Source organism: Anser anser (assembly GCF_964211835.1).
Source record: "Anser anser genome assembly, chromosome: 3".
In the NCBI taxonomy this organism is placed as follows: domain Eukaryota; kingdom Metazoa; phylum Chordata; class Aves; order Anseriformes; family Anatidae; genus Anser; species Anser anser.
The window spans coordinates 10,627,534-10,915,891 of record NC_139722.1 but is presented as its reverse complement, the minus strand read 5'-3'; the positions used below and the strand labels follow the sequence as shown (position 1 = coordinate 10,915,891).

Sequence of the window (288,358 nt, the reverse complement as noted above, 5' to 3'; positions counted from 1 at the left end):
GAAAAAGAAGTGTCGATTTCTCTCTCTCTTTTTTTTTTTTTTTGGTTGCTGTTTTTGAAATCCACAATCACTTAAATAAAATGGAAATAAAAATAAAGACCCTGTAGTGATTCCAGTCTGTATTGAAAGACATTTGCAACATAGACTGGTTGGTTTGGTGTTAGGCAATTTGGGTTATCACCATGAGCAGAGTTTACTCCTTAACCAGAGGCAGAAATAAAAACTAGAAAGAAAGTGAAATCGTTTCTTATTGTGAAAGGAAAGTAAGTCGAGGCTAACCTGGATTTAACCTGGAAAACGATCATGTTGAGATGGGTCAGATACTAGGAAAACCCAGATGTGGGGGTCACAACCAAGGCCACAGTCTAAAACAATTTAAAACAGGAGGGGGAGCTCTCACCCAGCCCGTCAAGGAGGAAAAGGTGCTCTCAGGTACTCTGCTCCAGGGTAAAAAGTAAGCTGTGACCCCCTTAAAATGGTCAGCTATTTGTATTTTAAAAGTGAAGTTCTGGTTTTCTAGGCCTGAAGGTTCATTATGGGCAGGTAAGTACTGATGTGAGCGTTTAGACTTTGAGGACTTTACCCCAAACCAAGCAAAATTTGTTGTTTTGTTTCAAAGATCTATAACATTGAACTCTGGAGCTGAGTTTTAGCTCAGTGATGTTTGGTTTGTTCACATCTGAAATTCAAAGTAAAAAATATCAAGGAATGGGAGCTCATATGGATGAAACCCAAAGCAAATGTTTGCAGGAACCTCTGAGAAATGGAAGTGCTGTGTTCACATAGTTCTAATTATAACACTGCATTTGTAGGATTCATATGAGCTAGGACCCACGAAAGGGAAACATAAAGGAAAGCAGACTTAAAGGGAATGCAAAATACCCTATGGAATTTGGACTGGAATCTTCTAATGTGAAGGAAATGTACTTCAGAAAAGTGGGAACTACTTAAAAAACAGCTGGAAAGGCCACAAGTGAAATTCATCCTGGCTATAATCTAAACACAGAAAAGGGCAAGAAAAGCCATTTTGGTTAAGCAAGGATATAAGTGCTATACACTGTGTGCAACAAGCCTAAAAAAAAGGCCTTAAACTATAAACAGCACTGGGAACTATATAAAAAGTAGACAGAAGCTAGTTAAAATGAGTAATTAAGAGACGAATGGGGTTCTAATGGAAGGTAAACTGTAAAGAATGCTTCAGTTAATCCAAAAAATTTCTTGGATATTCTTATGGCAAAGAAAGAGAAATGCAGAAAACCACACCATCTAAACTAATAATGAAAGAAATTGCGCACTAGACCTACTGTTCGTGTTGAAATAGTATTGTTCCTGATTTAAAACAGGATCAATTTTCAATATTTTCCATCATCAGTCTATTTGTTTTCTGCTAGCAGTATGAGGCATTCCTCTCATCTCCCCAAATCCACGTACAAAAGGGGCAGGCTGTCCTATTACTCATTCAGACACCACCAACAGTCAATGGTGGTAGGTATCTAAGCTAGGTAAGGTGAGGCCCCCCCTCCTGAGGTGTTCATCTCTCACCGTGAGCTATGGGCAGCCCAGGTGCCTAAACTTATGTGTGAGGACATAACTTTGTGTCCTCACAGACAAAATTCTAATCATGCTACAAATTTTCAAGGAAATAACCTAATGACTTGAAATCAATGAACCCTGCTGGTTTACGGAAGCCAGGGGTATCACAGCTTCATAATAGCAAATTGCAATTGCGAAAGTAATAGGAAATTTGTCCCCAGATGGAAAAAAAAAAATAGTTTCTGCCCATAAATGGCATCCTTCCATGGCAAACTGATGGATTTCATCTGTGAGTCATTTCTCATGGAATGGTAAAGTTACAGTGGGTAAACGGCTCGTTAGGCTGCAGACATGCTCAAATAGCATAGCTGGAAAGAGGCTGCTAGTTAGTGTCTTTGCAGTTGCAGTGGTTAGTTATGGAGCTCTCCCTTATTATTATTTTCAACTGTTTAGCATTATGCCTTTCCACAGCACCAGTTGCATGCATTTCAAAGAGTAATAATGTCTCTGCATGGCAAAGATTAACCTCTAGTTCTTCATTCTTATATTTCACAAATGCACATATGAGTTGCATGAAGTGTAATCTACATGATTTGCAAGAAGGACCTTGCAATGATCTGTGTGGAGACCACCAGCAGGGAGTAAAGCATTTGACAACACAGACTAGGGCTTAGTCCAATCTCTGACAAAAGCCAGATTTTTGTGAAATTCCTCTATTTCATTTTAGTGTCATAATTGAATGCCTTTTGAAAGCAAAATTACAAAGTGGTTTAGCCTTTGCTGCGAAACAGAGGCCATTCTGTGGGAAAGGACTTCAGTTTTATGGTGAGAAGGAGAAAAAAAAAAAACTTTTATTTTGAAGTAGCAACACTTGAGATTTTGACATGTGAAATCTTGGCTTTTGGTGGAATTGAAGGAGTGTTTTGCACTTAAACAGGGAAGCCTGCCGAGTTTATTGTGGCAGAGTGTGGGAGGTGGCATTTTCCTATTCTCTGTAGAAAGTGTGCTATGCAGGTTGCTCAGAATATTCTCCATCTTAACTGTGGGCAATTTTTATGAGGTTTTGCAAACATCTCTTGCAATTACTTTCACCCCATGTAATGGGTCTTGGATCTGACCTGGTAACCCAGAAGCAAAAAGCTTCTACCAGTAATTAATTTGTTCTATGCTTTCTTCACCAGCCACCATGGTCCAGCTGAGGAGCTCTCTGAAAGCTTAGCTGATTTCCTAGGTGGTGCTTTTTGAAATGCAGACATTTTCAATCATTTCAATATGATGAAAATAGATAAACACAAAATGCTATAATTTTACAACTTAGGTATCCATACTTAATAATAATATATGCTGCTTTCTAATTACTTGCTTTCAGAAACCTCCAGGCTCTTAAAACACAACAGAACCAAAAAGATAACAAAATTGGCTTCCCAAAAGCCCTCTCTCATGAGGTACCAAGAGAAAATAATTTACTGAAACAAGAGTTTTGAGGGATCCTACTATGACAGTTCTAGCCACAAGTCCTCAGAGTCTATGGGAACCTTTCCACTGTCTTTCAGGTTCCTGTCACAGAGCACAAGGAAGGGAAATATACCAAATATACAGGCAATGCTTACCCTAAAAGAAAATAAGAAACAAAATTTGTGGCAGGGAAAGGGAGGGAAGGAAAAAGGTCAAATTTGCGGAACACCAGTATCACAAAACAGCTGATGCTTCTCTCCAAATCTAGATATCAGTTGAATGAATAAATCAAATGGAATACATCAGTGGTGCTTTCAGTCCTGTAGCTACATATCAAAATGCATAGTTTGCATTAGAATAGTTGGTAAAAGTTCTTTCAGGTGCAATGTGTTGGTTTTTTTTTACAGAAGACTTTTTTTGTATTTGTTTTGAATAGTCATTAATCAGAGCAATAGAGGGAAAAAAAAAAAAGAAAAAAAAACAGAAATGGAATATCACTTAACAAGCCTGCAATTAGCGGACTAACAAGTTTGTTATTTTTGTACTTTTTCCCACTGTATGACCTAACGGAATACTAGCAAGCATTAAACTCACCACAGCTCCAGCAAGAGCATTGTGGTATTTCACAGCATGCACAACCATACTGGAAGTCTCTGTGAATCTAGCTGTTGTAGAGCTAAAATGCACTTGATGTCTTGTCCATCTCAATTTATCATGAACGATATGTCAAGAACTCAGTATTGACAAAGACAGTGTGTGAGAAGGCATGTGCCTGGATATGTTCCAGTGTCTGAGCATAATAGGAATCTTAAGGAATTTAGTCCTATCTTGATATCTGAAGAACAACGCAAATAATATCAGATTTCAGAACCATAAGAAATGCTTAACACAAAGCCAAACCAGAGAAATGTACAGGTGTCTTTTCCTGATCGTTTCCAAAACCACCCTGTCCCTCTACATTTCTAGGTTTTGCTCATTTAAGAAAGAGGGGGAGGGAGAATGCTTTTTGATTAGCAAAACTAAGAAGTTGTGCAATAATGTAAAGGGAAGGTCAGAGCTCAAATTCAACATGCTGGATTGCTTGTCTCCCTCAATCTGATTCACTAAATCAGCAGCACTGAATTGCTATGATGACAGGAATAATTTGGAAGGGGAGGAAGGTTGTGCTAGTATTGAAGACAAAAAATAAATCTATAAAATGATTGTCTTAATCTCATTCCAAAGTCAAAGAATCTGTCCATTAAAAGAATGAATATTTCTTACCTTCACTGAAAAAGGATGAATTTGTGCTTTAAGTGTCAACTATGAATACACATTGTTAGGTTTTGTTTGATTCTAACCCAAAATCTGTGTTTGATAGGAAACTTTTCCCAGCAATAAAAATGCTTCTCACATAAAATATCCATTAAAATTCTCCCGGAATATTTGTGATCCAAAAAATGGCATTATAAGAGCTTGCCACAAAACCAACTAAACATTGACTCTTGCCCAGATTACCAAAAGCACTTACGCACTTAGCTTGCATTGAAAATTGGAAGCTTAAACTCCTTTGAGACCCCTCTTAAAAAAAAGTCAGATCTGAAAAACATATTCTTACTGAGAAATCAGATCATATCATGAGATTAAGGCATATTCCTATTGAGAAACGAAATACTATCTCACTGAAAAATTAGCATAGCAACTAAATGCAAAGAGACTGAAACTGTGCAGTTCTTTAAATTATTTCCATTTTAAAAGCCTCAGCAGTCATTAAGCACTAGAAATCAGTAATAATCCCATCTTGTTTGAGTGCTTGGAAATATTAGGTACAGTTTTAAAAACCTTTTTAGACCTCTAGCCAAGCTATGCACTTAAGGCACTTAACACCAACGCCCATTGGACCCAAAAAGCAAACTCCTGACTAAGAAAGAGTTAAGAACTGAGGTTTAGCAGAGAAAATGAGGTTTCTTTGGAGCTTCAGAGAATGATTGATCCATACAGTGTTGGAGCTTATCTGCAACCATGGGTCTTAGTTAACACTGCCAGTGACAGGAGCATGGTTGAGTGAACCCTCATTCAAAACTGCAAAATAGCTACCTGCTTCCCCAGAGACTGCTTGAGGTTCAAGAAACAGTGGTGAAAGTGGGCTCATCCTTCTCTCAAACATGGATCTCCAGACAGCAAAGACTGCAAGACCGCTGTTGGTAGGGTAGGGGCTGACAACCATTGACCCTATAGGACCACTCACATAGGTCCATCCTGTAGGGTAAGAGCTCACACCAGGGTTTTCTAGTGCAAACATTGGCATTCCATGCCAGGAAACAGTGCCAGAGAGGAGTCTCAGGCATGATGGCTGAGGACTGAAAAGTGTCTGAGATTTAGGTATCTTAGCACCTTAAGAGGAGTAAGAATACCACCAGACACCTAGCTCCCTCTGATTTCAGTAGCAATAACTGCCTGGGTATTTCCCCTTTGGGTGTCAAAGACACTAAGCTCTTGGAAATCAGCTCCAATGCACAGCCTTGTCTTGGATTTATTCCATTAATTTAAAACCCTTTAAAGTTAGGTGCCTGGTCTAAACTAGTCACCAATCTCCTTTCTGAAGTCCATGCAAAGAGATAAACCTATCCAGGGAGGAATTCATTCCATTTATCCTAGAAATTTATCTTAACTGATTTTGAAAGAAATGATTTCTGTATTGCTTTGCAGAGTGTGGCCCTAGCAGTTAGTACTTTCAGCTCCTGTAGATCTCACAGTATGACTACTGAAAATATATTCAGCTACTGAATGCACAGAGGTGCTTTTGAACTGAGTACAATATTTTTTTCACTGTCAGCATCTTCTCAGTCGAGTCCCACATCTGAGCACACCTTGCTTGTAAATCACCAGCAGAATGAACACATTTAAACTGAGTTTTTTCTCATAGTTCAAGAGTTGAAGTTATTTTTCTGTGATCCACAAGTCAAGCTTCCATAGTCAATGAAAAATCATTCCTTGACAAGAAAAATAGAACTTTTTCTTTTTTTTAGACAATTGGCTGTCTTCCCTTTTTTTCCACAGCAGAGAAAAGAACTAGAAAGTTAGAGATGCTCTTATCCCCAAGGTTACTAAAAAGCAAATGAATACACATGAAAACACAGTCGTCTAAGAAAAAAAAAAAAAGTACTGAAATTGAGACACAAGGGAGAATCCAAGCAGCATTTTCAATACAAACCTTGACAACCCTATGTTGTCTTACAGCACAATCTTTTCTTATATATGCAGCTGATACGCAATTCAATGTGTCATTTTTTTGGATGTGATAGCAAGAAATTCCAAGAATCGTTCAGCCAAAGGTAACTGTGAGTATAATATCATGTGTGGGTATAAAAACTGAAACCCCTTATTTTGTGAAGCACTTCACAGAAGATTTGAAAAATCCACCTTCCATTAGAGCCAAATTCCAACCTCAGATACACACTCAGGGCTCTCATTAAAGGCACAGGGAGCCAGAAGTACTTTGTCGAGGGCAGACTTCAACCGATTTTGGTATTTATCCTTACAGAAGAACCCTACTGAAACCTTGATTAGCCAAATGGAACAGAGACATGAAAGTAGTTTAGATTAACAGGGTTTGGATAAGTAGGAGAGGTTTTAGTGTTTTGTTATGCACTTTAATAGATGTGACCTTAGGCCACAAATCTGCAAGGCTCCTGGGCACATGCATAACATTAACCATATGAGTAGCTGAGTGAAGTCAGCGGAACTATTTGCTCTCTTAAACATAGGCATATGTGAAAGTATAAGGTAAAACTGGACCCTGATTTTGCATAAGAGGAGGATGGTGGTAACTAAGGATTGCATATTGCTCAGTTTTATTCTTAACCCTAAATACAACCTTAAAGCAAGCACCCTGAGAGAAAGACTGTTTATTTGAGAACAGGTGACCCATTCAAGCCAGCCAAGTCAATAGACCTAAACCAGCTGGCTTTGGGTACAAGGTGAGAAAAATCTTAGACAGGAGCAATTAAAGATCAATTGCCAATAATGCTTAGAAAAGAAATCCCAGCAGGTCTGGAAGAGCGTGTTGAAATGCCCAGAGGAAATTAATTCTCTTCGTTAACCTCCAGACTAAGGTTGTGAATCCACACTGATTTTTACTCCAGTTTTCAAGGAAAGTGAGGCTACTGAAGACTCTGTCTGTGTTCCAACCATCCCCCTGTAACTTTCACACCCAGCTGTAGAAATGGCAACAGTCAGTAGAATCCTGAAAGTCTGACAAAAATATGCATTTACACAAAGGTGAAAGTCCGTAGAGACACCTTAAGTGAAGGAAAGGCTGCAACCTATACCAACATACTATGGTGATAGGATGGTAAACTACCTAGGATAGCTTTGCCATTTATTTTACGTTTATACAGACTTATATCCTAAAAATCCCAAACTTGCCAGACCACTAGTGACTACCGCTTTATAAAACATTAAGGAGCAAGTAGTATGTACTAAGAAAGGCACATGACAACCCTATGAAGGACCTGAAATCTAAAACAGAGATAATACAGAGCTGCAATAAACCAAGTTTCCCCACAGCATTCTCTGGTAGCTTTTCTCCATAATGACTAATAATTGTTTCCTAGATGATCATCTGGATTAGTCCACGTTTTGCAGTAGGTAAATGCCTAAGCCCTCTGTGCTGTTTCACAGCAGCTTGTATATGGGTTTACTCAGAGTAAAATATATATATTTTTTTTTATTATTTTTTTGTCCAGGGAAGCTGTGGTTGCCCCATCCCTGGAAGTACTCAAGGTCAGGTTGATTGGGGTTTTCAGCAACCTGGTCTAGTGGGAGGTGTCCCTGCCCAGGGCAGGTGTTGGAACTGGATGGTCCTTAAGGTCCCTACCAACCCAAACCATTCCATGATTCTACTCTTCCCCACAGCACACCACAGGATGCAGCTACATTCCCTCTCTGTATTTATCACTTGGAAGATCATACACAAACCAGGAGAGTTTCTCACACTGGCATGAGATTTTGGGTATTACAGGTTGAAAAATCTTGATCCAGAATTTTTCAACTTTAGCCAATTAGTAAGAGGGAAAGAGTTGAAAACAAAAAATAAAGAATAATTAAAAATTAAAAATAAATAAATAAAAACATGGGAAAAAAAATCTCCTTGTGGACATTTCCATTTGCTAACAAAAGAGATGTGCACAAACCAGCACATCTGAAGTTTGGAGAGACTGATTTTTTTTCCTGTTGCATTACTCGTCATACTGATGCTTTATTAGTAAAGGTTTTAATAAAGCCTCTGGGAGGGGGAAAAAAAATCCAATATTAATCTATTTTGGAAGAATAAACATCTGTGCCTTTTGGGACACATGCATCAAGCTTGGTTCAGCTGCATGACACAAATGGCATGTTCAATCTGCCTTTTCAATCTTAATTCCCACTGTGGGGCTATCGCTGAAAAGGAACTGGGGAGAAGCACTATTCCTTTCTTAATGGAGAGCAATACTGTACGTTTTAACAAATATGGGGAGAAAACAGATAAAAAGGGGAAGTGCTTTTGTTATATGCTCATGAGTTGAGCCCCTATATAAGGATCTTTTTCTGAAGCAAACGTGTGTCAAGGGAATTGGAAGCACAGCAGTGAAAGCAAGTCAGTTTGGGGATGTAGCAAATTGGTGTTGATAACAACAGAACCATAACAGAGAGAGGCAATACATTCCCCGTCTGTGTGCAGGCTACATCTCTCAGCGCCTTCAGCAGAAACTCAACATGAAAATACAAGGAAACCTGCTTGCCTGAGCAAATGAAAACTGTAAAATTTCCAGTGAAAATAAAAGCTCTTGAGGCTGTAAATGGAAGTGTTAATGTGGTGATAGCAGTGATGAAGAGGAGAAGCAGATGGCAATAAGGACAGGTAACATAAGCACCCCGAAAAAAATAGTTGTGCTCAAAGAGTGTAATGCTTTATCCCTGCACTGCTTTCATTTCACACTTTCTGCCCCTGAACTCAAACACTACTGATGTAAATCTATCACAGGTCTGCAGCCTTTTGCCACTCGCTGGGGAGACCATGTCTGCATGTTCATGAGCTTTCTTCTCTTGTCACTGCTCCAGTGGGGGTGATTTCTATCACCGATACTGCCTCAAGTCTGGGTGACAGTGATAATAGAAGGGGGCAAGAATGAGGTCACTGGAAGTCCTACCAGGGTGTTGCAAAATCAGTGCTCTGGGGGAAGGGGAGCAGGAGGAGGGAGGCACAAACGCAACACTAACCCCAGAGTCCTTCCGTGAAAGGAAGGAAATTAAGCTGCCTATTACTATTGTCAAAGAAAACTTTGTGATTATCTGCACACAAAGGGTTTCCCTTTTTAGTTCAAATTTCTTTATCTTATATATCAGATGGTGTTTCATGATGAAGAGCACTGGTTGGAAAGGCACTCACAGAAACTCCTTTTTCTTTACCCTGGGCTTCCAGATAGGGATCTTGAGCAGTAGTTATTTTCAAATTTTATGGGGAATCTGATTATTTGAATTTGGCCCTATTTTGCTGCTGATAGCACTTCACAGAAGAGTAACATGTAATATGAAGGAAATGCACCCCACAGACAGCTAAGGAAATAGCTCCTGAATTGGATTTTGGTACAGACCTGCAAAAAATTAGTGAATTATTGGTCCATATAATTCTGTCACATAATCCAAAAGGGAAAACCTGTTATCTCAAGCATCTATGCCTTATATAGGAAAAAATACAGCAGATATATTAGATGTAAATATGATTTAAGGAAGTGTAGAGCTGATAGAATAACATTAGAAAAAATGTCTACCCTGGCAAAAATGTCAATGAATTTTTATGATACTTGCAGGACATGCAAGATCTTAGACCTTCAGGCTACATCTGAAACATTTTAGACATTAAATATACCCTGGACCACTTTCCAGCTCAGGGGCCAACTGGCATGGATTGTTCCACATCCATCTTCTCCAAATCTTCTGCTCCCTAGATCAGGATAGCTACAACCAGACTGTCTGCTGGGAATAATCCTGTCCTAATTCCTGAAATGCTTAGGAATTGTTCAGGATAGTGCTAGTCAGCATAAGCTGAAAACATGTCACAGACTGCTCTGAGTAACACTATAAACAATAAAGTTCCAGTGTACAAAGAAAGTTTCTGGCACAGTCCAATTTACTAGTGTAGACATATCCAAAGAAAGTCCAAACACAGGATCTTATACAACTTTACTGGATACAGCAGCTTTGAAGAAATGAAATGTCGTAAGGGTCCTGATTCTTACACTGGAAGTGTGCAGTTTTACTGGGCCTTTTGTGATCTTCATGTGGAAAACTAGCTGCACTTTAATGAACAAGCCTCTGTAAGAAGTTCTGAGGCCTTCAGGATAAAAGCATACCAATATTCTGTATAGCACCATGATGCATGGATGTAGTACTGCACACTGTCTGGTTACAGCATAATATATGTAGCTAAACCATAATTCTTAGTTTGGCCATATATGCCAACACAAATGCATACCTGAGCTCTGCAGTTGTCTCTCAAGGAGGTGTTACCAATTTTGTCTTATGGGAGAAGAAACTAAAGAACATATTACACTCTGTGTGCAGGAATTCAGGGGTCTCTCCTCTGCATCATGAGTGAGCTGGGCACCCCCATAAAACCAGTTTCAGGTGAAATTCCAAAATAACACTGTTACTTCCAAAAGTGTAATCCACATCACATGCCTAGAGTATGTCAAACTTGTAAGTAGAAACACTGAGTCTCAAGTCCTAAAATATAGGATAAGCTTCCCTTTATCTTCCTTTCTCAGAGAGATTTTAGAAGGAAACAAGTGTCACAAGCTGTTTGCAGAGAAATGTTAAAGCATTGTCATGTCTTGTGAGCTGTACATTTGGAGCAACAGCCCAGAACTGGCGTAAGTCACTGCCAGCTTCTATGAAAGAAATGGCCCTGTAGAAATAGGGTCCTTCACACTGAGCGTGAGTCGGACTCCTGTATGTAGGATCTTTTCCAAGCGGAGCCCCATCCTGCCACCTCTCATCCATCTCACCCAAGAACACACAAGTACTATTTGTTTTCCTCCTTTTCAGCCTGCACAGCTATGTTTTTTCTGGCTTGTATCCACAAAGGGAAAATATAACAAAGGAAATGTCAAGGATGGATTATAGCTCTGAAAGAGTTTTAACGACAACCACATTGGCATTTTCTCTTTTATTTTTGTATTTCATTTTACCAGCTTCATTACAGCTTTCTGCTAGATAACATGCTGCATTTCGTTTGGTGCAAATAGCCAAAACCTGTGGTGTGTTCCTATACTGTATCACCCTAATACTTCTCAGACCCACCCCTTGTCTTTCCTACCTGATCTTACAAAGAAGTGTCCAAACATTATAAAAGAGTTTCTGCATATTGTTAAGATCTTTCTTAAAATAATTTTCTTCTCTTGTGTCCCACACTAAATGCACTTCGAGGTATGCATATACTAGTGAGTCACATTAGTTCACAGGGAAGGTAAAGAAATGACATGTGGCTGAGTTTCTAGAAAAGGTTAGCACATCCTGCCTGGGGGCTGTTTTTGTCATGGAAACTAGGATTATAGACTATTCCCCTGCTTCATCTTGCATCATTTGAGACATTAAAGTGAGATATCCAAATTGGAGCCTATTTTTCATCTATAACCAACAGATGCAGACAGACACGCTCATTGCCTGTATAGGGAGCTAAGTAGGAACCCCTAGGCAAGTTGGTCTCATGCCTAAAGTTAGGTGGAAAGAATCCAAGTTGAAGGTCTTCATTTTGTAGATTGTATTATTTTAATATGATTAAAGCATCTAAGGCACAGGATATGTATTTTTTCCTGACAATTGGAATAAAAGAATGGAAAAATAATGTGGTCTTTTAAGATTAAGCAGGGGTGCATAGAAGAAAATCTCATAAAGTCCTGGTGAGACCATCCCAAGAACTTTGATAAAGAGGTAGACGATTATTTTTAAAAAAATAAGGCATGGAAAAAAGCTATAAGAACATTTAGGAGTCTGGAAATTCCATCTCTATCAACAGCTCATTGTTGAGCTTTTGTGTCTTTTACTCGTCTACAATGAGCTATGTTACTCATAATATTTCAGTAGATAGATTTCTAGTACTGTCACCTACACAGAGAGTTTTTGTGCTTGTGAACAACACAGCTGGTTGTAACTAGATATATGCAGACTATAAAGGAGGTGCAAATGTGCAATGGGATGACTCTGACTGTCCTTAACAGAGAAAAACATGCCCTGACAATGACACATCTAGGCTGGATATCTTCCTCAGACAGATTCTCCAGTTCAGTTGGAGATTCCTGTACTCTGTGATGGGACTACCCCGTGGGGGTCTTATGGCCTAGTTTATTCAGGACAAACAAAATATTCCTCCTGGCTGCAATATATGTAAAACTTCAAAAATCCATTTCCCCTGCCCTAAGCCTCCCTTTTATCAACTGGTATCCAGAGAAAAGATAGATTGAAGAATATGCAAAATAGAAGCAGCAACACAAAAAAAAAAACCAAAACCACTAAAACCCACAAAATTCTTACTAAATTTCATGAGGCACACCTGAATCCTCCCATCTCTTTTATAAGCCATGATGAATTGCTTAATGATGTGTTTTTTCTCCTTAAGATTGAGCTACAATAGAATTGCACCATTCATAGTAAACCAGTTGAGGGTCAACTAATTAACACTGCACAGTAGCAGAGAAAGGGAGGATAAGCAGTGGTTAACACCTCTCCAATGGGAAACAAAAATTGGACAAGGAGATACTTCTGAAAACACTAGCCAAAGCACAGGTCAAGCAAGGCAAGCTGCACAGGTATCAAACCAGTTTCGGACGACTGTTCTCATTGACAGAAACTGCAATAGATAATCATGTCTTTCCTACACATATACCTACACATATACCCTCTTTCCCCTAACGCCCCTACATTTGTATCTTTTAGTCCTCTTGAAAAGAATTATAGGACCTCCAAACTGTCACTTCAGTGAATGATTCATTTAGACCCCCTTGGAAAACATCAACTATATTAAATTAACTTAGATGCTTCCGTCATTACAGTTAGGCAGTTATTTTTCAAATGTTGCTCAGATACACCATTTTCCTGGTTAAAAGTCAAGAGCTGCTTGTAGACTAACACATTTCCTGGAGTTTTTTACAGGACTGACTCATTTAACAGAAAGAGACTGTAAGAGGCAGCATAGGAAAGGCCCTAGTGTTTATACTACTATGAGAATGCACCACTCTGAAAGTATTTTAAAAATCCCATTCTGGTCCTCCACCATTATTTCTTTAATTTGAATACATTGCATGGTCTTTGAAGTGGCAATTCCAGTTTATAATCTTTTTTCATTTCAGAAGCCTGTTCATCTTTGGACTAACTGAGCCAACACCAGTGGAGAACTGGAGTGACCGCACCTTTCTAGGTGAAGCATTATCCTGTCTCCAGAGAACCCAACAACTCACCTGGGCAATGTGACAGTCCATCATCAATAGTTCAGAGCTGCCCCATATTTTTTTTTTTTTCTCTACCATAAAGCTCTGGCTGAAGTTGCCAGATATGATTATGTCAAAGCTTTAGCGATGCACACAGCAAGGAGCTGAGGAGCGACCACAATCTACTATAACCCTTGTTTTGAACTTAGTCTCCCCTTGACCTGGAGCATACTTTGGAGAACATTTCAGAGTGCCTTTGTCTTGACTTATTACCCACTGACTGTTGAAGTGTCTTGCTTCACTTCACTTATCAGTATATTCATTTGTTGAATTTTGTTTATATCAAGGCCACCTGGTTCATAGGGATAAACAATCTTTTTACTGAGTGCATAAATCTAACAAAGCAATTTTAGCTTTACATTTAGATTAAGTTTGTTGATTCTTTAGAATCAGCAATGTGTGTGGAATGAGAAAAATGAGCTCTATTTCTCCTTTTACATCAGGAAACCTATCAAAGCAAGAAAATGACTGTTCCAAAGGAATTTTCCACATGTATATACATCATTTTAATTTACTAATTCAAATAAAGGGCAAGTTAAACCCTGTTCTTCTGGCTTTGCAATTAGATCTGTGAAAACGGAAATTAGAAATATAATATATTTCAACGCAAGAGCATAAAAAAACAGGACATTTGATACTATAAACACCTTTAGCCCCTCCATCACTGGACATCCTTTTCTTTTGAGGGATTTTTTGTAACTGTGATCAGGCTATGTCCTTAAAATTCTCTTCCTAATCAAAGAATCCACAACTGTGCTATGAGAAACAGTTCTTTTATTAGAATAAATCATCCGTTCAGTATGGAAGAATTTTCATTTCAGAATGTCACATAACTCTTCAATGCTTTGGTGTTTAATGCAAGGCGGTTTTGCCAAAGCGTTCCTGGAAATTACAGAGATCAAATGAAAGAGATTTCAGCACCAAATTTAAAGCTGGTTAAAGCTATAATAAAAGTAGAACAATCAAACTGCTAAGTGAATGGAGTATGTTAGATTTCTCAGACAATTTTGCACTTCTCTGGAAACTGACACGGATGAATTACAAAGAAAAGAATGTGTGAAGACCTGGAACAGAAGCTGAAGGACAGAATGAAATGCATATGGATGCATCTGAAACAGGTTATTCAAGACAAAAAAAAAAAAAAAAAAAAAGAGCCACACTGGGGATTACTATTTACAACAGAGATAATAGAGGTATAGAGATTATGGCAATTTTTAGGTGAGTACTTGTTTAGCTGAAAAGATTATTAATTTTGAGGGGGGGGAATAAATGATCTGTCAGTTTTATTCTTTCACTGAGCATCTCTCAAGGATAAGTCTTGGGACCTATTCTATTTGCAGTAGTCATTAACTGAAATCTGTCTTAGAGTTGCAAGTGACAAAGCTGAGGATTTTATAAGTGCAAATTTTCCTACTGGGTAATTCTGAGGAGTAGTAGAAAAAGGATGAAAGCAATCAGTAGTAAGTTTAAGTCACACACGGGCAAGGGTGCTGCTTTTGGGCACCCAGGTTAACTGGAATTCTAAATCAATTTGGGAGGCTGCAGCCTCTCATTGTTCACTGTATAAAAGCCTGATAGTCCCTTGAACACAATCTAGACTTCTATAAATAACTCAAAGCAATCAGTATGACTAGCCCTGTTTGTCCTGTACATCAGAATCACTTGCTTGAAGCTGTAGGCGCATTGGCTGGAAATGTCTAAGATGGAAAAGGTCTGGGTGAATTGTTAAATGGCAATATTAAGGTATAAGATGCAAAAAGAGAGGTATTCCATGCAAGGGAAGGGAAATACAAACACCATTGTCAAAAGCATCATCAGGACAACATATACGGTACTGTCTATAAATTGACTGAGAAACATAATTTAAGTTCTTGACAGGTGACTTATGACTGGAGAAGAAAGGAAAGGGCAGTCATTAGGACTTTAAGAAGAAAAGAAGAACCTATCTTATGAGAGGAAATTAAAAGGCTTAGTTTGCTTAGTCTATCAAATCAAGTTTTAGAGTGGCCTGCTCCGTAAATACATCAGAAGAGTAAACCCAGAGAGGAATAAGTACAATTTATTTCTTGTGGTAGCACTGATTTTCAGGTTTAATTAGCAGCAAATGCATTACATTTGGCAAGTAGAAGAAGATTTGTAGCTGGACTGGGTTTCTGCAATAGTCTTCCAGTAGCAAGAAACATAGCTAATTTCAGGATGAAGTTTAATCCATTTATGAAAGGTCGACTGGACTATCAGATGAAGCATGAGGAGCCAGGAGTTTCTTCCAGGTCTATTTCTTTTTTTCCCCTCTACCTAAATCAGAAGCGGTTTCTCTAGAATTCTTTAAGCATGACAGCATATTAATGGATAAAGAAGAAACAGCTGATACTATTTATTTGGATGTTCAAATAATAATGAAAGTGACCCTTAGAGAAGACTACTATGTTAATTTCATACTTACAGCAAAAGACTAATAGTAGGATTTACCAAAATTCTGTTTTTCAGAATATAATTCACTGTTTGTGTTCTTTCCCCTTTATATCTGAAGTATCTGGCACAGGGCATGTTGAAAAACAGGATACTAGGCTAGATAGGCCACTATATTCATAGCACTTTGCCTATATGGCAAGTTCTACATTCTTACATTTCCAAAGGTTATACAGCTGAAATGTATTATCTTAGTCTTGGATTCTCTGCTCTTTCTGTTGTGATTTTCTCTGACATAAACCATAGCAAAAGAGCCTACATGATTTCAACACTAGGAGATTGCAAAGTAAACCATTTTTACATACCATGTCTGGTAACACTTTAAAATAATAGCACAGTTAATTAATGATGAACTACAGTGAATATTCTTATACAAGTACATATGACATTCCTATTAGTGCCAAATGAGTTCATCATGATTAATGTTATTACAGTACATACCAGTGAAATTCATAAAGGCCATTATGCTGAATGGTTACCCAGCACCAAAAAGCACTCCTCTCCAGCCAGCAGCCCACACTCAATAAGGAAGATGAACAAAGTTCTATTCTAAGATCCATGGAGCTTCATTATTATCAGCCTGGTACGAGATACAGGCCTTTAAAGGAGATCTTCAGAGGGACCTTCAGTTTTAGGAATTCATTCACAGCCAGTCATAGTGGTAAGAGTGTTTAAAATTCAGGCAACAAAAATTAGTTACTGTAGGGACTTGATTTTTCACCTGAGCAGGTAAAGCGTGCAGAGCTGTGTATGTTCACTCTCTTTAGACATTGGTCTTTTCAGGATGGTGTAAAGTTAAGCATAAAGTTAAGCATAACTGACCAAGAGCTGAGATCATCACAGGGCTTGTGCAAAGAAGGGTGCTGAGTCTCATTGCCCCATCTTTACACAGGTTGCGTGGCAGGATCAAGGAATGTTACCTCCCTAAGACTTGTAAAGGCAAAGTTTAATACCCAGGTTTCACAACCTAGGCCAATCCACAGAGTCAGTATCTATGTTAATAAACTCAACAGGGCCAAAGTATGGGGCAGAGAACTGTCAGAAATTTGTTTGTACCACTAACCATTAGCAGTACTCCTTGGCAGATTTTTGGCCTGTGCTAGCTAGCACGCACCCAAGCACCGCACCAGCATGGTTCAGGGTTTAGCACAGACAAGGACTATTCCTTGCAAGCAGTTTGGTGGTAGCCACTCTGTTTTGGTGAAAGGTCAGCAAGTTTCGGTGTATGTACAGAAGCTGTATGACACCAGCTGAACTCAGTGCCAGAACAGTCCATGGTTCATTTTTCTGCTTCCTATAGACAGAACAAGAAAAGATATACCTCCTTAGACCCATACCAACCCTGGGACGCCGCAGCTGCAGAGACTGCTTTTAACTGTCCCACCCTCACAGCTCGCAGTACAGCTCTTCTGGGGGTTGAAACCCAGACAGCACCAACAGTGCCACAGAGGAGCAAGAGGCAACGAAAGCAAGAACTAAAGCTCCAGGAAAATGGATACAATTGACCAGAAAATTTCAAAGTTGTGATGCTAACACCTATAGGGTATTTTCTTCCAGCTCACCTAGATGATTGTCTTCTGTTTAACTACAGATCCTGGAGTGTAGCTCCAAGGAGCTGCATATGTCAGGATAGCTGAGGTACCCTCTTTTGGGCTCTGTAGTAACATATATAATAAGCCCAGTGTACCCAAGCTTCTCGCATTAAAATTGTATCTGTCATTTTTAAATGATGCTAAGAATCAGTTGTTAAGTTCTGAAACCCAAAACAAATGACTCTTCTTCCATCTTAGTATTCCTGGGGCTCAGGAAGTTGATTTTTCAACTGTACTGAAACCATTGCTAGAAATTTTCTGTTAAAGGAGTGAAAATGAAGATGGAGGAGGTTTAGAAATAAGGATGTTTTCTTTGGGAATAGCTAGAATTTCAGAGAAAACTGATACTAAATCTGGGATATTTTAACCGGAAATGTTGCCATTGATATTAATTGTTCTCACTATTTATACTGAAATGTAATTAAGATAATTATGAGGGGAGTTTTCTCACTGAAATAAGCTTAAGAGATTTAAATTAAAAAAAAAAAAAAGTGTTGGGGGGGAGAAGAAGAAAACCTGTTAGGAGTATCTCACCAAGTAAAATGGAAATAGTCTCAAAATTTTCTTAGCAGAAGCAAAATAAGGCCTTTAGAAACAAATCCATTTTCTACTAAATAAAAAGCGTTCTTCTAAAATTGTTGCCCATTAGTCCTTTCTTACATTGTTTTGCATTCTGGAACACCTGCCATTCACACCTTAAATTCACTTGTCTGATCTCATTTTTTTTGTTTTACCATAATTTCTGGCCATTTGCAGAAGGCTCTACACTATCAAATGCTTAAGTGATGTTCAGGTTTTAGCTGGTGAGTATTTCCAGTGACAGCTGTAGCTCTAATCACACACTGATTATGAACACATGCTTAAGTACATTACTTTTGGTAAAGTTTCTCTTCAGTCTTCTCTGCATTTCCTCTCTTTTTAGACCAAATCAAGCCTTCAGTTTCTTCATACCCTGTGAAATACCCTTGTAGGCCTAACTACAATACTGGGAGTTAAACTCTAAGAAATAATTTAGTTACTTTTCAGCTAACCCAGTAGGAACTGTCAAGAAAAGACTCTAAATTTTCAAAACCAATACTCCTTATACCTCAGAGCACATATCACCAGCTTCAGGACCTCCTGCATTAAGGCTTATTGAAAACACTCACTGTCCTCTTCAACATCTTGTTAATATACAATAATGCAGCACAATAAAACATGGTGTCTCAGGTCAGGAGGACCAACATAAATTTAGTGCTTTATTTGTCAAAACCAATTCACAAATTGTAACTAGAAATGAATCCACAAGCCATACTGCTGGTCACGTATGTTCCCAAAAGATATTTTGGAACATAGATCTGAACACAAAATCCTGACACACCAACACTGCTGGAGGAGGTAGTCGTGCAAGGAAAAGGGTGCCAGCTGGGGAACCTGATCTAAATTCTCATCTTGACTAAGTCACTGATTCATTCTAGCCCATATGTGGCTCAGTTTTCTCAAGGGCAAAGCATGGGTGATACTTTTCCATTTAAGTAAACTGCTATAATTACATGGATGATCAGGGAAATGTATTATTTTTAGGATATACAGCAATGGTGGAGTCACAGAATTTTTCAACCTAAAAGAATATGAAAAAACAAGCAAACTCAAAGGAGAGGCACACTTTGCCTGAATTAGTTCTGGATTAGATTCCTATCATGGTGCTGGTGACACTGCCTGTTAAGAAACTTCCCCCAAATTTCCCATTTTCAGTCTCTGTTCAGTGGTTCTCATCTACAGTTTAACAGAGGTGTCCATCACAAGCTTCCTCTAATTTTCAGCTAGTATGGTTAGCAATTTTCAGAAATGAAAATAGAGAAAGAAGTGTCTGAAAGCTCTTTCAAAAACACTATAATTTATTTTTTTTCTTCCATTTAATTAATTTGAATCTAGTATAAAAGAGAGTTTTGTATACTAGGTGTGTGATTTTGGACACTCAAAGAAACAGAAATGGTCAGACAATAAGATCCAGAAAACAGTCTGCATTTGCCTACACTTAGCAAAAATAGCCTCTCATTTAGCATTACCATCTTAGAAATCTTCATCCTCTGTGAGAATTTTAGTCTCCTCAGAGCTCCTACCTATACATGCCAGTCTCTGCAGAACAAGGGAGAACAAGCCCTTTACCCCTTTGGAGGAGGTAAAGCTGGGCTATTAATGTGTTCTTCCTCTCAGCTGCTGAGAATGGAAACTAAGAGCTTGCCCCTCTAACAGTTTATTTACTGAATAATACAAAACTGCATGCTCTGAGGCAAAATTAGAAAGAGGTTGCAAGAGGCCTGCCTCATGTTTTGTACAGTAAGTAAAGGCAAAGAGCACTCAGTGCTCTTTCTCATGGTTGAGGTCAAGACTGCTGATTCCGAAACTTCGAACACTATCCATCTTCCACTGGTCATTTCTGGAGACAAGCAATAGCATCAGGAGGACCTTTGTTCTCACCAGTATGACCGTACTCACGTTTTTAACATTTAGCCCTATCTCTGTTAGAGGAGGCAAGCCATTTATACCAAGCTTTACCTAGGCAATCATTGCTAGAGTATTCTTCATTATGTGAGCAACCAAAATATATTCATAACTGCTGAGGACTCACAGCTGGCAATAAAGACAAAAAGACCTGTATTTTGAACATATACTGTTGTATACAAAGTTGAATATTGCAATAAATCTACTCAGGTGATCTCAAAATAGTCATTTAAAATTTGATATATATTTTACCTCAGTGTCTCTAAGCTTTTCTGGTAGTGCCAAACCTTGTCTGAAAGGAGTGTGGGATAATTAAGTCTCCTGAAGTTTAAGCATATGAAGCCCCAGATTTTAAAGTCAGAAATAGAATAGAACAGAACATGAGGAAGTTAATAATTCTGTCTAAATGGTTTGAATAGGTATTTAACCATATGTTAAGGAGAAATTCTTCCCTAAGTCAGTAACAGCCATACCCTCCACTAAAAGTGGCAAAGGTCCCACTGAAACAAAACATATTGGACCATGAAATTAGTGACTGTATCATATGTACATGAGATTTTAATTGACATTGGATGGACAAGCAATTTCTGAATGCTTGAGTATTTGACATTGCAACCTGAATAATATCATTTTAATATAACTTTGAGCAGTTAATTTGCATTTAAAGACTCTGGAGCATTTGAGAAAAAGATGGATTGACACATTGGTCAGGTTTTTCCTTTTATTAGTAGGATTTTATTTTCTAGGATGTACAGATTTAGTACTGTGTTAGCATTTATTGTCCATTTTTCCATACTTACACCTCTGTGTCAAGCCACTTATAAATTTATTTCCTAAGGAAAGCAGCCCAAAGTTCAACCAGAGCAAGATTTATAAAAAAATTGTGGAAAGCAGAAATTAGTTCTGACACATCTGATCAGCAATTTGTGGCATCATTCATCTCAAGCTCCCCAGACAACTGAAACCAACAAAAGATGATAATCATTTTTAAGTACAATCTTCAACTGGAAATAATTTTCTATCTTCCCCAGCTCCTCTACCCACCCCTCACCCCCACAAAAATATAAAATATTTTACACAGTAACATCTTTAATCCTTTCTTTTGTCTCCCTAGCACATAATACAGATGGGCTGTGATAGGAAAACCTGGCCACAGTCCACTTCTCTCTTAAAGAATGAGAAACAAAAAATGATTGAAACTAACCCAACCTGCACAATGTGCTAGTTTCAAAAGAAAACAACATAAAATATTAACCTTTCTATTTTTTGGCAGTTTTTGTTTGTGAGCTATTTTTACTTTTTCTATTCAGAGTGTAATAGTTTAGGGCCCTAAAACTGATCAGAGTGGCTTCAGGCTAACCACCATGGGAGAGAGTGAAAGACTGCCCTCCCCTAAAAGAAATGTGGTATGCTATAGTCCATGCCAAAGGCATATTCTAATTATATTCACATTATGGAAATGGAGGAGAGAGGGGTTGCAGGTGAAAGCGTTTGAGGAAACAAAGAGAGTAAGGGGTGGTAACTCAGGGGAGAAGTGCTTATTTCTTTCCTTTGAGGTTAAATGAATGGAGGGTGGCAAAGTAGATATGGCTATGTACTGCTGAAATCTAAAATCAAGTGGACTTCAATGCTTCTCAATATTTTGTAAAGAAGAGTGTGCAATGAAGTTATGGCTTAAAACAAGTAAATCAACCACTTGGCAATGATGAGCAAAATTTCAGAAAGGGCGCAGTCCCTGATGGATATAACAACATTGGTTTTACCTACATTTATATTTATCTGCACTCTAATAAAGGGCGCTTTTTATACTGAACTATTCTTTTCCTCTTGATAGATAGCACAGTGATTAACATTCCTTGGCAAATCTCAGAGAAGTTCTGGTGTCAATAAAGTCTTGCTAAATTGAGTTGAGTTCAGATGATAAATGTCTCATTCTTTTGTATCCCAGTTCCGTTATCAATCAGGCAGAACTACAGTTGGCAGAAAACTTATTTCAGGTTAAAACACCAACTTCTCCAGCTCCCTTCACCACAGAACTGAGTGCTTGACAATGTGAGTGAACTTATCCTAAAACATCGAGATACCTGGTTACTACACACAACCTCCAAGTTTTAATGTGGTTTATGTAGCATAGGCCAGTTGTACAAACAAGCTAGTAAGATTTAAAACATATTTAAAACATATTTTGAATACCACAGTTTCCTTAAGGGCAGTTTAATGTAGCATATTTTTCAGATTTCCTGTGTGTTGCATGCCACTGTGAGGTAATCTAGCGAGATGCTCCAAACTGTGACAGACATTTTCAAATGTGAAAAATATGTTTCCAAAAAACAAGGTTACTATCACACCAGACTTCAACAACCAAGAAAAGCGGGGCTGACAGGTTTCAACCACATTTTATGCCATCTCAAATCCCTAAAGACATGTAGCTCTGGTAATATGTGCAATATAAGAACCCAAATATACTCCAAGAGACAAATGAACTCATCAGTTACTGAAGAGTTCATACTCTGTATTTTTAACAACAGTGGTCAGTATCTTACTGCATATCTTCTGAAAGATTATATATCAATAGGAATATATATATCATTTATTTAAGTAATACTTCTCCATTCAGTTTAGCAAGGTTTTAGTTAGTGTGTTGCTAGTGTGAGGCACTTGAAGGTAAGCCAAGATTGTGGAGAGAACAGGAGTGAGCAGAGGCTGAGAAACCATCACCTACAAGGAAAGATTGACAGGCCTGGCACCATTTAGTACAGAGAAGTTTGAAGAAAAGACCAGCTTTAGAAATTGGAGAGTCTGAGGCAAAGATGACAGTAATAATCTGCTCTCCTTGTCTTCAAGAATGAAAAATAACTGACTTTAATTGCAGAAAGGAAGATTCACATCAGATATTATGGAAAATTCCCTAATGATAAGGGTAATGAAGCACTGGAATAGATTTTCAAGGGAAGCTGTAGGATCTCTGGAGAATTTTAAGAGCAGGTTAGGTAAGCATCTGGCACGAATGACATAAGCTTAGTTTATTCTGCCTTCAGGCACAGGACAAGATGGCCCCTGGAGGTTTCTCTCATACAGTTTTGTTTTCTGTGAATCTGTGTTTCAGAAACCTGCAACTGAAGGCATCCAAAGTACCAAGGCTCAAATAACATTTCTTTTTATGCAACACCTGGACTTGGGTGTTTGGGTTAGTTATAACCTCTTCATTTTAATTTTGATGGCCTCTTCTGGTTGCATGTCTAGTAGAAGTGACAACTTGACTAAAATACATAAAACTGAATGTGGGTAAGGAGAACAGCAGATTTTAAAGGACTGTTGTAACATAGTAATGAGAAGAGTCAACAGGTGATTGCAAGAGTCAGATGTTTTCAAAGTAAAAGAAAAGTGCATCTTACTAAAAGTATGAGTAAATAAACACTGAAATTATCTACCAAGGATAATGATAGATTACTCCATCTTGAAGACTTTGATTCAAGACTGAGTATCTTTTCAGAAACTAAACTTTAGTCATAAATATTACTGGTTTCAATATTAAAAACAAAAATCAGTTGAATCAGTATGGTTGTGTTGCATAAAAGATTGGCTCTGTGAACACTAAAATTTTCATAATTTCAAAATTCTTTGGACTTTTTAGATTCTCAGATGGGGACAATATACCATTTTCTGTTTTTTTATGACTGCGTATTACTATCATTAACTTAAATTTCAGAACAATAAACCTTTTTACAATATAAAAGGGGACTTCAAGTTTTAAAAAATGTTAATATGAAATATATCAAGAAATTCAAAACGTCTTACTGAAAATGCTGACAAAAAAATCAGTTAAGTGAAAGAAAAATTAACAGCTTTGATTCCACAAAGCAGCTTTTTTCCAATACAATATTTATTGTTAAATATTCCCATTCCACTTGCCTTTTATTTTATATTTTTTTTATGAAATAAAATCACCTTTTTCTTCAGTTGTGTCACTGGAAATCTTTTACTTCAGCTTATGGCTGCTCTTTTGCAAAATCTCCAGTTTATGATTTTCCTTTTCAGAAAAGGAGTCCCAGGACTCATCACAATAAACTGGTACAAAGCAGCACATAACAAAGACAAAAAAATAAAAAAATCTTCCTCTATCTGAATTATTTAAATAAATTATATTTTATTGGACCAAACAACCTGGATTACCCTAGATAATCATCATAGGAGTTCATGTTGACAGTATTTGTGTCTTTCACACTCATTTCCAGAGCACTGAAGAAAATTTTACATAGCTTTTGGAGGCAGAAGACACCATTCTGGAGCCCTACTGAAAACATTTCTGTTCAATAATGTTACCTACAAAGAAGTCTTTTAAAGTGTTGTCAGGTGGATCGTAATAGACTAAAAGTTCACCTTGTTGACTTCAAGTAGTGCTGATCCTTTAGTTGGAACAATAGTTAGTACAGATTAAAACACTTTACCCCACTCTGTGCCATTACCAAAATCAATTTAATTTGTCATGTTAAAAATTAAAACCTATCTTATTTACGTAAATCATGCATTCAGACTTTGGTTACACTCGTGTGAAAATTAATTTCTTATCAATTGAATCCTGTACTGGATTGTCCATTATTTGGCTGGAAGGTAATACCAGGTAAACCAGCATACAACTCTCTGGATCATCTCATTTCCACTCTGATTGCTGGCACAATATTGCAATTCTTACTCTTTTCTGGAGGATCAAAATTTCAGGACTTATTTAAAAACGAACATCTGTGAAACAGAGATGTCCTCAGCCAACTCTTTCAGGATTCTTAGGTGCAAGTTAGCCAAGACCAATGATAGAAAAATGTTTTTCCCTAATAGATCTTCTCTGTTGTCTTCCTTCAGTACTGATGAGCTAGGGAGGTGATAAAGTATGTCACAGTACATATTTCCAAATGAAGATGAGAAATCCTTATAACTTCTGTCTTTTTTACTTAATCACTGTCAGTTTTGTCTGGCTCCTCTAGTATTAAGCCTATCTCTTTTCTAAGGTTTCTTCTGTTCTAATACCCTTATCCCTGTCCTGTCAGGGATTTTTCTATAATAGGTTTAATTTTTCTTATCAATTAAGTAGATTTCATAATTTCTATCTTACACAGTTTTTTTTCACCTTTTCTCTTTTTTCCTGTATGTCATATATTTGGGGAAGATGATTATAGCCTTGTTTCTTGACCAGACCTTACTTTAGCAAATTATATCTTCTGAATGTGGAATCAGGACTTACTAGCCAAGCAATAAACTCTTGCTGAGGAACTCCCTGTTTTCATTCATATTTTTCCATCCCCAGTTTTCCTCCAGGGCAAGTTTATTCATCACTTCTCCCTAGCTTCCACAAATAAGCCAGTTGTTGGGACTGTTCTCTTTTAATAAATTAAGTATAAGTTACATATTACTTGCAATCAGATCATGATCATCAGACCCATAACCATTAAAGGCTGCTGCGTAGCATTTAATTCATCTATATCCATCAGAACAATATCCAGAGTAAAATTACTCATTGTCAAACCCAGTATGTTTTGTGTTAGAAAACCATCATCTATCATCCATCATTTTTAGGAGCTTTACTACCCTCTGCATGAAGTGGATCTTCCATCACTGCATCCTGGACTCAAGTCCCTCATGACAATTATTCTTTCTATATATTAAAGACAGGTGTTGCTTTGGCTGGATTCAGTGGGCTGTAACTTACTTATATTAGTGCCCGGTCCTGGCCTTTGTTAATTACTACGCAGATTCATAGTCATTCAAGACTCACATTTCAGATTTCCCTCTAGCCTCCCAGATTTCAGAACTTCAACTCACTACATTCAACCTTTTTGCTATTCACAATTTTTTCATTATTTTTCATACAGCTCTACAGACAGCTTTAATCAGAGAGAAAGGAAGATGGCTATTGAATTAATGAAAAGCAAACATGGAAATTAGATTGTAACTACAAAAGACATATTTTACACCTCTAAATGAGTTACTTCTAAAACACTTCCATTCACAGACTTTGAGACCTTAAGGGACTATTAAGATTCTCCCTCCAACTTGATGAATAACACAGGCTGTTAAACCCAGCTGTCTGTCTCTCTTTGGACCAAGATTGTTCCTGTTTGAAATATTTTAAAGGGACTGATGATCCTGGTAAGTTGGTAATGATTGCTTTGTACCAACTTTATCTCCATTCTGACATGAAGGAACAGACTGGAGATGAAGTTCTGAAAGCTCGGCATCATTTCTTTAAATTTGTAACAACCCAAAGCATACCTGGTTATTGAACTCTGGAGTTTCCCCCCTAGCAACTCCCTATAGCAAGTTTAGATTACAGATAGCTTTTTTCTACACATGATTCCAAGTGTGATTCCTAAATTCTACCTACATTACACTGAGGATTTCCTCCTCTAATACTGTGATGCTGGACAAGAAAGAAGTTTCTTATTAATGAGTAATACCGTGAAATCAAATGCAACTTCTGACTATAGTTACTCATAAAATCTCTTTAGTGTTCTTAACTGGAATTACCATAATTCATATGAATATTATTTTAATCACAATATATTTGTACAGCAGGAGCCTCGGGTCTCTACATTCAATATAACATTTTTTTAAATGTTCATTGTGCATTGGAACAGCATACATTTTTGACAGCCTCTTAATTAAAAAAGTCTGCAAGTCTCCACCATTTCACAAGCTGAAGAGCAATTTTCATAATTATAATTACACAGAAGCATGCACATAAACTTGGCAATCCCCATCTATGCAACCATAGCTCAGACTAAACTTAAATTGTTAATGCTCCTTTGCATTGAACCAAGCCAAAGGGAGCTCTGAGACTTGATTTTGCTACTAAAGCTGATTATCTGAGATAACACCCACCAAACTGCCAACTTTTGTAGCAGCTATAAGGTTCATTTAGGGCAAGAATAGACATAAATAATCTTCAGAAACAAATAACATTGTTTACAAGTATTTTTCTTGTTGGAAATTGTTATGCCTGCACTGCAGATGATGTGCCCAGATACTTTAAGCCTATGTTAGTACCACCAATGAAGCAGCAAGAAGTCCTGATTTTTCTGATCACAAGCGACGAGGCTGAACCAACCACCATGAGCTGGAGCAGAGTTAAGGTGCTCATGTCACGAAGGCATGCCCGACTCACACCAGCCAAGAACAAAGAAAGGAATGCCACTGGAGACCATGCCAGCGCTCCATGTCTGAAAGCACTGACTATGCTGATGTGATGGGCCCAGATACTGGGCATGAGAGCCAGACTTCACTACAGGTTCGGCACAAAACATCCAGAGCACCCCAGGGAGTCTGGCTGCATTTATCCTGTTATGGGACTGAGTCCAAACCCTAATGCTATCCACACTTGTGCTGCGGGTAGGAGCACGAACTCCCTGCCCACTCCTCCCTGCTAGAATAGGTCAAGTCAAAACCTAAACATTTGCAAATCTGCAAATCTTTGCAAAGCTGCAAAGCTTTGGTGTAAATTAAGAAGTTTAAACTGCTTCTACCATACAATGACATGAAGCAGAAACCTTCAGTAGTGACAGATTTCAGGATTGAGCTCTAGTCCATGTTACTCTTATCATTTATTATCACAGAATCACAGAATTGTAGGGGTTGGAAGGAACCTCAGGAGATCATCAGATCCAACCCCCCTGCCAAAGCAGGTTCCCTAGGGCAGGTTGCCCAGGTAGGTCACAAGATATGCAGGTATGAGGCTACCGCAGTATGTCAAATATTCTGTTCACCCTGAAATATTCTGTTCAACCATTTTCATGTCCCATCTCACCCATGCGAAGAGTCTCTCTTGGCTCTCTTAGCTGCTAAATTTTCACTGAAGTGAAAGTAAAATTTCCAGAAAAAAATATCATAGCTTATATTCATACCCTGCAAGAACAAATAAATCTCATGGAGCATTGCCAAATGACATTTTTTCACCTTTTTCACAGTTAGATTCACAGGGATTCAGCACTGATCTTAGAAGAAAAAAGGCTACCAATGAAACAAACATATGCCAAAGCTCAGATATGAAAGCAAAATATCTTAAGCCACAATACATGAACTGAACAACTGCACAGGAAGTCCCAGACAGATTTTCTAGTACAACCTTTTTAGACTCTTTCCTGGCCCATATCCATGAAGCACCATATCTACTCCTTTCCTTTGTCTTAATTCTGCAAATTCTGCAGCAGGCAGCACATCTTTCAAGCAACTTAAAAATAAAAAATAATAAAAAAAAAATTGCAGTGAGGTAAGCATTGATGGAACTAGGATTCCATGATTTTATTAGAATACAGGTGTTAGAATACATCTTACAATAATATACAGCAGCTAACAGATTTTAATGCTTTGTACAATTTTCAATCCTTTGTAAGATTTTCAGTCCACCGTATAAGTGCATAATGCTGCTGTTGTACAGTAGTCTTTTTAAAGCAGATTGTTAAGGGGATTTTTTTTTGGACTTGAAGCAATCAAGTCAATCAAGGAAAGATTCCTTTCTATCTCCTGAAGCACTCGCCCTTACCAATAGTTCAGCAAGACCTCACTGGTCTTTAAGGCAATACCCAAAGGCTTAGTCAATCTGCAAGTATCTGTCTACCCTCAGGCACACAGTTCTGCTCAGTGGGGTCAGAGTTCCCAGGCTAGCAAGAAGTCATCATGTTGGTTCACAGGCAGCTGTGCTCCAAAAAGGCTAGCATGGAATAAAAACTAGCATGTGTTCACCTATCACAAATGTGTAACAGTATCATGGGAACACAGAGCGAGATGCAGATGGTACTCCTTGACCTATCCAAGACATCCCCACATTTCACTGGGGTGTTTTGGATGATGCATGGGTCAAGATCTGTTTTCAGGTCTGTAAAACTCCCAAGAATCTTTCAAAATTAACCCTGTACCTGAAATGCAGCAGCAGTATCCTAATATCACACATGACCTAGCTGAGTGATTTCTATTTGTAGTGATTTAACTAAATTCATGGCAACTGCAATTTACGTTTTCTACAGCAGGTTTATGGGGATTGCAGAAATAAGCCTTCCAAAATCGGATAATACAATTCTGAAATCTGTTTCTAGGAAATTAATGTGTCTCGTTGCATGAAAAAGACATTTTAGAAGTTCATGAAGACAGAACTCATTGCAATGCACTGTTGGCTGACCTTCATATGCTTCTTCTATTCAGTGCCCCAAAAGGCATTATATGCATGTAATTTCCAATATGGGAACAATTTGAGTTGTAATTAGGCAAATCTCAGAAGGTTCCGCCACTGATTTGTTCATTCTTTCAATATTATTCTATAGGACACACCAAAAACATTACATTAGGTTCAAGCAGGGGACAATTAAGAAAACTTTAATCCTGTTACAAGGGTATGTAAACATATCATCACTTCATAATGGTGTTATTATACTTTACATATTGGGCAGATGGGTCATCTTGGCGTTCTGGCATTTAGTATTGCACGTGCTGTCTCCAAATAAAATTTGCCGTGTTAACAGACACGTTTCCCTTTATCAAGCCAATAGCATGATAGCTTTCTGCTAGAAACTGTACTAACAAAATAGCTATCTGTTAAAAGAAGTAGTGACAAAGTTAAGAGATTGGGAAGACTGAACATAAATAAGCCTTTAATTATGATGAAAAATGTCAGCAGACTAACACTATCTTGAGAACAGGTATTTATTTACACCAGATACTTTTAATTACAGAAGTCCTTTTTATGGTGAGGGGAAAGTGTCATCCACTGTCATATGTAACATGTAATATTTTTTCATATTCTTTTCAGGTTTTCAATTTATATGTCATTAATATATCATTCATATACATATACACATATACTGTATGAATAAAAATATGTCCGTTTACACATGTGGATGCGTATATATGTATGAATGTATGAAGTAAGGGATATATAGGATACGTTAGTATATGTACTAGTTGAAGAGCTAGTCGAAGATTTGAGTCAGACCTTCTGAGTAACAGTTAACACCACTTAAAGACATTGTGAACCTTGTAATGTTTACTTGATACCCGTTATCGTAGAATGTTTTCTCCATTCTTTATATTAGAAAGACAAATTCTTCTTCACATGACATTTAAGAAAATTACTCTAAAGCAATTTTCATAATCAGAACAAAAAAAAAAAAAGGCAACTTACTAATTGCATAAATATTATGCCCTTTTTGTCAGGTAATTAGTTACTATAATGCCACGAACTATACAGAGACTCTTTCACCTTTGTTTGAATTCCAAGTGATTAATCTCTCAAGGTAATAATTTTAACAACAGAATAATACTACAAATCATTTGAGTTTAAAAGATGTGGAGGAATTCAGTATTGACCTAAAATTATGGAGAAGATAAATGAAGAAAATTTATTTCACAAATTCTGTAAGAGCCAAGTTAAGCCCAACTGCTCATAAGATATAACATGAAATCAACAACGTTAGGTGAAGTTGGACTCCAAATTTATTTATACTTGATTTAATACCAGTTTATATTCATCGTTGTGCTTATTGTCTTCACTTTGCAAGAACATCACAAACCAAAGACTGATCTGGGTCTCAGACCAGTAGAAGATGCCTGAGAAAGACCAGAATACCAGGGCAAATGAATCTTGATGCCTTTCTTGGCACTTCTTCCCTGCTGCCAGTAATCAGAGGCATAAGAAATTCCTAAGCCAGAGGTTATTTCTTCATGCTATTAGCCGTTGAATATATTTTTTCCATGAATTCATCTAACTGCTTTTTTAAATTCACATAAACTTTCAAGACTATACATGCTGCAGTTGAACAATGCACTGTTTACTTTGAACTTGCCATCCCATCACCTTCTCAGAAGCCACCTCATGTTTGCTTCATGATAAACAATGAATAATCATTCCCTGTCCACTAAAATCCTGACAGTTCTGACTCCTAGCATGTCCTCTACCCTCCCCAACCTTCTAGCACACTGAATTAGCTAAACCATGTGCTAAAAGTACTTGAACACAGACAAGTCTTAAAGCATTCATTGACTGCTTACTTAGACCATCTTTTAAAGAGAAAAGTATTTGCACTTCTCCTCTGGAAGAAACACACGTTTTTTCAAGGTTTCTGTCTGAAAAGCTGTGCTGCTTTCCTGAGGATCCAATGACTTCTGACCAAATTGATAGCAAAGACAATTAATAGCACCACTCTGTGGTTATAACGCAAAGTGTAGGAGGAAGACCTCAGCTCATTTATCAAGCACGTGTGTATGTGACAACTGTCAAAAACACCCCTGTAGAAACAGAACAGGTTGTGTAGATTTAGCAGGTGAAAGCTCCTCTGTAGCAGGCGTCCTTCAGGCATAAACCAGCCAGTAATTTAAACAAACCATTCTCCTCCTCCGCAGGGTGAATCATATCACATAGCTGGTATTTGGGCACCGCTAGTTAAAATGTGTCTGTTTTTCCAGCTGAATCTGTCAAAGTCAATGCAATGGTAGCATTTGGAAACCAGAGCCAGCATAAAATGGTGAGAACAAAAGAACATGTCCTCCCTACCAACCAAAACAAAACACAAACAAACAAACAAAAGCCTGTTTTTCATTAGGCTGATGCATGATTCTCAGTTTAAAGAAGAAAAAAAAAAGAAACGGGAAAGACGTGCTTCAGTTTTCATTGCTGAACTCTGACATGGACTGTCATGTACAATTACACTTCATGGGTGTTTCACTGAGCCTCATTTCTTTCTGCAAAAAATAAAACATTAGCTCTACAGGCTGTTTTGAATGGGCTCTGTGATGTCTCACTTTTTTTTTTTTTTACAGCTCCAACTTAAATGTATTTAAGGGAAAAGTCTTCTGTTGCATTGATTTATTTGCAAACAGGCTCAGCCTAAACCCTTGACTGACTGGAGCAGATGCAGTATGGAACCAGTTAAACTTCACCCTTGTTCAGATCTGTGGCAGAATATAATGTTGAATTACAAGCTTTGATATGAGGAAGCAGAAGGGAAAAACCTTATTCCCTGAACTGCTCGGTCTGGGGCCTCGTGGGTGTCATGGAAAAGATGTGCTCTGGACTCCCATCAGCAACATGCAGCTGCTTCCTTTGGGCTCTGCTTCGAGTTAGTTGGTGTGAGCAGAGACCACAGGTGTGTGAATTGAGCTCTCCTGGTGAAGTTGTTTCCTGGGGGTCGCCCATGACACCCCCAGCCCAGCCTGCACCTCAGACATGGCCCCTCTCTCATTCTGCAGCTCCACACAGTAGAGGTGCTTGTTGACCCAAATTCACATAAGCCAACCAGCAACTTCTAGCTCAGGGCAGAGAGGTGGTGGAGCTGCTCTGTGACCCAAGAATGTGTGGTGTAACACATCTCATGACCAGAAAGGTAGTTCCTCCACAAATGCAATTTACTGCTCTCATCCTCTTGTCTCTGCTGCCTCAGCACACCCAGTGTGTCCCCCACAAGCACTCATGGGATCCATCATCTGGATCTACTGGTTCTACTCAGACCAGAGTCTACAAAATGACTGCTGCCCAGGGCAAGGAGGTGCAAAAAGGGAAAGGAATGGCTTAGAAGCACCACCAAAGTTTTAAACTCTAAGAAACTACTAGAACTGATGCTTGCCTTCCACTCTTAGAGGACTGTTTTGTGAGAAAGAGAGAGAGAGAGAAATGTAGACTTTGTTTCATTTTATTTGAATGTGAAAGCACAAAGTGACCTTGACAGGCATACACACACTCACCGCCCCAAGCCTGATAGAGATGCCATAGCCAAGGGCATCCTCAGTTGTTCGGGATGCACAGATGCTGTCGTATCAGAGGTATCTCTCCAATATTTGATGTCCAGGTTCTCAATAAATGAACAGACCTTACAATCATGATGACCACTCCATAGCATGGCTGTACCTTTAACGTGGTCAGAGTAAGACAGTGGTCCGAGTTTTGATGTAAAACTCAAGTAATACAGCAATGACCAAAAAATTAAAGTATCTAAAGTATTAGAATACTTTGGTCAGCATAAATGTATCTCTACTGGCAGTCACAGGGAGCTGAAAAAGCACTGTTTTCTCAGGCCACAGCAGTGAAGTCAGTTTGGATTGTTTTAGTGATTTTTTTTTCAAATAACAAAATATAAAACTGTGTTATATAGAAATAGAACTTGGGCAACCGAGACATATGCTAGAAACAGATCTTAATTAGGATTACATTTGTTAGATTAACAAATGCAGATGACTTATTAAAGCTGTAATATTAAAATGTTATCCATTTCATCTTTAAAAAATTAACACTTACCTGGACTGCAACATCAAACATAAGAGTAGTCTTTAAGCATGTATGGAGCACAATTCAGCAGTGTGAGAGTAGATCAAATCCAGTTAGATTAGTGGGGTTACTGGCAGAAGACAGTGCATACACAGAAAAGATCAGGAATGAATACAGATTTTATTAACAGTTTTAATACATATTAATGTGAATATTAACAGCACTTTAAATAGCAATAGTGACTTGAAATTTCAGTAGATCTTCCAGATACAGTTTATCATTTGTAATAGTTTATCAAATATTTATACATTGACTTTCTGATAATTTTTATTTCTCCATAGCTTTGTTAATTTTCTACATACATGCAAAATTTTAATCATCTAATATACTATGTCTGTCTTTCTTTGAGTTCCTTGGTTGTCTAAATTTCTCTGTTTTGCTCTCCACTTAGAAAAACATAACTTTTGAAGAACTGACCTTTTAAAAAATGTTATCAGTGCCTGGCTCGGTCTCATTTCATCTGCAGTTTGCATCACAGTAGAAGAAACAAGAGCCTCACAGTTGCAGGAGGCTCTCAGACGTGATGACTACATCCCCACCAATAAAGTAGGCAGTTCCAGGCCCTGTTCTCTGGCCCTGGGAGCAAAATCATGCTGTCATAACATGGCCACATATATTTATTAAACTCTCCTGGCCTCTAAAACAGGGAGGCTGCATCCAAACAGCCGTTTGGATGGTCATTGGCCCAGGCTAACTACTGAACCAGGCCCAGGAATAGTATGAGAGTCTTTCAGTAAGCCCAAGCCAAAACCATGCCAAGGACTGCTCTAACAATTTAAGGATAGGAACAACAGAGTTCAGGGCCAAGGCAAGACCTCTGGCACAGCTAACTTATTAGTATAGACACAGCAAAGGGAGATGGCTAATTGCATGAGAAAGTTAGGCTATTTGAGGCCATACCCTGCAGCCAACACTAACACAAGTAGCCTTTTGAGCACAGCACAAGCTCTCCTCAGAGCACTGCACTGGGATCTCAGGGATTCCGCTGCCCTCGGTTTGCTACACCCTGAATTCAAGTAAGTTGTTATACACTCTTTTTAGGAGCACAAACTGCACCACAACCTTGTTACTATCCTATTTTATTTCCTGGTCGGACCTGCTGCTGCTCCCCTTTCCTACACGGTGCCCCCCACCTGCGGTACTCTTCAAACACCTCAGAGCCTAAATTCAGGCTAGCAGAGACCTAGCGCTGCACAAAGATTAATAAGGCTGAGCATATTCAGAGTATGTGGGCATGGGTCCCACTGAAGCCAAGGAGAACTACAGGAAAACAACCAAAGAAAGAATTCACTCTAGTAAGATTTGGATCTCCAGCTTACTCTATTATGGCAACATCATGAGATTATGTTACTAACAGTGCCTGAAATATCTGCTGCTGAAAGATAGATTCATATTAACAGCATGTGCCGTTTGTTGGGAGCATTGTGATAAAAACAACTATCATATTGCTAGAAGTTTGATGCTTTATAAAGGCTATGTGTCATGCAGCAGTCTTATATCATCAGTGGGAGAGACTGAAATGAAACTTCTTGGCTTCAGAAAGGAAAGTCTAGCACTTAAACTGGAAAAGTTACAAAGAACCAGCATTTCACAGTGCAATATCTACTTTTTTTGTCTTCAGTCTCCTGTATCCTCCTCTCTGCTGGTGACACCTGTCCTTTATCAGCTCACAAGGCCACTCCTGAAGAGGTTGGGGTGGAGGAACCCATCACTGCTGTCATATACGGCTGTCACAGGTCTTGTCAAGTGCCTGATGATACTGCATAGTCCCTTACCACTCGTTCCACACAGCCAGGGAATATCACCCATTGTGCTAACATGACAACCAGTTTGACCCCTACAGCCCAAATCGCACCCAGACACCTTGGATTTTGGTACCTCATGTGGGGGCAACTATGTGTAGGTACTAACTGGCATAACTCTACAACCCATTTAATAGGGCATTCTTGTGAAAAGAAAAAAAAAAAATATATATATATATAAAAAAAATGAGGGGTGGGGGGAATGAGGGGAGTCCTGGGTCTTGTCCACTACTTAAGAACTTCAATACAAAACCATTGTAACAGTTCATAGAAGAGCATTGTACACCATCTGCTTTCTTGTTCCCACTTTAATCTATTCCTTCTTAATCTGGCATCTTTTGCTGCCGCTAGCAGCAGTCTCAAAATGTTTCCCCTTTCCCAAGCAGCCTGGTGGGTAAGACATTTCCATGGAATGGAGATTAAGACCCAATGTGATGGAGGCAGGCATGAAACCTTGGTCACTCACAACATGGTTGGCTACTCTCACTGGTCATAAATGAGGAGCAGTAGGCAGCACCATCTTCATTGTGTATTCTTTAGTTGAACTGGTTGTGACAACTTTCTGGGTGCTTATGGCCAGACTGTCAGAACATGTCTATGGAATTAAGTGTGTCCTCTTTGCCTGAGAATTCCCTGGGCTACTCCAGCATCTGCAAAATGAGAAGCATAGGTGCCAATATTTGTAAATCCATGGTGGGTAACTACCACAAACATCAGACACATACCTATTTCAGAAGTGGCTTTGAGATTCACTCTCAAACTCCGCTCCTTACTTTACCTTGAAAGACCCACCCTAGGAGTCCAAGCTTCTTAACATTTTTGGCAACATTTATATAAACAGGGCAACATTTTAGCCTTAACTCTACTTAAAGTAATGCTCAGGTGAGGAAGTGGATATTTACCTAATGAAATCTTTCAGACAAATCTAGTTGTGGCTACTGCAATATTTCCCCTCATGAAGGAAAATCTTTCTCTTTTCTGTTGAGACTTATATTCACATTTATTTTGGTAGTAACAAACAATAATTCTGGTCTCATCACTAAATTATCTTGTTTGCTGCTCTAGCAGTTTTCTCACAGCATAACTAACTAGTGTTGATTTTTTCATACAGCAAATCATTTCTCCAAGGGTAACCGTTTTAGGACTGCTGTCTCCACAAGAACAGGGAAGACCTAAAGCTTAAATCACTGCAATGACATCTGTGGATTTGGTATCAAGAACCAACAGCCCTTACAGCAGTCTGATCAGGGAGACAGGCTACTGAGATAAGTGCTTCCTAATTACAAGTGTCCTCTCAAGGACTTAGAAAAAGTGCAGCAAGTTTATTCAGACCAACCAGAAAGCTACCATTGGCATTGGAAAGCAGTAAAATAGAGCGCTTGTCCAGAATAAACTAGAAGTGACTAATCACTAAAACCCCTTACATTTTTGATTGTTTGTGAGGTCAGATGTTTCCCCATTTTCCCATTTGGACACATCTCATAACCTCAGTTCTGATTGTTGTTCTTTGCCATGCCACAACTCTGTGCCATACGCGATTTCACGGTTCTTTTCCAGTAATTAACGTAATACCAAAGGGCAAGAAGGGGTTGTGGCCGAAAATTAATGCTATAGCAAAGGCCCATTAATCATGTCTTTCTGCAAGCCAAATTAACTACAGAAGGTAGTGCTGATAACATGACAAAAATTAACTACAGAAAGCTGCTAAAAATATGTAAATACACCCTAAGGTTTTGGAACTTTTGCCTTAAAAAGATTTTAAAAGAACAAAATGATGATTTTCATTAGAGAAAACAACATATTAACCTTTTTTTTCTGTGCAGTATTAGAAACAGAAGATCAACACAACAAAAAATGAATATAATTTCTCACTGGATCTTATTTTCTGTTTACTGGTTTCTAACCAGGATCTAATCTGTGAAGGACAAAAACAAAAAAAAAGAAAAACAAAAAAAAAGTTTTCATTTCTGATGTAATCCTGTTGTCTACAGATGTGCATTTAATAATGAGACTATTATTGACTCCTAGACATGTGAGCCTAGAAGAGGAAAAAAACTTTCCCAAAATTATTAATTGCACTACTTTTCATTTTAAAATGGCAACGTCCTTAATATTTGACAGCAGCTTATATCTTCTGAATAATGGAAAAATTCACCTTGGGTGTTTCATGCTGGAAAAAAAAAAATACTTTTGACCATGATCACAGAAGTCAATGGAGAGACTTGAACTTGGATCAGGTTTCAGCTTTTCCCAAGAAAAAATCCATCTTCCTGAGGTGGAAGAAAGCAACCACCATGCATAAAATTTGCTATTAGAGTAGGCATAAAGACTGTTGCTTACCTCTGAGAAGAAACCACATAAGGCACAAAGGATCTTTAGTTTGCAATTTCATGTTTAGAAGAATTTACATAGTAACTGAATAAACCAAAGCATTTCATCAGGTGGAAGATATAAACTTATTCTCCCAGGAAGCCAATTAACAGTTCCCTGAACTTTGAGTAGGATTCGGCTGCCACAGCTGAAAGTCTGAAAGTCAGATGTCTAAGCTTGAAATAATCCCTAAGTTCCCTTTAGGGTCAAAGTGAGAAGTAGCCACCTCCAAGAAGCAATTTATCTTATCCTACAATAGACACTTACAGCAGCGTAGCTGGAGATGCCTAATACTCTGTCTGGGAGCTGAAATATTCACATATTTCAGTTTTACACATTCAGCTTCAGGTCTATGCATCTGGGCTATAGGTATGTGAACACTGATGTTTAGATCAATAAACCATACAAGAACACAACAGCCAAAAGACAGCTAACTGTGCCCTTCTTTGGCATAAAAAGTAAACAAGAAACTCTGATTTAGCTCAAAACTTAAAATACCTCCTTGGATACTCACTATTTTTATAGACTACTATTGGGAAAACTAGGTAGTAAAATGTGGAAGGGCTAAAATTAGGAACAGGCAAGAATTTCTACAGAATATTTTCACTTTTTGAGTGATATTCGGTAAAAGTCAATTAATTTCTCCACTGAAATTAATTTTATTATACAAGAAAACGAACTGCAAATATTTAACCAAAAACCCAGTGTTCCTTCAGCTATTCAGACACATTAGCTTAACGCTAACATCTGAAGTGGACCAAAATATTTTTTATAAAATTTCTTTAAATTTAAACAGAAGTTTGGACACCAATGTTTCTGAAATCCAAAGCAGATATACTCTGTGTGTGAGACAGAGAGAGAGAGACATAGTCCATCTGCCTTATCAAAAATTACGGGAAAGATTCAAATCAGGCCTTGACATGTGAGGTGAAAACAGATGTTTCAACCCACAAAAAGCTTTTCGCAAAAATGTTTGAGGTTTTGTTTTTCTTCCAATGAAAAAATAAAATAAATAGTCATATTTTGAGATTTTGGAGGGATAAACAGAAACCACCAGAAAGACATTTTTAGCCCACATCATTCCGGTTGTATCACTAGCACTTAGATTCTTCACAACACCGAGACAGTGAATATCCGCAAAAAACAGTGCATCATTTAATGGCATTTCCCATTGCTCTCCTTCACTCTACTTTGCCAAAAACACCTTTTGCCCAGAGTTAGCAAACCCAAACAGTGAAAGGAGGAAGAGGAAGGAAGAAGCAGCCTGTCAAAGCCTCTTGTTGCTCACCAAACAGCAAAGGCAGAACAGCTCTCCTCAGAAACATTCCTCTGGATTTACACTGGAGTAAATTAGAGAAGAAGTCATTGCAATAATATAAAACTGTTTACAGTTTTAATAGGAAAGAGGGTTAAAAATACAAAGTGAAGCATCTTTTTCACATTACCATTATTTTTAAAACTTTATCAGACTCAAATTTAGCTTTTAAATGTAGGTTAGAATCAGAACCAGGTTTCAAGTTCACCAACCCACTTATGTTTTCTGCTTTCTGCTACAAAGAGGGGTAAGTTTATTAAATCATTCATGGAACTGGAATCTATAAAGCCAAATTTACATATCCTGGTCATTGTTCAGTGCTGATTTGTTTTGTGATTATTTAGAATGACCAAAAGGCAAAGCAGTATCTGAAAAGGAACACTGGAGAAAAAGGGAAAAGAAAAAAAAAAAAAAAGAACTTCTTAGTACACCCAAATGTTTCAGAAGAAGAAATGCATGGAAATTTGTCTAACTCAGAGAAAGGTTATTAGTCCTTGGAGAAAGGCACACAAGTGCTATATCCCTGTAAAATTTGGAGGTGACTGAATAACCTCATGCTGGACCAAATACAGACCCATTAAAATCGCTGGGAACCTCTCCATTGACTACAATAGGCTTTGGATCAGGTCTCTTTTCCTTTTTTAGGCAAGGCAACACAAGATGGGGTGAAATACTATCCCCACTGAAGTCAATGGGAGTTTTGCCACTGACTTCATTTGGACCAGGATTTCACTCCTCCTCCATTATCAGAATATAAAGTGTGTTTTCCGGATCTAATCTGCTGCTTGTGAAAGAAGACAGGAACAAAAAACTGCCACTCCATCCAAAACTCAGCATATAGCATGAAATGACAATATTACTGTTTCCAAGTGGCGTGAGATACTCAAAAGAAAAATGGCAATGGAGCACAAAGCAGCAAAAGTGTGTACTAGAGACTAAATCACCAAAATTTCCTGCAAATATTTTTCATATTGCAAGCTGTGAGCATAGAATATTTGTGGCACAAAAAAAAATAAGGAAAAAAAAATACGTGTTAAGCAAAAGATAGGTGTTACATTTCTAAAAATCCCCCAACCAAACACTACTTCCTTAAATTGTTCTTAAGATATTCTGTGCATACATGACCAAGGAAGGAAGGAAGGAAGGAAGGAAGGAAAGGAAAAACACCAAGTGGATATCCAGCCCACCAAAGTTTGCTGTTTGAGAGGTCTAGTGTAGAGTTGTGTTTCTTTCAGAGGAGCCCTTGCAGTCGCTCATCTTAGGGTGATTTAGTCACTGGCCTGGGACAGGGAATGTAGGGAGAGGGGGTGCATCTTTCAGAGCTCACCCCCTGATCAGCATCATTCCTCTGTGAAACCACAGCACCAGGTGGGACGCAAATACCATTATGAAGAGAGAGAACAGTGCAGCAGCACATGCCCCAGAGGACACCTTCTTCCGTCTCCCAAGTGAGTTAGAACCTGACCTGCTTGTTCATTAGGAGCCAACCTGGGAAACACACTGGAAAGCAAAAACAGCACGTAGTGAAATGAAACATCTGAAATCTCTTGCGGTCCAGTGGCAGGCACATGGAAAAGGAAACACTAAGGACTGCTGTCTTTTTCGGCATAAACTGCAGATCAGAGCCTGGAGACTGGGCCCCAGATGAGAACGGCAGGATGCAGCTGACAATGTACTGACTCATGTATCCACTGACAAGTAGCAGTATTAAAACAGGGCGTAAAGATGCCACAACTCTGCATGAGCGATTTGTCAGCCAAGGCAGACACAAGCGAGAGCATTAGCAGAGCCGGCAGTTCCCAACTGGTGAGGCACGAGCACAGAGCAGATGCAGGGCTGCATTGAGCCCAGGACTATCTCCATACCAGTAAAATAAATTAGGGCTTTGGCTTTCCACACAAAACTGTGTGTAGGAGAGCTGCTTGGCATACGACAGAGGCCAAACTGGCAACTTAACTGAAGGCTTTCACCTTGAACCAGATGGTCTCAGCCCCCTACAGCACTTCTGACCCCTCACAGGTTTGTAGCCACACTCCTTGAAAGCTCCATTAACCATTCCCAGCCCCCAAGTGCCATCACATCTCCTCCAGCTTCATCTCTCCCACCCCCAGACCCGCTCCAGCTACCTATTACCCCCCCTAACCACCATCCCACCGCTTTTGTCACCAAACTGAATGTTAACAACTAAGGCTAAGGGCAAAATAAAAATAAATGGAGACACTAGTAGATTTAAAGTGCAAAAGCTTTCGGAAGTGAGAGTTAGTTACAGCAAATCTGGGAACCATCAAGAGAAAGCAGGAGAAGAAGAGAAAGAAGAGACCAAAACGAAATGTCAGGCAAGAGGGAAAGGATATAGAGTCTGAGAGGTAGCTTGGAGGCACGCCACGAGGTGCGCTGAAAATGGAGTCCTTTTGAGGTGATTTAGGGAATCAAGAGCAGGCCCAGAAAGACCCAAGGATGTGGTGGTGTTTTTGTCCTGGACCTTCAGGGCTCAGAGCGAAGCCAAGATGACAGAGGAGATGATCTACCCTGTTCAGAAGAGTTATCTCTTCAGAGAAAAATAGCTGGCAGTTTAAATACCAAGGGCCAGACTTCAGGCACTGCCAGCACCCAGGAGACAATGGTCACGGTTTTGCAAGCACTTTAAACTGCATTGGGTATTTAAGTCCAAGAACTTAAACCCAGAGCCCTATATCACTTCAGTTAGGAAGGCCACAGATATAGAGAAGTGGTTGGAACAGGGACAGAGAGAGGAGGCCCAGGGGTCAGCTGTGAAAACTGCCAGTGCCTAATCCCTTCCCCTGGCTAGCAAATTCAGTGCAGGGCCCTTAGCTAGCAAGGCCCCAGGCAGCTCTGGACTTGGAGCGGGACAAGCATGTGGCACCACATTTCTCAGCAGCTCCAAAGCTGGGTGAGTTGTGGGTGCACAATGCCTCCAACCAGTCCCATGCTCCAGGCTCCGACCAAGGTGTCTGAGGGACATGAGCTGATGCCCAAATCCATTTTTGTGGGTTGACAGAAGTGCAGGCCAGCCTGAACACTTTTTTCCCCGACACGTTTTTCCTGGATGTGATTTTGGCAGTTAGCTCCCTTGTAATCAAATCTCTTAGTCACTGTCTGTCACTACGAAGCCAGTGTTCCTTCACACTGTAATTGCGTCCCATATGTAAAGTTACTCCGAAAAGCTGTCTTTGATAATTGCTCTTTCTTCTTTGTATCAGGCAATCATCACAGACGCAGGCACAAGTGAAACAATAGACTGTTAAGGTTTCTTTCTGACGCACTCGCATGGATGGGATCCAGTTGGCTATTCATGCCATTTTAAAGACAGTGTATATTTACCCACTCTGCTCAGCTCCAAGGTAAGCACCTACACTCACTGCTAGAGTGGTGACAGGCTTTATTTACTTTTGCTGTAATGAAGTGAATTCTGCCACAAGAACGACCTTTGTTAACTGCAGGGGTATACAAAGCAGAAAGATTGACACCGCAGAGGTGGACTGTGGATCACAGGAAATCTGCTACAGGGATTGTGTTCTGCAACAGATACAGCAGAAAAAAAAAAAAAAAAAAAAAAAAAAAGTGAGAAAAAGAAATCCCTTTAATTCCATGCTAAAAATAGGAATGCTTTGGGTTAAACATAGCAATATTGCCTACACAGGGTTTGGTGAGAACCCTACGCAATGAGTCCTGCTCTGGAATTTGCATTTTAAAACAGACCAGAAGTTGGAAAGGTTCTGGAAAACACATCTTCTAAGGAGAAATGTAAAAAGTTTAATCGGTTTAGGCCCTCGGAGAAAGAGAAAACAGTTGTCAAAGCTTCTGAAGTGGAGAAGCATGATATGAGCAACCCCATAGCTGAATCAGAGAAAGGCCCTACAAGACTGGCTGAAAGTGGAAAGTAGGAAAATGTAAACTGAAAATAGGACACAAATTCCTAACAGTGAGAGAGTAATTAATCACTGGAACATACTACCCAGGGAAGTGGTAAATTCATCATCGCTTGGAGCCTTTAAATGCAGATTGGATGTTTAAGTGACATGCTGTAGTAGTTCAACGGCAAGTTAGCAGCCACAGTATCATTCACTTGTATAAGTATAAAATAATTCCAGTTCCCCACACTGCAAAACTGCTGCCTGGCATTTGGTGGCCTCTTTCACATGGGAGGCCAGACAGGCTGGGGCAGTGGCCCCCTTCCAGCCCCCAAATCTTTGAACCCAAAATCTCATCACCTGTGAGCACTTAAATTGTTTTTCTGTCAATTGAACTCCAACCTGGTTATGTTACATATCATGCACCTTTAATATGGTACAGTTATGATGACAGTAAAGTTTGCATGTAAGGAGAAACTAGAAAAGAAAATATAAATGTGCAGGCAACAGAGTTAATTTGCAACAATTCGAGCTCTGGAATGTCATACCTTCTGAGCACCATCTACTCAATCTTAGCACTTCAATAATTAATTATAGGAAGCTTTTGTTTTTGTTATTTCTAAAGCCTGTGAATTATTTGTTGGTGTATTCATAAATCTTCCTGCTTCATCTGATAGAATGTAAAGGTTTCTGTACTTTGTTAATCAGAAAGACCCAACAGACTTAACAGAGACATCTTAAATATAGGTTTCCCTTGTTGACCAAGTGCATTGCCTTAAATGGGATTTTTCAGTCTGTGGAGTTGCAGTCCCTATTGACCATATCAGAAGAAAAACTTTTTAAACTGTAAGTTATGCTGGATAATCAGATAAATAAGATAACTCAGATCTCTGATAACTTGTGACTGTATTTCAATATGTCAGAGTGCAAGATCCTGGACATTGGTAGGTCAACAAAACTAGCAAGGTCCAAAGGAAGTTTCTGATGAGAAAGGGCAGAAAGCTGTGAGCCATCAGAAATGTCAAAGGAAAAAAAGGAATGACAAAGCACCTGCATGTTAATGGGAAACAAATCCATGAGGTAATTGTATGTGGTAACTTTATGATGGATAAAGATGAATTGAATTCTGAACAGTAAAACAGTACTTGATTAGAAACTGCAGGTCATGACCAGTTTCTATGTCATGTATGCAAATTCAGTACAGTCCAAATAACAAAAATACTTGGTTACTTCCAAACATATTCTGACACTGGAAAAATTATAAGAGATTTTTTCTAATAGGAAAAACGTAGGCAAAAATATGAAAGACAACACAGAGTTCTTCAAGAACCTGTTAGATGACCAGACAGCATCATATTATCAACAAAAAAGAAAACAATGACTTGGTTTAGTGATATATTGAATGCAAGAATTTCAGAAGTGTTATTCAAGAAATAGGAAAAAATACCAAACACAGATCAAACCATACAGATTAGTAGTTGTAAGGTGTAGAGAGTACATAAAAATTATAAAAGATCCTACAGGAAAAAGTTATTATTGGCAAAAGTTGGTGTCAGAAGTTTACATATACTGAGATCATAGAAAATTAAGGCAGATTTCTGAGTGACAAAGGCAAAATTCTAAATAGTAATAATGAAAAATATATATATATATCTGGGGGGTGGGGATGTTGTTTGATGACAACAATGTGTTTTAATCAACTAATTTTGATTAGACCATCTGTATTTCACCTGTCCAAAAGAGGGAATGAAATAATATCTACTAAGGATGCACATTTTAAAGCCATCAGTCTGGATAACTTGAACCCAAGTATCCTAAAGAACTTGCCTAAGGAAATCACTGGTCAGTTTTTGCTTATTTTTACTAAATCCTAGAATATCAAAGTCTGAAAATACTAGACGAATGATCATCTTGTGCAAACATTTGAAAGGGGCAAACTGTGCCTACCAGAGTTACAATCATCAACCTCAAACAAAAGAATAAAAAGGCTCATGTGGAATTTGACTGATAACAAAATAAAGGAGAATAATATAATGAATACCAGACAACATGAAATACTTTATGGAAAATAGTGTTGCTTAAACAAACTTGAGTTCATTCTCTGAGAAGTTTTTTTTGGATAAATGTAACTGTGTAATGTAATAAAATTTTATAGGCTGTTTGACTTGGTACCACACAACATTCTGATATAAAAATCATCAGTATATTGTACTAAGAAACTGCATATAAAATATATTGAGAATTAGCTAATTGATATGCCTCAAAGTATTTGTAAGTAGTGTCACTAAATAGGGCTGTTTCTAGGAAGGTCACAAAATAATGGCTATAAACATGAGACTTACGCTATATTATCCTCAAATGTTTAGAAGGAAATATAAAATTACTGCTGATAATTTTTTTTGGATGATGTAAAGACAGTTGGAGTGGCAGGTGAAAGTAGGGAGAGGACAACCAGATTGATCTGAACTGTTAGGTAATGAGGGTCTATTCAGATAAAAGTCTTTTCCTAAATTCATAAATTCAAATATCTAAGAAAAAAATGGTCTGTTCCTACAAAACAGGAATGGTCTTCTGGTCAAGAAGCAATTATGAGATGGATTTAAAAGCCAGAGCAGGCCAGGCTGAAGTCCCAGCATCATGCTGTGGCAAAAGAAAAAGAAAAAAAAGAAAAAAAAAAAGTGCTGCTGCAGATCTGGGAAATCTTTAAAGCTTTTAAGAGGATGTTTTGTAAAAAGATTAAATTCCCCTTTTTTCTTTGGTGAGACTAAAGCCATTACAATGAATCTTCAATCTACTGGATAATACACAAGGATAACTACTGCCAATAGCCAAACCAACACATTATCAGTTGAATGTTTAAATAATTTAATGCTTAGCTAGCTCGAACAACAGAAGAAACAACAAATGAAAAAGCCAGACTGTCTGAAAGCAAAGTTTAGGTGTTTTTCTGGTATCTGCGATTCAGCCAATCATAAGTGTTGGGTTCAAAGAGGGGTTAACTGAATTATACATAAGGAAGCCAAGCTAGATGATCTCATGGTCTCTACTGACTTTAAACACTATGGAAAAGGACTTTGCGATTGGAATGAGATGTTCTCAAATGGGTAATCCCAAACTGAGGCATTAAAAAAACATCACTGGAGATGTTCTAATAAACACATGCAAAGTTGATGAATTTAAACTTTCGTAACTTCAAAATTATTGATCCAAATTTCTTAGATTTTTGTCAGTTATATTATATTCCCTTTGAGGCAAGATTATTTCTCGCCTATCTATAAAGCACCTCATGCTAAAGCTACTCAGAATTTTCCTTTCTCACCATGAAAAATTTTGACTTTTCATCAAAAATTGAAAAATGAAAAAAATTCAGTTTTCAGCCAGAATGTTTTCAGAGGAAACTTGTCATTTTCCCAAGAGTGAGCATTTTTCAGCAAAGTGAATTTCTCTGTCAAAAGCAAAATTTCCATCCAAAACCAGTTGTGACAGAAAATTTGCAACCCACCATATCTACAATACTGGCGGTGCTATAATTAAACAGACCAAAACTACATTCACTTTAATCAGTTACATGCCAGGTAAAATAAATGCTCACTTCACTTTACCCTGAAGCTTGTTAAATTTAAGCTGTGTGGGATGGTTTAAAAAAGGGTTATCTCTGTTTTGTGTTGTGTAAATGTGAAACTGGATCACCTTTTTATCTCCTGTCTGTCTACAATAGTGATTGACATTCAGAATTTAGCTTAATCAGGGAAAAAAAAGTAAAAATATGAATGAATGTGATTTATTTCTTACACACAGAAAAGCCAAATAACATAAATGTGATCTCAGCTGTGAAATCTTAACACTGTTGAAGGAGTGGTAGGTTTCCTGGGGAGAAGGAAGGAGATCTGAAGTTGTATCCCACACCATACGGATGACCACAGAACTTACCCTTGCAGACGCCGACACTGAATGCATTCACTGAGCCAGCTTATTACAAAATATACTGCAGGCTGAAACTATCTAGAATCACCTGCACTATGGAAAGAATTGGAATAAATTCATCCATGCCAATTTTCCAGCTTAGATTTCTACTCATTTCTTTCTGTTCATCTTGCTTTGGCTAATTTGTGTTAGAATTAACATCATTTACTTTCTGGTCAGCCTTCCATTTCAGTCAATGCTGAATAAATAACACATTTATTCTAGAGATAATTTGGTAATGGTACATCATATCTCCAGATCAAAGTATTTAGAACCATAATTTTACTTCTGCTAAAGCCAATACAGGTTACCTCATGACTTTTTCCTCTACATAAGAAAAATGACAATAGGTTTCTAGAACAGCAGTTACCTATTTTAATGTCACATATTTTAGCTATGAAATTTAAAAAATAATAATAATAATTTAATAAAAATCTGTCATGTGTTGGAAGCCACTCTACTATCCAGAGCAGTCTGGATCCCACCTCTGAAACGGGACAAAAATCGGTGTTGGTCTAACAGTGATAGACAAATTATTTCAAGCTCCAAGAAAAACCTACAGGAAAGAAGAATGAGAACCACATGTAGGCATCTCTGAGAGGACAAGCAAGAAGATAAAGTGCTGTTAGATTTCATTAGATAAGACTATTGCAGTTGGCTAACTGAAAGAAGAAAAAATTAGGTTTTGCCACTCTTTTAAGTAAAAGTAAATAACAATGCTGGTGAAAACCCAGCTCTTTTCCTAAGGTTAATCAAACCAGAGTACAGTTTGTCCCTCAGTGATGTGTGATTTCTTGCAATTTAAAATTAATCGTAAATAGGCCAGGTGGAAATAGTTCTAGGCCCAGTATTTTCAGGGCCTAGTGTGAAGGGGTGGAAAACTGAGCCCTACCACTGGAGGTAACTCCATCCCACTGAGGAAGATCATGGCTCCTGTGATGGAGGAGGGTAGGAAAGCTCTTAGGGACTCTGGTCTGCTGTGTTCCCTGAGGAGGTGGCTCAGAGTGGCCACCACCTCCTTGCCTTCCTTCTCTGGTTATTTCTATACAGCTTCCAAATCACTCCCCACCCCCCTACCTCCCCCCCCACCTTTTTTTTTTCTTAAGTGTCCCTTGCAGGGAATCCATCAGCCTGAAGATAACTGCAGAAATGACTGAAGATCCAGACCAGGAGCATTATCTTAAGCTTTACCTACCCATAGCTGCAGCTATACATGCACCAGTTCCTGAAGGCAGAGGTTGCACCCCACCCTCAGAATGAAGCATCTGGGAAAAGGAAAAGAAAGAATTTTGGAGGTGAAGCAGAGAAACAGTGTTCAAAAGGAGTAGAAAGTACAAGGGGTGAAATCTTGGCCCTTGAACAGTGGGAATCTTGCTACTAGCTTCAGTTCTTTCCTGGGCTGGAGGGAGCAATGCTTACTGAGCTTTTGTCCTTTTGAGAAAGCAGCTGCCCACAGATGGGTACTGAAGGCCTTAGGAAATGTGTTTGTAGTGCTCATCCCAACTGTTTTTCAAGATGGTAATTTGTTCTTCGTTAAAGATGGGATACTGAGGGCACAAATTACAGTATCCATGGACTCCAAAGAGTGTGCACGACAGTGAGGGCAAACAGTATGTGATGGTAAGTAAGCAAAGCGTTTACGACATGGAATGGCAAAGCAAGTGGCCATGCTCACAGTAATGTACCTGGCCAGTCCTGCTGCTTCCACACTCCTTGGCTAGCACTATTTAATCATTGGCCCAGCACACTCCCATGAAATTCAGACTGTAAGTGTAAATTCAGAGAAGAAAGCAATCCCAGTCACGATCCATGAAAGCTCAATAGCACAGATAAAAGTGTCTGCCTTACCACTGATGTCAGTGCAAGGCTTTGATAGGTGTTTCCAAACAAACCTACATCTGTCTTTCACAGGGGACGTTCACTGACGGGCTAGTCTTACGAGTCACTGAAACAACACTCTTCTCTGCAAATCTCACTGAGCAACACTCTTCTTGGCTTTTTTCAGGGATTTGTTTGTCTCAAGAAACTGGGATAAAGTCCTTAAAGTTTTCTCTGCAGTTATTCAGTCTACTGTCAGTTAATGCTCAGTACAAATTGCAGACCTCAAAATTCTGGACAAATCCAAAGATATAAAGTCAAAGTAAGAAAAAAAAAAAAAAAGAAAAAAAAAAAAAGAAAAAAAAAAGTTGTTCTGGCAACCGTCCAGTCACCAATGGAACTGGAGGAAACCCTATCATATGAATCATTTAAAAATAAGATCAGTCTGGACACAGCACTGGAAAATGTACCGTAGGGAACAGACTTGTATTGGCGGGGGAATGAACAGGATGATCTAATCCTGTAGGTCTCTTCCATCTCTAGTTTCTGAGGGCCCAGTCCTCAAGGGACCTTGCAGGTTGGGCCCATGCCATGTCAGATTGCTTCAAAGAGCATTAATACAAGAACTAAGATAAAGCTAGAACCATGTTATTACATATTTGCGATTTAACTTGACTCAGTAAGCACCTTCACAAAGGTCTCCCTGGTAATGAGACCTGGTCTAAAAGTCAGAGAGTAATTTTGAAAACACTTGATGAAGGGTATTTGAAAAAGCTTCTCTTCTTTGACAAGACAGAGGTTCAAGACTCATAATCCATATCTGATACTGTGCCTGTTTGGAGCTGGGATTTTGGTTCAATGTATCATTAAAGACAAGGCCCAGCTGTGAAGCTTGGAGCTGGAGTCAGACTACTACAGTATCTGTTTACATCCAGAAATTTGGTTTGGGACGTTATCTCGTCAGAATACATTGGCAACCTGCCTCAACCCATTCAAAACAAATGTCCTGAATATTGCTAAGTCCAAACAGCAATAAGACATCTTTTTGGAGAAGATGATGGAGTAGAAAAAGATTCTGAGCCTTCTTTCCAGTCACCACTTCAATAAAGTGAAGTCTCAAGGGACTGCTGTGATCAGCATCAAAACCCCAGATTCACCCTTCTCTTCTCTGCTCGTTCTCAACTCCCTGCATATAAATTTGACTGGAGAGGTGAGAACAGGCTTTTATCTACAAAGGCCATGAAACAAGTTAGGAGACGTGCGTTCTGTGTCTGGTTCTAGTCATCACTCACTTTCTCTCCCAGCTCCTTAACTTCTTCTTTTTGTACTGGCTATGAAGGAAGCAATAGCACTCACTTTTGCAAAACACTTTTGAATTGTCAGCTAACTGGTACTTGATCAATGTGGAGTACTAGCACTGTTAACAAGGAGGAAGGATAGGAACTGTTGAGGGTGGTGCAAGTGGGTAATGGGACAAAACCAGCAAAGGGATATTTTAGGCTAGAAATCAGGAAAAAATTAACAATGAAGCCCATTAGACTGTGGAATAGGCTCCCAGAGGGAGCTGTTGGCAGCCCTACCACTTGAGTCATTTTAAATAAGACTGGACAAAGCACTAGAAAATACACTGTAAGGAACAGCCCTGGGCTGACCTTCAGGGAATGGAGGGGTTGGAGGGGGGGAAACGGACTGTGTGACCTAACGGGTCTTTTCCATCCCTAACTTCTATGAATCTGTTACTGGCTAGTGAAAAATGTGATGTAAGGGCAGCCTGCAGTGATTGGCAGACTAAATGAAGGTCAGAAATAAGTTTTTGGATGCCTTGAGCACAGTGCGTGTCCCAAGCACTGACCACACTCACTCGGCATGTTTAGCCACCTGGCAGCTCTGCTGTAGCCAACCCAAATAGTTCATACAAAATTGAAGTGAAATAGCAAACAACCATCATTCTCAGAAATGTTCACTTTTCCTGGGATTTCTTTTTCTCTCTTTCTTTTTTTTCAGACAATCCAAAAGCAAGTGATTGAGTTGAGGTACTTGCCGAGTGAATTTAGCCTGGTCAAGGCTGACTGGTGTCTGGTGGAACCATTGTTGGAAACAAATAAGCATTTACAAGAGGAAAGTCCATCCGACATATTTGGATACCAGCTCAGGCTACTCTAAGGGCAGCAGACTGCTCCTTGAACTGATAGATAGGCCATTGTAAATGTGGGCTAGAAAATCACTCTTGTCCCCCTGTAGACAGACATGCATCACCACAGACTGCCCACATTACCTCCTCAGTGTCTTCTTTTCCCAAAGCTCTTGGAAATAAAACTGTATGTTGCAAGTACCTGGAAAGCCCTGACTAGACCTCATTCCCTTATGCTGCCAAAAACACTCCATCTCCCCTGATTACTAACATTCTCTTGTTGTCGGGTCCAGATTTTGGTGGCAAAACTGTGTACTGATTCATGTGTGCTGGTTTTGTGTGTTTTGCTGGTGCACTTGGATTGCCATTCCTGAACTTGCCTTGGCCTCTTCCAGGCTCATCTGCTGGAAGGAGGCAAGACGAGTGTTGGATGTTGCTAATGAAAAGAGCACTCTGACTGGCAAAGGATCTTGGTAAGGCACCAGAGGAAAGATGGGATGACAAAATAAAGGCAAGAGGAATACGGGGAAGTGAAATCGGCCAATAAAGAAAAAGAGGCATGATTCACTGGGGTAAGTGGAGAGGAAAGAGCGGGTAATTGGCAATGAAAGGGGAATCCAGTGAAGCAGTGAAAAAGACGGAGATGTAGAGTTAATGCACAAGTGGTCACATACAGCTAAAATGCAGCTTTTCAGCTCAGGAGGATTTGCTTTGCCCTTACTTTGGAGCATTGCCCAAATGTTATGCCAATTTTTATGAAGGCATTTTTATGGACTCCAAGCAGTAAAAACTCACTACACTGGAAGCACTCAGCACTCAGTGCATGACCTGACAGAGCTTCACGATCCCTGCATACAGTCCATCAGGCCTTTGTCATACGCTGGAGCCACCGTGCTTCAGGAGGAAGCAGCAGCCCTGAGCACACACTGCACAATGTGAGGATAATCAGGAGTGCAGCCCCCGCTCTATTCCCCACAAAAAACAAACACCACTGCTGGCTTTACATCATCTCAGGAAGCTGAGGTCCCTCTCTTTGTTAGCCCCTTTTCATGGTCCTCAAGCATCAGCAGAGCAATGAAAAGTTTCTCTCTTCAACTATATGCCATTGATTTTCAGTCCTCTGAAAGTTTCCTTTTTGGTTATAAGAAGAGGGAAGCAGGGAAGAGGTCAGCTTTACTTTCCTTCTTTGCTTACCTGGCAAAGTATCTGTAGGTTTGTTTTTCTTACCTGTGGTTTTATTTGTGAGTCCAAGTATATCACATCAAACATAGGTTTTGGTCGGGACAGATCTTGAAGGGAAAATAATACTTTCTCTCAATATTTTGTAGATCAGAAGAAATTAAACAATGGCTGTAATTTCAGCGGTATAAGGAGCAAGTGATGTGGGAAGAGGGATCGGATGACAGACAAAATTAATTATGTACAACAAGACCAATAGATCAGAGGTTGGTTGCTATGGGGAAATTTAGCAATGGGAAAAGCAACATCGTCTGTTCATAGACTCTTCAAAAAAATTACATAAAGGGGCAGTGTGTCTGAGTCTCGTCCACTACCTGCCCATGTTTTTATTTTAACTATTTACTTGTCAGACAGAAGTCAAAACAACTGACGTCCACATGAAGTCAAGACCTAAATAACATTTAGTCATTGCCTAAAATTAAAAGCCCCACATTGGGTTCATGCTATTACTCTGTTCAATGTACAAAATAAAGACCTTTCAAATTCCTTCACAGGAACAGAAGATGAAGATCCCTGTTTTGGTTTGGGCCTGTCTTTAATACTTATGCCTCTGAAGTACATATGAAGCAGGCTACAACCACACTGGTGGTTTTCAAGCTCTTTTAACTTGGAGATCCCTAAAACTTTCCCAGTGAAGGAATGGATCTCTATATAGAAAACATACACCTAACATATGACATGTTGCAATCTGCAAAAAGAAGGCCGAATACCATCATGCTTTATTGTGGAGAAGAGCGGAAGCTGTCTCTCCATCAAAGCACATTTTTGGGGTGAGCACATTCATATACTGCAGTCAGGGTTGTTGCTATTCCCAAGTATCGTCTTCTTTCTGCCAGTCAGTATCATTGACCATAACTTAGAAAGCATAACCTTACAATATCATTGACCCATAACTTAGAAAGCAGAACCTTACTCTGGTTTGCATTCTAAATGTAGTCAAACTATCCTCGCTTACGGCTCCAGGGAGTTCATTTGGTGACAGTCTTCACCTTGCTATTATCCTCCCATAGAGCCCTGGGCAAATCACATCACCTTTAAATCCCACTCTGCAGAAGCAGGGATATGATTTCTCCCTTTGCTCTTATTTCTCATAGCTTCCACCAGCACCTCTAACACCCTTTACATGAAAAGTCCTCCCCTGGATCAAAGCTTCTTGCAAGAGGTGAGGCTTACGGTAGAGAAGACCTCAGGTCCTTGCCCCACTGGCTAGCAGGCCCTCCCGTTGCACACACCTGCAGTTTGTTAGTTTTGAACGCAGTTTCCAAACAAGAATCAAAAGCTGTTTCTGTCTGGCCAAGTGCAGGATGTGAGAGCAAACATGAGTCTCAGTCTGCCCAAGACTTAACAAACAATTTTAAATCTACTGAATATCAAAAGGGCAGAGGAAGAAGTTGCTAAGCTGTTTGCAGTGGTATTCTCTTTCTACCCAAAGACATGGTTCATAGATATTTTGATAGCAAAACTCCCCTTTTTCCTTTTCCATCAACTAAATGTAAGTCTCTCTTGCTCACCAGTGAACTATGCTGGAGAAGGCTGTTTTGCATTTGATAATGAATTGCATACCATCTTTAGATAGAGATCTTTTGGACTCTCATTTTTGGCATCTCCAAAGAAATATGCTCTCCACCTGCTGCTCTGTCCCATGCAAACACCATCCCACTGCATGTTTCTCTGTCGCAGGCAGACCCTGCCACCTAGTGCATCCAGACGTGTACTGGCCCTGCAATACACCCTAAACAGCTGGCTGGACCCCCACTCCTTTACTGAGACAACCTGATTTCTTCAAAAAGCCCTTTCGCCCAGACAGTGAATGAAACACTGCCTAAAGCAGCAGATTTCCTAACAGATGGAGCTAAACAACTATTTTCCCAGAACCTGGATCAGTTCTCAAAAAAAGCCATTTTGATTTTCATTTCCATTTAGCAAGTGACATCTCTGTATTTCTCCGCTACTAATAAACAGGTAAGCAGAAACAGGGTCATCCTATTTTGATCTCCTGCACTTCTAAGGTTATGTCCCTTTGCTCTGGCTTGCACAGCCCAGCATCCAACTAGCAATGCTATTGTCTAGATTTAGGGTCTCCTCTTGCCCCCTTATTCTGTGGGGTTTGCTCAGTGTTGTGACAGAAACAGTCCTTCGTGGAGCTTGCAATTCACTAACTTTGCTTCCAGCCACAGGTCAAGCAGCACAGCTAGTAAAATCATAGAATCATAGAATATACCAAGTTGGAAGGGACCCCCAAGAATCATTGACTCCAACTCTTGTCTCTGCACAGGACCACCCAAAAATCAGACCATGTGTCTGAGAACATTGTCCAAACGTTTCTTGAACAGGCTTGGTGCTGTGACCACTGCCCTGGGGAGCCTGTCCCTGTGTCTGACCACCCTCCCAGTGAAGAACCTTTTCCTGATGTCCAGCCTGAACCCTCCCTGACAAAGCTTCATGTCATTAAGCATGGGACAGAGAACACAGTCAGTGACTGAATTAGAGGTAGTCAGCAGGCAAAACTGGACTTCAGTGCCCATGTGTGGCCTGACGCCCTCCACAAGGCAGAGCTACTGCTTGTGTGCTCTATACAAAATATACCAACTTCTGGAGAACCAAGTGTCATGAAAGGAATACCACATTGGACACAGAAGATATGATATCTGACAAATACTGTTTATCAAATCAAAATTCCCCTTTCTTTTTATAAGAACAGTTTATAAATCTTTGGTCCCAGTTTGAAAGTCTTAACTGTTCCACACTTTCCCTCTCACAGAGCCAATGATCCTGTTGCCCAGCAAGACAACAGTCAGCTTTCTGTGCTCTGCGCTGAACAAATATCCACTTCTTTCCTCATCTCTCATCTCTGGGAGGAAGGTATTCATTTTCCTCCATAGCAGCAATATAAAATACTGCTTCAATCCTTCATTAGCTGCCTAATCCAATTCTTGTTGTTGTTTTTTTTTTTCTTCTCTTCTGGCCTGTGTTTCTAACCCTCTGTATAGTGAAGAGCCCTATTTGCCATTTATTTATTTCCAGCAGTCAACCAGCCCTGCCAAAACTCTTCTGCCCCATTTCTTTTTCTCCCACACTTCAGGCAGCAAATATATTCAGGCTAGTAAAGTGACATACCTTTTTCACAACATTCACCAAAACAACTTACTAAGAACCTCAGTAGACTCTCCATCACTTGCATGGCTTCTATTTAAGATCAGACCCAACTCGTGGCAGCAGGTGAGCAGGGCTGAGCACCAAACAGCAGGAAGGGGCGCCCACAGGCTGTCTTCTTGTGCAGTGCCAGAAAAGAGGGGGGGAGCCTCTGAACCAGGGCAATGCCCTAATCCTGCCCAAAGGGAGGGAGGGAGATGGTGGCTGGGGCACAGCCTGAGCAGGAAGAAGATCAAGCCCCATCCTCATGCTCCAGCAGCAGAAGCATAAAGCACCACTCCCCAGGTGGGAGCCCATGGGGCTCTCCCCTCTAACCTCATGCCTACCTGAAGCCCTGTCCCCATCCTTTTTCTTTTCATACCCTGAGTCATGGTAGGACAAATAGGAGCTGAAAAAAATGGCAGTGCATTTTTCTCCTGCAGGGGTTCACTGCTGTGTGAAGCAGGGGCTGGTGCTGGGGGACTCTCACGCCAACAAAGAGGGAGAGATATAAGGAAAGTCCAGAGGGGAAGGGGTTAGATGGGGCAAGAGGGGAAGCAAAGGGGTCTCTGCCCCAAAGGACAACCCTCTTAAACCTCCCATGCTTTCCAAATCTCTCCTGCCCCACACACAGAGCTTTCCAAAAGTTTAATCTGTTCTATCCCCTCTCTGGAAACCTTGACCTTTCCTCTCCTCATTTCCACCTGAAAAGCTTCTACCTGAAACCACCTGGCCCTGTGGCTTCCTCCTGAATCATACGCCCACCACAAAATAATCTTAATTGCCTTCATATCTCCTCTGCAGCCCCCTGTGTTTTTCCCTAAGCCTGTTTCACACTCACATTCTCCAAAAAGCTCACTTATCTCACAGTTGTCTACTGGAGCCCTCCTGACCAGTCCCACCATTAGCACCCCTATTCCCCCAAATCCCCTGGCCCCTTCCAGCCCTCCTCCTCTCACAGCCTACTCTGCTGCTGCCCTGAAATGAAATTTTGCCTACATTGCCAAAAAGCCTTCAGCCATCTCAGATCATGATGGAAAACTTTCTTCAAGTACTCTGTCTCCCAGCTGCAGGAAATCCTGTGGGGGCCATTCAGTGACCTCTGTAATGAAATAGGTCAGATTAGATAACCACAATAAGCTTTTCTAGCCCTGAAGGCCTCTTGCAAAATAAATTGCATGATCTAGCACATGTAAGAACACGGATTAATAAGGACATTCGAGAAGGTCAAGTACCATGTTCCAGAACCTCTGAAACTGCAGATGCCAACAGCACAGTCTAATGTAGTGTGCAAATCTAAACCTATAGATCTAAAGAGGGAGAAAAACAAGCATCAGTTCAAAAGAACGATCTGTGTAGCCCTGATAACACCGGCATTACACCCGAATCATTTGTTTTGTATTATTAGACAAGTTACATCGACATCCCGTATTCCCCAGTTTGAACTAGCAAAATGCCAATGGACAAGGGAAAAAAACACGAAAGTTTATTTTTGTAGAAATAATGCGATGACACATTTTCAGCAATATATACTATATTGTCAAGCCCTGATTAGACAAGCCAAATATTTTTGTGTAATTTCTGCAATAAAATATGAAAGCAGCAACATTCAGACAGAGAGGCTGGCTTTTGTTACACTGGGGCTCCAAGAATAACAGCTTGTGAATTACCAACACCATTGTTTGGAGGAAGAAAGTTGCTTGATATTATTCATTAAGCCAAAACTGACATGCCTGCTAAAGCAGCCATTAGCAGTCTCAATCTGTACGGACTTGTGTCCCAAATGTACGAAACAATCCCAGTCTTGGGTCTTGTGTCAAGTCCTCTGACAGAGTAACCTACAACCGCTGGGGCACGGATACGTTTTCCAGCAGATGTTAATGATGATTTATGACTCACATTTCTTCCGTGTACTATGGCACTCACACAACTCATTTGCACTACATGCTTGCAAGAGTCACTTCATCCATCCATAATACCAGTGAAATGCAACAGCCTTGAAAGAAAAAGCAAGCGAGTGTTGGAGCTGTTACGGTAGCAGCATGCAGGTGTCTAGAACAGGGGAAGACTTTCATCTGCTAAGGCTGCCCTTGCCGGAGACTCTTCAAGCCTCTCCATGATTTATTCCCTGATCAGCCATCCGAAGTTATCAGCCTAGTGGGCAACTGACCCACAGAGCCTGTAAAAGCTGCCTTTCTCAGACAGAGAGTACGCACAGAGACAGAGGATGAGCCCAGATCTAAGCATAGTCCAGGGCCTCAGCACATGGCAAACCTTTTTTCTTTCTCCAAGAGAAACTGCCAAGAGGATTTAGGAAGATGAATAGTAATTTGCCCAAGAGAAATTTGGCAAGGACAACAGCTTGAGTGTTCCAACCCGCTGATAAACTTCATATGATATTACAGCTTTAGGTACACGGTATCGGTGTCTGACTACACGAATGCAAGGTTTATTTATTTGTTGCTTAGTCTGTTTTATTCATCTGAAGTACAGTTTCTCCCTCTCCACAGTGTCCTGTATCGTTGAGAAATCTGATCCCAGATAACACGAAAAAAAAGGTTTTCACGGAATCATCAAGGCAAATTAGAGCAGAACATGGAGGATTCTCTATTTAAAGCGCCTACACCACAGAACATTCATTTTCCTTGTTATTTACTTCTTTTCCAAACTAAGTGTTTCAGTCTTGCACTTCAGCTGAAACCCCCATCAGCACAGTCAGATTTGGCTCTAGCAGGTAACAAACTTGAGTGAACGTAAATGTAGGTATGACACAACTATGGTGGAAATGCTCTTCCCATTCCTTAAATATGTGTAGCATCATTATCTGCAGGACAGCTCTAGAGTCATTAAGAGATCAAAGCTTTTACAAATGCATCTAATGGATGCAAATAATTTAATGTTCAGGTTAGCCCTGGTTTAACCAAATTCACCAAACTTGCTTGAAGCTCATAAATGTGGATTAACCTGTGTTAGACAAGGATCATGTTAATTATCACCTTCTTACCTGTCTACATACATTTCATTTCTCTTGGAACCCGTTTCATTGCAAAAGAGATCCCATGGGTATTGTAGAAACGTGAATCCCATCACAGATAACCAATGTCCTACAACACCATTTATGGAGCACTGTCATCTGGAAAACGTTTCTTCCCTGCAGTAGTTTATATCTTATATAGAAGAAGAATGTCAAGTTTGGAGTGACGGAGACTTTTAAGTAAAAAAGAAACTCAAGGTTCACTTTAATCTCTAGGTCCCTGGGAAACTCAGCTGCCAAATATCTGTCCTACCCAACAAAGAAAGCCAAAGAAGCCTTACTCCTACATGTCACTGCCTTTTACCAGTCAAACAGAGCTAAGCTTTAGCTGGATTAAAGCATAACTGTGCAAACCACCAGAGACAGATTATCAAACAAACTCTTAGACAGCATGGAGACTACCATGGCAGGATCAGATAGGAAGGACGGATCAGTATATTATGTTTTCGTGTAACCAAAGAGTAGTATGAAGTAGCAGCAAATCATCTCTGTTATTCCTCCACCCTCCTCTGGGAATGCATGTCCCGATGAATCCAAATCTACTTCTTTTGCAGATCTTTCAAACAGCCAGCAGAAAACCTGCTTCCTTCTTGCTCTTTCGCCAGTGACATAACCTGACACCAAGCACCCGTTCCCCCAGCATCCAGCAGTAACAGCAGTAGCTAAGGAACAGGAACAGGATGCAGTCGTATTAAGCCTGGCCTGTACCAACACTGCTCGATAACCTATGCAATGTGCTTATGATCTGAATATAGATCCTGGTGGCCTCAAAAAATCAATGCTGTACTTAGCACTTCTCCTGTCACTGTCGAAAGAGAGACATGGAACCAAGGACCAAACTGCAGTAGTCATCATTTTAAAAAAAAAAAAAAAAAAAAGTATAATTTCTAAAGAAATACTCTGTTGTATTTAAGAAAAGAAAGAAGAGTAGATAACAAGCTGCAGCCACTTATTCTAAATAACTTTTAGCTGACAAACACAGGAAAATACTGGTATAGAAGAAAGCTCATGCCAACACTGCCCCTTTGTTGCGCTTGCTGTGTGTATTAATTAAAGCTTACAGCACACAGGATGCTTTCTGTAGCATAAACTCCCCCCAAATAACACTAGTGATTGCAGTCACACCAGAAAACAAATGAGCAAATTAACTGCACAATAGAGAAGGGTTGAAAGGGTTGAAGACGATGCTTTAGACCTTCTCAAGGGCATATGACTTGTAGCATTGAACTGAAACAGCGCCAAAAAATCATGCTGTTTGGACATGTCGATAGAGTTCCTGCTTTGCCTAGGTCTCCCACTTTACTGAATCCCTCCATTTACTCAATCTCTGCTTTCGGTCTCACGTGTAGCTGCTGAGTTCTGGCACTCTGTCCAAGTCTCCCCATCCTGGGAATACCGACCCCATTGGTTCTGGAATCAGAATGACCACACGGCACTTATAACATTTCCAGACAGACATAAATACACAGATTAGTCTTTTCTGCATTTTTCCTCATAAAAACAACAGCAGCTTCGAAGCGCATTGGCACAAGCACTGAGATTAAGTATTGCAACCTGCTATTGTTGGCAGAGTTGCACTGGCTTCTTCTGCTTTCCCCACCTCCTTGTAATCCTCTCTTTTCTTGGAGAGTAGTTAAATGCTATGTCCATTCATGTCACCACGGAGTAGTCTTGGCAGATGCATGCCCCAAGGCTGGGATGTTTTTACGAGAACCGTTTTCATATTTCACTGTTTGCCTGGCTGATCCTTTATCTGTTCTAGCAGTTATACAACTAAACATACTGAACCCTCTGTCAGATGATTACATATTCCATGTTGAATTGCAGGATATAGAAATACTGCCAAATGAAGTCCTGGTCTAACTCCGTTGACTTCAGTGCACAACTAAGAATGAATTCAGCCCTTAAACTCTTTCACATTGGTCTTTAAGACTAAATAGAAGCAAAGTAGTCAGTAAGATGTTGTGCATTTTGTGTATCCTTGCCTTTTTAGACCCAAAAGCTCTCAGCAGGTACCCCTAGTTCTCAGTGACTGGCTTGTATATGCTACCTCTCCGCTCAGAGGTATGTATTTAGTACGTCAGAGACCGTCAATTTAAAGCTGAAAGCATTTAGGTCTAGAAGCAATGGCTATCAAGCTCCTAATGAAAAGGGAAAGGCCACAGAGCCCTTCCCTTCATTCCTAACTGCTGACACCAGTGGAGGCAGGAGGGAGGTGGAGGTGAGGGAGGCAGAAGCAGCCAGGAGCTCGTTTCTCTTCCCGTCTTGACAGCAGCCTCCCCATGCTGCCTGCTCCCGGCTACACAGCAAGAGCTGTCTGTCCTGGCGGCAGCTGCCTGCAAGCAGGCATTTGCGTTTTGTAGAAAAATTCAAGGGATTTTTCAAGTTGCTTTTGAGCATCCCCAAAACATGTTTGTTGGTCTGTTTGTTTGTTTCTGCATACATTTTCATTACCTTTTAAACTTACGCCTCCCTGGAGAACTGTTTCAGGAGAAAAATGCTGATCTGATCTATTCCCATCTCGTTGAGCTACGGCTACGGAATCAAACCATTAATATAGCTGGAGGCTCTGGTTTGCACATGATCTAAGTGAAGCAGAAGACAGATAACTATAGCAAAAGTTCAAGAAGGGATTTCCTCCACAGGAGAATCCTAAGAGGGAGAGGACAAGTGGAAAGAAGGAAAAGCAAATGTATTGCCAGTATGTTTAAAAAGTAGCTGTCAAAATGTTCTGTACCCTGGATTTCAAGGTGCTTTCAAAGAGTCTCAGAGACCTTGTGTTAATATTGCCACCTGAACACCTCCCAACCATTTTAGACAGTTTTACCATGTGTTTACCTGCTGTTTTCAGTGCTGGTACTCTGACAGCAGCTGCCCACACGCAACCAACTTTCTTTTGTACTAAATGCCTAGGAGGTTTATTTATTTATTTATTCATCTGTTTTGACAAGAGTTGCAGCTCCATCTCCTACTGGTGAGCAAAACAACATAAAAGAGGCCAGAGCAAGGGAAAACATGATCTTAAAAAGGTGGGTAGGAAAGTTTTCAGCAGGAGACAACTTCAGAAGTATCACGGAGAGTGGCTGAGTAATCATCCTTAGCATCCCACGGTGATTCACAAGCTGATATGTTAAAAAAAAAAAAAAAATAAGACAAGACAGGACTTAGCAGTATTAATACTGCAGTTCCTTGGTCCCCAGCAGTGAGGGACCACAGAGTGACTCCTCTTTTCAAATCAGTTTCCCCCCTGCATGGCTTCTGTCCAAACCCTCACCGTCCCAGCTTCTCTAGACCCTAGCAATAATTTGCGTGAGCAACTGATTTAATGAGGACTGCATGTTGCTGGCTATTTAGCTGGCTTTAGCTATAATTAGACAGCTGACAAAGACTGGCTCGGTGTGTGCTCTTTTTCTGTGATTACATATCATATTTGGTCTATTTGCAAGGCGAAAAGACAATTTTTCTTCTTCATCACTCTCCAAACTCCTCAAGGGAGTTGATAATCACATTGGCTGCTTTCTGCCACTTACCTCACTACTAGTAACGAGACATTGTCATCATTACTAAGCTGATAACTGTGTTGAAGCGACATGTCAAGGAATTTGGTCAGCCTCCTACCTATGCCAGTGTTTTCCCCCTTGTTGGAAAAGTGTTGCCTTTTGGGGGAATAACTGACAAACAGACATTTTAATTTTGAAATGCCATGATGCTTGTTTAATGGTAATGGCTGTTTGGATTGCATCTCCTGTCACACCGTGATGTCCGTCTGGGTCATAGTGAAGCAGTATGACATGGGAACACTGTGGCTCCAACAGGACACAGAGATGGCAGTCAGGCCCCTATGAGAAAGTGAGGACATAAGCCTGAAATGGCACTGTGTAATGACGGTTTCGACCTGCAATATTTCCCGGTTTTCCTCAAATTCCTGCATTTTTTTCATATGGAAGAACAAATCTTCCCATGAAATTAGGGCCTTTTAAGGAAAAACTCAATACAAATATTTTCAAACAAAAAATGATAGTAGAACATTTTTAGTTCACTAAAATAATCATATTATCTTCAATAATGACTGAGAGTAATAACTTAGACTCAAAAACAATCCAGAGCAGATATTTTGAGTGAGAAGATGGCATTTCCAAGACAGTCACTTTTCCAACCACTGCTCAGCACCATACAATCAACAACAGACTCTGAGAACTATCTGCTGAAGTACTTAAAGCTATCCTTCATCTCCAGTTCACTGAGAACAGCTAGCAGAGTATTATTACCAAGATAAATGACTAAAACAAATTCCTGAAAAATAAATCCCAATTTAAAATAAATAAATAAATAAATAAGCAAGAAAAGATTTTTGATCCCTAGTCTGTGAAATCTCCCAGTGACAGCAAAAGGAATTATAGTCTTATCAGGATAAGGTTCCAACCGTACCAAAAATGGCCATAAATACAGAGCAAAATTGGGTGACATACTTCCACTCCACAAGCTGGAGTTGCTGCGGATCACATCACACCTCTCCAAACAGGACCTGCCCAGAAGAAGGTGGAAGGATGTTTTCTCCCAAGAGAAGCAAAAATCTTCTGTACGTTTCCCTCCCAAACAGGTGGACTGAAAAGGAAATATCTCCATAGATGTTAGCCAGAAGTGGAACTATAAACACTAGGCTTTATTTCATGGCATCAGAGGTGCAGTGGAGGAATGGTAGCAAAGTCTACAAGGAAACTCTTTTCAGGGAAAAGCTGCACCGCAATTCCACAGTGACCAACCTAACTTAAATTGCTACATGTTTTCATCAGGTTGCTGCTGGCAAGAGAGCAGCAGAAAGTAACTTATCCATTTTATCAGCTTCAACCAGTTTCTACCTTTCTTCCTCTGTCAAGAATGCCCTGGCTATTGCTTAGAGAGCATGTGAATCCTAAAACCTTTCCCACCGTCTCTCCTGTTTCCTTCCCTTCTTGCATAATTCAGCACAGCCCAAGCACCTTGTAATGTTCAAAAATGATACCCCAAGGCATAATTACTAGCACCTTCCCAGTCAACCCACCAGCTGTCCCCACTTGCCTTTTGGGCAGACCTCCTCACAAGTCAAGCGGGTCGGTAAAAATAGTTCTCCCTGTCTGCCCCACTTCTGATTCATGGTCCACTTAGGTAACGTCTCTTTCAGTTACATGGAATGGCTGGGGCCTCCTGGACCCCAGGGACATTACATCTTCATAAATAAGGAGATTTATTTACAGATATAAATCAAAACACAACATTTAGAACATGCTACAGGGAAACAGCAAAATTCAAGGAGAAGTAAAAAAGAATAATCAAAAGTCAAGGATTCCGGCCAAATTCTTCTTAAAATAGCTCTTCCAAGACATAGTGAACATTGTATCAAACTCACGCAGGATCTCTAGCCAGCATCTTGGCTTCTTTCATGACTCATTTCACTCGGGCTGGGGAGTAACAATTTCCTCCCTAGCCACTGAGTAACACGACTAAGACTAGGTAGATGTAGCTCAACCCGTTGTGATTGATCTGGTTCCTCTGTAGGGGAAACAATGCATTTCATCAAATGCTACTGTGCATCAAGCTGTCGTCATCAAGAAAATCACCCTCTTTTGTACACGAACCCGCACACCCACACACATATGTGCACGTGCAGCCCCAAGGTCAGATCATCACCTGCTAGTGTTAACATGCACGCAAACAATTACAGAGCAGACATCTGTTCAGGATGTTGCTCATTTGATCAGCATCTTCGCAGAGATGTCTGCAAGTCTTTGAAGCACTTATATTCTATCTGTGTGCTGTCTACTGTTGCAGCATGATTTGTCTTTAAAGGCTCCTCATGCTGGTGCAGCATTCTTTGGCATTAATTGTTCTGGTTCAGCACTAAAGCAATGACACAGATAGAATCATAGAAAAGGGACCTTAAAGATCATCTCTTTGCAATGCCCCTGCCCTGGGCAGGACACCTCCCACCAGACCAGGTTGCCCAAAGCCCCATCCAGCCTGGCCTTGAGCACTTCCAGGGATGGGGCATCCACAGCTTCTCTGGGCAACCTGTTCCAGTGCCTCACCACCCTATCAGTAAAGAACTTCCTCCTAACATTTAATCTAAACCTACCCTTACCCTCTTTTAGTTTAAAGCCATTACTCCTTGTCCTATCAGCACACTCCCAGCCATAGAGTCCCTCCCTGGCTTTTCTGTAGGCGACCCCTACTGGAAGGCCGCTGTAAGGTTTCCCTGGAGCCTTCTCTTCTCCAGGCTGAACAACCCCAACGAAGGGAGCCTGTCTTCAGAGGAAAGGTGTTCCAGCCCTCTGATCATCCTCATGGCCTCCTCTGGACTCACCATAATACGTCCATTTCCTTCTTGTGCTGGGGGCCCCAGAGCTGAATGCAGGGCTCCAGGTGTGGTCTCACAAGAGCAGAGCAGAGGGGGACAATCACCTCCCTCGCCCTGCTGGCCACACTGCTTTTGATGCAGCCCAGGATGCAGTTGGCCTTCTGGGCTGCAAGCGCACATTGCTGGCTCACGTTGAGCTTCTCATCAATCAACACTCTCAGGTCCTTCTCCTCAGGGCTGCTCGCAACAGGGGAAAGTAGGGTAGGTAGCTAGGGAAAAGTCGACCTTGTGCAGACAGACAAGACAATGCCTACTGCTTTAAATTATTGTTTTGTGGGAATTATGTAGTCCTACATGGGTCCCCTGCATGGGAGAAGTTTTTACTGATTACTATAAACAATAAATAAACAGTATATGTATCATCTCCTCTTTGCCAAGATGGTGACCATTTCAGAGAATTCAAATAATGATTTGGAAATTAAAAAAAAAAAAAAAAAAAAGGAAAAAAACATAAGTGAGTATCTAAGTTATACTAAAATTTTAAAATATTCCTCAGAATGAATGCCAAAGCAAAGTTTGAGTTTTCACTCTGATCTTTGAATATAGGCTGATGCAACTCCTGCTAAGGGCATTGGTAATATTTTGAGATTGGCCTCGGAGGTAATTAAAAATTAAACTGGACAGTGACTGCCAAGAGGTGGTAGATGCCCTGGCCTGGTCCTCTGTCCCCGCATGTTGGTAGCACAGGAGCACAGGCCTGGAAAGGGCACTGAAGAGGTCATCACGTCTGGACTCTTGCAACTGCTCACAAGTACATTCACAAATGCCATTTTTTCCTGTGTCAATCAGCTTTAAAAAAATATATTTGAAATACCTTATCCTGGACTTCGCCGTGCCATACTTCAGAGGGCAATGGTAACTCACAGACATCCCAGTGCCTTTCTACAGTCTGCCTAATGGCTCCTCTTTGTGTGGGCTGAGAGCCAGGCAGCCTTATGTGACCTTCAGCATTCACTGTGCTGTGTACCCATCTTGGGCCCCTTCTCCATGCCACCACCACTCCACTGTGGTGGCCACAGTGTCACGGGCAAGAAGAAGGGAAGAACAGCCATGGTCACCTGCTTGGACTGGAGCAGCTGCTGGGCTGTCCTGGGGACCTGCCATGGAGCGGTGACAGACATCTGGTCTGAGAGTCTCAGGTATGCTGTGACTGAGAGCACCTTCCCCTGGGGGCTTTTGGGGATCTCACTGGGTGCACAGGGGAGGCTGCAGAAAAGTGAGGAAGGATGGGAAGTGGGGAGGAAGGTGAGGGGACAAATAGAGACAGAGGAAAGAGATAAGAAATAAAAGTACTAACAGGAAAGGGAGGGAGGAAGAGAGGGAGAAAGGGAGGGAGGAAGGGAAGAAGGAAGGGAGGAAGATAGGGGAAGAGAAAAAAAAAAAAAAGACCAAAAGAAAAGGAAAAAGAAGAAAGGAAAATGATGTGCATACCCAATACGCACACAAACAAATTTTCCACCCACACATTTGGCTAATGCTGCCCATGCCAGCAGCCGAAGCACCACACAGCGTGGGCTGTGCCTCACTCCAACAGCTTGCAGAAGACCCACGGAGCACCCACACACCCCCAGGCTCCCCTTGGGGAGCAGCAGGTTCCCCACACGTGTTAGAGCCGTGTAGCCAAAGCAGCAGCTTTTCCTGACTGCGAGCGGCCCTGCACTGGCATGTGGACTCGCACCGCCGCGGCTGCGTGTCAAAATGGAGGCAGGGCCGCACCCAGCGCGGGGGCAGCTGAAGCCGGCCCTCTTGCCTTTATTGCCCGTGCTGTATTTCTTGCCAGAGCTGATATTTCATGCCTCTTAGCTGTGGCCATCGTGCTGTGGTGGCTGTGGTTTGCAGCTCGCTGGGCTGAGGCAGAGGGGGGAGGAGGGAGGCATGGCCGACACTTCATTCAGTGATCGCAGGCCTCCTCCGAGGCTCAGACTTTGCAACAAGACATTGGCAGGCCCGTGTAGAGAAATGATTTCATCCATGTATGAATTAAGCCAAAGAACACAGTACTTGTCCCTTTGGTGTTTATTTTAAAATAATTATTACATGTTCCCTTTTCTTTCAGGAACATTAAACACAATGCTGCACATGATTTTGTTCGGGACGGCTGCAGATGGCTGTGTTGAGGGAAAGTCAGTGGCAAATACTGACATATGCACCATGGCAAGAACTCAAAAATGAACTCCTCATTCCCTTCAGTCTGAGGAATGCTGAAGTCCAATACCATTTTTGGGGAAATTGAGATCAATAGCAGTTAGTTGGTTTATTTGACTGTTGATTTTCTAGTACCAGGCCACCAACTCTGTTGTATTTCTACTCTTTAAATGGAGTGCAGAGCTTTAAAACAAAGTGCCAGCATTTGGTAGCAAGAGAGGCTTCCCTCGAGCAGCTTTCCTCTCAAAAACATGCAGTGGTTTGAAAATGTGGTTGCAAAATGTGGACAATGTGCATGGGAGTTATTAATGTTCACAAGAAAATGTGCTGCTTCATCTCCATTACAGTCATTAACCACAGCTGTGGTTTTGCAAGTGAGGAAGCCTACTCTCGTTCTTAGAGCTCAGATTTGGATGTTCACAGAGACACAGGTAGTTCCTAGAATACCTTTCCCAGCTATAATGTGAACATACATGGACACTGGAAAAAGACTTTCTTTTATCTTAATGGATCTAACACACAGATTGCAGAAGGAATTTAAAACAAGGCTTTAATGTCAGATGTTTCATATGGACCACATTTCTCACAGTAAAAAGGGAATAATATATATATATATATTTAAGAAAAAAAGAAAAAAAGAAAAAAAGAAAAAAAAAAGACAATACACTGTCCAGGAAAACAAAGCAAGCCAGCCAGCTCTACAACCATTTGACTAGGAGACGGCTCCAGAGTCGTTCCAGTACTGGCAGTACAGCTAAGCCAGAGTTCTCCTATAAGCCAGATGACACAGTTGGAAAAATATATTCCAGAGCTTGTTATCCATCCCCTGGAGCTGCCAAAGTTGCCCATATGGGACCACAGGTGTTGGCTCAACCCACGGAGGAAAAGGATGGAAAAAGACAGCAAGATGAAGAATATCAGGAACTGTGGCAGAAAGCATCATCAGGCCAGTGCTGAAGTTGCTGCAAGTGCCAATTTCTGATGGAAGGACTGTGATCTCTATGAAGCCCACCTCAGGTAAGAGAGTACTTACAGATACATGTATGGGTGTATATTTAAAAACCCAACATATAACCTGTAAATCCAGCCAGGGATATTCCATTTCTGAACAGGTATGAACATGACACTTCTCAAAAAATCGCAGAAACAGAGCACAAGAAAGCACAGCCTTCAGCTTCGGTTGCAAAGGGCCTCCCTTTGGCAGTTTCCCACAAAGAAGCAATTCCCAAAGTTCTGCTAAGATAAGTCTACTTATAGTGGTGCGGACAGGCCAGTGTGCTGTACCCCAAATTTCAAGCTGCAACCCAGCTCCTGTCAGGAAGTTATATAAATGTATTAGTGCAGCAGAGTGCCCAAACTAGCTACCATGCTGAAATGCAGGATATATTAACCAGAGCTCATCGCTGTGTGGCTTCTGGAGCTGAGACCAGAGGAGCTAAGGTCTCTCTGAACCATGAAGGTATAACCGGGGAGGAATTCACTTAGCACCTGTACAGGTCTGATCTTTCTTCCAAGCAAGTGAACTAAAGCAGAGTTGTTCTTGACTAAGTGCAACATACCTGGATTTCAGATCCACAGGCTGGCCTGAGGCTGTTGGCTGCAGATGAGACAAATCCCTAGCAGCACACAGATCAGCACTATATTTGTCATTGGGAATCAAGCATGGGAATTTTAGCATCAAAAGTACAAAAGCCCAGCACTTGAACAGGAACAGAGCCTTTTACATTGCCAGCTTGAGCCATCCAAATGTTACAGACAGGTTCCCATAGTCATAAGCTTGTCTTTAAATAAAAATCACACCACGAGATATGATTTTAATAACACATTTGGGGTTGATTGCATTTACTTTCTGGGGTTTTAACCACTGGGGTCCACTTCTAAACATTTTCACAACAGGAAGGCTCAGAATATGTTATTTTATGTTATTTTTCAAATGAAAGCTGAGGTTCTTATGCATTCATCTTAACTCCAGGAGCTGTGTTTTTTAAGGCACACACCAAATGTCAAGAGACTCACAATAAAATCACAAGAATTGGCAAGACTGCCTTCGTTGGCTTTGGGGAATGAGCAGGTTGTTGTTGGAGCCACACATTAGAGGGAGACATATTCACATGTTCTTAACCAGTGAATTATGCACAGAGGTATAATGGCATTCTGCCCAACACTGACATACAGCAACAAGAACAGGATGCACAAAATTCCCAGGCCTCTTAAGCTAATGGAGCTTTGTTAGTCTCCCTAACAAGGGAACCAATGACATAACCTGTCATAAACATGTTGGGACCATTATAGACACAGACATGAGATATATTTAACTATAAAAAAATTTAATAACCAAAAAGACAACTGCGTAATCTGCACATTACACTCACAAAAAGGAAATAAAAGTAAAATGAACTGGAACATGTGTGTCTGGAGAGAAAGAGGCCTGAAGACCTTTCAGAGAAATTCTTCTAGGACCTGCTTCACCAGGAAAGCACTCCTATCCTCCATTCTCTTTGGTGCTTTGTAGGAGCCATACGTTTACAGGTTTTCTTTTTTTTTTTTTTCTTTTTTTTTGGGTGTGTGTGTGTGTGTAATGGAATGGCCCATAAACCAACGATGGGACATTTTGCTTAATAGCTAGTAGTTGAATATAGCTCAGCAGACTTTTCAAGTAAGGAGAGGAAGCTGGGAGCAGGACTTCATCTTCTCTATTGACAGGACAAAACCAAATGCATATGCATCTTTGTGTCCAAAAGCTACGTACCATCATCTGGGATCAAGACAAAGTCCAATCAAGTCAATAAACTGGTCCTTATTTTTCTTTCACCTAAGTGAAAACACTGAAGTGACACACAGAATATGGCAGAACAGAGTGATCTGCTCTTTTTTTCATCTGCCTTTGGCCTTAAAATCATTGTAGATTTATTTGCAACATGAAAACTGACTTAAACTTATTTAAATAGTACTATGCTTACAATGCATTTGAGGAGGGGGTAATTTGGGGTATGGAGGTTTTTATAAATCATGTCACTTATGTTTTGCTGTCTCTACAGAGGACATGTTTAGCTGCATAATAACTCATTGAGGTTTTGTCAAGATCAATTTACATTTGTCAGATGCTCTGCAGTCTTCAGACAAAAGCCATAAATAATGGCACTGCACCAGTATTTTATCTTTTTTAATGTTATGATTTACAGCTCATAGAATGGGAAGAAGAGGCAGTGGAGTGATGTATTTCTCTCCCAGCTGCAAGCCCTGATCTTCTCAAGAGAGGAACCAATGTACAAAACTCAACAATATCTATCCCTAATACCAAAATAGAGATTGAAAAAAAAAACCCTCTGAGGTGCCTAAAAGTCTGTATCTAATTTATGGGTAATTTACAATGGAAATAGACTATATAAAAATGTATACAAATTTGTAGCCTTGCACATCAGGGCAGATAAATAGTTTAACTACAAAATAACGAACATGAAGTGTCTCTTGTGAGCTGCCAGGTAGACAATTTGATTGCCCAGATTTCATTAAACTCAAACCAGAGAGAGCTAGAAGTCTTCCAAACATTCTTTAACTCTATCAAGTGTGTCGGTGCTCTACAGCCGATGACAATATATTTCACCAGAGTTGCCAAAAAATTGTTTAATTTTAAGCGATGCCTGTATTGCATTACTTTTTAGAAGTTGAGCCAGCATGTAGGGCACGATCGACTCTGTAAAAGAATAAGCCCGTTGCCAATGTTTTCTTTGCATCCGAAAAAACAATTTCACACAGCCATTCCTTAAAATAAGGAGAAAAACAACAAAAACAACAATAAAACCCCTGTTGTGTTCTTCTCTCCTCTAGCCCTCAAACCAGCTTTGCTTTCCCAACTTTGCCAATCAGACTCAAGCGAGTGAAGAGTTACAGAGAATGTCTATGCTGCCAAGAGCTATTTCCAGTGGACTTTGATCAAGTGATGCTGTAATCCCTAATGGGAAGCATACTTCATTTATAAGGTATTCTTTGGTGTCATTCCCAAGGAGCAGGCATACAAGTTTTTGAGTTTTTGAGCAGCAGAGCTCTTTCTCTACAGAAAGCGCTACATTTGAGAGAAGGTAGCACTACCATGTTCAACTTGGGTGCTCAGGCCTGCCTAGATAAGTGTGCTTTTGGCATTAGTCATTGCGATGGTCAGAAGAGGTAGCGGTGGTCACTGACTCTTATTGCTAGAATTTCGTCAGACACAGCCCTCTACCCAACAGCACTGACTAATGCGCAGCAGTGTATTTCATTTTTATCATTTCCAGAGGGGAACACAACAACAGGCTGTTCTGACATTTGCACTTTGCTGCAACTTTGTTGAATTTAAGAGACTGGGGTTATTCTTCAGAAATGTATTTTATTTTCCCTGAAGTTTTATTCCAAGACCAAGGACAATTAGCTCACATTTTAACAAGGAAGCAATTAAAGAGCATGACGTTCATAAAAATGATTTATTGTGCTATTAAATTAGGATGAAAATCATCAAAGTTCATAATAGCCAAAGAAAAACAAATATAAATTATCTTCATACTCAGTTTGTACCCCGATGCTTATCAGCCTGAAACGCGTGCATTTATTCTCCAGTGCTGCTGTGCAATTTCTGTCATTGTATCTCGCTGTTTGGAAAACTCATCATTTTCATTCCGTGCTGAATAGCAGCCTTTAAAATTGAAAAAGTTTAAACAGCCCTTATCTGCTTAAAACTTCCTCCAAAAATAGGCTCAGCTTCCAGAGTAAGGGCGTTCTGTGCACCCCCAGGCAAACCTGCTGGAACCAGATGCTTGACGGGACACAAGGAAAGCCTCCTGCCCCCCAAAACCCTCTGCTTCTTCCATCTGTCAGTTGTCTATGAATTTCTGAAAATGTCCACTCTCTTAAATATTAAAAACTTTTTTACTTGCGCTTTCAGGTTTTTTTTCATTAACAATTCCACTATTTTCACATGTAAACCAAAAAGATTTAGATATGTTCACTGAAACAGCAGTTACAGACTAACACATCCTGTTCCCATTTTCCTCCCCAGTATATTTTAAAATATCGTAAGTCTCTACTTAATACAAGATATAAATATGTTAATAACTCCCCAAGAAAAGAAGAAGTAATGCAAACACATGTCCTAGTGGCCGCATTATGAAACCAGAGCTCAAGACTTTCTTCACCACTGGCTGCCTTTGTGATACTGGAGAAAAAAAAAAAGAAGTTGTTTTCTGTGTCTTAGGTTTGTTATTGAAATAAGAACATATTAACTCCTTCACAGGATTCTTGTCTGCAAAATGTTTGAGCATTTTCTACAAAGAGCTATGCCCTCTAAGTCAATCAAGGGGGTTACCTTTTGTACCAATATGTAGAAGTCCCTTTTAGCAGCCTCCTGCTCTTCCCTAGCATCTTTCGTGAAAATCCTTCCTGCATCTCATTGCCAGCCCTCATATTTTGACACAGAGCAGCCTTCAAAGTCTGGCAAAAGCTGCATCCCTGCAGAAGGTCCATTTGCCAGGTTTAGGTTTCCAGGTTTAGGGATCCTGCCATTCCATATCAGAGGTTGCAAGCCTGCTAGCCCTCCTTTACATTACAAGGTGATGAGAAGATCCACCTGACTGAGAATCATAAATAAGGCCTCCTGAGCAGTGAAATCATCAGGAAAAATCTATCCCTGACGTTTAGATAACCTGCTCTCCTATCCAGGACCTAAATCTGAAGCATGTGGGAAAGCAGGTCTTAGAAAGTGAGTGCTTTACTTATTAATCACTGGAAAGATTCCTGATTTAGATGCCCGAACTTCATTGCAGTGACGGGGTTCATTATACATTTAATTTGGGGGAATTGTCCATCTATTTAACTACATGTTAAACTTACTTGCTGAATTGGAGCCTGTGTTTTAAAGTCGTAATAAATCTCTATTAGTCTGGATACTGTTTCTCTTGCTATAGTTTGGTAAACATTTACTTATTAAAAATCTGAACTTAACAATTTGCAAGCAATTTTTATAGATGCCTTATAAAGGCTCGTTCATGACTTGGAAAGCATCATGAATTATCACATCAATGTAAAGAAAGCTAAGACCATAAGTACATCTGTTTTCTAGAAAATAAAATTAAAAAAAAAAAAGTGTTTCAATTTCCCATTTCCTTAGTAAATGATCCTTACTTATTTGAAAAAGGAAAGCATTAAATATTCGCCCTCTCTGATGAGTTTTAAGTAGATATTTTCAATGAATTATCGTGATTTAGCTGCCTGTCAAGATAATGGTATAAATTGCTCCTTCAATCTACATTTACAAACTGATTCAAACAGCTTCAGTATAGACTCAGACAAAAGTTAAAGGAATTTGATGTAAATCAACAACGAGATTAGTGTTCGGATCTGCTCTAACAGACAGGCTGTGCTGCAGCTGAACAGACTCATGTTTCATTTTCTTTTTTGTTTTGCTTTAATTTCCCCCTTTTAACTCTGTTTAAATTAGAAGTGCACGAGTGACAGTCTAGAAAGAATGCTCTGAAATAGATAATGAAATTATGTGGAACCTCAGGTACTGCATCTTAAAAACTTGCATTCAGTGAATGAAAAACTGAATTTTATATACAGAAAATATCTTTGTTGAAATGCCTGAAAAATCAGGATTTAAAAAATGGGAATTTGAAAATAGTTTACATGTGATATAGACTTAAAAGAAAAAAAAAATTAATGATTTTATTAACAAATGTCAATCTTATATGACAAATGTTATTCTTTCCAGCTTTTCACTTCCCTTCTATAAAAGACTATTTTTCTTAATGTGTTAACTTTAATTTCATTTTAAATCATTTTATTGTTATAGTGATCCTTATTTTATTTTGTTTATAGTTGAAAGCATTTAGGTGTTCTCATACCTTTTAACAGCAAATTCTAATACTATTTTACCTGTTTGATTACTTCACAGCCATTTTTAGAAGAAAAAGGAACAGTAACAACTGGATATAAATTTGCAGTATTCATGTTCTGCAAAATGATTAGAAGCCTTGAAAAATGTTGACATACCTCACTGTTCTGTTTTGCTCTGTTTTAAATATCGGTGTATTTATTAAAGCTGGTTGGAAAATTTAATCATATATAATATTTTTGTTTTTCATCAGATTTGAATTCTTTCCAGGTTTTTCAGGACTCTCATTTTTCTACTTGTCTCAGAAAATCTGTATTAAATGAGGTAGGATTTATTCCAAGTTATCCAATGCATATCTTCAAAGAAATATGTTATGCATATATCTTTTACAAAAACTTATTATGTAAATAGTTATTAATACAGAATAGCTGGGAAAAGATTGCTTTAAAAAATGTTAATGTCTTTTAAAATGCTGCATGAGAGAGATTTCAACAAATGTAGTGAATATCTTGAGTTATAGTTCATGCAATATTTTGTATTCATCAGATTTAACTCTTGAGGTATTCTCTCATATTTTGTTGTGGATACATGTTATCTGTAATTTTCCATAGCTAGAAATTAATTCCTGAAGGGCAAGATTTTTGCCTTTTTAACATGCTGTGTGATACATGATTCTTCACTGACAATAATCTGGTTCGTACGTGTAGTGCAAAATCATCCGCGTGGAGAATGTGGATGCTCAGACTCTGATCTCACAGCTCTGGGCACAGAGGACAGACGGCTGCAGTCACCCACAGCCCCACTCAAGCCCATGGCTCTGGTTCAGGACCCGCGCAAGGAGCTGCAGCAGGGCAAGGACCAGTTCAGAAACCTTGAAAAAACAGATCGAGGTCAGGTGGAGTTTTGGGTGAAGGGGTTTTATTAATAAACAAATAGGCTGCTCTTCGACTTGGAGATCTGAGACCATCCCCTTCTGCCCTTGGCGTTAGGGTAAATCCCTAGCCAAGGCACCAGGTGTCAGAGAGCAGTAAATTCCCAGTATGGTCCCAGAAGAAAGATAGGCTTCATCTCTTCGTCTCCACTTCCAGAGCAGAGCTGAGCTGAGACTGGGCACGATGTCTGGAGGACCTGACCTCTCTCTACCGACTGTCGCAGTAGTGCAACCTGAGGAGGTGCTTACTCAAGCACTTCACATTTCCTCCAGCTAGGCAGGGTGGATCCAGGCGCAGAAGTACTACAAGAAAAGTAGCACAGCTGGGTCACAGATTTTGCCAAGGATGCTTATTACAGGAGTGTTTATATGATTTAGGCTTGGAATGAAATCTTGATAGACAATGCTTCATTATTTCTTTTACCCTCTGAATAGCTTACCCATCAGTCTCCTTGGTGGTAAGCCACGGTAAAGCCCAGTCAAGCACTGCATGTAAACACGCATAAGTTGACGCACATTGAACAGTCCTCCTGGAGTCAATGGGCTTGTTAAATTGGGATTACTTGGCCGTGTGCAATGAGCACACTGGAGCAGAACACCCAAATGGTGATGCTCAAACGATGGCCAAAGGTTTTGAAGGTAGCGAGGCAGCAGGACACAGCAGTTCAGGTCCTCTAGGTAAAACAGGTAAAAAGTGGTTGTAATTACTGCTTGAAACTGTTCTGGCTAACCACAGAGCTGCTAACTACCTTTCACTGCCTGAAGCTGCCCATATTTCCCCAGGTAGGGTGGACTCCAGCCTGTAATTATAGTGATTTCTCCCTTGCCAAAGGAACTGAGCTGAGGCAGCTTCACATGGGCTCACTCCAATGGAGAGAATCTGCTCAAACTTGGCAAAAAACTCAGGAATATTGCTTTAAAAAATTATTTTAAGGCTGGTTTTAGGGGGAGGAAAGGTCAAATTGTGCAACAAAGAAAAACAAACTTAAACAATAATAGCCCAATACCAGAGGTGCAAAGAAGGAAACAATGATTATCAAGGTCTCAAAGTCTGGCCAACACAGCTGAAACAGTTTTGATGCAGATCTTGGATTAAGTATGATACTAAGTGCAAGTAAGGGCGAAGTGCTAATTCCAGCTTTAGGGATGGCTGTTAGCTTAACATATTCTGAACTCATTTTCCCCAGATTATACCATATCACCAATTTCTAGAGTGAATTATCAAAGCGTAGACCAAGCTCAACCTAGTAAAGGCTGCTCCTTTTTTTTTTCCTTTGTTTTACAGTACAGATTACAGTATACTGAATATTCCCCTTGACCTGTATTTATTGGTATCTTTTCTTCATATGTGTCACTTGTGGCCTTTCAGCAGCAATACTGTCTGGGCCACAACAACAACAGGAAACATGCTGATGACAGATTGCTATTTTCATCTGTGATTTAGCATCAGTCCTGCCCAGACTCTCTGAATTGTTTCACATTGCTCAGGAGCCTAAATCAACTCACTAGGCAATCCTGCTTCACTCCTCACAAGGCATCCTCCTTACTCGGGGCAACAGGAGAACACGCGTAAGCATACTGAGGGGGATAGATTTAAGGACATACTGAAGTGTTTCTGTGATTTGCAGCCTGAGGAAAACAGCTTTGCCGCAGCAACATGGACCTGCCTACTAGTTTGGCCAGTCTGGAATTAGTGATGAAAATTAAGGCAAAATGAGGTCAGACACCACAGGAGTCATGAACATGGTAAGAGGTGAAGCAAGATCATAGCCTGTAGAATATGGGAAAAGCCTGCAAGTTGAGGAAATGATCTAAACCACATCCAAGATAGAGGATGGGGCAAAGTCAGGGATCTAAGGAAAAGCAGGATTAATGCAGGATGCACAGGGCAGGGCTACTCTGCGTGAAGGGAGCAGGCAGGTCTGATGCAGGTTGGTGAGAAAGTAGAGGTCAAGGAAGGCATGATCAAAGTTGGGAATGAAGACTAAGGTCCAGGGATGAGGAGGGCTAGGAGCCAAGCACAGAAAAGTACTTATGATGGTAAACATAAGCTTTCTTTTGTTGTATCTACACCATTAACCTCTCACTTCAGATCTCCTACCTGCCTCTGTTAACAGCCAGGCTGTCTCTGGGAAATTTAAAGAGTACAGATTTGTCCAGGGCACAAATGTTTAAGCAACCTGTGCCTGTACCCTGGCACAGTTTAAAATACCAACACAGATGTGCTCAGATAGTCTTCAACCAAACACCCGTTGAATGACCATTTGCTGTGCTACCAGTTTGATCTAGATCAGGCTCCATTTCCCACGTATACAGAAGCCAATGCCAGTAGCTTGCTACAACTTCATATCCTCATTCATACTACTAAGAGAACAGAGCTAATATTACATCATCGTGAGAGTTTCAATTTGTAGTCTTAACGTTCTTCTAATAAAGGTTTCACACCACATTAAAATTACCTTGCCAATGCACTCTTCTGGCATAACAGAAGGTAAATTACTCGTTTGCAGCATCTTGGTACTGAAACAAGATTGGGGGCTGTGGGAGAGGAAGGCCACCAAGGGGCAGATCCTACCTCAAGCTTACAAACACCTTTTTGCAACAACTAGTTCCTTAACCCCACCTTCCTCAAGTCCAAGAAAGGAAACTCAGCTTGACAAATGTTTCTCATCAGGCCATCAGGCTGTTTGTTAAGCAACAAAACCAAACAATCCTTTTCCAGGGAGGATTGCGCTGAAAAGTGACTTTCCTTTTATAAACTGGCCCGAATCTCTCTCAGTCATGTCTGTTTTCTATGTGTGATCATTGCAGGGGAGGGAGGGGAGTCAAAATGATTCAGCGCTTGGAGCCGCATCCAAGACTCCGCACAGCTTGGATCACCATCATGTTGAAAAGCGGGAGGATGACAGGAGACTCTGCTAGCAGAATGCCGCAGATTGTTTGCCCTTGCACTTAATCCACTTCATGCTTCCTCTCATGCCAACACTAGCAGCAACCAGCAGCTTTGAAACACTGGAGTTTTTGTCTAGCTCTTGCACACTATTTTGCTTCAATTTTTCCTCTCGGTGTTGGATTTTTTTTTTCTCCTTTGTGATATATGTGGTGGTAATGAAAGGTGTGCCTGTGAAAACAGTACTGACTAAGGATTCAGTCCAGTTCACTGGGGAATACAGCACGAATTACACTGAAGGTATCCAGCTATTGTAGAGTCATGGAATAAATTGGGTTGGATGGGACCTCTGGAAGTCATCTGGTCAGAACTCATGCTGAAAGCTTCAAAGTTAGATCAGGTTGCCCAGGGCTTTGTTCAGTCATGTTCTGAAAATTTACAGGGATGGAGATTGTACAGCTTCTCAGGACAATTATGGCTGTGGTTAACCACTGATTATGATATTTTTTTCATTATATTTAGTCAGGATTTCCCTTGCTGCACATTATGACTATTGGCTCTTGCCCTCTTGCCGTGAATACCTGAGCAGAGGCCAATTCTACCTTCTCTGCAACCTTCCTTTGGGCAGTTGGACACAACAGTCAACTATCCCCCTAGCCTCTGTTCTCCAGGTTGAGCAAGCCTAGCTCTCTCAGCCTCATCTTATACACCATGTATTCCAGCCCCCAGCCAGATCAGTGGCCCTGGCTGAACTCACGTGGGTTTGTCCGTGTCATTCTTGTACCAAGGGGCCCAAAACTGTCCACAGTGCTCCAGACCCAGCAAGCAACAAATGGAAACGAATAATCGTTTCTCTGAACCTGCTGGCTACACTGTGGTTGATACAGCCTGGTGCACAGGAGCTTCACTGCCACGTTGGCACACTGTGGGCTTCTGGTCCATTTGGTGTCCACCAGGAATCCCAGGTCCTTTTCTGCAAAGCTGCTTCCCAGCAGCCAGTCCCCAGCCTGTGCTAGAGCCTGTGCTGGTTACTCCATCCCAGATCCAGGAGTTTGCATTTTCTGTTGTTGTGCTTCCTGAGGTTCTCATAGACCAACTTCTTCAGCTCTGTCACGTCTCTCTGCATAGCAGTGAAAGCTCCAGCACACCCAATGCTCCCCTTTGTGGGGTATCATCCACACATCACTGAGGTGCTTGCCATCCCACCACCCAGGGCACCAATGAAGGTGTTGAGCCCTATCCATCTCATTACCAACAGCCAAGGCGTGTCACATCAGACAGACTTCAGCTCATGGACCACTCGTCTTCAATCACAGCAGTCCAGATAGTTTTCCAGTCACCTTGTATTCCACATCTCCCCATCCTGGCTACAGCTATGTTACTTCTCTTGCCTGGGGACACTAATGTCACTCCGTGGTGGAGAAACCAGTTGTAAAAGTTTGAGCACAGTGATCAGAGGCAGGAGAGCTGGGCTGCATCCCAGTCTCTGCTGTGTGACCTCTGGTAAGTCACCCCAGCCACACAGACCAGATGCTACATGATGTTTAAATAAGTCAACCTATCCAAAAGATTATAGATGCAGCTGCATCTGGGGCCAACCAACCCCTGCTCGTGTGACAGCTGTACTAACACCACTGCCAACAACAGGAACCCATGCCCAGAACAAAAAACAAAACAAACACACAAAAAAAAAAAAAAAACAAGAACAAGTCCCACTCCAGCACCTAAGTCTTAGAATATTAAGTCCTCTTCTCTACAAAATGATGACAAGATGACCTAGACGTGTACACTGCAGGAGTGCCAGTGGCAGCTCTTCAGCATCGTATGTAAATTAAGAATAAAATAAAGCAGTCAGCCATAAAAGGTTTAGTGCCATATAAATCCATGTGCAAGGTGCTTTGTAGATGAGGAGCAAGCCACGGCAGAGACTGGATGATCTCTGAATGGTGCAGCATTCAGGGTGCTGTCCTTGCTATTGCCTTCACAGCCTGCTATATTTTCTGTCCTTGCTATTGCCTTCACAATCTGCTATATTTTGGGCACCAAATAATATTGGATCAGCAGAAATGTGTGCCCAGTGTGAAGATGCAAAAAAACTGAATTATTTTAGACAGCTCCATGAAATGTCACAGGGGCTACACAGGGACCCAAACTGATTAGAGCAGAGGTAGGTTCAGAAATCAGCTGCAGAAGGGACAGTCAAAAGCCTCCCAGCAAAGCAGCATTAACAGGCCTTGAAGTTGGCTCAGGCAGAATTTTTCATCCCCTTGGCACATAGAGCCCAAAAAAGTTTTTCTCCCCACAGATAAAGGTTCAGAAATATCATTGACATAATTTCGCACTGGGACCTGGGGAGGGAGCAGGCACCTTTGCACATAGCTTAGCATTTGTTTCCTTCTTGCATCTGTAACACAGAGGAGCACCCTAGGAGGGATCTCTGGCCCCAGCAGCTCACCAGGTGCCCGAGTTTGGACCAGTGCTGTTAAGAGGTGATCATCCAACAGAATAGGCACGGCTCCTGCTTGTTCAAAAGGAGGAAAAGGGAGACACCTAATGGGAAAAGGCAGAAAAAGCACCCACAGCAAAAGTGCACCAGCGACAGGAAGGCACGGGTGAGCCCCGCGGGTTTCTCCCCAGTGGGCAGGGAGGTGTAAGGGCATTTGGGAAGGGGTCTGTCAGTGAAGCGGGGCTGGGCGGCAGTGTCTGCAGGGCGTGCTGCTGTCAGCCCTGAACCCACGCCGAGGACAGGTCGTGGGTGGCACGTACGGCATTTCTGTGGCAAAGCTGCCACCCACCCAGGGGGCCAATTCTGCATGAGACCGAGAAGTCTTCCCACACCCAGCTGCACGGGGATGCTCCGACCAGCAGGCACAGGCTCCATGTGCAGAGGGATCTGAGGACAGCGCTGCTGCAGTGGCACTGCCGCTGTGGTGGCATTGCCACGCTGCCCAGTGTCCCCGGCCACGTTATGGCTGCACTGACAGGAGGGCAAAGGCAGGGCAGAGGACCCTGTAAAGCCACAGACAGCTGTTGTTTTTAGTACAGATCTTCAAAATATGGCCAGGTGAGCCAGCTGTTGTCCTAGCCATACACCAAGAAATAACGTCATGCTTGCAGGTGACAGCACTACCATGCCTCTGGATAACTGGGGATAATCAGTGCCAAAATAGTTTTGAAGAGCAACTAAACTCGTAAAGGAACAAAAGAGTGTACCACAGGCGATGTTGTACCTCCCTGTGTCCTCACGGTGGACCATAAAGGCAGCTTCTTGTGCCCCAGGTCCTGCTGGGACGATGGGAAGTCTGACGGGTCTCTCATGAAACGTGGGCAAATGCCCAGTTGCTCTACTGGTGCACCAAATTTTAACTCTCCAATTTCTGCCGATAGGAAAGCTGCTAATGCATCGCAACCACCCTGGGGAGCAAACACTATCCCCATTTTGCAGCTGAAAGAACTGAGGTTGTCTTTCTGTCCGTACCCACCTGAGGGGACTCGGGAGGTTGTGGCTCATCAAGCAGACAGACACAACAGCCAAGAGCAAAAAGATGAGAACAATTAACAAGTGGCTCCAGCTGGTGGATCACCTCTACAGCCAAAGAGACAAGTGTGAAGATCTCGCTAGAGGGGAAAGCAGCCATGTAAATCATGAAGTGAAATCAGGAAGAAACCCCACAGATCACTGTTAATGACAGCTGCTCAGCAAGGAGCAAAGTGCTTCATACTGGTCATGGGCTGAAGCCCACAGTTGTCCATGCTGGCCGTCATCTTAGACAGATGTACAGTGTTAGCTTGCCAGGGATTTCAAGCTTTTGTAGTCCTAACCCACGTTGCGGTAACTCGAGATAGGAAATAAAAAGCAACTTCTTGCCAGCATTCCTGGATGCGCTTCAGGGTGAGAACTGTCTGCTCCTCTCCGGCCAAGCCGTGCCTATAACAGTGTGACTCTCGGGAAGCACATCAGTGTTTCGTGGTAAAAATGTGACTCAGCAAGTTCTGAACTCAGCTGGATCCTGGAGACGGCCGATGGTGCCTGACACGGAGGCGAAATACCACCGACCAGCTGATGATAGCTGGCCTCCACGGGAGGCAGCCTCCCCGGCCCTGTGAGCTGCAGCGAGGGCAGGTAGAGGGGACGAGGTACAGGACAGGGCGGCACTGCGGTAGGAAGCACAGAGATACTGTGAAAAGAGGTGGGAATGAATAACATCGATGAAGCATCTAATTCTTTAACACAGCGCCTTTTTCTTCGTGGTTCTTGCCAGTGAGAGGCGGCACACCCTTGGCACAGGGCACTGTGGGTAGCAGGAAGGGGAGAAGCAGATCTGGGCCCTGCAGGCCCGGGTTCTGGAAAGCCTTTACTCATGCATTAAAAACTTACTGAAATAAATGAGATTTAAGCAAGAGCTTAATTGCTGCACTAAACAGAGTTGCCCTTTAGATCTCAAGAAATGTTAATTATATGTATTTCCTTCCCAAGATGTCTGTCTGTGAGGATAATTTCATAGTCTCCAAGGTACTCAAATACTTTACTGACAAGGCTTAGGCAGACAGAGCTATGAACTTCTGAGACCTCCGTTCTGCCACAAACAGTGCATTTATTTCCCTGAAATAACCTCCAGCTATTCCAGCAAGGCTACTGCTGAGTGCAGCACTGCTCCTCACGAGGAAGACAGCGGGCTTCAGCCTTAGGCTGCCAGCTAGTTGGTATCAACACTTCGCAGACAGCTCTGAAGACGTCCATCAAGCCGGCGTCACAGGCGCTGCAAGAGCATGCAGTGGGTGCTCCACCTCCTGCACCTGCATGGAAAAAAAGCCACATGCCCTTGATGGAACATAAACCCCTGCAATCAAATACCAGAGCTAGGTGGGGGAAAAGTCAGAGGAATGAGTTAGATGGATCAGATTCCTGCACGCCTTGAAGGTCACTCCATTCAGGGCCTGCTGGAGGGAAGGTGGGAGCAGCGTCGATCCTCCTTGGAGGGTGCCAAGCTACTAGTCTCCTGTCGATTAATCCTGGGGAGCGGGAGGCTGTGGAGAACACCCTGCCAATTGCAAATGTGGTGATGGGGCATTGGGGGCATATATACGCATCATTAGTCATCCACAAGAATTTTGTTTTTGTAACCTCTGCATTTTTATCTGTCACTTCTAGCAATAAATATGCACTCCCGCCAGTGATTTGACATTACACTTGCTTTGGATGGTTGCCTTTCCCAAATATTAATAGTAACTCATTGTGGACACAGCATTGGTATTTAGTTAGATCAGACCAGCTTCTTTTAAAAAACAACTTTTCGTATAAAGAGAACAGATGTTTTTAATTTACACAAAGAACAAAAACAAAGTTCTATTGTTCAGTTACAGTGAACACAAACATTACAGGCACACAGAAATTAACACCAATAGCACGTTAAATAAATGATAATAAAATTGAAAGCCCACCATTATACAGGTCTGCTTGTTTGTGCTTTTTCCACCACTTAAACAATTTAGTGGCATGCAATGATAGCAAGCGTTGTTTTTTGGAGTGCATACAAACTTAAGTGTGGCATGTTTTAAAGGTTAAAAATGACAAAAACACAAGGGCACTTTCTAAACACACATTATACAGACAATAATAATAGTAATAGTTTTATAATAACAAACGAGGAATGTAAACCCTCACAGTCCAGGGTATAAGCCAACTACTAGCTCATGGGGATAGGAAGAAATTACCTCTTTCAGCCGATTATTCTGTAATTGTTCCTTACAGGGTATTTTTCTGTCTGCAACATCTGCACACAACAGTAAGGCCTCAGCCTTATGCATGCATATGAAGCATTATGCATGCATATGAATAGAGATGGAGTCTTTTAGTTGCATCAATAAGGTTACCTTGAGGTACCATATGAAGTTAAACCAGAACTATGCTTATATGCTCTTTTTCCCCTGGGACTTAACAGTCCTTTGACTGCACTTACAAGCTCCTGGTGTATGCAAAGAGCATGCAGGGCAGAGCTTGGGCACACGTCCCTGCTCAGGTGGTCGAGCCCCTTCCAGAAGAGGAATCCTCCCCTGCAGGTGAAGGTCGCTGGCACCTCTCTGTGTCTCACAGAGGCACATCCTAAGAAAACACGTCTCGGCAATAAAGCTTAGCATCATTCCCATTTCTCATCCACTGAACCTGCAGCCTGGATACCTAATTCTCAGCTTACTACACGGCGCAGATCTTCCAATCAATAAAAAGATCTAGCGCCTCCTTCTTGAAGATTTTCCTTGTGTCTTTATTTGTTTATCAAGTCTTAGGTCACCCTTTTGGGCAGCTATTTCTAGGTTTAGAAAAACTGAAATAGCAATATTTCTGTCTTTATTTCAGATTTACCAGTCCTGCAGCTGCAAGGAGAGCAGGATCTCTTATCTTGGCTTCTCCCATCTCTAAAAAAAATATTCTGCTTTTGGTACATTAAAGCCAGACTTCACCCCTTTCTTTTCCCATTTATTGTTCATTGATTTCTTTTTGTCCTACAATGGGTCCCATTTTATTCCATTCTTCTCTCGAATATCAAACTATAAGGCTTACTTAAAATCATCATATGGGATCTAGTGGAAAAAAAACAAAACAAAACAAAACAAAACAAAAACTTCCATTTTAACCAGTTGGAAATAAAGCTATAATTGACTTTCATAAATGAAAAAGTGAAAAATGAAAAAGTCTCTTTCTGTAGCATTTAAGTAACCCAGGGATTTCCGTGCCACAGAACAACAGAAAGACAAACACTGTGACTCAAAGGTTTGGAGCCTTTTTCCACCACCAAAAGCAAGCCTTGCTGGGAGAGGTGCTATACGTATGCTGCTCCAAGTGGCCGTTTTTAAACTTTCAGTCACATCATATAATGCAAAACCCAGTTCCAAACCCATGCAAAAAAAAAAAAAAAATGGAGAGAAAAAAAAGAAAATATTACGTTCATACAGTACCTTTCAGCTCAAAAAAACCCAAGCCATGAATCATCTTATCCACCACAGAATGCCATCACCTCAACGTCAAAACACAGCAGCTGTTTATTACCCTACAAGAACATTATGATGGGTGCTCTTATTCAGCCAGAACAGCAAGGAAAACTGAGCAGACAAAATACAACCACCTGAAATGCACAAGTTTATTCTCCCTACCTTTATAACAAGTACCAGAGGGACTATAGGAACCACAAGCAGCCGATGCCTCCAGCCACCCAATGCTAACAATGCTTTCCGCAGCAGTTAAGTGATCTTTGCAAGCCAAGACCATTTGACCTGGACTTGCTTTGCTTTGCTTGGTTGACAACGAGGCCAACAGCTGGCTATCACACACTGACCGCAACTGCTATATCACATCCAAAGTCGTGTCTGCCATATTTAGAGCCATGAGTAATGCCAGAAACAAAGTAATCATGGTGGTCTGAGTTGTACAAGGTTGTACATGGAAATTCATCTCCCCACTGCTTGTACAAGGAGTGCATGCTAGTTGCTGTTGTGTACCTGTCCTGACGGCTGGCTGTTCATTAATAAATTGCAATCACGCTGTTTCAAACATGGCTCCCTCAGACCTTGACTCCCAGTATCTCGGAGAGATGCTACATGGCTCTTGGAAGTGGCTTATCAGAATTGGAACGGCTTGCTGTCCAAATACACTGAAGTTTTCACTCAAAAATCAAAATCTCATTGTTACACCACACTCATCACTGTGGTATCTGAGCACCGCCATTTCCAGCCGAATTCCAGCCACAGCTGGATTCAATGAAGAGTCACTCCGAGTCCGGGGACACAGAGTTACCGCAGGCGAGGATCATGCGGCGAGTTCTGTGTGGGCTCATAAGAAGTTTGTTGCAGAAGTTGGACCTCAGCTCCTGCCGAATGGGAAAGGGTCTTGTGACCAACAGACAAGAATTGGGAGATTTCTCAAGCCCCGGGGCTGTGCTCCAGAGCACTTATATAAGTGTGCCGTCGGTCCCTGCTGTATAAAGTGAGCGTGCCTATTGCAGGATGGTTTTATGGGTTCTGCCATTGCTGCAGAGATCTTCTGAGCAAGGGGGACCGAGGAGAAAATGAGACAGACTGCACTATGTCTGTGAGTGGACGTGCTCACTGGCTTTTGTTGACCCCAAAGCAGTGTGGGGGGTCAATCTTGTTTCTACTGCCTGGCTCTGCTCACACGTCAGTGGTTGGGTAACACCCCAAAATGGGGACCAAAGAGATTGAACTCTGGGTTCCAGTGGATGAAATGTCATCCTGAATGTCCTGTACCTCTCACTCCACCTTACCTCGTCAGTGCCACACAAGGTGTGCTTGTGGCTCACCAGGCCTCTCAGCCTTTCTGTTCCCCTGGGGCACTGCCAGTCACAGGCCGCAGCTCCCACCAGCTGCAATGGCTTCCTCTTCCCAGGCAGCACGTTGGGCCATGTACAGACCTGCACATGGTCTGACCGATCCAGTGATATTGGAGCACTTCTAAAAACAAGATGCTTTCACCAAAACACCCTCCAATAATCAAACAAATCAAAGGGCGAGCTAACTGGATCCATAAAAGTGAAATGTGTAGCTGCCAAAGAACTGCTGTTATCTCTGGCATGGCTGGGTCATTGGGACATGTTACAGAAACAAAAATGTGTTTCCTGTATAGACCCAATTAAAATACCTCCAGGGAAATGTTTCATGTGCACTTGAGACCTGAAGCCAAAGCTACCCCACTGGCTTACAGGGAATGAGATTGCTTCCCAGGGGCTGATGGAAAGTTCGGAGCACCCCTGCTGCACTCAGTAAAATCAGGCTCAGCAGCTGCTTCTGACCTTGCAAATACCTGGCAGGAGGGTGTTCTGCCCTCCCAGGGGCTGAGCGAGAGGGACGCTGCCTCCCACTGCCGAGAGCTCAGATAACGTTGGAGGGCACTGCAGGACTCAGCCCAGGCTTCCCATGCGACCAAAGCCACTGGCCTCTCCTGATCCACACGTGGGGCCTGGAGAAGAAAGAGCAAATTCTCCATTGTGAAAGGTCAGCTGTACATTTCCTCCTGAGTCTGACTGAGTTCCACAGCTGGGTGAGCTTTACTTCAAAGTCGGGAGGACTTCACTGCCCATGCACAGGTCCCTGGGGACAGATGGAGTCTGTGGCTTACTCGCTATGCAGGTAACGAGACCTCGGTTGCTGCTTCTTTCATTTTCCATCCTGATCTTTTTTCTTCTTTGTTCACCCCATCATCCATACGTGTGTTTATGCTGCAGGATCTGGATTCTTTTCTTGCTGTTCTGGCTGGGACAAGGAAGGCAGATGGCTCCCCCAGGTTGGTGAAACGTGATAAAAGTATACTGGGAGAGGCAAGGATGAGAACTTGTTATTTTGCTTGTAATGAGACGTGCCTCTTCGCTGCCCTACAGTCCCACTGGCTTATGTGCTCTGTATGTGCTCTCGCCAGGTTTTGTACAGAGCAGTTGCCACTCCAGGATTTTTTGGATGAAACTGAATAAACTCTTGCTCCAGGGAAAGTTCTTCCAGCTGGAAATCAATGGTGAGTCACAAGTGTCTGCCCCGAGCACCATGAAGGTTGGGGAATCACCTACATGACCACCATGAAGGTTGGGGAATCACCTACATGACCACGGTGTGTGTGATCTGGATGCTGTTATCTACATGATAATTGGTCACTTACCCCAAAGAACCAGCAGAACATCTTTGCTGCCTACATCCAGACTCTTGCAGCTCAGTTTGGCCAGTATCCCTACCGATGAGCAAAGCTTGTGTCTACAGCCACAGTCCCCTTTGCTTCTTATGTCTAATGTGCCAGGGGAGAGGAGAAAGGATGGTCTTGTAAGGAAGGGCTGACATTTGGCTTTCATTGTACCAAAAACAACACTCTGGAGGCTGGTTAATACCCATAGAATACACTCTCAATGAGTGCTGAACAAGTTGCTTCAGCAATTAAAGGACTTTTTATTTTTTCTTTTTTTATTTAACATCACGATAGTAGCAAAATGCCCTATATCAGATTGAACAAAGGGTCTCCATTTTGCTGAGAAAAACAAAAACCTATTTAACCAAAATGAAAAACAGCAAATGTTCACATCAAATTGAACAAAGTATGTGATTTGACCCCAAAACAGATTTCTTTCTGTTGAGATCAGTCCACTTTTTTCTGGGTTTCATTTTTTTTTTTAATTGATTTGGAGGCAGAACTGAAAAGTCAAGTACAGCAAGGGTGTGGAGAGAAGTGATAGCTTTTATGAGAGCAACTGATATTGCTGGAAAAAGCAGACAAGCCTTCAGGCACAAAAAGGTTGTTTGTTTCTTCCAGCTCTATCAGTTGGTCTCATAAAAGCTATTCTCTCTTCTTCCAAAATTCCTCTCACTTATCTGCTTAGTCTATCCTGGCTGCAAGAATACATCTACTGAAACAGCAGTTATTAGTACTGTTCGACATATAAAGATGACAGATAAATCTTGAAATTACAAAGGCAGCTAGTTAAACCCTATCTGTTTGTACAGATTCTTGTGTCTAACCCAAGACCAAAATAGCTCCTTAATCAGAAGAGCAGATAATTAACAGAATATGATGTTATTAATTCTACCAGCACCAAGAGCTGAGCACAGCCATCTCCCAATGTGCCTGTTACTTGGCTCCCCCATAGGCCTAACAGCACATAGCACCCTGCCAAGATGAGCAAACCTGACCAATTTGTGGAATTGCCCGTCCAAAATTAATCCTTTGATCAGAGTGAGCAGCAGATTACCACAACTTGAGGATTTTTAGAAATGGATGGCCCATAATTCTTTTTTTAGAGAGTAAGATCAGGGGAGGAGACACATGTGATGCCTCGGAGGAACTCTCTGTAACAGTACTTCGAGGTGGCTGTGGCACAAGCTCCTGGACACAGTGAAATGGGCATTAAAGTGAACGTGATGTGGGTGAGCTTGAGACATGCCAGACTATCACATGCACTCTAACACATACCAGCACAGGTTCGCCAGCTCCTTAACAACACGTGTTGTTGGAGAACACCCAACCCAGCTGGACCTCTTTTCTGATGAGAGCAAGGTGAGGAGGCCTCAGTACTGCTCTGCACACCGACTTGCCCCAAGCTGTCCATCCCACACACCGTTCCTCAATGCCCTGTTTCTGCAGATCCTTATGCCGGCCCCGTTCTGCTGGATGAGAAACTGGCATCTCGCTGTGGCTATGTCCTGTCAGAAGATGTGTGGGGCAACCCCGTCTTCCGTGCGTCAGTGCTTGGCTGCCACGTGGTCAATGAGGTAAGACCTAGAAATGGCCCCAAATCCACATCGGATGGTACAGCTCCTCCAACAAGGCCAGACTGAGATATTAGATGGCAGTCCAATGGCATGCTTTGAGAACCCAAGAAACAGTGAACTTGAGTTAGCGTCGATGGTGTGTAGAAACAAATAGGCAATGGCTCTTCGGTATGTGGTTTGTTCAGTGTGACTGACATGGGATTTCCTCTCTCCATGAAATGACACTTAGCCTAATGCTGCTGACTAGCTGCCAGCTCTCAAGCATATCCTTATTGCTGCTGCTTTGCCAGAGAGTTTCTTGAAAGCCTCTCTGGAAAGAAGTAGGCATCTGCTTGAAAAAGCAACATTTGCAGTGTGATTCTGGCAGATCTTTTCCTGGCTTAATTTGTGTGGTAATGTTCCTGTTAACACATGCCTAGGAACGTAGATCACACACATCTATTAGACCCAAATTTGCCTCATGTAACTTTAGCCATCTGAAAGATAATGTCTAGTCTAAACTGGTTGTTTATGCTTCCACAATAGTCAATGGAGAGAAACAGGCATCTACCGGAAGGTGATTCACTCCTTCCTAAAATACGTGTAAAAGTTTAGCCTGGATTTCTAATTTCTAAATGTTAGTTGAGATGAAATGAACCTAGAAACAGAACATATCAGGGCAGAACCATCATCTGTTGTCCATGTTTAGTCTGGTTGATCCTGGAAGCCCCACAGAAAAAAAAAAAGAAAAAAAAAAAAGGTGAAGCTGTATGGGCAAATCTTATGCTGACATGAACCTGGGGGAGTACACAGTGTTGTGCAATGACCAGACCAGACATTTCTCTGGAAAAGTTTTGCCTTTGCTTTTCTGTAAATAAAAACACTTCTATGTCAGATAGGAGCACAGTCCATGGCTTCACATTTGGCTCCTGTAGAGCTGAAGGACCAAGAGGAGCTCTTAATGGAACCAGTCAAGATGGACACTAAACAGCATTTGTAAGACAGATCTGAACTACCTACATCAAACCAAAGACTCTGGTCCTATGCCTCCATGAAGAGGCACACAGCAGTCATGAACGGGAAAAACATGTAACACATAGTGAGGAAGGTCAGATAATGGTATCTTCCCCTGGTTATCTGCACCTTAATACCGTGGCAAGAACATTGCACAGATTTGACCTGAGACAAAGGCTCTAAGTACTGAGACAATGTCTCTGGCTCAGAAAGCCCTTGTGCACAAACCACTTAAGACAGGCTCATATTTTGGAGGAACTTTCACAACAACTTTGTTCTCATCCTTGTAAACATGCCCTCAGTGCTCCTCCAACCACTTTATCCTCCTCCAAATCCTCTTGGAAACAGGACACTGGGCTGGATGGTCCTGTGCAGCTGCTCCTGGCTGTGTATGAGCTGGACCTTCCAAAGGATCTGCTGAATCTCCTATTTTCCTTCCCAGGCAGATGAGCTGTTTTCACTGACTGTGAACATCAAGGTCTCCTCATTTGCAAGCATGAGGGCAGCTGTGACCTACACCTACCCTATGTACTGCTCTTACTCCTCCTGGGCTCCAAGAGAAATTGTGTGTGAAGAAAACTACATGGAGGTAAAAGTTTTCCCACTGAAGGCTAAGCTCCATCTAAGCTCCCTGCCAAGCACAGCAACCTTCACAAACTCCCATCAGAAGCTGTTTTTACACCGTGTACTATGTGTGCATGCAGCTATTCAGCACAGGGTGCAACTGTAGATGTTTGTTAATAGTATACATACCTGTCACGGGTATTTTGCAAGCAGTGAAATTCAGTTAAGTGTACAGATGCTGTAAGTCAAGCCACTGCAAGCAAATCAGCAGACAGGCAGACCAGCAGCCAACCTGTTTAGCTCAGGAGAATACCTCTATGTTATGAAGTTCTGCAGCACTCACAAGAGTGTTATCCTTCTATTTGAAATAATAAAACCTGGAGCTGGCAGAGCTGCAACCCTGCAGCATCAGACAACTCAGAGGAGTGAGATAGAACCTGCCTCCCACTGGGTGGTACTAGTTGCATGCTCAACCTGCTGCCAGTAGATATGGAGATCCTACATTTTAGGGTATCTAACCTGCATGGGAAGAGGGAACCAGTTCTGTTAAAGCAGATATCCTGCTTCCCTATACCTTCTGTAGAGATACCTGAATGCCCCTGAAAGTCTCCAGAGCATGATCTAGTCTACAGCTTCCCAGATATGAAACAGGACCTTTGATTTACCCCATCAAACACAAAGACATTCCCTCTTCTGTACATGCACTGCTACAGATGCCATGGCTTTAACCTCCAGTGTAAGGTCACAGAACTCACCGCAGTGAAGAACCTGTTTGGAAACACTTTAATTACTTCCAGTGAATGCAACTTGCTAAATCCCAACAGACGCTGGAGAAGAAAGGAAAGACATCTCTCTGCTCCCCGTGCCTGTAATAAAGCTGAAGATTTCTCTGTTCCCAAACAATCTCATCTGTGTTTCCAGGTGTCCGTGAAGACTGATGTCCCTGCAGTTTCAAATGACTACACCGTCGCATGGATGTCAGCCCTTCCAGAGGTATGAAGGAGAGTCTTTCCTAGCAGCTCCCAGCCTTCTTGCTAACCTCATGAGTCATTCTTGGGGAATAGCTCCATCTCTGTCATAAAAGGGATACAGAAAAGTTGTCATCGAGTACTGAAAAACCTCTCCAGTTTTCTTAGAGCTCTAGACTGCAGAAAGACATTTAGGTGGGAGAGTAGAGCCATATGCTTCTTATGTTGGTGGAAGCTGAGTACAAAACCAGCAAAGGTAGGTGGTTCTTCTCACAATGGGTAGTGAATCTGTCAAATGTCTTGTCAAAAATGTGGCTGCTAAAATCTTGCATGGTCCCAAGGTTAGTCTGGAAAAGTTCACAGAAGAGAAATCCATGCAAAATACAAAGAAGCTACAGATCACTTAGGAGTCTCTGAGCTGAACATTATTTGAGGCTAGAGGGGAAATACATATGCTTAGGGAAAATGCATATGCTTGTCCTATTTTTCTCATGTCTTTCCCATGTTTAGTCTCATGTTATGTTTCTTCTTATGCCCATTTTTCCTTTTGGTTATCCAGTCATATAGTTATCATTTGAGAAGAAGACTGTTCTAGACCTGTACAGACATTTCTCTCATCTTATCTTTGACACAGTATGGCTCCATATCATAAAAGGTGGTCTGTCATTTGGCCACTGGACTGTTCCAGATATTGACAGACACAATCATTTTATTAACTGTATAGGTGTTTTGTCCAAGGGGATTTGATCAAGACCACCAATCTAAGTTTCTTCCAGGGCAATTATAAGGCTATCTCTAAAAAAGCTTTAAAAAGCTATAGGATTCCTTAGGTTTTTTTATATATTAATGGTGTTTCTTGCCTGGGTGGACTATTAGTGTCCAGTGCGACTCCACCTACTATAGATCCTAGTAGGAAAACAGATGTTACAACATCACAGCTTTTTCAGGGTTTTTGGTAGTCTTTGGTCTGATGCAGCTCATCTCTCTCTTGCAGACTCAAAATGTTGCATACCAGCTATGGCAACTGATGTTTGTTTCTCCATCAGGGAGAAAGAGAATAATGGTAAGCGATGCAGCAAAACTGGGCTACAGCTTCAATAACACGCTGTACCGCGTGTACCTCCGTGCGCCCTACCACAGCAATGAGTCTGACATCAGCATGGTAAGTTGTTGTTCTCAATTGGACACAAAACTGTGCTGCTTCCACTACCTCCCTAGAACATCAGTTCTCCTTTTTTTTTCTGCATCCCAAAAGGTCAGTGGTGTAAATATGAACTTGGTCACTTCCACTTCCATGTACAGGCAGCGGTGGCTGCTTATGCTGATTGACACGACTGTCTCCTGTCCTCTTGGTAAGGACTTCTTCCTTGTTCATCAAAAATAACTACCTATTCCTACTAGGAGCTAGTAGGAAACACAGTCTCCCCATTTCCCTGTGACCTACTCTGTAAGAGTTTTACAAGCTGCTCTCCAAGCAGCACGAGCTAACAGCCCATGTCTTTAGTGCCAGACAAACATGTTCCTTGCTGTGACACTACATTACTTGTGTTCATGGTGCAGTCGTGCCTTTCTGTGCTTTCTCAAACCCCCAAGTTACATGCAGGGAACTGGAGACAGGTAACACTGCTGCAGAAGGGCCAGGGAGCTTCCCCTGGTCTAACCCCACCGCCTTGGCTCTCTACTGTCACATAACTCAATCCAGGGGTGCAGCTCTGTATCCTTGGGATTCACCTAGTCCTCTTCTGTGGAGATGTGGAGCTAGCCTGGCTTTTTGCAGAAAAAAAAAAAAAATCTCAGATCAATTTGAACAATTAATTTCATCAATTAATTTGATCAATTGATGAGGAAGGAGGAGGTCATAAGCTGTCACAATCTTGAAACCGATATTTCAAGGAAAAAATTCCAAATAAGTGGCTCCATGTCTCATTCCTTTGCCAACAAGGCAAAATTCCTAGGACCAGAAAGACAATACAATAGGTAAGGGGGAGCACAGCTGTCAGTACTTCTGAATATATTAATTACTCGTGTGAAACTGGTGATTCAAGCCTACTTTGAGTGTCAGGGTTCCTGTGAGAGAACAGCCGTTAGTTGGTTAATACCCTACACGGTGTTTCATTAGTGAAAGCTGTAGAGGTACCGTGGTGGAAAGGAGTCAGGGAAAGAACCATTGCAGAGTGAATTCATGGGGAACTCCAACTGCCCGGTGGCCTTCTGGGACTGTCTGTCTAACTCAACAGATGGTACCAGTTTCACTGATACTACGCTAACATGGACTGTGCCGAGTGTTATCCCAACATTAGTGCTTCAAGAATCCACCTTTTTGTCAAAAAACATTGTAATGGGAGTCGATGGCCAAGTCATAGTAAACCCAGAGGAGAACAACTACTTACTGGAGCACAACAAGACACACATTGGAATAACTATCCCTATTGGAGCAGAAGGAGGCAAACTAAAGGTTAGTATGAACCTGTTTCTGACTAACATATTTTAAGGGATGCAGCATGGAATGTGTCTCCAAACAATGTTCAAAATAGTGATTAATGTTTAAAATTCTTAAATACGAGAAATATCAGAAGACCTAAATGCTCCCTTCTCTGTATCTCAAAAGCACTTATGCAGAAATTAAGTATCTTTGATTACAAAACATGCTAGATGCAAGAGACTGTTTTGTTTTGTTTCTTGATAATCTATACTAACTACATTAATAAGTTAGGAGGGAAGGGATTCCTGGGCACCGCTGATCAATCATGCATGCTCTTACATTATGAAACAGGTCCTGGCATACATCTGGCCTGGGTCAATGAGCAACTTCCCAGACAATTTCCATGCAGACAGTATGAGTTAGTAAGGGACAGGGTTTACTTCCAGAATATAGTTTGGGCACAGCCACCTGCTTTCGACACAGTATAATCTATGTCAATCTATATTTTACAAGCACAGGGACAATGTCCAAGGAAATGTTCAAGTAGAAGGGAGCTGTCAGGATTCATGGAAGGTTCTTTACCAGTTACAGTTACGAAAGTGACACTGATGTGACTTTGACTTGTCCCCTTCAGAAGTTCACTTTTTGGTACACCAGTGGGCACTTACATCACCGTGTGTGCAGTAACACCAGACACACACAGTCTGAAGAACGGCTGGAAGCACTGACAAACTTTCCAGGTGAACTGAGACAGAATGAGAGACGTGACTGGTAGCCCAGCGACTGCAAAAAAACACATGCAAATACGGTTACTTACTAAACTTACTGAGGACCTCCCAAACCCAACACCTCCTTACTGAAAATCTCAGCAGTATCTGAGATTTTACATGGACCAGACAAATGGATCAGGCAGAGAAACAAACAAGCTCCCCACCTAGCAAAATCCATCCCAAATTGTCCTAAAATACCATTTGCTCTTTCTAGTGTACGAATTTTAACCTTATTCACTTGTTCCTCCATCGAGACACTGAGTTTTAAAGCTTAACACAAATTTTACCTCCTAGAGCTCTGTATCTTGTGGTGTATATGGAATCATTTACAGTATTGATTTGTTCTTGGAGCACACATGGACAGATGCAGACTGGCAAACCACTAAGTATACTGTCGTCAAATCCATCACTACCCCTTTCATGCCACAAATACCAACTGTTATCAACAGTAAGTCATTCTTCTCATTGACTTTTCCCAGTCTCTTCCTTGTGCTGCAATATACCCTGGTCCATTTTTACCTCTGCCATACACCTTCATTCACCAAAATGTTCTCAACTCTCACTTCCAATTTTCTAGCCAAAGTCAAGTTTCAAGGTATTATAAAACAAAACAAATGTTTAGCATGAATGGATGTGCTATTTATTACCTGTCTTTACGAGATAAAATTAAAATTATGAGTTGCTGATAAGAACAGGAACATTTCTGTCACTCTAGCCACCATATTTTTCCAGTGAGCACTGAGACCTAGAATAAAGATGCTGCATTATGCAGTTATCACACTGTCTAAGGACAGTGTCAATCGATGGCATTTTCTCCCCAAACCACAGAATCACAGAATCATCTAGGTTGGAAGAGGCCTCCAAGATCACCGAGTCCAACCTCTGACCAACTTGCATTTGTTATCTGGGAGCATACTGAAATCACTGTGCCAAACAGTTGTGCAGTAATATTTTTTGTTTGTTTTCTTTTAATGATGTTTTCCAATGCATTAAGATACTAGTCATCTTTGGAGCTATCTGGATAAATGATACAGAAGAAAAAAAATGGATCCTCTTAGCATATGTTATCATAGTTTTCTCACATTTTATGTGGCTGAACTAGATTCTAGATTTCATTAAAATCACTGCACATCATAGTGTACCTCTAGAAAGTTACTGAACCCACTTTCTCTGAAGTTGTATGTATTTGTTGTTAATCTCCTGCAGCTTGAAGCAATTCTCATGTACTCAGAGTATTTCAGATCTGACTAGAACACAAACAGTCATTAATCAGAGCCATTAAAGAGATGGCTGTTGGCGAAGTTTCCTGGAACATGAATGGGAGGCCACCCCAACTGCCTTAGTTACTTGATCCACATCAGCAGTAATTTGATGTTCTCTCCCTACAGATACTCTGCCAGAGGAAAGGATATTTAATATTGCATTTGGACACTTTCTTCCTGATGTCTCCCTGGTGTCAATCACAATAGGAAATGTGCCATTTACCCTCAGAGAAGCACAGCACCGTGGGTATAAGATTTATGAAACTTCTTTTTCGAATGGAACGAAAGGATTTATCCTGGAAGTCTCTTTTGATGATCCATATGTTCTAAAGGAGGTAAGATACAGCAGGCCACTTGAGCAGCTGAGTGGAGGAGGTAGAGTAGTCCCTTTTCAGAACATGTGCCTGGCTTTTATTAACCAACAACTGTTCCTCAATCATAAAGGTGTCAATTAGTCTGAACTCATCTTAATTAAGATTAGAGGTTTGTATGTCCCCACCTTGCTCTCAGCTAGGCCTCTAGGAGAATTGCAGCATCCAGTGTTATAAGATAGTATGAAGTATGACTTCCTTTAGTCTCTGTCAGCATGGCTAATTTTCAAGAGCAACGCCCAGCAGGAAGAGGTTTGTCAAATCTCTGTTAAATGTTGTCCCTTGAAACAGAAGAGCCTTGTAAAAATAAATCAGTTACTTCAATCCTGCAAACAGCAGTTACCATCATCCAGTAATTCCTGAACCTACTGTTTATGCAGAGCCATTTGACCACTGGCACGGGCCAGGCACCTCACAAGCAGGTACAGGCCGACTCAGGTTATTCTGAACATATTTTGCTAAGCTTCAGACCCTTTTCAATCTAAATATTTGTAAAAAGTATAAACTCGCGGAGGAAATTCAGCCTCTCATTTTAGCAGGAGGGCACTTAACTGCAAGTCCTCTAACCTCTGTTTCAACTAAATCACACAGAGCTTCAATGCTATTTTCTGTTACAAGGAACAACACTGTGAACACACAGGATCAGGACTTGCACAAATAATTTTCAGACAGCAGTCAAACCACAATTAAATTGCATTAAGGATCAAAGCAAGCCAAAAATATTCAGCAAAGCTAAGTATTTCTTTCAGGTTACATACCAAGTTTTGCTTTGAGAGCACTTTTACTGAAGTAAATAAGGATACTGAGAGATGTCTTGTAGCATCTCATACCTTCTGTCTTACTTATTACTCCTTCTTCTGGGTTCAGACCACACTCTGAGCAAATAAGAATAAAGATATGGATCCAGACCTCCCTCTTCGGGCTCTTTCACCAGCGGACTACAGAGGAAACAACACCGTGTTCACTTCTGCCTCCATTTTCTGAACAGGCACTACATTCTCCACATTTATGTTTTGCCAAAAGAGCTGTTGAATCCAGTCCAGCTTTCTGAGTAGTTTTAGGCCAACTGAAGCGATGTTTTTGGAGACAGAGTTATTTGCTAGGGAGCAGAGGGTGCTGGAATAATTATTTAGTGCTGCTCAGGATATACATTCCTGTCTGTGCTGGAATCCTTTGCTACTGCAGCCTTACATTTTCTCTCTCTTTCAGTATGTGAACAGAAATGAAACAAAATATACCCTCCTTGTTAACTACACCCTAAGTGTGGGTCCGGAGACGGTGCTCTATTACCATTCTGCAGAGGTGGAATGCGTGATTGCTGATATTGGTAAGCTTTGCCCCGATATTAACTGTTTTGCATCAACTGCATGGATCAGATTTTCATTGAATTCAGTGAGAATGGAGTTAGGCAGAGGATGAGAGCTTTTGGGAAAACCCCACCCTTCGATAGTTCATTATTGGTAACATAGCCAACTTGCTGCTTTTCTGATGGCAGCTCTTCTGCATACTGGCAAGACAGTCTGCCCTCGAGATACTGAGAGCAATAAAAACTAGTGTGTAAAAGAAGTTGGCTAGCAAACTCAGTGAACAAGATGCCTCATAACTTGAACATATATCTACTGGCAAAACTTTCAGACATTGCTACGAGTTTCAGTTTGTCCTCAAATGCAATTCTGCCTCCGCGTCCAGGGCAAAACTCAACTGACTCAAATCACTGTGAACTCCAAAGATAGCATTTCTATAAAGAGAAAATTAGCTGCTAAGAGCTGCACTTAACAGGTTATTGAAACTGGCACGAGGTCCAGTTGGTATTTCCTCAAAGTTCGTAGATTTTGGATGCCACGAAGGTGACAGAGACTGCTCACTGTCCTGTTTTTATCTTGGAAGTAGCTCTGGGTTCAACCCAAAGGAGGCTGACAAAAAAAAAAAAAAATTACATGTGTAGTTCAGCTTGCATTACAGAAACAAGGAGCAAACTTGGAAGCAAGCTGACAGGCCACTGAGCACAGGCGGTGCCAGTACACGCATAGCGGCACTGCTGTGGTGCCAGTGCAACATTTACCCATGATGGAAACCCATGCCTGAGCCAAACTCTCACTCATTGCTAACTCCTCATCCCACCTTCTTGCCACAGAAATACCAGAAGCAACTGGCTACTGCGATGAAGAAAACCTGTACCTAGCCATTCCCGTTTTTGGCCTGCACCAGTACTGGAACCTGTATCTTGGTGCCAAGCTTCTGAACCGGCACACGGCGCTCACAAATGGGTACCTTGCAGCTAGCAACTCTACCCACCTGGTCCTGCAAATACCTCTCTTTGCTGTGGGAGTTACCTATGAGGTACATGAACTGCATAACAGCCTTCTTTAAAGCACATAGGACTATGCTTATAAAGGCACAGCCCTGCAGTCAGTTTGTAGTGCTGCAGTATTACGTGTGCTGGAAAACCTCTAGAGGGAATGACTCTAAGCCAGTGCAAGAAGGACAAGACGTAACAGACACAGACCCTTCTGGTAATGTCATATATTATGTAATCTGCAGTGCTGAGTTGTCTCTAAAAGATACGCACCAAGTCTTCAACAACGAATTCCTCTGTATTTTTAGTAAGATGAGGCAAAATGTCCCAAACTGAGCCAGAAACAGTATTTCAATATAGCTTTTATGAAAGAAACTCTTTTAAAGGAACGTTTTGTAGAAATGTTAAATTACAGCAGGGAAAATTGATGTGGTAATAAATATCTGAAGCATTCTACAATAATCAGCCAGAATTTATCTCTCTGTGACAGTAACCAATTAATTTGTACCAGAAAACTCCTGTTCCCGTGCTGCATGAGGTTTGAGTCATTACATTGACTTAACTCTCGTGACTTGTTGGTGTTCAAGTGGCACAAGCTGAAGAGCAGAATTTTGTACATATTGATCATGTGCCTTAACAGGAGATCTCTTCCAACCCCTCCTTCACAGGAAGTGTCCTTTCAGAAAATTAAAGCAAGGTTCGATGTTGCCCTAAGGAAAGTGAGAACTATGGAGACCTTGCAGATATTCTCCGTTAGCTGCAATTTTAATTCCTCGGCATTTATAAGTAAGTTGTACAAAGGATCAATCAACAAAAAGATCGTAAGTCTTCCCATGAGTTTATAACCAACTCTCTGATTTCCTCAGTATGCCACCCAGATGGTACTATAATGATATCTGCCCAAATGAAGACAGTTCCTGCCATTGATATGAGTAAAACCAAACTAAGGGATAGCTCATGCAAGCCTAAAGAGTATAACAAAGGACATGCCTTCTTCATGTTCCACGTCACCACCTGTGGCACTTCAGTAAGGGTAAGCCCACGGTCAGAGCAAATACATCTGCTGGAAGTCTCTGTCTCTCCTGCATTTCCTCTTTTGTTGCCCTGCCCCCAGCTCCTGAGAAGATTCAGTTTTTAATGAGCTTCCCATATGCACAGTTTGAAGGTGATCACATTGTTTACGAAAATGAAATCTCTTATGAGAAAGAGACTCTTCCAGGCCAGAGCCAGCCGAAAATCACAAGAGATCCAGACTACAGGTAGGATCAGCTACTGCTCACTGACAACGCTTACTTTGGTGCTGGAAGGTGAACACAAAAATTACCCTTTTTCCAATTATAGATTAACAGTCTCGTGCTACTACCGAGCAAAAGAGACAGTGATGCTAGGTGCCTTCGTTAGTGAGCCATCCACATCGCGTCCCTTTGGCTCCGGTACAATGGTGCCAAGATCAAATACTGCAGGTAGGCAATTCTCTTCCTTCATTTCAAGACTCCTGTGACTCTTTCAGTTGTAAGCTGCCTCCTACTAAGGAACCTCACTGACATTTCCTTTTCTGCAGTATACAGAAGGATAAGAAAAGCCCTGAATGTAGTTTCAAGAGTGTCCAAAAGTAAGTGTCTTTCAAATAAAATCATAAAATTTCCAAACATGCTTTGATTTAAATAAAATTTTAACCAACAACAAAATGCCGTGATGTTTTCTCGAGATGAATCTTTCATGGATTTCTATGAGCCCAACGAGGCAATACTCAAGCGACCCGTGGAGTCTGTGTTTCTCGAGGTGGAGCTGAAAGATGAGAGCCCTAACGCTGAGTTATACCTGGATAACTGCTGGGTGACAGGGTCTCTGGACTTCAACAGCGCCCCAAGATGGAACATCACCGTGGATGGGCAAGTAGTTATTGAACATCCTATATGTTTATCAGAGAAACACTGATTTCTTCTAGAACTTTTGTTCTGTTCTCTCAAATAGGTGTAAGATTAACAGCAGTGAGTATGTTGCGGAGTTCTGCTTAGTAGCTGCTAGCCCCAGAGTGAGACATCCTTCTCATTTTAAAAGGCTAGCAGTGAGGACCCTGGCACGTCAACTGGGACAGGTAAGATTAACTGAAAGGCTCACCCAGCATTTATGGACCCTACCCTGTATACTTCTTAAACTCACTTAAAAAAAACAGCCAATGTAAACACCTCACAGACTTAAGACCTAGCCAGCGTCCAGCCCAAGTAGCCTGTCTGGTGTGCAGCTTTAATTTAGTTCTCTTCTCAGATCTACTCTGTAATACGATTTCAGTGACTTGAAAGCGGACTGGCTGGAGGAAACAAAATGAAATTTTGGTATATAAACATGATTTTATATGGTGTTTCTGACTTTTTATAGGGGCATATTCATAGCACTTCAACTCAAAATGTCTAGAACAGAAAAGTCAACTTATGCACCATAGCATCCTCATGAAGTTCAGCTCTGTTGTCTCCCATCTGCCCAGCCACTCAGCCATGTCTTCAGACACCAGCCCAGTGGGCAGGGAAACAAAGGCATGTGGGTCCGGCCTTACATTTTTGAGGTTCTGTCTTCCTTTAACAGGTCTGAGAAGAGCAAAGAAAACCCATAAAAGTTACCTGAGGGTGCTCTGCTCTTGGTGCACCCGGTTGAGTCAATTCTAGCACACGTACTGATACAAGCCATGGCAGTACCCCTGCCCAGGCAGCTTAAGCAACCACGATTTTTTGACTTGGCCTTTCATAAGCAGTTCAACTTGTGAACTTGCTAGAAATGAATATGATGCAATTCTGGCATGTGCTACTTCCTAAATGGGCAGCTGCATCTAGCACGAGATTGAGTTTCTGTCTAGCTTTGATACACAGCCTCGCTGCAGCTTGTGAGGTTTTCGCTTCTCCTGTCTCAGCCTCTCAATTACCAAACTGCCTGAGGGCTTCTTTGACACCAAAGTCGAAATTCAAGGCAGGTCCAGCTAGAATGTGCCATATGCAAGCATTCAGCCAGGCCTGAGTCTAATCAGCTGCAACTTCTGCAAAAGGGAACAAAAGACAAAACTTTGCTCTGCAAAGGGGGATTTGATATGGACCAAGTGGTACTCTCCTTCTTCTCAGGTGTATGTGCACTGTTTGGTGGCAGTCTGCTCTCCTGGCAGCCCCTGCAGAGGACAGTGCAGCCCAAGCAAGGAGAGGAACGGTAAGTGCTCAGGAGAAGAGGAGCCACTGCAAAGTACTGGCCAGATGTCTTTAAGAGATTTAGGACCCCTGGTTTTGGCATCTAAAATGCCTTGAAAGCAGACCTGGTAACGTTACCTTTAGCTCTTACTTTAATACATTAACACTTAAAGTGCAACTTTTACGTGTTCTTGAAAAACTACAGATACACCGTGTGTCATTCTCGTCCTTTCCAGATCACCGTTCAGCCAGCCTCCAGGGTTACGTACTTGCTGGACCAGTCCAGATTGTCGATCCAGACCTAAGATGAAGGACATAAACTGAGTTTGGTAAGAACTCCAGGCACCGTGAATTCACCTAGACAGGTCACCATGCTTTGTGGCACAACCGATACATAGCCTGTCCTTTGAGACCTTAGGTTCTGGGACAGTCTCCATTTTGATCTCCCATCTTCTCCATTTTGATCTCTTATCTTTTCAAAAGCATTTAGGGGCAGAGGCAAGAACTAGGGAACAGGCAGGGTTTGCAGTCTCCTGGTCTAAGCTTGACCGCTAGGAGAGGGAAGGAGGAGAGCTACCTGCCAAGTCAAACACAGGTGGTATGGCTCTGGAGAAGGTGCCAGCAGTGGAGCAGTGCAAGCTGGAGTTGGGCTATAGAAGGCAGTCTTGGAAACTTGGAAGGTGTTATTTCATCGGGTTTTCAACTGGACTGCCCCCAGCAGTCATCACGATTCAGCTGAAAGAAAATGGATCCAAAAGTTTAGAAACAAACACAAATTGCTGTCATATCCCAAATTCTTTCCAAGGGTCCAAATCCCCCAGCCTGTTAGGGTTTATCCTTGTAGCTTCATCCGTCTTTCGAGGACCAGAGCTATTCAGCTGTGTACTCCAGCCTCACTCCTCTCTTCACCGTCTGTGTCCCCAACAGCACCTGAAGGCTCTGCTGTGCTGGCTGCTTTATAAATGTGCAGCTAGACATAGGAATTACCTCTTACAGTGATCACTAGGATTATCTTGCTTGAAGTGAAAAGTCCAGACTGTGGGACTCAAGACAGCTCTACAACACTGGAAAGTGCGAGGGTCTGCCAACAGGATTAGCCGATGTTGTAACCTGTTGCCTTTCTGAAGTGGCTACACAAGAAAACTTGCCAGAAAATAACCCAAAGCTTCAAAATAACACTTCTTGTTTCTTCCAGCTGTTGAAATACGGACTTGCAGATCACTAAAATTATTCCAATCCTGATTATGGCTGCTTCTTGTAATACTTCATAAAGTGACTGCCAATCCCCCCATATGAATGTAAAGTGCAAATCTGAAAAGTCAAATAAAAATACATACAAAGCAATGTAAGCGCAGAACATCTCCTTGCTAGCCTGCAACAGCAACCATCTGGTGTACTAACACTGGCTCCAAAATGTCAAGCAATCTGCTACTTAGGGCCTCTTCCACATGCAACACAATGTCATACTCGTACATTTTTTCTCCATTGGTGCAGAATTTTTATTAAAACATTGCATTGACCTGAGCTTCTTGGAAACCTGTTAGTTCTCTGCTTTCTTCTCACCTGCCCGTGTTTGGAAAAAGCCTAACTCTACAAAATGGGAGAAGACAGATGCCCTAACATCAGTAAAATGAACAATTCACCTGATATATATTTTTGTGTGTGTTCACAGAAAACATCTTGTTTAAGAGAATAAAAATTAGAGGGGTTACTTTCCAGAGGTGAAGGGCAAACCAGATACATGACCACCTGTAAATCACTCTTGGGATGTGCCTATGCCAACTGAAGGTGTGACTGCAGCGTCTGTCAGTGTCCAGCAGCATTGAAGACGGGGCAATTGCACCCATGCTAATTCAGGCTAACGCCCCACATGTGTGCTGTGTCCGGTGGGTTTGCACAGCTCGTGCAGCCTGAGTTTAGATTGCACAGACTGATTAGTTCCCAAAATCTGCAGTCATGCCTGTGATTGCTGAATACATGTAGTCTTAAAGCTGTATGTACTGAAGGACTAAGTGTTGCTGAGAGGAGCCGGGCGGTGCTGAGCTCCCAGGACCCGACACAGCAGCCCGATGCCCTCCTCTCCGCTGTATGAGCAGTGCGCTCTGCTGTCCGGAGCCAGCACTGCACAGCCCAGCAAGCGCACCGCTCCCGCTTGTTTTCCAAGGAAACGCTTTCCCCGGTTTTGGTGCTAACAGTAACACACCCACTGCTTTCTGTTAACCTAAAAAGCGTTTTGAAACCTGTAAACTGGGATGAAGGCTAAATACTGATGACTAAATCCAAACTCTCCTTTTCCCAGTCCTCACGGGACACTGTCGTATTTGACACAGATGCGTATCCGGTCGCTGTTGCATCACTGAAGTTCACTCACTTTGCATCTTGCAGAGATTTCCCAAAAACTCCTCTGCAGCAAGCGGAATATCCCAGATCTTTCCCTGTCGCCCTGGGAAGCCAGGAAGGGGTCCAGCAGGGTTCCCTACCCGCCCACCCACCACCTGACAGATGGGGAGACAATTCCCTCCTGGCAGGTTGGGTGGCGAAGGGAGGAGGTGAGGCACACCTGCACTGCCATTTCCACAAGCATTTCAGGCTCCCACATTCTCGCAGATCGGCCAGAGAAATTCCATGTGCTTGACTGCCTCCTCCTAGCTTGGTTGCTCTTCTTAGCGTACAAACTCTTTTACAGTCAGAGTGCATCTTTCCCACACTAGGATTTAGTCACGCTATTGCACGGCGCATTGTTTTACGCCTAGGTTATCCCGAGCTCACTCCCTCTCCTCAGGCACTGAAGATGGACCTTCAGCATCTAACTCCTAGTTGCTGGTTTTCAAGCCTATGGACTTGAACTATTTCCTGAGCTAAGCCCTCAAAAACTATTTTTTCACGCCATTCTGGTTGAGCAAGCTTTCATTATTCAACTAGTGTGGAGAAAAGGCATTAGGGAGGTGCGAAACACGTTAAATGTGCAGTAACACGCACACAGGAGCAACAACACAAGCCTGGAAAGCAATGATTAGTTTTTCTCATAGGAAAAAATTGCAGCCCTCACTGTAACAGCCAAGATTTTCAGCTTTTTAATGCTGACTTACCTCTGCTGTCCACGCAGAGGTAAAGCACGTGAAAAACGAAATGTATTTCTTGCCCCTTGACAACCTAGCCCCTTCCCCTCAACGTGCCACCACTTCCCTTTCATAATGACTCTCCTTTTCTCCATGCTGCACCTCACAAGCTAACCGTATCTGAAACGCTTCTCAGACTGTTTTGTGCCCTGCTTTTGGCCTGTTAGCCTGGGCTGTGGTCATCTTTTCCTACTTGTCTGCAGAAGCAAGGGAAAGGCCTTGCACCACTACAAAACAGGCAAGATTTGTGACTCCTCCAGTGTAGCACGAGAAGGAAAAATAGGGTGCTAGGAAAAAGCACAGGATGATGATGCTATTCTTTCCCACATTCTCCAAGCAAGTAAGATCTTAGAGGCTGTTCCAGGTGCTGAAGGAAAAAAACAGTCTGTAACACATCAAGGAAACCAAGTCATTTTTTTAAGCTTAGAGATAACTTCTCACCCAGTGATTTGCTATTTGTTGCTAAATTAATCTCAACCATGAGGAAGAAACTAAATGAAGGGGCTGCCAGTGAAGGCTGTGTAAAGGAAAGAGATGATGCTTTGGGAGAGCAGGTTTATAGGTAGGAAACCTTGCACAAGAGGCTGTGAATTATTCATGTCTGAAACATCTCTGGCCAGAATGAAGAGCCAGTCAATATAAATAAGCAGCAGCTTCCCGCTGGACCTACCAGTACTGTGCCACAGCCGTGACTCACGATCACTTCGCAAGGGTGATGGAGTGGGCAGCCAGGAGTGACCCAGACACTACAGAGGTTTGCAATTTTCAAGCAGGCAGCCCCTAAAGCCTGGTGAAGGTGTAAAGCCGCAGTACCTCTGTATTGTGAAGCATCCAAAGCACACAGCCCACACTTCTTTTACAAGCTTTCTCTCAATTTCATATGGAACATTATATAAAAAAAAAATTTACAGCTCTCAATTAGACTTTTAATTCTTAAAATATTATGAACAAGAAACTTCGCAGGTCAAGGAGAGTCACTAAACACATCAAGTTTTCTGGTATTGATAATGTTTTGTGATACCCCTTCAGCTGTCCTGAGCAACAGACCACCACACAGGACTATTTAATAATTTTGGAATGAAAACCCTGATTAACCTTAAATGTGAAGGAAAGACAGCGAGCCAAGTGCATGCCTGTGAAGGGGAAAATGTGTGTGAGAATCTTTGTGGCTGAAACCACCTTGAAAGAATTCCAAGTTATGCCAAAATGTACCACAACAGTTCATCCTTTAACCAGACAAATGAGGAAAACTGTGGAGAATCTGCTACATAATTGCTCCCAGTTCAGTGAAATATTTCTGTGACAATAGTGGATAAATTAGAAGTAATTGAGCAACATTCACAAAGAAACACAAGGTAGGAAGTATAAGGGATACTACTACTAGCATCCTTGATTTGTTTTCCAAAATATGTATTTGCTGTTAATTTTCTGATTTTTATCTGTATCCTCAGTGTACTGTGCAGAACCACGTGACCTCTCTCAGAGAAAAACTTCAAGGATCATATTCAACTGTCTATGTTGTGTTTTAAGTTCATTTTCATGGCCAGGTATATCAAGAACAGGTTTAGTCTTAAACCTCAAGCTCACCTTCTCACCATCAAACAAGAGCTGGTATGGTTTTGGTTTTGAGACTGAGGTGGCGTGAAAAATGCAAATCCTTAAATGTTATTTTGGAGACAGAGCATCGAGATATAACAATGGAAGATGAGCACGTACTTCGTATACCCGGAGAAATCCAAAATTCATCTTTGTAAAACCTGGTCATAAATGTCTCAGAACCTACTTTCCAAATGTTTCCATCATCAACTATGCAAGCTCCTGGATCACACGTGGAGAAAGCCACCATAAGCAGCAGAGTTGTCATCAGCACCATTTGTTAAAAATATATATATATAGCCTAATGCTAACTGGGGCAATCCAAGACTATTTCTTTTATTAAAACTTTTATTTCCATGTTCCTTATAAATCATTTTTAGATTTCAGCAACCATCTTTCATCCATGCAAAAAATGAATCTTCCGGGATATTCATAGCCAGTTGAATCAGACAGCTTTCACATTGTGTATTTTGTGCCATCGGCCTTTTTAATAAAAAGGAGAAGGCCATAATTCCTGTTGTGAACAGCTCAACTGCATTCTTTACCAATAAGGTCTTTACAGATATCGAGATAAAAATACGTAATTGTTTTATTCATTCAGTTATTAATTTCTGACTGTTCAATACCTTTACAATGGGATTACAAAAAACAGGTACGTCCTGTTCATACCTGTTTAGGTACTCCTTAAACTACCTCTAGGAGTCAATGAATTTAAAAAGGATGGAATTCTTGCACCGCATTCCTCATGTAAGGTACAGCTGCTGTCACCTAAAAAGGTCTCTTTGTAAAGATTTTTTTTTCTTAATGCAGGAACACTCTGAAGTGAAAAGAAAATAATTTACCATCGCATTTCAAGGATAACACCTTGTAATTAACAACTGCACACTTTTAGCTTAAATCAAACTTACATTTAAATCTGGACAAACACTAAGATCATCATTATTAAATCACAGTGTCTTTCACAAATGCCAGTCTTAAGTACTTAAATGTTTTAATTTGATTTTTCTCCATAAAGAACGTTTAAATCAATCTGTGAAAGAGTACAGAAACACAGCTTTAATGAGAGAACTACAGATTTCATTAGCTGTTACTGACCTTCCAACAGCTTTTTATGAACAGCTTCTTTACAAATTGACAAGTATCTCGCATGGATCTAAAATTAGGCAACTTCAGCACTGACAATATAAAAATATATTTATATTTTGCAATTATAATACATTTTTAACTTATTTACCCAAGAATGAGGTTTCTTCAGTAGGGTATAACAGACGTAAGTGTTCTTGTTTCATCCATCAATGACAAAAAATCACATCAGTGTTCAGTAAAACATTTTCACACCATTAGCTGCATTTTCAATAACCTCGCTTTTGTTTTTCTTCTTTGTCAAGAATAGCCTGTTTTAGACTTAGTGCAGCATCTTCAAACTGAGGGTTTAACTCTAAAACTTTCCTGAAATCTTTTATGGCCTCATCAAAGCATCCTGTCCCAAAGAAAAGAAAAAAGAATTACCTTTCTGTTAACTACTCACTCATAAAACAAAACAGAAGAAGGGCTCTTAATGCTTTTGCTAACAATGCATCAACTGTACCTAATGGATGCACTACATTTGGATGTTCCAGCGGTCCAAGCAGGAGCCAAAGGTCTTCAGAGCAAAAGCCCAAGTGCCTATTTCTCAACCTAAAATGGGCTTAAGGATTAATTTAGGCAGTTTATTCCAAGAGAAAGAGCCACAAGGCCCACGCTCAGGCAGCTAATAGCCAGGCTGTGTTAATACTGGAACACTGGCACACTGCTTCCCAGCCAAGGCCAGGCTCCATCCTCCCTGAGTTCCCTCTGGTCCTGAAGTTTCTAGATCCTGACCATGCAATGGCCAGGCTCCAACAAAAAAGACAGGGGTGTAAATTTTCTTACAGCATATTTAAAATTGAGGGGCATCAATTCCCCCCAATGACAGCTGACTGACAGCCCTCTGCAAATTGAGAAGGGTGCACTTGCTATGATTGTACCAACTCAAGATATGTTTTAGGTTTAATAGAAATGTTTGGAATTGACTGGCTAATGACCACTAATGCAGGTTTTCCAAAAAATTAAACTAAAACCGCATCTTTCTCTGATGGTTCCCTGAATAGTGTAACTTTAGCTGATGCAAAAACTATGTGTGAGCATACGGAGGAGACTTCCAGCTAACATTCCCTGCTATGACTGGAGAGAAAGCAGGTGCCTCTGCACCCCTCCTGGTGTGACACCCGTCCCCAGACGGTGCCAGGAGCTGCCTGTAAAACGGAGGGATGCACTTTGAACAGCCTTCGGAGAACCTGGCCAGCCACCAGCCAGCACTGTCCGCACCCTGTTCCCTCCCGCAGCCCGTGCCAGGGCCGAGCCGCGCTCTCGGGGCCGTGTCGCCCTGCCCTGCCCCGGGTCAGCCCGGCCGGGTTATGCCGTACCCAGGCGGTAGAGCACCAGGCCCCTGTTGTAGTAGGGCACCTCGAAGCCGGGCTGGCTCTCGATGGCGGCCGCGTAGTCCTCCATGGCGGCGGCGAACTCCACCCGCAGGTACTTGATGTGCCCGCGGTTGTTGAAGGCGGTGGCGAGGTCTCGGCTGGCGCTGCTCGGGGGGGGAGAGAGGCAGAGAAGCCGTGAGGCGTGTGGCGTGTGTCGTGTGTCCCCCCCCCAAAAAAAAGAAACCCACCCCCATTGCCCCTGAGGGGCAGCCCGGGCGCAGCAGGCGATGTAGCGGCCGTACAGCTCCTCGGCCGCCGCCAGCTGCTGCGCCGCCAGCTCCGTGTGCGCCGCCGCCAGCAGCGCCGCCGCCGCCTCCCGCTGCATGGCCGAGGGGCCGCGGGGCCCGAGGCCGCCTCCGGGGCTGCCGGGGCCGGCCGGGAGCCGAGCGGCGCTGAGGGGGGACGGAGGGAGGGAAGGGGAGGGCCGGGGATGGCGGCCCCGCGGCGCTGAGGGGAGGAGGAGCCCGGCCGGCAGCCGGCGGAAGGAGCCGCGCCCGCGTCAGCTGTGAAGGACGCCCTCAGGGCCAGGGAGAGACAACCCCAGATATCAGAATATAAAAATATTTAATAAAGCGTATTCTAAATACAAAATAGGGTTTATTCTTACGTAGTGTGATGTTAACCAAAAACGTTTTCCCTCAGGTCGAGCGAAAAACGATACCAGAATAGAAAAAAATATTTAATAAAGCATATTCTAAATACAAAATGGGATTTATTCTTACATAGCACAATGCTAACTGAAATACATTTTTCCCCCAGGTGTCTTTTAGTGAGTCCTCACCCCCTTTTCCCAAAAACACAGTGACTTGAGGTGAATTATAATGCTTGCAACCTGCCAAGTGCTGACTCACGGAGAAAGCTCATGAAGTGGAGAAAGGGCCTGCAACATTTCCATACAGCACTACCAAAGCTGTGGCTCAAAGCTAGCAATAAAATAGAACAGCTCAGGTCTAAGTAAAGCTATGTTCCTTGAACAGATTTCAAGAGCTGAACTGTCATCCTCCTTCGAAATGAAGGTTTAACAGTTATCAGCTGCTCCCTTCGAGCTACCTGCAGGTACAATGCAGCTCATTACCAAATTTCAGTTTCAAGGTTCACAGTGGTTTCCTGCACTGATTAAACACAGCACCAGAGAAAGCTCGTGAACGCAACTGCAGACTGAAAGCACTGATTTCTAAATGTTAGCAAGTCCTTTATTACAGTTGTGGATTTAATTACACTTGGCAAAAGAACATAGCACAGGCATATAACTAAACTAGTAGTGTCACTCTAATAAAACAGTTGTGATTTGTGAATTTTAGGAAAAGCCAATTATTTCCTATATAATTATAAAAATGGAAAAAGTGGAGTTCACGCAAAGTAAAATGTGTTAAAACAAACCTACATTCAGTTTGCATGGTTTAGAAATTAGGCTCAATTTACAATTCATAAAGAATGGTGTTGGCTTAAACCTTTGTAAAAAAAGTTAACAGATATTTCTTCACATAAATGGAACCATTAAATTTTTTTTGAAACATTTCTGTAATAGTAGCATTATCTGTGACAATACAGTATAAAAACATCATATGTGAATTACAGTTTAGACAGTATGTTTGAGACGTAACAGATACAAGGATAGAGACCTCTCTCCTCTGCTATGCTGAACTGTGGCACAGAGGGCAGAAGTTATAATTGCTTCTTTCTTTGGCTTTCATACAATGCTTACACACACTGCACATCCAGAATCGATACTCCAGGATAGGGTCTCCTGTTGCAACACATATAGGAAGTTTCCCATCTCCACTGTTTAAAGAGTAAATAAAAGGATAAAAACACAGTTTTTAAGTAGCAACAAAAACTTATTTTGTAGACATCTGCAAACCGTATAACACCTTTAACTATATGCTAATTGTGTGCTTACAACTACTTAAAAAACTGGTGATGTTTGTCTGTAAAATATTGCTTCTCTATTCAGATGTGTGCTAATTCCTTATTAGAAGTTATTACGTCATAATATTTATACAGTTAGAACAGCCAAGTCTGTAAATCTTCACTCAACAGAATGCACACCCAGAGAACCATACAGTCAACAAATTAGGGCCAGGAGATCCAAAGATGAAGTGAAAAACAGTAAAGGATATACAAAGGTAAGGCTCAATTGGCACCTGCACTTCTACTAAATTTATTCTTCCGAAGGGTCAACAAAAGTTATTAGTGAGTTTCCATGAAGTAAAAATCAAACAAGTTAAAATCCTGTTCATTAAAAATAATAATCCTGTTCATTAAAAATAAATCTGATTCACAATTTCCATACTCATATGTTCCATGCTTTTAGCCGAAAAAGATGTCAAAGACTCCATTTTGGGTACAGCCGCTCCAAAGAACTACCCGTTACACCTGCTCTTCATTTTCTGATTCTTTCACTTATTCATCTTCTCACAGTGTATAGATGTAAGTAATGTAAGTAATTCACAAAACACTGTAGGCATTGTATTAGTTAAACATTCACTCATGTTAAACATTCACTCATTCACATTTGCATCACACCACAACAGTAATGCAAACATGGTAACATGATTGTTAAGGTATCACATGCCACTAAAGTGAAGGTCGTAAGTGAAGCACTCTTGTGCTTCACATGTATTTTAAATTAAGAAGTTATGACCTGACTAGTTCCTTGAATACAGACAATCTCTATTCTCCCAAATTAAATAATGTTGTATTACCCTTTCTGTGAAAGGGCTAACACTGGCCTCATTCTTGCTCAGTATTTGGTTCAAGCAGCAAAGAATCTAACTTGGTCACACAAAAACTGCTCAAACACAAATACAGGCCACAGAAAAAAAAAACAGCAAAACAAACAAACAAACAAAAAGGTGATTTGTTATTGTATCCTATAAATATAACCCACCTCTCAAGAACAACATCCAGATCAGATTTTTTGTTATTCTTAGGACAATGTCTTGTGAATATCTCTAAAGCAAGATCTTCATATTGTTGCCTCTGGTCTGGGCTAAGAGTTTCCAAGGATTCTAGTTTAACAAAGGCTTTTGAACATGTATCAAATGCTCTATTTGCACATGCACAGAGAGCCAAAAGAGAATAGATTTCAACTGGAGGGATAATGTCTTCATAATCTCGCAAATGAAGAGCTAAGAGATAGAAAAAAAAATCCAAGGATATCATTATGTGCCTTCTGAGAAATGCAAGCTTCTATAAGAAATAGTTGCTATGAGTATATAGCATTAGTCTTGACAGTAATTCCATTGGACAATAAAAACCGAAGTCTCTTCATTGACACGGCTATGAAGCATGCATGGTTCAACACATTTCCAAAAATCAATAAAAAAACAAGGAAAACCAAGAGGACTTGAATGACAACTGAAGGAGTTTTATTGATGCTGTGACACTTCCCTCCCTGACCTTTTTTTTTTTTTTTTTTAAAACATGCTAGAGGTATTTGAAATGGAGCTTCATTTTACTTGGAGAAAGCAGAGGGCACTATTTGCTTCTCTAACTCCCACAGATTCTTTAAGAAGCTTTACAGGGAGGTCTGATGTGAATTAAAGAAGAAACTTAAAGACAGAAAAAAAAAACAGTTAGCAGAACAGATAAAAAGGCTGTCCAATTTAACAGGTAATATTTGGCAAGTTAGATTTCCATCGTAACCAATAATGTACTTTCCAGGTATCTTGACTACAGCTATATTCAGTTCGTTACATGGCTTTGTTTTAAATTCAGTGGATCTAGCAACAATAGAAAAATGTCAACTATAAATGAAATTATGTGCTGCGCAAGCCTGTAAAATTAGAACAGTTTCTTTACATGCTTAAAAACAATATCCTACCTGTTTTAAGTGCTGCATCTACAGAACCTTTGTAAAGCTGCCTTTGTGCAAGTATGAAAAAGTGGTAAGCCTCAGCTCCTCGCCAAGCATTGTCTGCAAAGCGATTAGTTGAAGAAAGAACATCATCTTCTAGCAAACCAGCCAAAGCTGAAGCAGCCTGAAAACAAGCAGTATCACAAGTAATTTTTATACGAGACAGATACAGAAGGAAACGGGGATATATGAAAATAACTTTTCTGTAGTTGGTGATTATACCAACTGTTTGTGTTAGTTGGGGAAAAATATAAATATAAAAATATATTTTAAAAAATATAAAATATAAAAATATATTTACAAATATATTTTAAAAATATAAATACATGGACCTAAAATCTATGTTGATAGGCATTTTACACAGTGCCTAAAAGGAACATATGGTGCAGATTTTCAAAGATAAATATCATATACATTTGTACAAATATATTCTGTGCACATCTGCAGACTAGTTCATAGTTTGGGTTAATATTCCATTTCAACACCAAATCTCTTAAAACTTTGTTTAACCTCTTTCATTTATGCATACAAAGTAAGTGCAAGCAGAAAAAAAAAATCATCCAATTGCTTCCCCTATACCTGGAGCAGTTTCTTTCCTAAATTATATCCAGTTTAGCTTAATCTAATCACAAAATCTCACTTTGGGACTGATACTCCTGAATGTTAGTAAAGTGAAAGTCTCACAGGAAAAAAAAAATCTTTAGTATCTTCTTAGTATCTTCTTAGTATCTTCTTAGTATCTTCTTAGTATCTTCTTAGTATCTTCTTAGTATCTTCTTAGTATCTTCTTAGTATCTTCTTAGTATCTTCTTAGTATCTTCTTAGTATCTTCTTAGTATCTTCTTAGTATCTTCTTAGTATCTTCTTAGTATCTTCTTAGTATCTTCTTAGTATCTTCTTAGTATCTTCTTAGTATCTTCTTAGTATCTTCGTATGTTTTTGTTGTTACAGTGAAAGAAAGATTCTTCCATTACAAGAACACATTAAACAATAGGCAGAAAAGTATCTAATAATACAAATGATTTAAGTGTTTAAAATATTATTTTAAACAATATGTCTTCATGGAAGACTAGCTTTAAGTAAAGAAAGGAAAGCTTTTTTCTTGAAAGGAAAGGTGTTATTTAAAAAGAAAAGCCTCAGTTTTATTTATTCTCACTAAGTAGAATATAACAGTAAGTTTGTAGAACTCAGGAAAAAAAAGACGACTCTACCTCTGAGCTTTTTCCTTTAACTTTTCCCCTTTGTTTATTTTGCATTTGTTCGTGGCCTTGCTCTATAAGTAAAGCTGATAATACATAAAGCTTTTTAACTCGCAAAGGCTTTGTTCTTTTCTTTGCTTCTTCATCCGCAATCTGAAAAAACAACACTGAGCAATTATTGTAGATAGATACAGATAAAAGTCACTTAATTCTCTTGGACAGTTACACACTTGTACAAACCTAGGAAATTATGCCAAAATGGATGGATGTTGTATATGAATATAATAATTTGGACTGCAAACAGAACTCTGAATGAATGTCTAAGTGAAGAATGCACATCATTCTGTATTTAACTAGCTTAGAAGTATATGATACCACATATTCAGTATGTTTACTCAGAAAAGATAAATCAGTGTAACCATATCTCCATATATAAGTCTGCTGACAATCTAAAAATAAACCAAAAAATAACAGATTTTTAAACAGTTAAATTTAAGAAATGTGTAAGAAATACGTAGCTTTCAACAAGATCTACTGGTTCTCCCAGTAAAGAATGGATCTTGAAAGTAACACAAGCACACACACAAATAAGTTTGCTATAAAAATTGCATATCACTCTTACAGATATGTACATAAATCTCTGCAGCCAAACCAAATCTAGGCAAAGTACTTATCTTAAAAACACATAAGCAGTTTCTGTTTGAAGGCAGAAATACCAAGATTTAACTTGCACTTCACAGCATTATTAATTTTTAAAATAAAGGAGACAAAACCAGTCCACGCAGCATAAAACAATGTAGACTTTGCACCCAGGCTGGTCTACTATACTCTTTCAACTAGACAACAGACCTTTTCTGAGGTGCAGTTCACCTCATTCTGAAGAGACAGTCTCAAAATAAATCAGATGGCTTGTGTTCTGAAAGTCTCACCACTGGCTAAAGAGAACATCCAGGGTAACTATTTCAGATAGAGATACCTTGAACTTAGAACTGGATTAATCTTGGCAGTATCCTGTATAATGGCACATGCTTACCACCTGCACATGGTTAACACCCAGATAACACCAAGAAAATAAAGACAGCATGGAAATAACTGGGGTTTTGGACTAGCTTATTATTTGACATAAAAATAAAACCTGCAATACCTTGAACATGAGATTAGCAGCTTCAAAGAAATAATTGGCTTTACGATAGAGTTCTATAGCATCAAGGATTTTATTCTTTTCCAGTAAATGACTCGCATATCGGGCTAACAAGGATCCAATCTCTTTCATATTGTGATTTTTAGCCAGCTCCACAGCTTTATTCCACTAGAAATAAAAGCAAACAGAGAAATCAACCTCAATTTTCCAATTACATTCTCAGAACAAGCTTTGCCATGAATAATCTGCAACATTTGCATGCAGTATTTCATCACTATTTAGAATGAGGCTACTATACAAAAAGTAAAAAACAAGAGAATACCAATGCTAACATCATTGCCAATCATTTGATACAGCATGCCTGTGAAACAAATGCTGGACCTTGGTCCAAAACCACAGAGAAAGCAGTTGCTTCTGCTTTGGTAAAAGCTTTGCTTTTGGTAAAAGCAAAATCACTTCATTGCTGCTCTGTTGGACGTGTGGATTTCAACACTTGTATTTCTGAAACCCAGACTCTCAAAAGCACATCTAAAAGAGGACATCAGCCCATGAGCTCGCAGCATAAACAATTGAACTTCACCTATCCTTCTACACACCTCATTTCTGGTCCACGAATTTTCTTATCTTCAACAGTTTGGCTACTGTGTTTGCCCACAGAAGTTTGGCAGGACTGAGACTCCTGACTGAATCTCATACCCGACAGCCCTTCAGATCCATCAGCTAGGAAACTGGACACAAGGCCAACATTAACCAGCCTTGCCATGCCTGTACATCAAGCTCCTCTTTGCCATTCACACTTTCTCTCCTATTTGTGTTGATGCGAACGTCTGTGCAGGTGAATCATACTGGGGAACAGCACTAGCTGTAACATGCTGATCGTTTCTCAGAGTAGTTCTTTTCCAGCTACAGGCCAGTGCAGCCACAAGCACATTTGCATCTGTATAAGGAAGGAGGGGGAATATGGAAACCATGCAGCCAGAAGCTCTCTGGTCTTCCCCTCATTCCATCAAGAGGCACGGCTGCCTTCTGCTGACACGAAGCTAACTATAGCCTAGCGCTACAAAGGCCACATGGCCACATATTTCTGTATGCTGAGCATGTTTACCACACACACAGAAGTAGCATTGCTGTAAATTCGTATGGATTCGTCCTTTCACTGATCTAGCACTAATTTCAGATAACTGGCTTAAGAACAGAAGTATGAGTTTTCATACATAAGAATCAGACAATTAACAAGGAATTGTATTTAACTGGGTAGTAGAATAAAAGCCTCAACTGCTAACTGTTATGGCTAAAGCAGATCATCTCCTCTTGTCCTACCTGGTTGAGATGTACACAGGTATCCACTGCATCCTTTGGTCGATTACATTTCAGAAAGGCTGAAACAGCTTGTTCACACATTCCCACTCTTACAAACATATAAGCTATATCCTGAAAAAAAGCATCGGCACCATGTTAAATTCACTTTCAAGTTTTTACTATATTGAATAGTAACTACAACACCATTGTATTTTTAATTCCAAAAAGCTGGAGAAAGGGGCTGTTTGTTTTATGGACTCTGAAGATGATGTGCACTGTTGCCAATCTTCTGAACGGTATGCTACTTTCACACACTAACCTCTGGAACGTACACTGCTTCTGACTTTAAAGAAATGCTACCGTAAAAGCTTTCTTTCAAATCAAATCATACCAGAAGAACTGTGTTCTTATTATTTACTATCCATCTCATGAAACTTTGCAATTACAGAGATTAAAAAAAAAAGTGCTACATCTTGCTTTGTTCAAACAACTAAAAACGAACATCAAGTTAGCATGCTTTGCATTTTTCAAGCATTTTGGAGTAATCAATCATATCACAGGCTTAAATTAGTTAGGACAATAGGTCATTTCAGGCCATACCACCAGCTTTCCCTCCTTTCAGCAGAGGATCTCTAATTTTCACTGCCCATTAACATTCCCACCAGAGCTATTATGTAAGACATTAAACCAGTGATAGAAACCAGGAAGAATTTGGGGGAAAAAAAGAGCGTGTGAATTAGACGACAAAATGAAAGCTAAATTAAGTATCCAGCCATGAGAAGTGACTTCTTAGTGAAGCACAGTTATTTTAGAGACAAATGCCACAGGTGGGGAGGGAAGCAGTGAGTTACAACTTAGCCGAACTTAACCAATGCTTAACCAAGCATGACCAATAACCACATCTATCTGGGGAACTGGCCGATAACGGAAAGGAAGAATGATGGAGAATGAAAACAGTATTATTTTAGGATCAATACCAAAGTAGCACCATTATGCTTAAGTAAGTCGGTCATATTCTGCATTCTTCCTTTGTTTTTCTCTTAACCCTACCAAGATGGGATACTTTAAATAAATAGTTCAGCATAAGCCAACGAAAAATAAAGGTGCTTCTTGCTCACAGGGAGTAATTTGTTATTCTCCGGAAGTGAGTTAGCAAGATTCTCTAGTCCCTGGTAGTCCTCCAGCATGTAGTAACACTCAGCTAAACGTTCCTGGTTTCGTCCTTGTACATAATACTGTACAGCATTTAACCTAGTAAGGAAAAAAAAAAAAGTGTTAAGTGTGGTGCTATCTGACATATAGGCACAAGTAAAACTTCAAACTGGGTAAGCCAGCTTCATCTGTAAATTTAAAGTGACATTTTAAATAGGTAAGGTTTTGTAGCTAGAATTTCACAGCTTTCCTAAAATGCACTGAAAGTTTTACTTTTCAGAGATTGTTATACTGAAGTAGTAGCAAGATTGATTTTCTGACTAGCATAAGTCAAGGAATCTTAAAACCATATTCCCACACCTGCACAGATCATGGCTGAGAGTCAACAGCAACTTGTAGCAAAACTGAAAGCTTTGTTGAGTGCCTCTGTACTCTAAAACACACACAAGTAATAAGATCTCCAAGATCATCCTCTTAAGTTCCCTAAAGCATCTAAAAATATGTTTACAGAATCTACTCAAAAGTTTCCACCTACTTCGGGGGCCAAGGTCTTTGGGATAATACAATTCAGGTAATTGTGGTATGTAGTGGAGCTGTGGAACACCATCAGGCAGAATGTTCTGGATGCTAAAAAATTTACATGGGCTTAAAAAGCAACAAGAAAAATGTATGAAAGAAAATCTCATTGCAGGTCATTAACCACTCAGACACCACTTCTAGTTCAGTAAGTCTAGTATGTAGTTTTAGCATTCTAGAAAATCTATGGTTGGTTTTGAAACTCACTGATATTTAAATACCTTTCTTCTACTTTTTTTTTTTGTTTTAAATGATTTTCTTTTGTTTAATACTAGCCTAGATATAGAGAGTATAACTGTTTGTATAGGTATTTCTCTACCCCCCTGCTCTGAAGGAACCAGATTTCTGACAACACAGATTGATTTATTTATTTTTATTTCCTTCATTCTTTATAGTTGATCAACAACTCTCTGTTCAAAGGTACAGGCCATGATGGAACCATAAATGTTTGTGCTAAATCTCATAATTCTAAAATTATTTTATGTATTATCCTGTCTTTCCCGACATCTATGCCTCCGCATAACAAGTCTTGTAACCAGTGTTATCGATTCCTTCAAACTTTCCTTCTTACTGCTTCCTTTACAGAACATACCATTTCTGACGGTCTGCAAAATAATCTCCGATAGCATTGTGTGCTTGTTCAAGAAGGGCATCATCTGAATCACCTGAGCCAGTTTTCAACAGCTGCAGTACTCGAAACCAGTCTCCTAGTTTTATCCGTAGTCCAATGGCAAGATCTCTAATATAAACGGAAGACACCAGGGGAAAGCCAAAGACAATAAAATATCTAACAAAAGTCTTGAGATAGGTATCCAAAAACATTTTCACATTCATAAGGTACAAACAGGTATCACAGTGATACCTTGTACAACTTAAACAATATTCTGTATAAGTAAATACTTATTAGTAAGGGGAAAGGCCAAGAGGCAAGGAATATGAATAATGAAGGATAAAGATGATACGTAATAAAATTCATTTCAGAGACTTCTCTTTCAAATTCAAGATGACTCTGGGTGAAGGAGAAAGACTTGGGAGTAATCCTTCCTTTTTATTATTTACCCATTTCCTACCACGTAACATTGGAATTTTGTGTGTGCAAATGCTGCAATTCCACAGGTGGATAGGAAATAAGTGGGAGAAATATATATAGCTCATTTTAAAATGTTCTAAACTTAAAGTGAGTTGAGGAATGCACTAACAAGTCAGTGCAGTCAGCCAAATAAAAACATCTATCTAAAAAACTTAAAATTGTACTTGCAAAGTATATTTCAGCCTTATTTATGGTAGGTCCTTAGCAAGATTTTTCTAGTGGTGAGAAAACTTACAAGGTCAATACAGAATTTTTTTTTTTCCTGGAGAATACGATGTTCTAATGCTGAAGAAACTAGTAAAAAAAAGAAATCAGTCTTTGCATTCTACAATCCTATAATGGCCAAACTTCTCTTCACCTATTTGGCGAGGAATGTGTCATATCTAAAAAAAAAAAAAAAAATGTGTTTCTGTGCAACTCAAGTGCTTGTGAGACATTCCACCTCTTCAAAACAGCATACTTCCAAGGGCTAATTATGTGCAAATTTTTCCCATTACCAGGCTCTAATATGAATCTTCCCCCAGCTCCTGCCTTCTTCCCCCTCCACTCCAAATTGGGGAAGGGGGACATTCCTCATTTTTACAGCATGAAAGAAGAATTATTATTTTTTCTCCAACATTCCCTACTTTTTTGCATGACCACATTAACCAAAGCCTAAACGTTTCACGTATGCAGAAGCGATTCATTCTTCTTTTCATGTTTGACCACCTCCTACATGCTGCATCCAACAATTGCTGCTTATTACTGAAAAAGGACAATGAGAAATATACAGCGCTCTAGCTAGCTAGCTAGGTAACTTATAATTTTCAGTATTACTGTCATTTTGCTTTGTTTTCATTCGTGAGCAAAAACCTCCACTAGTCCACAATTTCATCCTCAGTCCTTTCTGTTTCTCCAGAGATTACAGTTAATTAAAAACTGCATTGTTTGTATATGTAATTGGAAAGAATGTGTACTTGGCAACTAGCTAAGAGCAAAGAGTACTTAAACATTAGTTTGTTTGTATTGTTGGATTCCCAGATGAAATACCTACAAAATATTTGCTAGAAACATCTATGAAACACAGCACTACCTAGAGCAGCTAAGGTTTTGCAGTTTGTGATGTGCTGATTCACATACAGAATTGCTTACCTACGGATATAACAAAGTTCTCTCTGTCTGATCTTGTTCTGTGTTTCCAGAAACCAGTGAAGAATCCTCAGTGCTAAATTAGCCATTCCTTATTAGTGCAAGCATTTTTTTTCCCAGACATTTTTATTTTATGTGCTGCTGAGATGACTACATGCAATTACCTTCTGTCCATATTCAAATACATTCTTTCAGCTTCTTCAAATCTGCTAAAATAGGCTGCCACTTCTGCTTGCTTCATTGACTCGCTCTGCAGGTTTCCTAGACGCTTTACAAATTTAATACCTTGATAATCTTTGCAGCGCACAAAAGCTTGTTCTGCGGTCTGCAGATCTAGCTTCTGAAGAGCAGCTTCAGCCAGAAGACGCCTGTGTGAAAAACAAACATAATACATATAGAAGCAACTATAAAATAAGTTAAATGACAATCCAATTAACCAGTCATTATTTAAAGAAGACATTCAAGTTAGTGCTACAGCAATGCTCAATTGTATCGCTAACTAACCTTAATTTAATTGTCCCCAGTACATTCTGTGATCTAACATGCAATCAGTACTTACCCCGTACTGATTCAAGGAAAGATATTCAAATTGCTAATATTCTTTTGTTCAGCAAACAGAATGACACTGGATTGGTAAGAAAGGACGGTATTTGAGTGTTACAATTTGTCTGTGTGAAATGTGCAGGTAGCCTCAATGCAGCACCGTTTAAATTTTTCTGCCTATGCATATCGTAACTTTAAACCTTGATGGCAACTTCAGTATACAGGCTCCAACTAAATTGGCCGTGAAGAATAAATTATATTTCTAATCCGTCTGAATGTTCTTTGTCCAGTTAGCACAGCAGTTTGGGAGAGCAGAACAGCTCAGGAAATGTACTAGTACTGCCTAATTGGTTGAGTTCTGCAAATAGAAAATTTCTACCTTCAGACTAACCTATACCCATCAGGTGGTTTGCAAGTTTCTAGAATTTTCTGCAAAAATAAGACTAGGTATATTTAGACTATCTGCTTGACATCTTAAAATGAAGTTAATGCAGCAGGAAACTGATAAATCCAATAATATTATCGCTGTACTCAGTGATGTAAGCCATGCTTTGGCAGTATTAACTACGTATTTTTGCATCAATTTGAGAAGGTTAATATCACTTCAACTCAAGTGTTCACCACTGACACCAGTGAAACCAAGAGGAAAAAAATATACAGAAATTTAATCAATGTCCAACACAATTCAGCCTTTTTATTGAGCTGCAGCAATAAGGGAACCGTCCTGTTTTCATGTGGAATATATCTGCTGTATAGCCAGCGTTTCTAGAACAAGATTTCAACAAGGCCAAGTGCAAGGTCCCATATCTGGGCCGGGGCAATCCCAAGCACAAACACAAGCTGGTCAAAGAATGGACTGAGAGCAGCCCTGAGGAGAAGGACCTGGGGATGCTGGTTGATGAGAAGCTCAACATGAGCCAGCAATGTGCTCTTGCAGCCCACAAAACCAACCATATCCTGGGCTGCATCAAAGGCAGTATGGCCAGCAGGGTGAGGGAGGTGCTTCTCCTCCTCTGCTCTGCCTTTGTGAGACCCCGCCTGGAGCCTGCGTTCAGCTCTGGGGGCCCCAGCACAAGAAGGACGTGGAAGTATTAGAGTGAGTCCAGAGGAGGCCATGAGGATGATCAAGGGGCTGGAGCACCTCTCCTATGAAGCCAGGCTGAGGGAGTTGAGGTTGTTCAGCCTGGAGAAGAGAAGGCTCCAGCGACACCTTATAGCGGCCTTCCAGTGGGGACTCTTTGTCAGGGGATGTGGTTATAGGATAAGGGGTAATGGCTTTAAACTAAAATAAGGTAGGTTTAGATTAGATATAAGGAGGAAATTCTCTATGGTGAGGGCAGTGAGGCACTGGCACAGGCTGCCCAGAGAAGCTGTGGATGCCCCATCCCCGGAGGTGTTCAAGGCCAGGCTGGATGGGGCTTTGGGCAACCTGGTCTGGTGGGAGGTTTCCCTGCCCAGGGCAGGGGGTTTGCAATGAGATGACCTTTAAGGTCCTTTCCAACCCAAACCATTCTATGATTCTGTGATCTGTTCTGTACACGTGACATCCTGTGTTTCCTTGCATATTGAAGATCAAGCAATTTAGGAGCAAGGTGAACTGCATTTGATGTACATTTTCTGATTTTACTACAGAAAACTTATACTGAGACACAGACTGTTTCAAAAACTAACAGCTGTTTTATATTAAATAAGCAGATGGTACTAGCATAAAGCACGAACAACTTCAAAATTCCAGAACTTTTCAGCTAGTTCAAAATATTAGTAAAAATAAGAACTTACAAAAAAAAACATTTTACCGTCATCCTCAAGCTAATAGAGTTAAATTAGCATTACAGAAGCTTTCAATAAGTAGCTATCAAATCCTGTTTTTCAGAAAGTAAGTCCTGAAGACAAAAGCACAACTAGATAGTTAAGGAATGCTTTTGGGGACAGCCCTTAATGCAAGTTGTCTTAGAATTACTCAAACACTAGCTAAATTCCCCTCCGAACTATTAGAATTAATCGAACTCTCAAACTCCCCCAATGCAAGCCAAATGTCCAGGATTTAAATACAATAGTTAACTTCAAAGCAGAGCCAAAATTACTACAGAAAGGTACAGATACAGAAAATCTCCAGAGAGTTAAAGAGAACTGGCATAATGCCACACGTAACTTCAGAGAGTTTTAGTTTCTGTTACTGTTTTTCTTTAAATTATTGACTTTTCTTTTAATTAGATACCGTGGCATTTATTCTTCTAGCACCTACAATATGGGACATTAAGTGGATTTCCAGCACTGTTTTTCACATTTACTCTTTCAAATTTGCTGTGCAGAATTTAAGTTTAGTTTAATTGTTGAGTCCAACAGCTCCTTTCCTCAGATTATTTCCTTCCTAAAGCCTGTATCAAATCATGATTGACGTACCTTCCTCACTTCTCTCCTTCATGACCTGTCCAATATGGTGCATGGTTAATTAATTATACATGACTAGGAAGAAAAAGTCACTTTCCCTGCATTCTGGAAAAACATACCACATAGCCTGGAACTGTCCAAACACACCAGTTCCAAAAGATGTAGGGAACCAGGCTAGCAGGGGACTGCAGGATTCTCTTTAGGCCTTACATAAACACTATAATACTCTTTCTAGGTGATTCAGCCTCAACATGAAGACATATTCTCATTTAGAATAACAGCCCTTCAGATTGCAGCTGAGCACTGTTATTTAAAAAATAAAGTAATGATTCTCATTAAAGTGTATACTGGTTGGCTGTTCTTAGTCTGAAGTTTTTGTGTTTTTTTTACTTGAATAGCTAGTTCTGTCTGAATAGGAAAAAAAATACAAAAGAAAATAAATTTAAACAAAGAAAGGTGGCTTATTAAGAGATTTTTACCAAAGCCTGGGATGTGGATTATCTTCTATGAATTGGGAAGATTCCTCAATCCCAACTTCTTCAATCAGTGCTCGACTGTCTCGTAATGAGCGAATCTCAAAATTGATGATGTAATCTTTGTTAGGACGTTCAGGATTCTAACACAATTAATAAAGAAACACAATTTTATTTTATGTTACATTTATTTTCACCTGTCAATACCTACTGTTCAAATCATTAAGACAGATACCAACTATTCCTACAAAATAAAATTCATTACACTTACCTTTAGTATTTCATCGAGAAGAACAGATTTGATTTCTAAATCTTCAAAGTTGCAAATATATCCAGAAGTTTGTATAGGTTCCTTAAAGTAAAGTTGAAAGGGAATAAACCTGTATTCTAAATAAATTCTAAACAAACCTCTTAGGTATATGTAAAAAGATTTCCTTCTTGTCCAAACTAGGATTTAAGAGTATTTCTAACAGGACATAAATACTAAAATCCTTGGCATAAATGGTAATTCCATATAAACCAACATAATTAAAAATCCTTGTTTTCTGTAACTAGATTATGAGAAAAAGATAAAGGAAAACCTGCCAATATATGGATTCAACAGAACGGTGATCTACAAGTAACTTTTCTAAAAAAAAGTCAGTTCTTTATTTTTCAAAAGCATATATAAATTATGCTCCTGAAAATGTCATACATGCAAGAAAAATTACAGGTTTTTTTTACTTTTTGTAGGTGTGATAGTTCATTTTTTATAGTTGTTTCATCAAACAACACCCTCACATTAGAGTTGACTAGATTTTGAGATTTCCAGTTATTTATTTATATAAAGTTTATATACCTAAACACTTACCTAATTAAACTGTAAAAACAAGAACAACACTATTCAAAACAGAGCCATTAACTTATAAGTGAATTTATAAAATGAATAGTTCATATTTACCTCTGGATCCAAGTTTCTGAAGACATACATTCTTGTTTTCTCCATCATTGCAAACAAATCTGGATTATCTTTGGCCCATTTCATATCCCAGACATCTTTGCGTTCCAGTTTCAGCTGTTCACCTATCACTTGCTGTCCTGTACTGTCTATTACCCGTGCATCCAAGTCAAAGAAAGTCAAAACACCTGAAAGGTCGATGATAGCAACGCGACTTCGGGAGCAGGGGAAGGAAAGAAAAAAAATAGGACCGCTAAATAATACTATTCAAACCTATAAATCTGAAATAATTTCCTGAGCTGGCACACTTGAACCAAGTTTCCCCTCTAATCTAATTTGATGCATTCAGATGCATGTGGCTTTCATTTATCATACAGCAGAGAGAGAACAGAGACACAGAAGAAAGATATTCTCAAAACCAAGGTTTTCATCTGCTCTAAGGATCTGGCCCTGGAAGGTTCCGAAAAGTGCCTGTTTTTTATCCACCATTTTGAAGATGTTTAGTACTTCAGATAAAAAGTTGAGTAAACTACAGGTTCAGCCCCTCAAACTGTTTTCTTCACAGAGCCTAAAATTAAAAATTGAACATATGTGCTTTTCATTATTTACTAGGAGGCAGATTCTTAAATTAAAATACAGTGTGTGATCCAGTGTGTTCATCTCTAAAACAGAATTTCTGATATTTCTGCAAAGGGTGTTCTTAATATTTTTTCTAGACAATATGAAGTATAATTCAATTAATCTTTTAAGGCATTTAGAAATTGAATTTCCCACATATTTTAATGGGTTACATTTGAAAATTTCTAATTACATAGGTTGTCAGGGAATCACAGTAGCCTGGATTTACTGTTAGTAATTTACTACAAGGCCATTTTAAAAGCATTTTTTAAATATTGAAAGGTATTTAGACACCCTAAATCCTTTTAAAATCTCAAAAGAAACTCAGACAATTAGCTTCAAAACACTTGTGGATCTGAACCTTTTCTACTAACACAAAATCATTGAGGAAGGTAACAGCTTGGGTTCAAAACAAGACTAATGCAGCTATGACTAGATCATGTTGCCTTTCAAGTAGTCTATTTTTGGTCTATACCTGAAGAGGTGAGCAACCTTCATGCTCATTACAAGTTTTGCTTTAAATTATAATTTTTTTTCTGAAGTGATTAAAATTGTCTTATGAGTGCCCTTTAGTTTATTTTTGCCTTTTCTGCCAAAAGACTCTCCACACTCTCATTAAAAAAAAAACAAAACAAAAACACACTTAAATCTTAGTGGTTGTCTACCAAGTACAAAGCAGCTTCAGTATTGGCACAGCTGAAGCTTAAGAGAACTAGTCTTGGTAGGGGCTTTACCACCAGCTACAGCTTGTAACACTGGAAAAATTAACATGGGATGAACAAACACAGAAACAGAAAAAAGCCTTAGAAATACAAAATCTTCATCAATTCATGATCACAGGAGGCTTATGGCTTATGTTTGGTTTACCTAATAATACAAAAATATTTTCCTGTATATGTTTCCTTAAACCTCCCACATACACCTTAAAGAGTTTAATACACAAGGAAGCTCTAGTTACTCGGTCTCTCACAGCAATCTGACAACTGGCCAGACTGATTACTAGTAAGTTGTTAAGCAACCATTAATGGCTAACAAAATAAGTAATTTATACTGAAGAAGAGCTGTTGCCTAATTACTAGTATTTTCACCAAAATCTGTTTGCTGTGTTGGAAGCAGACCTGTGACTTACCTGGAGTTGCAGTTCAAAGACAGCTGATATGGCCGGCAGTTCAGGGTATACTTCTGAACTATGCCAGCATTAGGAAGACTGTACCTCTGAATAGTGCCAGATTCTCTGCCCTAGAGAAAAGCAACGCTTGCTTATTTTTCTACAAATACATAGCTTAACAAGATTTTCTTTATATGCTGTCCTAGACTAGAGAGTTTAGTCTAGGACTACTTTAAGGTAGTCCAAACTTCATTCCTTTTCTTTTTTTCTTGCACCCAAGACGATCTCCTAAGATCCTCATGTAAATTGCCTTTCACGTTTGACTTTTTACACACACACACACACACATATATATATACACTCTATAAACTGAAAAGCAGATTTGGCCAGGAATGTCAGAAAATCTTGACCACTGTAATATTCATTCGACTTTAACATGTTTATCCAGATCTGGTCTCATATGTATTTCCTCTCATTCCCTTCTTTTTTAACCAAAGTCACTGATTAACTACCTTCCTCCTTTCTCTTTCTCACTCTTACTCTTCAAGCACAAACAGAATCCTACAGTCAACTACCAACCCTTATACTTTCTTCATTTGTTTTCTTTCCAATCACTCACTGATTTTGTCAAACCCATTCAAAAGATGTCGTAAAAATCACTGGAGTAGGAGCATGGGAAAACATTGACATTTTTCTTTGGGGGGTGGTTAAGATGAAGAGACAATGTTCTCTTCATATTTTTGTTTTGCTAGGTTAGTTTGCTTTACAGCCCATGCGTTATGTCTGTTCATCTAATGAGATCTCTCCTCTCAGACCAGAAAAAAAACACACATCAGCTGTATGGCATGATACAATATCTCACAAATTACAAATGTATAATACATAAATGTATTAACATAGCAAAATACATAAATGCAATATATATGGCAAAATACATAAATGCAATATTTACAGAATCACACAGAATGGTTGAGGTTGGAAGGGACCTCTGCAGGTTATCTGACACCTAGACCAGGCTGCCCATTTTTACAGTAGATGGTGAGCTTTTTTTGCAATCAAAGTCTGGGAGATTTCTTGTACCTCCTATCTACAGTGCACATGAAGAAACAGAACCAGCAATGCCATTAACTGCATCGTCTGTCACAGAAGAGGCCAGAGGCTGCCTGGAGATTAATCCATGAGAGTCTGTTATCACCATGATAGGTAACAGAAACTCACATCATCATACATAATATTATTAATATGCAAATAGGAAAACTTTGTACATCTTTGGGCATTTACATACAGTCTAAAAGAGACCTCCCAGAACTCCAGTCACAGAATTGAGCCCTGACCTGGACCTTATCCTAAGAAAGGTGAATTAAACTCTACCTGTAAGTACTAAACCAGGCACCTTGTCTATACTTAAATTACAAGCAGTTAGTAAATTAGCCCTCCCAAAGAAAGAGTCCAGGCTAATGGAAGAACCTGTAGAGTTATCTTTGAAGACATCTAGAAAGGGATTTCATCTATGTTAAGTTCAGATACCTAAATGCATCCTGAAAGCCAATAAAAGCAGCATGTCCAGCCTTAAACAACAGAAGGAGTTTAAGCACTTAGTAAGCTGGACCACTCCACCTAAAACCCATGTACAAGTCAGTTACCTAAATCATAAAGACTAACCTACCCTGAATTCAAAAAAGCTTTTGAAATTACGACTGCTTGTAAGTTAATTGCAGAAGTGTCTCCTGCCTACAAGAGCATGTGGCAATTATTTGGTGGTTTTACTCAGCTGGGCAGCCGAGCTCCCTCACAACCATTCTCTCACTCCCACTCCTCAAAGGGAAAGGGGGGAGAAAATATGATGAAGAGGGCTCAAGGGTTGAGGTAAGGACAGGGAGATCGCTCAACAATTATCATGACGGGCAAAACAGACTCTGTATAGGGAGATTAGACAAATTTATTGCCTATTACTAACAGGCTAGAAAATTGAGAAACAAAGAAAACCAGAAACACCTTCCCCCATCCACCCTCTTCCAACTCCTCCCCAGAAGCGGCACAGGGGAACCAGGGTTGCAGTCAGAAGAAGCTATTTTAATCCTGTAACTTACCACAAGTAGAATCTTATCAGATGCTGTTATTGCACAAATTGGATCTCTTGTTCCCTGAAAGTATACAAGCAATAACACCACCAGTTTTAATACTGCAATAAGAATGTACCTCTAAAGAAGAGAAAAGTTATATTTAAGTATACGAGAAAGTTGCCAAATACACACACGAAAGAGGCTAATCATTGTACAGTAAATGGATTGTTTATGACATTAGTAACCTTGGGTATAGGAAACATAACAACAGTAATAGTAACAGCTTCCTTTCTTCTCCTGCCGCTCCACCAGGAAAAAAAATAGAAGAGAGATTTAACATAAAACACAAGAAGGCAACAATCCCTGACTTGAGACCCGTAATTAAGTTCAGCCATTTAATGATATGTGTGTGTGCGTGCTTTCATAAAGTGAAAAAGGCCAAAAATACTAGTACAGATTACAAGCATTAGAGTTTCAACAAGCTTACATTTTGTTGAAGTAAGGAGCTGCTTCTCAGCTTCTCACCAAGAAAACAGCAGGGGTCCATTAACTCTCCACAGTACAGAATAAACTTTTTCCTAAGTTCCATACAGTTTAGTGTACATTTCCAGCAGTGCATAATGATAAAATAACAACATACTAACCAGAAGGAAGAAAACTAACACTTATGTACAAAAGGTAGAAGTAAAAGAAAGTTGATGTAAAATGACTGCTGCTAATAATGAAAACCTATGCAAATGCATAAAGAAACTCTACCTACTAGTCTTTCAAGCTACCTGTGATACTATAATAAGATAGCTAAAAAACAATGCTCACTTCAACAGCTTTGCTGTAATCAAGTTGTCTATCTGCAGATCCTGAAGGTGTGTCATCAATATGATAAATCCTGTAGAAAGGAAAAACAAAAATGGTTTAGTGGGTGACATTAGTAGTAGGGTGATGGTTGGACCAGATGATCTTGAAGGGCTTTTCCAACCTTAATGATTTTGTAAAATATGGTGACAGGAGATAGTAGATTTATAGAAGGATGCAACAGCGTCTCTATGAAAGAAAATATTTTTCAAAAATCATAAAGTTGCAAGCCTGTGGAGGTGACAAATATTAATGCCACTAATGAGCGCATGGGAAGGAAAACCTTTGGAGGATGGATGAAGACAATTTTGACTTGTTTAGTCAGAGAACAACAGCCCATACAGAATTACAGGTCAAAGATATAGTCAGACAAGACTGTATTTAGAGAAGGACTAGCTGGATAAAATATGCCCTAATAGCCACTGATACACAAGCAGCAGTTAAAGTTATCAGAGTGAATATAGCTGCCTAGAAACTAAGGATACAGAGTAAGAAAATAAAATTTAAAAAAGCATTAGACATGCAGCTATCATGTTATCCAAGAGACTTGGATAACAACCACATATTTGTCACGAAAAACTATAGGCGTGCAAGTCAACGAATCTGAGTAGAAAAACAATAATGAGGAGTTCATATTTTAGGTATGGGATAGTCCACCTTTATCAAAAACATTATTTACATGAAAGAAAGAAAATGAAAAAGCTTGAAGACAAACCTTTCCCTGCCTTCTTTTCTGGTCCGTGCTACCTGGTTAATTTCCATTGCTGTGAGCTTCTTGGCCACACGATATTGCCAGACGTAGAACGCTTCTTTTGAAGCTGCTATCACATGTGTTTTGGTCATTGTGACAAACAACGGTCCTGTTAAAAAACCCAAATGGTTGTTAAATTAGAGCAGCAAGTATTGGACTAGATGCTAATTTATAAAATTTCTCCCAGACGGATGAAACCATATCTCCATAAGTTGAAGGACAAAAGTTCTCATTAATTGAAAAGAAATTTCACTGTTGCCTTGTTCAGATGAATGAAGAAATTATTTCGAGGCTCAGTTTTAAAATCAATACTTTTCTCCCTATTATTTCAACAACTTTCCCTCTCCTAAAGAAGAGGGTATAAAATACATAAATTTTCAGGTTAATGCTCAATTCAGGGATGTCTCAAGTGTTTAACAAGGTCTGTAAAACATGGAACTATTTTAAGTATTTGTAATTATTCATATACAAATAAAAGAAAGACCACAAAGATGACAATAGAGAAAATATTCTTTGATTAACACCACTTCAAAACAGTTAGCAAATTTCAACTTCGACAAGACCCAGAAATGCTATTTGTATCTTAGTTAATAGCTGGGCCAAAGAACAATTCTTCACCTGCGTAGCAGTAAATTAAATATTTACTAAAGCTTGCACCCAGTCTTACTTTATAGCATCCAAATATCACTGTGCAGGAAGGCAAGACATGTTCTTTATTTTATCCCTAAAACCATATATATAGGCACTCAAATCATTACATTATTCTTTATATATAATGTATACTAATATACATAACACTGTCTTGGCTGTATTATGGCTTTTTTTTTTCTTTCAGAATTTTGTTTTAACTTTCTCAAAACCAGCAAATGCATAGAAAATACATAGGGAAAAAAAATAAAAACACCTCAGAAACCTATTAAGTAAATCCCTCAACATCTCCAAATTCCACAAAAAAATCAGTATGCCACCACACGAACAGGCAAATTCAAGTCTGTAACACAGCCTGTCAGCTAAACATTTGTGTCACAGAGAACATGCTGTGAGCACAAAATTTCACTCTTTCACAATGAATCTCCTCCATTTTTCTGTATTTTAGCACAACACGGAACTCTGGAGGGAGCTATAAGCCTGCCGTAAGGTAGAACAGTCCTGTGACAGGCAGATGCGGAACGACTGGTTGAACAGATTTCATTTTTCTGAAACCAAGAGGATTATAACAAGCTACCTAACAGCTGTAGAATACTTTTTAGTATAAATGTAAATACTGGATGAGAAAGTTTAGTGACGATGCTTAACATGTGAGCACTAGCGTAGATAAAACAGTTGTTTACATTATATGCAATCGATGTACTTCATTTACCTTATAACACATTTCAATAATTAGTCTTGTACTCAACACCTGAAGGATACAGCCCCCTCAGATTCATTTATTAAATTCATAAGTTTTACGTATTTGCTGTGTTCTTCTATTACCCTGCAGCTGTACCTGCCGTAACAAAAACAACACCTTTATCTTTCAAAATAGGAGGGTTTTCTGATCTTTGCAGGAATAAGTTTTCCCTTTGTTCAAATCACGAAAATTTAGTACTAAACCTCATATGTGCACTCAGCTTAGTCAGCCCTTGAACATCATTGTCTTGAACCAAGACAATGTTAAGCCAAGCCCACATCTGAAGGCTATGGGCATTCCTCAGACACACCAGATGATTCCCCACTAGACCTACAGCTTACACAGAGCCTAAACTTACTTATTTGTGCATATCCCAGAGTACCCCCACCTTGGAAAAAAAAACGATATTCACATAAGCTATACTGTCATCCAGAAACAAGATGGAGACACACAAATGCTTCATCCAGGAGTCTGATGAGTGAAGCATTTTATGAACATGCCTAAGACTTAAACTGATGGTTGCTATCAAAATCCAGCTGCTTTCCCACCTCCCACTTCCCTACCACTTCTTTTACATCAGCTTTAGCAGTAACTTAGCCACAGAGTAAATTGGATCAGTTTGTTAATTGATTTGACTGCAAGCTAACCCAAAAACTAAATAAGATTAGTTTACATTGGATTAAAGAATCACAAATGCTGGAGCCAACATAAAAGAGAGGGCAGGAAAAAGAACCCAGCAAAGATGGTAAAGACCTTCCCCTTCTTCGCAACAGCAGGCCAAATTATGGTTGGGTTTAAGCTAAATGTGAACATTTCACCCAGCACACAGACACAACCATCAGGATCAGACCCATTCAAACACACATCTGGGAGAGAAGCATCTGTACGTGGGAAGTGACCATTTTGCAAAATTGCCTTCATAACAAAAGCAATTGCACAATGGTGGGATGCAGGGAATTTTTTTTTCTAGAATTGATTGAATGCTTTATACTGGACAATCACTGAACAGCCAAACACCAAACCAAAGAGACAACAACCCATGTAGAAATATCTGGGAGTAGGGAACTAGAGTACAAATTTCTCCCTTCCCACCTCAGAGCTTTAATCATTGGGCTACACTGCTCCTAAAATGCTTTCCATCTTGGCTGTGTAACAGCCTAGCTTCAGAAGGAAAGAATGCCCCAGTCACCCCACGTTTGGGTTGCTGCTGGGCAGGGAAGGAAGGAATAGCTCATGTCCTTTGTGGGAAGGGAAAGATGCTCATTTCAGTCTTTCCGTGGACTGAGAAAGATCTAGAATGCCTTTCTAGGCAGCTGATGTAACTACTTACTTTCCTAAATATTATTCCTAAGTATAGGAAAGTATTATCTTCTCTTTCAGTGGCCTCAATTTTAACAGCAGCTAACCTTTGTAAGTTAGGTATCAGTGCCCTTTAAAAAATTTGTGCTCTTACTCTTAAGCAGACAGAAAAGCAAGTACATTAAGTCAGAAGGAGGTAAAAGATCTGGAAACTTCTCTGCTCTGCATTTCTACTGCATAGCAACTTCCATGGTAAGCATGGACTTCAATTTTGTAGTTCTTTCCATTGATACTGGGCATTGCTAACTTCAGTATTAAGGTCTTAATTTTCAGATTTTGAAAATCTGTATGAAAAGCATTTAAACAGGTGTTATACTTCTCAGTGATCCAATACTGAAAAGGATTAACTACACTATGCCATTAAAACAATGGCAACGTGAAACAACTGCCCTCTAAGTTTTCTAGGGCCCTTATGATTCTCTTTGACACTCATTTCTCTTCACTGTTCCATCGTAACACTTACCCCCTGAAAGAAAGCAGCTTTATTTTCTTAGATATCCAAGAAAGAGTTAGAGAACACCTGCTTTCATGTCTAATCTTCTTTAAAAATAGTAGATGGAAAAGACTATCCGTGACTATATTACTTTACTGCATGAAAAAGAGGAGATACTTTTTACTATATGAAATAGGATATACAAACACAAGAGAGACAAGTAATCCCACCTAAATCTGATGGAAAGGAAGTGATCTGACAGAGAGACACAAGAGTAAACCATGTTTTCACACAAGCCTCTGTTACGGTTGCAAAATCCTGAGAAACTGGAACCAACTCAGTCCAAACCGTAACATCTACCTAATTTTAGAGCTTGATTCAAATGCCTCTAGAGCTCATGAAGAGAAGAAAATATCATGCAACAGCCCGGACAACTGAACTGCACACAGAACATCTCCTGAATTACCACAGTTTACAGAATGCTAAGAAATTCTAAAATTCTCCTGTAAAAATGATCAACTTTAAAATGACCAACTGTAAATGAAAGCAATTCAAGTGCTGTTTCACATGTAGTTCAGCCACACTTGTTAAAGTGGCTAGGAGGGAGGCAAGACAGAGGTGGCTGACACCCTATGCCTGTCAGTGTTCAGAAGACATTTGGACGATGCCCTCATTAAGATTGTTTAACTTCTGGTTAGCCCTGACGTGATCCAGCATTTGGACTCAATCTTTGAAGGTCCCTTCCAAGTGAACTATTCTATTCTATCGCAGCAAGGCCATGACTCCTTCAGCTCTCTGCCTTTAGTCTGCCCGTATGCTGAACAGGACGTTTTATTCATTTCACTGGGCACTAATACACGTGTGAAAGATAACACTTAACTGTCAATGCTCCTAAGCACGTGTAAGATGACATAATCCAGCATGAGTGACATCTTCTTAGCAGATACCATCTGTTACGTTTCCATTAAAAATACGTTATATAAGATGATGTTTAACCTTCTCTAATTTATGTTTAGTTACTCATGAAAGGACTTTGACAAAAAATCTGTAAGCCTGTAAAACAAGCACAAAAGGAAGTGTTGGTTAATTTTTGTACCTTTGTAGGATGGGATATTATACTAGACAATAAAAAAAGGATTAATTTATAGGCTAGCAAACACTAGCTATTCTAGAAGATGCTATTAACACAGCACAGCAAACAAAGGAAGAAAGATGCTTTGGACAAAATAAAGAGGAAAATGAGGTAGGGCTTTAAGGTGTAACCATCAATCAGTGTCTACAGAAAGAATAAAGACAAAGTGATAGCCTTCCACCAATAATGACCGATTAATCCTTTTAGCCACCATTAGCAAAGGTAAACATTAGAAAGGTAATGACATAATTAATAATTTAACAGAATGAAGGGAATAATCAGAGTTTTTGTTAGTCCTTCTTAAACTACTGGGTTTTGAGCCAAACAATGTAAGATTTGCATCTCCTGAGGACAAATCAAACATTACACACTGTCAGTTACTTTATCACTAGGAGATCACTTTTTGAAACAATTTAATAAGATATTATAAAAATTAACAATGCATACAAACTGTGTTTTAACACACATTCTCAGATGCATTATTCAAATGCTCTGTCAGCTACTTAACATCCCTTGATTAGCAATCTTTTTTTCCTCCACTATCAATTTCCTACCAGGTTGCAGCCCAAGAGTCCTGCAGGGTACTGAAGACTCAAAGAGAAGTAAAATCTTTATGCTCAGTAGAGCGTCAGGTGTTCGCTATTCCAACAAGAGGCAGTCTGGAAAAGCCAAATATACTTTCTGTTCAGTATGCAATAATCAACACGATCAAAAAATATAGTTTAGACTCACGGTAGTCAAAAGTGCTCACTTAAGAGTAAGCAGGAGCACACAAGTACCAAGTGGTCTGTTAAGGAACTTCCTACCACATGGGAAGGCATTTTTCACAAGCGTTTGTGAAAAATCAAATTAAGTGACAATATCAGCATTTTTAAACACATATGAAAGATGGTACTTATAATCTTTAAACAAGAGCTCAAAACAAGTTATCGAATTATTTTCTGAACTAAATGTGGAGATTTATTCCTTCGTTTAAAAAAAAAAGGGAAAATTGTTTTGGAAAGAAAAGAAACAAGACTTTCCAGACAGACAGTACGTTTTTCTCAAGTCAAAACCAGCCCTCCAATAATCTTGGGTAAGAGATACATTAATTTTGTTTTCATAGTGCTTACACCTTATAAACAACTATTCTCACCTGATAAAATAATTATAAGTAATGTAAAAGCTGATTTTCTTCATTTATCGACAAGATTATAATTTTCCCAGAAATTATGAACCAAGTGGAAAAAAAAAAAAAAACTTACAGAAAGTGAAGTTACAGCCTTCAAGGTTTTACAAGGTCTCCGCTCTATACTGTCCTCAGCAAGGCAAGCCAGCTGCTTAAGTTCAGCACCCCACCAAACTGGAACAATCATACCTTCTGCTACCAAGAAGCACTGTGACAAACAGCACAGCATATGCAGACCTTGACTGCATACAAATACCTATATAACGTAAGATCAGTTTGTGCAAGGAAAATATTTCAAGTTGTTCCATAAAGCTTTATCTTCAAATGTTACAATAAAGGAAAGCAACTATGATAAAACCAACGCAATGTGTTCTGAAAGTGTTTTTAACTTACACTTTGGCTTTTCGCTTTTACCTTCAATCCCTTCTCTAAGTTTGGTGGGCCAACTTTAAAGTCTTACAGGATGTATGTATTAAAAATAAAGCTGAATCTTTGGCTGTGTTTACTGTACGCAAATGAAAGACTTGCTTGTTACATCTGAACTACTGAAACTATAAAAATTCTTCAGGATTCCTCAAGAATGCAAATAGTACTAACCTCAAGTATTTATCCATCTGTAAGGACGAAGACTGTAATGCCTAGTATTTTCACAAATGAACTCACACTAGCAGAGAGCGTTGTCAGCCTGTGTACTAAATTGTCTGACACCAGAGGAAACAGTAGCAGATTATGGACAACTTAGTTAAGCTAAAGGAAAGAGAGAAGCTTCTTCCAGATTGTTTCATCTCCTCAGGACAATTCAAATGCAGTCGCAATAACTGTATCTCTTAATTAAATGTCATTTCTCTAACCGTTTTCAGCCACTGGAGAAGATTCTTTGGTAGAGATGGTTGTAGGAGACAGGTAGTAATGGGGGAAAACAAAGAAACTGCTACCTTCATTTTATTTATTGACATTATAAACAATCACAGATTGATTTAGAAAGCTCACATAAACAGAACACTAGAAAATGGAAAGTTTAAAAGCAGAGTTAGAGATGTACACACAAAGCTAATTTTAGCTGTTTGAGTGGGATCATCTCATCCAATTTTAGACATCTCTGACAGAGATGAGATGGTTGCCCTGGGCTTCTTTGTATCCAATGCAGAGGGAACAGGCCCCTTTCAGGAATGATTCATACAACTTATTTTAGATGACAGCTGTAAAATGCGTTAAAATGTGCCCTGTAAGTCCCTAATTCCTCCTCCCCTCACCCTAATCCCACCTATCAAGGAAGTCCAGGAGACTAGTAAGCAATACAGACATCTTATGGGGGGAAAGGGTCGGGGAGACACCACACAACAACCCATGCACATCACCACCACGTCAACTAACTTCGATTCTCGCTTATTTTTTTCCAGTCCACCCACTGTAAAATTTGTGTATTGAATTTCCTGAGCATTTTATTCCTGAAGATTTTGATGTACCACCACACTTGTAAAAGGTGGCAAGAGGGCATCAAATTGATGAGACTAAAATTATCTTCTCATTTAGTCTCATTTCAATTACGAGATTAAAAAATACCACGGCATTTCATACCCATTCCATAGGACAAGGAAGTCATTTATCAGAGCTGGATACTCTACATTTTAATTACAGTCTACAATATAGGACACGAATTTTGCAACATGTGTATTTGACTCAAGGCTGATTTCCTCCTGCTATTACTGAAAAACTGAACAGTGAGCTTTGCAAATTACTTACCAATATCAATATATTTTGGGTCCAAGGGCGTACCAATAGAATTGCAGAGAACCAGCACATACTGTAGGGAAATAAACATAAGCATTATTAACAGCACATCTTTCTGTAAGTTAGTAAGCTGTACAAGGCTGTCTGCGAAGGCATATCTCATAGCCCACATTTCACACCATCTAACACTGATCAGCAACACAAAACAGAAGGACTATGGCTGCAGAAAATATCCAGATGCTTACATGATGGTAACATGGTATTTGCCAATTAACGCTATAAACAAAGCCAAGCACAAAACAGGAAAACAACCAGCTGTTGGAAGCACAGGAGCAAGTCTATCAGACAAAATATGCTAGGTAGTATGTACCACCAGTGGGGTCCACAGACAATGTGCTGGTGACACAGCCAGCCTCACTCCCCTGCTCTGTGGAGCACACGCTGCCCTGACATTATTTACTAGTATGAGCGATACGCTAGCAGTTATTCAGCACCTCCACTCTTGCCTAGCTGTGTATGCAAAGGACAACCTGACAAACTGCAACAGGCCATCTCGCCAGCTCAGCAGTGAGGGCTCTTGTTCTACTCTTAGTAGAACTTGATGTTGAACCTCCAGAGGGCTGGATCATAGGGAGAACAGTGAGTATGGCTATCCCTCCACCCAAAGGTAACATAGGTGCTGAAAACTGACTGGTTTTGTTATCTTGTAATCTTGCTTTGGAAAGCTTTAAATCAGCACAGGTATCTCCGAATGGTCTGTTAAACTCAAGAGGATGAAACTACAAAAAGCGCTTAGACACCAACGCTCATTGGTTGCTTCGATGTGCCAATGCATGCATTTTTCCAGATGTAAATCAAGGGTTAAATAGCTTTATTATGATCACACAGGGAAATACAAACATTTTGAAAGAGAAATGTGAAAATTAAGTAGCAATTTCTACTGCAGACTCTAAATTCAAAAAACAGTTCTGCCAAAACTTGAATCACCTAAGAGCTGCCGCTCTGACTCTACAGGAAATGGAAGATAATTAGCTGTTCATTAGCTCCTCCGCTATCTGATCAATTCATGTAATTGTGGCAGCAGACTACTGCACCTGTACAGTTTACCCTTTAAACTGACAGATTAAAAGCCATCTATATCAGAGAATAGCAGACTTTATAGAATTTAGGGTTTTGTCTACTATATGAACTATATTCTTTCAGAGAAAGAGATCTGAACAGGGAATTTTCATTAAATCCTATTTTTTTCCTGATAACAAAACCAGAAACATCCCTCAAAAATACTTTTTATTTCTTTGTTAAGTTAAACTTTCAGCCAGCATTCTCAATTTTCCCTTTTCTGAAAAAAATACATTGAGGCTCCACCTCTGTAGGAGGCCACAACTGGCTTTTTAACTGCTTACTGCTTGCTTCTACTGCGTTAACATAAATTGAATAAAGAGTGAATGCTGGAGAAGAATTAATCTTTTATGCCTTTACTTATTTCTGAGACTCGAGGTCAGTAGATCAGAGACTACCAAGGAGTGATGGAGTGACAGAGACTGCATGATCTACACCAGGTGGCGTTAGGACCAAGCAGTTTGCACTGTCTGATTTGCTCAAAGCTGAATGCTCAAGCCTCACTGTGGCTATCAAAACTGAGTTCTCCGTAACTTACCAATACTCACTTCTTCTTGCAATGCTTTTAAACAGTTCCTGCCAAAATTGGTCTTTTTTGCCCCATCAGCTATTGCATAGTTTGCCCCTCTTGAAATGACAACCCTAATGACTGAAACCTATTGCAAAACACATCTGTTTTTCAGAAAGCAACTCTAATGAACTACTACCAAAAGGGTAAGTTCGTTTACTTCAGTTCCTAAAAGCTGATCCCCATAGCATTAAAAATTAGTCTGGAGCCATTTTAAAAGAATTTAAAGATGGTTATTATCATGTAATTTTCAGACGGTAAAATTAAATCTCTTATTTATTTTTAAGCAAGTTACACTAAATCCCACACTCTTTGCTTCATATTTTAGAAATGCAACCCAGAAAATCCCATTTCATTGCACTCAATTTCACCAAAAGGCTTTGTCCATGTGTACTGTATTTTCAGTCCATATCATAGCATGCCATTTATTACACAACTAAACAAAGCAGCACTGAAACACTTTTTACCGTGGCACCAATTGACTCCATCTCATGCTCCTCCTTTGTAAGCAATATGTAAGTGATATAGAAAATAATTCAGAAATGAACCCAGTAAGAAAATCTGTGACAGTTAATATTAATGTTACCTGAACATACATTAACCAAAGGATATGTCTATCCTATAATCTGCCACTAGAACTTTAAAAAAAAATATATTTTTAAAAAAAACAATTTGCTGTAACAAGCATTTATATCGCCTAAAAGTTGTCCCTTTCTTAATTTCATTTTTCCAGTTCCAACTGATTAAATACTTCTCAACATCCCAGTGTTTTCCTACTTTTAGTGAGGTTTTTTTTTGAACGTGTCTAAAGAAACAGCAATTTTGAAGGCTGCACTTTTCATTAAGTTACTAGTGGCTACAAGGAGGTAAAACAAAAAGGTAGTTAACAGGTTCTGCACATTTTTGCTATTATTTTGTTGCTTGCTGGGGTTCTTTGTTTTGAATATGGAACCTGTTCAATCGCCTTTCTGTCAAATGACAACTAGTGACACACACTGAGACTGATTCAGAATGTTACATACTATCTTATTCTAGCTGTAAAACACTGGCATGTGAAACAGGGAGTTTCAAGTGAAATTTAAAAGAAAGATTATACCTGAGGTTGATCTTCATCCGCTTTAGTTGCTAAAACACAGAAGTCTCCATAAGTCGTTATGGAAATCAGGCTCTTGACATATTTCACATATTTCTCATTGTTTTTTGTATCCCAGAAAACTACACAGTACTCTGGACGATCGGGTCGGGTATATGCATAAACCACCGTATTGGAGCAGTAACCCCACTGGCAAAGAGAGACAATTTTGATAAATCCTGCAAGAAATTCCACTAGTTCAATCATACATTGTTCACAGCTATGAAAGAAAGCGTTTATTTCATATACATGATCAGCATTTAATGTTCTTTACCTGTCATGTGATGACCTGATATTTAGAGTGTATGAATACAGTCCTGGTGATAAATTATTTGCATAATTTGGGAAAAGAGGCCTTCCTATCACACAAAATAATCTGTCCCAATCAGAATTGGAAGATCATTCTCAAAATGATAAGACTTCACTTTCCCTTGTTTCTTCCTTGTTCAGGACACACAGAAATACCCACTGTGATGAGGGCTTTGCCATGAAAATGTTTTCTCCGACAAGTGATTTGGAAACCCAACATTCATTTCCCAGGGGGAAGATGGTAAACACCTCAAATAGTGCAATTTCTGAAGCAGATCAAATAAGCAATTATATCAGAGCACTAAAATAACTCACATCATCTCTTCCATATTAACAACATGAGAAAAATCCTCCCCTCCCCCCTAGAAGAATAGAACTATTTATATTGCAAGAAGGAAAAAAAAAAGCAAAATGAAAAATAGAACATTCAAACACTATAAAAACTATGAAGATGTATTTTATTGCATTCAACTAAATTATAGAAATTAATAATAAAAAACCCTTCCAACATATAAGAAACAGTTCCTAAAACCGTTACCAATATAATCAAATAAGAACATAATGGTAGTAAAGTGTATTATTCATTTGAGAACGGCATGCATCTTTCACCATAAAAATATTTAACACTGAAGCTGAGTATATTACGAACAGATTACAGTTTATTTCCTACAGCAATCATTTGAACACAACTTTTTTCACTTTAATGTAATAATAAAAAAAAGCCAGCAGCTTACAAATGCAATTTCCAAAACTAAGGTTCCAAATTATTATTCATTTGAAAACCATGCTTGATCCAGAAATACACATGGTCTCACAGACACTGAGGAGTTTAAGGAAAAGCAGGATATGTCTTCCAGCTGTTACACATGTCCCAGAGCAAACATTAGGTAGCATTTCCTGCAAGACTAACTTCTACCTTCCAAAGCCTCTTCCAGCAAATTTGCAACAAACTATTTGCTTCCTGGGTTGCTTTCTGGCAGATTTGTTCTTAAAACTCACTGACCAGTCATGTTCCACCACCACGTGGAACAATACATTTCAATACAGGTGCACTACGTTCCTCACATTATACTCTTTCTTTAATCACAGTGGTTATGCACTGATGATTAAAGAACATATCCTGTGCTGGGACAAAAAGAAATATACAATACTGTATACAGGACAGTAATCACTAGGATAACTCCTAGGACTATTCTACTTACAGTTCAGAAAAACACCAATACCCATATGGTAGACAGATAAAAATATTCTTTAGAATTAGCTGAATACAGACTTGCAAGTCTATTGGGAATTTAAATATAAATAGAAAATACACCTATCAGGTTGCACACATCTCAGCTGTTCCAGTTTCTACACATCCCTCCTGGTTCAAACTATCAATTCACCACCACAAAATGACAGTAAATGCGCAAACAATTCCTATTGTGTCACTTACTTCAATCAGTTTAACCAAAGAGCAATGAAAATACTGGAGCCCTTTCTGTAGCCTTACCTACAGGACAGCCTTAACCACTGCCAAATTCAGAATCATGCCCAATTCTTTTAATACTAACAGAGCACACATTTCCTTACTATGAGAACAGAACCACAAATTCATCATAAAAACAATTGGTAAGTCATTGCGTCACCAAAAAAGCCACACACATTTCACTAAAACTTCACTAGTGTTGATAAAATAGAAATCATAAACTAAGCTGATTTATACGCTAGGCTTTAAAAAACTGCAGCAATGATATGACCTGGTCAAAAACTCCATTGAAATTTTAGTTAAAAGCTGATCTGAATAAATCCAAAATCTGGAAGAAGTTATTGGTCACAGACAGAGGAAAGAGCACACAAGCATTGTCCCCACATTAACTTACGGTGTAATCTTAATCCAAAACACTAACAAGTAGCCAAATACGAGATTATTAGTTTTATTTTTCAGATCTTTCATTTAAAGGTGCTCTATTTTGCATAAATAACAAAAAATAAAAAGAAAGACCAACTCCACAGTGACTATGGCACCTACCCAATACATAGGAAATGTTTCCAATATGCTTCAGTAAATATTTACCCAACCATGCTAACACCATGGAACAACTCCAATAGGAAAGAGTGAAAGAGAACTGTGACACAACCACTATACTTTTGTTCCTTGAACCTTGGTCTTCTCAAAGGAAGGCTGTTTAGTGGAAGGAATAAAACTTCATATTGTCCTTTGAGTGCCCTCCTTAACACTAACTAGCCCTAGGCCTCTACCCAGGCTCTGTCTTTGGAAAGTTAGTCAAAGCAATTCACAACAGAGCTCAGGAATGGGATCAGCACACATGATAAGGTTCCAATGCTTCGGTTTATCCACTTACCTCTTTTCACGTAACTGTGTAAATGTGCCCACAGAAACCCATTTCATAGCAAAAAAGAGTCCATCATACAATAACCTGGGTCTCCGCGTTACAGTTATTACAGGACAGGAAAACTATTTCCTGCCCAATGAGAAAAAAATTGCCAGTAAAAAGACTAGGGTATTTTGCATTCACCTTCCATGAATAACTTCTGCATCATATCTGATTAGCTTAGAAATCTATTTATCACCTAACTATCCCTTTATCCTCTACTTAGGCAGCATCTTCTTTTGCTTTCAAATTTACTGGTCAGATTGGATACTGGCAACTCATAACGTGAAACAAAATACAGTTTGCACATTCATAACTGCAGAAGAATTTTTTTTTTCCAAAAAAGATGCTTTTCGAACCCATTCAAAAAGAGAATAAATAATTGTATTAATAAGTTTCCTATTAAGTGCAACATAACCACTTACCTTGTAATCTGGCCGAATGTTTGCAAAATATATGTAAGAATCAACAGCTAGTGCAATTTTCAGTCCACTTCCCTCCCACGACAAGGCTGACATCTGCTTGCCAGGAACTTTCAGTGTGCGCAAATGCTTGTAGGAAAAAAAAAAATAATAAAAAGATACTGAACATATCCTAGGAAAACTGCTCAAATCACATAACAGTTTTGCCGGTTCATGAAATACAAACTTGTAAATCTTCTTTGTGGTACCTCATAATGAATCCCAAATTACCATATGCATGCAAACAAGGGCAGGGTATTTAATATGCATAAGCATTCATTTGTCTTTATTATTCTTTTTTTTTTTTTTGTCAGAAAGAAAACATTTAATTTACACACCCATTGAGTCATAGTTCAAACAGAAAAATAAACAATACAGAATGACAGCATAAACATTTTTCCTTTGGTTGGTCATCTAAACCACCTTTATTATTTCACTTACTATTAAACACAACAGTACTGATACCTGACATGCCTCAGAAGTTTCACTGTCAATGGCAGTAAGTGTATAAATTATATTAAGTCAGTTGACGTACAACACCTTTAACTACAGCTGACAGTTTAAACAAATAGAAATATATACCTAATCTATGTCAAGAGTATACATTGAAGCAGCTGCATACGTACGCAATTTGCAGTAAGGCAATGGGCATTTTCTTTGTCTCTATATCTCCTGCCCTTCAAAAGGCTACAAAAAGTAGTTAGATGTCCATTTATAATTTAACGGCAAAGAAATATACTTCCCTTTTTTTAATATATCTTTATTTTGTTAGAGTATCTGAATTTGAACGAATGAATTGAAAGAAATTAATGTTTTTAAACACTAAAACCCTAGCCCCAAAACGACTTGTTTGTGGGAAGCTTTTTGGTTGCTACTTCTTAACTCCTTTCACAACACAGCTCACTGCTCTATCCCTACCGTAGTTACCCTCATGGCTGACCAGGTATTTCCTCTGTGCAAGGGACAAAACTTCTTCACGCTGACACTTAACACTAACTTAGTGATTCCCAGATGTAGTACTAGAAGGGCAAGTGAAAGTAACGAAATTACATTCTGAAACAAGAATAGCATTATAGTAAAATTGTCTCTCAACTGTTGAACCTTTAACACCTTATACCCCCAAAAAAAACCACATAGAAATACAAAAGCTTTCAGAGAACAAGATCCCCAACATGACAAAGATCAGAAACAGTTTACTTTTTGTAAGATTTCTAAGCTCTTCGTGATACCAGATGCCATTTTCTCAGTTTTACTGATTCTACTGAGGGGAGCATTCACAGCTTTATCGTAAGCTATTAATCTAGAGATGCTCAGGTCTCTTACACAGCCAGTGGAGAAAGACGAGCGCTTCCAGGTTTGATACACACACGTTAAGTTAGCATCATAACTGCTGCCTAAACGTTCCAAGTTATTAACTGTAGTCTGAATTCAGATACCTACGTCAGGTGTTCAAAGTTCAATACTATATATATATCCTACAATTTAGTGTTATGTGAGATGCTCTAGGATCTTCCATCTGGCCAGCAACTTGCTGTTCTAAAAGGGGACCCAATCCTCTTTCCTATTTCCAGATCCAAGTGGATGTCATAGACTCTTAAGAGCAAGTTAAAAGCACTAAACATTCTGGCATCCAAGTACCACCAGTAATGAACACATAGACAAAACATGCTAAAACAAAGAACATATTAGGCTGTATAAACATATTTAATACTTTTACCTCACCAAATGGAGTGTAGAACTGCACAATGTTTACATCTTTATCTTGAGAAGTTGCTTTTAGGGAGCCAGCCACTGCCAACACACTTCCACAGTGGTTCCACTGAATACACACTACATTCATACCAGTGTCGATCAAGATAGGATCTAGTTTTTAAAGAAATAAACATCAAAAATCTAAGCATAAGTAGACATTTTGGGTCAAGAACAGCTCAGTAATTAGCATCCCACATTTTGTACCTACTCTGGTCATTCTCGTCTCTCATTATCTGGCATCTTCCATTATCATAACAGACAGCAAGACAAGGACAGTCTGGTTCGACGTAGCCTTCTGTGCCATGGTACCAATGTATTCCAGCAATATGGAATGCTCCAGTTAAGTTTGCCAAACAACTCAGTTTCATTTTCACCTAGGCAACAATGGTTAATTATTGGACACGCTATTTAGAGGAACAATTTATAGATATACTGACACCCTGCAAAAGACCAGTCATATGGGCAAAACTGTTCTGCTGCACCAAGAAAAGTTTTGACTTTATTAAAAATTTAATAGTTTGAAGGAGTTCCTTATTCAAGGCTGGATGAGACACACTAGAGCACATTTTAATTACAAAGAAGAACTTCTGGCATTTTCACTCTTTGAAAAGTAACTTAAAAAGTAAACATGCACATGCACAAAAGCCACACACAACCACCACTGGAACTCTGTAAAAAAAATAAAAATGATTTCAAACCACTGCCGGCCACAAGTTTTATTTATTTATTTATTTTTAATAAACCTTCTGTAACTTTTTTCTAGGCAAAAGTCTCATGATATTCTAATTTGTGTATTATTATATCAATTATTTTTAAATACTATTTAAAGTAAGCTTACTCTTGTAACAATTATAATTAGTGTGCATCTTTCACAGAATGCCCTGAACAGATAAGAATGCATGTAGATCACTTTGAAGGGGGCTGCCAGGTATCTTGAGGGAAGAAGGGAGGGAAAAAGGACAAGTGCAAATATTGTTGAGAAAAGGAAGCATTGGGAGGACAACAACTTATTTGAAGAATCTCAGTAATTTTCAGCACGTGTTACAAACATCATAATACACGCAGCAGGAAGAAACAAGGAAACAAGAGGGGATTAAAGAAAAGAGCATAAGAAGAGTAACAGTTTCCCATGGAAGAAAAGAAAAAGAAGAAAATTCACCATAATAGCATCTGAAAAGCAAACAACATGGTTCCAAATACGTTGCTCTTCCCAAAGTGAAAGTTTTACTTCTGCTTAGTGTTTTATCATAGTTATTCCAATATTCTAAATAAGTAGATTAAAAAAATAAGTAAACAACCATTGTAGGAATGTAGCAATATTGTAGTAATTACCACCATTTTTACCACTTATTACCAGGTTTCCTGTGAAGCATGCAACATTCCTTATGTAATAAATGACAGGATCAGTAGGAAAATAAACTACATCTTTATACTAAAAGTACACTAGTACTTTTAACACAAGCTTAATTTAATTTAGCTCCTATCACCATACATATTTTTACATTTTCACTAACTATTGGAAAGCAAAAAGGCATTTGCTGCCATGATAACCTTTTAGCTACCTAGAACAAAATATTTATGATGTACTCAATTTTTTTTATATTTTCATTAGAAATGAAGTGCTGCTGCAGAGAGTTTGAATGTAAATGCTGTACAAAGAGCCTTGCCCCGTTTTGAAATCCACCAACTAAATGCACATGAAATAAATTAAGAGGAAGTAAGTTTTTATGTATGTTAAAGTTAATGCCTTTATTATACCAACCATAAACTTACAATAAAGTTTCCCTGACTGTCATAAATGTGAATTTCTCCATTTGACATTCCAAAGAGTAAAATTTTGCTGTCAGAGGACCAGGTCACATGGCACAGGTGTGTACCTTTCAAGTCTTTCCCCCAGATGCGATTGCCTGTAACAGAACATTTATTGTCCTTAATAATCACACCACAAAACTAAAAATAAGATGCACGTTAGCAATATAGAAACTGAAACTGCTCAAGTTCAAAGCAACAACTATTAAAGTAACTATTAATTGTACTTATATTGATAAACAGAGCTACTACATACATGATACTTAAAAATGGAAGCTATATAAACACCACAACAATTAGCAGAGCTTAAGTTTTACCATCCACAGATCCAACAATCACAGCTCCATCTTCATATACAATACAAATCTTCTGTCCGTCAGCATTCCAGCTCATACTTCGAACAACAGATTTATTTCTATTGTTAATCATCTCTTCATACCAAGCACCTATTAGTAATGAATGAAAAACTGAGTTATACTCCTATTTTGAGAACCCTCTAGTGGATTCAAGAGACATGCTAATCATTGAATTCAAAGAGGGAATTCAAAGAGTAAAAAAGATATGCAAATTGGATGGTAACATTTCTTAGTAATATCAATTCCAGAAGTTGTTAAAAACAAAACAGTACAGAAACACAAGAAGTTTATAAGAATTACCAACAAATTAAACTAGGTATTCAGTAAAATGGAAAAATATGTCAAGTGTCTGCTTATAAAAACAAAGATGGGATAACGAGTTATATACGACTTTGCAATATAATATGCAATGAAAAGCTATAGGAACAATCTCTTTTGGAAAGGAATTTAAAAAAAGTTGTTCCACCCATTCTGTAAAACTCCACCAAGACTATACTACAGTGTGAAATCCAGTGTTCAAGTGTGAGTTACTTATTCCCAAAAAGACACAGACAAACAAGAAATCAGAGAGGGGAGCCAAAGCTTGAGAGGGACCCTACAGGAAGAGATCTATGCTTACATAATTTCAGAAAACATACTAAAAAACATACAGAAGAAACCACTGTCTTTGATAAGAATTTATACTAAGTAATATACAGGTTGTTCTCCAAAACTAAAAGAGATTATTTATGTGCTTCTTTTTCTTGTTCAATATGCTATTTTTCTCCAACAAAATAAAGTAACAGATTTAAAATAAGATATTTGTAGCAGTTTACCAAGCACATGGCTAAGAAGCATTATCTTTTCCTGAGGTACCTCTGGAGGACAAATGCCTTTCATAAGCAACACTATGAAAAATTTACATGACAGTTACAATAAAAACTTGGAAAATGTTTTAAATCTATTTCAAGTTTTACAATCTGCAAAATAAGAAGTCTGAAAAAGAACCATTAAAATTGCTAAACGATTTCCCACAATGTAGAATATTATCCAGTCTCAAAGTCGTTCTGTAGAGTACCTTTATACATCATCCACACGATGATGAGCCCATTTTGATCACTGGTTGTTAGTTTGTGATACTGTTCGTTCCATGTCACCACTTGCACAGAACCTAGAAAATTATACAAAGTTTGTGTTTATGCCATTTAAATACATTAAGGAAAACCAACACATACAACTTTATCACTCTGGAGTTTACAGAAATTTGCACTGCCAAGATTGATTTAGTTTTAGGCATTCTTACTATACCACTCCTTTCCTCTTCCAAAATTCTGCTAATTGGATCCTTCTGGTCCTTTATTCACCCACTTGAGCAACATCCTTTCTAAATTCTACCCAGAATATTGTTTCAGTAAGCAAAACCCAAATTATAGCCTTGCAGTTTGACTTAAGAGATTTTTTTCCTCCTCTTCGTAAAAATAATTTGATCCTCAGTAGAGCTGCAGTTTGAAAACAAAATCTCCCTCCTGATTACCAAAAAGAACACTCTATACATAGCTCCTTCAGATCAAGTTTCATGTGGGATCCTCCTCATGAACATTTAACTTGACTTAAAACATCTTCAAACGGTTTTTTAACAACCATTTTATTTCATCAGTTCAACACTGGATATGAACTTGGACACTTCCAGCATCACACACTTCCACTTCTTCACCAGTGGTTATGCGTTTCCTCTGTATCCTTTTCATTTCTCCAGATTTCAGTCACAAGCTTTACCAACAGACACAATCAAAGATACCCTGAAAGTCAGAGATTTTTGAGGGGAACTGTAACCTATTTCACAATCAAAGGCATCCATTCAAAATATCCACTAAATCAGTTCCTCAAAATTAATTTCTTCTATCATGTTTAACCAGGCCCTTAAAATAATCCATTGCCAGGTTTCAACTGCAAATCATCATAAAAGACCGTTCCTTCTAATTTTCTAAGGATTTCAGCATTCTCTTCCTATCTCCTTTTCTGTGGATGATGAGCATTTAACATGGAAGAGTTTGATTTCTCTCTAACTTCTCTGCATTCAATGTTTACTTCCAAATACTTTATCCTTTAGTCTGTTTACTAACCTGTGTAAACTCTGTATATCATGCTGCACTCTACATACATACATATAATATAATTTGTCAATAAGAAGAGAAAATTAAGATATTTTTAAAATAGAGATAATGAGTCACTGAACTGACTTCTTCAGAAGAAAATGGAAAGCTGCCATAACATATAAGCAAATCTCAGACATTATCAAAAAATAATTTATAAAAATAAAAGTCCCTCTGTGATAGAACACACACAATAGCATCATCCACTTCAGTATCAATCAGTACTACTTTTTCAGAATAATAAATGTGGCCCAAGTAATTTAGAAAAAGTCAAACCTGAAGCAATAATAAACACAGATTAGGCTGTAAGGTCAAAGTTTACAAACCTAACCATGGAAAACACATAAGCAAACCAGAAGTTGTTGTAGGCAGCACCCAGCTTGGTTTCTGCAGCATGCGTTCTGCATCATGCATACCATACCAGCCAGAAGAATTGGGGTGAGGCTACATCAGTCGGATTCTCAACCCCGTAATTCATTCACAAATCATGAAAGGTTAACTATACAGGTCTTTCATCAGGTAACTTAGTAAAAGTAGATATTCAACCTGTTACATACCTGATTTTAATGCTGATATTCTTTTAGTTTTTTAATTAAAAGTTAGAGAAAAAATTACTCTACCAACTTCCCAAAATTCTGTATTTTTCATTCTAATCAAAATACATTAAATGCTCAAGGAGACTTACCGCTGTGACCTTCAAGAGTTTGATTCATAGAAAGATTACTAGGAGCTGCAAGTCCCTTTATTTTTGCTTCATCTAAAAATAACAAAAATAGTTATAAAATAAATCCAATAAAGCATATCTAGTACTGTCTGTAATGACAGTTCAGCTCCAATCACTGTTTTTAATCAATAAAATAATTTCCCTAAAAGTAGTCAGAAGTGTATTTGTAGGATGGATTTTCCCACCCCTCAGTTCAATGTCTTTGCTACTCACATCTGTCATCCAAACTCAGACAGTCATTACATCTGAGCAATTTTTTCAGAAACAAACAAACAAAAAGAAAACCTACAGCTATCGCACCTTGTTTACTTTCAGAAAGAGTTTTAAAAGAACTAGAAAATTTATTGGAGTTCACTTTTCTCAGAGCATACTCATCCTATTTCAAAGAAATATACAACTTTTTCCTTATATTAATGGTAGAGAACATTAAAAATAAATAAATCAAGAACTAGTGAAATGAGTTTGAAAATAAACAGGAAGCCCATGTAGCAATAACAAAAATGAAGCGTATGCCCTGAAAGAAGCAGAAGCACTGAAGAGTTCAGTAGATAGAAAAGCTAGATAAATAGTAGATATAAAAGATAGATACATGGCAGGCACATCGTGTTAGGCAAGCTAGAAGAAAACAATATTCAAAAGAAAGCGGCAACATCTTTGACACTTATACAAATACGTAAACATCTGTATACAGACTTAAAATGTATGCCATGCTGTGAAGTTAAAGAATCGGAAGTTGTGTTTTCAGAATACTGAAGCGTGGTGGATTTTACTCTTAAGAAAAAATAAAAAAAAAAAACTCGATTACCTGTCTGTGTTTCTAACTTTAAAACTTTCAGTAATCCATCCTCTCCGCCACAGGCTATGAAACCTTCATCCTTATTCCAGGAAATACATCTTAACTGAACGTTACCAGGAATTGCAATCTGAAAAACAAGTATTTTGTGTCTGCATGTTGCTAAGAACCAACTTTTATTTTAAACTCCCCCAAGAACACCTCAACACAAACACCTACGACGGCGCAGCAGATAACCACGGACAGATTAGCACCCCCAGAACGAGACAGAAGCCAATCAGACTTATAACCCGGCCCCCCGCCGCCCCGGCAGCACCTTTTTGCACAGGTAGATGAACATCGTGAGGGGGGGGAGCGGCGGACGAGGGGCTCCGACCGGCGGCGGGCCCGGGGCCTGCCCGCACCGAGCGCCGCCGTCGCCCTGGCAACCGCCGCCGGAAGCGCGCTGCGGGAGAGATGGGCGCTACTTCCGGGAGGGCGGCCCGCCCCTGACATGGCGGGGGGGGGGAAGGGGACGGGAGAAGGGGGAGCGGTGTTGCGGTGCTTCGCCTCTGGTAGGAGGCGGCAGTCAGTTGGTAAAAGCCGTGCTGCTTTTATATAAAGGAAAATAAAAGTGTTTGTGAAGTGCTTGTGTGTTGTATCTTAGTGTCATTTCATAGAATCACAGAATGGTTCGGGTTGTGAGGGAGCTTAGAGCCCATCTAACTCCAACCGCTGCCATGGGCAGGGACACCTCCTACTAGACCAGATAACTCAAAGCCCCATCCAACCTGGCCTTGAACACCTTCAGGGATGGGGCATCCACAGCTCCTCTGGGCAACCTGTGCCAGTGCCTCACCACCCTCATAATAAATAATTTCTTCCTTATATCTAATCTAAACCCACCCTATTCTAGTTTAAAACCATTATTTTTAAAGCCGTCGTTTTATTTTAAAAGTTTAAAGCCATAATTCACAGCCGTACATGCTGAGGATTACCCCAACCCCAGAATTAGCCCAAGCTTCACTGGTGGTTGAAGTAAACGATGGCTGGCAGCACACGTTGCATGACATTTTGCTCCCTCACGGGCACTGCCATGCACCCACAACTTAATATACCACTTAATTTAATGTAATGGGCAGTTCCACAGGCAGTTCCACCTGTGCTCAGTGGGTTAGAGGGGGTAAAGGAGCCCTTTGGAGAGAGGAGATGGTCGCTTTGGGTGCTGGGCCCACGCACAGCACGGAGCAGTGCAGAGGGTGTGGGATCAGGCCCACGCCTGTGCTGCTCCAGGGCTGCAGGAGAAGCCTGGCTGTGCAGCACTGTGGCCAGAAGGCAAGTTAGATGGGACCCATCTGCGAAATGAATCATTTTCATGCTGAAGCTGTCTTGTGATTGCCAGAAAAGGTGAGCCCAGGCAACCCCTACCACGTCTTCTGCATCCCGCTTGAAACACTCGCCAGCTTCATGCAGTACAAGTGTCACGTCTCCAGGGTATCACCCTCAGTTTCACAGTGGCTTCACATTGCAGTTATCCACAATGCAAACACTGAAATAAGCACTTTGTTCTATGTCATCCATAAAGGAGGATCTTGATGAAGCCAGGTTCACACATGTGCGTCTCATCAAGTTTGCTGCCATACCCATCGTCTGAGAGGCTATCTGAAAATGTAAAGAAATAGAACCATCCATTGGGTATTGTCAAATCATTTTATTGAAGGTACATTTTTACATGCTTATATACCTTCAAGCACTGAGCATCCAATTTTTTAACTAGTGCCAATTTAGAAGCACATAAGTAATAGAACTATAAAACAATGCAGGCTGATCTCCTAAAAGTATCTTAGAGCTGAACAAGATGGCTGGAGTTAAGTTCGAAAATGTTTTAAGCAGAATAAAAATGATTTTAAAATATCATCCAAAAGATGTTTAGTTCTTGTTTGTAACAGTTCTTTGCATTAGTCAAGTTCTATTGCCTCAATAAGTGAAACAGTATAATTACTCTTCCATAAAATGAGTACATCTATATTTAAAATAAAAAAGTATTACAAATTCACTCAATAGGACGTGCTCTTATATGTTCTTTAAAAACAAAAATGCTTGTATCACCTTGGAATTTTGTCTGGTGCTCACAAAGTAAGACAATATACTTGCTCAGAGGAACTGAATGTTAAATACTATCATCTGCAAGGTAGAATGGCATTATGAATAATAGCACATGAAACAAAGCCTGTCCAGCTCTTGCAAGGCAGCTCTGACCCCCAGGACAATTTTCCACAATCATGTAAAATTATACATCTCATTTGACAACCAGCCCTAGTGTAAATGGGACTAATGTAATACACTCCTAGTTGCCAAGAAGTGGAAAAGTCTTGCATTAGATTTATAACTTGTTTATTCTTACCAATTACGGAGGCCAAGGCATACTTCTGGTCCCATAAATCCTTATATAATACCCATGTTCAAGCCGAGGACATGAAAATAAGCAAAGCAAAGTGCTGGATATAAAACTCTACGAGTTACAGAAAAAATATGCACGTACAGCTCTTTGAGGAAGCATCTACAGCACAGCTAGTTTGTCCCATGCTAACTGTAATTGAACAGCAACAAAGTAATATCAGTGAAGACACATCACAAAATAGGCATTAACCAGCAGAACCTCCATGTCAGCAGCATTCATCCCTAATTGTATGTGCTCTCTAAGTGAACTCCTGCCTGATTTTCCGTGAAATAGTTTGTATGTACAACGTGCAGGGTATGACACGAGCACAAATGTTGTTGTATGTCCTTGGCGTACCATCTACTAATTTAATATTTCATGTGATTTATTTTGTATGATTACATACAAAATTGTGATTGTGATTTATTTGCAGGATTACACACGCAAGTGTGCTAAATAAGTGGATTTTCTTTAACAGTGAAATTTGTAAATTGTCAGCTTCTGCAAGCCCAACTGGCACCAGTAGTCCCAGGAAAGTTTGTGGAATGACAAGAGGAATGACTGATTGCTAATGTAAGTAAATCTTGCAGGATAAAAACCTTAAACTGCAGCATGTATGTCATTCTTCCAAGTGTAGAACAACTTTGAAATAACTATTAACCCTCTTATCATCATTAACAAGGAGTTGTAGGTTTCAAAATCAAACTGTTCTTTTTCCAACTGTGTGACTTAAGAACAGTGTCCTGTTTAATTATGCAGATTCCTTCCATTTGTGCCTCTTCTATCTTTGAGGTTTTGTTTCCTTGCCTTTGTTAAACTGATTATTTCATAACACACATACTTTAAGTGGTATATATTAAAAAAAAAAAAGAAGAAAGAACATCAGTGTGCTGATCATACTTTATTTTATTAAAATAAGTTACAAGACCACAAAGTACTTTCCATTTTAATGGACAAATGCCAGAGGCACGTTTTTTACTCTGCCTAGCCATTTCACAGTTTTATATGATGTGAATACTTTTCCATTCCTTTCTTTCCTGTATTTACTTTTAAATAAGAGAATAAGAATGCAGTTACTGCAGAATAACGGTACCTGCTGTACTACTTGCAGTACAGACCAAAGCACAGCAGGTATAGGTAGCTTTATGGTTACAAAGTGACTGTACATGAAGATCCTCAGGTTATATTTTCAAGAGGGTTGTCTTCCTGAAGTCTTCTTGACACTTGTAAATAATAACAAACCAAATGCTGTTCTGTAAGCTGTGCAACAAAATAAAGCTTGCTGAACACAATAAAAAATAATTGCTTCTGAAATATTATTTTGGGATCTATCTAAGTAGAATGGTAGCTCAGACAACCTGCTGTCTCTCTTGATATGCTTGCAGCTTCTCAGACACTTCGTCTAGTGGTCAGTTGTTAAGGGCAATACAATAGGTGGCTATGAGGTTTGGTTTATTTATGTTTCTCATTACTGCATTTTACACAGAAAATCAGATTCTAAATGAAATCAATACATGCTTGAACAAGAACTTTCAAAACATTTTAGAGAGCTGTCAAGGTCTGTTAACTTCCCAAATTTTCTCTACAACCCCAATTTCTTACAAGAAGTTGGAGCGAGTGACATTCACGGCTGAGGAGCAGCAGATGCTGCTGCTTTTTCCAGTTTGTTTTGAAAGGAAGCTAGGGATACAAATTGCCCAGCAAAGAGGGACTTTGAAAGAAAGCTTTGGTTCTTTGTAATGAAGTATACTGCTAACTTGAAACTACTACCATCTCATTTAATATTAGTGCTTTGGGGTAGAGAGATAGTCTGTTCTTTTGAGATAGATATTGTGCTACTGTCAAGATGGCATTACAGGGTTAATTAACTTGGCACTCAGTTTTAATTACTTAGACTCCCTGGAATGGTGTATGATCCAAGGAAAATCAGATTCTCCCCTTCACCCTTCCCAGGCAGATAAAGTGAATTCAAGGAGAATTCAAGGTGAATTCAAGGAGAATCCCTCTCCTACAAGGAGAGGGATTTACACTTAGACCTATAAAAATAACTTTAAATTTATTCAAGAACTGGGAAAGTTATGTCTATGGTAGAAGACTTCATTTGGCTTTCAGAAACCTTGGTGAACTGAAGAAACCATTTATCTGTATAAATGATGAGTTAATATACAAAACTTACTAGTCTCCCGCGTTGATTAATCTGAAATATCCCCCTTCATTGATTTTGAAGCCCCAGGGCTCAGGATGACAACCACAGACCTAGTACTCCCCTACATTAATTCCTATTTGAACAAGAGCACCTTTCACAGAAGAAAAGCATGTAGTCTCAGAAATTTCCAGCACTGAAAACCTACCACAACCTTTGGTAAACGGTCAACCGTGATCAACCACTCTCACTTTTAAAAATTGTGCCTGATGCTGAATCACAGCTTGTCCAACATCCAGTTATTAGTTCTTCTCATTCCATCTGAGGACATTTATGCCAGCATTCAGGTTTGCTACCACACCACAGAATTCACCATTTTTATTTTTCCTCCCACATGTTTGTGAAACGTCTAATCTGGGGGCCAGCTACATTTCTGTTTGCTGCCGCAATGCAATGAATGAAGCCAGTGAACCCTGCAGCCCACGCCTGAGAAGCGCTGCAGCCTGGATGCTCGCCCAGTACCCCACGCTCAGCACCCTGCCCCGCAGCCCTCCCACTCTGCCTGATATCTGCCTGATTTATCCCAGCAGCTGGGTAGTAATAGGCTAGCGGTTTTTCACACAAGAGAACTTGCATGAAAACTATTTGGGACCCTGCCTGCCTGCAGAGTTGGAAGCCTAACCACAGCTAGTCAGACAACTGTCATGCTGCCTATGAAGGTGTCTTGAAAATTTGGGGACATATACAGGCTACTAATAGCAGAGCTCAAAAGTGAGCATGTACTGTAAACGCCATCTGAAAAAATTACAAATAGAGCAACTTTTGATGTTCAACATAACACATATTATCCTGGTGATGTGGGGATGTGCATTTTATCTGCACCTTGATATGAAAACGCTTCAAGGAAATGTGAAAACATAACAGTATTGGCAACACGCACAATTTCACTCCTTGACATTAATAAAATCACCAAGAAAATACTTTCTGTTGAGAGGCACGTTTCCCCCTGGCTTGTATCAAAACAGCTACCTCCAAAATACCAGTAAAGAGCTGAACACATAAGAAAAAGGATATGTTTTGTGGACAGAGCTTGGAGGCGTGAAGTGACCGAGTCCTGCAGTGCAGCTATGGCTTCACACTTACAGGCCTCCTCAGTTGTTACAAGACTGCTTGTTGAGGCTCCTAAGAGAGAAAACAGCATTTAGAATACTTACGAAAATATTTAAAAGCCAAGAAAGTGCATGATTCTGCAAGGGGAGTTGAAGCCAGGCTGTAAGACTGAAGCCCAGGGCAGTTGGGAGGGAAAGGTGGCAGAGATGGTGGCCAACGTGTAGCTGGATGTGTCCTATCTCCAAGAGCAGGACAAGCAAGGTACCACTTTTACCACTTTGTAAATAACACAAAATAGCAGGAACACATGCATTAGTTTGAAATAGTAAGCAATAGAGGTTCAGCTGTGTCATCAACGTGTTTCACCTCCCACGTACTCTTGGTTTATAACAGTGGCAATAAACATGCATAGGGAATATCGTTCCTCATTCATCAGGAGGTGTGGACATGAGCCCATCCAATGTCACATCAATATATATGGAGGGAACAACAATGGTCAAATGGGTTCAAATGAATTTCAAATCTAGTAGGAAAGCACAACAGTATTAATGGAGGAGTCAGTATGGAAGAGAAGTGATCAGCCTCTTAGGAAAGAGGAAGCAAACATTGCCATCCTTTGCAGTGATTCCATTTAATTTGTTCCTAGTTCTTGCCCTCAGACTTGCAGGCTTAACAAGGACCAGGGCCTCAACTGTCCTCAAGAATTCTTTTTTCTCCGTAATCCGCCACAAAACTAGGGATGTTCATAAACAAAGGGCTCAGAAATGTGATAATTTGACAGTGGCATAATGACATGTCAAGCATCAGCTGATGACTGTGAATTCTTATCTCTGTGAAAGGCAAGTTAACTTCACCTACTCCATAAAGAAAATACGCAAGCTGCACCAGTTGCTTCAGGTTAAGAACAAACAATACCAACAACTACTGAAGCACTGCTACTATAGTCAGATTACCATGTACGTCTGAGGCCAGAATACTAAGCTTCCAAAGGCAGCACCTCTTTAAAAGATCTACAATTATGAAATGCCCTTTCAACAAGAGATAACCCGTATGCAATTGCTGTTTCCTTATACATGTTTTTTGCATTGCTTGGCAGAAGATTATTCAATTGTTTTTTCTCCAGATATATAAATGCATAGCTAATCAATGCTAAGCAAATTATGAGACCATTTTAACAGTAAAACAATAGAAATACTATACCTGGAGATAGTTTCTCTTTTTTTCTTAATTATTTTGGTTTCTCTCTTTATTTATCATGCCATTGATACTTCCATTTTACATGGAAACTGATGGCTGCTTCAGTTACAGAAAATGACTGAAATATGAATTTTAACTTTTCTTCATTCAGTGTTTCACTCAAAAAAAAAAATCTATGAACAGATTCATTTCAGGCAGAGCAAAAATTCATTTGCGAATTTCACCACAGAAACTGGTGTCTTCTTGATTCCACTGAACCTGTATTTGTTCAGCTCCCTATTTTGAAACATCCTGCTGGCGTTATGGCCGATGTACAAAGAAGAGCTGTTCAAGATTCAGTTGGAGGAAGGCCAGTTCAAAATATCACACCAACGTGGTTGGTTTCCAACTGACTGCCAGTGAAGTCTGCATGTTTGCATTTAAATTCTTCAGTGACAGATACAGATCTTCCTTGAGTTATGTCTGCTTTAGCCAAATTACTTTTACATATGGCAACTGTCCAAGGGTATCCTGAAGTCTTCTACAGAGCTTCTGTGAAATTTAGAGTCTTCCAGTATTTGATATGCAAAATCATGGGCAACTCCACTGCTACTGGGACGCCCAACAAGTCACACAAAACATGCTAGAGTTGTGTTTTTTTTACACTGTTTAAGTCCAGACCTACAAAAATTACTATTTTGGTAGATGGTGTTTAGCTATACTCAACGCTTTTATATTTTGCTTTTACACAGGTCAACTTCATGTAATGTCAAATCATCCTTGCTCCGAGAAGTAGCAGATCAGACAAGACACCTCTTCAGGTACTTTCACTCTGAACAGTTTATACCATTATAGCCCATGCAGTTGGAGGAGTGGAAAAGAGCATGGGGCCTAGCATTGCAGTTGTTCTTCTGACACCAGTTGTGTTCCCTTCCAGGCCCCCACTCTCCTCTATATGCTGGTACACAGTTGAGTCCTCTGCCCCAGAGACAGATGCCCCAACCTTGCCAGTACTTCTAGTTATTCAGGTTTCATAAGGAAATGTATATTATAACAGATTAAAAAAAAATATATATACAATGAAATCCTTAAATGTGTGGTGATAGGTAAGAGTCAAGTGTAGTTTTAAATACAGTAACTGCTATAACTAAAGAAGTATCAAACTAGCTCAAAACATTATTGGAAATAGACAGAAAAGAATGAAAAGGGATTATACTTCTAGGGAGTTAGTGAGTTGATAAAAAGTTTCTTGTGGAGATTGAAAGGATTTAACACATTAAAGAGAGGTACTTTAATAAACATGTTCAGAATAAAAATATTAAATTATTACTTGAGCATGTTTTCTCATCTGGATTTAAGGTAAAGCCTTCGTAGCAGTCACAGGTGTACGACCCCTCGTTACTCACACAGACCTGCTCACAGTCATGGGTTCCTGGTGCACATACATCGATTCCTACAAAATGCATTTTGGAGAAGCAGTTATCCAAAAACAAGAAAACCTTTTAAAATGTTTCCCAATGGCAGTGCTTCTCCATGCTGGGAACTTATACTGCATGAACTCTCACTAGCAGCTACTGAGATGTGTAACTGATGTTGCCTTGGGGCAGTGATCTAAAACCAGTTGTTTTACTGGGGTCTCTCTCGGTCCTTACTTTTACAGCCTGTGATGCTGACCACAGCTGTCTGACCTGACCAGATGTGAAGCACCAGCTCACCTCCAAAGGCATGCTAGGAAAGATTTCCAGTACACGGTAGCTTTACAGTGAGGATGCTGGGAAGGAAAGGAAGGCTTTTACAATAATAGCAATTTTAGCGTAACACAAAGCCACTGGGAAGCTAAAGAAACAAACAGCAAAATGAAATTCGGCCTGGAGGGAGGACATCACCCCAGGCTGTCTCCTGCATGATGGTATGCAGTTTCCGCAGCGCTGCAAAGTGTGTGACTGTGACTAACCCCAGCTCTTGTCTTTTCAATTATTTCTCAGTTCTGGGTTTGCTGATTGTTGCATAATTGCACTTAGTGAAATACAATGAAGGCCTTCATGACAGGGTGATAAGGAAGAAGCAAATGCTAGACAGTTAATGGCACTGGTGCACATGAAGCACCTTATGTATCTAAATGATGCTCAAAGAGGAAAAGGCAGAGTGACATAGAACTGTCTTATAATGCTTAAATGCACGTGTAAGTTTCTTAAATAGATACAAATACATTAACCTGCTAACGAGAGTGATTTCAATACATCTGCCTGGTTGGGGAGGGCATGGGGGGACAGGGGACAGCAGTCTGGTCTTACTTGAGCACGTCTTCTTGTCTGGGTTCAGGGTGTAGCCCTGATAGCAGTCACAGGTATAGAAGAGATCGTCTCTCACACAGACCTGCTCGCAGTCATGCCTTCCAGGTGCACACATGTCGACAGCTAAGGAAGGCATTGGAGAAGAACATTAACCAATACCCAAACTTCAGACTGTTTATTTGGCATCAGTAGTTCCCATCTGGATTCAAACCAGGACGTTTTCATTGCACATCAGCACGCTATTAGCTGTAGTAAGGTATACAGAGTGTGTTCTTATCTGTCTGTCAACATCACGAAGTTCATATGATTTTTGGAACTGCAGCAACGCTTTTTTTGTGTTGTAACAGATTGCAGAGGAACTGAACTAGCAGTGACCCAGTTACAAAATAATTATCCAAAGGAATTCAGAGAACAAATATCTGGATTTTAAGAGAGCATTTGGCATTTTTTCAACTCTGATGGAGTTGGATAAGACACTGTTTTATTGGAGTGAAAAGACCATAAACAGAAGAGTATACATGGCTGCTAAAAAAAAGAAAGACGTGGCAACCGCTGCCAGTTACAAAGTGGGCACTTTATGTGTGAGGCAGAGGTTTTCTGCCAAATTTAACACATCAACTCCAAAAAAGCAAGTTGAGGAGTTCCTATATTTGGATATTTTTGTAGTAAGGAGGTCCTGTAAGGCAAAAGCAACTGAAGAAAGAAAGGAGAGAAATAAAGAAATAGAAAAAGGAAGAAAGAAGCAAGTAAACAAGAAAGAAAAGAGCCCCTCCTGGATCTGTGCTATTTTTATTATATCACAGAGACCTGGAGATGGTTGAGAAGTCACAAGCAGCCTCATGCAAAATGAGATTCAAAAGAAAAAAAAAAAAGGCAAGCATATTGGAGAAATAATCTGAAATTTGAGTATGCAGGGGGGTAATCATTGCTATGAAAGGAGATTGAGGACTGGACTCACAAAAGGGATGCCTCACTGAATTCACATTCCTTCACAGACGTTTGCAGTCTCTATGTAATACCAGCTGAGAGTTAATCTTAGGATCTGATTTACAAAATCAACTCCTAAACTAGGCAGGAGGAAATATCGAGAAAATGGTTTTGCCTCTTTGAGATGCAAGAACTGTGAATTAATTGGAGGGATTTGCATACGAATTTCCTGGATGTGGAAGCCTGGGTTTGTCACACAAAATATAGTAAGGAAAGGGATTGTGATGAAAGTGGAAAAAAGGGTTTTATATAAATAAATCATCAGTGAGACATACAAGGAAATGAAGGGTGAACTTCAAATGCTAATCAAGTGAAAATGATACAGAATACATATTAAGCCATATGTACCATATATTTATATATACATCCTTATGTACCAACCATGTCAATGCTTCTATTCTCCACAAGAGACCAGCACTGGGAAAGAACATTTCTCCCCAGCCCCTAGAGCTCTAAAGCCAGAGTGTTTTTTAAGTTTCAAACACATCCACCAGGAAGAGTGATTACACTCATGGTGTGATTACACAGGCTGTACTCTGTCCTCCAGCACAGACCCTGCTCTTCTTTGTCTCATTCCCACATCTTCGTTATGCTGGTTTGCTGAAGAGCTTCCTGACACAGGTAGTGCATGTCACATATCCCCACCAAATATATTATCCTTCCCCTCTCTCAGGTGGATATGGCAATTTGTGCCCCTTGAGAGTGAAAATATTGTGAAGTCCCCAGGGAAATGCCAAATGGCATTTTAATTACAGCAATTACAAGCTTCACACAACTGTAGAAGAGTCACAAGTCTCAAATTATTACTGGAAACATGAAGAAAAACCTGAAGTTGCACTGTGCTTTCAGGAGTTGTACAAACTCTTCAATAAGGTATTAGAAAAAGAACATAAGTTAACCTGACTTAGAAGAGTTATTTGATTTTAGCTGAACACAGTATTTCCTTGACCAGGTCCTACCTGAGCAAGTCTTCTTATCTGGATTCAGAGTGAATCCTTCAAAGCAGTCGCAGCTGTAGGATCCATCAGTTTGCCGACAGACTTGTGCACAGTCATGCCTCCCAGGTGCACACAAGTCCATGGCTGTGGAGGACCATGTTTTAGAGAAGAAACCAATTAATCCCTCACTGACACTCAAGCATTTTAAATACTTCAACATTTATAAACACAATTTAATTAGGATTCAAAATAGGATCCGACCAGCGCCTTACTGCATTATTATATTATGCTGCAGACAACTGAATTCGGTTACTGATCATTTAATGCAGGAGGCAGATATCTGGGCTCCAGGACATCACTATACCATGTCTCGCACAGTCTGATTTTCATCTGCAATTCCGGCTGCCCTGAATAACCCCACAAAGGCTGAAGCTAAAGCACCGCACTGAGACGGGCAATAACCTACCATGTTGTTGTTTCGTGCAATATTAGCGGTAACTATGATGAATCCAAATTCATACTCTCATCTGAAGGCAGGCACAAAAAGCTAGGAATGTCATGTACGAGTACTATTAAATGGCAAGGAGATATGAAACCTAGTTAGAAAAACAACAATGCCAAAAACGAAGCAGAAGCACTGGGAGGTTATGGTCTCTCTTCAGACATGAGAGGTATGAAAACTTCAGTGAGAGGAGTGCTTGTCTGTTCTCCAAAGGAGGGAGGCCCTTACCAGGTACAAAATAGCTGCTTCAATGCTGGTTCTGCTCAAAACTTCTGGATTTAAAAGAGCAACTCCGGAATATATATATATATATATATATATTTGGGGAAAAAAAATCATAATAAGCTAACTTTTCAGAGTGACAATTCAAAGAGGAAGAAAGGACGAAAGTGCTTATGGTGAAAGGTTGGGGTTGCTATATTGTGGAGTCCTGCATAGCTTAGAAACAGAAGCAGCAAGTTGTAAAAAAAAACAAGCAAAAAACATCAAACAAACAAAACCACTGACTTTTGACAGGGGAGATGGAGGGGATATGGAAAAATCATCAGGTTTTAAGTTCTCTATGGACCAGTGGCACTCGGTCTCCAGTGGAGACACAGTGCTGGTGGGCATCTCTGGCATAGGTTCCTCCTCTCCCAGGGACTATGTTTATGAAGTACTATGAAGATCATAAAATGGTAGGTCGATGGCAATTTATTTATTTATTTATTTATTTTAACTCAAGATATTTAAAGAAAAGTACAATTTTATTGGTATTTGAACCAAGGGGAAAGGCTACAGGTGCATTCTCATTTTAAGAGTTGATACCTGCAAGCAGTTTTTCAACTAGAAGCAATGAAGATAACTCAGAAAATATGTCCATGTCTCCATAAGTGTCATGTATTAAAGTAGCCTTTAATTCTTACCTGAGCAAGTCTTTTTATCTGGGTTCAGGGTGTAGCCTTCGTAGCATTCACAGACATAGGACCCGTTGTTACTCACGCAGATCTGATCACATTCATGCTTCCCAGGTGCACACACATCCACAACTGCAAAACACACGTGAGACGAACATTTTCAAGTGCATTTCTATTTGGAATCAACTCAGAAATGGCAAGAGTAATTGAAGGAATTAGAGTAAATGGTAGGAGAAAATATCTATATGGTGTCCACATCTGAAGACTTTGTTTTGACATCTGGCCCTAATGAATGGTTCTGCAGGCATAATAAAAAGGATGGTGAGGCAATCAAACTACTTCTCACCATTGCTTCCAGAAGACTTATTTATTAATTATTTATTATTAGATTTATTATTAAAGGGGATACAGACATTCACTGTTTCAACAGAAGTACAAAATAGCTTCTGAAGTCCAACTGTGTTATTAAAAAAGAGATTTATTTTTGTTTTCTAATTTAATACATTTACCAAAGGAGTAATACCTGAGCAAGTTCTCTTATCTGGATTCAGCGTGTAGCCTTCAAAGCAATCACAGAGGTAGGATCCACCGTTACTCACGCAGACCTGCTCACAGTCATGGGTCCCAAGCGCGCATGTATTCGCAGCTACAGAGGACGTTTACACAAAAAGCATTTCAGTCATCCCAAAGGAAAGAAACGTTCATTAATAATTTACTCTTACAAAAGTACTTCACATCTAGCACGGTTTGCTGGATCAGTAGTAGGAAATTTCAGTACTGAGTCACTATCACAGAAGTTGCAGTCATCTTTTGCATCATTTTGCAGCCAGAAGAAAGGTCATAAATGACCCTGAAATAGCTCCCCACCTGAGGGGGCAGAAAGACAAGACTGATCTGCAAAAGAAGTGTGACAGGGAGAGAGAGATTTTAAGCATTTAGGACCATTACGTTGGAAATGGGAACTCGGCAATGAAAAAGACCTGGTTTAACTTGCTAAACTCTGCTTACTGGCATACAAGCTGATTTATGAATTCCTGCTGTATTGTAGAAAGCCTCTCATGTAAAATGAAATGTGACGGCACAATAAAATAAACTAAGTTACAACAGAAGGAGCATCGAGACTAGGAGGAACAGAAAAACAACTCAGAGGCACTAGGATAACAGGCTGTCTCCTCAGGGATAAAAGGAGTGTCTGTGAACACCGGTCCAGGCGGATCAGCCACCAAAGAACGCAGGCAGTGCACGATGGGCACGTGAGAGCTGCAGCTGCCTTGCTCCATCAGGTTTAAAAAGTCACATCCAAAAGAGGATACGGAGGAAAGCCTACAGTAAGGCAGCTTTACAGGCACGGCAACCTCCTGACTGAAAGACAATACAGAAATAATGCCCGAGCCTTAGAGAAAATGAAACTGCATGCTACAAAATGAGATGAAATTTGAGCAGACTGGCTAATTCCCCAGCAGACAGTAAGGTTATCTCATCGGAATGAGAAAACAGTGATATGAAAAGCAGCGTGATGGATGGCAGCTGGATATAAGTTTGCTGTTATGACAGGGCAGACAAAATGCCTGTGATAACACTGGGCTGTCTCTGCAATGAGCTACATGTGCTGACAGTCTTTTCATTCACAAGTCTGACCACCAATCTAATTAACTTCTGTCCAATTTTTCTCAAGTGTATTTAGCTTTGGATATGCTGCCTCTGTGGATCACCTCAAGATGTGCCTGTAAAGAAAACCTAGATACTCACTTAAATTTATATAATTTATAAGTGACTACATTTAAATGAGATGAAAACAGGAAGAAGAAAGGGAAGAGGGAAAGCTGAGAAAATGAGGGAAGGCAAAAATGGGAGTGAAAAGGAAGAAGGAAGCAAAGGAGAGAAGAAAAATGGAGAGACAAGCCTGTTGAGTTATTACCTGAGATTTTACTTAGATGAGTAGCTACAATGTGGATATGGCATAACGGTAAAATCAAACTTAAAAGCAGTAGTGGTGAGATAAGAAATGACGAACAAGGGTTCTTGAATGTTCTCATTATTTCTGAATGTGAGGCAACATTTCTTGTTTTCTAAAAAGTGGAAGATTTAGATATCCCCTTGTGAGACAGAAAGTGTGTCTTGTCTTTCTATAGGCAAAAAAAAATAAAAATAAAAAAATCTGAAACCAAGCCAGTGTCTTTTCATTCTGTTATATTCTTGGGAATAAGAGAATTCGTATGAATGATTTATGAACAAAATCTGTGGGTGATACTTTCAAGCAAACTCAGAAGCTCAGATTCAGCTGGTCAGATTTTTGTGGTAGGAAAGGCAAGCTTCCACTGACTTTGACACCAATTCAAGGCTAAGATTTTCCATCTCCAGGATGGTCTCACCATCCTGGTGATGCTCTAAATGCATCAAGGACCTGATCTTAGCCAACTATTTTGACCCTGAACATTAGTTTTCCTGTTTTCAGTTCACACCACAAACAAACTTGTTTGGCTTGGCCAATGCAAAGAACATCCTAATTGTCACTGGTGAGTCCAGATTTCTGTCTGTCCAAAAAACAGTTCAGAGCTGGAAAAGACTCGGTTTGACCACACTATATAACAAGACTGTCTTAGATTCATTTTGTTTGTAAGAGCCTTTTGAAATAGCATGCCCTTTACCCCGTTTTTGTTCATGAATCCTACAGATTCTGGCTAACTGCATGTAGGAAACTCAGAGTTACGCTGGAAATACATAAGTGTGAGCTCTCTTTGGTATATCCTCCAGCTTAACAGGAGAATAATTGCTATGCCTCATCACAGTAAACAGTAGTATTGCATTTCAGAACAAGAGATTTTTCTTTGGTGCTATGAAAAGACTCGCTTTCACTAGAACATAGGTGAAAAATAAATGCTATTTTCACAGCACTCATACCTGTGCAGCTAGGTGGGGGCTTGCACCCGCTTCCAGCTACCAGAAAGAGGATGTGGTCACATCAGCAACACAACATGATGTCAAGCCAGACCTCAAGCATTTCCTATGTTAATTATTGGGCAAAGTGTCCTGCCTACAGATGGTCCTACACATTTATTTCATACCTAGAGAAAGAAGTCTATTCACTCTAAATGTATTCAAAAGGTACGGTAGTAATTTTTAGCAAGGCTCTGAAATAACGAAGTAACACATTCTTGCCAGCCAAGTTCCTGAGGCAATGGCTGCTACTTGAATTCTCTCACAGTGTTCTTTGCACCTGATTTTATTTGCCAGAGACTTATTTTACAAGGCATTTCCTTAGAATTTTACTGGAAAAATCTACTTAATACAAGTTGCTTTAATTGTCAAGAAGTCATTGTTTCTTTGTGGGTAGGGCTGTGGCATAGCTGTTTATAGGCAAACCTCAATTCTCCAGGTACACCATAGATTTTTGTCAATGACAATGACAACCCACGCTGGTCTAGCATTGTTAGTGGTGTTCTCGCCCAAACCATACACACATCCAGCACTCTTCCAAGACCAGCCCTCAAAGAGCAAAGCCCAGCCCCCAGGAGCTGCTGAAGCAGCTCTCTGTCAAAATCTAGTGGCAGAGGAACAGGGAAGGGTTGGCACACCAAAAAAGCCCAGGAACGCCTGCCCAGTGAAAGCCCATCCTGAGAGAACACGCCGTTGTGTTCAGGCACTTTGTCCTGGCATCAAATTTCTCAAGCTAGTGTGGCAGTTCACCTGATTTTTGTAGTCTGAACCTATAAGGAGCTCTTCAGAACCAAACTTCCACCCTCCTTCCTTCCTACCCAGATGGGAACAGAAATGAGCAGCCTGCACAGCTCCAGCGTGGGCTCTCAGCATGTCAGTAACAGGACGTAGCTGAATCCCAGCCAGGCTGCAGTGCCTTCTCATGCACTAAATCATGCCAACTGCACAAGAACATCCCCTGAAATCGGTCCTGTTCCTTTCACGGTGAGGTTACTATTCAAAGTGAAAGGCGATTACTCAGCCTCCACTGAATAAAAGAGTTGACTTGTTTGCCCAACCGATGGCAATGGAAATATGTAAATGCGATACATAACACTTCTCGAAATAAAAACTTCTTTCTTAGGGAGTGGAACCACAGTTGGAGCCAAAAGGAGCCAAATTACACTACCGTCTTGGACTGACCACCTTACCGCAGAAAGTCTCTCTGAACTTGGATGTCAGCTTTTCGATCACACCATAGGTCTCCACATAAAAGACGTGTTCATCCAGCGGCTCGCTGGCCATCACCCTCAGGGACTGCATGTCGGCACGATCTACCCCAACTGCGTAGATCTCAATGCCAGCTGTCCGGGCGCTCGCTGCCACGTCTTGAACCTGGTCTTGTGGCCGTCCATCTGTCACAACAATGACCACCTTGGGGATATTGAAGTTTGCTGGCCGGGTACCCATCTCCTCGGTGAAGACTTCATCCATGGCAGTTTGGATGGCAAGGCCAGTCATTGTGCCAGCAGACAAAGGCTGAATGTGAGAGATGGCCTCCTTCATAGAGGCTTTATCAAAGTAGGTCCGGAGGGGAAACTCTACCTTGACAGTGCTGGCGTAATTCATGACTGCCACGCGGGTTGTTCTTTCACCAACGTCCAGAGTGTCAATCATTTTTGACAGAAAGACTTTCACTTTCTCAAACTCTTCAGGTCGGACACTACGGGAGCTGTCTATGATGAAGACAAGGTCTAGGGGCCGGTTCTTGCAAGCAGAGTCTGTCAGGAGGGAAGGAAAGCACATCAGTCATCTTCACAGGACTGTGAAGGCAAACTACCTCCACCAGATAAACACAGGCACCCTTCATTCTCTAGGAAGAGTCTTAAAATTATAGGGGCAACACACTGGAAATTCTTAAGTAGTCCTTTTGACAAGTAATACATGATTGAGCACTTTTAAGCTTTAAAAGATGGTCACATTGAGCCCCCAAAATAATGCCTGGCTATCCTTGAAACAAGGGGGTTGTAGTTCGCATGCAGCAGCCTACACGGAAGTGTTTTAATATGTAAATGAACTTACTTTTTCTTCTTACAGATAAAGCTTGAATTCATTTTTGTAACAACAGAAATGAAGCAGTAAAACAATGGGACAGATTACATAGTGAACAGATGTTAACAATATTTGTTAGCAGTAGCTGTTATAGCAGATTGACGACTGGAAATTATTTCTTGTTTGTAATTCACAATCCAAAGTACACAACAAGAAAAAATAAAGGCCAACAGGAACAAGATGCAGACCATGCTGTGATAAATGCTTCTTAAGCAGTTGTTACTGCGTTAAAGCTTCTATAGCAGTTATTATATATAGAAGTCATTATTCATGAAGCAATTTTACATGTCAAAATGAACATTTACACACATATTTGTAGCTTCTAAAGTTCCTCACTGACATAGAAATCTAGACTGAACATAAAAGCCATAGCTCAGAGCAAAGACAAGCATCTCTTCAAGGAAAACTAAAAAGAATCGAGACAGCAGCAGCAGGCAACCAAAGCTGAACACTCCCTGTCCTGGGAGCCTTGACCTTGATGCCACCATGAACTTAGTTTCTATCATCAAGGTATGGATTTGTAATACTGGTTTAAGAAAAACAGACTGCCCAAAAGCAGAGTGTTCTGTTCCTCCAAAGGAGATGCTCCTGCTCAAGTATCATTGTCTAGCAAAAAGTGTTCAGTCAGCTTGAATATACTACATGAAGAGTAGCTTTTAGAGCCTGACACACCTCTTCCAGCTACTATCAGGTTGACTTATTATGCCATTCCAGCTTTAAAGTAAAAAATAAAAAGTAAAAATAATTTAAAAAAAATCATTTTCTTCAGAAGTCTCTTAAAAGCAGAGATGAAAACAACGCTTTTTTTCCAATATGTTAAAGAACTTCTTTCTCTTGCGCAAGTGAAAAAGGAGGGAAAATAACAAATTGCACAGATACATCTTACTTTGATCACGAAGCACAGTAGTAGAGTTGATTTTGCTTTGGGACAGGGAAATGGACTGCATGAATCTAAGATCCCATCCAGGTATATTATATATAATTTTACATGCATCCCATAACTCAGAGTTTGCATAAGCATTTAGAAGAATGGCTTTGTGCTCCTCGTGAAGCTTGGAAATATGAGGAAATATTTGTACATGCAGGTGTATCTGAAGACATAAAAGAAGAAAGATGCACAATGGTCATCCTAAAAAAAATGTATAAAAATGATCTTTTTTAGATTAGGGAACAAAACTTTTCAGGAGCCTAGTATTGCTATGAGTCTGAAGCAGAGATGGTTTGAAAACTAAACAGGTAGCTAGGGAGAAAAGAGGGGACGGGAAGGGAAGGGAAGGGAAGGGAAGGGAAGGGAAGGGAAGGGAAGGGAAGGGAAGGGAAGGGAAGGGAAGGGAAGGGAAGGGAAGGGAAGGGAAGGGAAGGGAAGGGAAGGGAAGGGAAGGGAAGGGAAGGGAAGGGAAGGGAAGGGAAGGGAAGGGAAGGGAAGGGAAGGGAAGGGAAGGGGAGGGGAGGGGAGGGAATCACAGGATGGCCGAGGTTGGAAGGGACCTCTGGAGGTCAGCCGGTCCAAATAGTTGCCACTTCTGCCTACAAGCACACCCTTGGACCGCTGCAGCTCCAGCAAGACGTCCCCAGCACACACCTTTCCAGTCCCCCTTTGCAAAAGCAAGCAGGGAAGAAATCCCAAAGAGCAGCCGGGGCAGGTAGCACCCGGAGAGGCCGGGTAGCAGCGAGCAAAGCAGGCAGCGAGAGAGCTCCAGGCATCATCCCCGGGGCAGGGCAGCCCCCAGCAGCGGGCAGAGGAGGCAGCTCCGGCCGGGGGGGACCCGGGGGGCAGCGGGGCCGGTACCTGCCGCGCCGTGGCTCCCGGAGAAGCCGCTGCCCAGCGGCTGCCGGCGGAGGCGGTGCGGGACGCTCCGTGCCCCGGGCTGCAGGAGCAGCAGGAGGAGCAGGAGAAGAACCGGGCAGCAGCCGAGGATGCCGAGCGGCCGCCGCATGGTGCCCCGTGCCCGCCCGCCCCGCCGCCCGGCATTTAAAGCCGCCGGGAGGTGGCGGCTGCCCCCGCCTCGAACGGGGCGTGCGGCCCCGGGAGGGAAGGGAAGGGCAGGGCTGCGGGCACCGGCCTCGCCAGCGGGGAGCGGAGGGTGCAGATGGAAAGGGAGCCGTGTGCCCGCCGCCGAAATCTTCTGGCACGGGTCTGCTAACTTCACGCTGCGAGGCTCGAGTGAGTCCCCAAGGCAGAATTTGCAAAGAACGGGAGAGAAAGCTCACAGCAAGGCACACAAAGATGCCTTTGTTCTCAGTCCCAAACCCTAGCTGTCTAAGTCCTACCGTTTTCTGTGGGAAGCTGAGCAAGGTTAGGCAGAACCATAGAACCATTAAGGTTGGAAGAGACCTCCGAGGTCATCTGGTCCAACCATCCCCCTACCACCAATGTCACCCACTAAACCATGTCCCTAAGCACCACATCCAACCTTGCCTTGAACACCCCCAGGGACGGTGACTCCACCACCTCCCTGGGCAACCCGTCCCAATGCCTGACTGCTCTTTCTGAGAAGAAATGTCTCCTCATGTCCAACCCCAACCTCCCCCGGTGCAACTTGAGGCCATTCCCTCTAGCCGTAAGAACTATGGCTTAGGGCACAAACCTGCTCACAACACGCCTGAGTTGAGCCGCAGTCGATGTGCAGGACTGCCAGCCTTTTCCTCCTTTAGCTGAAATGGGAACAGGAAGCTCCAATGCAGAACAGGAACAGGCCACCACACCCTCACAGCCCACCAGCAACAATCTTTGCTAAGAATTAATTCACTCCAGCCAGTGCCATCTTGACAACACCCTAGGAGAGGCCACTGTCACACCTGCAACCCACAGGGCTGCAACACCCAGCTCAAGTTCTCTGTCCCCATCCAGCCCTTCCAAGGCCTTTCAGTGTCTGCTCACAGGGTACAAAGCTAACGAGGAAATTTTTGGCTTCATTCTGTTAACACCCACTGAATCTCCCCAGTGGTGATGGATCCAGGCCAGAATATATATGCTGGGATCAATATTGAGAGGTTATCGATACTGAGAGCTTGTGTAATACACAAAGTTTCAGCTGTGTGATTCTTAGACCATTCCAAACTACAGGAAGGAGATGGGAGCAAGGAAGGTGTCACTCTCTTTTCTCAGGTGACAAGTAATAGGACACAGTCTCAAGTTGTACAGGGGAGGTTTAGATTAGTTATTAGGATAAACTTCTTCACAGAGAGAGTGGTCACACATGGGAACAGGCTGCCCAAGAAAGTGGAGGAGCCTCCGTCCCTGAAGGTATGTAAGGTGTGTGGACACAGCCCTAAGGGACATGGTGGTTTAGTGGTGGGACTCGGTAGGTCAGGCTGAGAGTTGGGCTTGATGATTTAGAAGATCATTTCCAACCTAAAATGACAGATTCTTTCAGTTTCCCTGCAGAAACTGAAATTGACTGCATTTTAGCAGTCTGCAAGCACCTAAAGACTCCCCTTTCTGGAGTCCAGACACACAAGAACACAGAAACTGGGTGCAGTTCGGACACTTGTGTGCACAGGGTAACTGGAAATGCAGGGTGCAGGACAGCAGCACAGGATATTCATGCACTGGTACAATTCAAGGTGCTCTCACAGACTGCAGCTTTGGTAAAGAGAAAACTAAGGAACCTATGGCTGATATTTGGTAATGACCAAAGGCATTTTTAAACTTCAAAGGGACAAGAAGGAGGTACGTACTTCAGGTGAGCAGAATAATCAACAGCCTGCATGCTCCACTGTTAATCCTTTCCCCTAGTTTAATCACAGATCCCTTTCATCTGCCATAGTAGGAAGCCAGTTTCTCTTCAGCTGTATTAGCAGATCATTAAAATAGCTTTTATCTGTAACCACAAAGAAGGAAGAGCAGAAAGATTTTTTTTTTAAAAGGAGAATGCCATAACTGATGTTATGGCATATGTCCAGCAACTTTGGACATTTTCCAGTGGAAATACTTTTTAGTCCTACTGGGTGTCTGTCCTGCTCTTAACATCTGAGCTTATCAGACATCGAATTTGCCCAGAGGGCTGGACACCTTGAGTACAATTCCCTCTTCCCAGCTTACGTGAGTAGCAATCAAAGAAGTAGAAGACAGTACTTAAACTGCAACAAAAGCTGCAAAATAAGCTTGTACACTGAAGGGAATCCATGTTCTCCACCTAAAGGAGGACTTCTACTGGAGAACACGGATCAACCACCAAACAACCCCATAGGAAATCAGGGTTCACTAAGCTGTATGTATATGGGATTATTTTAAGTGCTTCAGTGTACTGCAGATAAGTTTTTTTAAACAGGAAAAAAGGCAGGCCAGTCGAGGCTACTGGTAAACATTTCGTAAAAGATTTATTTAAGTATCATTTATCACAAAGAAGAAAATACATATAAGATTAGAAGCATGCAACCATCATCTACATTTCTATTTATTTTTCTTGCACTCACAGCACATTGTAATACAACTCCTGTGCCAACCTCGCTTCTTCCTGAAAATACTATGTTTCAGGACATGGGATAAACAAAAAAACAACACAGGAAGGTAAGATAACATATGAGAAAAGTGCAAAGTAAAAAAATTCACGTATATACCACATTCAAACCCCTCCCCCTCCAAAAACTGGATAAAGGCAAACTGTCATTTTGCTGCACAATCAGATTGTCTTTATGAACTACTTTACAAAAAAAATTAATATAAATTAAGGGCACGATCCTGCAGACACTTATATTTGTAGCTAACTTTAATCATATATTGGCTCAGTTGATATTAAAAGCCACAAGTTAGTCACACGAATAAGTTCTTGCAGTATAAAGCCCTCAGGCAATAAAATGTTTAAGAGCATTAAGGAGAACAAAAATTAAAGCAAACAAAATCACTCCCAGATGTTTTGCTTAGTAAGTTTATATCAAACATTTTAAACAGAACAGTTTGCTCCTAAAGCCCTGAATATTTCTATTACTTAAGCAGTTTTGCAAGATTAAAAGACAAAACCCCCAAGAAGCTGGTACAGATGTTAATTAACATAAAAGTTGCTTCAGGCAGGTATGTAGGGAGGTGGAGGTTCCTTCTCAGGCATCTTCACTGCCATTTCATAGGTTGGCAGAACATACTGGAGAGAAGACATTTTGAAGTGATTAATGCCGAAGGTTGAGGAAAAAAGCATAATAAAAACATGCATACCACATCAGCAATTTAATTCTCTGTTGCAGGCAAATATTTTTAAGAACTTACTGATACCCCTAGTAAGCTACTGAGGAAGTGAAAGGCACACAGTTTACTGCTTCACTGAAGCTAACCCTAGGTCATTAATTCTACCCCTCTCTCTTGGTTTTGCAAGACAGCAACGAAGGTTTTGATGCCTGCAATCAGAAAGCTTCCCTCTGTTACAAAACACTCTAAGACGTCTCTCTATAAAAACTCCTATTTTATGAATTATAAGGTAACTCAATCTATCTTAACGAAGTCAAAGCAGCTGATGTTAATCTTTCCAGTCTTAGTTTAGAAAACTGGACCAGATGTGTAAACATCCATGAATACTGTGTTTTTCTACTCCAGAATTAAACGTTTCAGGTTCCTTTCACCTCAAAAAGGTTTTACCTGTGGAGGAGCTTCAAATGCAGGGTACACAGCTATCTCCGGCAAATTTCTGTTGCTGATGTATTTATAACAGTTCCATACACAGTTGATTAGATACGCCTGAAAGAAAAGAGGTTTCTCTTCTTAAACACCTCATATACATTAGCCGATTCAGAAATTAGATACTGGATTACATTTTGATGACAAAAAAGGAGCATAAATCAACTAAGTCAATATATATCCAAGGGATGGTTGCTTATTAACAGATTTAGTCACACATGTATATTGTTGCTGTTCAGTCTTGCTATCATAGTGACTCAGAGAGGATGAACCCCACACGTTTCAGCAAAAGAATTCACAGATCCATCCAATTAATCTGTGTGCCTCAGCACAGCTAGTCAAATTAATCCCTAATTGGCTTATGTTTCTGCGGATCTCAGTCCAAACTTGCTTGCAGGAGGATGGGCCAATGGCACAATCCCGCTCATCCCTAAATTAGCATTGTTATTTGTCCTACGCGCTGTGCGAAGGAGAGAACACAGCCTGAGGTGCCAAGACAGCAGAGCAGAGCAGCCCAAACGTTGGGTTAATGTTAGCTGCTCTACAAGGACGTACCATCTAATAGTCAGAGCGTGATTATTTTTATTGCTATTAATCTGTATAGTATCACTCTATGTAGTTTTCACCAGCAAATTAGTACCTAGTTAATATATAAGGTACCAAATTAAGGTCCCAATAAATATAAAAATATTATCTACTATGTTAGGCTTCCACTGCCTTCCTCCTCTCAGACACTCCTCTGGGAGAAAACATTCTTTTTCATGACTTGTGTTCTTTTTCTTGAAATTTAATCTAAATGCAATAAAAGAATATTGTCATGGCCGATGTGTACCACGAACTCATTTGTTTAACTAATATGTTTTGCCTGCATATCATTTTTTTGTAATGCAAATGAATTAATCTATATTTAGATCTTCAAAAAAGGTAGTAACTGGTAATATCACCCTTCTATAGAAGGACAGTGCAGCTCTGAATTAATTACTATTTCCTCCTTCCATCATCTCCCTCCCAAAGCATGTGCACTGGTTTATTAGGCACAGTAAGAGATTTTTAAAGTTTTGTTTAGAAACCTTGTATGCAATAACTCAGTTCTGTTTCACTACAAGCTTATTTATAAATATTAAAGTAACTCCACACATGCAAAAAGGTGGTATTTGAAGTCTTTGTGTATTTCTGCTCTCTACTCAGAAAGAGTAGAGCTGCACACAACATACAAGCTAGTTCAAGACACCTGTATGAGTGAAATCGTATTTTAATTAAATATCCTACCAATTCTGCTCAAAGAAGTTCTTAATTCAATACATTCGCGTATGTTGATAGCATCTTAATATAGCAACTCATAAAATGGGCACAGTTAAATTGTAACTTACCTTTAGAATGATAAATAAAGCAAAGAATACCAGAACAATAAACAAGAGACAGCTGGAATCCAGTGAAAGAAGGTCATCTTTGTAAGGGAAATCCGGCTAGTGGAAACAAATAGGGTGGGGGGAGAGAAAGGGAGAATATGAGTATGAACAGCGTACATTGACAAATATGAAAGACACCCAAACTTCACACCAAGTGAATTGAGGTCTTGTGTAAACAACTCTTCCAGAAACAACGAAAAGTTCAGTTTTTCTGTAGCTTCTTTTCTTAATCCTCCCACGAATCACACTATTCATCCTGCCTCTGTCCTGCAAAAACAGATGACTACAGAAAAGGGCTACCTGTAAGGAAGCCTTGTAACTTCTACACTACAAGTCATTTCCTCAATCTCATGCTAATACAAACAGCCATGAAATTCCCTTTTTAACAGCTGCAGCACATTTGGCCCCCCACCTGACAACTCTTTACTTCTTATCAGTCCAACCAGTTACATGCACACATGCAAATTAGAAAGCAAAAAATTTGCCCCTAAACTTCACAAGGAGCCAAAACACACCAAAAAGCTTCTGCAAATTTCAGACTCTTCTCATTCCCTCACCACAATAACAAAGCCTGTCCCCAGCATCAAGCCATTTTTTCTGTTTTGTTTTCAGAAGAGTTTTTAAGCATCTACTTGCACAGATCTAAACACCAGCCAGAAAGAGTTTGTGATCCAAGCAAACTGCTGGTACATTCTACCCACTGAGTCTCCTAACAGTTAGGTAACAAAACAAAAAAAGGCAGCACTAATGACTACTCCATTGCAGTCTCATCAGAAGGCCTTGCTGCAAAACAAGAAGAGCCATATAGGATGTGAAAAGGAACCCCTGATTCCACCCCAACACGTTGCAGACCATACATCATATCACACTTGTGCCAAGTGTAAATTAACTACGGGCAGATTAAACCAACATCTCCCTTCACAACTATTTCTCTCCTCTCCCTAACTTTCCATTTAGGGAACACCACCACCTTTGCTCCTTCCATCTCTGATAAGCTCTCATTCTCACAACCACCCCAGCAGGTATCTTCTATGGCTACTGCAGTCCGAGCTCCTCTTTTAGGGACAGGAGGATGAATACAGCTCTTATAGCACTCATCAAACTAAAGTTTAATTTCAAATGTAAATGCTAGCACGAGCTGAACAAGTACTTACCAACTGATCCAGGTAATCCTTGATTCTGGGCAAGTAGGTTAGAGAACTGATTGCAACCAGACAACTGAGCACAAAGTCAAAGAGCTGGTAACAGAAGAATGGGATCAGCCAGCCTACACGATGCTAAAAAAAAAAAAAAGAAAAAAGCTGCTTATGAAGTATTTATTTAAACTGAAGTAGCAAGTTAAAAACCATAGACTATAAGTATACTTACAGCAATTGCACCGTACACCATCATTGCACTGATTGTGAACATGAGGAGGGAGATGGCAAATAGAACGCAGGCATTTTCTGCATCAAAAAAATGCACAAAATTAAGTATCAGTCATTTCCTAAAGTTACCACACTGCAGCTGACAAGCACACAAGTTTTATCCATTATTATGATCTGTTCTCACTCAACTGTTTCCCCTGTGCAAAATGGAAGCTGTGGGTTTGAGTAACTGTCTTCTACTGAAGGAAAAAGAGCTGGTTCAAGAAAACCAGCAGGCATTCAGAAAAAAAATCTCTGCCTTAATCGAAAGCCTGAATAAAGCTCAGACACATCAATTAGAAGCCTGAGAAAGTTCGACTGTAATGCAACATAATGATGCTTATTTGCAATATGTCAGTGTTGAAAGTATGTGGGTGATTAATTTTACAACTGGAAAGAATTTTAAGTGAAGTCAGCACACTATCAACCTTTCTACTTTAAAACGGTTTGATTATATAATTTGGTCATTGGCAGTGGGAACAGCACCGCTCCTTAAGTACCATTAAGGAAAACAGGAGATCACTGGGTGGAAGGTATCCCACTATTTACAAGAAAAGGCAGCTGAACAGAAGCCAAGTGCTAGCAGAATCCAGGACACTCATGAAAATTGAATGATAAAGATTCCCCTCGAGCATCAGGGTCACTGATGACAGAAACACAGCTGCTTTCCACAACTTAGATTATACTCACTCTCCTACAGCAGGCACACTTTACGTTTTTAAGCACAGAAAAAAAAAACAGCTTGTGAGTCTATAGATGCTGTAAGCTCATGTTTTTTAATGAAGCTGAAGCCAAACTCTTGTGGTTCACATGCTTGAAAGAGTTGATCTGCAACCGATCTGAAAATTACACTACAGAAACATTTGCATGCCTAATTCATTACACGGTCTACATACAGAGATGGCATCAAGGAGGCCCTCCTGTGTCGAGGCATCGCCTCGATCAGAGATCCTGAAGTACTCGTGAATAACCAACAAGTGTCATACCAGTAGTGACAGATTCTCAGAAGAAAACCCACACAATACGATTTTAATTGTGAGTATGAATGAAGTCCCTCCATACACACAAAAACTTTTAGCCCATATCAGAACATGGGGAACAGGAGTCTACGTCAAGGAAAAGGGAACAGCCATTTTACACTAAAAAGTACTGAAAGCACCTTCAGAAGCATCATATAAGCTTAAGGCTACTACATATTTCAATATTCACTACAGAACATACAACATTTTTTACAAATATCTGTTGTGATTTTACTTAATGTTAGCTTTATGAAGGATTTGGTCCCTGTCCCCTCTCACTTCATTACAAACGAACATGAGTCACAGTTACAGAAGTGACAGTTCCTCAAGTCAGATCATGAATGAGGAACGAAGATCGTAAACTGGAACTCTCAAAATCCAGACCTGTGCTGTGCATCTTCACTCCAACCCTTGCTAAGTTTTAGTATAATTTAACAGGAGACTAGACATATTAGAAGTACCACTCATCGTATTGCTGCACGCTTAAAAACAAGCAAAAACCACATTAAAAAAGAGGAAAGTACACAAGATTACACATCATATACTACATTTATAAACCTTGGTCATTAAAGACAAGGGTTTGACAGCAGCTACACTTGTAGACATCATACACTTCATCTGTAACAATACACCAGGAAGTTTAATTTTGCTCGTAATGCAAAGTACTTCAAGTACTTGGCATTCTAATTTTTCCACTCAGAAAGATGGCAAGCTTTTCTCTTAGTAGGCTTACACACAACAGCTGTAAAGCTCTTTCCTCAGATCTGTGACAACCACTTATAAAACCCAGACACTTCTGAAAAATAAGCTCTATTTTTGGTTTTATTGACCCAGCAGGAATAGTAAATGTTCGTAGATAGTGCAAAGTGTTGATGTTCCACATGTACTAACACTGAGTGTTGATGAAGGCCAAGAAATTTTTAGCAATCTTATCATTCAAGATGCTTAATAATACGAGGTAAAAGTAATATTGCACTAAGTTTCTTTCATATTCATAGTAGAACTCAGTAATAATTGGAAAAACATTCAGAAAACAAGAAAGCCATAATAAAAAGCTGCATGCATATATTACAACTATGGTAAAGGCACACACTATGATACTGCACAGTTTGTTTTTTAATAGGACAAACGAGCCATGCACCTACCAGCCATTCTCTCGGAAGCATAGTAGTTCCCGATGACTTCATACTGGATATCAACAGTTGGCACTATGTTCGGATGAGTCACTTCCACAGTCAGCAAGATGCCCATCAGCAAATTCACCACCTGAGAAAGATCACAGTTACCTAGAAGTTCTTCACACAGCAACAGCTATGATTGTTTTAAGGACAGTATTAGATCTTTCATTTCAATTAGAAGTAAGCTCTTTGATTGGTGGGAGGGGGAGGGGGGCAGACAACAGAACCATTTAAGATTAAGTTTCAAGCTGATTTAGTTAAAACCCTACCAAAAAAATGCACTACACGGATGCTAGTTTTAATGAATCGTCATGAAGTAAAGCTGCAAATGAAGAGGACAGATAGGGTTTGTAGGGATTCAAGTGCCATGAGCTGATACTGCAACGATCAATACACAGCCATGTGGACTGGAAACTGGGAACAGTTAAAAGAAGCAGGAAGGAAAAGGTACAATGACGAACTAGGCACATTTGCAAAGAGTTTCTGCTTCCTCCAACAATCTGAAAGGCGGAGTTGATTTAATGCACAACTAAGGTACTGCACCCTACTCTTCAGGGCAAGCAGTGCAAGGGGATGTGCAAACACAACACAGTAAATACCGACCGTGAGAGGAAACTTAGGTTACAGCTCGAATCCTCAGCCGTAGCTTGCTTCCTGTTTCTCCCCCATATTAGATTTAATAGCCTAGATCATTTATTAAAACCTCCTCAGACTGCCTACGCAAAATTAAAGAAATTTCACACACAGACAGAACTCCAAAATCCGTAAGCATCCTGCACTGGCCACATGCACACCAGTCCCTTTCCTTACCCTGCTGTTGAAGACTATTTCTGTTTCTCCATTTTGGTACATACCAGAAATGCTTTCAGTAACAGTAAGAGCTCAAAGAATCAAAAGCTGCTGAAACCTCTGGAAAATTGCCTTCACAGCATTTAGAGCCTATTCAGGACTTACAGGGGCATAGTTTCTGTTACTAGTATCTGGAGAGACAGGCCAAAGAAAAAGGTTTCATAATAATAATAAAAAAAAAAACCTTCACAATGGTATTTTCAAGCCACAGTCATTTCTCCAATCAGTATTCAGCACAGTCACCACCACCAGCAGGATCTTTTACAATTAGGCTCCAAGGGGGAAAAAAAAAACAAAAAAAAAACACCAAACCACCACAAACTGGTTTGCAGTTTCTCATGACGTAAGAACATTTGCCAGACATTTCTTCTTCTACTGCCATGGTTCCAGGGGTCTACAATACTAACAGTGGCAACTCTATGCACAGCTACTGAAGTTTTAAGTAAAATAGTTTTTGAATGTTTTAAAGGAGTTTTTTTTTTAAAAGGAGTTTGAGCTTTTAAGACTCGCAGTTCACACTAGTTTCGTTATTGTTCCCCCTTGTCCTTTTTAAGTTTTAGAGATATCCTAGAGATAAGTTTACTTACACTTTCTCCAGAAAGAACCCTTCATTGAAAGCTGACAGCTTTGTAGAAATAGCACCATGTCATCATGTATTAGACAAACTTATTAGAAGCTCCAGCTACTTGTATCCTCAATTTTGTGCCGTGGAAGGCCAAATATAGTGACTAGTACAGCCAGCAGTAAATAATCACATTTAGCCACTAATACCTTCGGTCTTGAAGTACACTTATTTTTCCCCTCACAAGTCACTTCCCACAGGGCAAACTGTAAAGCTGCTCACCTGCCCTTTGCTTAAATCTTATTTTGTTTCACCATTGTTCAAAGGTAGAGAATATGATCTCTCACCACTCGTTTCCTGCTTCTCCACTCTGGCTTTCAATGCCTTTTCAAGCTTTTTATTTCCTCCTCCCTGCGAATGAATCAGAGGTATCAACCTATACTTTGGAAAATTACTTTTGTCTCTACTTATTTTAAGAAGCTTATGTCGAGGTCCAGGTATCTATCTGGCTGTTGAAACATGAATTTCTACTTTGTAAAACACAAACAGACTTGTTCAGTTATTGCCAGTTCAATTATATGCAGTCACCATTTTAACTTAAATAGTGAAACAGTTCAGGAGCTTGAGCTGCTAGCTCTATCTTTACAATTGTAAGCTTCAGTGCCTTAGAATCGTGTCTCTGTCATCCTACGACTGTCACTGGTTTTTATTTTCATCCTACCCACAGTCCCAATTTAGCATACATAATTCTTAGTAATTTCACTAGTTAACGAGCACAGTTCAGAGCATCAAAGCTTTGTTTTCTCATCCGGAAATGGTGTGCAAGGAAAAATACAAAATTAGAGTCATTTGAAATCCAGCCTATGCGAATAGTATTTTTACTGTCTCATTGATCCTAACTTGAAACAAACAAACACCTCTGCCAATTAACGCCCCGAGGCTTCCAGGACGCCATCGCTGCTCTTTGTGAATCATATCACAGCGCTGAGCAATTCATCACGTACAACATATGGATCGCAATTAGGAGGTACCGACAGCTCCAAATTAGCAGTGCTTTCAAGCAAGAAGCCAGAGCTTGTATTTAACTGCAACCATTCCTCTTTCACAGAAGCTTGATAACAGCAAGACCACAAGCCTTGTTTCAACTCCGCAGTCAGCACGAACAACTGCAAGAGCATGGTTTGGATTGCAAAGCATCTTCACAGTTTTTAACTGAATTTACTCACTGTGAATAAGATAAACGTTCACAAGCAGTCTGCACAGAATAGAAAATGTGGTCTGAAAACACACATAACACAGATAAGCCTGAGAGCAATCTAAATGTCAATAAATTAAAAAAAAAAAAGTAAGCCAACAGCCCTGACAAGCCAGCCCTCAATGGATGGCACACCATTCGGAGGTGACACCTCAGAAATCCCAGCAGCCCCCCTTGCTAGGCTTTTTAGTTAGAAAGTACAAAAAAAAAAAAAAGAAAAAGAGTTCAAATTCTTAATCAAAAGATGGTGTCTATTAAGGTAAAAAAAATGAATTTAGTTTTGTAGTGAGTACTACACTGAGCAGTTGGAGAAGTGTATTTTGCTTTTAAAACCAGGATAACTGAGCTCAACAGAAGTTTGGTATAGCTTATATCAACATAAAAAAAATACAGTAGCTGGTATTGAAGTAAAAAGTCAACAAACAAGTAACAGAAATACTAGCTCTCCATACGATCAGAACTCAAAAGACTACAGAACTATGAAGAGCAATTAGCAAGCTCTTATCTCCATAGTCAATGTATATATATGGCTAATCATGCAAGTGCTTCCTATCTCTGGAAGCCTGAACATGAAGCCAGAGTTTCTCCAAGCACCCTAAAAGTGCAAATGCCTAAAAGTCTTGTACGGAAACAAGAATTCCTACTGACAATCTGCTTCTATAAACAAGAAGGGTTGCAAGAAAATGTAGTTGAGCCTTGCAACAACTACACTTTCCCAGTATTTTTCTTTAAATGCAGTCTTGAAGAAACAAACCAAGGTGGCTTTGTTTTGTTTTTCTTGCTGGTATACTGAAAACAGAGTATTCCAGAGCTTCTAGCACTGTCAGGATCTGATAGAAACCAGTTATATTTCTTTTCTTTTGGAAGTTTTGTTCAGTGAACAAACGTCTCCAGAGATCATCCTGACCCTCCCCGTAACCAGTAGCAATTGCATCACTTTGATTCCATCCCTGAAGTTTGCTGCCAGAACACAACAGCCACTCCCTCCAAAACAATGCTCGTACTTTTAAGACTGTTTATTGAACTCTGATCTGATTTTGCCAATGTGTTCACGTTTCCGGTTTCTGGAAAGCACTGTGCCTAATAAGAAAGTTTACAGGAAGAAAACTTCAAAGCCACATGTTTGCAATTACGAAGCTGGGAATAGGAGGTTTCTTTTCCTTCCTACACAGGCCAGCAGCGAGCGTTACAGGGTAAACCAAACTATACCAGCCCTGAAACTCAAGTATGAGTCCTCTAGGAACACTCTGAACTCATTTTTTCGCTTAGTTTATCTACTTATCAGAAACAGTGGCAGAAGAGGACGGAAGCATGCTTAAAAGAGGGAGTTTAATCACAGAGCACCTACAGACTGTGAAGATAACGCTGTTGTTCTCTCTAGACTCTCAGAAGTACACAGAAAAGATGGTGATACAGAACTTTTAATGAGGAGCTAAGTTCAACTGATGCAAGATTTAGAAGTATACACATAAGCAAAGAACAGGAAAATGCCTAAAGGAACAGTTACATAAGAATAACGCACATGTATAATGGCCAGAACCCTTATCTTACTGAAACATCTGGAGTAGATTGCTACAAGACTCCATTTTATGCTTGGTATCAAATTCCTTCAGGACTGCAGAGCACGAGAACAGTGTATTCAGTAAATACAGGCTGGCCAAGATCTTCACTAACACGGAACTCTTGTGGAGCTAAGTATTCTCCTCCACAAAGGACTACCTCCCTCAAAAATGAAAAATGTTATTACCCTCTTGCCACCATAATTTACAGGTCTAGATTATTAAATTGACTTAGAAACATTAATTTCAGTCTTTCAGATGCTAGCTTGTGATAAACAATATGCATATATGGTTTGCTAATTAACATGTCTGAACAAACTGACACACCACAACCCATTTTATTTATTTAGGAAAAGTTTATCAGCAGAAACATTAGTTTTATTTTCACCGTCTGAATTGTAGTCAGCCTTCAAAAGGGATAAATTATAATTGTTTTGATTTAAAGCAACAGGCAGGACAAGACCACTTAGGAAATGGAACCTTCTTTCAGCTCAGACAGCTAACAGGTGGCAGACAGGTGTCTGTCACCTTTTCCCAGCTGACATCCCAGAAGAACAGGATAAAAGCTCCAAGTAAGGGCCTGTTGCGACAGAAAGCACAGCCATGCCCTTCCAAGTTCCTGGGTTTCCACATGATCCTGCTAACAGGAAACGAAAGTGGGGAACGCAGCAAGGTGCGTTTGTTTCATGACAAGCACGAGCGTCTCCTGACTGTTAAGGATTTCTGCTTTTCCTTGATGTACCAGAAGCATACAGTTGATCTCCTTCAATCAGCACAGGGATCTAATTCCCCAGGTTTTACAGGATTCCAGAATAAGCCAGATATTCAATACAGCAAAGGACTAAGTTCTAATATTAGCTCATGTAAGACAGAAATTAATCAACACTAGGTCAGCTTTCCAGTTTTTCAAACTTAATTTTTTACTCAAAAATATTAAGATATCCCTTTCCTTGAGTTTTGTTATACTTTTCACACCCTGCTGTGACTTTTCTTACATTGCTTTCTCCTGGCATTTTATCACTTGCCAGAACCACTTTCTATCACTGGAAGAACTGAGAGAGGGGCAGAAAAAAAGAGGTAAAAATTAAAGAGTTAATCTCTCAGTACTTGCTGAAGAGAGACCATAATCTCTCTAAAGGTAAATCCTCACTTATTTCTCCTACTGTAACAGCAGTTTCTGTGCATGGTTCCTCCACACCAAGGCATAAAAATGCAACATTCGCTATTTTTACTATCTGGAGAAGGGTAAAAGAAAATACAGGCTTTGGTTACAGTTTTGGAGAATAGAAAAGCTAAGATGCAACATGTTTAAATCATCCTCACATTTTTACCACCCATGGGGGTAACAGGAAGGAAAGATGACTAAAGGATTTCAATAAAGGGGAACTTGCTCGGTCCACGTCTTAACTCAATGTTACTGCTTTCGCATTTTTATTTCACTCTAGCTCAAAACCGTCTTTAATAGACGGGCTCTCTCAGTAAAAAAAGAGTCAGAAAACAGGAAGTGTTTTGGAAAAAACAGACCTGTTTCTATAGCTCCCCAACAGCCGTGCTGGACGACAGAGAGCTCCCCTTTGCCACCAAGGTGCTCGGGACGGCCTCGGTACCGGCTTGCTTAAGACCCTCACCTCCCTCTCAGGGGTTACATTCAGGTCAGGAAGGACGTTTCTTATCGCTTTCCTCCCCACATGCCCCACATTCCAGCCTCCCACAGCACTTTATCAGCTCTCCTGCCAAGGACACCCTCAGCACTGCCTGAAACGCGTCAAGGCGCTACCCCTCCAGCCTCAGGAAGGGGACAGAAGCCAGGACCAGCACCAGGAACCCAAGCATGACGCCCCAGGGCTCCGCTTCCCTTTCCTTTCCCCAGCCACCCGCCGAGCCCTGAGGGGGCCCAACACCCCCCTCTCAGTGCCCCCCACCCCCCCCCAAGTGCGCATGCGCGCTGCCCCCTCCTCACACCCCCCCTCCCACCCCGGACCCGAAGCGCCGCGCATGCGCGCTCGCTTCGCCGCTGCCCCCCGCGCCGGGCGCAGCCTCTCACCATGTACCAGGTGCCCAGGATGATGGTGCCGGTCCGCACATGGCAGCAGCCGCAGCAGCGGGTGCTGTAGAAGCGGTCCCGGCTCCGCTTGAACGTCATGGTGGCAGCGACACCGCCGGCCTCCCTCCCGCCTACCGGGCCCGCCGCCGCCGACCGCTCGCTCTGGCCGGGCGCTTCCCCTCAGCTGGGGGCCGGAAAACCCCCGCTCGCGCGTCACCGCCGCTCCGGCCAATCACGAGTTGGCAGAGGGGGCGCGGGGGGCGGGGCCTGCGGGAGGGCATACGCGTTGCCTCGGCGACGGGAGATTGGCGGCGCGTTGGGCCAATCGGCGCGCACAGGGTGCGGCGCCCTGGCGTTCACCTGCGGAGGGGCGGGGCGGGGCTTACCTGAAGCACGGTGTGCGCCGCCCCCCCCCCCCCCTCGTCCGCCATTTTGGGGCGGGTCGGGCGCCCCCCGGCCGCCATTTTGGGGCGGGACCCCCCGCCCCCTGGGCTCACCTCGGCGCCCAGGCTGCCCGTGGTACGGGGCGGGTTCCTCAGTTTCCCCTGAAATTCAGCCAGAGTTGTAGCGCGTTTAATTCGCTTAAACCTTTTTTTGTTATTCTTTTTTTTTTTTTTGCCCGAAATCCTCGGATTAAATAACTGATGTTGTGTATTACGTGCTAAGAGGGTATGGGATCAGGGTGTAAACAGAAGAGGCACGTGTTAGTTCACAGAGATGCTTTACTCTTTTTTTTTCTTTTTTTTTTGAGTCAAAGTCCCTGTTCCTGAGCGTATAATATTAATCACAGAACCATAAAGGTTGGAAAAGCCCTCCAAGATCAAGTGGTCCAACCATCCCCCTACCACCAATGTCACCCACTAAACCATGTCCCTAAGCACCACGTCCAACCTTCCTTTGAACGCCCCCAGGGACGGTGACTCCACCACCTCCCTGGGCAGCCTGTTCCAATAATACTTCATTAGTCTCACTGAAAATTGCAGGTGCTACCAGACACATGTGTTAATTAGAAATAATGTGTATAAATCTGGGTGCTGCCTCTGTACGTGCGGTAAGAGGCTGCTCCAGCATTTAGGAGCAAAAGCTCCTGTTCACATGCAGAGGGGGACCCATAAACTTCCCCTGACCCAGTGACATCAGTGGGTTTTGCAGCCTTGCACTGTTGATACAGATACGCACACAGTTTATTTTAACCCTGGTGCAGCTGCGAGTATTTCCTTCTTGGCTGCATACAACTGATTTGAGACACTCATAGAACATAAATATTTGCTGTGTGTGTATATACCAAGATGTATGTTATCTGCCAGTATTAATACCGTTTTTTTCACTCTGAACAATGAGAAGGTAACGAGGGTGACTGTACTTGTCCTATTGATATATTCCAGGTCCTACAATTAACGCATGTTATTGTTTTAGCTACTTAGTCTATTTTTAAACATGAACTGTTGCTGAGTCGTTTGAAATGATTTACTTAAAGGCTTTAAAACTGACCTTTTTATTTTAAATCCCCTGTGTTCCATAATTGGTGTTTTTCTTCCTGAGGGCATATTTCATTTTTGAATAAACATATTGTAAGTGCTGCTAAGACTGCTCTAATGGTCCTATTACAAGCTATTGTTTGTTTCGTTAGTGCTCCTAATGTTCCCTGTGCACAGATGCTTCGTAATCAACAGACTGATTTAATGTAACAAAACCGGACTAATTTTAATCAATAAACATGTACATATGTAAATAAATATAAAAAGAATGTGCATTTTGTTGGAATCAGTCATTTAAAAAATCATTCTCCTCACAGATGGCATGTTGGGAAGCCTAAGCCTACTATTTCTGCAGCATTCACGTCTGAACTGATCACATCGTTGCTGCAGAGCTGAGAGAGACTTTGCTTCCTGTCGGTCTCCCCCTGCATGAAAGACGAAATCACGGGACTAGAGTGAGTCACAAGAGAAAGCAGTAGTTTCTTGCTTGGGTTAGGACATTCACTCGGAAGCACCAAGATCCCATTCTCAGTTTAAAGAGGTGTTACGGTTTGTGAGGGCAAGTTCTTGAACAAGGATTTTCCAGATGGACACTTTGCCTTCACCAGTATCACTGGCAGCTCTCATGTCAGGCTCGGATCTTCAGGGCTATTTTCATGAGATGAAAGAAATCTTAATTAAGTTCATATCTTTGTCAGCCAGGCTTGGAATAAAAACTGATGCTATTCCCATGAGCTTCACTGCTTGTTATACCCCGCAGACAACAAAGATACTGAAAAGAATAATGTGAATGTCATTTAACATCACAAAGCAGCTTTCCACAGCTGGATAGACTGATGTAGAACTATTGAGTGGGCAAAAAATATCTAATATCTCTTCCCCTCAAAAAAAAAAAAAAGATTAAAAGACTATTTTGAGAATGATAATGATTGCATTATTTTCTGTAAATGGAGGAAGAGAGGGTAGGTTAATGACTTTAGTCCTACTCTCTGTGAAAGATACTCGTTCTTCCATGCCACAGGCAGCCCAGACGCTGCCAGGCTCAGGCAAGACGCTTCCTTCTCTTTGAGCCTTAATTTTCTTCTTTTGCTAGTTCAGAGAGGATTTGTGAGGCTAAATGTATTAATAATTCTGAAGGCTCAGCTTACAGCCATGGCAGCCAGAGCAAAACTCAGAGGGACAGAAGGAATTCATGATAAATTTTTCTTCCTAATTAGCAAAAAGACTGTGACATTGTGGGAGCAAATTATCCACTTCCACAACGGTAAGAGCAAAAAGCATTACACATGCTAGCTAGTCAGAAGCCGCTGCGAAAGGATTCTGATTCCTTTACCAGCGTGACACTCCTTCTCTCTCAGCAGGTATGGAGGGAAGGAGTTTTGAGATCACAGCGTGGCTCATTAGCCAGACTAGTAAGGTGTTTCAAAATCTGTGTCTAGACAGGAGATTTTAACTTCTATCTTGAGAATGCATGGCGATGTTTTACTAAATGTAAAGTATTATTTTTGAATAATCATATTCATAGGTATATGTATTTGGATATAATCATATTAAAAATCATATAAAAACATAACAGCAGTATAGCTAGGATCATGTAAATGAGACGCCAGGTTTCATTCTCCTTCAATCTTTGTGATTCAGCTTCTTCAGAAAAGTAAATCCAACATCTGTAAGCTGCCAAAAGATCACTAAGACTGTTTCATGCAGATCTTTGTGAATCCAAGGTTTCTCCTTTCTGTTCCATTCTTCAGTCTATCCCTGGCTAAAAGATGTTAGTTTAGAGTTATGTTGTAATCATTATTTTTCATCTGCATGCACTGAATTACTGGATTATTGTCAAATTGCTTATGAAAGATGACGTGCTATTCTGCTTCAACATTTTCGGTTAATGTTTGTGTGAGGGAAAACCTGCAGACCATGATCTGATAATTATGTAGCCTCCATGGACATTGTTCATATCTCCTTATAATGAACATATTGTGCTACTTGGAGTTGGGGAAACTGAGGAACAGTGAGATGAGGTGATGTCACCAATAACACAACGGCTGGTGAAGGTGATAGGTACATCAAGCAAATCTCTTTTCCAGTGGCTTCTTTACCAAGGAAAAACGTTGCAGTGAAGGACATGTCGTAAGTCTTTGTTCCCCAAAGGAAGGCGCTTCATTACAAGGGCAGTAACAGCCTAACTTTTTTTTTTTTTCCATATCTTGACTCTGTGTTTGTGTTTGCTACTCTACCTTGTCAAAAACAAAGAAACAAAACAAAACAAAGAAACAAAACAAAACAAAACAAAAAAACAGGAAAGGTGCTTCTGAGACTTGGTTATACTAACATAACTAACATCTTTATGTAGATGCTGCAGTATAAAACAATGGATCCCTTCGACAGAATTTAGAAAAATCGATAGAACTAGTGCAGAAGATGTGAAAATACCTGGGCTGAGAGCATGGATTGGCTTTTTGCTTCCTTAAAAAGGATGAGAATGTATTGGAGTAAAAGCAGAGCCTTAACATATCAATGGGGAAAAAATAAATAAATAAAAAAACAAATTAGTCAGGAGGAAGGCTTTCGTGTTGGTAACTCACACGGTGAAATCCTAGATATCCTGAAGTCAGCATTAACAAATTTTCCCACTGTTTTTCTCCAAGATGGATTCTGCTAGAAGAATACAAGCCAATCCAAAGATTCAGTGATTGATTATAAAAGAGATAAGAATGTATCACAATGAGATTTTTGGTTACTGGATTTCACTTTTGTTTATTGAATTAATCAACGTCATTTTGGGATCCCTAATGTAATGTTCCAATCATCTCTACTTTTTGTTCTGGTTGATTGCTGTTAACAATATGAATTATGTTTTATCAGCAAGAGTCAATTTAACTCAGTTACAAACTTTTAACATGTAACAGATGGATAAGAAAGTCAGGGTTAGAAAAGCAGCTAAAACATGACAGCAAGATGTAAAACTTTTATTAACACAAGAGTCTGTTACTGGGTTACTTGTTGTACTCTCAGGTTTTCTCAGTATCAAACACTGAAGAAAAATTCTCATATTCATTTACAGAATCAAAGTCTGCTAACCTAGAAGAGCCATAGTTCATTTACATCGTACAGCTGAGGAGCAATAAAAACGTCTAAAAATAACACAGCATTTTCCTCAATCTAAAATGGTACTTGCAAGTTCAGAATCTCAGTAATTTCACGTATCTAAAAGTGAGTGCTGGCTTCCTCTGGAGACGGGAAATGTCCTTTACTTGCTGGCAGTCTCCCCCTTCCAGCCCCAAGCGCAGAGGTGCCTCTCCATAAACTTTGGCAGGATTTAGAGAATAGCCTGGGAATCCGAATGCTGCCTGCTCAGGGAAGTAGGAAGAGTTACCTTCTGGTGATTTGTTATTTCTTTAAACATTGGCTTTTTGAATCAGTTTGCAGTCTGGGACATTGGAAAGGAGTTCCAGAAGGAGCACAGTGGCAGGCAGATGATGCAGTCAGAAGTGCTTGATAAAGTCATTTGTCATTCGTCTCTGTAGCTTAGAGCACTCAGAACCACTGCCAAAGGAAGACAGTGCAAGCGTACAGAAATCAAAGTTTGACATAAAACGAAGTTTACCAAATATTTAATGGTTTCTTAGTGGGACATTAGAGGGGTCAGTTCTTGTTACAGTGATGTTTTCCTGAGAAGATGCAGGGAGTTTATTTCTGAGCCCAATGCACTAGTGTCCTTCAGTAAGGGGGGACGCTTCCTTCACAGATCAGAACATCTGCAGAGCAGAACGTCAGGGATGGCACACACATGGAAATCCAATTTGCCTTGGAAGGACCCCTGGGTCTGGGTCAGTACTATTACGGAAGAAGGACAAGATTTCCCTTGTCTAACCTTTGTGGCCCACAACTTAAAAAACCCTCTCTCCTCACCAGCAGTCAGCTATTTCGGAATTATGCAGCAGGCCTTTGTTGTAGGCACAGCTAATAAAAAGCAAATAAATTATTTTCTTCTGAGCAATTAGCGTGTCTACCTGATACTCAGCTCGTGCAGATGTGTCAGCTGTGCCTCTGATGTGTGGATTGGGTGGAACCTTGATAATTACAGATAACTACAATTATCAATTACAGATAATTATGGAGCAGTAGGCCAAATTTCTCTCTGTGGTTGCTCTACATAACCCTGACTTTGTAACACCATGGTTTGAGTATGAAGCAAAGCTTCAGAATCTGCATCTGCAGCCTGCCTGTGAGTAAACACAGCTTTGTAGGTCAGGAGTTCATCGGTTATGGCATCAACTAGATCCTAATGCCTGAGATTCTGTCTCATGGACCTGGCACTTACTGCTATGGCCCTATCATTAGGGACACATCCAACCTTCCATCTTCAAAAGGCTTCCCACAAGAAAGAGCATCATTACAAAAATAGAGCAGACTGACTTTAAGAGAAAGTTGAAACTTAAAGCAGTGTATTTCATCATTTGCAGCTGCTGCTGTAACAATTAATTGCTCCTAACCAGATCACAGATACTCTCCCAGCCACACTTCACCCTGCTTCCCATGCTGTGGCTGCCCCAGAGGCTGGATTTCCAGCCGCGGGTGCAGGGAGTATTTGGCTGTTACTGCAGCGTGTGCCACTCGAGCACCTGGTAAATCACTCAGGGAAAAGGCAGCTGGACCTGGCCCACGAACTGGCAATTGTAATACACTGGGTTAATGAACAACCAAGGAAGATACTCTAGATTTACCTCTCTAAGAGAAGTTATCTGGAGGATAAAAGCATCCAGCTACAGCACAACCGATGCTGGAACTTGTTAGAGGGATGTTGGATCTCCTGTCTGAGGACTGATGCCAGTCTCTAGCTAGTAACGATCAGACAGAGCCTACAAAAATGGGAGTACCGACCACATTCATTTAACACTCCCAGTGCCAGCAGCAGCATAGCAAACTGATGATCAGAACAGTATGATAACACAGAAGAGAAGGCGAGAGATGTCTTAAAAGCACAGAAAACAGGCAGTAGCCCGAGCACGCAGTGATGAAAGGAAAGGGAATTTCATAAGGGACTCAAATGTCTGCTTTTCAAAGGCACTGGCCATCTGCAAAGGCCATTTGTTAAACTGAGTGATGGTTCTGCAGCCCCCGAGGACAAGGAAGTAAAAGAATGGAAGTTAGCAGCTGCTGAATGCTTTGTGTTTTTTTGTTTTGTTTTGTTTTGTTTTAAACTCAGTCCTCTCACTGAGGAACCACTCTCAGCACACTTTCTTCAGATCTCTAGGCCATCCTTGGGAGCCCATGTAGCAGCAGTACTGGGGGATGCAGCAGAGGAAGGCTCCAGACACGTTAACCAAATGTGATACCCTTTCTACTCCTTGCAGCAAGGGTACTGGTACAGCAGACGAATAGCACAAACAGTACGTTGCCACCAGATTTATCCTCAGTACAGCTTTGCAATTATTCAGGAAAGCCTACGATCAACAATATCTAGTTGTAGGGGTGTCTTTTCTTTGCTGAGCTGTTTTCTATGTTAGAATGTAGTACTAAATAATGTGCTGATGTAAACTACTGAGCCCTTCTGTATGACAGTGATGTCTTCCCATCTGTGAAACAGTGGAGCCAGAAGTAAAATAAGCATTGCCAATACTGCTGATGTCAGTAAGAGTGGTACTGATGAGTTTGACAGAAAAACTGGGTAATATAATTTGCTGCTTCTTGTCATCAGAATCACAGTCAGCTCGTCAAGTGTTACAGGATTTGAATGTTCTTTTATTCCAACAACAGAAGAAAGTTAAGAGGTTTTTGTAAACACAAACATGATTGAGATGAAGGGAATTTCTTAAAAACCATTTACTGTATCTCCTTAGAAGCTCGAAATAAAATGTTTTTAGCGAAAAACGCTTGCTCTTACTTGTACACATACAAAGTAATTAAATAAAACTGCTCATGAGTGCCGTGCTTTGGGCAAAAGTTTTGAATTTTTTATTACAAAATCAATGAACACTTGAAATACTATAACATGTTGAAATAAAACATGATTACACTGGCATCAAAAAGCTTGCAAACACATATAGAGAAAAAAGCAGAAGAAATGGGAGCCTACCAATATTGTAAGTTTCTCTTTATCTCCTTCATTAATCTTCTTTTGATTTTTTTGATGGCAGAGGTTATCTTCAATGCTAAACAAAGACCTTGGGCAACATCCTGGCTCCAAGTAGGTCAATGAATGTTTTCCATTGGCCTCAGAGTTAGAACTTTACTCATTACCTACATACTCATTAACACATCTTCTAAATCCTTGAACTTGCTGTACTTGTTTCTCCAGTGAGGCCATGCTTTTTCTTGTTATGCATTTGCTCCAGAACAGTTACTTTCCACATAAAAGCTATTTGGTCCATTCGTACATTCATAAATTGCCTATATTTCTCCTACACTGATATACAAACATCAAGATGGGCAGATTTTAGACAGTGAGCTGCTAAGTGGCATCAGTTAAGATTATCCCTCACCTCTCTGAAACAAGCCTGTTTTGCTAAACTTCAGGGCACACTGTACAGCTAGCTGCCCCCAGAAAAATCACAGCAGAAAAGAACTGTCCCTTTACTTATAATTCCAAGCACAAATACATTGCTGTGATTAATTGCTTTTCTGAAGGAAACAGCTGCTCTGATATCTGTGCAAAAGATGAAGACCATGGGGTAAAAAGTCTGAGCTGTGGGTAAAGCTCAGACAAGCCGGCCTCAGGGTCTGGATGGCTGGGATGGCAGAAGCACAGAGCTCTCCTCTAGCTCGGTAATGCAAACGGGAGTGCTGCTGTAGCAGTTTAAAGCCAATAAAATCCACGGTTACTCAGTGTCCTATGTGAAATGAGTGTCATCAGCCCAATGCCTATGACGAAGCGCAGTTTAACATGCATTAGTAACTGTCACCTTCCCACACAACCTCCAAAGGCACGAAGTCCAGTGCAGGTGGAGATTTGACAATCATTACCTCATCCTTCGAGGCAGCACTTCTAAGATGGGTCAGGGTGAGGCACAGTCTTGGGACAGCCTGAAGAACCCTCGCTGCTCTTGCCAGAGCTGCAGCTCTGCAGAGATAAAGGGCTTCAGCTCTCAGTGGCATCACCTTGGCGCTACTTACAAACCACAGCACTCGCTTGTAACACATTCCCTCCACCATGCCATAAACCCTCTGACAATAAAAAGTGCACGCTCTTCGGTAAATACTAAATGACATTTCTAAAAGTTTCATTCACAAATTTTGTTTATATTAGAATATTCAAATAACAAAATGCTAAAAACTTCCAGACATCAGATTAGAAAAAATATTTCAAAAAGTCACTTCAGTCTACTATAAGTACAAATGCAACATGCTTTGGACATACAGGCTTTACACTTCAGCCCACCACAAAAACTGGGAAGACAAAAGGGTTTATAATGTCTTTCTAAGTAAGTTTAAAACCTCCTTGAGAAATTTTCCCTTGTGGAGCAACCTAGCCTGACATGGGGTGAAAAGCATAAAAGTCTGACTGTAGCAGCCAACAAGGATTTAAAATATTTGGGAGGTTTGAGAATGATCTATATTATTCTCCTTTTGTCTCTGAACAATGCTTTCTTCTGTACATTACTAGCCTGTTGGTGAGCACATCTGCAAAAATGCCAGGGGAGACCAGACTAGCTGGTGGATCCTCCATGGAACTCAAGTTGCAATCACGGTTGGCCATGTCCCAACCAGTCCTACAATGGTATAAAACATTAGAAGTTGACAAACAATGTGACAGTGAAAAACTGAAAGGTCTTAATGCCACCGGTCAGAACCCATTCAACAGTTTTTAATCAAGGGCAGCAATTTGTTATTAACACCCATTCTGTTTCAACACCACCTCCGGAGCACAGTGTGCTCCTTCTCTCCTTTCTCTCACACACTCACACTCTGTTGCTCACTGTTCCTGTTCTCCTCTTCCCCTCACTGGGAAGTCTTCTAGATCCTCTCTTTACTTTGGGCTCAGCGCAGCATCACAGAAAGGAGAATTCTTGCAGCTCATCAGCATGCCTGCCCCCATTTGGTTGTCTCTCTGGCAGTTACACAGCTCCCTCAAGTCTCTTTCATCTTCTTCCTCTTCCTCCTCTCCTTTTTCCCGGGTACATCTGCCATACAAACAGGGGACATTGCACAAACATCCACTGCAGAGTCATGGCCCCGGGAACTGTTTGCTTTCCACCTGAAGCAGGCTGCTTTGTGATTCCTAGATGTGTTTTACAACGGCCACCTACTTACAAGGATACTACAAAGTCATTGGGAGGGCTCTGAATGTTTTAGTGGGCTCTGACACATGCATTTGCTTCCATTTCACTTCTATGAGTGCTGTGCAAAAATGACTCCCACTAAATTTAAGACAGTTTTGGTCATTAGCTCCGATAGGAGCAGGAAGGTATTTGTCATAGAAAAAAAGGTATTACAGAGCCTCTGTAAGAAGTAAGACATACAGCTAAAGGAGAAACATTTAGCATATTCACTTAAAAATGCATTTCTGAACTCTTTTCAGGTTATGCATTATTCTGAAATCAAAATTCATGAGATGTACAAAGCCCATCACTTACTGTTAGTGTGTGGATTATTGGGAACGTCCAAGGATTTTCTGGAGGAAGCACAGACTGCATCACTGCTATGTTTCGTAGATATCAAGTCCCTTGGGCCTTCTTCCTCTCTTGTTTCCAAACCTTGCTGGGGCTTAATTGAAACAATATGCTTCACTAAGCATATGAGTTAAACGAAGCATATGCAAGTACAAAATATGGCAGAAAATGTAATTATTGTAGGGAATTGGTATATTTAAAGAAACTGCAGGACAAATTAGGTTTCAAATGATTAGACTATTCTGGCATGTCATCCACCTGCCTCCTGTATATTTGTTTTAGGACTGAAGTGCTGAAATTGTCTTTCATTACCATCTTTTCTCTGTTTTCTCTAGTGAATAGAAGAACAGCAAGGGGAAAGCACTGTAACTGTATAGCGAGCCTGAACACTGAGATGTGCCCAGTGACTGCTAAATGATCAGTCTATAGAAATACTAGATGTAGCACTGAGAGCGACGAACAACTTTATCTCTGTATCTGACTTCATAACTTCTTTTATTCTTTTATGTACATCTCCAGAGGATGAGCTTGCACGGCAGCAGACACCAGCATTTGGCGCTCGCATGCAAAACAAACTCCTCCTGGCTCACCATAAACATGCCAGTAGGAACAATGCTGTACTGAAGAGCTTGACCAGCACTGTTAAGATTATTCATTAAGGTACATACAAAGCTAGAGCAACTAATTGGATGTGCAAGAGAGGGAGTGGCCTGGCAGCACTCTGGTGACTCACAGGCCGTCCCAGTGATCATTGGAAGGATCGTGGGCCATCAGTTACCTACGTTTTTCCCTTAAAATGGGGACATCAGGAGTTCAGGGAACAAAACTGTCTCAAGGATCAGAAGAGACCACAGTGGGTGTGAGGGAAGACAAACGATGCTACATAACCATGCGTCCAGAGCAACATATTCAGTGACAAATGAATGAAAAACAATTAGGACACTTTGGGGGGTCCCCTCTATGTCTCATTTCACTGAGCAGCGAGGACATTGCAGCCAAATAGACGGGTCCAAAATCCACTTAACATTCTGTTCTTTTGTACTTCCCATCCCAAATGAGCTGACATTTTCCACAGCCTTCCTCTGTTGCACTCTGAGACTTTTTTCTCTCAATAAGCTTTTCACTAGTATAACAATGCTCTCGTTTTATCTTCACTGCCTTTCAGGAACCACCTTTGCATATTGTTAAAAATACCTCCAGGTGACCTTTCAGCACAGATAAAACACAGCCGAGTTGTACAGTAAACTTGTAAAGTGAAGTAAAGTAAAGTAAAGTAAACTTGGAATACATTTGCCTGAGAAAGCATTTTTCTTCCATGATTAAAGCCATCTGCTCCTGTCTGCATTGCAAAATCGAAGTGTTTTGTAAATATGTTAGGGAATACCATGTTGCAAAAGCCCACCGGTCATTGTGCTTACCCTTCTTTTATGGGAGGGCAGGGAGAAAGAAGAGAAAGACATAAGTTGGAGAGGAAGACAGATCTGCCCTGGTCACATCATCCTAATGAAAAAGACACCCCCCTCCGCTCATGGAAAGCCAAATGCTACTCTGAGAATACAAAAGACTCACATGCATCAGTCCAGCTGCACCCCTTGCTTCCTTCACTTCATTTTTCTTCTTCTTCCGCTGCATTTTGCTTTTGAGTCCAGAAAGACAGAAATTAATGCCTTCTTTGCCTTTTGGCAAATCCTGAAAGCATGGGAGATTTTGTAAGAGGAGGCCTGGGAGAGCTGATTAACTGGCTACATATTTTTTTTCAGTAACACTGATTACCTCTAGGAGTGTATGCTGACAGTGTACAAGCTTCCATCTCTCTCGTATAAAGTACACACCTTGGCTTAACACAGCTGTTTGCAAAGAGCTCTGCACACTCTTCCCACTGCTGCAAGAGAGGGCTGTTTCCCTGGGTTTCTAGAAAGCGGCTAGATGGGAAGCCTTGTGCTTCCGTCTCTCCACCCAAGCTATGACCATACCACTATCAACAAATCCTCTCACTTAAATAAATAGATCTGAGCCACCTGGGATGGTGTGAAGGCTGGTGTTAGCAGTGGACTCTAAACCTGTTAAGACCCAGGTATTCAGGAAAGTCAGCTGCAGGAGAAAGAGTTCATTTTTGCAGTATTTATTGCTGAGAACAGCAGTGCCACCTGGATGATAAACTCCCAGAACCAACTACCCCATCCTACATCCTGTGAGCTCTGGTTGCCACAAAGGGATCAGGAGAATGATCCCAAAGACAGCAGGTCTCCCTCGGTCACCAGTGCCACCGCCTCACCTTTTCTTTCTCATCTCCTGTCTGATGTTCCTCATCTCCTGTCCAGTTTCCCCACTCTTCTGTGGGAGCCTTCCAGTCAGAGTCCAGGTCAATCACTGAAGGATCATCTGTTAAGGCAAACATATGCATGAGTTACATTCAAATCCATACAAATTCCCAGACTCATACCAGTAATGGAAACACTGCAAAGAGTATCTGTCATCTTTCCTGCCCGCTGATGGGATGGTTGGGTGTGCACGCATGCACACGAATCTTAAATGCATTTTTAGAACGTAAGTACCAACTGCTAATTCACAATAAGTGATTGCATTCTTCGGGACAGGAGTAAAATTAAAGAAGGGAAGAAAAACACAATCTAGCAACAACAAAAGCCCTTTCGACCTGTGCTTCAGTAAAACAAGCTGTACCAAAATGATAGTAGCATGGCTTGTCAAACATTTTCTTTCAATTTCAGGAAGAAGGATTCAGGCATATCCAGAAACGCTGGCAGAGACTGCAGGCTCAGTGCTACATTTTATTAGCAGGACTCTTTCTCAGGCCATCTCCTCTTCCACTGGCTGCAACACACTGTCCTCAGGGCAATTACTTGTATGGAAGAGTACTATTAGTAAAGGATTTGTGCATTTGTTAATGCTCTTGTTGGTGTTTTCTTTCCTATAAAAAATAGTACCAAGTGCATTCTTGACTTCAGCTTCCTTTTCCATTTTTTTTTCCCGAATGTAAGCCAGAAAGGCACCATCATGGTATAGATTTCCAGAGCTCCCTGACATGCAACTCTGAGCATGCACTAAGTAGATAACACCTACCCTGCTTTGATTTTGATCATTTCAGGGGGGGCAGGCAGAAAACGTTTGAAAACCTTTTAGGTTTCTGTATCTGCAGGCATCTGTTACTTTAAAAAATTGGCCTCAAGCCTTCAGCTGCCTCTCCACAAGGCACTGGCAAATGATTCTCAGACAAGAAAGCAAAACAGAGCAGTCTAACTTCTTTACCCAAACTGAATGAGTTGCAAAAAAGCAGATAAATCAGCATGAGATGTTGAAAGGACCACTTGATTATTTTTTAATGGGTCATGTCTAACAATCTTAAGTCTTATCCTAACAGGGAGAAAGACTTTGAGAACACAACATATAATAATAACTCTTAGCTGATCACGTCTCTTAAAATAAAAACAAATATAAAAAAATCCCAAGCTGGATGGAAAAACTTCTAGTTGAAGCAGGGCCAAAACCAAAAGCATGCTGGGGATGATAAAAGACAACTGTTTCCAAAATGCTGCTCTGTCCAGTTTGCTGCCAAATTTTATAAACATGATTATAAACATTGCTCAAGCTTCTCAGTTTAAAAGCCATCCCCTATACATAGACAGCATTTCCCTCCTCCTTCAAAAGGGAGGGGAGCAAGTACTTTCTAATTTATTTCCCAATAAAATACCAGTATTTTAGGCAAATGAATGCATCTACATTAGAGAGAGACTCAACATACATGAATAAGTTGTGCATATGAAGAACACTTTGTGCAAGCTGTAGTAGAGGATACCACCACCAGAAAGCTTCTGCTCCTTCTATCCAGGTTACATGAGATTTGGGCTCAAATTCTGGAGGATTTATCTGCGGTGGTTGAAGGCAATACCAGCGAGCACGCTTCGCCCAACATCTCCAGCCCCAACAGCGAGTGGGGGTGAGGACACAGCAAGTCCCAGCTCTGCAGACTCTGTGCTGCGCACGCTCTGCCTCTGAACTAATATACCACTTGCGAGCCGTGGCAGCAAAACAACAGGCAAAATCATGCTGCTACTGCCAGAGAGGAAGCAAATTCTGGCTAACAGGGAGGTGCGCGGTGTTACACACAGACCAGCACAATGGCACAGAGTCTTCAATCACAGTCCCTCCCAAGCTGCTGGCAGCAGCTCTGCCAGCGATGCTCTCGTGGGCAGGCAAGTAAAACGGGCTGTAACTAGAGGAACACACGCTGGAGGCCACAGCTGGCACTATTGCTTATTTAAGTTGTGATCTTTCGGTCTGTTTATGTACTTATTTTTAAGCATGAAATAGTTTTAATGGCCAACTTCCCGCAATGGCCTTGCATTCATGCTTTGCCCTCACCATGTGGGTAGGCACGAAGCTCAGCGGTGACTCTGTCTTGTCTCAGAATTGCTCTTCCCAAAGCATTATGTCCCGGAGGTGTTTAAATTCAACTCAGAGTAAAATTAAATACAATATAAGACTCTTTACAATTTGTTTAATTTGGTGGGAAAATAGGATTAAATGTGTTTATCCCAGAGCTCTGTTTTAAAATCTCTCCCGTTCTGTAGTGTATTTCCCTTCCAGCAGTGGGTTCTGGTCAAAGGGAAGAGTCAGCAGGTTCCCTGTGCCAATGGATAGAGAGGGTTGAGTAGCACATCCTACAGGCTGAACCTTATTATCTGGCCTGGAAAATAAAGCTAGAAAGTACTTCTGCAAAAGCCAGTTTGTGTCACAAAGAAGAGGATTAAAATTTTTTTAGTCCAGAGTTGTAGCGTTGGACTATATGCTGTCAGGATCTCTCTTGGGCATTCTCCACTCTAGTAGGGTCAGCAGAAACCTAAGGGAGAGCAGTTCTTCATCTGGCAGAGCAAAATCCTCAAGGGCCTGTTTACTGTTTATGGTGCCGACTCCTTCTGTGGCTGGTATTGCAAAGGGCAGGTGGCTGCATAATGTGCATGGTCCTTACCCAAATCTTTGCTGAGCCCTTGCGCATGGAAACCATTCAGTGCACACGGATAGGCAATTTCCGGTTGAAAGGTTACATTTATGGTGGAAATTTTACAGGTAGAAATTATTGCTACTACCAGCTGGGCGTAGAGTTCCTCATTTGGCACCTTCCTCTAGTATAATTCAGAAGATGCAAAAGTATCGAGTGAATCCCAGACTGGAGACTTTTAATCCGAAGACGCTGCTTATTCGCATGAAACCAAGGTATTAAAATTCAGTTTAACCCCAGGACAGAAGGAAGGAAGTCATGAGACGCAGAAGCTATCTGAAGATCCCAGGGAAAATGCGCCTCAGCAAACAAGACACATTTGTTGGGAAAATGCCAAGTCATAGGTAAAAAGCCAGCCCTCGTGGTAATGAGATGGACATGCTCCATTTCTGAAGAAGGATGCCAGTTCTCAGAAACTGCCCTGACAGACCAGTAGCCATTCAGGCTGTCACCAAAGCACAAGTCCTCTGCACTTGGTAGCAGAAATACGCAATAAAATTCATATTTTTTTTGCCTTGAAACCAGACATCAGAGCTCTAACACAACCCCGCCAGCAGCATTGTGCAACTTATACATTTTGTAACAGCATCACCAGCCACAACATATGTGTTTTGAGAGACAACTAAGCAGAAGTACAAAATACGTCACCAAAGGGGCAGAGGGAAACTGGTGGTAGAGACAGTATTGGGAAAGACATGCAAGCAGTAAAGCCCATGAAGTAAAGGGGAGGAGGCAGGGCAGGCAAAAGAGATGTCTGGTGGAACCAGGACAACCCTGCAGAGCAAGCAGGAAAGATGCCTGGCCAAACTGGAACAACTCCTGGGCCTGGAAACAAAGTGAACTATGCCAAGGGCGCTAGAGATGTTCACCCCCTTTCTCCTCTTTCACACGCACAGATGAAAAACATGCAAACAGTAGTGATGAGCAAGGAAAAAATGAGGAAGAAGTAAGTTGTCCTTTCATTGCCCCGTTCCCTCATCGAAGAGCCTGTGAGCCTGGCCACTTCAATCTCTGTGACCACCAGGGACTGGAGCCATCAGTGTTAACCAGGTGGCTCCAGCTCCGAGATACTGAATACCTCTAGCTAATTAAGGGTAAGGTTGCTAGGGACTAATTGTTTGAGTATGTAGAGCTGATGACTGATGACAGAATGAGAATTACAGAACCACTGAGTTCGGAAGGGACCTGCGGAGGTCGTCTAGTCCTACCCTGCTGCTCACAGCCAGGTCAGCTAGGCAGGCTGCTCGGGGCCTTATTCAGGCAGGTTTTGAATACCTCCAAGGATGAAGCCTCCACAGCCTCTCTGGGCAATCCATTCTGCAGCCTGATCACTCTCACCATAAAAAAAAAAAAAAAAAAATCTGGAATTTCCCATACTTCCCTTTGTGCCCATTGCCTCTTGTCTTACCGGGCACTAACAAGAAGAGCTTGGCTCCACCTTCTGTACTCCCCCATCAGCTACCTCTCTCCCCCTCTCCCTCTAGGTGTATATACGTTGAATCGCAGCCCTCTCTGTCTATATGTTTTGAATTGCAGCGAGTGGTAAGCCCCAGAGCCCCCATGAGAGAGTCAGGCCGTTGCTGTCACTGGCACTTCACAAGATGGCGCCCGGCCTCCCGCTCCCCCTGCTCTGCTCGGCCCTGCCACCGAACAAAGAGACTCATTAAATGTTCTGATCTGGGTTTGATAAAACGACCCCGGCACATATTCAGGTTATGAATGGCATTTTTTTTTTTAGTTCACAGGCCTGCAAGAGCTAACAGGCCTTGTTTGACTGTCAAAGAGCTCATTTTGCCTGCAGCGCAGGCCTTACTGCCAACCATTACCTCATCCAAATTCAGGGAATACATGTTTGCGACACTCCCCTCCACATCAGTATCAAGGCTGATGATTCAAAGGAAAAAACCTCCTACTACTTAGGAGAAAGCTGTAAAGCAGGCAGAAAACCTCCCAGTCCTGCTTTCAATCAAAATGCATCTGCTTAGACGTTTGCAGGAGCAAGCTGCTGAATTTGCTCCTGTGCGTTCTGCTCTCGGAGAGACGTGGCATCGCTCTGCTGAAGAAGAGGAGCTCTGCACAGCTCTGCAGAGCAAACCCAGGGCACGCCAGGGGTGATGTGTGCCAAACGCAATCCAAGGACACGCTGCTGAAGAGCTGCCGGCATTGCCTCCCTCCTGCCTGTGCCAGCAAGCCTGGGTTCAGGAGTTACAAAGAGCCTGGCACTCCCCAGCAGCCTCACAGGGGTCAACAAACACTGCACCAAGGGAGGAGAATACTGGTTTTTATTTATTTATTTTAAAGCAATTAATGTTATTTATAAAACCCTCTGATGGCCAAGCTCACGTGTCTGCTGAAGGATCTCAGTTACTGCTGGGCAGAGAAGCAAGAAGACTGCAGTTTTGTCTCCTCTCTGCATTCAGCTGCTTTGGGTGCTCCTTTAATTAAGCTAATCAGGGCTGCAAGATCAAGAAGGGGTCTACTGCACTCAGCAGGCACCATTCCTACAAGAGCAGGGTAAGGTCTCCCAACAACAGGGGTATAAATAGATACCGCACTCGATCCTGACCAAAAGGTCAACAGAAAAGGGCACCTAATGCTCATACTGTTCATGCCAAATCATTCCAGCACTCAGGACCTACCCTGGCCTTTCCAACAGAGGGAAAAGTTAAAAAAAAAAATGAAAAATTACCAGTCATAAAAAGACTGAAATCCCAGCTGCCACCGTACACTGGTGTTTTGTCCTGTGCTTCAAGATGCCCCATGTGGGCTCTGGGAGGGAGATTTACGTTTTGACAAAAGCACCCTGTGCTCCAGCAGTTCCCTGTTCTCCCCAGGGACGTGCCCCACGCACAGCACAACACCAGCAACCCCACTGGGCTGGCAGCTGCCTGGATGGAGGCTGCTCAGCTCCACCTTCCCAGCTGGACCATGGGAGAGGGCGAGACGCAATGCTTCAGTTATGAGAACCAAACCTAACTCTGAATTTGTTTTGAAAATTTAGTAATCTGAGATGATTGCTAACACGTGTTTTGAATTTTTTTTTGAAATGCAGAGCCCATATTGTTGCCTCTGGCTCAGGTTGTCCCTGAACCATTCTCTGCTGGGTGTGGAGAGGGACACAGGGAGTGACTGCTCTATGCTTGACCTGTTCCTGAGCCTGTCTGCCAGCAGCTGCTACGTACAACTGCAGGAGCGAGGACACCAGTCTATGGGAGCCCGCAGTCTCACTGCAGCTGGTCTTGCTGCCCAGAAGCTCTAATTACACTTTGCACAGCAAAGAATGCATACACAAAACAAGACTGTACCTACTTTCTCCCTTTTTTGTCTTTATCTAAGTAAACACACAAATAAAGTGCACGTTCTCACCACTCTCAAGGGTGCCACACAGGGTGCCTGCAGCTCTGTCTGAGCTCAGAGCAGTTCTGGGCACCTGCCCATAACCAGACCCAACCTGAGTTTCACCCTCACCTCTGCCAGCCTCATGTGAACGAGCCACTGTGGAAAGTGGGCCCTGATTTTTGCAGCTTACAAAACAGCCCGAAAAGGGCATCAGCATTAGTGTCCCCCTCTTTCAATGGAAAATGAGCAGGCAGACATACCCTGCTCCTGCCAGACATCCTCTGCTGGGAGGAAAGTCAAGCTGGTGCTCCAGCAGCATCTTGAAGGACTGTCCTCAGATGATTTACTCTTTACATTATCTGCATGCAGGAAAAGTGTGCTTTTTAAAAAATAAAGAAAAAAAGAAGAAAAAAAAACCTAAAAGATAATCACATAGCTATATTCCTGTTATTAAAACCAATTAATCATCTCTTTATCTGTATGTTATGCCACGATGCCTGGATGTTATGTAATTTAATCCATACATTAATCTGTGCCGCTCATCACAGTGGATTTATTAAAGAAGGCTGGACGAGGACACTACACACATGTTATTAAAAACAACCCGCTCAGGAGTGGCTACACTAATACTATTCAGAGATATAAATTCCAACAAATCTTTGTTGAGCATGTGAAAAGGGAGTTACAGTTCCAACAGCACAAAAGCCACATGAAGTGAAGCCAGCTCCAACTCCCACAGACTTTAGTGAGAAAACTTCTGCTCACTCTTAACAGTAATTCAGATAAAGCCATAAATACCAAATGAATTACTCAGAGAAAGAGCACAGATAACAGAGAGCTGGTGGAGGAAAAAAAAAGAGTTAAACATTTTTTGGATAATTATTTTCAGCAACTAAAGCAACCACTAGGATTCACACGTTTCCCTGAATGAATTCCTTTAGTCCCATTCTAACACCAGTACATAACAGACTAGCATCTTCTTCATTTCTTTCATACACAACCAATTTTTTCTCTACATCTTTGTGATTTTTTTCTTTCTCATATTCACCTAAAGAATGTCGTTGTTTATGCAGTTTTTCTCAAGCACCAGCTTGATTTCTTGCTGCATAAATGCAGATGTGAGTAAATACTTGTACTTGTTACATTAGGAACTGCTTCATTCTGCTGATGCAGTGTTGGAAAACAGATGATCAAATATGACAAGTATTACATTAACTATAACGCATGGCTTTAAAATTGAATTCCATTGCTCTGGCTTACTTCACACCAACTAAGTTTTGTGCATGGATGTCCGTCTCTGTGTATCTATGCTTGCACTTAGCATCTCAGAACCATTCAGGATCAGATTCTGCACTCATCAGCCACTCAGACCTCCAGATGAATTGGGGTTTCAGGCAGGCTGACGGCATATGAAGGAATCTTTCAGAAATAGCCATCAGAGTGTACAGAACAGGTGTGCGCATCACATCACAACAGGAGCACTTGAAGCTGGGCCATGAGAGGTACCGACAGTTACAAAGAGGCAAAGGGAAAACTAAAAACAGGGCCCAAGATTAATGCAAAGCCCAGGAGACACTTCTTCCTTCTCCAGACCATGCACGGAGAGGCTCAAGCTGAAAATCTCTTGCTGCACAGGAGAGGAAACTGCTGGCTAAGCAACCTCTCACAGGGCCCCTCTGGCCTCAGCATTTGCTCCCTCCCTCAGTTTGAAATTCTCTGAATTTGCTGGTCATCAAAACTTATTGGAAATCTTCTGTGTGAGTAAATCTAACCAAGAAGGAATTTGCTGGGGGGGGGGGGGGGGGGGGGGGGGAGAAGTAAAGGGGAGGCAATTTTTTTTTATTTATTCCAATAAACAACGGTTTGGAAAGCATTCAGTAATACATTCTGACGTCACTCCCCAAAAGGCTGGTGCACTGGGCTGCAGATGTGAGCAAGCTCTAAAAGGGAGAGTGACTAATAAAACGTGGCTGTAAGGGAAAAGACCCATATAAGACCAACAAGAGTACTTTTAAGCCGAGCATCTAACAGAGCACAAGAACTCTGAAGGAAGCAATAAAAAAAAAACAAGGAGAGACCACTCACCTAACTCCTTTGACAGCTCTATTAATGTCCCAAAGGTCACAGGACAGGATTTTACTTCTGCAATATCCCATGTTCCTGCATTTCAAAAAGCAAACAAACAGTAACACAAAATGTGGTGTCATGTTCACAGCTGGCAACTGCAGTTTCGGCCTGACACTGCCCATCTCTTTCCATGTTCTCACCATCCCAAGCCTGCAGCCACTTCTGTTGCTAAAGAATCAAGGAGAAATTATCTTCCAGGGACAAAGAGTCCTGCACAGTTGCTATTTACACCTTCTCATCACTTCAAAGTGTGTGTCACACCAGCACATTTCTTTGGACTTAGTCAAATTCCTCACTCTCTTGGACTGTTTTGCCCTTTGTGCACAACTGGCAGAGGTTGTTGTCATACATCGGCCTGGAGTTTGGCCTTCTGAAGGCAAGAGAGTGAAAAATGGTACCAATGACCTTCTGACATTGACCCCGTACTCTGGAAAAGAAAGGACTCCAGCAAAGAAAGCAAGCAATATAAGGGCAAGCTAAGACCGCTTTCTGAACCGCCAGAGTCCTGGATTACTGCTACTGAAGGTGAGTTGTCATGTGGCCTTATACACCAATCAATCCAGTCATTAAGCTTGATCGATCAGTGAGATCTTAATGAAAACCAAATGCTTTTGGAAATTAACCAAAAAGCAGTATTAACTATTGTAACCCTCTGCCCCCAAGAAGTTAGGAAGAGAGTCTAAAAGATACAAAGGTCCAATTTCCACCCAGTTATTAATTATTAGCGTTGCTCTAGAGTCTGCAGTATCACCCACAGTAAAAATAAAATGTGAGACACGGCTTTGCCATAAAAACTAAGCCATGATGGAAAAGAAAAGTCATCAAATACTAGTGAGAAAGCTGATGTTATCTCTTGATCTTTAGCCTAATCCATCCAAGGCTGGCAATCCATCCCTTCAGTGCCTTAAAGGAGTCTGAATATTTAGAAGCGCAGTTTCCACCTTCAGCTTAGATTATAGAGAGAATGTCCCAGCAGCACAACCAAGAGACTCGCAGTAGCTGTAAGTGATTTTGTTTGGATACCAACAGTGGGTTAATCAGCTGGGAAGCTGGGCAAACTGTGTCAGTACAATGCAGCGCTGCCATGAACACACTGCTGCCAACTGTCAAATACCCAAGCTAGTTTAGGAATACCTTGCCCCATACTTCTTTGTAACACATGGATATACCCAAAGCCTAACTCTGATCATGTGTGTGCAACCTTGGACTTTGCTAAGGAACCAAACACTAAATACCTGTGGCTAGAAAGCAGCATACACCCACTAAGTAGTATGCAATACAGGAGAAATTCTTGTGCCAAACACTTCTCTTTTCATGTTGCCATCATGCTAGAGAATAAAGGACAGCTAACAGGGTTCAATGCAAGTGGACAACACCATGCGTGCAGGATGAATGCCAGCAGGCAGGACTCTCTGAGGCAATGTATGCTGCAGGACACCATAATTCATGAAACTTTCCCTCTACAATGCTCCCTCTAGGAACACAGGCACTCACCTATATTGGAAAACACATCCTCTTCTGACTGGGAGGGCACAGATTCCTCTCTTGTAGCTTCTGAGGCCTTTAGCACAGTCCCACACTCTGCCCTGGTGATGAGAGCACCTTTTCCACGGCCACCAGTGTCCTCTGCGAGTGGCCACCCCGTTCCCTTCTCATCCCAGTCAACGGCCGGCTCCGCCACTGAGCTGCCCTGAGATGCTCTGCTGGCGTCTTCTCAGGAATAAACATTATCACAGGGTTATGAGCATTTTTAATTACAACAGAGTTTATACAGGGGAAAGAAAGCCTGATCCAAACTCATCAGACATAATGTCCAGATTCACGACAAAATTATTTACAGGTACAGTGGCAGTAAAGCATGCCCCTGGGAAAGGAACGCTGAAGCAGCAAACACGAAGGCCGTGTGAGAAGGAAGACTATAAGCCTTGCAGCAGATGACGCAGCAGCACAGAGACCTTGGGCATCGCTCCCTGACTGCAAGGGTGGCTCAAGGCCTCAAGGGTCCAGCTGGGACCCAGAACAGTAAAGGGAGAGAAACAGAACAGCAAGATTTCCAAGGGAAAGGAAAGCAAACCTCTTGGATGTCGGTAGTCCAAGGCTGCTGCTGAGAAATCAGTGCTAGGCATACACACGGTAGAAATTATGATAATTATCTCCAACATCTTTTGTTCCAAAGGGCTCACAAAGCACTTTACAACTCCAGCCTTCAGAATAGCAAAGCCTTTTCCTGATGCTCTGGTGGGCAGGGGACCAGTGCTAACATCAACCCCACCTTCACACAGCTTAAAGCTGCTGCTGCTGCTGCTTATTCCCTGCTGGGAAACAGCCATCAGCACTCAGCAGGGTTAGGGCTTCTCTCTGGAAGTGGGAAGAGCGCATTTCATTGCTCTGTAAATGTCATCAGGAAGAAGGCCCAGCACCATCAGCTGATTCAATCCATTGCACAACGCAGGCTCCTGCACTTCACCAGTGACTTCGACTGCAGCTTGGTCCTCTGAGCTCCCTCGCCCCGGGCCAGCAAAGCACCAACACCTACGTGGGTTTAGGGTTAACGCACACTTCCTTCTGCACAGGCAGCCAGCACCGCTGGTGCCAACAGGCCAACTGACATGAACAAAGCCAAATGTGAGCCCATACGATTTGCTGGAGACCATGTAGAGACCTCAGCACTTTAAGCCCTTAAGACTGTCATGCAGATATCTAACCCTTGACTTCTATAATCTAGATGATAAAGTAGTCCCAAAATGTCTGTGTATTTTTAGATCAAAATTTGCTGTTTACTTGCCCCGATCTTGAATTTTAGTAGGGCTTCTGAGGTACTTTACGATAACGTCTTCTTGCTGACAGTGCACAAACATCCGTATTTACCCAGTTGTGTGTCCCAATTCCAAATTTCTTAGCTTCTAAATTGCTCTAATATGTTTAACTTCATAGGTTTCTCCATTACACTAATGGTTTTAACAAAGATAATTAACTTATCAAGACATTTCCAAACATGTTAATTCCATGACCTGCTTTTATACAGCAGTTATAATAACATAATCAGCAGAAATATATATAGGCATAAGTGCATAGCGGACACTTTGAAATCCCCATAGGAAAAGTGTGGTGTGAGTACATAATGCTGCTCTATTTTATCTCATTAAGATAAAAGTACATTTCCCTTTTATAGCTGTTTATTCTGGGCAGGCCCGAATTAAAGAAGCTGTTTGGAACTGGGCATATAATGCAGGTTTCTATACATTCACTGTTAGAAAACATCTTTTGTCAAGTAGCACAGAATGAACTAATCCCATCACACCACACCTTTAGCAGATCTCAGATCTAATGGACATTTGTTTTCAACGTTCTGTGGTTAATAATATGTGTTGTGATGAAAGCCTTGTTTGTGATGAAACACAAGGCTCGCCAACCTGTTTTTTCCTAAGTAGAAGGAGAAGGCTCAGGGGAGATCTTGTACTTTACAGTTACCTTAAAGGAGGTTGTAGCGAGGTGGGGATCAGGCTCTTCTCCCAGGCACCAAGAGATGAGGGGAAATAGCCTCAAGTTGTGCCAGGGGTGGTTTAGGTTGGATATTAGGAGAAATTTCTTTACTGAAAGGGTTGTGCAGTGTTGGAACACGCTGCCCAGGGAAGTGGCTGAGTCACCATCCCTGGAGGTCTGCAAGAAACGTGTAGATGTAGAACTTAGTAGCGTGGTTTAGTGGTGGGCTTGTCAGTGCCAGGTTAAAGGTTGGACTAGATGATCTTAGAGGTCTTTTCCAACCTGAATGATTCTGTTCTATGATAATAAGTAAGCAGTCTAAATGTGTGCAAAGATTTTGCTCTCTAATGATGAACGGAGCAAACAGAAAGACTCTGGGAAGTTAGGAGGAGTAAGAAGCCCAGTCAGATCAAGGTGTGCAAACTCTCCGTAGCCTGTAAATTTACCTTTTTGTTTCAGCCTTTCCTTCCTTAAATGTCTCTTTTCTCGGCTGCTGATCTTGGTCTGCCAGACACCTACAACACAGAGCAAAGGTCATGGTGACTCATCTTAAGTTAACAAGAAACTTCCCCTACTGCCTGTACCGCTTACAGGGTAAAGTGCTCTCTGCTCGTTTTCCACGCTGGCTGTAAAAGTGCCCCTGCAGCGGTGCTGCCCGGTCGCATGCAGCATCTCCCCTGCACAGTGCTTGCTGTCTCTGCAGAAACGCAGGCCACGTTACATAAGAAATCCCCGTCGCAAGCCTGTCTGTCATGTGTCCTGACTCATGTAACTGCACATATTCTTCTGTCCTTTGTGTCAGCCTGATAATGTGACACCCCTTTCCCTCGGGGGAGATGTCACAACAGAGCATCCACAGCCTTGTACGTCTGACAGCACAGGGAAGTTCATGAAAAGCTTAACCATCAAACACGGCTTTGATTTCCTGACCTTCTCTAGCCCTGAGCATATCCTCAGACCTGGTGTGTGATGTGAAGACCCGCTGCCATCCAGCTGACTTCCACATGCACTCATTCATACCAGTCAGGCCACGCTCTGCCTTCATCTCTGCTCTCCAGTCTACGACATGACAGGAGGGACTGCCAGAAATGGTTAACAAAGAAAAAACACTGTCCCCTGATTTCACTGAGACAAACATCTTCTTTCTCTAAACATCCCTGAACACATGAAACAGTTCAGCTGGTTCATCTGTCCAAAAAAAACTAAACAGCCCTTTGAAGAAAGCCTCTGCTGTTTCCCATCGTTCTCCTGTGCCCTTGCAGGCACTCATTGCTCCTGATGCAAGCGCCCGCAGGGAGGACTCCAGCCCAGCAGCAGCGAGGGCTTCTCCTGCTCTCACCAGCACACTAATCACATTATAATCTTTTAAGCTCAGAAAAGCTTAGATTTGGTTGTTTTCAATATGACCCCGGGGGGGGGGGGGGGGGGGGGGACAGACAGGCAAGAATGGAGTGTCATGTATTTTCCAGTGAAATTATAGCTGCCTGACCCATGGTAGCCTCTGCCAGGTTTCTTTGCAGCTTTGCTTGTTACCAAAGATCTTGGCTCTGTTCATGGGTGTAAGGAATTGGCTGTGTACTATCCATGCGCCTTTTCCAGCCTCGTCCGCGGGCCCAACAAAAAGCTGCCTGGAAAGACCACAGCTCCAGCTGTGGATCAGCACGGCAAAAGCCACAGGACTGGAGCAAGAGCAGAAAGACAGGACCCTGCTCCCGAGTGGACCTCTGGCGACGTCAGATATTCTTTCTCATCCACAGATTTGCCATCTCTGTGAATGCAGAAAGGACCTGAGAAGTGCGGCAGGAAAGCACACGGCCCCCATCTGTAGTTACATGTAGAAATGAGCAGATGATAAAAGACTTTCTCAAACTGGCTGTTTTTCCCAATGACACAGAGCACAAAAACAGTGTAGAATGCCTCCCTTTAAAAATATTTGATCCCATGTTATTTTCTGGTAATAACAATCAGATAACAGAACAACCACAACTTTTCTTACCTTCCTCCTCTTGCAGCTTGTCTTTTTCCACAGAAAGCAGATCTTTCAACGCCTCCTTGTCTGAACACTGGGCTTTCTTCTTCTTCTTAGGCTACAGCATCCAGGAGATGTGCAGCAGAAAGATCAAACAGGTATTTGTTACATTTCATCATGAAGAAAAGGAGTCAGGGCAATAGTTTTAAAATGGAGAACACACAGTGCTACTCTGAGAGAGAGCATGAGGTTGCTGGATTCTCGAAGTGGGTACAAGAGTGGTCCTGAGCACATTTTCAGTAACTCTGAAATCAACATTAAGACCCTGCTTATGATTAACAAAACAAAAGGCATACAATAATCTATTTTTTAATGAAGGTATCTGTAGTGATCACTGATCTAGAAGGACACAGCAGTGGCTTAGGCCATTTTCATATGGCTTGATGAAACAGTAGAGCTACCTTTAAGTCTTCAAATTTGAATGTTTTAGATGTAACACACTGGTTCTTGACTTTTGTAAGGTGGGATACTCCCTGCCATGAACATGCCTCCTGCCCAGGCTGAGGGCTGCTCCTTGCTTGGAAGGGCAGTGGCTGCAAAGCACAAATACTTTCTTTCCTACCACTCCAAGTGCACAATGCCCAGATAAGACCCTTGCCCAGACACAAGGAAATGTCCCATATTGGAGCTGGAACTGAAATACAGGAGATTCTAGCTCCTGGTTTGGGGTGCAGACCATGAGATCATCCCACCTGTGGTTGTAGTAACAAGCACCACAGTGTGACCCTGCCAGAGGGTTACTCGGTGTTATGTTCCTCACTCACCTCTTAACTTCTCCATCAACTGGAACAATAAATTGTCTTTAAAAAGGACTATCAAATAAGCAACATTCTTAAAACAAGTTTCTCTTGAAAGATGTTACATAAACTCTAAAGCTGTTACTGGTACCTTGAGAAGCTTTTTCTCTCTGATGTTGGCTGACGTTACAAGCTGCCCATTCACTGGAACCTACAAGACGGACAGCAAAAAAGGCATTATGGAATACGTATGTGCCTGTGTGTGTATGTATAAATATGTACGTGCATAAAATTATGTTAATACGTATGATGTGCTGAAAGACATAGCCAAATAACACCCAGTACAAATCTGGACTAGAATTTATGGCCTTGTTCCAACTTGAGTTAATTTATTCCAAATTAATTAGCGTTAGCTAAGCCTTTATGAATGTAAATCCAGAAACACCAGGTAGGTTTATTCCAAAGCAGACATATTTGTGGTTTATCCTAAGATTTGTCTAGGATCAAAGTTGTTTTTCAGATAGGGTAAGCCTGCCTTAAAAAAAGCAGCACAGACAGGAGAAGGCTTATTTTGATTCTTTTTAATTAACAGGAGCTCACTGCACAGCAACCCCCTCCCTGGCCCAGGTTTCCCTGGTCAGAAAGCATTACTCAGGAGATGTGCGCTCCCAAGTAACAGGGAAACTTGTTTCCTTTTCAGAGCGCCGGTGCCAGCTGGCAGACTGAGCCACAGAGGAGCGGTACGCGCGCTGTGCTGTCGCGGATGTGATTGCAGGACCGAAGAATGATGCTTGCAGCTCATGAGAGAGAGAGGGAACCCAGCACACTCTGCAGAACACTGCATGGTGAGCCAGGAAAGCTAAAATTTGTTCCTAAGAAAAGAGAAAGGTTCACTGGGTGGCCGCGTCCCTTTGAGCTACAGGGACACAACCCCAGATGTGACAGGCAACGACTCGGAGCCACCTTGCGACGGACAAGGTTACAGCTCCTGCATGGCCACGCGATGTACCGAAACTCCTTCCACTGAGCAACAAGTTTTCATACGCTCTCCCAAAGGCGCTCTGCAACGTCATTAGGACTTAAAGCTAATTATTCTGAGAGATGAACCAGCATTATTTCTTCTATGCCAAATTCATGAAATAAACTCCCCCAAATTGTGTGCTTTACAGCCTGCCACTCTCTGAACACATGGGCATATTTCTGGGTCTTCTGGGAAAACATCACAGTAACTGGAGCCAAAATACCTGCCCCGTTGCATCACCAATTCCACCAGCTTTCAAATTACAAGCTTAAAGCAAGTGGTGCACATCTCTTTTGTCTCCCTGAGCTATCATTTGGTAGGTTTATAGTTATATTCTTCTGAACAGTCACGAGCGAAATAACGACCTCTGCATTAAAACCCTACTATGTTTCGTAATAGTTAGCAAGGCCATCCTTATTTTTATCCCCATGAGCAGTCATCTCTCTTCTGAGACCCTCGTATTCATCTCCTAGAGGTGTTCCACAAACCCTACCACAAAACAGACCACCTTCCATATCCTGCTCCACTCAAGGAAAAAATCCCGCTCTGCCTGCAGCAGGGAGGGAATCAGGTTCTCACACAGGATGGGGAACATAAAATGTATATTCAGGAGAATTTTGGTGAAAAAAATGGATTTAAATATGGAAGATCTTGAGCTTATACTACTCCTTTTTGAGCATATGCATCTGTCCAGTGAAATGTGTGAAAATACAAATTGATCACGTCTTTGTAAACAATTCCTGTGCAATATATTTTTTTTGGGGGGTGGGGGAGTCTCTGATGTGAAAACCTACTACACGACACAGAACTTCAGGGAAACTGAGTTTTATAGGATGGGTACAGAAACGAACAACTGAGGGAAGCTACAGAACATGTAAATACAATATCCCTTTCCAACTTCATAGAATCATATAATCACAGAATGCTTGACCACCCAGTTCCACCCCACCCCACCCCGCCATAGGCAGGGACACCTCCCACCACACCTGGTTGCCCAAAGCCCCATCCAGCCTGGCCTTGGGCACTTCCAGGGATGGGGCATCCACAGCTTCTCTGGGCAACCTGTGCCAGTGCCTCACCACCCTCATAGTAAAGAATTTCGTCCTTATATCTAATCTAAACCTACCCTCTTTTAGTTTAAAGCCATTACCTTTTGTCCTATCACTCCACCCCCTGACAAGGAGTCCCTCCCCAGCTTTCCTGTAGCCCCCCTTTAGGCACTGGAAGGCCGCTGTAAGGTGTTCCCAGAGCCTTCTTCTCTCCAGGCTGAACAACCCCAACTCCCTCAGCCTGGCTTCATAGGAGAGGTGCTCCAGGCCCCTGATCATCTCCGTGGCCCTCCTCCGGACTCACTCTAATAGATCCATGCCCCTCTTGTGCTGGGGCCCCCAGATCTGAATGCAGGGCTCCAGGTATCTCAACAAACCCTGATGATTTCCCAGCACTCCTAACAAAACATTCACCGTTTTGTAAAGGCTTTGCCAAAGAACCTCCCAAATAAAGCTGCTTTCAGCAACACTGCCACCATCAACAACAGAAACTGCAGTACCAACTTAGGAGGCAAGAAGAAGGAGGCTTTTTTGCCACTTTTCAGACAAACGCAGATGATAGGAGACATCCCACCTCCTTCTAACCTCTCTTCACATCAAGACACTTCTGCAAGCCTGAGAGAGTACACACAGAGAGATGAGGAGGTGTCAAGATGAAGGAACTGCACTGTCTCCCTCCCCCAGACTGCCATAAGCCAGCACAGCCCGAGGCTGTACAGAGCCCTGGCAGAGGCAGGGAAAACTCCAGAGGGAAAATTTTGAGTGCAAGAGAGAATTAGGGAAGATGCAACCTCTACTTGCTCTGACAGCGTAGTCTCAGCTGGGGCAGGATCACGTTCCTGGCTCTTTTCTCCACATAAATGGGAGCAAGCAATAAGCTGGAAAAAATACAGGACTTTCTTTTAATGCTTTGCCAGTCTGACTGCTGTATGCTTTTACCAGACGAGCGCAACATTTCCTACTTAAATGATATTTCATCTGCTACCCAAGGATCCCTCTTCCCCTGCGTCCATGACTAAGAGGTTAAAAATACGCTGCTGACATTCATTTACTGCACCCCAGGGGTCTTCACACTGACTGGCTCCTCGGCCCCAAATACCCACACAGGACTCCAGAACCTAATTACATCCTTCCTCAGGGGCTGCTGAGCGCAAGGAATACACCAAACCTGACCACTGACGGAAGATCCCCAAATAGCCCACCACTCTGGTGATGGTCTTCTCCCAGGCCTGTGATATCTGCTGCTCCTCCACCGTCCTTCGGTAGTAACAGCACCTCCCTTCCTTTCATCACCAAGGACTTCTACCAGGTTCAGCTTCCTTTCAGTGGAAAGGTATTATTTCAGCCTGACCGTTGTATTAAATCCTGCCTTTATCCAGCCCCTTTTCTTGCTGTAAGATGGCTGTAGGGCTGAGGAGCCCCACCCCGCCCTATTCTTCCCTTTGGAAGCCCTTAGGATACTGAATTAGTCACGCCTCTTTACCACGGGCGTTCGGCCATTCTGAAAAGAAAAAAAAAGGAATTTTCATTATTTATTTCACTTAACTTAATGGACTCATTACGGAGAAATGAATTTTCTCGGGGTTACTTTTCCTTTCAGAAAAATGAAGTTTTTGTACGGGGAGAACACATCTACGCCCGCTGAATTTAGTGACCAGATAAAGTCACCAGTGCAAATCCAAACACATTAAGTATATGCAGAGAAACGTGATCAGGACTTTTGGTAGTATCAGACTTAGCATATTAATTTGTGCTCGCATTCTGCGGAACAATAGAAAGATTATTTTTAGTTCATGGCCGTTTGGTTTGTGACCCAGTGGAAAAGGATTTCCCCCCACACACCCTGCCTTTTTTTTCCCTTTTGACATAACCTAAGGTTGTATTTCTGACGATTGCTCTGAAACCTTCACGCTTTTGTGTTTAATTTATGTGATGCTCTTCATGTAGCTCGACATAAAGTCACAAAGAAAGAAGGCACAGACGTAGGTTCAACTGTTAAAAAATACCAGCTTTAGTCATGAAAATATAAACCGTGTGTTCAAAGCCATAAAACCATACCCCAATATGCTTACCTTTACACATTTCAATCATTTCATAAGAAAGACACTCTTTTTTACAAAGCCAAGCGCCTTTTTGTAAGTGTCTTATCAAATCAGGAAGTCTGCTTTCAACTCTCAGTGCCACCAGCTGGCCACAGGCTTAATTAAAAATGGCATGAATGTTATCTGCAGCTTCGTGCACTTCGTCCCACTCGGGGAAGTGCTGAACATTGCCTGCCCCAGGAAGGCATGCAAAGGCTTCCCCAGCAGAGGGATACCGGGACAAAATAAACTCAGCGTAGGGAACCCAAGGGGAGCTATTATATGCTTCACACACTGGGAATCGGGGAATTCATTAAAGAACATGAATAAAGATTCAGAAAATTGTTATAGGCTACCACTTTCCGAACACTTGAATTAAGTGGGTTGGACACTGGAAATAAAAGAAAGCAAAATTACCCCATGCTGGCAAGGGAGTCTGTGAACAGAAAAACGTTTCCAGATTTAAGAAATAATTCAATTAAATTGTTTCCTAGTGCTCGTTCCCAGTGCGAAAGCTAAACTAGTTTTTCTCACCTTATGTTACAAACAAGATAAATGTGGGGGCTTTGGGCCAGCAAAAGAAACACCAACATGCACTGAAAAAAAAAGGAAAAAAAAAAAAGAAAAAGAGCAAACAGAAAAGCACTTTCTGAAGAACCTCCCTGAAACATGCTGTTACTGCTGAACGAGATATCACTGTGCTCTTCAGCTTTCTCAGTAAACCTTCAATGGGATGAAAACCGAGTAGGACAGCTTTGTTTCCCTCAGCATCCTCCGGGAGATGTAGCGTTGCTGCTGGCACCAGGCACTCTGGTCAGGATGTCGACCATGCCACTTGATGTCCAGCATTTGCTCTGGGAGCTCCTCTCCGGTACACAGGAGCAGAGGCTCCACCTCGGGGTAAGCAAACCGGAGCTGTGCTGCAGCCAGCCAGCAGCTTGCATTGCTCCACCAGCAGACAATGAGCAAACCGCATGACAAATGCGCTGGGAAATAAGCAGCCCTGAGTTTCATTAACTCCGAATCAGATTTTCATAAATGGAAGCAGACATCCTGGCCGGTCTGGCTTTGCCACGTGGTCCTGTCCCGGTGACAGGCTGCAATGTGGGAGACGTTTCCTAAATCAGTGGGAACTGGGTGAAGGAGAAACTGCGTTTCTGAGAAGAGAAAGGATGGGGTTTAGGGCAAAGCAAGAGTCCACCAGAGAAACAGCAAGGTACCAGCGTCAAAAAAAAATTACTCAGTTGCCCTTAATAGCTAGAGAAAGGGCAACACAACGGCAATTTCCACTAAGGTGACAATGGGAAGCCACAAAAACATACTGTGCTCATTAGCAAAGGAAACAGAGAGGCTCTTCACGCATGACAGAACACAAAGACACTTTGGCCCGGGCCGTCGCAGCACTACACGCACATACCTACAGATCTGAACAGAGGGCTGGAGCCTGGTCTGTGAGCTGTAGCACAAATATAAATCATCTTAGTATTAATGTGCATTAATACAAAGTTTTCCCTAACAAAATGACTTCAGACACGTGTTCCCAGTAGGAAAGAAAATTGTCTGGAAGGGAAAGTTACATGGGAAACACACACGATGAATACACTGAATTATATGGGAAATAGGTGCTGGCAATGGTGAATTTTTTCACTTCTGTTAGGGAGGCTGGCAGAGGAAAGGAAGAGGTGGTGCTCCCATCACGCGTGCTCCAAGAACCTCAGGGAAAGGAGCTGGGCCATCAGCACAGAAAATCTGTTCCTCTGTACATATTCCCAAGGATGAATTTACCTGTAGGAACCCCCTGAGGAATAACGGGTAACAAAAGCAGACCGAAGACAGAGGAAGCCAGAACTGGGGTTGTCTCCTTTCACATCCAAAGGCAAATGAAAAATCTGAGAAGAAGCCCTGACATAATGAGGCATACATTAGTATCGTCCTGCTGGCCAGCCTTCCCAGGGCGCAGGAGAGGCCACAGGCAGCAGCCACGAACCCAGGGAGCTGACACGTACCTGCCTCGGCTCGGCTGCTCTCAGCGCCTGATGGGATGTCTGGGGATGAAGAAACCAGTTTCCTGAGATTAGCTATTCTAATTAATTAGAGGAACATTGCAACAAGGGATCAGGACGCCGGTTTAAGGGGGCAGTTACCAAACTCCAGCACCTTCCAGGAAACCTACGAAATCTATTCTCGTACAGGTCAGCTATATGAAAATAATCGTGCAGTGGTGTTTCATTGGCACGAAGGGTACCATCTAATACGAAAGGCAGGAGTAAAAGGTCTGTTTGCACACCTCTGGAGCTGAAGGGACTGATTTGTATTTCTGCTGCTGTTAAGCCACTCCTGCAAGAGGCAAAAAGTATCTCCAGTTTACAAAAACACTTGGGAAAAGCAGAAAGCTTTCTTTTGGGATGTATCTGGTAATACACATTTTTACACATCACCTAAAGAAGATGATATCACTACATCTGTGCAAAAAGCTCTTCTTTTGAACTGTCTGATGTGAAAAACAACCCCCAAAACTTTGAATAAATACAACCCCAAAAACCCAATGGCAATTCAGTTCAAACAGATGTCTTCTGTCAAACCTTGTCAACAATTTCCTAAAAGGCTCTTTATTAGGGAAAAGACCGTGCTGAAAAGGACTAAACCCTCTAGCATCATTTCTAGACGCTTTTTTGTGTGTCTGACAATAGTCAGAATGTAAACCGGTATGAGTGATGTATCATAGATTATATTCAAAATCTGCTTGTATGACTGCGTGGAGGCCATGCATACGTTTGAACAAACTTTGTTCACCATACTTATTTCACATGGGCTGTGAAACAAATCCAGACTGTGTCTTGAAGTGCACAGCTTGCTCCGAGACCTGTGATCGTTCCACCGTGTTGCTCTGCTATACACAGCGCGATGAAACAAAGCTGCCTTCCACCAGCACTGATGCTGGGAGCGGCTGGTACAGTCCTGCACTGTGCCAGCATTTCTACTTTTTGGTGACTGGGACCTGGGAAGGGTTCAGACGTGGCTGGGAAGGGTTCAGAGGTGGCTGCGAGGCTGGGCTGGGAAGGAGCCCTGCAGAGGGCAGGGCTGCAGCTTCCAGCAGAGTCACCCTGGGCCAGCGTTGGTTGCCCATTGCCATGGGGATGCCCTCTGCCTGCAGAAGAGCGGAGATCAGCCCACCACCAACATCGGAGGGACCTGCAGCCCTGTAAGAGCAGGTGCCCCACAGAGGCAATCTCACAGCCCACCCATGGGGCAGCGGCTGGGAATCACCAGCAAAAACACATTCCCAAACTGAAAAAATAATTAACCACCTAGTTTCTTTTAATTAAGATCTTGACTTATCCACCACTCCAGGATACGCAGATGTTTGGCTGCTGGGATGTATCAACACACCTGAGCACTGGAGGCGATCTGTCTCTTGGCTTCGTACCTCAGCAGCGAGGGGCTCCCACCCTGCAATACCTGCACACCCTGGTTTTTGGTATTGGCCACATCTCTGAATGGAATACTTTGCTATTAATACCCTTTCTGATGCTGTGTCAGTAGAGATTTTCAGATGCAAATTTTGGCATCTGAAAGGTGTTCTGCTCTTCTGGCATTCTTGCATCAGCTAAGTGCCAAAGCAGCACGCAGTGTTTTACACTTCCATAAGGAGATAAAGTTTTTGCCTCGAGGACATGATGTTCCAAAGACAGAGATAACGTGATGGGAAATGACAAGGAGCAGTGGAGATGAGGGGTGAGGAAAAGGAAACAGTAAAAAATAGAGAAGAGAAAGAATGGGCAGGGTACTGTCACGGGAGGACAAGCCTGCCTTTTTCATTTCAGCATGGGACATGTTTTACCCAGGTTATCTTTCTTTAGGAACTTATTTTCTTTGATCATTCCTCCTTAGGACCATATTTTGCCACCTCTGCACTTACGTCACGACTGGTAGGTCTCATACAAGGGTGGTCATACTCAGTGTAGATAGGACTTGCTAAAGTCTGTCCCCTAAAGAGCAGGAATCAGCTCAGTGCAGCAAAAGTTGAGGTTAATGATAAAAATTTCAGTGACTGTAAACAAATGTATCCCCTTAGCTTGTCTCTTCCTCCTCTGCTTTGGTTTACGCTATTCAGGCCTGCAAGGTGCAGCATTTCTGATCAGAAAATATATATTGGAACCAATGTCTTCTGCTTGAACTATCAATCCTGCCACCGCTGCAGCACCAGGCCTGCCTCTGACACTAACGTGGGTGTCCACCCCTTCTGTCCCCTACTGCCCCCGATAATGGCTGGCTCTGCAAAATCTTAACTTGTTCTACAGCCAATTTATGTAGTATCAATGATTATAAAACCATAATTAAATTGTTTCTGAAATTTCTCTTCATCCCTTGACAAAGGAAGGTCTATGAGGATTGGTGTTTCGTTCAATTGCTCTTTGCTAATTCAAGGATGTATATATGCTGTCAGGCCGAGGTTCTGCTCACAGCGATGAAAGACCAAAAAAATAAAAAAAAATAAAATTGAATTTCCATGGCAAAGTAATAAAACCCTGAAAACCGGTGTTATGATGGGAAGCCTGACACATTTGAAGTCATGAAGAACAAAACCACTTATTTTATAGCCCACCTAAAAAAAAGCCTTGCAAATTCATTTTGTTTTGCCTATCTCAGAAGAAAAAGAAGATATAGCAACAGGCACAAGTGTTAGAAATGCTTGATGTATTCATTTTAAATACAGACTTAGTTCTGTTCAGTGTGTTCTCCTGAGAGCTTACTTTGCTTTCCATACTGCAATATCCCCGTGTGTGATTTTTTTTGTAATTTTTGCTGAGATTTTCTGCTGCAGACAGCTTGCAGCAAGTCAAAGAGACACAACCAACCGTGACAATATCATATAGAAACTTCATCACAGCACATCGCATCAAACCCTAAACATACACTCAGCAAGGTGGCTGTGGTCATCAATGGCCAGCGGTCATTAACGCACCTCACGGCTACTACCACGTATTAATGCAGTCGTAATGAAGCTTTGACTTAGAATAAAGGCAAATAATTCGTGTTCTTTATTAAGAGCAGGGCAGAGGGACTCTGCCCAGGTCCTCCGTCGTGCTGTGGCGAGCATTATCCGGAGTTTTCTTAATTCTTTTGCAGGAGGGATGAAGCCCGGGTGGAGCTGGACAGGCGGGCAGCCCCCCGGGGTGCTGCACCCGGAGCTGAGGGAGGGGCTCGGTGAGGAGCTCGGTACCCCCCCCCCAGGGGAGCTTCTCCTGGCCCAAGGGGGCTTCTCTTTCCCCAGGGGAACTTCCCCTGCCCTGGGGGGCTCGCTGGGTGACCCCCAGCCCCCAAAGGGATGAGCCGGGAGGGAAGGGTGCCGGAGACGGGGCCCTCCGGGCAGCACGCTTCACGGCTCCCTCCACCGCCCTTACCTGCGCCGAGCTCCTCGCTTCCTCCCGCTGCTGCCTGGGCTCTTCCTCCTCCTCCTCCTCCTCCGCTTCCTCCTCCTCCTCCTCGGTGGCTGGGCCTCGGCGCAGCCCCCTGCGGACCAGCAGCGCCGCCGCCGCCGCCCCCAGGGCCAGCAACGGCCAGAGCAGGGCGGGCACGGCGGGCATGGCGCCCCGGCCCTCCGCCAGCCCCGGCTCCTCGGCGCCCAGCGCCGGCCCCAGCATGGCCCCCGGCACGGCTCCTCGCCGGGCAGCCGGAGCCCAGCTCGCTGAGGGGGAGCCGGGCTGCGGCCCCTGGCCGCGGTGGAAGGGCCTGGAAGCCGGGGAGTGTGTGTTGGAGGGGTTGTGGTGGTGGTGGTGGTGGTGGGTGGGGGGAGGAGGTCGCTGCGCGGAATTAATCTCGTCTGAGGTAAATAAATGGCAGGCGACGGTCCCGGCAGATGTGTCTCTTGGTCTCGTTATCAAGCAGCGTCCCCGTGATGGTTATAAGAGATGATGAGTTCTCATCTAGCAGCTATCCTCAGAGAAATAAACGTTTATTACGGCTATGCAGAGTGCCTCAAACCACACGCCTCTCTGCTTTGCTCCGAGGAAAATTTCTCCACACGCCTGATGAGTAAATGCCGGCAATAGTCTGAGAAAGTCACGTTTTTCAAGGTGGCAGAGCTTCTTTTAAAGTGACAAGTTGTATTTTGTCTTGGCCAACCTAAAGGGACGGCTCCTGAGGGCTAAGAAGTGAACAGCACCGGAGGAACACGATGAGCCCCTACCTTGAAGCATGTCTCTGAGCCTGGCCTACACTACAGTACAAGAAGACAGTAGTTAAATCTTATTTACCTAGAACAGCATAAAAAACTGCATTTGTAGCATCCAGCACAGAGAAGAAGTTGAAAAGGGAATGGCTTTTATCTGTCATAGCTTTATTTCACAGCTGTTTTTTTTCCACAGATTTCTGTCTCCTGAGTGCTGCTCGATGCTCAGACTCAGACCCTGGCAAATGCTCAGCCTGTGGTGGTGGGCGGCCGAGCTCCACCACAACCGCTCTCTCACTCCCCCTCCTCAAAGAGGAACAGGGAGAAAATACGATGAAAAGGGCTCAAGGGTTGAGATAAGGATGAGGAGATTGCACAGTAATTATCGTGACGGGCAAAAGAGACTCAGCGTAGGGAGATAGTAAGATTTATTGCCTATTACTAACAAGCTAGAGAAGTGAGAAACAAAGGAAATAAACCAAAAGCACCTTCCCCGCCATCCACCCTCTTCCACCACCTCCCCCCGAGCGGGGAAGGGGAACAGGGTTGTTATGGTCAGTCTGTAGCGCTTCTTCTCTGCCGCTCCTTCTCGGTCACTCTCGTCCCGTGCTGTGGGGTCCTTCCCACGGGATGCAGTCCTTGCTGAACTGATCCGGCGTGGGCTGCCCACAGGCAGCAGCTCTTCAAGAACTGCTCCAGATACGGGTCCGTACCACGGGGTCCATCCCTCAGGAGCAAACTGCTCCAACCTGGATCCCCCACGGGCAGCAGCTCCTGCCAGGTCACCTGCTCCTGTGTGGTCTCCTCTCCACAGGCTACAGGTCCGGCCTGGAATCTGCTCCGGCAGGGGTCTTCCACAGGCCGCAGTCTCCATCGGTGCAGGTCCACCTGCTCCACCGTGGTCTCCTCCATGGGCTGCAGCGTGGAACCCTGCTCCACCGTGGTACTCCACGGGCTGCAGGGGGACAGCCTGCTTCACCATGGTCCTCACCACAGGCCGCAGGGGACTTCTGCTCCGGCACCTGGAGCACCTCTCCCCCTCCTTCTTCACTGACCTTGGCACCTGCAAGGCTGTTCCTCACTCCTGTCACTCTCCCAGCTGCTGTGTGTGGCGCAGCGTTTTTTTTTTTCCTTGTCTTAAATATGCTCTCACAGAGGCACAAAACAACATCGCTTATTGGCTCAGCTCTGGTCAGCAGTGGGGCCCTTACCTAACATGGGGCAGCTTCTAGATTCTTCTTACAGAAGCCACCCCTATGGCCCCCTGCTACCAAAACCTTGCCATGTAAACCCACTGCACAGCCCAATGTGTACCTGTGCAAGGGAGCAATAATGGAAGGCTCATTTATGGTCCTTCCATTGAGTTATAGATGCTTCAGGGAAGAAAGTCTAAATATTTGCACGTCCTGGGTCTAATTCTTGTTGGTTCTGAGCAGGTTTAGGTTCTAAAAGTGCATCATAGAATGCTTTGGGTTGGAAGGGACCTTAAAGATCTTCCAGTTTCAACCCCCCTGCCACGGGCAGGGACACCTCCCACTAGACGGTGGAGAAGGCTTTATGCGAAGAAGAAGGCTTTGGGAAGAAAGGAGAAATACTAAATACACAGGAAAGGACCACAGGGGTATGGTGGTACTTGGAGCACTGTTGTTGGAATTGGAAGGTCCCGTTTAAACATGGATCCCACGGATTATCTGTCCTCTGTCTGCCTCTCTCGTCCTGCTGATCTCAAGTCTGGTGTTCAGCACTGACTGATCTTGCAGTCTGAAGCCTCCAAAATGTCAGTTTTTCTATTCCTAGCCCCAGTACTGATTTCTTACAGGAATATATCTATCTTGTACCTGTCTGGAGCCATAAAATGATGACTGAGCAGTCCTGTGCAAAGCCTCCCGAGACTGGGGCTTCCTCTGAAGTGAAAAGCTGCGAGTTAAATGATTGCTTTTATGACATTTTAATTTTATATTTGTTTCTTAACTTTTTCCTGTCTTGATCCCTCTGTTCCTAAAATGAATCTGTATCTCTTCAGATCTGAACCATTACAAAGCATACAATCTATACTTCAGATCATAAATAAATATCATTACTTTCAGTGCATGTAAAGTAATTATTTTTTCTTTTTGGCAGGGAAACGTAAGCTGAAAGACCATTTCAGGACTCAGCATTGCTTAATTGACTGTGAGATTACTGCCTTGCACTATTTCTTTCTATTTTTTTTCCCCACAAAATAAAGACAATTACTGTGGCTGGCCTGCAATTGCATTTATCCTCAAAGAAAAGCATCACCATATTAGATCTTTTTCTAATATTAATATGGGCTTATTTGACAGCATCTCCCTACAGCGTTGGTCTATGAAAATAGCACAAGTTATCGTGATGCCACGTTATATGGAAAGCCTGAAATTCTATTGCAAGCTCGAGAAAATATTTTTCTATTTAGGCATGACAGAAACTAATGGAAAAATTCTCATGGGAAGTTGTTCTCCACTCAGGCTCTGAAAGGCAGCCCAATAATCAGGAGCTGGAACCACCTATTCATCACAAATCAAACAGCATTTCCGTACACTGGTAAAATAGATGCATTCCTCAGTGGACCTGGTGGACCATATTTGAATCTGCCTGGTTGTGCATGTGGAGTTAGTCTTTTGCGGTGTTGAAATGATGAAGGCAGGCTTTGGGATTTTTTCTGGGTTTATCTAGTCTTGTGGTGTTTAAATGTTTGATGAAAGCAGTTTGATTTTAATAAAAGAGATTGCAATAAAAAAAAAAGAAGCAAAAATGTTGTTTCGAGCAAGAGTTCATTCTGCCAGCAAAGCAGAGTTTTCTAGCTGAAATTACAGCATATACATTTATTTCTATTTTTAATTTTATATTGAATATTGAAAAAAAATGAAAATTTATGAAAAAACAGGAGAAAATATTTTAATAGCATTTCTCACTAATTATAAGATGTTGGTTTAGTATATTTGCAATAGACTTAAGGATTCGCCCACTGTAGCTAAGAGAAGTGCCCTGAACATCTGCAGCCTTGCTCATGTTTAATCAACAGCACCAGATGAGATGGAAAAATGAGTGATTTCAAACGAGGCAGAGATGTAGAGAGGAAGCTTTTAAACTGACTCAGCAAAAACACCTTCTGAGGGGCAGCAAGAAGACCTCTTTGCTGTACTTAATACATTTTTATCAGCTTCCCTGAGCTGACAGTTTAGAAAACTGCAGCTGTGGCGAGACAGGCAAGTTTTATTTGTAACAGCTGCTCTGAAGGCCTTGAGTAAAGGGAGAGAATGAGTTTTTCCCTCATTGTTAGAAAGCCCCAGCAGTGGCTGGGTTGTTCAAAACAGACTGTTCTCATAAAGTTGTCCTCCACATCCTCCCTGCTCTAAGACTGGGGGGATGTCGAGTAACTTCATGGACAACAGTGGGTTTGGCACCAACATTGAGCATCATGGAGCAGCTCTCCTTTCTGTAGCTGTTTTCTGAGTTCCATGCCAGGAGGTTTTCCTGGGTGACGTTGAGATGTGGCCGAGATCAAAGCTCAGGTCTGCGTTTCAGGCATTTTTGGGTAATGTAGCGCAGAGCGAGGATGTGTCCCTGGGCAGCAACTCATGCAAGCAGCAATCTGTGCTGTCTCTTGATCTTGAGAGATCTCTTGATCTGCTGTAATGAAGCTCACTTACAGGCTGAGATGATTTTGCACCCTGTGGCTTATTTACAGGCTCAAAGGGTCTCCAAATTGCAAGGTTCACCTGCCAACGTGCAGGAGACAAATTCAGAACATTTTTGTGTTTTCCAGCAGAACCACCAAGCTTGCTGAGCTTGTAGGTGAGGAAACTGAGGCACGTGCTGGCTGCACATGGCCAAAGTGCTCCCCACCAGCTGCTGCCCTTTGCGTGCTGCCCACACAGCCATTAAATACAATGATTAATTCCTTGACAAGTTGCTATCTAGCCTAGCAGGCCGGTGTTTCCTCTTGATATCTGAGGCTGTTTGAAGGATTGCAGCTTTTTAGATTTTTACTAATTATCTAATAGGTTTTCAACCTCTTGTTTCAGTACGTGGAACTGGTGTTAATTAGTTACAGGTCTTCAGCATATTGTTCTTAGCTGATTCCCCAGGTAAATTTGTTCAACGCTCGCCTTGGTTTCCTCTACATGATTCCCTCAGCTGGTAAGTGATCCATATTTGTTGGCTGTCAAAGTCTTTGAGTTGGAAGAGGACTTTCATCATATTACTATACGGAATACAGAGAAGAAATGGAGTCGAATAAGCACGTGGAAGTAATGCAGTCAAAGCAGAACCGCGACCTGGGTTTCTTTCACCAATAAAAAATTGCATAACCTTCCATTTCCCTTTCAGTTTCATAAGGAACACACTGGAAACATCTCTTTAGCCATACAAGTGAAATTGAAACAAAGAAACAAAAACATCTTAAAAGGCGGAAAGAAGGCATTTTCCCAGCTTATGCGTTGATTAAGACCAGTCAAAGAAAACGGCTTCAAAAGGGAGAAGGAAGCCAGCAGCAAGCACGGATGCAACTGCTTTTAATAGGATGTAGCAATGACATGTGTGGCAGACAAAATCATAGTAGGATTAATGCAACAATTTCAGTTCAAAGGGTACAGTGAAAAACTCGGAGGCAAAACTGAAATTACTGAATAATAAAATTGTTTCACTAGTTGATTTGTCAGCAACAGTATGGGACAAAGGAACTTGTTTAGCAGAACACGATCATCTTGAGAACTATAAACACTGCTGGTTTAAAGATAAAATCAAAGGCCTTGAGAGCAAAGCAGAAGTAGACATAAAAACATGCACGGCTGGCTTTCCTGAGGGCGAGGAGGTTTGCATCCCTGTGAAACGATGCAGAAAGAAGCTGCTGCATGACCCAGGTCACTCTTGCCCCCTTAGCATCCACTTTTCCCCTGGCTGAAAGCCTGCAGCAGTGTGCAGCAGCACTGGTGGCTTTCCTCTGCATCCCATCAGTGGAGGAGATCGGAGAATTGGGCAGTAGAATTTATTCCCTTCCCCTTAAAAAAAAACAAAACAAAAAAAAAAAAAGAAGAAGAAGAAGAAACTGAGTGCAACCTACCGCATATCATTATACATATTTTATACAATTAAAAAAAATGGATTTGTTTAGCAGCAGAAGACAGGACTGTTATTATGTTCTTTGCATGCATTTTTGGTCTCACTGCTGTTCCGTCTGTGTCTCTGATCCAGCTGTCTGAGAAACCAGCTGGTAATTTTCTGTTTCTTTGATGGGCAGTTCAAGCTCTTGCTTTAGGAACTTCCTAAATCCCTTAATCTGAGATCAGCAGCATGTATGAGTTTCTTCAAGATAATGGTGACGACAAGGGAGTCTCCTAAAATCAAGATAAGTGTCAGTCCCTGCTTTATCCCAAAGTGGCATATGACACAGTGAGCACAGTAAATTAGTGATGACATACAGTTTACTGCTATCACACGTAGCACTTGGAGAGATGTGACTGGTACACTGGAGGGAAGCAACTGTTATCCTCGGGAAGGCTTTAGTGTCAAAAATGTATGAATTAATGGCCACTGCTAAGGCTTTAGTGTCAAAAATGGAAGGCTTTAGTGTCAAAAATGTATGAATTAATGGCCACTGCTAAGTGTGTTGCTTACATTTCGGTGTTCAGACAATGCAATCATATTCTTGTGTGATTTGGGTAGCAGATGCCACCAAGTTTTATCTAGATCTGCTCACGTAACCTCTGCATCTGAAGAGGATCTTCCACAGTGCTCTTTAGATCTGAAAACATGCAGGTCTGAAAAAGGCACCACATCAACCGTATCTTTGTAGTTTGTCCTCGTGTTTAGTCACCCTTGACGTGAAAAACCCAGCATCTTGTTGCTAACTTAATGTTACCTCATTTCAGTTCCCTATTGACAATTTCTGTGACTTTCACTGGCAGATTAGATACCCTTCTTGTAGCTGCTGTACTCTTCTTGAGAATGTGCTCCCGAAAAGGCCTTTCCACCAGGTCTCATGCTGGTTTTGGAAGCTCTTATTTTGCACAACCCCCAGACATCCTTTTCTACATCATCATATGGAGATGTATACTCAGCTTCTTGAACCTATCTACTTGTTCCTAGCATACACATTCTGGGATCATATCAGCTCCCTTTTCCACATCAACACGTTAGAAGCTCCAGCGGAGCTGCCAGCGCATGTTTTTCCTGCTTCCTAGTCAGTTTACTAATTTCAATTCAGTAATTGTTGGGTTGCTGAAGTAAATGACATACACAACCAGCAGGACATGCTGCCTTCCTCTGCAAAGAATTGATGTTTCTGCAGCCCTTTGTCCAGTCACTTTGGACAAATCTCATCACAACATTGGAAATAAGTTGTTATTTAATATTTTCATGATTAACAGAGGATCTGGATCACTGATCATCTTTCCCAGGATGCTGAGGAGATTTATGGTTGTTGCATAGACTGGTGGCATGGGTCAGTGTGACATTAGCAGAAAAATCAGTGATCTGCTAGCGTTGCTTCCAGGTGTTCTGTCCTATTGTATGTGTATATATCAGGTGTGGCCACTAGGTTAAAATTTGCTTCTGTACTATTAGCAGTAATGAAAGATTCAGTGAAAAGAATTATTATAAATGTATTTGAGTTCTTGTGTTCTTGGCATACCTCCTGAGAATAAAAGTGGCTTATGGAGGCCGCCTTTGCACGGTGCTCTGTAGGTACATGCCTATTTGTTCTACCTGCAGCTGGTTGAGCAGACCTGGCTTATGTTCAGTATTTTCACATTGGAGGGAAAGAAATCATGAGTTTGCCTGAAAAAAAAAATAAATAAAATAAAAACCGTAGCAAAGTACCCAGAGCTGGACCATCAGCAGCATAGTAGGCTGCAGTCTGGGTTGTCCCCAGGAGAGCTCAGCATCATTACCCAAACACTCGTGATTTTTCTCCTTGAAAGCTCACAGATCTTGCTGGTTTCATAAATTATAAACCCTGTGGTCTCTCTGTGCTGACTTTCCATGAGGTTAAATCCCAGGCCAGGGATAGGAGCCACGTGAGGGCAGTGAAGGAGCTGCTGCCCATGACAGAGCTGGAAGCCAGCAAGAATTAAAAAGTGGGCACAATTCCTTCTTCATGGCAAGTTCGTGGCCATGTAATGTGGCCATAGATGGCTTATTGCTTTGTCTTTCCACCCTTTTATCTCAGGCCTACTTATACCTGACAGAGATCATTCTTTGTGGGCCTGACTGTTAAGACAAGCCCTAAAAATTCAGATGTTACAGACAGCTGTGATCTCCTGGACCCTGGAAATGAGTGTCAAGTTCCTAAGTGTCTGATAACCAAACCCTGCATGCCCAGGTAGCCTGGTGGCCTTTGTGTAAGACAAAATGTGTGACCTGGTTCCTTCAGGGGAAACGTCACAGCAAAGGAACGAGTGCCCTCTGTGCTCTGCAATTGCCTGTGTGGGCTGTGGTAGCACGCAGGCTTGTTTTACAGCAGGCTCTGCTTTGTGAACAGCCAGCTTCAAGACCTGGAGTCATCATGGAGAAGTTTCTGGATCTGGCTCTGCAGAAGAAGCCTCAGTGAATGACTGCACTTCATCCCCATCCACTTAACCCCTCAGGTTTTGCAGTCTGCTGTCTTGTGTAGATCCAAGCTTATGTTCCTGAGTCTCGAGCTGTGCCATAAGGATGTGACCTGCAGGATTCATCCACTGGGGCAGGCTCTGACCCTGCTGCTTTCCCGGCCTACCCTTCTCCAGCACACCCACCTCGGGCCGGGGGTTGCTGCTCCTCTGCTTGCCCTGCCCAGGAAAGCAAGGCAAGCTTCTTGGGATGAAGCCCAACATTTTTTTGTCTTCTTCCATAACCCGGGGAGCCATGACTTCACCATAAGGCATGTGACAATGCAAGCAATGACAGCAATGGCTTCTCATTTTCTAATTGCCATGGCAACTATATTGTAACTTTGACTGGCAACATTTAATTTCAGGGCTTGTCCGTCTTCAAACATGACAGAATTTAGCATTTAGCATCCAAAGCCATCCCACCACCCTATTCTCATGCCACCCTGTCAGCCACCACACAACAATGTGTTGTTGCTGCTGCACTATTGGAGTCTCCTCTGCGTGGAGTTACTTGTTGCTCCTCCTTTGTTCCCATTCGTGATAATGGAGCATTTTAAAAGGCAGGGCTGAGTCTGGAGGGTATTTTTCAGGAGGAAATAATATGTAATTTTCTGAGCTCTGCAGGAGAGTGTGTTCAAGCCAAGCCTAAGTCCTTTAGATGTTCCCTACACCCCAGGTTCCTGTCACTTAACATTTTCCTAAACTTAGGATATTTAGCTTCAATTCACTGTACAAGGCATCTCCAGAGATGGGAAGGCTCTTTTCTCACCCATCAATAACTGTGTTGCCCATACCTTACTCTGGTCATTAGATACCATGCAAAACATGCAATTCAATGCATGCAAAACAGGAAAATAAAATCTATTCCCCAGTTTGGCTTGGTCTCTAAGCACCTTTACCCTTTACCCTTCACTGGGGGTAAGGCAGGAGGGGTGCAGAAGACTCGGGGTGACCCCAACGTGAGGCTTGGCCTGGGGGTCCCTCTCCAGCAGGAGCCCACCTCCCCTCACAGCTTGCTCTTGCTGGTGCCCTTACAATCGAAAAGTCACAGCCAATTCTGCCTCTTATTTTCAACTCTCCTCTTTCATTTGTAGGCCCATCATTGATCCAAGGCCTGCTACGAAGACTCCTGAAGCCAGGGAAATTGGGAAAGATCTTCAGCATCACGTAATCTCTTACCAGATCTCTTCTAATTAGGCTCAGGTTGCAGGCAGCATGGAAGAAGGCATATCACATAGAAAAAGGGGCTGGAGTGAATGCTTTATCCTGTGGGAAAAGCAAAGATACTGGAGGAAATGCTGGCTATCATTGCGTCACAGGTCTCTGCTGGCACACGACCATGTTTCTATCTGAAAATGAATCATTTGTTGTTACAAGCAAGTCCTAGAATGGTTAAACGAAGCAGGGTAGGGACAGCAGTATTGGACACATTTTCAGCCTGTGCAAGGATTTTTTTGTGTGTATGTGTGTGTTCTTCATATTTTCCATTTACTTCCCAACTAGACAACATGACTTTTGGGTTTATGTGCCACTCAAGGGCTGTGCTTCTGGCTCTGGCAGACAACTCCAGCCAAGCCATTTTGGCTCAGGATTTAATAGTTTTGCTTTCACACCCTTCATCTGCTCATCTCCTCAGGTCAGCATTCCCCCAGCCCCACCAGCCCATGGGCTACAAGAGACAACAAGTTTTCCAGGCAGCACCCAGCTTTGTTCTTCCTTTGAGCTTCAGTATTAATTTCTGAACTTAGTGTGCCTGTGAGTAGCATCGGAGTAAGCTCCCAATAGTAATTATCATTAGTATTTATAATAATAGATGTCTCTACTGTTCAGTCTAATGAGCCACGGGACAGTGTGCCCAGCAAGGTGACGTACCATTGCAGGAGGTGTTGATGTGAGGATTGATACATAAAACCTTGGGTCCTGGTACTTGGATGAGCTTGGGTGTCGTGCCAACACTGAGTATTAATGATGCTTATTGTTCTGGGAGCTCTTCATGCTGTGGAGGAAAAACATGCCTTAAAAACTGCCTAAATCCTGACGCAGGCCAGGGCTGAAGGCATATGTCTCTTAGTGTTTTTAACCAGATTGTTTAAACAGCTTTTTGCACAGTGTGCTGGCCTTTCTTGGTTTGATGCCTAGGCATATACCTCCTCCTTACACAGTCTAGATGCCAGGTCCTACAACTCTTAGTAACTAAATCCTCATATTAACTAACTATTAACATAATTCTGTGCCTGAGTAAGATGCGAGACATTTCATTTCCCAATAGTGTCAGCAGATAAATATGCTAGTGATGTGAGGCACTCAGAGGTAATTACAATAGAAACCAAAGGTGGGATTTAAAAGCTTCAGGTCAGTTGTTTCTCTTGAAATATGACTTTGGCCCCCTAAAGAGCTCGGCTGTATACCAGCCCCCTGACTTCCTGAGCTGCCTGCAGCACTTCTGTTCTGTTCTTTCGTTGAAATTTTAAAATTGAAAGTATGTGTGGGATGATTTCTCCGACCAGTCCTCCTTCTGAGCTCAGAAGTGCTCCTGCGGAGGCTGTGGGTTACCCTGTGAGGAAGCCAGCTACCCAGCTGCACAGTCATTTTCAGTTTCCCTGATGAAGTGGCATAGCTTTCATGTTGTCAGATAAGAGAGGGTTGTGGTTGAGTGTAACGTGTTTTCAATAATAAATATCCCTATTGTTCCGACTAATTTTTGTAGCTCTGTAGTCCCAGTAGTTTATGAAGAATGGGAAGTGAAGTACAATATAAACCAGTGGAGGGAGTTTGTTCTCAATCCTCTTGTTCTCACGCACAGGCAGCCCCTCTAAGACACTGATCTATGAATGACACAAGTCTGCATCAGGCTCCAGGAACAGAAACTAGTACTTTATTTATTTCAATCACCAGCATCTAATTTTTAGGCTTGTTTTTCATGCTGCTGACCAAAGCACCATGCCACGTTAGCACTTAGGGGAGGACACTTGGATGCGGTGGTGATGGCACCACCTAAGCCCCAATTCAGGTAATACTCACCCCAGCAGGGTGTTTATCCCAAGAACTAATTTTTCCGAAAGCTGATGGCATTTTGAACTTCGTTAATGCTTTTTGACTAGGAATTCAACCTGCCCTGATGGTCCCGTCCTGCTGTGTGCTGACTGTGTCCCAGCCCTGATAAAAAACGCCAGTTCCCAGTGGAGAGCATTCAGTTTATGTCCCTGCCACATGATTAATTGCCGTGATAAAGCTCTCACAGCTTGCTCTGGATGCACAAATGTGGTGTCTATGTAGCAGGACAAAATGCTGCCCAGGGATGGTGCACTGCTGCTCCGTAGTGTGACTGCACCAGCTCTGCACGTGCTGACTGACTGCCTCCCAGCAGGACTAATGAGGTTGGCCGTAGTACTGTGATGATGTGCCTGTGCTGTTTCCAGATCAAGACATGATTTGTTTGGTGCTGGCATGGAGGTCTCTGCACTGGACAGCCCGAAGAGGTACCTTGTGCTATGTGAAGCCACCAGCTGACCGTACAGTGCATGGGCCTTAGGGATCGGGCACATGATGCATTCAAGGCATGATCCCCTGTGAATGCATGAAGAGCAATCTCCCGACAAAAACTGATAATGAAGAACACAGTCCCGCATGTTATGTGTCATACTGCATTTGATAAAATTAGTTCTGAGCAAGATGGACAAATGGAGGCCGTTAAATGTCTGTGACAAAGTGGAACCCTTTAAAACAGTGGACTAAATGGTCCTGGGAAGGTTCGAGCCTCCAATGCGAATGGCAGGCACAGTCACCCTACAGCATCCGTCTCTCACTTGGGAACAAATTGCAGTCACTGCTCAGCCAGACTGTCAGAGCCAGGGCTTGCACATAGTGCAGACTCAGGGAAATTTGCATTTCCAACAGCAGATGGCACAGTCCTAAAACTAAAATCAGCCTCCAGTGCAGCCATGGGGAAACGTTGCCTGAGCTACAAATCTGAAAGCTCCTGGAAAGGATCCTACCGAGTAAGTTTACTGATTTGTCAGTGTAAGCAAATGGATTCTGAAAATAGTGTATTTTCTCTCTAAGGGAAATAATTTATAAAAGAAGTTGCATTTTTGAGACAACTTAGTAGAAGCTGAGTTTATTTTAAGACTTTCAAGTACAGCTGTCAGTTTGAATGTAATTACAGTTAAAAAAAAAAAAAGTGCATCCATGCCCCATAAGACACTCTTTTAATTGTCATTATATGATGTAGAAACTATTTATAGTGGCTATAGATACAAAGAAATTCAATTTAATGGAAGGGAAGTGAAACTCCAGGACTATTTAATTGAACACTTAATTCGCTTCTGTGCAGAGCTAATCCTTTTGTGTTTCTTAGCCATCATCCAGCATCTTATAGAATTAGGCATGAACGAAATGTTTCTTATGTTTGGATTTTAGGACCTAAGTGAGAATGGAGTATATCAGCCCCCGAGCCCCTAGCCCTGTACATATGAGTGCAGCAGACTTGGCATTTTGGTTCTGTTAGCATCACCAAGATTGTTAGGCAACTGCTCTTATTTTGGCACTTATTCTACAAACTTGCGGAATAAAACCTAGAGATCTTCCCTTAATTGGCAGTATGGGAAGTCTGGATGTGTAATTCAGGACAATCATTTCTTGAGGTTTAAGGATTTAAGAAGAAGCTAATCCATTTTTGTGATATGCTGAGGAATTGCTAGAGGAACTGTCTAGTGGTTAGATCAGGAAACTATGAGTCAAGGCATCTGTTCCCCACTTTGCCAGTGAATCATTTCCTCTTCTGCAGGTCCCACAAAACACCCAGACAGAATCTGTCCCCAAGTAAAATAAACCCTTTACCAGGTTCAATCCCCATGCAGCTCCCAGGCTCCTGCTTGCAGTAGAAACTCTAATCTGTGTTAGAACTGGAGAGCTTTAAACATCGACAGAGAGAGATGGGTTGTGGTCCTGTACGTGAATTCTGTCCCTCTGTGGGTTTCACAGAGTCCAGAACTCTGCTACCAGTTACCCTGTGGCAGCCCATAGAAGCAGCCATCTCAGCATGGTCCACCTTTTGGTAGGCTTTGTAGAAATGCAAAGAAAAAGACTTTTGCAGTGCTGGGAAGCAGAGCATTTATATCAGTAACATTTAAGGTCTGGACTATCCACCTTGGCCAAGAATCTGGATGAGTTTCTTGCAGTTAAAGAAGGCTGCTGCATTCAGGGGGCAATTTAAATTACTGACTTGAAATCTTTTTCTTGGGATAGGGTGAATAGTTTTCTGGAGCTGCCTATCTGTCCCCGCTGTTCGTAAAAGGAAATGTCAAGACATGTAAATCTCATTGTATTGCTCCAGTTCGGTGCCTGAATGGGGAGGATGAATCAATGCCAGGCTCCCACATTGCTCCTCTCCATCCGTGACTCCTGCCCTAGGTGTTAGACCCCATTAAGCACCAACTCATTAAGTATAACAAGAGTGTGTTTGCACTGTGTTGTGCTTTCAAAAACCACATTTGCTGCTGATGTTTTTGCAGTTGCCACACGTTCCCTGACCCTGCCACCACCTCATACCAAGGACTGCTGTTGCTCCTCTGTTCGGCGGTGGTTCTGCAGGAGCCAGCACCTTCCCAGGGGCAGACCAGGGCCTGCAGAGAGCCAGTGTGATGCTCAACTGTCTGGCTCATCTGTCATCCTCCCCCACTGCTAATCAACCAAACAAAAATATGTGTGCTCAGAGATAACAAGGATTAAAGGTCTTGCAGTTATTTTCCACAGGGATTCCAGGCATTCCCATATTTGCAGTAATTCCCAGAACTTTACTTCCCAGCTCCCTGCACGGGAAGAGCAGGGGTCTACGATGCCCAGAGAAACCCCAGTTCTCAGTTGACTAGCACTGAAAAAACATCTTGAACCCGACGGAGGCAGAGAAGCAATTTCAGACGAGGAAAGTATGAAAGAAACAATGCCTTCAACACAGGAATCATAATGGCCCATTCTTTCCTTCCACTGTTTGTCTTAAAACAATTAAAACTGCAACTTTCTCACATAGAAAGCAATTTCCCATGTCTTCAAGACAATTTCATGTCTTCATTTGCCCATCTGACTCTGTACAAATGCAGTTCGCGTTGGCCTGATACCTTCCAACTGGTGATTTTTTCCTACTTATCTGTCATCAGAGGCTGTCGTGGTTTGGGTATATGGAGGTAGGTATGTGGATTGTAGATGTTTACTTCTGATTCATCTGTTTTTAGTTCTGCTTTCTAACACTTGTACTGCGTGTTGTTTCTTATCCTAACGTAGAATAGCCCCAATGAACAGCACCTTGTGTCTCCCCACTGGTAACAAGGGCAGCCTGGGATCACTGGCTGTGGTGTAGATACCTGCACTGCAAACGCCTAAAATCAGGTGGGATAAATCTCATGCAACGAGCTTGATGCCATAAGCAAAGTTCAGCAAAACGCTTAACGACAGCATAAAATAAAGCCCAAACTTAGATGCTGGGCTTGGCTGAAGCCTCAAGGAATGAGCAATCAGTCTTTACAGATCAGAGCAGTTAGGCTTTCACAAGGCTCACATCAGATTTCCACCGTGCAGCCCTAAATAACTGCCTATTCCACTACAGGAAACACTTTTCTTCCATCAGGCTCCTTCCCCCCAACATATTTGTTTCTGGTCCCTCCTGGTGCTCGCTCTCCCTGGCTGAGTCACCCACGGTGCAACCCAAAACCGGGGGCAGATGAGCAGGAGGCCCAGCAGACTGCATGGGTTTGTGGCTCTTCACCACTGGCACGTACCCTTTTTTTTTTTCCCTTTTGCTTCAGTGTTTAGCATCAAAGTCTTCCCAGCTGAAAATTTTGCTCAAGAGTGTCCAGACTGCACAAATATGTGGCGGTGGGATGAGCGAGCTTTGCGTTATTCGGGCTTTCGTCTGTAAACTACCAGGGGTGGGTACCTGGAGCGGAAAGCTTGGCCTCCTCAGGTGTGGAGGCTCTCACTCTTCATTTCCTTGTCTTCTCCATTCCAGGGCAAGCTTGAGCTCAGAAATTAAAGCAGTGCAAGACTGTGTTGTGGTATGTGCAATTAAAGCAGCTAAAATGGGTGAGCAGAGCTGCACTAATTACTGTTTCATCAGCTTTCAGCGAAACTAAGTGATCTTTAATATGTTCACGTATATATTAATTTCCTTCTTTTTTTAATGATAGAAGATTCTCGGTGTAAGTAATTGTATACGTATAAAGGAGTGAGCCTTGAAGTTTCTCTAATTATGTTTTCAGTCATCTTGCACCTTTGAGGCAGAGACCCAACCATCCCTTTTATGCAGAAAGAAGTTACTACAGTCATCTCCTGATCATGGCCAAGGCTTTTGGGAGGAAATAATAAATAAGGATAGTGATTTTTTATTGTTGTGTTTATGCTGTAAAGCTGTTAGAGGAGATGTCAAAATACTCAAATCAAATTGACATGCTTTGTTTGTATGTGGCTGTATGAGAACTGGAGAAATAAAATTACTAGATTGAAAGCTGCGATCTGCCAGAACTGCCGCAACCAAAAGGATATGCAGCATGCAGATTAAGAGGAAATTGGTAACACTGACAATACAGGAGCACAAATATGATATGTTTTTCCCCGTTACAACAATTCCAACTTTGTTCCCTGCTGATCAATAAAATCAATGGAGATTTTATTATCCCAAGCATTGCACAATACCGTTACAGATAATCACAGGTGCCTGAATTCTACTCTTAGTTTCACCTGACTAATTAACTAATAAACCAAATAAATAGATTAAAACCAATTAGAGCAACACAAATGTAATTAAGAATTCACTTAAGTCCAGTGTCTGTCTTTGCCATGAGCAAGGTGACTATATTAAGGAACTTGGTAGACTGGGGTCAGCGTTACCAGAAATGACAATCAGCAATTTTATGAGTTAAAACACATTGTGCTTCGTCCTGTAACTCTCCAGATCTGACTTTCATTTCCTTGTGGCAAGTGTTTATGCTATGTTTACAAATGGAAGTGTGAGTCATTATCAATTGCATTTTCACTTGTTTTTCTTCTGGTATTTTCCATAAAATGAATGGCTGCAGATGCCCATGTAGAAAAATTCAAATCACCATGCCTTTCACTCCATTAGCACTCAACAGCTTCGGAAGATAATGAGGCATACTTAAGTTTCTGTTTTTCCCTCTTGATGATACATTTAGAATTCTTAAATGTGAAAAAATAGTTTTGTTTTGTTTTCTTTCATGGATTCTTTCTTAATCCATGTGTCAATTTCATTATTAGATTTTTATACATTCTTTTCCCCGTCCTTTATTTGCAATAAACTATGTCACATTTTCAGTAAACTGCAGACTGGAAAATAGTGTTTGTCTGTGTGTTACAACTTTCTGAAATGCTCTTTATTAACATAAATATATGCATTTAGGGGTTCTCAAAATAGGAGATCCTTTCCCGTGAAAGTAGAAATGCTGCTATGTGATTGCTGAGAAACGTAGATTTAACCTTTTTGGCAAGTTTTCAGGGAGAAATGAGAGAATGAAATTATCTATTTTTTCTGGTTTTCTCCTTTATTATGTTATATATGAATTAAAATAGCACTATAAAATAAGCTGTATACATAGGTATAATTTTCCATTATTCTTAAAGCAGTATCAAGGTCAAATTTACCTGCAGTTCTTATTTCTGATTTTCAAGTGTTCAAAATATAATGAGTAATTAGAAGCTACTAGCAGTGCAAAAAAAAATAAATCTATAAATTCAATAAAAGTAATTAAAATCTCTGGTTGCATAATTCACAAGGTTTCATAATTCTCTAGCATTTCTCTTTTATATAAGACAACAACTGAGTCAGAAACTTCAACGCATTTTGTTACGAGCTCATTTGGTGCACAGTCCCTGTTTGCTTTCTGGCTATGGTCATAAGATGATCTACATCCAATTACATCTCCCCGCCTGCAAATCAGATATTTGTTACACACCCCTGATGACTGCGTGCAGCCAAGTTGCATAATGTCTTCGTAAATCTTATTTGAATGAATGAGTCGTTGAATTAAAAAAAAATGATGTAAAGCTTAGTCCTGCCCTTTTGTGTGCTATACTTCGCTACGCGCTTGGGAGAATTAGCGGCTGGGGAGATGAGCCTCAGCTTCCCCCACGACACCCGGGAGGTAATGACCGAGCATTCGGGGTCACACTCTGACTCAGCCGTCATTATACGAGCAAGGTACCAGCTAAGGAGCCAGAACGTAGGTAGTTTGTATTGAGGCCAGCGTTCCCTTGACATTTATTTCAGTTTCATAGTATTTATTCTGTGGGCAATAAAGCTTCTGCCCACAGAAGGGAATTATTAGAAAACCTGAAAATATGACCTTATGCATGGTAAGAGCCGTAAACATAGGGAAAGCTGATTTTTGTCTAAATTTATGACACATGCACTGGCTGTGAAACTTGCGTTCCCATGTGCATCAGTGCATCGTGCTGCCACTGAAAACAGCACGTCTGATGCAGAGGTCAGGCAAAACCTTTTGTTTCAGTGATTCTGCAGAGGCAGGAGTATGCGTTTAATAAAGTAACCTTGCTTCTTCATGCAGGTCTAAATCACAAGGCCCAGTAAATTGCCCACAGAAAGCTGTACCAGATCTCCGCATTACATAAAATCCCATCTCCATCGCTTCTCAGTACATTTCCAAGGGAGGTGAGAATAATGTTCGCTGACCTGCCTTTGGGTGTGAGCTGTGCCGAAAGCAGTTGCAGCTGTTGACAACGAGCCCTCAAAAACCTGTCCCACTTGAAAACCTGTCCCTCGCTTTTCACAAGAGCAAACAGGCAGAACAGATAAAGGCAACGATTTTGGCTTGCTGTCCTGAGTCTGCAGAAGTGGTGAAACAGCAATAAACCTGCTGATATTACTCACGATAGTGTAACTGATCTCCAGCTCAAGAAATTAAAGACATGTTTACCTACAGGTACCTCCCCTGGTGTTTAGCTCACCCGAAGTCTTTTCTTTATTATTGTGTTTTTTTCTTTCTTTCTCTCACTTGGACAGCAAGAAACTGAAATCTGGAAGATAATTTTGGCTTTAATTCCCCAGGAATTAGTCCACAAGAGACCGTGCCACATGTCTTAGATTGGCACTTTCAGCAGCCTGGTGAGATGCCAGAGGACTGGGAAGTGCTCGTGGGTTTGCTGGCAGTGTTCCCGTTCATAAACTGCTCCTTCACCTTGGTCAGATTAATTTAGTGGCAAATCAGGTTTGCAATCGAGTTCACTGCTCCTGGGAGACAGGGCACAGCTGGCAAGAGCTCTGACTGAAAAACTGATTTCTTCTTTCATCACAGGAGGGAACCACAAATTTTAGAGATGGAAAAAAAGTGAGGGAGAATCCCCTCACCTACTCCGGAATAGCCAAAGAGTCCAGGTCCCAAATCCAGATGTGGAGAGGGAATGTGGAAGCATTTCACTGTTAATTTTGTAAATAGCACTTCTTTTTTTCTTTTTTTTTTTTCTTTTTTTTTTTTTTTTTCCTATAGCAGCATTTTACCTTTTTGTTCTAGGGGAAAAAATATGCTTTGGGGAAAAAAAAAATCTATTTACAGATCTGAGTTGAGTTTGGCCAAAAATATTGACCCTCAAATTGGAGGATATTTTTATTTTTTAATTTTACTTCGGTATTTCTTCCTGGCATTTGCCAAACATAACTTTGCTATTTTCATTACAAGAAGGCATCTTGAATTTTGAAATTGTCCTAAACTTACAAAAGAAAGCTTTTTAGATAGTTAAGCTCTATCTCCTGCAAGAGTCTTAAAACATTTTGGTTTAGAGCAAATATATTTTAGATGGTGATAAAAGTATTTCTCCAGAAAACCCCAAATTTCTCTTTTCTGGTTCAACCCAAGCCAAAAAGTTTCCCTCTAATTATTCATTCAACCACACACTAACAGGAAATGTTTTTTTGTATACTCAGCACCACAAGGCAGACTAAAGGTCGAGCCTCTGTCCTAATGTCCAGCTCTTTGTGGAAATGTTATGTGAATTCTGTTCTAGTCCAAGGTCCCTGTCCCTGACCTACTAAGCTACCTTGGCAGAATAAATATTTTCTGAATTAAGCAAAAATCTCCCCCATTTTTCCCCGCCAAAGGGGATATACATGTTCTAGCAAGTCATTTTGGTGCAGATTAACTGAAATCTTCAGTTAAAGAAGATTTTGGGGGGAAACGTTTTACCTTCCCTAATTGCTGTGAGGGTGTGTGGGGTGATTTCTTTTTCCTTTCACATTCCACGAAGGAAAGAAGCAGCCCCAGAGGCGGTGAATGAATCAGCTGCTCCCCACAAAGCTGCCATGCTGGGGCAGGGGGGACCGACACCTTTATCCCTTGGGAGAGTTTCGGCAGGGGCAACGGGCTGTCTGTCTGTCTGTCCTCATGGCGATGCAATGGGGACTGGCAGTGAGCATGCTTGCTTAGAGCCTCTATGATTTACAAAACCACTTGATATCACAGTTATCTCCATGGGAGTATTCTCCAGAGGTAGCACAATGTGGGAGATCGGGAGCCCCTGCAGGGATAACACATTGCATTTCTCAAAATTTTTGAGAAGCCATGGGAGATGCTGAGGACAACCTGGGTAGAGGTTAAACCATTCATGGAAAAAACAAACAAACAAAAAAAACCCATCACAATTAAAAGGAGAAACTAGTTGCCTCACAGCCAGAAAGGACGAAGATCTCACTTGCTTTCCTCCCACGTAGATAGCAAAGAGAAATCAGGAAATGAGAATGTGAGAAAGATATGGCTGTAGTACTACATTTATTCCCCTACATTGTCCGTCTTTAAGCAATACAGGACCCATGCACATGAGTGAGCTCATCACACTCATTTACACAAGGAAGTAGCAGAGGATTTGCCCAGAATGGCTCTTCTGGTGATAAACGGATTTAAATAGGAGGACTTCATGAAGAACCTACACAAAGCTCCAATGAAACTCCCAGCCTGATACTGCGAAGTCCCAAAACCTCATTTCCACCTGAGGGAGGAGGAAGGCCTTGTCACCCACACACCCAGGGCAGGATTTTTGTGTTTGCATTGTTTTGGTTTTTAAAAATCATCATCCTGAATGCAATGCACCTGACATCTCATGCCATGTGCTTTCCTCATCTTTTTCACCCGTGTTCCTTGTGTTTCCTTTCCTTCTTCTGTATTGTGATCCCCCCTATATCTGAGCACATATCCCTTTTCTTGGGCATCAGAGACACACTGAAGTGCTGATGCCTGCAGGGTGGGCTCCTGCACCTGAACTGCTGGTGGACATTCCTCGACAGTCAGGAGAGGCACTCACGGGAGCAGTTCTGCCCACATTTCAGACATCTAAACATCTGGTTTGGGCTGCACCGCCACCCCTTTCCATCACCTTCATGGGGGTTCACTACCTACAGGATTTTTTTAGCTCACCCTCCTGTTTGCACACCATTCACTTTTGGCCATTTGGTAGAGGTACAGTCCCCTGGGGCAGGAACCATGCAGCATTGTATTGAAGCCATCATCATCGTTAATTACAGCAGTAACAGCTAGAAGCTTTACATTTTTTAGGTCCTGCTCAAGTGGAAGCACGTAGTATGAGACAACTGACGCACACGAGAAGGCTGCTGGACACTGTTCTGGGGCAACCGGGAGCATCTGCCTAGCCTGGGGACTCCGTGGGGACCTCCTTTGCTAGGAATGAAGCTGGGATTGTTGTCCATGGGATAGTCACAGCCCTGGAAGCGGCCTAACTGGCCACCCCAAGGAAATGCCCTGAGTGTGGGCACGCCACAAGGGGAGCATGACCTGGGAGGAGGGTGGCAGCCGCCTCTTTGGCACCGTCACTGCTGCGGGCAGAGGGCTGGGTCCAGGGTAATTCCTTAATAACCATACCTAGGAGCACAGATGGGGCTCGCTGGCTGTTAATTCAGCTTTCCCAGGCCAATGCTTCCGTCAGTTTCACGCCCTTCCCTCTAATAAAGTTCTGCTCATCCAAAGCACTTTGTTAAAGCTTGCTGCTGCGACCAGGAAAGCAATGCTCAAAGCGGAGCATGCAGAGTGCCATGTAACTTCCCAGGTTCTGAATGGGAGGCTGAGCCTGGGCTGCTCCCGTCTTCAGGAGGCATGGCTCAAAACTGGACACAGCTTAGCAGCACACGTCAAAAGCGATACAAAGGCAAGCAGATGAGGATGAAGGCCAGCAGAGGTTCAAAGTGGTGATGGGTGGTCCCAGAACCAGGCAGGTGGTCAACAGTGGGGTAGAGGAGAGGTCTCTGAGTCAGGCTCCTCTGCCTGACACGTCCCTTGAGAGACTGAGCACGGAGTGGACACGGACACATCCTGGCAGATGCCAGGTGAGGTGTTTGGGCTCAGTTTGGCAAGCTGAATACGCCCAGTCAAGACTCATCCCCAGTCATTTGCCAAGCCTTTGTCTCTTCTCGCTACTGCCCTTTCGTTTCTTCTGCTGGAAGCGCTCACATCATGGCACATCCATCTCACGGTCACTGCTCTGCAGGGGCTGGTAACAGGGCAGATATGACCCAAGGCTTTGTTACCACCTTTGCTTTCTATACGCTATAAAAACAATAAAAACAAATAGAGACCAGCACTGTCCCTCTTTGCAGACACAAGCCATCCATGGCCATCTCTAAAAATGCCATACCATCTCACAGTGACACAGTCTCAGCATCCAGAATGATACAATGAAGAGTAATACAAAGCATGGAAATCAGCACTGGCAGCCCTTGATATTGGTACCTCTGTCTGCTTTGAATAGGACACATCAGAGCAGTATTCTAATTGTTTCTTTATAATCATCTTAATTAAGACCAATATATCATTTTCTAGGGTGTCATTTTCTTTGTCTGTCTTTTTAAATTTAAAACATTTGTGAAATGCAAATTTAAATTCAGGAAATGCTTTTATTTCTTCAAGGACATTTAACTTGCTGTAACCTGTGGGGACGTGGTAGGGAGGAAGGAAAATCCAATTACATGTTACTTGTAGAATTTAAAGGAAAAAAACTGCAAGCGGGCCCAGGTCAGGAATGAGCGATGGCCAGCCTGTGGGGCTCTGTACACTTTGCTATTATAATTGCATCCACTGTTCATAGTGCTGCTTCTCGGTATTACATCCACTTTTTATGACAACAGGAATTTCAAAGGCCAGGATAAAGTGTGACTGAAAATTTCTAAAATATATGTGTTCTGGGTAGTGAAGAGAAAATCACAACCCCAGTGTTGCTTCATTTAAATGAGAAATTTTTCATGGATATCGCGCAAAGGACAACATTACATTATTCTGCTAAAGCAAACTTGCAAAGCCCAGGAGTGCCAGGTTTTCTGAGAGCTGACTAGGTTTTGCCCTTTCATCCCACCTTGGCTTCACATTGTAAAAATGCAGATGCTTAGGAAATTGCCTCCAGGTGTTGAGTGATCTGAGTTTCACAAAAATAATAAACCTTAATCTGAGATAGATGACCTTGTTGTCAGAGGATGATCTTTAGGCTTGTGGAAGAGGACTGGAAAGGGTCTTTTTGCATTGCCTTGCTGCAGCTGTAGTGCTCTTTTGCAAGACTCTGGGAATCCCTCAGTTTTCTTGGGCAAAAGAGTTTTGTGATATACAATTTAGAGTACAAGGCTATGTTGGGTGTTTTGTGGAGATATGTGAATTTATGTTAAACTCCCCAGTCCAGATCCTTTTGCTAAATTAATCCTGACACTGTGGTACTCAGCGTGGAGGAAAATATCTACTTCTGAAGTATGCAGAGCTCGTAAAGCTACATGGTGTCTGTCCATGGCGATCAGCAACAGAGACCTGCCCTTTGGCTCTCCGTTTTCTTTGGACATCTCGTGAAGCAAAAGCACTTAGCCTTTCTGTGTTGATTTCTTCAACTAGAAAAAAAGATAATATTATTTCATTTTCTCTTGGGGACTCTGTGTTGGTTGATTTATTAACGGTGATGAAGTCTGGAAGTGTTTAGGTAGAGGCTTCCTCTCATGTCAGTCTCCTGTCCCACGTCTCCCAAGAAACATGATTATGCATTAGGGACATCTGATGCACATAGTGGTAGTCCAGCTCCCATCTGTCTTTATGACCCATACAATATTTATTGTGCTCCCAGGTTCAACTGTGCTGGAAAACACACAGTGTAGATGCAGTTTCACTGTAGAAATTGTTCAGAGAATGCTAAAGCCTTAGTCAGAGTATATTGGATTTTTTCCTGATATAAAGAGCCTGAGGGCTAGTGTCTGTTTAACATTCAGGAGGCAAGAAATGCTTCCAGCACTTGGAAACAGCAAAGAGCACCCTTTTGGGATACCTGAGATGAGATACTAAATCTTGCGATGGACCTGCACTCCTCATTTTCCTGTTGCAGCAGACATTGAGGGTAGCAGTTGGGTCCCTGTACATCACCACCATCAGCAACAAAACTGATTAACTCCATGTTGCTAATAAGCACCGAGCGAGCACTGGAGTAGGAAGCAATGTTGACATTTGAAAGATCCCAGTTATTAGGCTCCGTGTTGCCTAATTGCGAGGGCTGTGTGGGAAGCACTGTGTCTCTATCTAGTACGGACACGACCAGCAGGAATACACTACCCCTGTGGAATGTCAGTTACTGGAGGAAACAATTATCCTTTCTGAATATTCAAAATATGTCAAAACATTCTTCCCTTTTCCCTTTTAGGGCTCATCAAAGGTGTGAGTGTGTCAACATCATTCCACCTACTCGGAGGTGCTCAGGAATATCTGATTCACAGGCGTTTCGCTTGCTTGGCATTGAACCTTGTGCAGCCAAAGCTGACTGGGGCTTTTGCAAGTAATTCGAGCAAAAATGGATTTTGCCAACCAAAGGGTGAGCAGCCAGGCCTGGCAGTGGAAGAAGGAGTGTGTCTCCCACTGGGACACAGGGTTAGAGGCAGCGATTGCTGCTGCTGCTTTCAGTAGTGACCACCCAAATCCATATCTGACAGGAGCAGCCAGAACCCCCTCCAGACCTTGCCGTAGTCTATGCAAGTAACAAGGCCCGGGCTGTTTTGCTGCCTTTCACATCCTGCTGAGCACAGTACAACATTCAGTGCCAGAGAGCTCTGCCAACTCTGGGAGGAGATGTGAAACATGGAGGCCATTTTAGCATATCCAGAGGCTGAAAGGCTACTTTGCTTCGAAGACCAAAACAGTGCCAGAGCCTTGAGGCCTTGAGGCCTTCTTGGACCTTGAGGCCTTCTGCCATTGTCTGGTTGGCACATACTTTACATCCCCTTCCTCTCCAAAATAGGGTGCCCATGCCCAAAGTGCCTGTAGCCCTGGACTATGCTCATTCCCAAGCTGTGCTAAGTGTCTGGGAGAGGGCTAGCTGACCAAGGGAAGCAGCATGTGAGGGACTACCCTATGAATTTAAGTGTAGGTGATCACGTTCTGGAGTCTGGGCCTGGTTCCTGACACTAATTTACTGCAGAGCTAGAGTCAGTGAGTAGTAACAAGAGGATCATCGAGTCAACTGATCTGATGGTATATCGTGGGTTATTATGTCTCACCTTGCTTCCCTTTCATAGGGGTTTGCCTAGAGCATCTCTACTAGGAAGGCATCCAATCTTGATCTGAAAACATCAAGAGACAGAGAATCCAACCCTTCTTTTGGTGAGTAGTTCCCAGGATTAATTGCTCTTACTATTAATAATGCATGCCTGGGTTTCTTTGTATGAATTTGTTTGGCTTCAGCTTCTAGCCGTTGATTCCTGCTATGCTTTCTCCACCAGATGAAGGAGATCTTTTGCATACGGTATTATCTTGTTGTGGTGGTACTTGTACACTTTAATCAAGTCACGTCTCCGTCTTTTTGATAAGCTAAGCAGAGAGATCCCTTCCAGGCTTTCACTAGAGAGAGACATTTTCTCTCATCCTCTCTCTGACCTGTCTCCAACTTTCCCCATTTAAAATACAGGCACCAGAACTTTTTGCACTATGCCAATATTAGGCTTACCAGAGCAGTGGGGAGAGATAAGATCAGCTCCCCACTCCTACTCACTGCTTCCTTGTTTATACATCCATGAATCACATTATCCCCTTTCGCTTTACACTACGAGCTCATGTTGCCGCCCTTAAATCCAGTCTGCAGTCCTTGATTTCCAGGGCGACATGCTAGCTACAAAGCAGGCTCCATTCCCTCATCCTACAGGGCTGGCTGTATTAAGACCCATCTTAAAAATCAGGTTTTCTGCACTGCCTGTGTTATAATGTCCTGGGAGCGTGTTGCAAAGTTTAATCCTTGAGCTGCTCAGGTGAGATTCTTGGGCATGGAATGAAAAAATAGAATAAAAGCTGTTCCTGTAGAATGAATGACAAAACTGCCTCTAATGCTAATAGGAGTGGGATCAGCTTGTAACATTTGTTCCGCCAATATGAACCTATAACTAGATTTTCCATGTCTACAAAAGGTAAAATCCATGCTGCTCTAATCCTTTTCTCATACACAAGATCTTGCAACTGCTGTAACCAGTGAACACATGTTGCCTCCTTCCTACTGCTGCTGATGGTATTTTCTCATCTTTAAAAAAAAATAAATCAAGTCTAACCTGTCTTTCCAACAAAGATTTTCTGCTCATTAAAATCTGAGAACTACTGCAAGGATTTCAGCTTGATAGGCAGAAAGTATCTCATTCGTCCCAAAGGCAAGTGTAGTCTACGTGGCTAAGCCAGCATTATGAAGGTTTTTTTTTTAAGCCAAAAAATCATAGTTACTCTTTGAAGGATTTGATTGTGCAATCATCAAGGCATTCTTCATGCTGGCAAGAAAAGACACAAAGCAAACTGATCTAACACATTTTTAACAGTTTTTTTTTTAGATGTGTAGATTGAAAGAACAGACCTGAAATGTTTATGTGAGGGATTTTTACATCTTTTGTCCTGCTGATTTTGATGAGAGCGTCTGCTCAGGAAAGGATTTCACGATTAGACTTGCGCCCATATTTTGCACTGGTGATATTTTCCATGTAAATAGGAGGTTGCACTGATGTTATAACACTGAGAAATCAGTGTTGTGGGCTAATTAACAGGGGACAGGCTCTAAAAGTCTACAGGCATTTGTGGCTAGCCAAGGATTATAGTGAAAAGCCAACTAATACATATATATGCTTGAAAAAAATAAAGTACATTGAAGTTTATGTGAAGCTCTGCACAACACACTTTATATTATACCCAAGAGCTCATGAACTCTGCCATTAAAACAGGGCTTGGTAATTCTGAGGAATTCTAAAATTTGTGTCTGAAACTACAATTGGAGACTACCTGTGATGAGTGATGGTGTAGCTGTCATTGTCAGGTGTTTACATTAAATTGTGTGGTTATAATTTCCAAAGAGCAGGGAGACACCTCACAGCGCTCAGGAAGAGGGATGTTTGCCCAGGTGATGGATCTTGGTGAGAGCTCAGCGCATTAGCATGTTTGTGGAAATTTTACCTGTGCAATACGCATTTCACCGTGGTTTATTTGTGCTGTCCCCCTAGCACACTCATCACTGTGGGATGTGGATGACTCTCTGTAATGTACTAAACTAACTAACTACCTGTCACGTGCATTTCTGACTCAGTTTTGTAGTCAAAAAGGAGAAGTCATCCCTCATTGATGGCCAGCTCAACACGTTCCCATGTGGATATGTTCTCTCTACTTTCGCTAAAAGTTTTAAACAACCAAGTAATGTCGATTCTGGTTTAAATAAACGCAGCAGGGACATAAACATGAAAATCTCTGTTAATAATAGCCTGGCCACAAAGTACACCATAAGCAAAGGGTGGATTTTCTTCTGTCAACGCAGTCATGGCCATTCTGGTGGCTGGGTGGCAATAAGGTGTGTTAGCCCGTGGGAAACCTGACCCGGGGTGTTCCCAGGCAGGGGAGCAAAATGAGGCCACACTGCCTGGGTATCTGCAGGGAGTCTGGTCATAAGACTCACTCTGCAAAATGTTATCTTCTAAAGTATTGGTGTCTGCTCAGGCTTTGGAAGACAGTGATCGGATTCCTCAGTTGCTTAAAAATTTGGTGTAATTCCTCCACGGAGAGAGGAACCAAAGCAGCTGTCTGCAAAATATCATCTACCAGCCTCAGACTTGCCTGGGAAGCCCATGTGGGTTATTCTGCAAATGGATCACTTGAAGAGACTGGGAAAAAACTGGCCAGCAGAGGTCAGATATGGTTCTGAACTCTCTGAGAGCAAAAGTTGTCCAGAGGTATTCATTAGGCTTGAAGTTTTCTCTCAGTGTTTGGGATGGAGTGTTGTTTGGTGCTTGTCTGCAGAGCTGCTCTGCCTGCCCTTGAGCCATTTCAGTTTACTGCTGCTGTGATTATGTTTCCATCATTATGGTATTTGCAGTGTTTCACTTCCTAATCACATTTTTTTAAGGTTAAATATCATATTTTGATTCTGAGGTGAAAATTAGGCTATGTGGAAAGTCATAATTTATAAACGACATGTAGAAATTTCCCTCTTTTTTTTTTTTCTTTCTTTCTTTTTCTTTTTCTTTTTCTTTTTCTTTTTCTTTTTTTCTTTTTCTTTTTCTTTTTCTTTTTCTTTTTCTTTTTCTTTTTCTTTTTCTTTTTCTTTTTCTTTTTCTTTTTCTTTTTCTTTTTCTTTTTCTTTTTCTTTTTCTTTTTCTTTTTCTTTTTCTTTTTCTTTTTCTTTTTCTTTTTCTTTTTCTTTTTCTTTTTCTTTTTCTTTTTCTATCTTTTTCTTTCTTTCTTTCTTTTCTTTCTTTCTTTCTTTCTTTCTTTCTTTCTTTCTTTCTTTCTTTCTTTCTTTCTTTCTTTCTTTTCTTTCTTTTCTTTCTTTCTTTCTTTCTTTCTTTTCCTTTCTGTGTCATTCCTCCCCCCTCCTTTCTCTTTTCTTCTCTTTTCCTGTCTGTCTCCCAGCTCCTCTTTCTCAGGCTCTCAGGCCTGTTTTGTGAACTTGGGTACACTGGATGACATAGTTACACCCACAGATTCACCCTCCCTAAAACCATTCACAGTTAGACTTGCCGCTGCATGTTGCTCTCCTTTCTGAAGCTGAACAAATTGCACAGAAAGAATTGAAACAACTTAGGTTTCCTTTCGAGCGTCTTCCAGCTGCCCCAGTAACCAAGCCCGAGTTATTCTGGACTATGCATTCTGCAGCTGGGCGGGCAGCACACGCTGCACAGAGGTGGGAAGCTGGGGTGGGCTTGTTGTAAGTGATAAACGGTGCTGGCATCCTGGGCAGGCTGCAGCACGGGCTTCCCAAGCTCGCCTGAAAGCATTACTGAGGAAAATGAAAGCAATGTGCTACTGTAAGCACCCGGTTTTATAGGTATAAGTGCCAGGTTACTGGTAAATATTATAACTAGAAGCCAAGGGCATCTACTTTTTGTATCTCCAATGACAGAATTGAAAACGCTTCTGATCCTCAGTGTGGCTTCCTTTACATTAACCTCCATCATATCTGCAGCTCTTTGTAAAAATATCTCCCAGCAATAGTTTTAAAAATCTCAGGGCACATTTCTACAGCAGCCATTTCCTACCTGGTTACGACTCAGCAGCTTTTGTAAGGCTTTAGGTGAACTAATATTTTTAGGAGAATACTCAGGCCAGGAAAAAAAGCACAGCAGGAAAGATATTTGTTCGATCTAGCTTTCCCCTCGAAAGCATGTTTTATTTGTGTTACACAATTCCCTGATGGACCAATGATGCCATATATGATGTCAAGAACTGGAAGAATTAGGAAGAATTAATCTGGAGGGTTAAACCGCCTGGGACATGTATTTCTGCTGCAAGTCACACTTCCAAAGCAACAGAGGAAGAGTACCCACAGTTCTGTGTCTCAGACAGTAAGGTTCGACATGGCTAAGAATGTCATATCTAGAAATTTTAGAGCCTTGCCAAGGTCAGGGTGAGAAGGAAAGAAAAGGAAGACAAGACTGTGCAGTGTGGTCAGCCAGGAAAACCCCTCTCTTCTCCACTTCTAGGCTGATCTTCGTAGGCCATGCCTGAAGCACATGCGAGATCCAGTGGACCTAATTAGTAAAAAAAACAACTCCTGGTTGCAAGTAAAGGTCTGAAAATTACATTTCTAATAAGTGCCTGAATTGCAGGCTTTACTAATCCAGCACCTTAAACATAGATCTGAGTATTTCAATAGGGCTTATAATTGTATCTTATGCCTCTGCTAACAAAGGCTGTAAGTATGTGTGAAGAACAGGTCATATAATTTGCAGAAAGAAACATCTCTGTAAATGCCCAATTATACCTCTTAAACTGTGCTTGCCGGAGCCCTGGGCTATACTCCACTTATTGAATTTTTGTAAAACCTTGACATTACAGCTGCTTAAATCCATGCCAGGAGCAACACTGAATCTGTCAACCAAATTCATTGACGAAAATTAAAGATGAATGAAACCTCAGACAGCTTTTCAGTTTCAGTGGCCCTGCTTTGGTGTTGGAGATCCCGTGTGAGAGATCCAAAGGCCAGCTGAAGGATCATACCCTCTACTCGTGTAATACATACAATAAATGTCACTAGTACAACATGTCTGGGTCAAACAGACAGAGCAAAGGGCCAGCCTGCTTGTGATTTTCTTCATGATATGAGGCCTCTGATCCTTCACCCTGAGCAAATCAGTGAAGTCCTGCCAGCCCAGGCCAGTATCTAAGCTTCAACTACATTAATCGCCAATATCTCCAGTACAATATTAGATGTGCTATCTGTGTAATTATCTAGATTTCCTTTGTAGTGTACCACCCACTATAGTTCTGGCTCTTTTACACAACTAGAAGAACAGTATCTTTCCATGGTTAGATAAATACTCCTAAGGTATCTTCAAGTTGGAAATATTGACTTAAAAATAATCCTGTGGGAATGACTATCCCACTTTCTTTTGGGAGAAAAAAAGGTTGTAGAAAAGGTGATCAAGTCATATGTTGACAGAAGAGTCATAAATGGCCATAAACAAAAGGAGTTTTGCCCTGATTTTTCTCCACAGAAAGTCTTTTTCTCTTCTCTGCATTTGTTAGACTACTAAAAGGATAAAATTCAGGACAGGTTCTTTTTTCAGACCTCCCATTAAATGAAGACTTCTCATTCAAAACACTTGGTTATTCTCAATTTCTAAAAACTGAGATGAAAAATAAATATTGCTCGTTCTATGAAGCTTGCAGTTGTGGGCCTTTGCTTTGGTGGTCATAAAACAAACAAGTCAAATATGCTTGGACACTGAAGATACCTTGGCATATTTTCTAGCTTATTCTCTCTCACAAGCGAGACAGTATTGTGGGGATGCAAAGTAATTTCAACTGTCTTTCTAGAATTCCTTTGCAGATGGAGAGTAATGAAAAATCTCCCCACTTCCTTGCGTGGTTTAGGGTTGCTGCACGCTGTTTGAACAGCTGCACTTGTCCCATCCCTGAAGGTGGCTGCAAGTCGGTGGAGGAGGAAACAATCCAAGTATATATCACTCAAAAGTGACAGACGGCATGAGCTATTGGTTTTCTCCACTGATAAATCCTTGTTTCTCTCTGGGATACTGAACGCGCTGTCATGACTCAGGAGACTGAGCAACTCATCATCGTGCTAAGCGTGTCTGTCATAGAACAGAAAAGCTTCTCTTCCTGCCTGGGCTCAAATTTCCTAATATACAGTTCTCTTTAAACTCCCAGGTTATCCAAGGAAGCACCATTTCTTCCACGAGAGGGAAACCTCGTCAGTCTACCATCGTGTTGCTACAAGACTGAAGTCCAGGTAATTCCCCACACGGCAAGCACACCCCCAAGCTGAGTTCTCGTGCAGAGGAGACTCTAACACACACTGCTTATTTGCTCCAGGGAACCTTCCTGATGGACAGTGAGCATCTCTGTGGTGTGTTTGATTAAATCTGTGACAGGCATATGACAGTGAATTTAGGCACGTTGGGTTGGATCTGTGGTGTTGCCACCCATGCGGTCCACATCCCTTGCCCGCTGTTCTGGGTCTCAGCCCATTGCTTACCAGCTTTCAGCTTTACTGGTCTCACTGGGACTCCCAGCTGGGGCTCATCAGGCACAGACTTCAGGTGGAATCATCTTCATCTGAATTTCAAAGCTGGTTTTAGGCTCTCTCTGTCGTCTGTGGTGTCAAAGGAACACTCCGAGGGGGTATTTTTCTCATTGAAAGGTAAACGTCAAAGGTAGATAAGAAGAAAAGTTTCCTGCGGGTTCCTATTTTCCCTCTAAAGATTATAAAGAATGCCCAGAAAAACAGCTGGTGATGAATTTTACATACCTGAATTTAAGCAGGGTGAGACGTATCTCTGTCTCTTAGCCCTTCACTGAAGCAGAGGCCACAAACCTGTCACAGCTCCCAGGTAGCACATCTTGATCATTTAAATACACTGAGAGCTATCTAGGGAAGGTGGGCAGTTTGTGGAGCCACACTGTACATTCGTAGGCGCACATTGCAAGCCCAGCACTTATACATCATTATAGGTAGATTTCATCCTGGGTTTCTGAATAGCCCTACTTTTCCTCTCAAAGATTAAAAAAAGGGAGATTCACATTGTTTAGAAAACAATAACCTTTATGAATGCTGTCGTATTTCCACCATCTCACCTACTGGAGGCCAGCAGAAACAACAGTCCCAGATTAGAGCAGTTCCTGTCATTCTGGCCTTCCCTCTCTGCTTCTCCCTGGCCAGTTACCACAGACCCTTCCTTCCCGCTTCCCCCACGGAAGTTCACATCTGAAAAGCTAGTTTGCACCAGGCAGTAAACATCTTTTCTGCCATTGTTTTAAAACCACAGAGGTTCAGCAACCCTCTGTGGCTGGTTCCATGCCATCACATTTTCCCTCCTCCTAGAAATCTAGCTTTAAATTGAGGCTAAAAAAATAGCAAAGGCCTCCCCCCACTTACATTTACAGGGTGACATTTGTGGTGAAGTTTGTAGACTCCAAGGTAATTTCCAGCAGCTGAGGGACCAGAGGGATCTGCCCAGAACCCCCAGGAGAAAGGTGAGCTGGGGGAATTGACATCACGTCACAGTGCCTTCTGAGGGCAAAATAGACTATCGAATCCTGGCTTTAATACAGTCATCTGAAAACCTGGAGAAAAGCAATTTTTTCTTTAAGAAATGATATATCTTTGGTCAGATATAAATTGAATTTCGCACATGTATACTGAATATTCCTTCAGTTTAAAGAATCTGTGAATGTATAGGCTGCACAGGAAGATGTGCAGAGAAAGCTTTACCCTAAAAACTTGTCGGAGGATCACCAAAATAGGGAAAAGTTCTAGTTTTAAGAAAAACATTGAAGTAACAATACAACTGTGCAGTCTGTTTTACCATGCATTTCTCATATATTCAAAGTCCTTGTCAACAAGTCTTCAAAGATTTCAGAGCCATCTATGGTGTACCATGTTAAGTACTGACAACGTATGTATATATACATAAATATATATATATAAATACATATATATATATATATAATGGGCATTTAGTTCCTGGCACAATAATTTGGGTATGGGATCTTGAATGAATGACAGTTCTAAATCAAAATCCTTAAGTCAATTACATTCGTGTTTCAAAGACATTTTAAAATCTGAATCTGAGTTCAGATCTGAACTATACCACCATACTGCCAGACTGGACTTCCTACAATTCCCATTGTAAATGCCACATACACTTTGGAATATACCGTGATTTAAATCAGCAACTAGAAAGCAAAGCAAAAGGTATTTTTTGAAAAACTGACAGAGATAAATAGGATATTTTTATATGTAGAGATAAATCCTTTTATCCTATTTTGCAATATTTGATTTATATAACAACTAAAAGGCTATTTTACATCATAAAAGAAGGCTAAAAAGGCAAAACTAACCAGAGCTGACCATAGCTGAAAAACAGGAAAGCCACTGGGGAAAGAGAAAAAAGGAATTCTAGTTATTTCACATAACAGATGGCAGCATAACAGAAAGCAGCTGATGTTGGTAGCCTAAGGGAATTTTCCTGTGTCAGAAGAAAAATAAAATTTAGGATATACAGCACCCCCCATTAAATGAGTTCCATAAAAAGAGTGTTTTATTTACATATACATGTACAGACATAGACATATAGATGTATATGAACTTGCACATAGTTGTATACACATTGCGTTTAGAAGGAAAAGAGAAAAAATACATATATTTATATTTTCCTTACCTGCTACAAAGGGTATATTGCTCCTTTCTTTGGAGCACCTCATAGCTCTCATTCTCTCCAAAACTTAGCCTTTCTCTTCTACCTTCTAGGGCTCTCTACATGTACATCTATATCCTCATTTGGGTTCCCATTTCCCTGTACTCCCTCTCTCCTACACCTCAGTTTTATTCTGCCACCGAAGCTAGTGTCCTGTATGCATCACACCCTGCTACTCCCCTCCTTTTTCCATGCTACCCTTCTGCCTGGAAATACACCTTACCATAGAAAGCAAATCTCTCCTGGCACACAGGTTGTACCAAGCCTGCTAGGGCAGACCCATCAGACAAGAAGTGCTGCACCCCGTCTTTCCGAGCTGCCTCTGCATATGCAGAGAGCTTTCAGGGTGAATTGTGTTGCCTGTTCAGACCAGAGATATTTAATGTATGACCTCTGGTGTCTGTATGTCTTGCCTGGGCACTTTGTGGCTCACTTGCAATGACCCTTTTTTCCAAGAACAGTGGATGAAATATTCTGAGCAGTGGCACCTCTCTCCCACTCAGTGTGTCCTCAAACACACACGTCTTGCCAGGCTTAAGGTTTGTGATAGGGATAAGACAAACCATTAAGGCAGGTGACTTGATTTGCCTCACCAGGAGATCCTACGGGGCTAAGCACCATAAAACATAACTAAGATACCTGCATCGGAGTATTTTATCTGAATAAGATCTGCAATGTACAGAGGAACTTAAGCTGCAGTGAGGAAACCTGAAAAAGGACAGCACAGAAGACAGAAAGGACAATAATAATAATATCTTGCAAAGGCGTGTACTAGTGCTGCTGGGAGCTTGATGGGCTCAAGAGATTTTGGGATGCAGGCATACAAACATGCAGGTACTGAGCCAGTGCCACTTGACCTAGCACTGAGCACGCCTCTGTTGTCACTGGTAGGACAATAAGTAGCAACCATTTTTCCTGACGTCACTGCCCCAAAGTAGCAAAACAATTATTATTAACTACATTCATTATTCACTACAAGCTACCTAAAGGAATTTTCCAAGCACCAGCCTAAATCAATTGTTCACTGTTGTTGAAATCAATATGTTTTGTTTTGTTTTGTTTTTTCCCATGGATTCAAGTAGAAGTAAATCAAGCCCTGAGGCCTTTGGAATAACAAAACAAACAAACAAACAAACAAACAAAAAACCACAACCAAACGAGCAATAACAACAACAAAACACAAAAACAACCAAAGAAGGAAGCTTTATCTTGTTGAGAATTGTGTTTCTAGGACTCTGAAAAATATGATGTTTTAGAAGCCTAGGAAGAAAATAGATGGGATCAGAATAAAAGTTTTGATGCCCGTACTCCTAAATGGGAATTTCTTTCACCTAAATCCCAATAAATCATCTGCTGAAGCACACTATGCTCTGCTCTAAATTCCATTCTCAGCTGTGTGATTCTCATCCCAGATCTTATCCATCACTGAGATAAGGGATGAGCACACAGGTAGGTGGTGTAGCTGGCCATTTCCAAGTAGAAAGGATGAATCAATGTGATCCCTAGCAGCAATGCTTCACATGACAATTGCAAGGTTACACCGGCTCAAAGCTGACGTATCAGAGCAGAAAACATGACAAACACCAAACATGGGGTGTTTCTTTCCCCAGTGGTTAATTTTTCCACTCACTTTTTCACTTTTCTCCCCATTTGTTTCACTTCTTTACTTTTTTTTTTTTTTTTTACTTTTTTTTTTCCCCAGTTCAACTAGAAAACCACTTGGAAACAACATTTTGGTTGTTTTTGAATGATATTGCTGATAAAAATTGTGTCAATTTTCCAGAAAGAAAGAGGAAAAGGAAGCATAAGATGGACTATTTTTTAATGTCTCTCTCTCAAAAAAAGGCTAATTCACTTACTTGAAAATGTTGAGGATCAAATTCTCCTCCTAAGATATAACATAATCACATTTGCTTGATAGATTAAATACTGGTGAAGAGAATTGTTTGGGAAAGAGCCAACATCAGATATATTTATGGAAGTCCTTGAGAAACCAGATTTTTGGTGAAAGAGGAAGGGGACAACCTAGGCAGAACAGTAGAGGACTTAAGTAAAGAAAAAGAAAAAAAAAAGGCTCTCGTGTTTATTCCTATCTGGATCTTCAAAACTTGTCATCCTAGATATATTTAGGTCTCCCAAGTTCTGTAAGCAAAGGGGCACCTTCTCTTTCTCTTCCCTCTTGCACCAGCATCCATTACTAGCGTTTATTGGGGAAGGATGCCACAGTCCGAGTGCCTGAGCCACTAGCTCACTAGTCCACAGGAATCTCTGCAATATAGATAACTAAAGTATTTTTAAGTTTGGTCCTGGGTGTTTGGTATGCAGCCTTCTGCCGAGAGAGTGTGGTCTGGATTTTTTACACATGCCATTTGGTTTGACCCCACGCAGGCAGAGACAGGTCCTGAAGCTTGTCCATAGTGCCAGATTTACACAGGGCACCACAATGCTTGGATCTTACTTTTGTCTCACTCCCACCTCCAAAAACCAGGCATCTGTATAGGAACGGATCAAATGCTGATCATTTTAACAGCTAACAGGTTTGGAAGTGACACCCACAGCCAGATCTGTGGATGGCACACTCTGGTCTGCCAAAACAAATCGTGGTGCAGAGCGCCGGCTGTGCTGCCCCTACAGAGTGCAGCCCTAAGCTAGGACGTACTTTTCTCTTTTATTTGCTTTTTCTCATGAGTAGAAGATTGAAACAAACCCTTCCACACCTGATCAGAGTGAGTCAGGCCAGCCGAGCAAGTCCAGGCTGGCAAACACTATCTGATGTGGATCCTAAAGAAAATCTCCTCTGCAGCACATTGAATAGCTGCAGAAATAAGTGTTGCAAAGGCTGCCATCTGGTCCACGTGTGTGTATTCTGGCTTTTGAATGGGACAGGGTAAGAATTGCTCTTACTTTCCTAGGTTTCAGCAGATGCTTTGAGCAGAGTTGCAGTTCTCACGTTGTATGATCCAGCTGCCAGCACGGCTGTAGTGCACCATCTGTAGCACCACCAGCCACGAGGAATCACAAGGATTCCCCGAAATGAGGAGCATTGCAGTAAAACTACCCCTAGAAAGCATTCAAAGCATAGTGACTCTGCCTAACTTATGCAGATATTAAGGAGGCTGCCTGGGACAGCAGTCCATGAAACTGTGGAGGAGCTGGTGTCTGTGATGCTGCTAGATGTAAAAGGGAGCAAGAATGCAAGCAAAGGGGCAGACGAGTGAGAAAAACCTAACTGGGAAGATGTTTGAGGGTGATGGCTTCCAAATCCGGACATCAGATTGCTGTCATTTTACAGAGCTATCATAAGAAGTTAGTTCAACCAATGGTCTTGATTTTATTTCCAGTGAAAGACTTAATGAGAAGGTCCTTGTGAAATGGCAATGGCTGACTCCGTTAGGTCGATAAAATACAGCTGGAGCCTGTTTTAGGGGTAATGAGCTGAGAAATGGCATAGACAGAAACTATGCCTGACTGTGAAGCAATGGCAGCTCCTTCTCCTCTTCTGCTCTGTCATCTTTTTCCTGACTTCTCTATTTTGTTTCCTTTCCCTTTGCTCGGTCTTAATGAGTGATGCTGAATTACTTCCAGTATGTCACAACTGTCACAGGTGTTGTCTTCCAGTTCGCCTTTCGTTTCCCTTATTAGACCCACGATTAACATGCATTAGGAAGGCTGCACAGATAAATCTCTTGCAATCTTCTGTGCAGATCAGATACTAAAATCCTTGCTTTATTTACCACATTTCGACACATTTATGTTCCTTAGATATATTTTATCTCTTTCTTGCTAAATCACACTGCAACATTTTAATCTCCAAGTGAAAGGTCGGTTCCATCAGATTAAGCAAACAGCACTGAAAGCACTGAAAATGGGAGTGAGTGAATTTGTCCTGCATGGAAATTGGAGAGGGTGAGCTGGCAGTCCTTCACCATTTCTAATTCTAATGTGAAATGTGAATTCTCATTTCACATCTTATTTCCAGTAGTCCCCATTTGGGGACAGTTCTCAGACACAGAATCTGTACTGGCAGAAAAATGGAGAAGACAGAAACGTCTTTCTAATTTCAAAATTTCATAAACATCTGGAAAACAACACAGACGAACAAAAAGTAAGGATTCTTGTCGGAGTTCTCTATCACTTCCTGCCACTAAAAATGCAGTCACAAGTTTTCCTCATGCTTTCTGAAAATCTCTCTCCCCTAAACCAGACCGTGCTTCATCCTGTCCTCTCTCTGCTGACTCCTTCTCCAGGCAGGCCCTGGGCTGTCTGATGAAGCTGATACCCAGGGGACAGGAATTTGGTTGACTTTTCAGCAGGCTTCCTTCCTCTGGAGTCCAGAAGAGTCATGAGATGTGGGTAGTGCAAGAGGAGTGTTGCACATTCAGAAAATCTCACCCTCAAGACTTTTTTTTTTCCCCTTTTGACCATGATTTCTCTGCTCTGTCATTGACATAATAAAGCCTATAATAAAGCCATCATTGGCTGCCACCAGTGATGGCAAAGCCACTTAGGAGCTAACAACTCCATCTAGCAGTTGTCCTGCTGTCATTTGGGGTTTTCTACTTGGTCACCTTGTGTTGGACCGCTGTGTGGCTGGTCACCTCACGCTGAAATCCCCAAACTTGGAGTTTAAGCCTGTCTTTCCACCTACATTTCAGTCACTTGAGACATCCTGTGGGGTTGAAGCCAGGATGAGTAACTCAGATGTCTCTGCATCCTGCCTCTCCTTTGGCACAGTGTTTATCAAAAGAGCTCTCCTCCCAGAAGACATCGCCTGGGGTTCGTGCAGCCTGGGGGCATCAGGGCTGGCTTGCTAGCAGGATAACCGTAGCTCCTCGGTGCGAGTGGGGCTGAGTCACACTCCCCTTCCTCCAAGGTGCAGGGGCAAGAAACTGAACCCACAAAAGGCAAAGCATTTTGGAGCTGCAGGGTAGAGTATTACATCAAAAGAGAAAAATGGGGAAGCGTGGTGATCTCTTACAATCATACAGCCCAACGATGGGTGGCTTAGTTCTGCCCAGGAGCGTGAGGCAGGCAAAGCTACATCCTGAACACATGGGTTCAGCTTTGGTTTTGGATGCAAATGTATCTAGTCATGCTGCTGTGTCTGGCAGTCCCTCCTTTCAGCTTCCACCAGAGAAGACTGGATTACCAAAGTCGTTCCTGTTGGGCTTCTCCTTTCCTCTCTCCCTGCTCTTCTTGCTTTTTCATTAGCTGCTCTGCTATTCCAAGGCCTTGCACATAGGCTTGCTTAGGAGTGCTGCTCTTCTTTATTGTTGTGATACAACGACACAGACAGTCCTGGCCATAGACAAGGTCTCTGATGTCATAAGCTGCTTCACCAATTTTTCATTTCTAGAACTCATTTGGGTACCAGGGGACTGAGCAATCTGTGGGGTTTCTGAAGGAAGCACAGTCACAAACCCAGGATGACACCAGCCTTTTCTGTACTCTGCCCAAGCTTCGTGACAGCAGCGTCAGGAGAAATTATTTATAGTCCTGGGCACTGCTCACTTTTGGTTTGGAAGCAGTCCCTCCAGTGTGCCTCTGCAGTGAGGTTTGGTGGTTTGAGCACAATTTAAAAGCCAGAGATGTCTGATCCCAGCTGTGCTACTAACCCCTTGTGTGGCCCTGGGTGAACCTTGTGGTGTGTCAGCATCCCCAGCTGTAAAACTGGGCTGTAGCTCCTGCTCACCTCCGTGTGGGTGCTGAAAGGGCTGATTAATTTATGTTTGCAAGGAGCTTTTGATATGCAGAGCGCCAAGTGTGGTTAGCATGATTAGGACCCTCTTATGGAGCCTGTGCATGAGGTTGTCTCATGAAAGATATGGGGGAAAAAAAAAAGGTGAGGAAACCCAAGCGAGCTCCCTAGGAGCTGCGTACCTCCTAGAGCACGCAGGCAGATGCTGGGTGCTCAGCCTGTGGGGTACAGCTGTGGTCTGAAAGCTTTTCTTTGTATGAGGTGTTACTGCTGGTATTGCTCCGGGAGCAGCAGAACAAAACCAGGGACCCACAGCACCTGATGAACACACAGCAGAAGGCACCCTGTGCTCTGAAAGGACAGGTAGGCCAAGGGAAGGAGAGCGTACCTGGAAGAGCACCCCTTGCCCGTGGTGAAGCAGCAGGCTCACATTTCATGGAGGCTATAATTTTGCCTGCTGACGCTGCTAGAGCCTAATAACCGAGCTGGGAAGGGATTTTTTACGCCGTCCGAGGCATTCCTGATCCCCCTCCACATCTAGTGAAAACTTAATAGCGTGAGAAAATGCCTTCCTGTGGCGTACTGTAAACCACATGGAGACCAGCAGCAGATGGAGGGGCACGACGGAGGGGCTCCACCAAGATGCCCCCATCCCCGCCACAGAATGGAAACAGAAGGAAAGGGCACCTTCGTAGGGCGCAGCCTGCAGCCAACGGGGGTGAAAAATTGCGGAGGGTGCTAGCTGTCGGCGCTCAGAGGAGCGCACATAAAGGCAGGGGGAGAGCTGCTCCCCCGAAGCTGCTCCCCCGTCCAGCTGGTAGCAGTTAAGATTCCTGCAGGAGCCAGGAGCTGCAATGTTAACACATCTGAGAAGTTTCCCGGTGCCTGAAGTCAGGCCGTGGCAAACAATGCTCGCTGGGCTGAGCAGGCTCTGCTCGGGCGCTTTTATTGCGCTTGGACCGGTTTCAAGCTCTGCTCTGTGATTAATTGCACTTTAAAAAATAAAGTTCAAAACACTTCCCAGGAAGTCTGGGGAGGACGGAGAGCTTCAGTGGCACCAGGAGCTCTGTGCGGGGTGCAGTTTTTCCTGAGATACGGCTTGCATTAGCTGCAGCCTGACTTGTGATAAGACTTTTCAACCCCGCGTTACATCACGGAGAGGGTGCTGGGCAGTTTTGTGTCTCTCCTCCTCCCAAGCCACCCTGATGTCTGCCAGACACTGCGGGGTGGCAGCAGGTTTGGCAAAGCTATCTCCCCCCATCTTGTTTTTGCAGTTAGCTAGGGCTGGGCCAGGCCTGTAGCTGTCATATGCCCCATGGAAATTACTGTGAGGGAGAGAAGAGCCTCGTGCCCTTCCCTTAAAGAGCAAAGGAAAATGTTTCAGGGTGGGGGGAGGAAGGGCTTGGGAGAAAAAAGACATTTCAGAGGAGTTGGAGCTACAGGAGGGGTTCCTCTTGCTTTATGATGATGGTGGAGAGGACTCAGAAGAGGAGGACAGTGGGTACTTTGTGCGTACCGGGATGGAAGAAGGCTGGGACTCCTTGCTGTGAAAAGGAGAATATATTTGGGGTGGAGGAGGTGCTGGTACTAATGGTGGAGGAGCACAAATTACACTCCCTGAGAGGAACTGGCATGGGCTGAGCAGAGACCTGGAAACCAGGGTCACGGTAACTCATTAACACATAACGAAAGGGCCTGTGAAGGGCTGCTGCACATCCTTCACCACCCCTCCGGGGCATCCACGTGAGATAGCGAGGGGTAAAACTCACACATCCACAAAAACGGCCCCACTGCAGGAGCTGGGGAGGTTCCTGGCCGACGACGATCTGAGCGAGCTCCCTGTTCCCTGCAAAAGACAGAGGTCATTTTTTGTACAAAAAAAGTCAGCAGGATAAACAACAGAAGATGTGCTGAACTGCTGGAAAATACCACAGGCAGGCAGCAAGCGGGGGGCCGCAGGCACCCTGTGCTTGTCTTGGCAGTGTCTGCACAGGGACAGCATGGTACACACAACACGATGGGTTGCATGGATGCAATGCAATGTAACGCATAAATAAATAAATAAATAGATAGATAGATAATAAAACAAACAAACAAACAAACAAAAAAACACAAACAAAAAAAAAAGAGGTCCTGATGCCACCAAGCATCCCTGGATACAACACAATGAAGTACAAAAGAGGTTTCAGCTGCCTGAGAACCAGACAGCAGATTTGTCATCCTGTGGGCTTGCGGTGGGCTCTCGGCATCCCGGGGCTTATGGCATTTACCTCCTCTATCTGGTATGTCTGAAAAAACACCCGGATTGGTAACCATCGAGGCGGGCGCTCTGCTGGTCTGTTTTACAGCACAGCCAAAGTGCCGTTCCCCGTCTCCTCCCACCTCCTTCACTTCCTCCGCTATACTTTTCATCGTGTCTCAAGTTAGGACCTGATTCTGCAAATCACTTAACTGTTTGCTCAACTGTGAAACACTGCGAGTCATCGGTGTGCAAGCAGAAGGGCAGCCGGCTCTGTGCAAAGCTCGTCGGGCACAGCAGGGCTGCGCAGCACTGCAGGCCCTGATTGGGACGGTCTCCTCCAAGCTCCCGCTTCCAGTGATTTTTTGGCGGTGATGAGGCTGAGGGTGCTCTGTTTGCAATGCTACCATATGATTTCATGGTTTGTTTGCACCTCCTGATGCTTCTGCAGTCTCATTTTGCCTCTTTGCTTCACCCGCAACCTCTTTGCTCTGTTTCCCCCAGCGCCCCAGGGCTGGGCACGGGGCTGGTGGCACGGGGCACCTGCAGGCCAGTGCCCCACTGATGCAATGGCACGGCGTGCACGGCGGGCTCTGTGCTCACCGCTCACCAGGAAGAGCTTCCACATCACTGAGCTGTGTATTTTTAGCTGGTTATCCATCACACACACAGCTCATCAAGGCGAGGTCCGGAGGGCACAGGCCATTGGGCGGACAAGGCTCCTTTGGAAATGTTTTCCTGCTGAAAAGGGTCCAGAGAGGAGGATTCGCAGAGAGGCTGACCCCATTCAGAGCCTGGCTCCTGTCACCCTCTCTGCAAATCCCTAGGCTGGATTTCCGTGTGTTTATGCAGCAGCAGGGCAGCATCACAGCAGAATGCCCGGGTACCTGCTGGGTGTTGGTACAGCACCGTGCACAGCCGTGCCCCTTGGCACTACCACCGTGCTGGCAGCCATGGCAGAAATAACACCAGTGACAGCCCCAAAACCAGGGCACTTGGCTCCTAGCTTCTTTCTCTCTCCCCCTCCTCCATCCCTCAGATACCTGAAGCCCTGAAGGCACGAGTCCCCGTGGATTGAGGCTACGTTGGATGCTGCTTTACATATATATCAAATAATGGATTAATAAGGGAGGGATTTTCCCGGGGCTCAGATCAAGCTTCTTACCAGCGGCATTCTATCAGCAATCACTACACACATGTAAAATTGCAGGTGGAGCAAGCCCGCACATGGAAACACCACTCTTTGCAAGCAAGAAATTACCGCGCTATTTTGTTTTCCTTCTTCGTGTTCCTCTTAGGAATTTCCTTCTGCTTCCACGCTCTATCTTCTGACCAAATTTCATCATGGGCTGACGGAGGAATATGCGTGGGAAGCTCCCAGTGCCTCCCTGCACAGCCTCCCCTCCTGCTGCCCGGGTGCTGAGCCCGTGCCACTGCTCACAAAATGTCACACGTTTCACCTGTGAGCCAGTGACGTGCCCGGCTGCTCCTGCTGTGGCTTGTACCTGGTTCAGGTGCCTTTTTAAAAATTTTTTTCCCCTTCTCCTTCTGATTCAGTGCCTGATTTAGGCGGCTGATGGCTTCTTGCTGCCGTTAGTCACAGCCCCGCTGTTAACTCGCCGCCTTTCCAGGGGTGGGGAAGGGACGAGTGGCTGGAGGCAGAGGACTTGGCCTCCTCTGGGTGACACGGAGCATTTGGCAATCGGGGGCGGGCAGGTCTGGGAGGAATTAATCACCGTGCGATTTCTTGGCACCTCGGCCCCGCTGGTAACATCTGCCTTAGCGTCTCAAACGTGACGTGCTCCAAACGGGTCCTGAGCTCTGGGGAGAAGTGTGAGCACCAGCACGCTGGGGGAGCAGGCTCTGCTAGGTGCATGTGGCAGTGAACTCCTTGTGCCACGGGGGACTTTCTGAGTATTTAGCCAGATCCGGGGCATTTGGGAACCCCTCCTCAGCAGCAGGAGCTGCCAGCCTGCATACACGTGCCACACTTTGGGGCCGGCGTTGTCCAACGTGGGCCATAAGCAGCCCTGCTGACATCTGCTGAAGATTTTCCTGTTTTCAGGAAGGTCTGCTGCCTTCTTACCGACAGCAGCCAGCTGCTTCTTCCACCGCAGCACACAGAAACCAGATATCCTAACCACGCGATTGCATTTTTTTTCGTGATGTTTACCTGGGATTTCGGCCAGATTGGCACAGAAAAGTGGTTTCTGAGACCAGAATTTGGGACAGTGATAATCTAATCTGACCTCCTATGTAACCCAGGTCAGGGAGTTTAACATGGTAATTCCTGCAAGGGAAGAAATTAGTCTTCCTGGCTGTGCAGTGAACTCTGCTCAGCCCAGCAATTTGTGGTCGAATTAGGTATATTCAGACTCAGGGCTGAAGCAATGATGATTTTTCATCTCCCTTGGTGGATAAAGGTCTGGTTTGTTGCGTTAGATTTTCTCCCTGGCTACATTCGAGCAATGTTAAATTGGATTAGAGGAATTACACCCCACATGGTAGAGGTACAATTTGTATGTATACAAAAATATTGCACCACTAATAACTTGACCCTGCAAATTCTCGGGTAAAATGGACAGCGATTATGAATGCAGTGATTTCCTGCAGATGACTGTGAGCTATTTCTGCACACTGTTGTGATTCAGAGGCTGTAGGAGCTGGGTGCAGATAATACAAGGGGAAGTTTATGACTTCCTCCTCCACTTTACCCCCCTGATGCTGCTTCTCTCCTACCTCCACTTCTGATTTTATTTTGGTTATATGTTTATTTGTGAGTCCTGTTTTTTTTTTTGTTGTTTTTGTTTGGTTGGTTGTTTTTTTGTTGTTGTTGTTTTTGTTTGTTTTTGGAGGGATGCTGGCTATGTTTGGTGGAGTCTCCACTTCTGAAAATTAAGTAATATTCTCCCACAGTCTGTTTTTATCAGATCCCATCTCTTGCATAATCTGAGAAGGAAAGGCAAATTGGCTAGAGAAAGGAGAAGGCTGAGTGTTCAAAGCCTCAGAGATCTCAGTCTGACACCACCGCTTGTTAAATGGCCAACAGGAGGTCACTCTTGACCAGAGTCCTTCCAGCAGAAAGTTTTTCCAGGGACTGCTCCTTGCTTGCCACTTGGGATCAATGAGTCCATATCAAAATATATCGTCGTGAATGCTCAGCTGTATGTGCATGTTTTGTACGTGTCTACACGCATACTTATATGCATAGTACATACACACTGCAAATACCTGCATCCCTGCATATACCTGGGCTGCTTCAGTTTGAACAGAGTTGTCAGTGCCTCATAGCTTCCAGCAGAAGAAGGAAAAATCTCTAATTAAGCAAATATCCGCACAGAACCCAGTGCTGCCCTTAGTACAGCCATGCCCTCCTTTTGTGTCACTGGCAGAATTTAGTCTGCAGAGCGAGCTGGCTTTTTTATTTTGGTCTTTCCTAGTCGCAGATCCAGTCAATAACCAGCACAAAGATCCCCTCCTTTCCATAACACCAGTGCTGTGTTTTACCTGGCAGGTCAGCAGTGCTCAGTCTGTGGCCTTCAGCATCTGGGCAGGCAGCTAAGAAAAACAAGCCTACTACAAGCTGGTTTAAATGCACCAAAGCAGAATTTTTCCCTCCACCAAGGCTAGCCAGATGAGGAAGGCTGGAGCCCTTCAGATACAGGTCCAAGAGCCAGACAGAGAGTGTGGGGCACCAAACAGGCGAGGAAGGAGAGGTGTCTTCAGCTTTCACGCTCATCCTCTTGCTCTTTCTTCTCCTCTTTCATCTCATTTCCTTTTCTGTGGTCAAATGGGGTGAGTGGGTCTCAGGTCTCCTGTGTCTAGCAGAGTACAAGGAAATCCTGTTGCAATATATATCACTTAGGATATATTTTGGTCCTGTTTTTGTGACATTCACGGAAGGAAGTGTCGTTTTACTTACAGCTGAAACTACCTAAACAAAACCAGACTGCACTTTCCCCAGCAGTCACTGCTTGTGGCTCACTGAATAAGAAGCTCTCATTAAAAGAACAGGCCCAGCCTGCAGACTAGTGATCAGCTGGAGTGGATGGAAATCAAAACCAGGCTGGTGTGTGTGTTTTTTTTTTTTTTTTTTCCCCCTTTGGAGCAGATAAATTTGCCCCCATGTAGACTAAATCAGAGCCAAGATTTTTTTTTTTTTCCAGAGCTCTGAGACTACTTCTTTGCCTCCTCATACTTTTATTATTATTTTTTCCCAACAGGGTTTTATTTTTCATGATATCAAACCAATACGCAAGGAGCTTGTGGAGACCTGCTTACACGGAGAACAGAGGGGAAAACCCAAACCAGTATTGCTGCATCGCTAATGGCACGGAGGCTCAGATAACAATTACAGTTGCTGGATATTTAGGCTCTCTGCATGTAACTCACCTTTCCTGGCTCCCTTTGCAGCTCACGTTTAAACAACACACACTTTCTCTTTCCCAAGGCTTTTCCTTAAGTGGATTTTTGTTGTGCTTTTTTTTTTTTTTTTCTTTTTCCCATCTGTAGCTTAAGAAACTGTAAAAAAAAAAAAATCTTGAAGGAACCAGCACACCAGAGAATTTGGGGCAGGAATTACACAGTTTTCCTAAAGAGTCATTCGGCCTCTTATTGACGGGATGGGAGGGAATAGAGATGAGGGGCATTTTGTTCCACATGGGTTGGGGACGAATGTGAAGTACAAGTTTGAATCTGGAACTGGGGCCAGTTTCCTCTCTGAAACCAACACCCGTGGAGGTGGGTCAGTACTGCTGCCCCAGCTTTATACATGGATGAGTTGTAAAGCATTTAAGAGACAGGGGGAAGGCTTTGGGAATGGGAGGACCATTATCCAGCTGACAGGCTGTCCTTATCCACGGTGTCACCGAAAGCATTTCCCTCCATAATAAAACCAGCCTCTTTGCACCAGCACAGCTGAGGGGGTGGTGAACTGCAACCGACGGTGAGAGCAAACTGGTGAGATGCACACAAAGGTCCTCCTGAAGCCCAACGAGCAGCATGTAGCTGCTCACTGCAGTTACAGCAGACCCCTGCAATAGCCCTTCAGTCAGGAAAGATGTTTCAAATGCTGCGCTGGGCACCCTGGAGCATGTCCAGAGAAGGGCTACAAAGCTGGTGAAGGGCCTGGAATACAAGTCCTGTAAGGAGCGGCTGAGGGAGCTGGGGGTGTTTGGTCTGGGGAAGAGGAGGCTCAGGGGAGACCTTATTGCTCTCTGCAGCTACCTGAAAGGAAGTGATGGGGAGCTGGGGGTCGGCCTCTTCTCGCAGGTAACTAGTGATAGGACTAGAGGGAATGGCCTCAAGTTGCACCAGGGGAGGTTCAGGTTGGAAATTAGGAGACATTTCTTCTCAGAAAGAGCAGTCAGGCATTGGGACGGGTTGCCCAGGGAGGTGGTGGAATCACTGTCCCTTGGGGTGTTCAAGGAAAGGTTGGAGGTGGTGCTTGGGGACATGGGTTAGTGGGTGACATGGGTGGTAGGGGGATGGTTGGACCAGATGATCTTGGAGGGCTTTTCCAACCTTAATGATTCTGTGATTCTATGATTTTTCACCTCATTGCATAGCAAGCTTTCTCGGTACTGATCTCCAAGGGGGAGCTGTCAACTGTCCACGCTGTGTTTGTTACCAGTCCCCAGACAACATGTCCTGCAGAGGCCTTTCAATAAAATTAAGGTTTTTGCCTTCTTTAACAGAACTGCTGACAAGCACTTTGTATAGTCTTGCCTCTCCAAGATTTTCCCGTAGGTTCACAAATTCATGCATATGTTGATCCTCAAAGCAAAAGTGTTTCTAAGAAGACAAGAGTAGCTCTTGTTCCACACTCAGTTCTGCCAGTTTTCAAACTGCACGGGTCTCTGAGTACCTCCTCTTTGGAGGAAGCATTCCTTCATGTGCTTTGAGTCGGAAATGCTGGTGAAGGAACGGTGAGATTCTTCTTGGGCTGTGCCAGTTGCTGCAATAGCAGCCAGGTTCAGACCTGGACCTCTGTTTTGGGGGATTCAGCAGCACTCCTCTCTACAAGAAACGGTGATTCTGTGGGCATCCTGAAGCCAGAGAGTCCTAGAAAGCTTTTTTCTTCTCTCTTTCCAGAAAATTGCAGCACCGTGTTATAACAGCTGTGGCCACTGACATTAGCGAGGGATAGGACTGCTGCCAGGGATCTGGTGCTGATTTTCACTCCTTTTTTCTGGACGTTGTTATCTTATAAAAGAAGCAATCAGCTTTCTTGCAAGAGGACAGGGCTTTGCGTTATTGCAGCACTTCCCACTTCCAAATCACTTTACAGGCTCCAGGGGGCTGTGCATAGGCTTTATCTTAATTTTATAGTTATATTTAATCAAACAAACAGGAAACTAGTTTCTCATGAAGTCTTCATTTTTTTTGGCCCTTGGGTTAGACCCACAGGCACAGTCCCATCCTCTGTCTGGTTTGGGGTTGGTCTCTAATCCGTCTGGGATGGCATCGCTACAGAAAAACAGCCCAGGGAATAATCTAGGGGCAAGCCACAAATACCAGCACAAGGCTGCAGAGTGGCTGCATGTCATAGTTTACCTTCAAGTGTAAATGTTTAAGTCGGTGGCTCTTGAGTATTTGCAACCTTCTTCTTTCAGCCCATCCTACACAAAACATGACATTTTGCAACCACAGCTCAGCCCCTTTGACTTATTTTAAAGGCATCATCTACTCCCTGTAGCTTGCAGCCACACAGGCCAACAGAAAATGACCTGCTGATAAAGCACGATCATAATGATCTCTCTCAAAGCATATTTTCAGGCTCTAATAACTCTATATAGTCAACAGTCAAGAATACATCAAGGACACATCATGAAGGAGACAAAGCTGAAGGTATAGAGATTGGGGAAGCAGCAGTGGCACGGGTGAAATAGTGCCTGGGCACCAGAGGAGACTGAAATGTCCCATGTGCTGCCAGGCTGCTTTGGGGAGCCTGGTGCTCCTCCACCTTCACCCAGGGCAGATGTCACACTCTTCAGAGGAACTAAATCAGAATCATTGAATGGTTTGGGTTGGATGGGACCTTTAGAGACCATCAAGTCCAACCCCCCCCCGCCATAGGCAGGGACACCTCCCACCAGACCAGTTGCCCAAAGCCCCATCTAACCTGGCCTTGAGCACTTCCAGAGATGGAGCATCCACAGCTTCTCTGGGCAGCCTGTGCCAGTGCCTCACCAACCTCACTGTGAAAAATTTCTTCCTTATATTTAACTAAATCTACCCTCTTTCAGTTTAAAATCATTGCCTCTTGTCCTGTCACTAAAAGCCATTGTAAAATGTTTTTTTTCCATCTGTCTTTTAAGCTCTCTTTATGGATCAAAAGGCCACAACGAGGTCTTCCTGGAGCCTTCTCCAGGCTAAACAACCCCAACTCTCTCAGCCTTTTTTTTGTACGAGAGGTGCTCCAGCCCTCTGACCATTCTTGTGGCCTTGCTCTAGATGTCCTCTAACAGCCCCACATCTTTCTTGTGCTGGGGACACCAGACGTGGACGCAGCGCTCCAGGTGGGCATCACGAAGGCAGAGCAGAGAGAGACAATCACCTCTGTCAACCTTCTGGCCACACTGCTTTTTAGTTTGTTTTCAGCAACTGTACTGTGTCTTCTCACTTGCTTGCCCTGTGTGAACATGCTCATGTGACCATGTGAAAGGCTCTTTTACTTTCAGTTCTTTAAATTTTACTCAGTAAAACATGGTCATCTGTCCAGAAGCTCCCAAATAACCTTGTTATTGACCAAGCACGCTCATGGTTTACATCATGCTGCACTATGAGTTTTGCAGTGCTTAGAAACCTAAATGAATCACCAAAGCTACAGCTTTAAGTCCCATCCTGGTTGCTCATAGCTGCTGGTCAGGATTCAGTGCAGCAAAACAAGCTGGGCTCATTTTCACGTTGCATTTCCCAGGAGATTTTGTAAATAAACAGACTGTGAAAGACCCCTGACTCTCCCCAGTGCTTTCATGAAGGCAAACCCCAGGAAGCCAGACTGCTTGTTCTCTATGCCTCACATGTAAGTAGCCTTCTAATAAGAGATTTTTGAAAAGGCCTATGACTTACTTCAAAGGAAAACTCCAGGATGGGATGGGAGCTCCTGATTGTCAGGGGTGCTTTAATCTGAGCATCACGGTGCATCTGCTGAAAGGTTAAATACAGGAATACTGTCCAGTTTTCTATTTAACAAAGGCCACATGTCACATCTGAAAACATGGCTCTGCTGTTGTCCTTGCTCCTTTCCCAGCCTACATCCAAATGTGTTTGTGCAGCACGTAAGACAAACAAGGGCTGGATGTCCCAAGCTGCAGCCACAGTGGAGTCAATGAACTTACAAACACCAGTGGAAAACATCTCCACATCAGTGGATTTCTTGCTTATGTAAGACCATGTATATGTCTGGATTTCCTACTGCTGTTGGGAATTATGACTGTAATCCTACATGAATTGTTTTGCAGTGTTTTAACTGCAGCTAACCATCAGGCAGGCAAGATAGCGCAAGCCGCATGGACGGAGCTGGCTTGTGATCTCACTCCATTACACAACAGTTTCAGGAGCCCCAGTGGTGTAACATTGCACAGAACAAGATCCAAGGAGTTTGGAGCTTACAGACAGTCATGAGGAATTATTTTAAGTCATGGGAGAGAGAATGGGAATGAACAGGAGTTCAAAGTCCGGATTACCACAAGGCCAGCAGCGTACATTCCTATAACCTGTAACTGTATGAAGAAGACATCATACTTGGCTCATTTCCTCTTCTCTTGCCTGTAGCGGCCACAGTTTCAGCTCTGCTTTATTTGAACTCCATCCATGTTTCAATAAAACGTGACTATGGGGCCTGATCCTCACCTAGCAGGCAGCTCCTGTGAAGCCAGCACGTCTGTGAATGCAGCGAGGGCTCAGGCCGACTGTCCTGGACAGTGAGCCACTATTTCCATTACAGTATCTCGTTCTTTCATTGGCTGTATTTTCCCCCCTCAAAGGCACTCACATTTCAGTCATAAAATAATATGTTCAGACTCACACTCTTGTTCTGAACCAGGTCTCTTCCAAAAGGTTCATATTTTAAGTTTCTATTCAAATTTCTTATAAAATTGATATGCCTGTTCAAAGGAAAGCACTGTGAAGGGCAGGCTGGGCTTAACCACCAAATTCAGTCTGGGTTTATGTTGGCACTGAGCACTTGCTGGTGGCTTAGACAATGGCAGGCTGAAGGCAGAGGGAAGCACCGAGGACCTGGAGGACACTGAAAGAGCGAGAGAGAAACCAGAGCCTGCAGAATGAGGTTTCTACACTAATCACAGGAAGGCATAGAAGAAAACAGCATTGCTAACTTCCTGCTCTCTGGGACTGCTACCCAAGACACACAGAAGATATCTTGCTCTCTGAGCCTCGCTGTAAACCAGTTAGGAGCCCACATACACTTTTCCCACCAAGATATTGTAAACTATTGCCATTCCAGGATCCTTTAGGCCACATCAGAGACTACTTCTATCCGTTGCACAATATCTGCATTTTTTTTCATGCTGGTTGACTGGATTTTTGATGACATCTCACATTTTACTGGGCTTTGCCCTCCTCCATGGTGTGCACAGTCTCTAAAAGAAACTCCACTCCCATCTGTGTGCTCAGTGCTTTGCAGAGCTTTTGTGTTTAATGAAATATATCCTCATATCCATTCTGCACCTCCCTGGGAGCCTGTGCAAAGCAGCCTCCTGGGGTTGTTTTGGTTAACTGTATACTTTTCTCCTTGAATCTGATGACTTCTCCCTTCCTAGACAGATTGCACAAGCTGTTACCCAGACACCATGAGTCTTTCCACCCCCAGAAATTGCCACACAGCTCCTTGCTGAGCCTCTCTTTCCCATAAATAATACATGCCTGGATTTCTTAAATTCTTGGTCATCTTCCCTTGATTCAGCTACATGTCAATGACCTTTGTTATGACAGCAATGTTGTTTCAAATGAGTATGTCTGCAGCTGGAATCTTGTTTAATAGCTTTTTTTTCTGATTATATAAATAGAAATATATATACTGCAGTCTTTCACAGGTGAAATTACCACGATGTTTTTGTGCTCCGTTAACAGCTCTGACCTAACTTAACACCAACTGGCTCCCATAGACTCTTACTCAGCAGTTTCCATGGACAGGGTGTTGGTGAGCCACATCCACAGATCTCGTGGGTTTGTGTCATGTGTGAGGGGACAGGAGAGGATGGGAGTTCTCCTGTAACCACTGTTTAACATAATTCTCCTCCCAGTTTTTCCCATGTCACTCCCTACATCTGTGATACAAGAAGAGTTTCGCTGTAAATGTGGTGACCCGAACAAAGGCACATGAGGGTCACCCTCATGGTATGGATAGTCTTCATGGGCATGGCAGCAAACGTGAGATTCCCATGCTCAGCCCAGTGAAATCCAGTGACACAATGACATCAGGAGCAGAAGTACATGAGGCCCAGCCCAGTTTTACCAGAAAACCACAGGATGCTAAGTTAACAGCAGGATTATCTCTGTATTCAGTTTTCTCCACTAAACAAAGTTGCCTACAGAAGATGATCTTTATGTCCTCAACACATCCTTTCCCACAACATTCGTGTCTCGTGCTGCTTTAAACACTCAGTAATACACACTCCCTTAAGAAGGAACTTCTGCTTTGCACAACCTTTCTCCACTTGCTGGATCTGAGGGCTGAAGCCTCCTCCCTGTGCCACATTGCACACCACAACTGCAAAGCAGCAAGCACTACCATGTTTATAATCAGGGGCTGCCGTTTTCACAAATCTTTGCCTTCTGCAGTTTTGCTGCTGTCTCACGCCCCGGCCTGCTCTATCCCCCAAAATATGAGCATCCTCCTGACCCCATCCCCTCCGTGCTGGTAGCTCATGGCCCTGCTGCACTCCAGCTCTTGTGTCTTGCGATTTGTGCAGTCCTGTGGAACTCCTGCATTCACTGTGTCTCTTCCTGCTACACGCTGTGTGTTCACACAGGATCTCCTTGCACAGCTGTGTGTACTGCCCGTGACCCTGCCGCTCTCCCCTGTTTCTGTTCCATGGCCCATATTTACGCCCTGTGACATTCAAGACCTGCTGCCTGCTTGCATCTTTCTCTTTCATCTGCCGCTCAGTGCACCTTTGCTCTTGTGTTCAAAGTTTAAAATGAAATGTAGTCACAAGTGAGAGATTAAAAAATGCAAGTGAAACAAGACACCCATATCCTTGCGTAGTTCTGCCAGTGTCCTTGATATGAAGTGATCTTTCCATCCCCCTTAATATGCAGCCAGTGGACCCTTTGTACTGCATGGGATGCAGAGATCAAAACAAGCATATTTAATGAGCTCACTTCTAACAATATTTTGAAGTTGTCTTTTTCTAGTGTGTCTCCTAAATTCTCTCTGGCTATACTTTGCATTTCTCTCATTAGAAACATGCTCTTCCAGTCAGGCCACTGACACTGCAGGGGAAGTTACTGTTGGAAGATGACACCTAATTCAAGGTGCCTAAACCCACATTTGTACATGCACACAGACTTACAACTCTGAAACATGCACTGACCCTTTAAGAAGCTCACCAAAATTCAGGATATTGTAGGACATTTCAGTTACAGAGAGAAACTAAAGACGGGTTCAACCCTTTTTTAAACTGATTGGTTTGCTGCAAGAAAGTGCAAAGCCTGCTTCCCTGAGCACGGAAGCAGTAGGTTAATGATTTATTTTACTCACAGCTCCCAAACTGTCTGAGCTTTTCCCAGGTCAGCTATGGTGCCCACAGCACATGGCCGTGGTTCCTCTGGCTGTCCTCCTGCCTTGCTGGTGGGCCCCTGGCCTGGTCTGCTGCTCAGCCTGGGGTTCATCCCTTGCTCTGTTTACACACATGAAGTCAAAATCGGCAGTCCTGGCTATCGGGGGAGGTCCCGGTTGACTGGCGGCTAGCCAATGTGACGCCTATCTATAAGAAGGGCCGCAGGGCAGACCCGGGGAACTATAGGCCTGTCAGTTTGACCTCAGTGCCGGGGAAGCTCATGGAGCAGATTATCTTGAGGGTCATCACGCGGCACTTGCAGGGCAAGCAGGCGATCAGGCCCAGTCAGCATGGGTTTATGAAAGGCAGGTCCTGCTTGACGAACCTGATCTCCTTCTATGACCAAGTGACGCGCTTGGTGGATGAGGGAAAGGCTGTGGACGTGGTCTACCTTGACCTCAGTAAGGCTTTTGACACCGTTCCCCACAACATTCTCCTCAAGAAACTGGCTGCTCGGGGCTTGGACTGGCGTACGCTTCGCTGGGTTAGAAACTGGCTGGATGGCCGGGCCCAGAGAGTTGTGGTGAATGGAGTCAAATCTGGCTGGAGGCCGGTCACTAGTGGAGTCCCCCAGGGCTCGGTACTGGGGCCGGTCCTCTTTAATATCTTTATTGATGATCTGGATGAGGGCGTCCAGTGCACCCTCAGTAAGTTTGCAGATGACACCAAGCTAAGTGCGTGTGTCGATCTGCTCGAGGGCAGGAAGGCTCTGCAGGAGGATCTGCATAGGCTGGAGCGATGGGCTGAGGTCAACTGCATGAAGTTCAACAAGGCCAAGTGCCGGGTCCTGCACCTGGGCTGCAACAACCCCAAGCAGAGCTACAGGCTGGGAGATGAGTGGCTGGAAAGCTGCCTGGCCGAGAAGGACCTGGGAGTATTGGTGGATAGTCGGCTGAATATGAGCCAGCAGTGTGCCCAGGTGGCCAAGAAGGCCAACGGCATCCTGGCCTGTATAAGAAGCAGTGTGGCCAGCAGGTCGAGGGAAGTGATTGTGCCCCTGTACTCGGCTCTGGTGAGGCCGCACCTCGAGTACTGTGTTCAGTTTTGGGCCCCTCGCTACAGGAAGGACATGGACGTGCTCGAGCGAGTCCAGAGAAGGGCGACCAAGCTGGTGAGGGGTCTGGAAAACAAGTCTTACGAGGAGCGGCTGAGGGAGCTGGGCTTGTTCAGCCTGGAGAAGAGGAGGCTCAGGGGCGACCTCATCGCTCTCTACAGTTACCTGAAAGGAGGCTGTAGAGAGGTGGGGGTTGGTCTATTCTCCCACGTGCCTGGTGACAGGACGAGGGGGAATGGGCTAAAGTTGCGACAGGGGAGTTTTAGGTTGGATGTTAGGAAGTACTTCTTTACCGAAAGGGTTATTAAGCATTGGAACGGGCTGCCCAGGGAGGTGGTGGAGTCACCATCCCTGGAGGTCTTTAAAAGACGTTTAGATGTAGAGCTTGGGGATATGGTTTAGTGGAGTACTTAGTGTTAGGTCGGAGGTTGGACTCGATGATCTTGAGGTCTCTTCCAACCTAGAAAAATCTGTGAATCTGTGAAAATGATCCCCAGAACAATTTCTTCACTGGGATCTATCAACTTCTTATTTTATTAGTGCCTCTCTCAGTGCTTTTCAGGTTCCTGGTTTCTTACAAGAGCTAGCTTTGGGGGGCTGAAAGGAGATCAAGACCTCTCACACAAGACGCAGATTGGACACAAGCCTCTCACGATGGGACTGGGCCAGGACGGGGCTGGACGGTCTTTGCACCCCCATGGCAGTGGCTGGGAGGAATGCCCACAGCCCTCAGTTCTCACTGAGCTGAACACGCCAGAATTCAATCAGCTCCGAGCTGCAGATGTAATGAGGATAATGGCCCGTGCTATGAAGAGCTTGAATTCATCAACATTTGGAGTGTGCCACGCTGTCAGACTCAATTATTACTGTTACACATTGTGCTGCTCTTTGCCCTCGCTCACAAATTGTTTCATCCCATCCTGCAGTGAGCTGGGGCTGGAGATCAATCAGGTTTTGTGAGCGCACAAAGGCTCCATGCTCGCAGGCGCCATGCACATCCCAGCCATGCACACCATGGCATTTTGCACATCGCATTTTCATAGAATCATAGCATATCCTGAGTTGGAAGGGACCCACAAGGATCAAGTCCAACTACTGTCTCTGCACAGGACCACCCAAAAATCAGGCCATGTGTCTGACAGTGTTGTCCAAATGCTTGCTGAGCTCCGGCAGGCTCAGTGCCATGACCACTGCCCTGGGGAGCCTGTCCCAGTGCCCGACCACCTCTGGGTGCAGAACCTTTCCCTAACCCCCAGCCTGACCCTCCCCTGTCCCAGCTCCATGCCGTTCCCTCGGGTCCTGTCGCTGTCCCCAGAGAGCAGAGCTCAGCGCCTGCCCCTCCGCTCCCCTCATGAGGGAGCTGCAGGCCACCATGAGGCCTCCCCTCGGCCTGCTCTGCTCTGGGCTGAACAAACCAAGGGACCTCAGCCGCTCCTCATACGTTTCGCCCTCCAGACTCTTCACGATCTTTGTAGCCCTCCTTTGGACACTCTCTAATAGTTTTATGTGTTTCTTATATTGTGGCACCCAAAACTGCACACAGTACTCTAGGTAAGGCCACATGAGTGCAGAGTCAAGCAGGACAATCACTTTCCTTGGCCAGCTAGCAATTACATGCCTGATGCACCCTAGGATATGATTGACCCTTTGGGCTGCTAGGGCACACTGTTGACTCATGTTCAACTTGCGGTTGAGCAAAACCCCCAGATCTCTTCCCATGGGGCTGCTCTCTAGCCTCTTGTACCCCATTTTTGCATGGCAAATGTGTACACTGTAATCAGATTCATTTCAGTCTTGGTTTTGACAAGAGATTGAGCTTGTATTCCCCATTGGAAGTGCTTAACCCATTTCTATGACACATTTCTTGACTCCTCCAGTTTGCCAGTATATTTTAAAGAGGACACCAGAATTGTAAGAATTTTTCCAGAATCAGCTTTAGACCAATTAGAGAGGCAAAATATCTTCTGTCTTCCTACTAAACAACTTCCTTGCTTGTGCAAACAGAAATTGTTTTATCCAATTCTGTCACCTTGGGAGCTCATGCTACATAGCACCCCTAAATCCTTGCAGAGTTACTGCTTTTCAGAGACAGCCTTGCTCTGCAAATGGTCAGCTTTCTTTGCTATGAATTTTGCAATTTTCCATCTCTCTGATTTAAAACACAGGTTGTTTGAATCATCTCAATTTACCTCTCTCTCCAAATGATTCTAGATGACAACCTTATCTTCATCCTTATTTATCATTCTGTCAATCTTTGTGTCATCTACAGTAAATTAGCTCAGCAGTGTTTCTTATATTTGCTACCGGTACACTGCAGAAATGTTGAACAGCACTGAGTATGTACTGATCCTGGCACTTCATCGTTAGATGATTCCCTGTTGACAGTCACTTTTTGAGACCTGTCAGTTAGCTTGTTCTTGACCCAATTAATGTGTGCTTTATTGACATGGTAGGGAGTTCTTTTTAATTGCAATGCTACAGGAGTACCAAGCTTTAAAAAGCCCTGTTTACCACCACAAAACTCTGCAGTCCCTCCAGTAATGAAATCAAACTAGGTTGAAAAAGACAGTGAACCATGTGTCTGCCATTAATTATCTTCTTTTCATTTCTTACCTTGCTAATTGAATCTTGCTAATGGAAGCATTCCCATTATCTTGTCTGAGAGCGGCAGGGCAGCTGGCCTGTAGTTCCTCAAATAATCTTGACTGCCATGTGTGACTGCCTTCACATGGGCCCATTTCCATCCCTCTTGAACTTCCCAGCTTTTCCAGCGCTTATCATCAGAGAGCCAAGTTTCCCTCCCCTAACTCCTTTACGGCTCCTAAGTTCAAGTTACCTGGACCTGCTGATTCTCAACTGTGTTAGCCAATGTGCTGTTAACAGACTGAGACGCTAGAGAAATCTACCATTCTCTTGCCAGTACAGAAGTATTTATTGAATGTTTTCACTTTCTTCTGTGGAACTCCCCAAAACCGAGGAGGATTTGGATTGCAGTTTTACAAGGAAGTTACAAAGTCTGGTCCTCGTGCCAAGTTCCCCATTCATGTAAGGTGTTTTTGTCTGGCTCATTCCTATCTGGGTATAAGCATGTTGGCAAGTGGGACTGGCAGAGACTTGCTGTGAGATAATCAAGTAACCGTATGATATAATCCTTTTCACGAACTGTTCAAGCTTAAAAGTGACTGGGTTGTTTTGTTTTCCTGGGAAAGGCTCATAGAATCTCATTCCTCTGGAAGGAGGAAACCTTCCAATTTTCAGCCCAAACTTATTCATGGCTAGTTTATAACTGCTTTGCTGCACCAACATTTTCCTTTTTCTTAAACAGCCTTTTCCATCCCAGGCATGTACTCCTGTGTTGTATAACAGCCATATTATACAACAGAGTCTTTGATGTGAACAGTTAAAGAGCCACGGTGTTTTGTTTTCTCCATGTCTAATAGACTGCCTGTTCTTCCAACCAGTCAAGCTATTCTTGTTCCAGTCTGAATTCCTCTTTCCTGACCTTAGAATGACCAAATGAGGTCTCATCAAAGCTTTGCATAACGGTACTGATATTTCCTTATTTTTGCTGGAAATGCTTCACCCAATGTGTCCCATTTCTCTCTCTTAAATGCCCTACATGTGTTCTCACTTTTTGTTATGGGATGGAAACAGTAAGAAGATGGCAAGAGAACTAAAAATACAAACACTTATAAGTTCTAGACTGTAGTTCCCAAAAGCTCCACAATCTTTTAGGGGCCTGATCCCATATTCAAGGGTGTTTCAGCTCTAGTGTAGTTCTCCATTGTCCTTCGGCATGTGACACACATCCCTGTAAATTCAGATTCTGGTAAGACCCTACCTGCACCTTTAGGTGCCTAAACCATCCAAACTTCAGTATGTGTGGCACTTCTAAAAAAGGACTTCATTTGTAGTTTACCTGAGCATTTTTGAAAGTATTGCTTCAGAGGTCATGCAGTGGACATGGAGCGCAGCTCTAAGAGCATTGTAAATGGGATGTGTCAGTAGTGACTAACCATGACTGTATGGAAGGTCTTTAAAACATTTAACTAGTAAAATCAACAGTAAAGTTTTCCTGAAATAGTCTTATAAAAGGAAAAAGCAAACAGAAGATTGAAGTATAGCTCACCAATAGTCCTTGATACAGAAAAGGAACATGCATAGGATCCTCAGATTTCTCACTTGCACCTGCTCTAGGAGTTTAGTGCCTAATATTTTTATGATACTGGCTTTTCTCTTTCTATGTCATGCTTCTCATCTTACGTGCTGCAGAAAATGTCACATTTCACATTTGGCAAAGACTCAGGCCCCCCATCCCACAGAAAGGGAACACCCAAGAATGCCAGCAGAGACAATTGGAAGGAGAGGATGGTTACAACATGAGGAAGACCCATGTGTGCCTCAGCTGAGGGCTTTGAGATACACGTCCATAAAATTATGAAGAAAGAGCTAGCTGGGCTTTTGGTTGGATCTGGCACAAACTTTTTCTATTCTCATGTGGTGTAGGTGCACACTTGCATGGCTTTGGCCATTCTACACAATCGAACATGGGCTGTTGGCCAACTTCTTTATAGTACTGCATGAACAGAACAACTTGAAAGAACACGGAGCTTTTGGTGGAGCTCTTGTTGTGTCCTGTCCATGGCAAATCAGTATCACGGCAGGTCACTGATATTGGCTGCATTTCTGATCACAACCAGTTTTTGTTGCCATTAATTACTTTCTCTTTGCTTGACTCTGTTGTGCCATGGTGGATGCTGACTCCTCCCTGTCTCTAACAGCTAGGCTTCCTGTTACAAGTAAACCAGTTTGGGGAGTAGCTGATATTGAAAATATTGCTCCTGGTTTGCTCTCTCTTCCATCCTTGTCTGCACAGTCTGTCCCCACCTCTCACCTGCCCTGGCACTTACCTGACTCCATGGTAAACTGGTTCAGAGAATCAATCCCCCAGAAATTATTCCTAATTTTTGGGGTTATTCTTCTAGCTTCTATTCTTCTAAAAGTTGATTTTGAGAAAGTGACGTATCTTTTCCTGTGTTTTCAGCTCAGACATTCATATCTTAGAAATAAAGACCATTGTTAGTCGTGTTTGTATGCAAGATACAGAGAAATTAACTTTTTTTTTTCTTTTTCTTTTTCTTTCTTTTTTTTTTACATAGGACTTTTTTTAAATTAATGGGCGTAAGATAATTAACCAGCCCATAATTAACTTCATGGTAATTTTTTTCCAAACAGATGATCAAACTTTAACTACACTTGCATTAAAATACTGATATAAAGCCTCTGCTCTAATAAGGTTAGATATCTAATAACAATTTCAAGCATTTAATTAGACTAGTTCTTCAGGTTAATAGATCAACTTGCACTTCTATAGTGCCCTCCATCAAATTATCTTTGCAAACAGCAATTAATTAAGCCTCATGCTACTCCTGCAGGGTCAATTAATAGTATTATATCAGTAATATGAGGCCCAAAGGGGTTTAGACAGTTTTCTTCTCCCCTCATGCCTCCCTGAGGAAACAAATCTGGCTGTGCTCCAACCTCGGGCACCTCCACCTGGTGCCAAAAGTTAGGTGACAGGAACCTGGGCCCAGGAGTAAGGTGCTCAGATTATGATAAAAGAGTCACTGATGGCACCAGCACCAAGATGGTGATACTGGGATGCTCTACCTGTCCACCTGCCTGTTCCCTTGCCAGTCAGGGAAATTTATATGGATTATGGGTATGGCTACCTACGTGCTCTAGGCCTGCTCGGGCAGACTGTGCTCTCCAGGAGGTCCCCAGTGCTCCCCTTCAGCTACCTGTGGAGTCCAGACTTTTCTCACACAACCATCCCTTAACCGCCTGTGAGATGCAGCCATCTCTCATGACGCTGTCTCTACCTTTTCACAGCTTCTTACACTGTTGTTTGTTATCTTCAACAGTTCCTCATGTCATGTCCTGTGGTTTCCCTTGTCCTGCTTAGTTAGCCTCATCTCAAGCCAAGGACAGCTCAAGGGCTTGGTTATTTACCAGCAGGCTTAACATGAGGCAGTAAGGCCAGGAGACAGTCCAGAGAAACCACACCAGAGCATCAGCAGCTTCCTCAGCACTTGAATGAGTGCAGAACACCGCAGCTCAAGGAGGAGCCGGCAGCATCCTTAGCAAGGGGAAAGCAAGGCTGGGTCTGACCCTGCCTGCACCATGAGCACAAGGAAACGCACGTCTTTCCCTTGCCAGAACCATTTTTTATCATTCCAATATGAAGAAAAACATAAAGCCGGACCAAGAAAGCGAACCCAGGCCTCCTCGACCGCAGCCATGTCCAGCTGCTGATAACTCACTTCTCTCTTTTCCTAGCAAAACATCTGTCTGACAGCAGTGGGTTGCCGTGAGTTTAAGACTCCTCCAGGGAGGAGAGGGGAGGGTTGAGCCATGGTCTTTTGACCTGTTGCAGTCAAGCAAAACAACTCTCACTCCCAGCTTTTGCATTGCTTACCTCTGAGGAAGCCTTACTCCTGTCCTTCTAGTCATCCATGTCTGGGGAGTGCCTTGCTCTGAAACCTGAATGCAAAAGGTTTTTGAAGGTCAGTGCCTAACATCTTAGTGTCACAACTCTGTGCTGGTTTGGGGCATGACTAAAGGTCTGAATTGTGCAGTTTTGAGCTTCCAGTCTCTTCCGGCTCCTACAACTAGTTGAATCTCTTCACTTTGGTCTGCTAACAGGGCTGTGACACAGCTGTCTACACGAGATGTAATGAATGCTCGCAAAGAGAACAAAGATGATTTGATGGAGGGCACTTGAGAAGTGCGAGCTGATATATAACCTGCGAAACAAGTTTAATGAAATGTTTAAATTGCTCTGAGTTATGTAACCACATTAAAACAGTAGCATCGACACCAAAACATTGAACAGAAGCTAGGATTTTCCAAGCTGAGGTAGTCAAAAAGTGGTAAGAATTCAACCTCCTTCCTGACATTACTGCATACGCAGAAGACAAGGAATTCCAAATAGCTGTTTTTTTTTCAGTAAAGCACTCATTGCAATTGGGTAATTACTCCACTCGTTATCTAGTTGATAGTCTAGTTGACTTAGACTTTCTGGGGCATGATACTCCCCTTCTTCTGCTTTGGAGAAAGGAGGAAGAGGATGGAGGAAGGAACCATCCTTCACCCATCGACCTGCTTGAGCCAGAGCTTCCCCACTTCCTCGAAGGATTGAGAGACCCCCACATCATTGCATCATCATACGAGTGACTCCAAACAGCTGCCCAAGACGACCCACACTTCTCCCCCCATTAGAAGTCCCCCCAATCAGCCAAGGCCCTTTTGCAATCTGTTTACCTCAATGGCATAAATTTGTTCTATTTGGATTGGACTGACTGGCACTGATGAGATGTGAGACAGCGGAGAACAAGCACTTCAGGTTTTTAAATTTTTTTTGGAAAGTACCTTTCCTGCACAGGTAATAGTCCAAATTTTGGTCCCACTGTCTAAATCCACATTCTTTATTCTGCTCAAAGCTCAGTGTTTTGTTTGTTACCTGAACATCCTCCTACAAAGGACTGCTGGTTTACATCATTGCTAAAAAGGGGATTGGCCTTTTAAAATCAGTTTTCCATATGGTGAGATACAGAGGGAGTCCTCATGCTCTGAAGATGCCATTGAAGATGAGCCCTTTCTGCTCTGGGATAGTCTAATTTAGAAGCAGGAAATTCCTCAGAATGAGCAGCTCCCAGTCCCAGCTGAGAGCTGGCTAATAAAAGTGCTGTGAAATATTTAACAGTGCATAGTAGCAGAAGATTAAGAGCAGATGTGGTCTAGCAAAGCAGCGACACCAAGGATGAACACAGACCTCCATACCACATCCCCAGCTCCAGCAATGCCCAGCATGTCCCACTGCCACCTGAGGAGAGCCGATGTTCTCCCTCCTTTTGGGATCTGCCTTTATATCCCATCACCTGTGATATAAAATCAAGTCACAGTGCCTGAGATTGCAGAGGGGTGACAATACTGCGGGAGCCAGTCTGCTGTGGCTGGTATCACCCAAGGATAGAGCAAGAGCATTGCGTATGGAGAGGCAAAATGTGTCTTTAGGCAAGCTGATAGAGCTGGAAAAAAAACCACAGATAGGTGGTGTTGTCTCATAGGCAGTTTGCCACATCTCTTTGAAGAGACTCAGCTCAAAAATTTGCCTTTCTTGCTTGTTAAAAGGTGGGCTCAGCTGCAGACACGTGGTGGCATCTGCTCAGTAACTAAGGCATGTTTGTGCTGGGGACCTAGCTCGGGTATTTGCTGTCTGCTCAGGTTATCCTACCCTCCATGTGAGCTACAGCAGGCTGGTGGTCCTCCCTGCAGCATCTTCTGCTCTTTATTTACCTGGCAATGCCTCAATCCCTGGACTGATGTGAATATGAACCACACCAAAGTCTGCAACTGAAACATAATTTTAGGCTTGTTGTAGGAACTGTGAGAATGTTTTCATCAGGGCGCATAAACTGAGCACCCAAAACTTGTGTTTAGGGTTTTGTGGCCAAAAGACATGGCCACACTTCCCAGGGCCCCAGTTATTGGGGTTTTATGGGTACTGAAAGCAAAGAGCCAGTAGGAATCAATACTCTTGGGGTTTTATGGGTACTGAAAGTAAGAGTCAGTAAGGTGGCTCCAGCTGTATTTGCTCACTACAACATTTCTGAAAGTTTCATTTCTTTTATCCAAGTGTCTTGAATAAAGACTTTGGTCCTGGAGTTTGAAATTTTATCCAGTCACAATATTTCCTTCTTCCTGGCCGTCATTCCAGGGCCTCAGTTTTTGGATTTACGTTGCTTATTTTCTAAGCAGACCAACCTTCTATCTCTTAGTGGTGAAACCCGGCAGACATTTTTATAAGATTTTATTTAGTTATAACTCTCAAGTGTTTTCACAATTAGTTCAAGGAAAAAAAAAAAATAAAAATCAGGAGTTTAATTTCTCAGCACAAAAGTCACAGTTGCTCAGGGAAATCTGTGCCTCCCTATGACCCGCTGGCCGCGAGCGGGACGTTTTTGATGGCTGCCCAGAGGTGGCTGTCTGGCTCTGACTCACTGCAGTTTCACCTCCAGCCGCCGAAATACCCTGAGTCACAGAGGCACAGCAGCTGATAATGAGAGCTAATCATGCAAAGGATATTACAGCCATGAAGGCACGTTAGGCACAGCTCCTGGTGGATGGCAGAAGCAGGACACAAGCATATCTACATAATTCTTAATTAACTACAAAAAGTGGCTGGCTCCCTTTCCCCCCCGTCCCACCTTCCCTCTTATTTCCCAGGCCATAAACCAAATCTTCGGCAGGTATAAACTGGCACAGGCTCTCTGACTTCAAAGGAGCTGCATTGGTTTGAACCAACAGAGATTCTGGCGCCATATGGCCCTCATTATGTTAATGTGAGGCCCAAAGGATGCAGTGCAATAATAAAAAGGAAATACTGTGTGATCCATCATAGCTTTGGCACTCAAGGCAAGACTTTCAAAGGTATTTAGGCACCAAAAGAAGCAGACAGGTGTGTAGGAGATTTTTCTGTGTTCCATTTCCCCATGATAAAAAATTATTTCCTTTCCATCCTAAACCAGCCTTGGGAGTCCCTGCAAAAGGGGGGGAGAGGCTGCTCACCCGGAGCGCCCAGGGAGAGCCAATTCGTTGTTATCACCACGGAAAGAAGTGCTGTTTTTCCAGGCTGGACCAATAATTCAGCTTGTAGTTAGGGTAGCACCACTCCAGGGGCTGCTGGAGGGCAGGTCCAGAGCAAAACTTGGGCAGCAGGTAAGGAGCTCAGCAAGATGAATGATGCAAGCCAGGCTCACCCCAAGCCACGGGAGGAGGTTTAGGAGGACGAGTGCAGCATATTCCTGTGCTCAGCAGATGGAAACCTACCGCACCCAGAGTTCCCCCAGGCCCATCGGTATGGAAACCTTCAAGAGCATGGAAAGTTCCTTTGATTTTAAATCCAAACAACTAACCGCTGTTATTCTTGGACATTTATATTACATTTTCCTCATATTTTCCATCGCATGGATGATTAAAAACAAATTATTGCGCTAAGGTGTTTGAAGTTAGGATGCTCTATGCAGCCCTTGTTTGTTTCTAAGTTCCTGTCAGGAATTTCCTGCTGATCTAGTTTTATGCTGTCTTTACCTAAACCAAATTTTCACCAGGGACTGAAATAGGCCCTAAATAGTTTGAAAAGTGTTCTTCCATCTCAGTTTTTTTTTAAAGCCCTGTAATCTCTGTCGTACCAAGTAAAGAAGCGAGATTGCTGAAAGAGTGCTCACGTTGCCCTAAAGGAGTGGGAAACAGATTTCTTAATATGGCAAGAGTCACAGCCCACGTAATAACTTTCAAGGGCATTTTTCATCGCTCTAATGCCTTTATATTGGTGCTCTCTTGTAATGCAGTTAGGAATGATGCAACCCCGTTGCTGTAATAACCTGGTGGGCAGCTGGATAAATTCCCTTTTTAAAAAAAAGTCACCACATCATGAAGACTTCCCAGCATGAAACATTCTTTATTAGTTGCTTGCATTTTGCATAATTTTGTTCTCCAGGCACGTAACTGGTAAGAGGTTGGACGCCATACCAGTGCTCAGACATACTCCCTGCGCAGTGCTGCTGCCCTTCTCAAGAGCTTGCAGTGCTGGGTGTCTTTTCTTTGGTTCCTGCATGTGCTAATGCATCAGGAGCATGCACTGTCCTTGGGAGTGGCCAGAAAATGTGGGAAGTGAAGAGTAAGGTAAGGCTGTTCTCCCTGTATGTATGACAATAAGGTTTAAATCTCTACCTTGCCCGAATCAAACCAGTTAATGGAGTGGGGCTCCTGAAAGCAGGTTGTCTCTGAATCCCATCAGAATTTGTTTTGACTGCTAAGATCAGCTTTCAAAGCAAGTTTGCTAAAAACCAGCATATATTTGAAAAACATTTTTTGAATTTTTGCTTTTCTTAGTGAAGATTTCTGTTGTTGAGCCCCCAGTAAGTTCTGGTTAGCTGCAGCAAAACACAAGGCAGAGGTACTGCATTCCTTCATGTGAAGGTACAGATAGTCATCTGCCACCTGGGTACAGCAGAGCAGCTTCAATAATCCACGATTAAATTACTGACGGTGCCCTGTGAGATCAAATACCCCAAATGATATTGTCAAAATGTCCACTGCTAGTAGGATGGTGAATTCTTCTGATTTTAATTTCAGCAAGTGAACGATTACAATATGAAACCACAGTCCAGCACAATGTTGTGATTGCAGCTAATTTTACACATGTAAGCGATGTTTCCCCTTTGGCGTAAAGATTTGCAATATCAGAACACTGACACATAGCCAATGTGCTTTAGGAAAAAATGGCAACAAGTAAAAAACTGTCGTATATGAGTCTCTGTAGTGGCTGAATATTTCTATAAAGTACCCAAAGTTCATTCACACTGTGCAGCAGGGATCAACACACATCTGCCTTTACAAATTCACAGAACTTGTTGACTTACGTTCAACCGAGAAAAATGTGAAAAAAATATTTTTATAGCAAATTCTTCAAATGCTTATCGTGTGAGGCATCAATAACAAGATCTTAAACAGGCTCTTAATTCCCCGGTGAGGTATTTAAACAGTGGGTGGATATTCAAAAATGCTGGACGACAGCACTGCTCATTGACTTCTTTTCTGAAGATCAAACCACAGGCTTAGGTTCTTACCAAAATCCTAAATTTAGACATTCAATTGGAAAATTTTCATTGTTGCTTCCCTTATGTGACATTTCAGCCTTGTGTTTGGGCAGAGGATGCCCATGCAATTGACACAAATGCTTTGCGATGCCCAGCTATTGTGTTCTCGTTAACTCTCTAACCTTCCATGTTTTATAAAACACAGACAAATATTGCACTGAATATTTATTGGAGACCTGGACAATGACAGCTTGTTGTTACAAAGCCTAAGTGTATGTAAAAGTCTCTTTTGCACTTCCCAACTTTTGCAACCACTTTCTTTTCCTCTTCTTTCATCATAATCTCTGCAGAGGGCTCTGTGACAGATCCCCTAGTACAACCAAGATAAAGAATTTGTTATGATTCGTGCACAACAGGGATAACTATGTCCTAGCGTGGGCTTTCACCAAATATCAGACATCGCCTCCCAGCTTGCCTCAGGGCCCCTGAGGTTTTTAAACTGCATGGGCAAGCGTGGGCCAAAATTTCAGGTATCTCTCATTTCAGTGAGAGACTGGGGTTGAGTCCAGACCAAACACGGGAGTTTCACTTTTGGCCCCGCTCCTGGAAGAGCAAGGGATTTGTGCTTGTGTGTGACATAACATGATCACACCTTCAAATCTGACACCTGGAAAAAGGTAAGAGCTCAGGATGAATTGAGAAAGAAGGGCTGGAAGGAATCTAAAAGACAAGTAAATCCCGGCCCTTGTGTTGTCATCACGACATTATGTGATTTCCCTTACAAATGTATCCATTTTCATGTTAAAATCAGCTAAGGTTTTTGCCACTAATGGTTATACTGGCATGCTACAAGAGAGCGTAAGGATGGCTGAGCCAAACCAGACCAGAGCAGATGTCCACCTACCACCATGTCCTCTCCCCACTGTCATCCCTACTGGGTCCAGAAGCGAATGCCCCAGGCAAGCAATGGGACCAGGACACATTTGTGGCCAGCCTGTCCCACAGCTGACTCCAGCCCCTTTGGCTCCTGGCACAGTGCCTCCTGAGTCCTGTGATGACTGTTCATTTAACAACCACCATCAACTCTTTTTTTTTTCCTCTGA

At 41.9% G+C, this 288,358-nt stretch overlaps 6 protein-coding genes and 1 long non-coding RNA gene across 18 annotated transcripts; 1 reads left to right on the top strand and 6 right to left on the bottom strand.

Moving 5' to 3' along the window:
* The first annotated feature begins 82,114 nt into the window (after positions 1–82,114).
* On the top strand, positions 82,115–107,036 carry LOC310897546 (uncharacterized protein). 3 transcript variants are annotated; one of them, XM_083831259.1, is made up of 22 exons: positions 82,115–86,371; positions 86,467–86,525; positions 86,658–86,750; positions 88,362–88,489; positions 89,925–90,071; positions 90,968–91,039; positions 92,009–92,366; positions 93,252–93,469; positions 94,501–94,654; positions 95,595–95,803; positions 97,049–97,166; positions 97,974–98,179; positions 98,804–98,921; positions 99,002–99,168; positions 99,294–99,394; positions 99,477–99,598; positions 99,697–99,747; positions 99,844–100,027; positions 100,110–100,233; positions 101,246–101,327; positions 101,542–101,634; positions 102,233–107,036. In XM_083831259.1, the coding sequence occupies exons 1-21, from the start codon at positions 86,343–86,345 to the stop codon at positions 101,613–101,615; spliced, it is 2,814 nt and encodes a 937-aa protein (XP_083687385.1). In that variant the 5' UTR covers positions 82,115–86,342; the 3' UTR covers positions 101,616–101,634; positions 102,233–107,036. The 3 variants fall into 3 exon arrangements, with proteins under 3 accessions (XP_083687385.1, XP_083687384.1, XP_083687383.1); XM_083831258.1 differs by having other exon boundaries at positions 82,115–86,525; positions 92,009–92,176; positions 92,270–92,366; XM_083831257.1 differs by having other exon boundaries at positions 82,115–86,525.
* TTC32 (tetratricopeptide repeat domain 32) lies at positions 106,592–108,975 on the bottom strand. 4 transcript variants are annotated; one of them, XM_083831266.1, is made up of 3 exons: positions 108,710–108,975; positions 108,465–108,628; positions 106,592–107,500 (listed from the first exon to the last, which is right to left on the bottom strand). In XM_083831266.1, the coding sequence occupies exons 1-3, from the start codon at positions 108,844–108,846 to the stop codon at positions 107,373–107,375; spliced, it is 429 nt and encodes a 142-aa protein (XP_083687392.1). In that variant the 5' UTR covers positions 108,847–108,975; the 3' UTR covers positions 106,592–107,372. The 4 variants fall into 4 exon arrangements, with proteins under 4 accessions (XP_083687392.1, XP_083687393.1, XP_083687394.1 ...); XM_083831267.1 differs by having other exon boundaries at positions 108,465–108,625; XM_083831268.1 differs by having other exon boundaries at positions 108,719–108,975.
* Positions 108,976–109,070: 95 nt separating this feature from the next.
* WDR35 (WD repeat domain 35) lies at positions 109,071–150,954 on the bottom strand. Of its 2 annotated transcripts, none has more exons than XM_083831255.1 (27): positions 150,664–150,954; positions 150,457–150,574; positions 149,613–149,684; positions 147,853–147,945; positions 146,757–146,885; positions 146,404–146,537; positions 144,839–145,004; positions 144,596–144,741; positions 142,843–142,968; positions 139,698–139,883; positions 136,927–136,987; positions 129,666–129,810; positions 128,915–128,984; positions 128,126–128,179; positions 126,057–126,166; positions 124,313–124,523; positions 123,644–123,724; positions 123,379–123,515; positions 120,130–120,333; positions 118,340–118,486; positions 117,138–117,270; positions 116,041–116,151; positions 114,724–114,888; positions 113,592–113,732; positions 112,348–112,504; positions 111,412–111,652; positions 109,071–110,303 (listed from the first exon to the last, which is right to left on the bottom strand). In XM_083831255.1, the coding sequence occupies exons 1-27, from the start codon at positions 150,937–150,939 to the stop codon at positions 110,156–110,158; spliced, it is 3,762 nt and encodes a 1,253-aa protein (XP_083687381.1). In that variant the 5' UTR covers positions 150,940–150,954; the 3' UTR covers positions 109,071–110,155. The 2 variants fall into 2 exon arrangements, with proteins under 2 accessions (XP_083687381.1, XP_083687382.1); XM_083831256.1 differs by having other exon boundaries at positions 150,761–150,914.
* Positions 150,955–153,751: 2,797 nt separating this feature from the next.
* MATN3 (matrilin 3) lies at positions 153,752–172,088 on the bottom strand. 3 transcript variants are annotated; one of them, XM_083831261.1, is made up of 9 exons: positions 169,727–172,088; positions 167,037–167,606; positions 163,433–163,555; positions 162,919–163,041; positions 161,533–161,655; positions 159,587–159,709; positions 158,623–158,745; positions 156,081–156,188; positions 153,752–154,268 (listed from the first exon to the last, which is right to left on the bottom strand). In XM_083831261.1, the coding sequence occupies exons 1-9, from the start codon at positions 169,872–169,874 to the stop codon at positions 154,213–154,215; spliced, it is 1,497 nt and encodes a 498-aa protein (XP_083687387.1). In that variant the 5' UTR covers positions 169,875–172,088; the 3' UTR covers positions 153,752–154,212. The 3 variants fall into 3 exon arrangements, with proteins under 3 accessions (XP_083687387.1, XP_083687386.1, XP_083687388.1); XM_083831260.1 differs by lacking the exon at positions 153,752–154,268 and having other exon boundaries at positions 154,877–156,188; XM_083831262.1 differs by lacking the exons at positions 153,752–154,268; positions 169,727–172,088 and adding an exon at positions 169,520–169,692 and having other exon boundaries at positions 154,877–156,188.
* Positions 172,089–172,235: 147 nt separating this feature from the next.
* On the bottom strand, positions 172,236–185,057 carry LAPTM4A (lysosomal protein transmembrane 4 alpha). The gene is made up of 7 exons (XM_083831265.1): positions 184,827–185,057; positions 178,525–178,645; positions 176,323–176,399; positions 176,109–176,231; positions 174,916–175,011; positions 173,507–173,605; positions 172,236–173,018 (listed from the first exon to the last, which is right to left on the bottom strand). The coding sequence occupies exons 1-7, from the start codon at positions 184,923–184,925 to the stop codon at positions 172,944–172,946; spliced, it is 690 nt and encodes a 229-aa protein (XP_083687391.1). The 5' UTR covers positions 184,926–185,057; the 3' UTR covers positions 172,236–172,943.
* A 490-nt stretch (positions 185,058–185,547) lies between these two features.
* Positions 185,548–221,592, bottom strand: LOC310897548 (uncharacterized protein). Of its 3 annotated transcripts, XR_014582377.1 has the most exons (12): positions 221,205–221,592; positions 211,800–211,859; positions 210,879–210,969; positions 209,329–209,397; positions 206,894–207,109; positions 205,358–205,432; positions 203,533–203,631; positions 197,192–197,298; positions 196,486–196,605; positions 194,881–195,010; positions 194,210–194,427; positions 185,548–193,367 (listed from the first exon to the last, which is right to left on the bottom strand). XR_014582377.1 is itself a non-coding variant. In XM_083831263.1 (11 exons), the coding sequence occupies exons 1-11, from the start codon at positions 221,442–221,444 to the stop codon at positions 194,375–194,377; spliced, it is 1,260 nt and encodes a 419-aa protein (XP_083687389.1). In that variant the 5' UTR covers positions 221,445–221,592; the 3' UTR covers positions 185,548–194,374. The 3 variants fall into 3 exon arrangements, 2 of the variants coding, with proteins under 2 accessions (XP_083687389.1, XP_083687390.1); XM_083831263.1 differs by having other exon boundaries at positions 185,548–194,427; XM_083831264.1 differs by lacking the exon at positions 203,533–203,631 and having other exon boundaries at positions 185,548–194,427.
* Positions 221,593–249,834: 28,242 nt separating this feature from the next.
* LOC310896570 lies at positions 249,835–270,882 on the bottom strand. 2 transcript variants are annotated; one of them, XR_014581611.1, is made up of 5 exons: positions 270,805–270,882; positions 262,262–262,338; positions 253,474–253,661; positions 252,574–252,793; positions 249,835–250,606 (listed from the first exon to the last, which is right to left on the bottom strand). It is a non-coding gene; the product is annotated as an uncharacterized lncRNA (long non-coding RNA). The 2 variants fall into 2 exon arrangements; XR_014581612.1 differs by lacking the exons at positions 262,262–262,338; positions 270,805–270,882 and adding an exon at positions 254,759–257,827.
* Positions 270,883–288,358: the final 17,476 nt, after the last annotated feature.

What these genes read in the sequence shown, in the direction of transcription:
- LOC310897546 (XM_083831257.1), top strand. Translation starts at nt 86,321, where the DNA reads ATGCACAGGTCCCTGGGGACAGATGGAGTCTGTGGCTTACTCGCTATG. An exon ending in AATACCAACTGTTATCAACA is followed by an intron (nt 94,655 to 95,594) that starts GTAAGTCATTCT and finishes CTCTCCCTACAG; the next exon opens with ATACTCTGCCAGAGGAAAGG. An exon ending in TGGCACGTCAACTGGGACAG is followed by an intron (nt 100,234 to 101,245) that starts GTAAGATTAACT and finishes CCTTCTTCTCAG; the next exon opens with GTGTATGTGCACTGTTTGGT.
- TTC32 (XM_083831266.1), bottom strand. Translation starts at nt 108,846, where the DNA reads ATGCAGCGGGAGGCGGCGGCGGCGCTGCTGGCGGCGGCGCACACGGAG. An exon ending in GCCCCTCAGGGGCAATGGGG is followed by an intron (nt 108,629 to 108,709) that starts GTGGGTTTCTTT and finishes TCCCCCCCCGAG; the next exon opens with CAGCGCCAGCCGAGACCTCG. An exon ending in CCTGGTGCTCTACCGCCTGG is followed by an intron (nt 107,501 to 108,464) that starts GTACGGCATAAC and finishes TCTTTGGGACAG; the next exon opens with GATGCTTTGATGAGGCCATA.
- WDR35 (XM_083831255.1), bottom strand. Translation starts at nt 150,939, where the DNA reads ATGTCAGGGGCGGGCCGCCCTCCCGGAAGTAGCGCCCATCTCTCCCGC. An exon ending in ATTACAGCAAAGCTGTTGAA is followed by an intron (nt 128,180 to 128,914) that starts GTGAGCATTGTT and finishes GTATACTTTCAG; the next exon opens with GGAACAAGAGATCCAATTTG. An exon ending in TCAGAAACTTGGATCCAGAG is followed by an intron (nt 123,725 to 124,312) that starts GTAAATATGAAC and finishes CTTTACTTTAAG; the next exon opens with GAACCTATACAAACTTCTGG.
- MATN3 (XM_083831260.1), bottom strand. Translation starts at nt 169,874, where the DNA reads ATGCGGCGGCCGCTCGGCATCCTCGGCTGCTGCCCGGTTCTTCTCCTG. An exon ending in CGGGAGCCACGGCGCGGCAG is followed by an intron (nt 167,607 to 169,726) that starts GTACCGGCCCCG and finishes CCCTCCTGACAG; the next exon opens with ACTCTGCTTGCAAGAACCGG. An exon ending in AGATAAAAAGACTTGCTCAG is followed by an intron (nt 161,656 to 162,918) that starts GTAAGAATTAAA and finishes GGTCCTCCACAG; the next exon opens with CCATGGACTTGTGTGCACCT.
- LAPTM4A (XM_083831265.1), bottom strand. Translation starts at nt 184,925, where the DNA reads ATGACGTTCAAGCGGAGCCGGGACCGCTTCTACAGCACCCGCTGCTGC. An exon ending in TGCTTCCGAGAGAATGGCTG is followed by an intron (nt 176,400 to 178,524) that starts GTAGGTGCATGG and finishes TTTTTGATGCAG; the next exon opens with AAAATGCCTGCGTTCTATTT. An exon ending in CATTTGAAGCTCCTCCACAG is followed by an intron (nt 173,019 to 173,506) that starts GTAAAACCTTTT and finishes TCTTCTCTCCAG; the next exon opens with TATGTTCTGCCAACCTATGA.
- LOC310897548 (XM_083831263.1), bottom strand. Translation starts at nt 221,444, where the DNA reads ATGCTGGGGCCGGCGCTGGGCGCCGAGGAGCCGGGGCTGGCGGAGGGC. An exon ending in AGAGCTGTCAAAGGAGTTAG is followed by an intron (nt 203,632 to 205,357) that starts GTGAGTGGTCTC and finishes TCCTGCATGCAG; the next exon opens with ATAATGTAAAGAGTAAATCA. An exon ending in CAATAATCCACACACTAACA is followed by an intron (nt 194,428 to 194,880) that starts GTAAGTGATGGG and finishes TTTGTATGGCAG; the next exon opens with ATGTACCCGGGAAAAAGGAG.